General features: G+C 40.6%; 6 protein-coding genes, 1 long non-coding RNA gene, 2 other non-coding genes and 1 pseudogene across 15 annotated transcripts in view; 4 read left to right on the forward strand and 6 right to left on the reverse strand.

Moving 5' to 3' along the window:
* The first annotated feature begins 17,796 nt into the window (after positions 1-17,796).
* On the forward strand, positions 17,797-28,954 carry LOC119262532. Its single transcript, XR_005129729.1, has 2 exons — positions 17,797-17,959; positions 28,579-28,954. It is a non-coding gene; the product is annotated as an uncharacterized LOC119262532 (long non-coding RNA).
* On the reverse strand, positions 21,487-36,218 carry cep63 (centrosomal protein 63). 3 transcript variants are annotated; one of them, XM_017698009.2, is made up of 15 exons: positions 36,200-36,218; positions 34,104-34,201; positions 33,841-34,018; positions 31,899-31,994; positions 31,696-31,818; positions 31,258-31,371; positions 29,261-29,452; positions 28,629-28,774; positions 27,667-27,813; positions 27,449-27,551; positions 27,135-27,332; positions 25,967-26,053; positions 25,515-25,711; positions 23,522-23,810; positions 21,487-23,135 (listed from the first exon to the last, which is right to left on the reverse strand). In XM_017698009.2, the coding sequence occupies exons 2-15, from the start codon at positions 34,142-34,144 to the stop codon at positions 22,956-22,958; spliced, it is 2,091 nt and encodes a 696-aa protein (XP_017553498.2). In that variant the 5' UTR covers positions 34,145-34,201; positions 36,200-36,218; the 3' UTR covers positions 21,487-22,955. The 3 variants fall into 3 exon arrangements, with proteins under 3 accessions (XP_017553498.2, XP_017553499.2, XP_017553497.2); XM_017698010.2 differs by lacking the exon at positions 36,200-36,218 and adding an exon at positions 34,937-35,101 and having other exon boundaries at positions 29,297-29,452; XM_017698008.2 differs by lacking the exon at positions 36,200-36,218 and adding an exon at positions 34,937-35,100.
* A 203-nt stretch (positions 36,219-36,421) lies between these two features.
* Positions 36,422-36,493, forward strand: trnap-cgg. Its single transcript has one exon. It is a non-coding gene; the product is annotated as a tRNA-Pro (tRNA).
* Positions 36,494-36,706: 213 nt separating this feature from the next.
* Positions 36,707-36,778, forward strand: trnap-ugg. The gene has a single exon. It is a non-coding gene; the product is annotated as a tRNA-Pro (tRNA).
* Positions 36,779-38,866: 2,088 nt separating this feature from the next.
* im:7152348 (uncharacterized protein LOC559250 homolog) lies at positions 38,867-43,684 on the forward strand. The gene is made up of 4 exons (XM_017697932.2): positions 38,867-39,090; positions 40,766-41,250; positions 41,873-41,983; positions 43,107-43,684. Exons 2-4 carry the CDS (start codon positions 40,910-40,912, stop codon positions 43,150-43,152), a joined length of 498 nt encoding a protein of 165 aa, XP_017553421.1. The 5' UTR covers positions 38,867-39,090; positions 40,766-40,909; the 3' UTR covers positions 43,153-43,684.
* Positions 43,685-53,944: 10,260 nt separating this feature from the next.
* rab6ba (RAB6B, member RAS oncogene family a) lies at positions 53,945-181,548 on the reverse strand. Its single transcript, XM_017698007.2, has 8 exons — positions 181,303-181,548; positions 125,376-125,434; positions 107,831-107,884; positions 107,325-107,430; positions 105,362-105,473; positions 88,648-88,741; positions 68,358-68,424; positions 53,945-56,533 (listed from the first exon to the last, which is right to left on the reverse strand). Exons 1-8 carry the CDS (start codon positions 181,370-181,372, stop codon positions 56,469-56,471), a joined length of 627 nt encoding a protein of 208 aa, XP_017553496.1. The 5' UTR covers positions 181,373-181,548; the 3' UTR covers positions 53,945-56,468.
* Positions 181,549-182,368: 820 nt separating this feature from the next.
* Positions 182,369-212,777, reverse strand: slco2a1 (solute carrier organic anion transporter family, member 2A1). Of its 2 annotated transcripts, none has more exons than XM_017698006.2 (14): positions 212,603-212,777; positions 204,820-204,957; positions 203,105-203,267; positions 196,068-196,292; positions 195,336-195,434; positions 194,087-194,220; positions 192,664-192,739; positions 191,472-191,636; positions 190,632-190,833; positions 188,012-188,159; positions 186,607-186,776; positions 185,732-185,796; positions 184,256-184,376; positions 182,369-183,374 (listed from the first exon to the last, which is right to left on the reverse strand). In XM_017698006.2, the coding sequence occupies exons 1-14, from the start codon at positions 212,660-212,662 to the stop codon at positions 183,254-183,256; spliced, it is 1,887 nt and encodes a 628-aa protein (XP_017553495.1). In that variant the 5' UTR covers positions 212,663-212,777; the 3' UTR covers positions 182,369-183,253. The 2 variants fall into 2 exon arrangements, with proteins under 2 accessions (XP_017553495.1, XP_017553494.1); XM_017698005.2 differs by having other exon boundaries at positions 194,087-194,223; positions 212,603-212,775.
* Positions 212,778-219,828: 7,051 nt separating this feature from the next.
* Positions 219,829-279,143, reverse strand: ryk (receptor like tyrosine kinase). Of its 3 annotated transcripts, none has more exons than XM_017698002.2 (16): positions 278,520-279,143; positions 255,878-255,999; positions 251,502-251,601; positions 250,583-250,714; positions 249,796-249,855; positions 248,934-249,072; positions 247,139-247,239; positions 243,341-243,424; positions 237,975-238,100; positions 235,013-235,099; positions 233,081-233,150; positions 230,194-230,326; positions 227,846-227,955; positions 225,446-225,605; positions 222,046-222,182; positions 219,829-221,158 (listed from the first exon to the last, which is right to left on the reverse strand). In XM_017698002.2, the coding sequence occupies exons 1-16, from the start codon at positions 278,716-278,718 to the stop codon at positions 221,047-221,049; spliced, it is 1,872 nt and encodes a 623-aa protein (XP_017553491.1). In that variant the 5' UTR covers positions 278,719-279,143; the 3' UTR covers positions 219,829-221,046. The 3 variants fall into 3 exon arrangements, with proteins under 3 accessions (XP_017553491.1, XP_017553490.1, XP_017553492.1); XM_017698001.2 differs by having other exon boundaries at positions 248,934-249,075; XM_017698003.2 differs by lacking the exon at positions 243,341-243,424 and having other exon boundaries at positions 248,934-249,075.
* Positions 279,144-282,530: 3,387 nt separating this feature from the next.
* Positions 282,531-288,358, reverse strand: part of sned1 (sushi, nidogen and EGF-like domains 1) — a 71,320-nt gene continuing 65,492 nt past the window's right edge. For both annotated transcript variants that reach the window (XM_037534938.1, XM_017697999.2), the window contains exons 28-32: positions 287,854-287,970; positions 286,583-286,670; positions 286,307-286,386; positions 283,166-283,193; positions 282,531-283,002 (exon numbers count right to left, since the gene is read on the reverse strand). In XM_037534938.1, coding sequence (XP_037390835.1) covers positions 283,168-283,193; positions 286,307-286,386; positions 286,583-286,670; positions 287,854-287,970 — 311 coding nt within the window. In that variant the 3' untranslated portion in view covers positions 282,531-283,002; positions 283,166-283,167. The remainder of the gene's footprint in view (positions 283,003-283,165; positions 283,194-286,306; positions 286,387-286,582; positions 286,671-287,853; positions 287,971-288,358) is intronic.
* On the reverse strand, positions 285,905-286,080 carry LOC119262536 (annotated as a pseudogene).

Here is a 288,358-nt window from a genome sequence, read left to right on the forward strand (position 1 = left end):
TGAATGTCTTCTGAAGAGTCCTCATGCCTGTATGATGTGCATGCATGCAAAGGTTGCCTTCTAGTGTTTTCTAGCAAGCTAGCCTTATGACATCAGTTTAAAACTAAACAAGCAAAAACTGGCTGATCTGTTACTTTTAGGATAAGTGAACAATTGCGTACATTAGATTTTCAGTTAATTAGTTCCTTTAACTAAACCATTACCTCACTAAGCATAACACACAATCTAGTTTTTACAAAGAATTTGTATCTATATTTCCCATCTCTATGAAACTCTTCCCCGACTTCCCTGGTGTGCGTTTCTTAGTCTGCTTCTGATTGTAAAGACAGGCCTGAGAAACTCACTGAAGTCTGGAAGAGCCACTATGTCTGCTAAGACACTGAGGCGACCAAGTGGCCAAATTTACCACCTCCTGTTAATAAGCCGCTCTCAGACGATGAGGGGAGCTTTCCCCTGACCTATTCCTGCAATATGCTAATTGCGTCTGCATATTTCCTCCACATTCCACCGCTGCGGCGTGCACTCTAAAGGGGGAAGTGAAGGAGACACAGGGATAGCGTGTTTACCGTCCTGCACTGGGCTCTGTTCCAGGGCCTTCCAGTGCGCACTACATTTGTCAGGCAGGAGGCTTTACATGACCAGCATGCCTTTCAAGAGACACACGGGCGCTCGCGGACACACACGCTCGCAGTAAGTAAACAGAACATAAGGGATCAGGACTAATGCAGCTCATTCGAGGAAATAAGCTGAACAAACACTGCTATGAACTTCAAAAGATGCCTTTCTAATAGACACAATGAGCACAGAAGCTTGTGCTGTTGTAAAGAATGCCGAAACTACAAGATATTCAGGACTCAGCTTGCATTCTTAATCCTTATTGCATAAGGCGTTGCTGTGTTGAGCACACATGATGAAACTTGATGTAGTGCAAAAATAACATATTGCCAAACAAAAACATCTTAAATATAGACAATATATCTAATATTTCTCATGATGGGACTGTTGCTAGAATATTCTATGATTATTCAATATATTTCAAGACATTTTATAAACAAAAAAAGGTGGGATAGTATGTGAAATGCTAATAAAAGCAGAAAGCAGTAATTAATAAATTCTGCTACTTGTCATATATCAACCCTTAAAATCCCAGGCTTATCACATTTCAAGGCAAATTGGTTGAGCTATTCTTAGGTTATAGAAGCGTATAATAAAACTGTGGGCCCACTGGAAGGCCCAGGCCATTTAAGGATTTAATTTGGAATCCGCACAAAAACAGACCGTATGACGTCTTATATTACACATTTTGTTGTAAAATACACCAAATTTAATGCCTGCAACATGTTCCAAAACTGGGCCCAGGACCATGTTTACCACTGAGTTATATACCTTTTCTTTTAACAGCATTTAATACTTGTTTTGGGACTGAAGACACCAATGGGTCCAGTACTGAAAGCGGAATTCTTTTTGCCATTTTTCTGTTATACAAGTCTTTAGTTAAAGGACTGTATGATGTCTTTTTGTCAGATTTTACACTTCATAATGTACCACATGTTTTCAGGCAGACCAGTCTAGCACCCGCTCTAACTATGCAGTCATGCTGGAGTAACAATAATCATGGATGTCCCTGAAAAGGACGGCATTTAAAAGGAAGCACATATATCACCCCAAAATGTCATATATATATATATATATATATATATATATATATATATATATATATATATATATATATATATATATTTAGCATTAATGGTGTCTTCACAAATGTGCAAGTTACCCACGTTATTAACATTAATACACCCCTATATCATGACAGACCCCAGCTTGTAAACTTTAAAAACGTACTGGATGGTTCTTTTCTTTTTTGGCCCAGTGAACATTATTTCCTTTATTTCCATAAACAGTCTGAAAGGTTGTCCCGTAAGACCACAACACACGTGTACATAGCACATCAGTCCATTTCAGAGCCCAAAAAAGTAAGAGTTTTTGGATGGTGTTGACACACTGCCGAGTCTTAATTTACATTTGTGAATGCTGCCGCAAACAATGTTAAATGAATATGGCTTTTCAAAGCATGAATGTCGTGATTATATTATGTAGAAGGTGAACTATCTGAAGTATTTGCAACAGATCAAAGTGAATTTACAAATACATGCTGTCTGTTTTTGCCTGCGATGCACACATTGTCCTAACACTTCTGGAAGTAAGGTTTGCACTTATTTCTATGTCACCGTATCAAGTGAATTGACTGCATTAGACAGATGGACTATTATTACTTCTTGAAACAAGCATAAAAATCTGCCCATAATGTGAGATAACTTCACTAATATACCTAGAATTACGTCGAATAGTCTTATAATATTAGTCTTACAACAATCTCATAGATATATTGCCTACATTTAAAATGTCTTCACTTGCCAAGAGACTCCTTTTGCAGTATAAAGTCTAATCCTGTTTAAACAAGTTGAAGATAAAAAAAATAGAACGGTGTCCGGGTGAAAGTAAAAGTTAGAGCACAGCAGTGCCTCAGAAGTCCCACCTCTGTCACACTCTCTCTGTCTCTCTCTGCCACTTCCCCTTGTGAAACGTGTGTGACCCTCACAGCCGCAGCCCCCAGCCTGAGAAAACACTGCAGGCCAACTGAGCAAACATCTTACCGCTGGCCATGGGAATGCTCCTGCTGACCCCACCACAGTCCACTGCCACTGCAGCCAGGGAAAAGAGGGGAGAGAGGGTGAGAGAAAGAAAGAGAGAAGCGAGGCGAGAGGGGGGTCAATGACAGGAATGAGAAAACATACAAACATGCACGTGCATACACACACACACACACACACACACACACACACACACACACACACACACACACACACCGTCTGAGGTACGAGGTCATAAAGGTTCTGCAAGCTCAAATGTCAAAACGGGACTTGCAACATCCTCTTGTGTGCCTTAGTGTTTATGTATCTTTCTGTTTGTTTTCATACATTTTCAGACAGAAACGTCCTGCCTTTGTAGGAAAAAACAGAAAAAAAACAGGTGTCATCTACTGGAGCAACAAAAGTGCTTTAATTAAAGCTCGGTTTCATTTTTTTTTTTTTTTTACACTGAAAGGGCAAAATCTTTTTCTTATTGAGGTTAAAGTCCCCTAATGGTACGCTTAAAAAAAATAAAGGTTCTCCCACTCGATCATGCAGTTTTAGAAAAAAAATTAAATGGTTTAAACTTCACGTTATACGGAGGCTTGTTAGCTTTTTACGGTTTTTAACACACACACCCCAATAATTCACTTATCCTCCTTGGTCACAGGGGGTGCTAGAGCCTATCCCAGCAGTCATTGGGCAGAAGGCAATCTGGACAACTCACCAGTCTATCACGGGGAAATTTAGCATCTCCAATTCACTAGATGGCCCTTCGGCCCGCAGTAAGAAACCCATACGGACTTGGAGAGCCCTTTTTTCTGTGAGGTGAACCACCTTCATTTACAAAAGACTTCTTACAAAATAGTTCCTTAGCTCCTGGTTTTTAGGGAACCAAAAGTAGCTCTTCTATGACAGTGAATGACATCTAAACCAGGGGGCCTCCAGTCAGTCTACATTTTTGCTCTAACCCAGCTTCAAGCCGGTGTTTGGGGTAACTCAGTACAAGTAATGCATTACAGAAAACTATTACTTTTTCCTATAATAAAGTTGCAATCACATTAGTTATGGACAAATCTTTGTACTTGTGTTACTCATATGTCTCTAAGAAAACAACAGTAATTATACATCATGCTTTTAAAACATACATTGACTCTACAGCTTATCCAGCCTGTCTTTGTATGGAATTTGTGCATATGTGGAGCTCGTGACAGCTGACTGCATGAGAGTGAATGTGAGGCAAGAAGCACCATAAACTCAAGTGATCTTTCACAGCATTTAATCACGCTTACAGAAAACTGATTGATAAAGATCCAAATGCTGAAGAAGAGACACCCAACCTCAACTAAACAAGCCACACTCGATTCTCATAAAGAAACATTTCTCTAAGGTTTGCATTTCATGGATAAAAATGTTATTCAGAGGCCTTTTTTTGGACCATTTCTATCAGGTAGTTTCTATGTTTTCAACCAGCAATAGCCATTAATTATTTTATTCACGCATAATTTGATTCCTTTCTAAATATATAACTGAAAAAGGCCAGTGGCTTTTCCACTGTTCCACTGAGTTATTTAGAGAGGAATGAATGAGTTATACGCATAAGTAATCAGTAAATTAGTGCCTTTACAGTTTAATAGAAGTAACTGATCATTTGTGATGGATTACTTTTTTTGAGTAACCACCCCAAAACTGCAGCTGCTCCTAACACATCAGAATTAGTCATTCGGTATTATAGCTTGGTCCAGGGGTGTTGGGAAGAGGAATAAAGCAAAGATTTGTAATGTTTGGGGGATCTGAGGAGTGCTCAGGGGTGGTCTGTTTTATGATATTGCTTCAAAGAAGCATGGTCCCATGTGGCCCCTTCATACTGTATATATATATATGTGTTAAACTCGGCAAATAAATTAAAATGATGCACTAAAATTCACAGACAAATGCCATATTTAAGTTACTTCCCTGTAGAGGATGTGTTAACTTTTCACATTACAAATCAACAAAAACAACAACATTTATTTGACCAGTTTGCACACAGCTGTATGAAACCTGTGGGACATATGTGTAACCTCACATCTTGATAAGCTATAACGTATAGATATAACACAAAAGTGCAATGCGTGGCATGTGTCAGAGGGAGTGTAAAAGTAGCAGGCCGTTGGCACTGTGGGAGCAGGAGAGGAAGGAGAAGGGACTGTGACCCACTGATAGCCCTCATCAGGCAGCCGATGGAGCGGCTGATGTCATGCGCAGGCCTGGAGCTTTCTCAGGCTGTGTATCAGCACGAGACAGATAAGACTGACCCTCAGTACCTCTGCCATCTGTCTATCACATACAGACAGACAGAAACAGAGTAAAAGGACATATCAGGAATGAAAAGGACGTGGGAAAGGGCCTGGGAAAGTTGAAAACGTCTACCAACAACACCAAAAAGTGCGACAAACCAAGCTCAGATATAACCACCACAACTTTAGACATTTTCTTAAACACTCTGAATATGTGGTCACATCACCACTAATACTAAATAGAAAAAGGTTCATCCATGTAAATGTAAATGTCTCCCCATTCAGCCGTTAGAACATTACAAAGATCAAACAGAGTTGAGAGAATAAAAGCTGTCGAATTGGCCATTAACTCAGTAGGAGTTTGCAGCCCTTAGTTTCCTGCATGTGAGCACACCATTACCATTTTCACTGCTATTGTATGCCGTCCTGCTGGGGATGTGAATTCCTGGAATTCCTCTGGCTCTCCCCACAGACTCTCAGAGGCAATGTGCCATGATTTCCTGCTCACAGATGGATGGAACAGGGCTGTGTGTGCTATGTGAGTGCTCATCTCCCCAAGGTCTTTCTCTGCTGTGGTCATGAAGATAGAGCTCTCGAGATGGGATAAAGTTTGCTATGTTAGACCTTGGTAGTACATCTATACTTAACTTTGTTGAAGCACCCTAAAAAATAAAAGATCCAAACGGAGTCAAAATGACGTTCTTTGAAGGATTTTTTGATGCTATAAAAACTCATTTTGTAAATGAGACTGTGATGAACCTTTTTAAATAATGTAAAATGTTCTACACCAATTTAATGTTTTTATTTTTCCAAGACCATATGCATGTAAGAGACTTTATTAAGAGTGTGGTGTCTGTGAATATTTATAATATTGGGCTGCCAGACTCATTACTCTGGCAGTAATCCTCATTTTCATATGATTTATTTTGCTTAGACTTACATACCGCAAAACTAGCATGAGCAGACTTCTTTATAGCAAAGAGCAGCAGTGCAGCTATTACCATTTACATTTGCGCATTTGGCAGACACACTTATCCAGCGACTTGCATGTTACAGAGTGTTGTCGAAGGACTCTTGCTATGGGGTTACTTTACATGACTTTCATGCTGATTTTAGCTCTGTTCTACACATTGATGTTCTACAAATTCTACAGATTGAGCAGTATGTGTGAGACACAGACTCCTTTTTCCTCCTGATCAATGTTAATTGGAGTATATCAAGCATTTCTGACTTTTTGACCTGACTCTGGGTGTAATCTTGTAGTGTATACTGGGCTCAATCTGAACAGATTGCTTCAACATCCAGAGAAAAGTGAGAGCACAAAAAGGCTAAATACAGCAATTAGGTAAAGAAACATGGCAAACAGACATGTAGTGAATCTTTTTAACCCCTTAACATTCCCAGTTTATTACATACTAAGGCTTATTATTCAGTAGCCACAGCTCTTTCTTTGCAAACGAAAGCAGCTTTTCTTGAGTTATAGAAGTGTGTAATAAAACGTTGGGCCTTAGTAAGGGTTAATTAAAGGAGTTTATGACAGGTGCCCCTTTAAGTGTCTGTAGAGTGTAAGATCTAAAACCTGCCACATACTGATGTTTCACTTTCACAACATCTTTTACTACGTCAGCGCAAACGGCCGCAAAAACAGCAGCGCATTTCTGTGTTTATTTTGCTTTCTGTGTCTGGTGTTAATGGAAAGTTTGAGTTTGGATTGGGGGAAGTTTACAAAGCGTAGTCGTGACCCACGTCATTTAGCTAGTGATCCCCAATATTGCTTTCAGTCAGAAAGTGTGAAATACCTACTGTTTTTATAATCTTGTAGGGCTTTAAAAGTCCAAGGCTTTATTGACATAGCATAGTGTGCTCGCTCAAGTGAGGAATCAAACCCCAACCTGCTGTATGGAGGGCAGTAGAATTATCCACTACACTATACCAAACACATCTACTACGATATAATTTTATTTGTATAGGTCTTTTCAATGGACCAAAGACACCTCAGACACAGATCTGAGTCTGGAGATGAGTTTCTAAGATGGAAAGAGTGTGAGGCTGTCTAAGAGAAGGGGAATTCCAGAGTGAAGGTGGTGCCGTAGAAAAAACTTGACGACCAAGGTAACAGAGGTTTGATGGAAAGACAGTCAGTAAACCAGAAAAACAAGATCTTATATTGACAGGAAGAAGTTATAGAGCTTCAGTGGATGCCATTGTCAACAATGTTGACAATCCTCAACAATACAGTAATATTATATTATAGTTATAAGACTCAAATACCTGATGTTCAAAATGCTATAGAAACCTGCTCATCCAACATTTCTTTTGAACTCTGAACTGGGATTAAGATGGATTTCGTCTTCCCAGAGCTGCGATACCAGCCTTTACTTTAGGAAGACTTTAGACTAGATATTGTAACGTTACCGTGAGAGTTTGATTACATTGTCCCACAAGAGCATTAGTGAGGTCAAGTACTGAAAGTGGAAGATTAGTTCTCAATGGCAAACTCCACTCCAACAATGTCCAAAGGTATGAGATGGAGCTCCATCTCTCCACAGAACACAGCTCCACTGTTACACATCCTCATATAGGCTTATGTGTAACTGCTTTATTCTCTTGCCAATGCTTTCCTGTGGTGATTATACAATTATATAAGCTCTTGGAGAATATGTTGGGACATTTACTGTGGTGTAGTGTATACTCTAGGCATTTGCAGTTAGTGACCAAAGATAAACTGACTTACACATTATTTTATTAGAAATGGAAAGGCAGCTAGCAACTCAATGAGTGAGCAGCAGGGTAAGATACCCCAGAGAAGGCTTTAGCTTAACTAGTATCCGGCTGTAAAAGCAAATTAGCTGGCTTACTTTTAAGACAACTTGTACCAACCCACAAAAACAATATCTTAACAAGTAAAATCATGTGAAATGTAGCCTTAATATCTAATGATTCTCATTTTGAGATTGTCATAAGTGTATTAGAAGATCATTTCACTTATTTCTAGATTCTAGATGTTTTTAGGTGTTTTGAAGGTTTTCATTAAATAAAATTCTCTCACTATACTGGCAGATAATTTAGCTTGTTTCTTATTATTATCTGCCAATATTGTGAGATCATTTTAAGTAAAATAAGCCATAATATATAGAATATGTATAGAATATATACAGAAATAAGAAATAAGTTTAATAAGCTTACAACAACCTGAAAATAAGCAATACTAGATAATTTGACTAGATTTCAGAAAATGTCACTTCTTGCTTGGACCCACCGCAAAGGCAAACTCTATCTTTGAGAAGGAGAAGGGCAAGCATGATCAGTAGTATCGAAGGCTTAGTATATGAGAAGAAGCATTTCTTGATGGACAGTTTAAAGAACATGAAGGGATCTGGAGCTGATGTCTACGAGGAGAGAACTGAAATAATCCAGTCGACTAGTTCAGGAGTTCAAGAGACTCTAGTGTCCTACTGCTTTGTTTCTAGATGTGCTTGAAGAACTCAGTGAGGGCAGAAACTCAACTAGGGGTAGGTAATAAAAAACGGTTTCTCAAAGGTTGTTTGGGATGACTAACGGTTTTCCACACAAACAATACCACTGAAGGAACCTTCTGCAATGAAAAATGCTTGGAAGGGCTCCTAAAACATGCTTCACAACCCACCACTCATCAGGCACAACTTATTATCCAAACATAAAAGTTCAGCTCCAGATAGAGGAATTCCACCAGCTGAACTGACTCAATACAAAAGAATGATCCAAACATCACAACATTCTGCTCTTCTCAATGTTCCTATGTTTTGGATTAAGCTGTCTTACTGATGATTGTTTAAGAACATAATCTTTTTTCAGTATGGAGTGAGCAATCTATCGAATTCTCAGACAACAGGAGTCGACAGGCCTGAGAAAGTAAGAGAGCCGGTCTGAGAGAGGGATCAGAGAGGGCATGTTGATTTACGATGGAGTTCCTCTGGGGAGTTTCCCCTGCAGGTAACTACAAGTGTCTCTCTCATCTTCCCCCCTCTCACCACTTTATGATGGACATAATGAATGCTTTACTCAGCTATTAGACCAAAGTGGACACAAGCATAAAACTGCCTGAGAAACACTGGTATGCTTTTATTGCAGTATACTGCTCAAAAGGAATGTAAGGGGAGGGTTTACAGAAGCCTAAACTGAAATATAGCTGATGGCCAACACACCATGAATAAGCAAAGGGATATATTTAGTATGAAATGGGCATAAATGAGACTTGAAGCAATAGTTTGGCAAACAAAAAACAACTTTATACAATTAGCTTAAATGTCATCAATTAGCAGCATTTAATATCAAGCAACTCAATTTATTTATTTACATCTTGTGCAGAAAGGAGAGTCTAAAGCAGATTTGACTACATTCGTTCTTGAAACTGTATGACTTGCCATCCTCTAGGGAAAGCAGGCAAAAGGACATTTCACAGCTAAAAACAGTAGCAGCAGTCATTTTTGATCCTTGAACACTGCCTGTACATGTATCTACTTTCAGTGATAACAGTATATTAGACAGTGTCAGGAACCACATAAACAGACCTATTTGAGGTTACTTCACAGCTTCACACAGTTTGAGGCAAGAGAGAGATGATTGCGAACCACAAGAACAAAGTCAGTGCTCCATTAACTACAGATGCCTCCCTCCCTGCTGAACTGAATAACTATCATGTACGCTTTGAGACCACTTCTCAGTCTCAACGTGCCAACACTGCCCTGCCCCGCTCCACAGAGCAGAGGAGCCCCCACCTGCACCACTCACACTGATTACTGAAGAGATGAGGAGAGCACTGTCACGAGTCTCTACTCGTAAAGCAGCAGGCCCTGATGGCATTCCAGGGCAGGTCCTGAAAGCGTGTGCCAATCAGCTGGCTGCCACCTTGACGGACATTTTCAACATCTCCCTGGCACAGTCTGTTGTTCCTGCCTGCTTCAAAGCCACAACCATCATCCCCATCCCAAAGAAAACCACCATTTCAAGCATGAATGACTACCCCATTGCTCTGACACCCATAGTCATGTAGTGCTTTGAGAGACTGATCCTCACTCATTTAAAGAGGAGTCTTCCTAGCACCCTGGACTCTCGCCAGTTTGCCTAAACTGCTCAAACTGCTTTGGTCAAAACTGCTCAACACATCACCGCAGCTGTCCTCCCACCCATAGAGGACATATATGACAACCGATGTGAGAGGGAAGCCACTAACATATCCTTGGACCCCATACATCCCAGCCATACCTTGTTCCATCCTCTGCCATCCGGAAAGAGGTACGGGAACATCTGAGCCAGAACCACCAGGTTCAAGAACAGTTTCTATCCCCGAGCTGTCAAACTGGTCACACCGGCAGCATCGATCTGAGCTTAACAACAACACTACAGTCTGTTACTGATCAGCCTGATCACCCAGCACACTACACACTGAGCTCCACCAGCTCACTACCGACCACCCAGCACACAAACAACTGAGCTCCACCAGCTCACTACCGACCACCCAGCACACAAACAACTGAGCTCCACCAGCTCACTACCGACCACCCAGCACACAAACAACTGAGCTCCACCAGCTCACTACCGACCACCCAGCACACAAACAACTGAGCTCCACCAGCTCACTACCGACCACCCAGCACACAAACAACTGAGCTCCACCAGCTCACTACCGACCACCCAGCACACAAACAACTGAGCTCCACCAGCTCACTACCGACCACCCAGCACACAAACAACTGAGCTCCACCAGCTCACTACCGACCACCCAGCACACTACACACTGAGCTCCACCAGCTCACTACCGACCACCCAGCACACTACACACTGAGCTCCACCAGCTCACTACCGACCACCCAGCACACAAACAACTGAGCTCCACCAGCTCACTACCGACCACCCAGCACACTACACACTGAGCTCCACCAGCTCACTACCGACCACCCAGCACACTACACACTGAGCTCCACCAGCTCACTACCGACCACCCAGCACACAAACAACTGAGCTCCACCAGCTCACTACCGACCACCCAGCACATTACACACTGAGCTCCACCAGCTCACTACCGACCACCCAGCACACTACACACTGAGCTCCACCAGCTCAGAGGACTGTATGCTGTGCACTTCATCTCTGACTAAGCCTTATTTCTAGTATATTTATACTGTTACTGTTTATTTAAGATGTTACCTGAACATTATGCTGCTACCAGCTCCCTGCACTGTACACTTTATATACAGATCACTGTTTATATCTCTTTTTTTACCAATAGTACTTCTGCATTTGCTGTACTGTACTGCAATTCACCAGCACATTTCTGTCTATATACCTGATACACTTGAATATCTGACCATGCACTAACTGTCTACACATCCAATACACCTATAACACTTGCCTATGCACATCTTGTCTACGTTCGACACCTGTACCTACTGACTCTGCACATTTTGTCTGTCTTTTACTGTCTTTTGTCTTTGCACAGTTTAGCATGCATCTTTTATTACTGCACTGGAAAACTAGTCCGACAGTGTTTCGTTATACTGTACTACCCTGTATTGTATAATGACAAAGTTGAATTGAATTTAGTTAATTGGTGGGGTAGATACTTTGATTGTTTAGCTACATTAACCTCATAGCTTCAAGGCAAAACTGAAGAAGCCAACTTTAGACACTAAACATTTTAGGTGATTGACTGGATAAATGCGTATAAACTAAATTTCTGCCAAGCCATCACTTTAAAACCAAAGTCAAGCAGCCTGAAAATGATCATACTCGGGTTTCTTCATTGAAATGCCTCAAAATAGTGTCAGCTCCCCACCCAAAACCGCCCGTCATTGCTATTGCTTTAAAAAGGATTCAGAAATCAAAATATTATTAGTGTTTGCGTCAATCCACTTAGAGCAAGAATGTAAACAGGTAATCCCTGTGGCCCTGTGTTTGTGTAGAAAGATCAGATGTGTATGTACATATGCGTGAATGTACCCTGCCTGTATTTTACCCCTACAAGCTTGGCACGCCCTCCTCTGCGCTTTTCACATTCCTTCATACAATCAGTCTCCTCCACAGTTCCTCCAGAGAGCAAACAAGCACAAGGTCACAGGCACTTGACCGAGAGGAATGTACACCAGCATTAGCTGAAAAGGCTGGGGCCCTGCGATAAAGATTTGAATAGTCTTCCTCCACTTTGGCCACTGACAGGTGACAATCAGTCTTAAGGTAATTGGTTCACATAATGAATGAAAGTCTTCTAAATACAGCAGGACAACATTCACAAAAACTGAGGAACCGGTATGGCCACAAGGCTGTTAACTATTAAGGAAGAATTTGTGGCGCAAGGATTTAGGAACGACAACAATTTCCCCCTTTCACCTCGGAAAAAAACACACTTCGGTTCACCTCAAACACAGTGAATACAAGTTTTAAGACAAATCATTTGTTCACTGTGAAGAGCTCTCTCTCTCAGAAGAACTCTTTGCTAAACTAAAACAATGGCACAGATTGAGCTGCAGCAATGAGGCATTTACTCGAAGCACAACACCTACAAAAGGCCAAAGACAGCAGTTATCAAACGGCTTGAATATGAATGGCTGTCTTTAGCCTGGACCTGGGGAGCTGGCATTGATTCACAAATGAGCATGTTCCGATCTTCATCTGTCCCTTTAGTCATTCTTTAAAACAATACAGTGTAGGGGTCAACATTCCTTCTATTCATGCTTTCTAATTCACACACACATTCAGCCTTACATTCCTTCACACCTATAATCCTTAAAACTGAACATTCTGTTATTGCTATTCATGCTACAAACAGTGTTGTCACTGTCATATGAACGTGTCTATTTTTAAACCATTTGAAAACAGCAGCTTCCCTTTATGTGTAACAGAATTGCCATTATGACGTGCAAGACCCCGAGCAACTATATGGATAATCGTTCTCCAGTGGCTTGTTTATAATTCCTGTAACGACATCCATTCATTTTTTGCTGGCCATCATCTTTACCTTCATCATCTAATCTTCTTTTCCAATTAATTGGCTCTTCTGATTGAGACCCTTAGTCCCACAATGGGGAAATTTGACCTTCACATTTAACCCATCCGTGCAGTGAAACACCACATGCACACTAGTGAGCACACACACTAGGGAGCACACTTGCCCAGAGCGGTGGGCAGCCCTATCCGCAGCGCCAGTTGGGGGATAGGCGTCTTGCTCAAGGACACCTCAGTCATGTACTGGCGGCCCTCTTGGATCGAACCAGCGACCTTCTGGTCACAGGGCCGGTTCCCTAACCTCCAGCCCACCCCATAATCTATCCCCATAAAATGTCTTTATCAAACTTTTTCCTGTCCAGCTTTCACATCCGTAAAGAACCCCAGGAGAGACCTGAGCAGCCTGAACAATTACGATCTTTGTTTGTGAAGACACATCATTACATTTAAAGATCTTTCCAGGCTCCTTCATCCTTGTTGGGCAAAGCACCAATATGTTTCATATTTCTTGATTGTGGGATTCTTTGTGTTTAATCAATGATCCAAGTAAGCAAAAGTAATCCAGCACTTCTACATTTTCAACATCAGTGGTAAAGTTAACGGTGAGAATCTTTATGCATATTAAGGTGAGGACTCATGTTTTCACTCTATTATTTAACTTTCCTTAAAAGAGTCACTAGAGTTTCTTGATTTTCTACTGTCCAATCCTAAATCACTTGGAATAATGAATATACATTAAACATTAACATACATTAAAGGTTTCTTCTCCTAGAACAGGGGCATCAAACTCAACCACTAAAATGTCTAAACGAAAAAAATTTCTCCAAATCCATGGGCCAGTTTTCATTTCATTTTCACTTACTGTTTTGCCATGACCCTAACGGGCCATATTTAAAATACACCAAAACTGCAACAGCAAAATAGGCACTGAATACTTATAAGAATTCACAATAATTCTAAATAAAAAAAATTGTTTTAGGTTTTTTAACTGCATATTTGCTTAAACTGGGTGATGCATGCTGGGGTGAAACAGGCTAATATGAATAGAAAATTAAAACCATATCGTGGGCCGAATAGGACTGTGAATTGGGACTTGACTTGGACTGTAGGCCTTGTGTTTGACACAGGGGTCCTAGTACAATGTCCTCTTAAGACTGCAATGAAATTAGAACACAGCAAAATGATCTCAGCAAAAGAAAACAACATCTCAAACCTATATATCCAATATTTCTCATTCTGAGATAGTTGGTCAGAATATAATTAAGTTTACCTTATTTTACTTGTTTTAAGTGATTTTATGTAGTGATTTGTCAGTAGAAAAAGACAATGCACCAAGACAAAATGACTTAAAACAACTAACAGTCTTACAAAGTTCCTACAAGAATCTAACAATTACAGATCTATCGACTGAAGATCTGTTTTTACTTATCAAGATTTTTTTTTTTTTTGCAGTACTGGGGTATGTGTTAACCAAACTGCAAACCAAGAGTTAGGGGGTTACAGAGATGACCTAAGGACAGGGCAGTGTATTACAAGTGGTCACAGGGCAAATCAATTTAATTAAGGTCAGTTTCCAAGTGGCTGCCTTCATTAGTGGTCAAGAAGAGAGGGACAATGCACTTTTACATAACAGAGGCTACAGCCAACCGCTGCTGAAGGCTTACAGTCAATTCGGAATAACACAGGATATATCTAAAGAATGACCTGAGGGGAAGAAAACACTCTCTGCGTGAAGTTGGCCGCAGCTGTGGGGAACAGCGTGAGTAAGCCGATCTATGATAATGTTTAGCTTTAAACTGCAGTAGCATCACTACAGTAAACACCGAAATCACAGACAAGCTTCTTAAGATAGTCCATGGCACTTGCTGGGATGGGATTTTTCTCTGGCTGTACAGATATACATCTCTGCATCTTTTTCACATTACTAACAGGCGCCAAAGTAATCTCCTCCTTATTTTGCTCTCTCTCTCATACAAGCACACACCCCACCACCACATGTGCCACGCCATGGCCTGCTTCTACCAAGCCCAGATCAGATAGTACACCAGAATTTCCCAGAACCACTACAATCTTCTCATGTGATTCAGATCAGCATCAACCTCAGACTACATCCAAAAAGAGACCTGCTTTCAATCTAGAACCACACTCTTGGAGACCTAAGCACTGATTTGTTGATTAATTTTTCCCCATTTCAATTCTTTTTAAGCTTATGGTTTTAATTGTAACAATCTGTTTTTGTTCTTCTGTGCTGGATGTTTAATTTGATCTAATAACACACACAGCATTTTATTAGGCTACCCAGTAGGTAGGGCCTCCTCTTGCTTTTAAAACTCAACTGTTTGCAGCACAGATTCCAGAAGGTGTTGGAAACATTTTTTCAGAGGAACCTTGATCATGTGAATGTCCTGTTCTACCACATGCAAAAGATGTTCTATTGGATTCATAACTGGTGACTGGGAAGGTCACCAAAGAACACTGAATTCAGCGTCATGCTCATGAAACCATCGGTATGGGTAAATTGTGGCCATAAAAGGACGCACATGTTCAGCAACAATACTCAAACAGGCTTTGCCATTCAAGTGATGATTGACCAGTGTTAACAGGCCCCAAGCACGCAAAGAAAACATTCCTCGCATTACGCCACATAAGGCAGGTTAGGTCCATGGATACATGCTGTTGGTGCCAAATTTTGAAGTGGAACCCAATGTGCTCTTCTGCTGTTGTAGCCCATGCACCTCAAAGTTGGACATGTTGCGCCATTCTAAAATGCTGTATGGCTCACCACAATTGTAAGGTGGTTATCTAAGTTATTATAGCCTTTCTGTCAGTTCAAACCACTCTAGCCATTCTCTGTTGACCATTGCCGCCAACAAGGCATCTCCATACACAGAACTGCCGCTGTCTGGATGTTTTTTCTTTATTGCACTATTCTGAGTGACCTGTAGTGACTGTTGTGTGTGCAAATCCCAGATGATCAGCATTTATAGAAATACTCAAACCATCCTGTCTGGTACCAACAAACATGGCACAGTCAAAATCAATGAGAACAGATTTTTCTCTGATGATCAACGTGAACATTGCATGAAGGCCCTAGCCTGTATCTGCATGACTTTCCGCATTGCACTGCTGCCTGAACTGGCTCATAAAGGGTTTGATGAATCAGGAGTTTTGGGGTGAAAATAGATACAGGGGTCTGTAACATAGTAGTTGGGTTCATTTGTTATAATGGAGAAAAAGAGGCCCCAAAAATATCAAAAAAGATGGTGAAAATGAATGCCCACCATTGCGTTTTTGCAGCCTAAGTACATATAGCGACCAATTATTTGCTTGGAAATTGCAACATTTGTTCCAAAACATGGAGCAATCGTGTCAGTAAGAGGTACATGTTTGTTCTAAAACACAGAGTGAGGGTATGAGAGACTTGCATGAGACTTGTCAAATTCAAAATATGTTTTTCACCCCAAATTATGCTATGATACAGTTTAGAGCAGGGACGCCCAAACTTTGGGGATGAGGCTCAACATTAGTGGTGAGCATAGAGGCAAAAAAGCACAACAGTATACAAATAAAGAAGGTGGGCAGGTGTCATTCTTTTTTTTAAAAACTAAACTACTTCAGAAATAATATTTAAAAAGGGAAATCAGAATTTAATAAATTTAGACACCCTTACAAATGACACATTATTGGTTTTCTAGGTGAAAATAAGTTAACACACCCTCTTACTGTTTATTTGAATTAGCATATTGGGAAAAAAGAAAACAAGATAAAGCCTGTGAAAAAGTTAAGCACATTTATATTTTGTTGCAATATGTTAAGCTCAGCAATTAAATAGAAATTGTGCACTAAACCTGAGAGAAAACAATATTTAAGTTAGATGTGTTACTTCACTTAGACAAACAACTAAACGTAATTTGACTATAACCGACGTAATTTTGGTGTTATATCTTTTGTATAAACTTGTACAGTACAATAATGTGTTTGCGCTCTCAGTGGGTACGGGGTGTTGGGAGGCTAGGGGTTGAGTTAGAGTTGGCAGGCCAAATCAAACGTCCTTACTGGCCAATTTTGCCACTTTGGGTTACAGCATGAATTGCTGGGAGGCTTAAATAGAGTGCTTTAAACTACATTCTTAGAAGCAATGCCAGAGAATAAACACTTGTTGGTTTCCTAGAGAACCTTTCACTAGATGAAGCCTTTTTTGAAAAGGAGATGAGTGTGAAGAACATTTTTCAAGTTAAAGAACAGCTATATAATGTGAAAGTTCTATATCCATAATCCAGAACCTTTTTCAAAGGCGCGTATTAGTCTGATGTGCTGGAATACGGTGGATATTAAACCAGTGGTCAGTCACTTGCCTAATGTGCCTTTTGTATATAAGCTATGTGCAACACTCAGATAAGAGGTGACCACAAATGGAGCTTGTCTACTGATGCTTGAACAACCTCCCCCTGGACTGAGAGATAAGGGAATGGGGCCATAATGGGGGTCAACAGAAACTAGACAAGGAATGACCATGGCACAGGAGAGTGTGTGTATATGTGATTCTTTAGTTGTGAGAATTGTTGGCGTCTCCCTGCGCGCACGCTCACACACACACACACACACACACACACACACACACACACACACACACACACACACACACACACACACACACACACTCTCTCTGTCTCTTTGAATCATGCCGACAAGAAGTGCACCCCGCCTTCAGTCTCTGGAGCATTTAAAATATCCTGCTCAGGGTGTCTGGAGCAGTCCGGAACAGGGCCAGGCAAGTCAGCTCTACCCCCTCCCACTCGCTCATTCAGCAGGGGCAGGGGTAAACAATGAAGGCACACATGAACACACACAAGGCTAGAAGTGGGGCACGGATGCCCAGCACAAGGCCTGCTGCCCCCCGGAGGCCTGGACAGGCTGCAGAAAGGACAAAGGCCCAAATGCTGTACATGCAGCAGCAACAATCGTGGGAAAGTGCCCATCACTTTCGTCTTATCTGACTGAGGAATCCAAGATATGGCAAATGCATTCTGATGAAAAAATAGGAGTCAAATATTTATGAAGACAAAGGTAAGAAACAGATGTGAAGAAAAGGATCAATCATAGGCAAAATGCTCAAAACTGTTAACTTCTACACAGACAATGAAAAATCACATCACTGTATTCGATCTCTACAAGGTAAGCGAATGGCCTGCTCATACGCACTGCCACACAAACGTTTAGACATGCCCAACACTTGAAGGTTTTCCTTATTTTTTAATAATTTTGATAAGCAAAGACAACAAAATATGAAGGAAAAAATAAGACATTTTACAGAGACCAACACGTTTATTAACGAGGAGCCCCTAAGACAGTTTTCAACTGGACTAAAGAAGATACATATATACTAATGGACATATGAAATGCTTTAAAATGTGATATATTTAACTGTTGAGGTTTCTGTGCGATTTTGCTTACACGTATTGACGATTTTGACTGGAAGTATATTCTTTTGCATTTTGACATCAGCTTTTAAATTTTGAAAAACGCATATTTCAGTTAAGGGTTTTAAAACTTTTGACTGGAGGTGTACATCCTTTGCATTCTAGTAGTGTAAGCATACTTTTTAATGTACTGCTTTAAAAGAGTTTCCTATGGGCAATACTGTGTCTTGAAGCCAGTTTTACAGACTTTTTTAAAACTATTCAAGATTGTCCACTGAAAATCACTCTAGTCAATTAGCCCATGACGTGAAGTCATAAGTCAATGTGCCACTGGCAATCAAAACCAGCTATTACGGTTGTGTAATGTTGATGAAGATACTACTTAGATTTGGACATTTACGCTGCTGTTAGCGACTTGACTGCGCAGGAAAGCCTGGAATGAGGAAAACCTGGGATGAAAAATGACACGGCACGCCACAACCAGCAAAGATGCGGCAAACATCTGCTTTGTGATATGACCCTGTTTGTTTTGGCGGGACTCCTCCAATATCCCACTGAGCCCCTAAGCACTCTTCCCTTCCCATAGTTGCACATTTTTTGGCACTGCTGTGCTCTTTACAGGCCAGCCTTGGACTTCAAACAGGACTTCTCCTACCTCTGCCATTCCATCGTACAGGCATAGCACTTCTCCATCTACCCATGTTTTGTGTAGTAGAACAGTTCCTTAAAGAGCAAGGCTGATTGCGATAGCACTATCTAACTCCTCTGGGAAGGCACATGACTATCAGATCTGAAAGATTAGCAGGATGTTAGCAAACAGCTGGAATGCTCACGGTCTTCCACAGTATATCTGAAGAGAGAGAAAGATTACTATACTGCTTACTATTCTCAAAGGAGCCACGCTGGATCCAGTACTCTAGCCCCTTATCCATGATCAAATCAAGCTTAGATGATCAGCCAAGTATGCAGCCTTTTTGCACAACACAACTAGCTCATTTCACAGCCTTGTATTGTAAACTGCTAGGCAGCTTTCTTTTCATGCTTTTGTTTCTTGTAAGCTGTGCCATTACACAATGTCAAAGCATGTCCAATGTACAAACTATTTCACACAATCAAATCAGTGCTGATGTGGCAATATGTGTTTCATGACCTGCTTGATTTCAACTGCACTTGTTGAATGTGGAGTAATCATGCTTTACCACATGTAAGGGAGTGTGTGTGCGCGCGATTGTATGTACTGAGATTATAGAGGATTGTTGTTTTTGGCAGCTGCCGGAGGGTCAATGTTATCATTCACGTAGTCCAAGGAAGGGAGTGGATGTGTGCTCTGGTTTGTTGGCGCCATGAGCCACAACAATGGGCCCCCTGCACACTGGATCGGGGCATGTGCTCCAAAGAGACACAAATGAACAGTCTTAAACCAGTTGTGCTCAGGCAAAAACGCACAAAAACTATTTTACCAGAGATAAACCCACATATACAGTACTGTGCAAAAGATCGCAGATCCTTCATTTATTTCAATTTCTGTAAAAATTGTCATTCAGTAAAAGTTATGCATTTTTCTGCATCCGAAAATAAAGACGAAAACATATCTGTCACAAAATGACACAGATGCCTCAACAACTAAATACAATTTTGGGGAAGTCGTGGGCTGGAGGTTAGGGAACCAGCCTCGTGACCGGACGGTCGCCGGCTCGATCCCGAGCCGACAGCACATGACTGAGGTGTCCTTGAGCAAGACACCTAACCCCCAACTGCTCCCCGGGCGCTGCGGATTGGGCTGCCCACCACTCCGGGCAAGTGTGCTCACTGCCCCCTAGTGTGTGTGTGCTCATTACTGTGTATGGGGTGTTTCACTTCACGGATGGGTTAAATGTTGAGGTGAAATTTCCCTGTTGTGGGACTAATAAGGGTCACAATCTTAATCTTTCCACCCTTCACTTTTATTAGTTTCCATTTTTTTCAGGAGACTTGCTTTCCGAGAAATTTTTCCACACCTCCAAAATTCCGTCTTAGTAGTTGGCTGCATTTTCTGCTTCTCACAATGCAAATCAACCCCAACATATTTAGTGATGTTGAGGTCTAGACTGGGTGATCAGAAATCATTGCTCTGAGAACAGCCGCAGCTTCTTTGTTTGGTTTCGTCTTGACAGCTACCCATACTTTCAGCCTCCTAGCATAAAGATGTCTTCTCACAATGGAAGGAATATAAATAGGTCACTTATTCTCTTTTTGACTTTTCATGTCCATATGAAAGCATAATATCTAATCTTATCTGAAATGTTCTAATCTGCTGAAAAATGAATAACCTTTATTTAACTTTAACTGGAAAAGGATGTTCTCTGATGTTTGCACCGTACATCTGTAATGTACGTATTGCTCATGACCACTTTTCACTTCCACTGGCACTTCTGACTCTACAAGACAGATCATCATGCACCACTGCATGCCTAAATCATCACATGCCTGCTTCAAACTGTGTCAGGTATACATACAGCATCAGGTAACACATAAAAAGTCTACTGCCCTGAGGCAAGAGCAGGAGTATTTAGGCATAGTCTGTGTGATAACTGGTAACTGGTGGAATATAAGCATCCATTACTTGTTTACTACTATTAGTTTCAATGAAAAACTACACCAAACATGTCTTGGCTGATCGACTCTGTTTGAGATAAAGGGGAATTGTAAATATGTAAATGTTGTTTTCTGCTAAACTATTGTTTGAATTCAACACTAGAACCCTTTGAGCTCAAACTGTTTCCACTAAAACACAGCAGTGTGCATGCCTACCATACTGCGTCACTAAATTCAGAGCTGCAGGACTTAAAGACCATTCAATGAAGTCTTTATGTGTGCCACACAAATTACACCACATTCCAGCGCATCGCATTCCAGAGCGCAGAGTGTTAGTGATTAGTGTTTTAGGCTGAGCTATCAGAACGGTATGGAAGTTCTCAGCTGTAGGCCATGGAAATTACCCTGGCTCCCTCTATTGGCTGTACATGGAAGGACAAAACCATGAAGACCCCATAGGCAACATTAAAATTTCCCCTCTAGAACAGGATAATGGACAATTGCTAGGACCACGAGACCCTAAAGAACATGTAATTTAAACTCAATTTGTGTCTGTAAGACTAGCCTCGAAGATTTCAGTCATAATAAATATGCACGAAATTGAAAACAAATGGTATTTTTTAATAAACATTCCCCCCAAACATTGAAACGAAACAGAAGGTCTAAAGAGTAGCCTGATGGGATCCAATCTTGGCCAGAAAAAAAACTCTGCAAATCAAAAATGTTCCACCTTCTGCTTGCAAGAGAGTAAACGTCCATGCTGCCAAATTCCTCAGCATGCATTGTTTGTTGGGCCTCACGGCTCTGGTAGCCAGGGTTACCAAATACCAATCGCAAAATCACTGGACTCAAGCCTAGCTAAACATACTTCCAGCACTTAGTAATCTGAGTAAAGGAAGAGGGAAGGAAAAAGAATGGGGAGAAAGCACATTCCAGAACAAACTAGATCTGGAATATTCTTTATTCCCCCTGTTGTACCTCATTATGAGTGAAGGAGGGTTTTCTCCCACCCTGCCTCTTCTGTATCACTCTGTTGATAAAATATGACTTTTTCAACGCTGGCCTTTTGGCAAAGTTTCTGAGTGCAGGATCCCACATGGATGACATTAACATACCATAGCTGTACTCATGATGTACAGCGGTGCTGAGGGTAACATGACAGCGCTGACATGGCCTGAACATTCTTGTGGTGAAACTCTTGTAAATATACTTGGTGGACCTGTGGAGGGACATTAAACAGAGATGAAGCTGTGTGCACGTGTTCCGTACTTGACATCAGCCATACACTGCTGTACAACACTTCAAACACTTTGCCCTCTGAGAATAAGCCTAATTTTTCACGTGCAGACAACCTTCACCCCAAAGCACACACTGACGAAGAGAACAAAAAATCCCCATAAACACGTCCCCTCCCATAATCAGGACACCACGGACTATCAAAACCATTTAATTCACCCATCACTGACTCTTCATGTCAGATAACTTAAAAAATTATGCCACACATCAGTTAAATATACATACAGACAAATAAAAACAATGAACAATAAGGAGAGACTGACATTGCCAAAAATTAGTCTTTTGGGAACCAAAACTATTTCTAAAGTGCTCAAGAGAAAGACAAATGAGAATAATCAGGACACAGAAGACCTAGCTATACAACGGCAAACATCAAAGGCCATAATGCAGGTCCAGGCCAGGACATTTGTGTATGAGTGAAGGGTCATCCTGCAATAGTGCAATAATTGCAGAGGTATTCAGCAAGTATGGGACTGTGCTGTATGTACCTGCATGGGGGTTACCAGACGTGCAGCAGTCAAAATCCGGTCCCATCTGCTTTGGCAATAAATATATTTTTGGCAATAAATATAATTACCATCAACTTTGCCACGTAATGCAAAAGAAAATTCTAACACCAAACGTGCTGCAGTCAAAATCCGGTCCCGTCTGCTTTCGCTCACCTTTTTTGGCAATAAATATATTTGCCATTAACTTCACCACATAATGTAAAAGAAAATTTTAGCACCAGTCTTAAAAGGCACCTGGAGTTCCCGCTGCGTGAATATACAGGGTCAATGTGTGTCGTGGGAGCTGCCATCTTTGCCCAGATACTTGCGGACGGTCTTGGCATTGTCCTGCCTCATGCTTTGAATGTGCGCATCCAGCCTCTCCAGCAGTTCCTGTGAGCGTAGTGTCTCCTCCGCCAGAAAACGTGTAGCCACCAACCCAGGTGAAGAACCAGCACAGTGATCCTGCACAAGAGACAGTGAGAGAGAGGAATTAAGGAATCCACCGTTTTGCTTTGTAAACAGCCCTAAACACTTAAGCTAAATATGCCACTTATTCCAATTCATCCACATTTGTTTTACAACACAGTACAGTGCAAGTCTGAAAATGTATCCTTATTATGGAGGAGTCATCTATAAACGTATAGTTATGACAGATGAGTCATTGTGCTAAATAGCCAGTTGCCTCTTAATTTGAATATTTAAATTTATTTGATTCATGCTATTTAAATAGGCAACTGATTTTTTGCTTAAGAATTTAAAATGCCACTTCATCTCTTTAAAGAGCAAATAATATTTATATTGCTAGTGTTACATATGTTTTTTAGACATTTTAGGCTTCTGTGACTGACCAAAGGTAGAGGGTCACCAGAAGAGCCAGAAGCCCCTGCTTTCTCCTCATCAGCTGTTGCGCTGAGCGGGGCTGCTATCCTGCGGGCTTTATTGGCTGAGGAAGATGAGGAAGCAGAGGAGGGGGTGGGGGAAGCGGTTGGTCTGCTCTCCTGTGACTGGCCGTCAGGGTGGTGAGGTGAGGAGGTAGACAGGACCTCCAGCTGTTTAACGAGCATCTGGATCTGGTGCTCATAGCGAGAGGTACTCTCCTGCAAGCAGGCTTCCATGGCCTGCAGGTCTGCCTCACATCTGCAACACAACACAACAGGAGAAAGTGACTTTGCCGCCTCTACTCTGTAGTGCACAGTGAGTAGAGGAGCATAATAAGGCTAATACAGGCATATAAAAATCAGTCTGCAGGTGATGATTAAACTGCAGTCATTGCTTGGCCAACATAAATATTTCTGATTGTGTCTATATTCCACAAACTTGTCCAAATCAGTCCAAAATATAAAATAATGTGCTAAGAAAAATAATCAGCCATTCAAAATTAAGTTTAAAATTTATTTATCAAACAAAAGTTGCTATTAACAAATTCAGAACATTGTCAAAAGTGCTTTTTCATTAAATGCTATGTAAACGTAGAAAGAAGGTACAGAGGACAATTTTATCATGTAACCATGTCATATTTCTTTGATCTAGTGCAAAGACACTGAAAACAGTGAAACAACACTGTGATAAACAGCATAGTCCCATCAACTTTTAGAGGCACTAAAGCTACAGTGAGTGCTTCCTCCCAAAGGTATTTTCAGAAGGAAGTGAAGTTCTTCAGATGGAAGCATGTTGTCCAAGGCACTGCTTTTGCTAGGAGCTAAAAACTGAGCAAATACACTACATGAGTAAAAATGACAGTGCAGCTCTAATTTGTCAGTTTGTTTATTAATGCAAATCTGCAACCTCAGAAAATCAAGCAAGCTTCATTTAAGATAAGATAAGATAAGATAAGATAAGATAAGATAATCCTTTATTAGTCCCACAGCGGGGAAATTCACAATTCACATTTACAGTTTTACACAACGCTGCAGTCTGTCAGTTTCTCTATGACTCAATGTGGAAGACAGCATTAATATGGAGGAGTACATTTTCTAAACCTGACATGCATTTTTTTTCCTTCAGTAAAAATCAAACTCTGTGTTAAACTCCTTAAACTCCTCACACAGTTCTCAGGTGGGAAACAGTAGTCACACATCTCTCATCATACTGCAAACCAGCACAAACACTTCCACCACCTAATTGGGGTCACAACTCATAGTGTAAGAAACACCGGTTTAATTAATCCCTCCTGTCATGAATGGGGATTCAGATTTGTCTCAGTGGCTACGCGGCTGGTGCCCTCGTGTGGTTAAAAAAATTGCCAGAGAAGTGATGCCAACTGGCTCTGATATTGTCTGGGATTTAAGGGGATTTTTATTTATTTATTTTTTTTGCATAACTTCCTAAATTTGCCTTTAAAAGGCACTTGCATATAAAAATAACCATGTTTCATATCAAGAAGCTCTGTTATGTTTGTTGTCACCTTTCAAAACTGCTGCAGCAACTTCAGTGACTGTCAACTCTTTGCATGCCTTTTCACGAATCTCCAAAATTGGCTGAATGAAGAATGAAGTGTTTAATGACATGATGGGTCAGTCCTTAATGATCTCCTGTTCATTGGTCAGTTTTCCACCAAATGTAGATGGACAAAAGCATCCACCACTTACACACAGTGAGAGGCAGATGACGTGCATTTCATACCTTTTTTAGCCTTATAACTCTAGACGTGAGTCACGTACAGTCTATTGATAACATGGAATTGAAAAGGGCACAGTCTACAGATTTGGGAAACATCTAAACCGTATTTCTGCACCGTTTCATCGCCAGAGGGTTAAAGACTGCTACACATTCTTTACAAAAACACTTGTAGGTTAGGCAGCATGCAAGAGATCAGTGTGTCTATTAGTGTTTACTGCATACCTGTCATGTGTTTGGCAGCTCCTGCCCTGGTTCTGCTGCAGGGCTCTCTCATACTTGTCCTGCCAGGTCTGGTTGCTGGCTTCCATGTGGGCACGGAGCTCTGCCAGCTCCTGTCTCAGGTGCTGGTTCTCCTGCTCCAGACTGCTCAGAGATGACACATAGCTGTCCCGTAAACTCGCCAACTCCCCATCAGCTCGCTGAGAGAGAGAGAGAGAGAGAGAGAGAGAGAGAGAGAGAGAGAGAGAGAGAGAGAGAGAGAGAGAGAGAGAGAGAGAGAGAGAGAGAGAGAGAGAGAGAGAGAGAGAGAGAGAGAGAGAGAATGAACTTCTGTGAAATATCAGACAAAGGAGGATAAACTCAAATGTGCTACAAACTCATTTTAAATAACGACAACAGTAATAACAAAGAAGAAATGTAATGAGTAGTAAGATATATGTGATGGCAGTGTGCACCTTTGGGGATCGAGACTCAACCCTCTCCAGGAGATCATTTAGGTGCTGATTCTCAATCTTCAGAGTTTCAAGCTGAACCTGTGTCACCTACAAAAGGCAAGACATTGAACTTGATCTGCTGTTCTGCGTCACAGCCCACAAGAAGTGTCAATAAAAGTGTCAAATGAATCTTCACAAGTGCTCCAGGATCAGAAATTTAATTGCAACTAAGGGACAAATCTCATCCAAAAATATACTGAATTTAAATGAGAATAAAGCCCTATTCAGACTGAATTCGTTTACATGGAGAGGTGGGATAATTTAATTGTGTGGTTCTCCGTCATTTTTACTGACTGCAAGCTCCTGTGTCAGTAAACTTTTACCTTCTGAAAAACAAGCTGTAGAATTAACTTCAGGTTCTCTCGATCCTGTGCAAATCAACATGTAAAAATGTTGATGTTATATTCTGTAGAAAGTTAGGTTCTTAAAAATTCTTGGTTCTTGAAAAGGGCTTACTTGTGTTCTCTGAGGAAACTGAAGTCAGCTTCATATTCGTTAAATTTTTCTGTTCCACCTTAAATGGTGCAGCAGTTACTATTATAACGCCTGAGGCACAACAATGTAACTGATACACCATTTAAGGTAAAACGGAAAAATTCGAACAAGAAGCTGCTTAAGCCTGTGTTGTCTGCGGCATAAATCAGGCTTATATGTAATGCTACTGCCCTACCTCATGTGTACAACTACATGTAAAGTAAAACTACAGAAAAAATAATCTTTGGTTTCATGTGGCGACGCTGACTGTTGTGAATTTCCAAGCTAAAGGCAATGCTAATGACACCCTGCATTCACTTAAGACAATAATTAGTACAATAATTGAGTAAATTAAAATGTCACTTTTCTTTTCCACTCTTTTCCACCCCCATCTCTGTTATTTAGACCGAGATTTCTTATCCCTTGCGAATTGGTCAGAAACATCACAGACATTCTGAAGTAAACTGGCGCTACTCCACCTCCTCATGAAATACCAAGCCTGTCCACATAGGGCTTAAGACTTAGTGAGGCTATTCAAATATATGCACGTCTGAACTTGAGTATCTGTTTTAACAATGTTAGAACTCCTGAAAAAAACTCATAACTGCAACATTGAGACAGGAGGCTAATTAGTTTTTGGAATAGGGAGTTGTACTTTGAGATCTGCTGCCCTGCGTTCAGCCCGCTCCACCTCAGCCCGCAGCTGCCGTTCCATGCCGGAGGCAGAGCCGGTGAGCGTGGCGATGGTGATGTCACGTTGATGTAGCTCATTTGTTAGCTGTGAGACCTCCTTCCTCATCCCCTCTACTTCACCACAACGAGTTTGCTCAGCCCGCTGGAGCTCTTCACGCAGCTACATAGACACACATACATAAAAACAAAACTTCCAAACTTCATTCACCCACTGCAACAAAACATACCATCACTGACTTTAAATATTAGATGTATTTCTGCCATCAGTTCCGTTACCCGTTTGACTTCAGTTACAGAGCGGGCATAATCCTCTTCCAGCTGTCTCCACTCCTGCTCTTTCCTACTTGCTTCTCCTTTCTGTCTTCGCATGCTTTCAAGCCTGACAAAACAAAGTACAAACCACCAACGTGACCTCCAGCCAGTCAACTTTGATTATAATGCTTTTGCTAACATTCAGGGTAACGGTATTTTGCTCATAGTATTCAAATAATTACTTGTCTCGGAGCCGAGTAACTTCCGCTTTCAGGTGTTTCTCGCAGGTTTGAGAACAGTGAAGTTTGGTGGTGACTTTCTCCAGCTCCTGTCTGAGAGAGTTCAGGCCTGGAGATGAGCTCTTCGATGCCAGACACTCCTCCAGTGACCTGTGAATTAGAAATGTAAACGCTATTAATATTATAAGAATGTTAATTAAATAACAGATCCTTTAGGAACAAGTTGGTCTGTCATTCAACAGTTTTTAAACTGCATGCATCAGGGCGCAACAGGCAATTGGTCCTGCTAGACAGGCCTATATATAAATAAATAAATAAATAAATAAATAGTGTTGCTACAGTATTGCTATAGTATTCTAGGCCTCATTTCAAGAGGATGATGGCACAAATACAAAAATGTACCATGTCAAAAAGCAAACATCTCCAAGTGATGAGACTATTTTGCTCATGTTCTCCATGAGACTCCAAGAGTGTGATGCATGGCAGTGTGAATAAATCACAGATAGGTGTGCAAAATTATACAGAAGGATGTGGTGGATGGCTAAAGCTACTGGGTACACTGAGCCAAAGCAAGCCCTGTTCATGGCTCCTTTATATTAAAAATAATACAGTTTACTTCATATGTGCGCTTATGCCTGCCCACAGGTATCAGTACTACATTCCATCAACCATAAAAGAAACAATTAATAGAGAATTCAGCTGACAGGTATGTGTGTACATGAAGTATTTTACAATGACTTTGAAAGTATTTCAGCCATTTAGATTCCAGTACCGTAACTATCCACCTTAAAAGTGGTATTATGATGGATCGCATCCTAGAATGTAAATTTGCCAAAATTTACATTCTCTGAAGAAATACAACAATATATAATAATAAATAAATATGATAATAAATAAATAATCTCTCATCAACAGGGTCAAGCTAGAAGAAAAGTGCTAGACGGCAACATGAAGATACTGGGTACCTGATGACTTGTTCTTTGGCCTGCAGGGCCTGGCTGATGCGTGCAACCTCACTGCGCAGCTGCTGCTGCTGGAACCCTGAGCTCCTCACAAATTGATCTTGAGCATCCAGCGTAGCTCTCAATTCCTCCCTCTCCTCACTCAGAACCTAATCAGAGGCAAACACATGAGATTCGCAGTCTGCAGTAAACTGCTCAGCCAGTTTATCACTAGAAAGCTGATTTAAAAAGCAAGCAAGCTCAATGACAATCTACCATGATACCTGCTGTACTAACATCTACAAACAGGGCACTATGAATATATAATAAATTCTGTATACTAACCAAGATCATACCCATTATCAATACTGAGTCGTTTTTTTTGGTATTTTTTGGGTTCTTTGGTAAGCGACTATTGTTTGGTCTGCATGTGGGCGTTTAAGAATTTGTATCATACTTTTCATTCTAAAATACCATCAAAACAATAGCAAAAACTATACCGTTACCTACAGCACTGTTGGGAAACTTAAGTGCCAGTGTTTGAGATGTTATGGATACTGATATCAGTGAATCTCCACGATTAGTTCTTATGTTATCCATCTCACTCTCTAGCTACCACCCCTGCTTCATCTCTGTTCCTGTCCATCTGGCTCTACCTGTGCAGGAGCGTTAGCTGCGATGCTGCAGCTGACCTGCTGTTCCCTGCGCGAGTCTCCCAGCTCCTCCTGCAGCACTCGCAACCTCTCCAGCTCAAGCTCCTGCGCATGCAGAGAGTCCTGTGCCCGCTCCAACTGTGCACGCAGTCGCTGCACTTCGCCCTGCTCCTGCAGCCGACTTGCACCCTGTGACTGAGAACAGGACATAAAGTTACACCAGAGCTTAATTTACCCCAGAAAGATCTAGGGTTATAACTACACGTTTCAAGACTTATAGGTCAACTAAGGCGACATTGACACCTAAATATTTGAGACTCAAATATTTAAGCTGATGTTTCTGTACCAAAAAAATTAGAGACTTATCGCAACCGCTCCGTGTTTCGAACAAAATGGCCAAACGTGGCTGGAGGAGACCGAGGCTGCAGCGTCAGAGAACAGTTTAAAGAATCCGAGGACATGAACCAGAGAAGTGCCCGACGCGAATAACACGTCCTTTTTATGACAAACTCTAACACATTCTGGGTGATGAGCCCAGCTGTCAACCACTGGAACTTCATAATCGACAGGCATTCGCTGGCAGTCATGATTACCTCTGGATGAGCACGCATGTGGGTCGGTGTAGGAGCTGATCTGTTCAGACTGATGTCGCATACAGATCACATTTATAAGACCATGAGAACAGCCAAACAAAAATAATAATAAAAAAATGGATTTGGTGAGAAAATCTGATTTGGGCCACTTTTACCTGCTGTGTAAACATAGATTTTTTGCTATCTGATCTTCCTGCCTTGATGGTGACCCATATCGGTCATTAATGTACCCAGACTCCCACCCTGAAAGGACCCACATGTGCTCATTTAGACATGCTGCAGACACTGGATGAGGATGCTGGTAAGCACAAGCACAAAACAGACCCATAAATCAGGGTTCCACTGTAAGGTACCAAATATATATCGGTTCTAGAACGCATATGGACATCAGAAAATGAGTCTTAAAAAAGATGATGCTTCGAGGGTTCTTTAGCGAAGAACATGGTTCTATATAGAATAATGAACACTCAAAGAATGTTTTGCATGAAGAAAGTGCTCTTTGCATCACGAAAGGGTTCTTCAAACTTGCAGAGAATGTGCTATAGATGGAACCATATGGAACCTTTTCAAAAATGGTTCTATATAGCATCCGAAAGCTTTCTCCTATTGTTACAGTATCACGCTTGTTACAATTAAAGAACCCTTTACAGAAAAGTTCTACACACAACCATCTACAGCACATTAATGCACATTTTCCATCAATCTAAAGAACCCTTTAATGATGCAAAGGGTTAAGTGCTCATGGTTCAATATCTTTCCTAAAGAACCCTTGAAGAACTGTCCTTTTTCGGAGTGTACAGTCTCCTCTAAAAGTACTGGAACAGCAAGATCAATTATTTTGTTTTTGCTATATACTGAAGACATTCGATCAAAAGAAGAATATGAGACGATACTTACAATTTCAGCTTTTATTTCCTGATATTTACTTCAAGATGTGTTAAAGAACCGAGGACATGCCACAGACAGTAGAATCAGGTACACAATTTTAAGCAAATAACATTTAATACTTGGTTGCATCTCCCTTGCTTGCAATAACTGCAACAAGCCCCAACCACCACGACATTTGACTCTCAATCAAACTCACTTGAAAAATGGGTGGATTCAAATAAATGGTGCCTTGTTTTAAGTTGTTTAACACATCTACACGTAAATATCAGGAAATAAAAGCATTCTGATCTACTGTCTCATATTCACCCTTCAGACTCAGAAGTCTTCAGTCTATTGCTAATAGAAAAGAACTGGCCCTGCTGTTCCAATACTTACCAGAGGATACTGTACAATTAATTTCTCTCCCTCCCCCCCACTTCACAGCTTAGGACATATTGTAAATACAGTTCTATTTGAATGGTATCAAAATCAGAGAAGAGTAACACTGGACTAATGTTTATTACATTAATCTAAGCCCACCTGTATTACAGTGAACTTCTCTGCCAGGCTCTTCCTCTGGGCTTCTAATGAAGCCACCTGTCTCTGATACTGCAATCTCTGCTGTTCCCATTCAGCCGAGCGTTGACGAAACTCCTGCAAAATCAAAGTAGGTATTTAATAAGTTGAAGAAAACAGTAAATTTACATGTGTTATTTTAACCACAATCAGGCTGTTTCAGAAGCATGATGGAACTTTTCAGTTTCCACACATGTGCCAATACAGAAAGACTCTAAGTATGGTAAAGTATGGAAGGCTTTTGGTCCCATGTGTATTATATAAGCTAGAATCCATTTAAGAAGAAGAATAAAAAAAGGAAAAACACACAAACACTCAGACACAACAGTTATTAAAGCATTACAGACTGTTTGGAAGGAGAACTGCTGATTTTGCCTGTTCTGAGGAATATTACTGAAGTACCTCCAGCTTGCTGCTCAGGCGCGAAACTTCATTCTTGTCATCCTCTCGGCTGCGCGCTCCTTCTCGCGCCTCCTTTAGCTGTTTGCGCTGAAGCTTTTCATAGCTGCGCTTCAACTTGGATAACTAGGTGAGGAAATTTGAAGTTTGATGAATCATTATCCAATCGTGTTAAAAGCTAAAGTGCCATCTTTTGAAAGGTTTACCTCATCCTTCACGTGTTGCAACTGGTCTTCATACTTCACGACTAGTTCCTGTTTCCCTGCTTGCAACTCTTCAAGCTGTTTCGCAAGCAATCTGACCTGATCGGTATAGTGGAATAGTATTGTAGAGAAGAAAAGTAAAGCAAGGTTCTTTACGAGTTAGTTCATGAGATAAGTGCAATGGCTCAAACGTAATCTTTTGCCCTTTGGTACCTATACAGTTGTTTCGGGGCCCCTGGTCATATTACATGTTTTGCTGATTTACCAGGTAAAGAAATTAATACATCTATATGTAATAAACTTAAATATGACACATGCTCCTTGTAATATTCACACTGCCTGAAATGGCATTACGAAAGGAAAGCAAAGAAGAACTGCTGAAGACAAGATCTGGAAGACTAACTGCTAACAGACTGGCCGGGTATGCAAAGCAAAACCCCCACATCACTGCCAAGGACCCAGAGGAATATTTGGCTGGCACAGGAACAGTGATGCACTGATTCATTAATCTTAATCTTAACTGTGATTTCACCACAGAAGTCAATGTCTGAAGGATGACACACAAAACTAAAAGTATGAAAAATAAAAAAGGGAGGTTTCAATTAAAAGAACACAGAGTTTGTTGTACATGTGAGATGACTTATGAATATTTTTGAATAAGAAGCTTTTTACAAGGAAACATGGGGAAAAGGTCCTGTATCAAGAAAACCTAGATTGTTAGCTGGCTACAACAAATGTTTGGAGGTGGTGATTTCAGCCAAGTGGGCCTTTTCTCCACCCATTGGTTCATTCAGCAAATTAATAATAATTGTCCAATATAATTCACAGAAATGTGTCATTTAAGTAAAATGCTGTTAATCTTTCTATACATGATTGATAACGTCTGAAGGCAGCAAAACATGCATGAACAGAGATTTCACTCCAATATGTGTGTTTTTAACTGCTGATTAATTATCTTCTATGAAGAGGAATAAGTGAGAAAATACATTAATAAGTAAAACTCAAAAAAAAAAAGCTGTAATGTAAAAATCATTCTCTTTTGGTTATTTTGCATATTAGTTTTAAAACTAACACGTTGCTTGAACAGTTAAAAAAAAAAAAAAACCCACACACTAAAAGTTTAGTATTCCACTCACTCACCAACTCTGATGCTGACAGCTTAAATGTTAGCACTTTTTAGAGTAATTATTACCCGACGTTTCCATCATGCTGCTATCAGGAACACACAGATGGAGTGAGGCATCAGAAAATAAATCTCTCATTGTAGTAGCTGAAAGCTGGCTGGGCATGCTGGTAAGCACTTTGCCTGACAGCCCAGCCATCATGCAGATTCACCTGCAATAATCCCTTCTCCACTAGCAGACTCAACTTTCGGAAGCCAGAGTCGTGGAGCTCCAGGAGGGAGACAACAGCCTCTTTCACCATAAACATCTGCCAAGGGGAAGGCAGAGCATGAAGCCAAAGCGCAGTCTGTCTGATGCCTTGCATTACTGATCCTCCTTAGTTAGTTTTCAAGGTTTGAACATGTTGCAATGTGACTTTTAAAAGCACTGTGATTCACACAGTACTGTTCAACAACAAACACTTATACCTAAAACTTTCTTTAAACACAATGTAAACAAATTTAGAACTATGGAATCTTTGTGTGAGGGCTAACTGGTGCTTTCAACCTCAGTCACGGGGGACGTTTCCAGGGATGCAGCAAGGCGCATCTGGCCCACACAATACGCTCTTTTAAACATATTCGTTATCACATAAATATGAAAGTACTTGCATCATAAGCCAAATCTATAACTCTGTTGCATCTAATTCCTTATTCACAGGTAGTATAATAACAAAAGCAAGTTTTCTGCACATGGATTCCAGAAGTTAGACCTCTACGTAGTTTCATAGATCACCATCAGAAGGTAACCAGCATCCTTTTATATTGGGTTCATTAACTAACCTCACAGTTTCTCTTGTCCAGCAGATCTTTGGCCGACTGGAGCTCTTCCTGGCTGTTTTGCAGGCGCAGCTCCATGGCTCTCACCTCTGCTTCCCACTCACTGCGCTTATGATTCACCATGATATCAATCTGCCTCATTAGCTCCTGGAGTTCAGGCTCACAGGACGTCAGGACAGAGCTGGGGGGAAAAAATCAAATCACAAATATGACTGTCTGTCTACCAGCACAACTTCCTAGTGGTCTTTCATTTCTGTTACACCTACCTCATGTCATGATCCTGAAGAGTTCCCAAAAAAGCATCCATTGTTGTCAGTAATTTACTGATGGCACCTTCATGACCGCAGGATCACGGTAACTTGGCCTACAGACGTAAACCAAGAGTGATGATCAGACCAGGAACATTTAAAAAGCGGTCACTTCATAAACATAGCCCTACACGAAGATCAGAACAGTCAGCACAGCTGGACAGGGAAAGATCCGAATCTAAAATAAGCTGCGACAGCTCACAAGTAAACACTGTAAACTGCCCAGGTGTCCCTCTGTAAACAGACAGTTGATGAACTGTCAAATACGCGAACCTAGTTAAGACGCTCTTTTCCCCCTAAACGGTCATAGTGATTAGTTTTAATAGGGCATGGCCACAAGTACTGACTATATTAAAGGAACGCGTTACTATATTAACCAGGAGCTGTAGTTTCTCATAACCTGCGGAGCAATATATTAATTTGTGCCCCTAGTTTAACCTGGTTATTTAAGCCTAGCTAGTCATTTGTGGGCTCGCCATAATCGCCTCCCTGACCATTTTAACCAACGCTTTAACAAACTACCGAAACCTTTGACCAAAGTTTACCAACAACAGCCACCCGAATGCTGCCAAGTTACTTTTAAGTCATAGAAACTGCAGATGTCTGGTTAATCGGCCATCTAGCGCGAAGTAAATATAAACTTAGTTAGCCAGCTAGGTAACAGCTCCGCTCGGCTAGCTAGGTTAGCCAACAACCAGCGTTAAGCTTAGTTACTTATTTTCGCGATGTGATTTTAAGAGCATTGCGATTCCAAGGTCATAAGAGTTTCTCAACAAAGGAGAAACACTTACGTTTAAATCCATGATTAAATATAATGTAAGCTTTGGTCCTGGTAGTCAACTGCTTTGACTGCGCTTCAAACGCAATGCATCGTGGGCCACGGGGGCTGCGCTCCAATACGCGTGCTTGTGTCCTATGTAGCATACTTAGCAAGTATGGACGCGTAGGATTCTGCCTGTTGCTAACGAGTTCACCAGTGGCACATAAACATGGCCATGGGCTATACTCTCTTGGAGACGTCTCAAACCGATCCCGGTGTATTACGCCAGAAAAATGAGATGTCCTAACATTTTATGCGCTACAGAAATTAAAGTACGTCATTTAGCACATAAAACACTAGCATGTGACATCATCCTGCAGGTGACACGAGTCAGCAAGCGCCTAATTATATGACCCATTCAGACAAACCGATCTAGACACCATATGCAGTTTAGTGGTCGTGGGAAGCCTGAAAAAGCACAAATGACATTGTGATGTTTTTTTTTTCTTTTCATAAAATTGCATTGTGGTGGTGCTGCACTGCCAGCAGTTCACCTTGTGCTCTACACGTACGCGTTCAAGTTCAGTAGTCGGATGTGTTTGAGTTGTGTAGGTGGGCGTATATGGCTTTAAAAACAGGCTGCGCTGTTTTGCTTGTTTATGGCGAGCAGTGCTATCCTCCCTCTGGGAGTCTGAAGGCTGGATGTTATTAATACTACTTTCAAGTGAAAGTGCCGGGGAAGCTTGCTCACCTGGTCTGGTCACGTTAGTGACGACTAAACAAATGGACATGGCCTATTATATGACTGCTTTTAACAAAGTGCGCATCTAAAAAGTAACATCTTGCGGGGTTTCGGCTTAAGTCTGCAGGTCCGCTGTGTTCCGCCCTATAGGAGTGCGCTAACCGTGCTCGGGAAGTGCGCTTTGGCGTAGAGAAAGCAAGTGCGCCAAATGGAACACAGCCATCTTTCCCGTCTTGTTCCGTTAGCCAACCGCCGAAACAGCGTCGGTGTGGCTGAAGTAAATCACGCCTGCTCTGCGGAGGAGAGGATGGAGACAAATGTTTATGAATGCCAGACACAATCTTGACACGTGTTTAAGTGTTTTGCTTGTAAATCAGTGCAGTGGGAGTTTAGAAGCAGTGGCGGGCTAATGCTGCACTGGCTAGTCTCTGCTAATTTAACTTTGTCTGGACGCTTTCAGTCCACGCGTCATGTCTGGAAGTTCAGGTGATGGCGAGAAACAGTTTTGATCGCTGTTATCTCGTACAGAGACGTGCAGATGTTGTTAGTTACCTGCTGTAGCTAGACTGCGCCATTAGCCAGCTAACGTTAGAGGAGGGGTGGTCAAAGCGTGGCCTGCTACTGTGGCCTAGACATGATGGATGAAAAGGGAAAACGTGAAAACGTAACATGACGGAAATGTAATGATCAGTGATGCGAAATGAGCGCCCGGGCAGAGCGACCTGTTAATGCCACGAAGGTCCATATGGACTACAAATTGATTTAACTCCACGTGGCTCGTTGGTCTAGGGGTATGATTCTCGCTTCGGGTGCGAGAGGTCCCGGGTTCAAATCCCGGACGAGCCCAGTGTTTTTGCGGTGACCGACTTAAAATCCGCTGTGAAGTCTGTAATGTACAGGAGGCGACTGAGAGCGCGGTAGAAATGGAGGTAGAAATGGTTGAGTTATTGTGTCGAGGAGGACGTCCTTATCCGCCATAATATGGAAAATTAATATAATAACTCCGGGCGCGGGTTTCAGACGGCTTATAACCGTTATGCCGAAAGTGGTATAGCACATGGCTCGTTGGTCTAGGGGTATGATTCTCGCTTTGGGTGCGAGAGGTCCCGGGTTCAAATCCCGGACGAGCCCAGTGTTTTTATTTTTTTAACGCTGTCTGTTACTGTAATTATAGAGTTTTTCATTGTAATGAACTGGCAGCTCTCGGAGAAGCCGTCTAATCCGCACAGCTGATCCGCACACTTGAGCCTGGTGGTCAGGAGATCTACACCGGGTGATGTATGGCCCAGTGTTTTTAAGAGCTGGATCAGAACAAAAATCCGATGTCCTGAAAAGTCTCCCTTAAATACTGCGGTTGCAGAACGAACAAGCAGCAGGACATGAAAATACCTTGAAAATACGAAGAATCCTTTAAAGCAGAGGTATGAAGTTCAGATCCAGAAAGTAAAAATCCTTCCCAGGATTTTGTTCCAACTGCCTGGTCAGTTCTGCTGGTGGTTTGATCTAACCAGAGAAGCCAGGCTGTTGGAGCAAAATCCTGGGAAGGATTTTTACTTTCTGGATCTGAACTTCACACCTCTGCTTTAAAGCCTGACTAGCTAAAGCTGATTAATTTAGATCACTGTGACTCGCAGTGATTTATAAACCGTTAGTCTTCATTAAATTACAGACGACATTTTTCTTACATTTCCTTTTTGTTTTCACTTCAAGACAAATTCTGTATGTGTGAATTACTCTGCAATAAAGTAACCCAACGTTAGAGGGCAGCACAGCCCAGCCTGGAGATTCTAGTCTGGAAGTGAGATAATGCATCCAGTAGTTTGTTTCTCCACTCTTAAAGTGAACTGAAGGAAAACAGCTTTGGTTCGTAGTTGGTTTGTGAGATGCTGCTTTGAATTAACAGTAGAAAGAAATGATACAGAGCATCATAAAAGAAAGCTGATTTTTAAAAAATCTGAATATTAGGAGCAAAACTGAGTAACTGCTCAACTGGTTGATCTTAAAACACTTTAAATGCCAAAAAAGAGAGAGAGAAAACTGTTTCATGATTTCCTGCACAGCAAACAAACATTTAAGGCATCAAATAAGAATAAAACTGCTGAAACATGAACAAGAATCAAGCAAGTAATTCAGCTAGCTTTCATTTTCTAAACTGATGTGACTAGAAAACTTACTCATTATTACATGACAATCAACTGGAAGGGGCTTCTGACCAGTAATATTGCATATACAGCAATACTACATATAGCAAGTATAATAATATAAATAGTAAGTAAATGTAGTAAATCTAAGTAAAAATCGTTCTAAATGTAAAGCTTAGCATCTGCAGTGCTCTCTCACGTGGCTGTGCAAGTGGCACTTTCTTCGCTATTGGGAAAATCACTGCACTGTTGCACAATTGATAAAAAAAAGTTTATCTTTACACAGAATGATTGATGTGATCCCAAATGTAAAAAGTGAACTGCACTCTAACAGATGTGCGCCATATATTGGGATGATGAAAAATGATGAAAACTTACTTTCCTGATGGTACAGAAAGGTTTAAAAAGGCACCTCATCAGATAGCATGAGCTTTTTCTTGTATACTCAAACTTTTCCATTTGTCATTATCAGATTTTAGATCTGGATCTGTTTTCTTCAACATAATCTTGGCCTCTTGGAGCAAGAATTTCTATAGAAGTGATCTGCAAAGTCCTTTATCTGTTAAGTCATGTGCAATAAACTGCACAACATTCTGCATACCTGAGCAGAGCACTATTAAATACTGCTTTTTATTGTCCTGCGTGCGCATTTCATAAATGCCTGCCAAAGAAAGCAAACACGTGCCAAGTCTACCTGAGAATTTCCAATTCACAGCCACCCACGTCACATACTGCAGAAGTAATCAGAAATGTGCAAGAGTTTAGTACAGAGGCTTAACGGGTTTATAGAGGCAGCACAGTTTCACTCTCTTATTGCAGTGTCTACATTTCAGTAGTGCCTTAAAAAGTGCCTTAAAAAGTTCTGACCTGTGCTATAAAAGCTTTAGATTAAGGCTGTCCCTGTTTTAAAGGGCCCGTTGGCTCAGTAGATGATCCCAACCCCCAACCCCACCACATGCTCTCCCACCTGCTTCTGTCTGAAAAAAATCAACAAAGGAAGTCTGTGGCTTCTGGAGAAAGAGCCCATCCCTTCCACTTTACCCTCCAACCAGACTGTCCCCAGGCCATCTTTCTGTTTGCTATGCCAGTCAGCAGTGGCGGAGCTGTCGCACTGCCCCCGCAACTCGGAGCCTTTAAAACACACAACAGTCAGTCACGCTGACATCAGAGCAGCTTCTCTCTCTCTCTCTCTCTCTCTCTCTCACACACACACACACACTTATACGCACTAATTCTCTCTCGCTTGAGCAAACCGCTGCTGGAACAGCAATCATCTGACAGACAGCTGGTGCTTACTCTGCTGTAAGTAGCCCATTATTTTCCATTTCTTTTTGATTCCTCTTTAACTGGAACATCTTAATAGCTCCTTTATGCTAGAGGTAGAAGTTGTGCATCATTTCAGAGGACACCATAGAAGTGGAAGTGTCTTTGAATTGACTAAAAAGCTAGGAAATAGGAAGTTGTCGCACACTGTGGACATGGCCTAAGCTGTTTGGAGAACAGTGTTAACGGTGTGTCGCCATCAAAAATCCCATTTTGTTTCTTGTTGGGTTTAATCTGGGTCTAGAAACCTGCTCCATTAAGTCTATATTACAATGTATATCTTTATATTTAGAGCAATATAGCTGCTTAAAAGACATTTGAACAACTATGTAAGCATCATGCATTTTTGCATTTTTGTTGATCTGAGTGGGTCAGATGGCTTTTACACTCTGTAACAATTTTATGACGAATGGACCAACAGAAATGCTCCAAATATATCTGGAATAAAACTTTACATTAATTACACTAAACTTTAAGTAGAGGTGAGTGATATGGCAAAAATGTAATAGTGCAAGATAGTGAAAATGTCATTATATTTCCTTTGTCACAGTATCTGTGTTTTCAGACTTCTGGTCATTTAGAACAGAGATAAAGACCCAGCAGTGCTACATTAAAAAAATACTATGCAAAATTGAACACAACAATTGTTCATTCAGTATTTTACATACTCTGTTGCACTAAGTCCAGTTAAACAAACTCAGTTTGCTCTTTTTATAGTAAAAGATGCAGTTGGTCAGTCTTCTACGACTATTGGCAATATCCACTATATGTTCAAAAAAGCATACTGTATTGTTTTATAACATATTTTATCATGATAACAATACATATTGTCATATTGCCCAGCCCTAAAATAAAGTTGTCATTTTCTAGACACTTGTTTTTTTGGACAGCGATTTAAGCAAAAGACTCTGATAAGCCCTGCAGTTTAGATTCACTAGACTTATTCTATTCTTGTCACTAAACAAAATCTACAGGCTTTGTCTTGTAGTAGAGAGCTGGCTTCCTCACACTGTTTATTTGCACGTGAATGGCCAGAACAGGTCAAAGGTTTCCTCTGAGAGGTCAAAATCAAATGAATAATTCTGGACTAACAGGTGGCAGGCATGGGCAAGAAAATAGCATTATAATGGTAAACACTCTGTAGGGGTAGGACAGCCCTGCCATCTGCTCCTGAATTTCAATTATGATTTTACAGACACTCAATACAGAGCAGACAATTGAGCGTATGTGAGGGATGTCAAGCTGAATAAGACAGAAGGCTCAGGTTCTCCTAGAGTGACCATCAGGGAAAGGATCTGGCATTTGACAGTGATAATTACTATATATATATATACCTTCAAACTGCACTGACAGAGAGGAAGACTGAGTCACTCCTAGGCCTGTCACAATTATTACGTAATCACACAATTATTTAAGCTGACTGCAGTTATTCTCCTGTGATTAGCTTTCAATGTTATACATTTACATTGCGACAAACTTAATGTGAGTCAGGTCTCCGTTCACTGGGCTGAGGCACATAGATGTAAAGAAACGACACCAGAAGATGCGTTTAGATTAAAAGTTCTGACCTGTGCTATAAAAGCTTTAGAGCAATAGAGAACCAGACGGTTAAGAAGAAACTATCAATCTGTTGACTGTCTCTGTACTTTTACAGGTTATAGGAAAGGACAAGAAACCTTATCCTATCTCGGCCTTCGTCCGCTCAACAGTCCTCGTCCCTGGACAAGGAACGTCTGCTAAACCCCCTACTTCCATTCCACGTTCTCTCCTTATAAGTCTCCTACTCCCTCTAGCTAACATGGTGCTGTGTGAAGATCTGGAGTGCGGCGTGTGCTGCCAGAGCTACTCTCGAAGCAAGCGAGTTCCCAGAATGCTCTTCTGCAACCACACGTTCTGCACGACCTGCCTGGAGACCATGTCCACGGAGCGCGGCAGTATGCTGAATGTCCGCTGCCCACTGTGCCGCCAGGTGTCTTGTGTGCACCGTGGTCTTGGCCTGCAGAACGCCTTGTGGGTCGACAGTCGCCTGTGGGACTGCATAGCTGAGGCTCCAGAGGAAGAACAGGAGGAGGAAGGCCAGGAAGAAGAGAAGAGAAACAGTACCACAGCACAAGCCGAACCTCCAGCACAAAGTGAATGGTGGGTGTGAGTACTGAACCGATGGGCAGATACACTTGTTGTTGAAAAGTCACATTTAGGTCTACGCAAATTCCTGCTCACCTCAAAAGCAGTCAGTCAGTGAAGACATGCTTGGTGTCTGAAGGTGTCTGCTTTAGGTTTATGCTGGAGATAAAGTACAAGGCTAAAGCAGATTAACAAGTAGTAAAGGATTATACAACTGCAATTAGCATTGCGCAAACTGCATGCCTGAAACTATACTGAGTTGTTCAGTAATCTCAAATAGATTTGCTTATGCAGCTTCTGGCACCATATGACACACTGTTATCTATGAAAATGAACAGTAGAGAAGAACAGTAGTAACAGCCATCTTAAAACCTATATCTTTCATTGATGTCTTGGCTGGCTGACGGCCTTTGCGCTAGAGGGAAAACTGTAAATTAGAATTTTTTGTCAAACTATTCCTTTAATTAAAGTCAGTCAATGTTTCCATCACCCTTAAAATCTCTCTAGATCAACTTAAACAATACAACTACATTGAAAGTCATAGTTGTTCATGTAGCTGAATACAAAGCTTGCATTCTCACCCTCATGTTCTCCTTGCACTCTCTCTCTCTCCCTCTCTCTTTTACGCTGTCTTTAGGTGGAGGCTGAGCTCTACACAAAATCGACCCAAACTACGACTGCTATCCTTCCTGAAGAGACTGAGTAGCCCCAGACAGGCCCAGGAGAGGATTGTTCCTGGATGCAATGTGTGAGTATTCCTCTTAACCCCTTAACTACTTACCTCCTGTCAGATTGCTCCAGCTGATGATACATGTTATGCACACAGCAATCAATGCATTTCAACATCTCAGTCGTGTGCATGTTTATCTCAGGAGCGTCCACAATGTTGCAGTCGTGTCTTGAAGCATGCATTCCTCCTTGTCCAATCAGAGCATTAGAGATTTACAGTGATGCTCTTATGCAAACAGAAGCAAAATCACCTTCTTGTTTACTAGACTACACAGTAAAGCACATACATATTTTTAATAACTTTTCTGTTGCACAACACTGTAACGGCATGTGCTCCTGCGCTGCAGTCAAATTCAAAGCATGAATGGACAGGTGTGAAGGAGAGGGAAGGCTGAGTAACACAAAGCATAAATGCACTGATAAAAGACACTTTAACCAAACATTAGACAAAAATATACACACACACACACACACACACATACACACACACATGTATATACATATAGACAGATATTGTTGTGAGAACAAAATTTTACGAAATTGGTAACTTTACAGGGGAAGGAAAACGTTAGGAAAGAAAATCGTTAGCTGTAACTGTAAGCAAATTTTATTCTAATTATTTATCTTCATAAAGTATTTATAGAATGAAAATGGCTGATTTTTCATTTTTTCAAATGATGTTAAAGACAGTAATGATGCCTATATACAAAATGGACAAAAGAATGGATCAAATTCAGGGTTCAAGGTGGCTGTAACTACTGTTTAGTTATGCAACGTACTTTTGTCCATTTCCAGTAGTGTCATAAACCACGTAAACAAGTCTATTTGAGATTACTTTAGAACGTAATGTGGTGTGTGATGATTTAGGCATGCAGTTTGTACAATGCTAACAGCTAAGCATCCATCACTTATCAGCCCCAGCATAAAATAAAGAAGGAAACTTAGCCCAAAAAATGCCTCCATTGGCCTTACAAGGTATAGAAATTTGTGTAAATTAGATTTGGCCAAACTATCTCTCTCTAACTAACTATATCTCTCTAAGTTTGATGACATGATGAAAGCTTTTACACGAATTTCAAGCTGCCGTTATCACATCTGCTTCTCTTTTTATTAAATGCAAATGATTTTTTTGTCCACTGCAGGCAGATGAAATCCTGGCGAAAGCTTTCGGGTGAAGAAACATTTTAAAAGAGGTCGTGCCAAACCGGCCTTGCCACTCTGCACAATGAACTCTCCCTGTTTGTTTTGCCATTGTCATTTAAAACTGGCCTGCCATGTGCCAATCAAGTCTGGATTAGCAGCAGTGGACGCTGGGCCAGGGGTCTAAAGCAGACAGTGACCATGCAGACATCTTCCTGGCTGTTTTCTTCTCAGGCCGCATTTTCTGCATGAATAGTTACAAGCCGGGGTGCTGCCGTTCTATCTGCAGGGATCTCCTCATTAGCCATTCCACCCATAATCCTTCACAGCTGCTGCGGCGGGATCTGCTTCAGCTGTTCCAACAGAGATGGAGAGAGAAAGAGGGGAAAGAGCACAAGAGCGAGTGTCCCAGATGCAACATGGAGCTGTGTGAACAGATGGCCTCCCGAGAAAGAACACCCTCCGACTCTAATTGCACCCCAGCGTATCCAGAGAAACCCCTTTAACTTATTATCAGCTTTGCTATTTATGTTATTTATAAATGACCTCGGATTAAAGATTCAGTCAGTGAAAGTTGTCATTCTCTTTGTGTCTTTGCTTCTCTGGTGTTCTGTTCAGTCTGATCAGGTGAATGGGGGTGATTAACTTACCATTTGCCCTTACCCTCTCTGTTTTTTGTTGAATTAATGAGATCGCCTTTGAACCGTTTATGCTACGGGTCTCCAGTGAACACCACCATCTGTGCGGCTTCCCTTGAGTGAGCGTCCCGGCCAAGATCAAGGCCCAAACCAGCCAGATAGTTTCACTGAAACTGAAAGTGTGCAGCCAGATTCTCACCCACTGGCACTTTATGCAGTTTAAATGTAATTTATGTGTCTCTCCTCAGCTGGAATGAAACACCCTCATCAGCTCCACACAAAACAGAAAAAAACAAAATAATGGCAAACTTCGGCAGACAGACTTACGCAGAGTTTGGGCACCGTGGTCAAATAACGTTTAGTTGATTTTCTAAAAGAATAGATATAAGAAAAGATAAAACATCCAAAACAAAAAATCCAATTTTTTTCTATTTGAAATTTTTTTTTTCATTGTTTGTATTTTATTTTTTTATCTTTTAGGCAACTTCTAACATTTGTGTGTTTTTTTTTGTTTTACCCGTATTTTTCTCCCCAATTTAATCGTTTCCATTTCCACGCACTAGTTAGACTCCCCCAATCACATGATGTCTTCAGCGTTAGGAGGGTGAAGGCTAGCACAGGCTTCCTCTGTGACCAGCCACCGCTTCTTTTCAAATTGCCGCTCACACAGCGTCACTGGACAGCCGAACGCGCTCGGAGGAAAGCGCCAACTGCCAGATCTCTTACGTCAGCTAACAGACGCCTGCAACAGACTAGCATCGCGTTGAGTGATGGGGGAGAAGGGAGAGCCACCCTACCCACCCAGAGAGAGCAAGGGCAATTGTGCACTCTTGGACTCCCAGCTACGGTTGGCAGTAGCATCACCAGGGATCGAACTTGCAATCTCCTGATGATAGGGCCAATGCTTAGACGGTTGCGCCACTCCAGAGCCCCATTTGTGTGGTTTAAATCATTTTTACATGACCATTCCATCCTTTATTTATCCCTTATTTATTAGGATTAAACAGGATGTTTTATTACACATATAAACACATTGCTGAACGTCAGTGTAAATGGGCACCCATTTAGGCCTGGCCTCTTAGATGGCATTTGCTTTTATTATGAGATGTAGATGGTTCATAGATATACCTATCTATATTATATCAGTCTTTAATTAACATTCATCTAAATATACAACCAAACACTATGTTGAATATAATAAATTTGATTAAAACTAACTCTTAACGTTATCTTATCCTAAAACCTAAACATAGTCATAAACCTAACTTTAACCCTAATGCTTTTGATAGTCTCCTGATGTTTACCAGAGCGTTGGTTAACAATTGAACACTTAAACGACACAATATAAATAGTAAATCAAACTTCTGTGAAATCAAACTTGACTTGACAATCAATTTAACAGCTGTTGTGTAAATGGAACAGACAACAGGTGGAAATTACTGGCAATTAGCAAGACACACTCAGTAAAGGAGTGGTTCTGCAGGTGGGGACCACAGACCACTTCTCAGTACCTTTCTGCTTTCTGGCTGATGTTTTGGTCACTTTTGAATGTTGGTGGTGCTTTCACACTCGTGGTAGCAGGAGACGGACTCTACAACCCACACAAGTGGCTCAGGTAGTGCAGCTCATCCAGGATGGCACATCAATGCGAGCTGTGGCAAGAAGGTTTGCTGTGTCTGTCAGCGTAGTGTTCAGAGCCTGGAGGCGCTACCAGGAGACAGGCCAGTACACCAGGAGACCGTAGGAGGGCAACAACCCAGCAGCAGGACCGCTACCTCCGCCTTTGTGCAAGGAGGAACAGGAGGAGCACTGCCAGAGCCCTGCAAAATGACCTCCAGCAGGCCACAAATGTGCATGTGTCTGCACAAATGGTTAGAAACTGACTCCATGAGGATGGTATGAGGGCCCGACGTCCACAGATGGGGGTTGTGCTCACAGCCCAACACCGTGCAGGATGCTTGGCATTTGCCAGAGAACACCAGGATTGGCAAATTCGCCACTTGCGCCTTGTGCTCTTCACAGATGAAAGCAGGTTCACACTGAGCACATGTGACAGACGTGACAGTCTGGAGACGCTGTGGAGAGCGATCTGCTGCCTGCAACATCCTTCAGCATGACCGGTTTGGCAGTGGGTCAGTAATGGCACAGCCCTCCATGTGCTCGCCAGAGGTAGCCTGACTGCCATTAGGTACCGAGATGAGATCCTCAGACCCCTTGTGAGACCATATGCTGGTGCGGTTGGCCCTGGGTTCCTCCTAATGCAGGACAATACTAGACCTCATGTGGCTGGAGTGTGTCAGCAGTTCCTGCAAGATGAAGGCATTGAAGCTATGGAACATAGAGAACATCTGGGACATCATGTCTCACTCCATCCACCAACGCCATGTTGCACTACAGACTGTCCAGGAGTTGGCGGATGCTTTAGTCCAGGTCTGGGAGTAGATCCCTCAGGAGACCATCCGCCACCTCATCAGGAGCTGCCCAGGTGTTGTAAGGAGGTCATACAGGCACGTGGAGGCCACACACAACACTGAGCCTCATTTTGACTTGTTTTAAGGACATCACATTAAAGTTGGATCAGCCTGTCGTGTGTTTTTCCACTTTCATTTTGTGTGTGACTCCAAATCCAGGCCTCCATTGGTTAATAAATTTGATTTCCATTGATGATTTTTGTGATTTTGTTGTCGGCACATTCCACTTTGTACAGAACAAAGTATTCAATGAGAATATTTCATTCATTCAGATCGATTTGGAAGGTCTGATAAACGAGTGGAAACACTAAATACTGAAACAATTATATATTTAGTTGTTGAGGCTGTGTAATTGACTGTTAAATATGTTTTCTGCTTTTTCCCTGATGCTGAAAAATAGTTTGTACTTAACTAATGCGTGGACTGGAATATAAATAAATGACAGGGTGGTCTCAGGCGTCTGCGCTGTACTGCACATCAGTTCTTGTTCTTCTTGTTACAAATGGATTTACAGCATTTTGGAATGAAACTGTTCACTTATTCCTTGTGATTCCTGTCTCAACAGTAAACCCAGCCATTCCCAAGGTAAAGTATTCAGCTATTATTGCTGATAACTGGTTTTTCTTGACACAGACTTCATCAAAACTAACGTCACCGTTGAGTGGTGAGAGATTCTCAGTGCCAAAATCAACAGTGCTGTCAGAATGTCTGAGCCGACAGGATTTCACAACAGGAAATTAATAGAAATTCCCACAAGGCAGCTCATGTGACAAGCTAAAAATGGTTATGGGTTGGGTTAGATTTAGCTGTCAAAACCTGTAACTTGGCTTCTGTGAAATGCAGCGTAATTGCTCATCCCTTATACAGTCTGTGAAAAAACAAAGGTGCCAGTAAAGAAGAGACCTGTTCTCTCTGAAAAGAGTATAAATGCATGAGTGATCAACTTAGATCTTGGCTGCTCCAGACACGCAAGTTAAAGGTGCAGTAACTGGCCACAGTGCAAGGCATTGCATTTGCCATTAACCAGATTTCTTATTTTGAACGCAAGAACTTAAATCAAATACATATTTGGGGTGAGAACAGCATGGTTTGTGGCTGTGCTGCTTTTTTCAGCAGTTTGTAAATTCATTTGTATGAAATTGTCCTCGTGGTCCTCGTCATAAATATGGATGATTCCACCAAATTGCACCCAAACTGCAGTCCCACAGTACAAAAAGCTATTTAAAAAAGCAATTATGTATTTAGATGCCAGATATTTACAAGGATTGTGTTATCATCTATTTAAACCCAAGGCATTAACTGAGATAGTAACATCATCATTTTTAGGGTTCTTTGCTTTAGGAGGTAGCTGCCCCAAACCTCATCCAATTAAATTTACACTTGAGTTATAAAAAAAAATTGACCCAGTTGGTAGAATGACCAGTACAGGCCCTAGTAATTGTTTACTGCTTGAAATTGAATGATTTCTTGAACTAAAGGGGAATTCATCAGAGTATAAATGTGAAATGGTTCATTAATGACTGAGATTTCTTTACAGTGGTGGGTGAGAGGAACCAGGGGTTGCCATGTCTACAACATACACTATATTACCAAAAGTATTACAAAGTATTCACTCACCCATCTAAATCATTGAATTCAGCTGTTCCAGCCACTTCCATGGCCACAGGTGTATAAAGCCGAGCCCCTAGGCCTGCAGACTGCTTCTACAGACATTAGTGAAAGAATGGGTCGCTCTCAGGAGCTCAGTGAATTCCAGCGTGGTACCGTGATCAGACGCCACCTGTGTAACAAGTCCAGTCGTGAAATTTCCTCACTACTAAATATTCCAGTCAACTGTCCGTGGTATTATAACAAATAGGAAGTGATTGGGAATGAAGTGTAAAACGACATAGCCATGAAAAATGACAGAGTCGGGTCAGCGGATGCTGAGAGGCATAGTGCGCAGAGGTCACCAACTTTCTGCAGAGTCAATCGCTACAGACCTCCAAACTTCATGTGGCCTTCAGATTAGCTCAAGAACAGCGTAGAGAGCTTCATGGAATGGGCTTCCATGGCCGAGCAGCTGCATCCAAGCCTTACATCACCAAGCGCAATGCAAAGCGTCGAATGCAGTGGTGTAAAGCGCCGCCACTGGACTCTAGAGCAGCGGAGACGAGTTCTCTGGAGTGACCAATCACGCTTCTCCATCTGGCAATCTGATGAACGAGTCCGGGTTTGGTGGTTGCCAGGAGACGGTACCTGTCTGACTGCATTGTGCCGAGTGTAAAGTTTGGTGGAGGGGGGATTATGGTGTGGGGTTGTTTTTCAGGAGTTGGGCTCGGCCCCTCAGTTCTAGTGAAAGGAACTTTTAATGCTTCAGCACCAAGAGATTTCGGACAATTTCATGATCCCAACTTTGTGGGAACAGTTTGGGGACGGCCCCTTCCTGTTCCAACATGACTGTGCACCAGTGCACAAAGCAGGTCCATAAAGACATGGATGAGCGAGTTTGGTGTGGAAGAACTTGACAGGCCTGCACAGAGTCCTGACCTCAACCCAACACAACACCTTTGTGATGAATTAGAGCGGAGACTGTGAGCCAGGACTTCTCGTCCAACATCAGTGTCTGACCTAACAAATGCGCTTCTGGAAGAACGGTCAAAAATTCCCACAAACACACTTCTAAACGTTGTGGAACGCCTTCCCAGAAGAGTTGATGCTGTTATAGCTGCAAAGGGTGGGCCGGCATCATATTAAACCCTATGGATTAAGAATGGGATGTCACTCAAATTCATATGCATGTGAAGGCAGACGAGCGAATACTTTTGGCAATATACTGTAACCATTTTATTAAGTATCCAAAAACTACCTGTGTACCTACGCATGAGTTTTTATGCAGATAACAGTAAAATAGTGGTAAATACCGTGAGCGTAGTTACAAAAAAGTCTTCTTTGGGAAACGCTATTAAAAAAGAAGGTTCTCTTCATGGTGCCATGGTTCTTCAGATTGATGGAGAATGTGTTCTATATGGTTCTACATGTAACCTTTATGAAAATGTTTTACCATTGTTACAAGCTTGACATCATAACAGTAGAAGAACCATTTAGGCATGAAATTCTTCTGTATAGAACTCATGGATTACTAAAGAACACTTGAAGAGGTGTTGTTTTTTATCTACTATTTGGCCTTGCATGTACTTACATCCAACATGAATGGATTAAAAAAAAAAAAAAAAGCCCAAAACCTTTTCAATGTCTCAGACATGTCGCAACATATTTGTAACCATTTTGTTTAAGAACTTCCTGTGAGGGAGCTTTCAGAAGCATCAAACTCCTCAGATGTCTGCTTTCTATCACCACCACTGTGAAGACACTGTGAAGTTTGACTCTGTAAGTTTCTCTAGAACGACACTTTTCACTTCAAACCACTCCGAATGACTTTGTTTACAATGAAGCGATTTAATTATGCAGATATTTTGAAAAATTGGTGGAATTATCCTTCAATGCAAGGTATCTTACCTGCTTCCAACCAGAATTGAACAGGTGAATTTTTAATACATAATGGAAGCAGTGTGGTTTGGGCATGCTGGGGGGCTGCTTTGCTTTCTTCATTACCTGGTTGATATTACGAATTCAAAACCTGGCTCTAAAACAAAAGGCCAGATCAATTGAAATGATGGTTTTGAATGGGCTTGAAGAAGCATGTACTCTTTAGGCAAGAAAGCCCTCAAACTTCTTACAGATCCCAAAGCGAAAAGAAAAAAACACAACGGTAGTCATTCAGACTAGCAGTGCACTTACATTTTTGCCCCAGGACATGGCATGTCTGCTGATTTGAGGCTAGTGTTTACCAAATATGCTACAAAAGACAAAAAAAGACAAAACTTTACAAAAGAGAGCAACTTTCTTTCTAACCACGCTGCATGAAAATAATGGCAGGTTTTCATTATTCTTTTGTGCAATAGCAGAACACCAACTATTCATCTGTATAAAAGGATTTTGAGCTTTTTTCATGAAGCATCTGTCATCTATTATGAGAGCTGAATGCGAGCACTAAGCCTTTTTTGGCCTGTTTATACGGTAGCAGATGCACTTGTGCATGTCCATATTCAAGTAAACCACATGACTCTATAAACTTTTTGACACTAATGAGGGAAGACAGAGCTGTGATTCAGATGCATTATTCAGGCTGAGACTGTTGGATGTAAAATGGAAAGTATGAAAGTATTTCCGAAACATTTTACCTTAAAGACGATTGTTGGATTTCTCAGGAACACTTATCAGCCTAAAAACATGATGTCTGACTTCCAGCAAACAAGAACTGAAAACGAAAGTGACAGTGGCAGCACGTCTAGTCAGGATTTCATATTTTTCATTATATTGTATGAATATGATAGGATTATCCAATTTATAGACATTCTTGCACATTGCAGGTCATTTTATCTTGTGAATGTTCTTATTCCAGATATTTTTGGCTGTTTTAAGCATTTTTTCCTTCAAACAAACAAAATGATCTGATAAAAAGGTCTAAAACTAGGCGGAATAATCTTCTGAATATTTTTACAACAATCTCATAATAAGAAATGTAACTTGATTTCAGCTGCCAAGATGTATTTTTCTGCAGGGAAGTTTTTGGGAAGACCAAATGATTAAAACAGCTTTCAGAAGCAGCAACGCTGAGCATCCCAGGATAAACGTCTACCATTCAAGTTTCAGGAAACACAGTCAGGTCATTGTTTGGAAAGACAGTTGCGACAGAGTTTCAGTTATGGCTATGCTGAACCTGCTAGGTCAGTACTGGCTCCCATTTTATCAAGGCAGCAACAAGCTGGAACATGTTCAAAGATTCTGCTTACTCTTCATCCTAAACACCTGACGTAGTTCACTCATTCTGGAGAAGGAAGCAGACGTTGTTGATGTATGTGCTGCTTTCCACAGGCAATGCTGTCTGTAAGCGCAGATCTTGGCTGACTGAAACATCAGCATCTATGAATAATGTTTTATTGGCTTTTGCAGAGTGCAAGCACAAAGATACTATATAAGCAGCTACACAGCACAAAAATCACTGTAAAATTTACAGTTAGTTACCGGCAGCTTAGTTGCTTGCAAAGTACTCTAGATATTCATATACAGACATTTAATACTACGCTAAAAAATGATGTCAGTTCAATAAAAAAAATAAAAATTTCATGTAGTAACAAGTAAATTAACTAGTTTTATTCAACCTAAATAAATAATGAAGTAATTTTTTGAGGGGAAGAAAACTAGTTAAATTGCTTGTTAGTATATGAAGTATTTTTTTAGGTTGAACTGATGAGCCATTTTTCTTTGCAGTGCATCAAGCGAAATACTTTAAATTCACACTTATGGTTTTGGCTTGATATCTCTACAGGATGCAACCAAAGCATACAGAGTCCAGGTGTGTTTGGAATCATTGTTTTCAATACTATAGAATAATTAATCTAGTTGTAAAATTATGCTAATTTCATGCGAACGTTGTATGTGATTCAAATCATACAGTGGAGGAAATAATTATTTGATCCCTCGCTGATTTTGTAAGTTTGCCCACTGACAAAGAAACAAACAGCCTATAACTTTTAATGGTAGGTTTATTTTAACTGTGAGAGATAGAATATTGAAAAGAAAATCCAGGAAATCATATTACACAAAAATATATCAATTGATTTGCATTACATTGAGTGAAATAAGTATTTGACCCCCTACCAACCATTAAGAGTTCTGGCTCCCACAGACCGGTTAGATACTCCTAATTTCAACTCGTCACCCACATTAAAGACACCTGTCTCAACTTGTCACCTGTATAGAAGACACCTGTCCACAGAATCAATCAATCAGACTCCAACCTCTCCACCATGGGCAAGACCAAAGAGCTGTCTAAGGATGTCAGGTACAAGATTGTAGACCTGCACAAGGCTGGAATGGGCTACAAAACCACAAGCAAGAAGCTGGGTGAGAAGGAGACAACTGTTGGTGCAATTGTTCAAAAATGGAAGAAACACAAAATGACCACCAATCGACCTCGGTCTGCGGCTCCACGCAACACCTCGTGTGGTATCAATGATCATGAGAAAGGTGAGAAAACAGCCTGGAACTACACAGGAGGAGCTTGTTAATAATCTCAAGACAGCTGGGACCACAATCACCAAGAAAGCCATTGGTAACACGCTACACTGTAATGGATTAAAACCCTGCAGTGCCCGCAAGGTCCCCCTGCTCAAGAAGGCACATGTGCAGGCCTGTCTGAAGTTCACCAGTAAACACCTGAATGAGTCAGAGACTGCTTAGGAGAGTGTGCTGTGATCAGATGAGACCAAAATCGAGCTCTTTGGCATCAACTCATCTCCTTGTTATGGGTCTTCCAGTATGACAATGACACAACATACAGCCAAGACAACAAAGGAGTGGCTCAAGAAGAAGCACACTAAGGTCATGGAGTGGCCTAGTCAGTCTCTGGACCTTAATCCCATAGAAAACCTGTGGAGGGAGCTGAAGGTTCGAATTGCCAAGCAACAGCCTCGAAACCTTAAGGATTTAGAGATGATCTGCAAAGAGGAGTGGACCAAAATTCCTCCTGATATGTGCGCCAACCTGGAAACATCTGACCTCTTTGCTTGCTAACAAGGGTTTTGCCAGCAAGTACTAAGTCTTGTTTTGCTAGGGGAACAAATACTTATTTCACTCAATGAAATGCAAATCAATTTATATATTTTCTATAATGTGATTTTCTGGATTTTCTTTTCAATATAATACACAAGAAATAAATAAAACAAATAATTATTTCCTCCACTGTATGTAGGAAGCTGCAAATATTAAGAAATGAGCAGGATTAAGAAACTCGGACAAGTTTTTGAACTAGAAATACACAAAACTCTGCAGAGTTGTGAGTCGGTAGGAGCAGGATTAAGAAACAGAGATGAACAATATGGGAAAAATATAATATTGTGATACTATAAGATATTTTCATGATTCAAGATACATTATTTTTATGACATGAATAAACTGGAACAGATAAAAAGATGAGACAAAGTAAGATACAAAAAAAGAACGAATAGTGCCACCTTTAAAAAATATATATAAAAACATGTGAGCATTTCATACATTGCATGACACATGCAGTTGGTCAGAGCTCTTTGAGTAGTGATGTTGTGCAAGATATACTCAGAAACGACTACCGTGACACACTGGAATATCCAGAATGCCTCATATGAGGAAGCAGTGACCAAATCTCGCTGATTAAACATCTAATAATTTTGCTACAAGACATTGCTAAATGAAAAGATTACAGTTTATGATTTAATAACTCTGGCTTTTTTTTTAGAACTTCTTGTTGTGAATAAACCATCAGTTTAGTCTGCATCATTTTAATCTTCACTGTAGGAGTTACTATTGAATAACAATGGGTCAAGTGATCCCAAACTTCTGAATGGGACTGTATATTGGTTGATGTCTTATAAGATCAATTATGACTCCACATGCCTGTTCCCAAGTTTGTAATGTTGTTACCCCAGCACTTTTAAAGGAAGCAGTGGATCATCCAAGATGGGCAAAGTCTACAGATGCATTAATCGGGTTTTTGTGGGGAGAAACATGAGCAAACCGGTCTTTCTTCCTGTCACTAATCCTGAAAATAATGATGATATTATGATGACGAGGAATACCATCATTAAAGTGCAATAACATGGGTTAGTGTTGGTTTGTGAGCTACATTAACAAAGGACAGAGACATTCCCACTAGGTAATAAGACTTTTTTATTGATTTTTATTGATTTGGACAGACATGCTAGATCTCTGTACAATGTGAATGAGAGAGCTAGCCCTGAATCAATCAGACTGGCTCCTCTGAGTCAAAACATTTACACTAAGAATGGCCTTACCCTTTAAAGCAGGACCCAACTTACACACAGACATTTCGCCAAGGATGGTGTGTAGTACTGTGCCAACAGAAGCATGAACAAATCACATATTCACTGCTGTTTTAGTACACACCTCATAAGGGGATAGACTATATACATCCTGTTCATGCCAAATCATAGAGCAGGATCTCTCTACATGGATAGATTTCAACTGATGGTAGAAACAAAAAATAAGGGAAAAGCAGAACAGTATGTAAACAGATTGTAAACAAAATATCAAGGTGCAAAAGCAAAAGGTTAAACAATCAACCAGTAAATACTCTCACATCCCAGCTATACTCTTTAACTATGAGCACACCGCTACACTGTCAGCTTCTATGCCTTTCAACAATATCTGAAGGCACCAGAAATATAACAGGGCAAAACTGAGATGTATTAATAGTAACACAGAACAGACTTTATCTGTGCTCCTCTGTAGGTGGTGCCATCAGCGGATCGGTGTGGATGTGATATTTCACAATTGCCTTTGTGTGAAGAGTGTTTTGCCATTAAGCTTCTTCCGTATCTGCATGTTCAGTACATATTCCCTTCCATTTGGTAGCGGGGGAGTCCTACGAGGCAGCCAGGCAGGTCAGTAAAAGCATTTAGAGATACAGAGCAGAGACAGTCCAGTTCAAAAGCGGTTATCTTGACTAAAAGCGGCTATATTACATAGCAGGGCAGACGTGAGCTGGTCATACAGTGCAGAATGAGCCACTGATAAATTACAGAATGGAAAACCCTATCCCATTTACAGGAAATGCTGCTACAGATTCACAGCGCCATGTTACAAGCTGATCATTTTTAATAGAACTCCCAAATCACAGCAATTTACTTCACAGGTAAGCTGAACACTCAGCCTGTTTCGTTATATGCAGTCAAAGCATTAGCAATGCTCTCAGCTCACACTAGTTTTTGGCTCATTTTGAAAAAAAAAAACAAAAACAAAGGGTTCAAGTGAGTTCTCATTATTTAGTCCTAACTTGTATTCACGCAGCCCTACAGATGGGTCATTTGTATAGACATCATCACAGAGACCACTACAGTACAGGGAGTCGTAGGACTGGATATTAGATTTGACATCAACCTTGAAACATTTACATCTTTCTTTTAAAAAGTGCATTAAAGATTCACAAGAAATAAAAGTAGTGTATGCTACCGCTCAAGTGTCTGACCTTACAGCCAGTGTACTACAGTTTACTGGCCCAAAAAAAGCAGGGGCTGACCACAGTGTGCCCCTGAACAAGGCAAGCCTATGAAACACCTAGATGATGCTAGCTTTCCGTAGTTAACTAATATTGTTTTTTTGTTGTTGCTGTTGTTGTTTTTGGAGAATTACTACATATTCATTGATCTGAGAGCAAATGACAGGCTATATTTACAATGGAACTGGACTACACCATATCATCATGGGAAGGCCTACATGTGCAAACCTGTGTACTTAAGAATAGGAATGTCAGAGTTCAATGATCATCCTATGACAATTTTGAGAAATCAGCTCTTCAGGCCTTTGATAAATTATCACACACTACAACAATTACAGCTCTTACAAATGTGAGAGAAATCACACTTAAAATGTGCCTTCATTGTAACAGCAGTGTTTGGATTCTCATTCCAAATCCCAGATATCAATAACTCGGAAAGATTTCATACAGAGTGTGAAACTCACGAAAGTACTGTACAAACCAGGACAGTCTCTAAAATGACAGGTTTGACCCTAGGGCCTCTACGGTGGATCTAGATCACTCAAGAACACTGAAACACACACAAAACTTAAAAAAGTGAAGTTCTGACACTGTGCATTAAGTCACATGTGTACATAAGCATTTATATGGACATCTTCAAAGTTGTGTACACATTCACCATCTGACAGGATCTAGTGGAATGAAATGATTAAAACAGCAAAATCAAAGTCTTGCATGCATGCTTGCTTTGTCTATTCATCCAGTAAATATTGTTCAGGTTCCCTGTCTGTTACAGTGTTTGTCGTTCTAGAAAACGTTTTTAAACGCCTCGTCTACCTCCTTTTTGACCTTTCCTTGAATATACAAAAATACAAAATGAAAGAAACAAAAGACTACCCTTCAACTTTTTTCAAAAAAAGGATACGTTTGGACTTTGTTGGCTTTGTTGATTTTTTTTGTCTCCTTTCAAATTTTTAAAACCATTTTTTTTGGCAATTTTTTAATAAAGTACACTATTTTACAACTGAAATGGACGTAACACTGTTTCCAACCAGTGACCCGTGGTCAAATGTGAGTGCCGAATACCCAATCTTGAAAACTCAATTGGAAGCTAACCAATAGGAAGCAACACAACAAGCATGTGGTGTAAAATGAAGTTGCCTGGTTGGCTGTGGGCCATTAACAGGAACAGCCCCCTTCAGTGGTGGGGGGCTCCTGCGGTTTGTCCAGCTTGATGTCAATCACTGTGGAATATGTTAAGGAACAAAGAAGTCAACAGTCATTAACTCCCATTGCATACATTGTTTATAATATCACATCAACCACGGCATCAGTCCGTTAAGATAAACAGTTTGAAAAGAACTGCTCTTTTTCTGAGATGGTGATGCTGAATGCTAAATAATAACTGACCAAAAAGATTGTCCAATTCCACTATTTGCAAATAACTCTAAGGAGTCTACTGATCATGTTTTGTGTGTGTTTTTTTTTTTAATAAAAAGAGATTTCTGTTTAATACCATAAAAAAGATAAATAAGCTTAAAAGAATACCTTCTATTAAGTTAGATGGCACATTCTCTGCTGGCCCACTAAGGAATAGCGTCAGACAAATTAGCTGTAATATATGGATCGCTGTTGACCCCTGGAGGCAGAAAGGCTCTGTGCAGACTGACGTACTGCAGTGCCTTCTCTTTAACACAAGAAGGCACTGCAGCCACAAGCTTGGGCTTGAACTACAGCCTGCTGTCGAACAGTAAGACGGCTGTGTGCTGAAACCATTACTGCTTTGTATTAACAAAATATCAGCTTCTTTTCTACAAACATTTAATCTACTAATGAAAAACACCATCAGCACTGCTGCTTTGTATGTGATAGAGGGCTTGTTGTCTTTCTCAGTGGGATGGTAGAAAGTGTGATAGAAAGAAAAAAGAGAAAAGCGAGAGGTAAGGGTGTGGTAGGCTCCTTGAGAATGTAAACTAAGTTCAGTTTAGTCTATAATTTGATGTTTTCCAGTTACAGCAAAGCTTGGAAATATGTGGATTTTTACTCATTCTGATTTATTCATGTGGTTCCACAAGGTATGATCAGATGAGAAAGAAGCACTATAAAAATCTATCCTTCATTATCTCGTTAAGAGCCATTTCCCATTGGAAACTTCCACCTAATTTTCCATCTAAACAAAAGTTAACATCTAAACAAAGTAGCTCAGAGTAGTTTGATGTGAAACGCTTCGTTCTAGAGAAATCGACCAATTCAGAGTCAGGACTGGAACCAGACATCTGAAGCTGTGAATGCCTCTAAAAGCGATACGAAAGTAAGTTATAAATACATAATAAATACAAAATACACTGCCTGATGCCGATGAGACACTGTTTTGCTACAGTTTTGAGAAAAGATTGTGGCCTAAAACATATTTTTAATTGTATTCTAGAGAGGTACATGCAGGTCATCATATGGAAAAATAGTTCCTGAAGAAAATAAATATAAATTATTTTTACATTTATTACTATTTTACCATGATCAACATTACATATATAAACACAGGAGACACAAGTATGTCCACTGGTGGTTTTAGATAGTAAATGAAATGGCTATATTTGTGTTGCAGACATCGCAGCCCCTGGTTCTTATTACCTCCACTGTAAAAAAAATCTGAACTGGCAAGCGTCTCTACAATGAACCATTTCACATCAAACCATCAAACCACTCTGAATGACCTTCTTTACATCTCCATGACTAAATTACGCAGAAATAAGATTGAAATATTTGACAAAAACTGGTAGAATTCCCCTTTAAACAAAGCACTTAATAACAGGTGATTAGTTTGTCTTTTCCAAATTGACTTAGAAAACGTGCAAAGCACAGAAGCTAAACTGACCCAAGACTACTGTAACTGCACCTAAATGAAACAAACCTACACCTTGAAAACAAAGAATACTGTACTAATATACAATTAAATATAAAATTAAATTACTAGAAATAACACTGGCCCTCCTTGAGGAAAGGCTTGGAAATAGTTAAATGAGAACACTGACAGACATAAGCTCTTTAACATTATTATTGGAGTTTTTCTGATCACATAAATGTGCTCTGCCCAGTAAACAGCTTTTTAAATCAGGGATATACAGAGCCCTCCACAAGTAATGGCACCCCTGGTAAACATGCGCAAAACAGGCTGTAAAAAACCATTTATTGCTTATCCTTTCAATCTTCCACTCAAAATATTAACACAGATCTAACCTTTCTTAACCTTTCAATCCAATGATTGAAAAAAAATTTTTATCAGGAAATAAATATTTTTCTCAAATCTAAGTGTGCCACAATTGTTGGCACCTCTTCATTTAATACTTTGTGCAGCCTCCCTTTGTAAAGATAACAGTTCTGTGTCTTCTCCTATAATGCTTAATGAGACTGGAGAACATATGGCAAAGGATCTGAAACCATTCCTCCATACAAAATATCTCCAGATCTTTCAGATCCTGAGAACTCTCCTTTTCAGCTCATCCCACAGGTTTTGGGGTGGCCATGGCAAAACCTTAATTCTGAGGTCAGTGGACCACTTTTTGTGGTGATTATGAGGAATGCTTTGGATCAATGTGCTGCTGGGAAGATCCAAACTATGGTAGGTGCTTTAGTTTGTTCTTCTGGCAACCCCGCATACAAGTTGTAGTTATGTATGTAATCCTTGGAGATTCATTGTCCTTCTTCAAACCATCCTCTTCACTGTCTGTGGGGTCAGCATAGACATACGTCCTCTTTTTAGCAGCTTCTCAACATCTAGAGTTGTTCTAAAATGACATGTTTTCTTGATTTTCTAGGTTAAAATATGTCAACACATCCTCTACAGAGAACACACTTCTGAACCTTTAATACACAATTACTGTTTATTTGCTGAATTTAACACACGGGACAAAATAAAACACAAACTCTGGCGTTAAGTTCAGTAAATAAACAGAAACTGTGCTCACATGTCTGGAAAAATGTCATATTTAAGTGTGTTCTCTGCAGAGCATGTGTTAGCTGACTGCCACTGAGAAAATCAACAAAACATATCGTTTACTCATAGGTGTTCAAACCTTTGCACATGACTAAGGGATGTTTTAAGCAAGCATTAGAATTGTGTCAGGCTGTGGGCTTGTTCTGTCTGTGTGGCTGGACACTCAAGTGAAGACTAGCTGTTTTGCCTTTTAATGTAAAGACATTAATGTAACTGTATTTTTAGTGTCCGTCTGTTTAAGTGTCTCTGAAGTCCAAACCCTGCGGAGGACAGTAATCTGTGGAACTCAGTGAACAGAGATGAAGGTGTAGCAAGGTTACCATCATGCTTTCCTGTATTGGACGTCATGTCCAGCATCAGCTGTAATGGTAAATGCTGCTGTCCTCAGGGGACTTCAGCAGGCGGAGAGAGTTTCAAGGACACAGAATGTTATCAGTCAGAGAGACTGGCAATGATTCACTGCCCTGAATGAAGTGTGATGTGTTTTTATTTGCATTCATGAATAACTGTGTATGTGTGTGTGGGAGGAGGTTAATGTAACCGGTCTACTGGGACTACAGGTGCACCTGCCATGTAGACAAGCTTTTAAAAGAAACACCGTCAGTAAGACACATGACAAACACACAAATGCCACAAAAATGCACAAATTAAAGAAAGAGATCCCTCTGTATTTACCATTTCTGGAAGCTGAACACAGCTGCTCTAACCTTTAGCCAGTTGGTCTCCATGATTCTCTAGACTTGACCCCATCTTGGCCTACTAGGCTAACCTATGGCACATAGTAATGTACATAAAACACTCAACTAACTACACAAATACCTTTAGTTAGGCACATTATGATCATGAAATCATATCTAGTCATATAAAGAACTGAAATTAACAAATGAATTGTCTTTTTGGGTTCACTCTATGCATTGTGTGACTAGACATCTTGCTTTTTAGCTGTTGATACTAGTAGCTCTCAACTGAAGACAGAAACAGCATTTCAAAATCAAACATTACTCACTGCTGCCCTCTTGGGCACTATTAATATATTGACATTTTAACTGCACTCCTAGGAGTAGGTGTAATGCCTATGTGACTTACATTTATTATAAAAGACCTTTAAGCCCGGGATCGGTAATACAGTATCTTATAAATGACATCCATCCATTTTCTAAGCCGCTACTCCCTCAGGGTCACGGGGGGCGAGCTGGAGCCCATCCCAGCAGTCATTGGGCAGAAGGCCAGGACAGGTCGCCAGTCCATCACAGGGTAGACAGACAGACACAGACAGTCACTCACACCCAGGGGCAATTCAGCATGTCCAATTGGACTGACTGTCTTTGGACTGTGGGAGGAAGCCGGAGAACCCGGAGGAAACCCACAGAGACACGGGGAGAACATGCAAACTCCACACAGAGAGGACCCCGGTCACCCGGCTGGGGAATCAAACCCAGGCCCTCCTCGTTGTGAGGTGACAGCGCTACCCACCACGCCTCCGTGCCGCCCTTTAGAAATGACATATAAATGACAGCGCATTTTAAAGAGAGTTTACACAAATGATGAGGATTTATCTGTGTATCATTTAAACTACACGCCTGCTTTACAGTAGCTGACATGCTTAACTGATCTAAGACTCCACAACAAAGGGGAATTACCACACTTCTGAGTGACCACAAATCTTCCTCTCTCTCTGCTCTCTCCTTCCAGCAGTATGCATCTGCAAGTGTTCAGGAAAGTAATTTATTCAGAAAGGACTTCAGACAGGCTTAAGCAGCCTTAAGGGAAGAACATGCCCAGGAGCACTTAAACATACAACCATGTTTGAGGCAATATTCATTATTACTGAGCATAAAAATATATTTCACATACTTTAATCTCAGCTTTTACCATCATAGGCAACAACAAATAATGTCTCGAGCTGGTCAAATCAGCCCACAGTGGAAGTGAAATCACTGTAGCTAGAAGTGTAGATGGTGTGTTCAAAGTACTTGCGTCGCTCCCCAAAAAGGCATTATGCATTGTTTCTGATGGTAATCAGTACTTAAATGTTTTTGCTTCTTCTCTCTCTCTCTCTCTCTCTCTCTCTCTCTCTCTCTCTCTCACACACACACACACAGACACACACATTGGTATTCCTATCTTAGTAGGGTGGTTCCACTTGCAGCTTTAATCGGCCTTGAAATTTTAAACCTTAATACAGCCCACGCCCAACGCAACATATAGCACCAAGTTTTTTGGTAATTTTTCCCCAATTTTCTCACCAAATTCAGTCATGTCCACCCAGTGGTTAGGTCCACTTGAATCATGCAATACTAGCACCTGCTTCCTCCAAGATATGCTTTTGAAACTGCTGCTAACATGGCGTCACTGGACAGCTGAACATGCCTGGAGGAGAATGCTAACTTTCAGTTCTGTTACATCAGAGTTGAGTAAAGAGGCCAAATGTGCTCTCTTGGACTGCCAGCCACGGATGGCTGTAGATCAAACTTGCAACCTCCTAATGCTCCTAATAGATAATTGTAGCATGTAGGAGACCACAGCACTAACCCAGCCCATCACCATCAACCAAAGTGCTAAATAAAACCTGACATTTCTATGATAATGGCAGTTAAACTACCATGTAATGACAATAATAGCTGTCATTTGATCATTTTGGTCTTCATACTGTGCCGTGCTCTATTTCTTTACATAGTAAACATAACACATTGATAATATAGTATAAAATATTTTGGCCAAATTGAAAATGTGTTCTTTTGGCTGCACTTCACGCTATTCTCCTGAATCGATCAGCTGTTCTGTTTCCTGTGCATCCACTTCCCAACTTCAATAATCAAAAGCACATCTTTTATGTTTTCAAAAAGAAGTATTTTGGCAAAGACCAAAAATGCTCAAATAACATTAAAGTGTCATGTCATTTTTATGTCAAACATAAAATGTTTCCATCACCCAGGAGATTTGGTACCTACAAAGAGTTAAACTGCCGCACGGACGCGCCACTGAACAGGAGCCAGGCACTCTAACGCTCTAAGGCTTTGACATGGCACTTTAATCAGACAGGCTAAAAAAAAGATAAACTTCAGAGCAAATGTGAACACACTCATGCACAAGCCACAGCATACAAGATAAAGTGCTGACAGAACTAAAATATAGCATCTCTGTAGTGGAAAGGAGGAAAACTCATTAGCACCATAATCAATATACAGACAGCAGAGATGTGCTAAGCTAACTCTTTGGCTCTGCCAGTGTTTTCTGTTGTGATCCCAGCTCAGCACAAGTGCCTTTTAAATATTCATGTTTGTTTGGCTTCCCCACGGAACATGTTCTTCTTGACACACTGTGTCCGTCTGCGCACGCCGAGTGAGAGTGAAAGGAGGCTTTCGGCAGAGTGGATTTACCTCTCAAGTAAATTAAGCAGGTATCCCACATCTGTACAACACACAGAGAAAAACACTGTGCTTTCTAGGGCAAGTGGATCTGGAAGAGTAATCCTGTTTCTCTCTCTCTCTCTCTCTCTCTCTCTCTCTCTCTCTCTCTCTTCCTCTACTCATCCTCTCTCTCTTCACTCTCTCTCTCTTCCACTTCACTCTCTCTCTCCTCCCTAACTCCATCTGTCTCATTCTCTTTTCCTCTCCTTCTCTCCCTCCCTCCTTTTCTCTCCAGGCTGTTCCAGGCTCTCATCTTTCTATTTTCCTATTCTCTGTCTCACTCTTTCCCTCCACTCTTACTCTCTCCCCTCCCTCTCTGTCACTCTCTTTCTCTTGCCCTCCCTCCCTCTGTTTCTGTCTCCACCTCCTCTGTCTCTTTGTCTCACTTGTTCTTTCTCTCACCCCCATTATCCCTCTCTGTCTCTCCTTCTCTCGCTGCTGCTGTCTCTCCCTCTTTCTCTCTCTTCCCTTTCTCTTTCTCTCCCTTGAATTCTACACCCTCTCCCTTTCTCTCTTCCCCACCCATTCTCTCATTGCCTCACATTGTTTTTCTCTCCCACTATTCCTTTCTCTCTCCCCTTTCTTTTGAGGTCTCACTCTCTCCCTCATTCTGTCTCCTTTTCTCTCCCTTCCCTCTCTCTCTCTCTCTCTCTCTCACTCCTTGCTCACCCCCCTTCTTCTATCTCTCTCAATCGATATTCAGTGGAGTGCAATAACAGCAGGAGGCCTGAGTGCCATTAAGTCTGCACACAGAGCACACACAGACAGTCAGGATGGGGCAAGCTGTCACCCAGACCCCTACATCACCCTGACAGACCCTCATAAAACACACACACATACACACACACACTGAAGCATACCTCAAATATAGACTCTGTTGATGTTCAAGTATCTGTAAGGGTTAATATACTGATGATTGGTTAGCCATTCACATCTCTACTCTGATCCACCTACTCACTTTGATCCATACACCTCCTAAGCTTGCCTCTCAAAGACACCCCCGAGTCTCCCCACTAGCCCCGCTAACATTTGAACTGAAGAATACAGCAAACACACACATACCACACCACAGCTGCAGCATTGGTCAGTGGATGAATCTCATTCTTTCAGCACTGTTCAGGCAGTGCTGGTATGAGAACAGAAGGCTTCGGGCAGCTGCACTAGCTTTTTTGGGGTCAGTGTGAGCTGTATCTGCAGCACAGAAGAAGTTAGGTTCAGAGTTGAGAAAGGAACTGCTAACTATGGCCATTTGATGGGCCTCCCCATCTATTAAGGGCGAAGTGGACAGATTATCAGGAACCAATGCTTAAACTGAAAGACGTGATGCACTACTATTTCTAAATGAGAATACTCCAACATGTACATTACATCCTCCAGTTTATTTACTTTTCACAATAACTGCGTTAATGTAATGTGAAAAAGGCATGCATTTGGATGAATAAATTCAATTAATGACTTTGTCAGTGTGAAATGCTGTGTTGTTAATGACCTTATCATCTAGTAGAAAGTCTAGTATAGTGTTAAATTAAGTATATTAAGTTATATGGCCGCTTCTTTTCAGCCAGTATGCTGGCTGGATAGTATTGAAATACTAAAACTGAGAGATAAATAAAAATGCACTACTCCAGGCTTTTCCTGCGTAGTGCCTTCTGTTCTCCTTTCAGTTGCTTCACTACTTGTCACATGCTTGGGAAAACAGAGCTTTTTAAAACTGTTTTAAATCAGTTTAATCAATCGCACATTTTACTCCCTGGTTATGATGTCAGAAAAAAGCTAAATAATTATTTACACAAAATCTAGTAACTGCACTAAGGAGGACGTGTTCATCAAACATTACTCAAAAAATGCAAAAGAAGGAAACGGGTCCCCAAACCTATGAAGGACAGCATGTGTCTGTAGGTAAATTCGAGGAACTCCACGAAGCATGAGGATCTGCTATATTGGCAAAAAAGTCTGAAGTACTGCTTTTCCAGGCATCAGACAGTGACCTTTCACAGCTGAAAGCTGTCTGAAACTCAGCGGTTCATTTCTCCACTGTGTGAAAGGGTTACACAAATGCCAAGCAGTGATTTCTTAAGGTTACCTTGCCTCTCTGCCAACACAATGACACTATATAAGGGCAAAGGAGCTTGGTGCTATGTATTTCTTTTCAAGATATGTCCATTTGGAGCGCAATGCCTAAGCAGTGGACTGACTGCACAATAATGAGGAAACGGACATTCAAACAACCAGCATGCCAGATTCCCTTTGATCAGATCACAAATCAATTCGATGAGAGAACTTCCAACACTGCAGTAGATCCCTTTACTAATGATTAAGGAACACTGTGAGTTGAGCTTTGGCTTTCTGGCTGGAAAAAAACACTGGGATGCTTATGTTGGATGAAACTTACCCCAAAGAACACTGTAGCGTATAAATTGTGTACAGGACACTAAAAAACATGTTCATTTTTTGTTTACTCAGTTGTCTCTATTAAACTAAGAAAAGTCATTAAATATGAAGCAATAAAAATTATGTCCCTCATTTATTTAAAGACGTTGAACACAGAATCGGGTCAAACGGGCCCCAAAGATAGTGATCTCAGGCTTTTGGACCCCACTGTGTATATACTAAAGTTAAGAACTTTTATTTCCTCCGAGGTTTGTTACATTTGTTTTCTGCTGATATGAACCTCGTATATGTAACATTATTAAATTTTGGAATCACTTATATTAACAATTCTTATTTAATAATTTTTACTACGGAGATTAAAATGTTATAATTTGACATTGGCATGCAGCCAACAGTTTATTCACAATCTAAAGGATTTTGGGACCAATAAAAAAAAGCAATTATTTTTAAATAATGAACTGCAATTACATCTTCATCACAATCGTTTGCCATTAATAGCCATTCAATCAGCATAATCTAGTTACTGTAGCTATTAATGAATCAACAGCGCATCATTACAAAATTGTTAAAATTTACAGCTTCCTGCATATGATAATGTGTGGAATATGAACATCATCCGCGACCCTGACGGAGAAGCGGCTTAGAAAATGGATGGATGGATGGTTGAACATCATATTACAACCATTTTATACACGTATCTGCAACAAAATGGGTTTTACATTATTGAAAAAAGGTGATTCCAAACGTTTGAATGATGTGTAATGTACATGTAAGTACCAATAATTAACAAGACTTTTAAAACAGAGCCCTGCTCTAACATCCCATGTCATGAAGACACTGGAGCACCTTCTTCTACACCTTCTCAGACCCCAGGTTTGACACTCAACAGACCCCCTGCAGTTCGCCTACAGGGAGAAAATGTGAGTGGAGGATGCCACGCTATACCTCCGTCATCGTGCCCACTCTTACCTGGACAAGGGTGGTTGTGCTGTAAGTCATGTTCTTCGATTTTTCCAGTGCCTTTAATACCATTCAGCCCCTCCAACTGAGAGACAAACTGGTTAACATGCAAGTGGATCCACACCTGGTCTCCTGGATTACTGACTACCTCACTGGCAGACCTCAGTATGTCAGTCTGAAGGACTGTACATCAGAGACTGTGGTCAGCAGCACAGGAGCACCACAAGGGACTGTACTTTCCCCCCTTTCTGTTCACACTGTACACCTCAGACTTTCAGTACAACTCTGAGACGTGCCACAGGCAGAAGTTTTCTGATGACACTGCCATCGTGGCTTGTGCAAAGGGAGGGCAGGAGGAGGAGTACAAGACCCTGGTGAAGGACTCTGTGGAGTGGTGCCATGGGAACAACCTGCTTCTAAACACTGCCAAGACCAAGGAGATGGTGGTGGACTTTCGCAGGGTTAGGCCACCCACACAGCCAGTCTCTATTGAGGGGGTTGAAGTGGAGAGGGTAATGACCTACAGGTATCTTAGATACAGGTAACTGGATGATAGGTTGGACTGGTCAGCCAATACAGACATCCTGTACAGGAAGGGTCAAAGCAGGCTCTACTTCCTGAGGAAGCTGAGGTCCTCTAATATCTGTAGGAAGCTCCTGTAGATGTTCTATCAGACCATGGTTGCCAGCTGTCTGTTTTACGCTGTAGTGTGCTGGGGAGGAAGCATAAAAAGAGAGACAAGATGCGACTGGACAAGCTGGTCAGGAGAGCGGGGTCAGTGGGCGGTGTGGAACTGGACTCTGTGGTCAAGGTGGCCGAGAGAAGGACTCTGCATAAACCGCTCTCCATCATGGAGGATGATGGCCACCCACTGCACACCATCAGCATGGACAGGAGGAGCATGTTTAGTGGCAGGTTGCTGTCACAGAGCTGCTCAACCCACAGATCCTTTGCCATCAGGTTCTTCAACTCTTCCCAGGGGGGCCAGCAGAGAAGGGGGGGTTGACTGAATCTGAATCTCATGCTTATCTTGTGTTTCTCTATTCATTTGCATTTCATCTATCTATCTATCTATCTATCTATCTATCTATCTATCTATCTATCTATCTATCTATCTATCTATCTATCTATCTATCTATCTATCTATCTGTTAACCTCAGCAACAAAATAAATATATTGTCCTTCCATTAAAAAAAATTAAACACGTAGCTTTTGTAACTGCCCTGAAAAAGCACAAAAATAAACACACATATGCAGACACACACACCCAAAGCAGTCACCAACAAAAACAGTAAGCAGTAAACAAAAACATATTTCAATAGAGACTCATTCAGTGACTCTAACCTGCTGCAATGACCTGCTTTTACAACGTACGATTCTCTAGCAGTATCTGGATGTATAACCTCTTTGCTGTAGCACATTCATCTACCGCAGCAGTATGTACAAAATGAATCAACACATGCCTGCTGGCCACAGCGAGTATTTCAGTAGCAAGAGAGTTTAAAGGGTAAAGAGAGGAGTAAAGAGAGGAGAAGGAGTAGGAGTGTTCCTGTCTGATATTCCACTGCTGCAGGATCTGATAGCTCAGAGTGGGGGAATAGAAGAACACGAAGAACTTAACAGCACTGAACAGTAGGAGGAACAGCGGGTGGAGAAGATCTGAACTTGCAAAGCTTAATACAAAGAATAATACAATGTCCAGAATCTTAAAGCATAGATACGGTTAATTCTATCTGAAATAACAAGAAACAAATGTTCTTTATGGAGTTTACCATTACCTGGTGATTCAGTGTCATGTTGCCCCACACACTTGTTTTTTTGTTATTTTTGGTAATAAATGAGAAGAAATAATTGGTCTTTTGGTAAATGTGATGGTAGAATCCACTTTTCCAACTAATCTCTGTACAGGCAATGACCCCAGACATTCCTGCTGTGCTTCCCTGTGCTTACCAAAAGAACAGAAAACCTACTGACTTGAAACACACTTCCCTGCTGAAAACACTAAAGCTGGTTAAACTGGTAGACCTGTTTAGCTGGCTGACCAGCATAGGGTACATTTGTGTTTGAGGCTAATGGTTTAGCTAGCTCAACCAAGCTTGTCAACCAACATGACCACAATAACTAAGCTCAGCAGTTTTAATAGAAGCCAACAGGTAGATGCCCATAAAGTTGCGCTGGAACGACTTTCCTTGCTAATCGACTGTAGGCTACAGATTAGGCCGAGGGAGATTAGGATGAAAAACACTACAATATTGATTCTGTGGTGTGGTGTAAAGTGTACTGGTTTGCACATTGCCTTAATTAAAAGGATACTGCCTTCTTTGCTTGTCTCCTGCATGCTCTCCATCCCAGGTAGGGCAGCGGCCACACGTCGAAACAGCTAAGAAAGAGAGAGACAGAGAGAGAGAGAGAGAGAGAGAGAGAGAGAGAGAGAGAGAGAGAGAGAGAGAGAGCGTGCTCTGTTATTAAAGGCTTTAATTTTACATTCATCATCAGCAGAGCTCAATCAGATGACTCAATCAGATGACTCAATCAGATGACTCAGTCATAGCACAGCTTCACACAGACACAGACACACATTCCAGGGACGTGCATTTGAACATACTGTAATATTTGAATACCTGTAGGAGTTTATGGAGCAGATTTACTAAACTCTTGCACCATCACAAACCTTATTTTGATGCTAAATGACTGTTGCAACTTACTAAACAGGCGCACCCGCCCTTTAGCACCTATAATGAGACCAAAGGGGCTGCTCTCTTGAGTTTTTGCCTCTTCGCATACGCAGACATTCATAGGCAAAAGTTTGAACCCCTGGTTAAATTACATATAATTTAATTGATTTTCTGAGTGAAAGTAATGTAACACATCCCCTACAGAGAACAAACTAAAACATACATAAAGAAAAACTGAACTTAAATAAATAAATAAATAAATAAATAAATAAATAAGGGCCATCTTTTGCACAGGTTTGTTCTCAGTAGAGAATGTGTTAATCTTTCTGCTACAAATGAAAGTTGTATGCAGATGTTTAGGGCGCCCTGTCAAAGCACAAAATACTGAGAGCAGTTTATTATAATGAAGCACCTACTCTGATTTGTCCAAGCTGATAGTAAATACTAACGATGCGCTATTTAATGCCTGTTAAAAATCTGTCTTATTTTTGGTGGTTTGTTTAAGCTCAAAGAGAGAAAAGACATTTTCATCACATTTATTTATTTCTCAAGTGAAAAAATACACAAAAAATATGCTCTCCATGTCACAGTATTCCTAATTTGATAAAAGCTTCAGTAAAATGATGATTTAAGCTGCAATTTCCTAAAGCTGATTTTGCACAAATAAAGACTTGACTTTTTTCTCCCCAGATGAATGTCAAAAGCACACACTGAAATTTTTGGCTGTGCAATCCCTACTTTACTGAAGTTTTTACTACCCTGTGCATGTGGTGGCTACTGCTGCAGAAATGTCACAGCCTTTGATGCGCTCCATGTGGTTAAAAGGTCACAATCACTAAGAGTTCAAATTCATACAGTTTCCCAGTGATCAGGATGCGCTCAGTGAAATGAATCAGGGATTTTATAACATCACACAGTTGGCAAGTGCGCTCAGAATGAAGTTCAACGATTTTCCTCATCCCAGAGGAAACAAACATGCAAAAAAAGTAAAATTAAAAAATATTTTTTCTAAAATAATGACAAAAATTTAGTAGAAAATTCACTGATCACCCCTACCTGCACAAAGTGTTAGTAGTGCACAATTAACAATATCTGATCAGCAGTGGTCTTATGGCGGTCTCTTTCTATTTTCTGTTGTTGGGGGGAAGGGGGGGGATAAATTATGCATGGGCTACAATCAGTAACTGTACACTCTCTGTACACAGAAATAATGAACTGCACTGCTGCTTGTACAGCAAAAGAAAGTCAACACATAACCTTGTTGCAGGCTATATTCAGTATATACGTACACAAAAAGGTTGTCGAGCAAATAAGTCTTAAATTATTAAAACATAAAACCACTTAAAGTATTTTTACTAAGCCTGTAGCAAAACTCCAGTAATCCGATCAGAGATCTTTACCAAAGTGTGGTAAAGTTCTTTCTGTAACACTAATCTTTCTATGGAATTTATCTAAAAACATTCCAAATAACTGGAAAGCAGTTCAGTTCTATATGGTTATTCCCTTATGTAAAAGCTATACGTTTATAGGCCTGACTATAGTACTCTTGCTTTTACACAAAGAGGAGGGTATTATGGGTTATGTTATTATTGCTAATATTTCTCAGTAACTTAATCCATCATGTTCTGTGGAAGAGGAGTTCTGTGTTTTTCTTACAGGGATCATATCCTTTATTTTTCTGTTATCTTTTCCTTTGAGGTTTGCTTTTAATATTTGTGAAGTTTTATGTAGCAAAAACTGTAATTAATTTTTACATGACCAATTTTCAAACTCTCTTTCTCCCTTACAAATAAACAGGCTCCTTTAGTCACTGTGCCTACGACTGATATATATGTAAATGCTGTCTGTTCTGATTGGCTGCCCTGTATTGTGCAGGCTGCAACACTCCGTATAACACCAGTGCAAATGGTCAGGGCTAACCTGCTGAAGGCTGAGAAGGACATATTTAAAAGGGTTGCTTTTTGCGACAAAAAAGGTTTTGAAACAGGCTGTTCTGGCTGTGCATAACAGAATAAAATACCAGAAAAAAGTTTTTATGTGACAATGTTAACTGTTAACTCTTTTTTCTAATTCACAAACTAATAATAATGACACTGCTTTAACTTTAGACAGTTAGGCAAATGGTAAGGGTAAATTAATTTACTATTGAAAGTACAATCACAATTATGATTAAAAGTTTGGATATGTTTTCTATTTGTGAGCAGTTGACTATTGCACATAGAACATTTTTGATGTGATAACTACCCAGTAGGCACTCCCATTTCTATAATCAGAGAACTCTTATCCTGTGCGAATCAGTCGTAACAGTACAAACTTCCAGTAGCAAAATGCCTTTAACCCATATTCCCATGTAAAACTAACCCTGTCTAAACAGTAATGTCTGAATTACACCCTTTTCCCTGTATAGCGCTCTATTTTAGGAGAAACACAGCGGAGAATATCGAGTGCACATCTACAATCCCACAGTGCACTGCTCTAATTTGCGTACAATGACGTGTCCTTGCAAACACAAAACATTTATAATGCACTGGGTTATATGTGCTGGGATGTGACTACTGTTGCAAAGTAAAGAGCAAACCCATGTAATGTAAGTGTAGAAAATCGTTTACTTTACCCCTGAGTTCTGTTCCCTCTAACAGCGCTGTATAAAGTGTTCCTGATTTTCTAGGGTAATAAATGAAGCGATTAGGAAACCATTTCAAACACAGCACCACTATTTTTTCCGAATGATCTGTTCACTTCTGCTCTCTATTAAAACCGGTATGTGACCGTCACAAGATTTACAATTGGAAGAGCCAGTTTGGACTAGACTGTATAGACAACCCCATAAAGCCAATATAGTCTGCTCAGAAAAGAGTAAAGAGGAAAATGGTCTGTAAACTTTCCCGCAAGAAGGTTTATGCAATAAAGACTTTCTTCTCCAAAGGACCTCACACAACATCCAATTAACTAACATGGTTCTAAGGCCTAGTTTGTGCATAGTATTACCATCCATCTCAAGGGACCTGATCACAAATGGACAGCAAGACATATAGACATTTACACCCAGCATTTCCTGATGTGTCTCAAAGGAGGAATGCTGCACACGTTTACCACATCACTCTCTCGCTGCGCCTGCTGTCACACAATAATGCACCTTTGTAATTGTAAGGGTTGCTAGATTGCTAATAGGTTGGTAAGGATAATTGTATGGAGTTAAATTTATGCCAGAAGTTTAAAATAAAACAATAAAATCCACAAGAGAAATGCTAAGTATCAACATGTCCAAAATATGTCCCATAAACAAATAATGGAAGTTAAATTAAACTGTTTAAAAAGGTTACGACTCATTTTAACTCATTTGCCAGTCTTTGCTTTTTTTTTTTTAATTTGCTGATTTTGCTGACACTTCTAGATATGCTCTTTCGCTTCTGACTTCTGCACATTTTCACAGGAGACCTAGTCTTAGAAACACACTCAACGCAAGCGAGCAAACACAAATGATAATGTTCAGCCACTGCACTGCAAAGCACAACCCCGCTGTAAAAGCAAGGTGTGTTCCTGCGTTGCTATGGCTGTTGGGCCTGTTATGATCATGAAATCCTTCCTGATGATTACCTGTCATACAAACAATTACAATTAACTATTTAATTGTCTGTTTTTATTCATTTTTATTCAACTGTAAGCTTAAAGTGGCCAGATTAGCTGTTCAGCATCTTTCTTCCTACCTGCTAACACTTAGCAGCAGTTCACACTCTCAACTGAAGACAGAAACAGCTCAAGTTCAAAACAACAAACACTACTCACTGCCGCTTTCTACACTTGTATTAGCACCAGGAAGTTAGACTTTCTTGGTTTCAGAAGATCCATGACATCTCAATAATATTTTTTTCAGTTTTTTCCCTTACATGCATTTGCATTTAATTTACATTCATATGAATATGAAAGTCAAGTTTGGAAAATAAGTGTGGTCACCGTTAACAATAGTCATCAGTCTGCAATCATGTAATAACTGTGACAGGCCTACAGGCTAAAACACTCGGTACTCAAGGGGGGGCGACAGAGGGAAAATCAGAGCAGGATCTACTGTAAACACGTGGATGAAGCCCTATGAACCACTACAGGCTTTTTAGCACATAGAACATAGATGATTGTCAGACAGAGCTTTTAGTTGATGATCATTGTTGTGGGTTTCAAAAGAAAACCAATCCACTTCATTGATTTTTGAGTTTGTAAGTAATCTAAAAGTAAGGAAAGTAATCAGATTACATTACTTTAAAACAGCCAACCTTTAGATTAGGTTAGACTTGCATGTTTTAACAGGTAATCAGTAATCTGTAATGGAACACATTTTAAAGTAACCCTCCCATCTATGAGGCTAGCCAACTCATCTGCCATGACAATGGACCAGGAGAAAGCACACTAGCAGTACCAGACAGCGTGGTCAGGCGTCACTATAGCCCCCTTACTTTAGCATTTAGTATGCAGCTCATGTTTGAGCGGCATTATGAATTGCAGTGGCATATGTTAGAATGCAACAATGCCTAAAACTATGTATTTGTAATTTGAAGCATCTGTGCTCATATACTTGCGTGTAGAAGTATGTTTTTGGCTTTAGACGACAGGATTCACGCGCAGTGTCTACTGGTCAACTGATTTGGAGAGACGGGTTGCCTAACATGTAGACACGCCCACTCCATAAGTCTTGATTCTGTGAGCTGCCCCGAACATACCATTGCCATTAGCAGAGAGGACTGCACATGCATTTCCAATATTATGAGCAATGTTTGTCATATTCCTTGTAAACCCTTAAAATCCTAGGTGTGTTAGATACAAAGGCTTATGATTTAGTAACTACAAGGACTTTAGTGCAAGCTGGCTGAGCTATTCTTAGGTTATAGAAGTGTGTAATAAAACTTTGGCCCCAATGATGGAGGAAATGATGAACACTGGCAAATTGAGTAACAAATTAATATCAAAGAGAAGACTAATGATCATTTTTTAAAAATGTGTTTTGGATGTTTTGATTCATATTGTGCTTGAGGATTCTATTATCATAGTTTAAACTTATGGCACAAAATGAACTCCACAGATGAGGAGATGAAGAAAGAAGATCATGCAAAGCAGCTGCTTTGCTGATGCAGATAATTAGGTGATCTTTCAGTGCTGTCGGGAGTGAACTGGAACGTTACGCAGTCATATGATTACCTCCAAAAGTGGTATGACTGACTGGCTCACAGCATGTCTCCGACAAATCGGAACCAGTTCACCATGGACTTGGGGCTCTACTTCTTCTCTGTAGGGCTGTTTACTTATGATAAGATCCCCCAAGACACAAGCGAATGAGGCCTTCGGTGATTTTAAAAACCTGACATAACTTATATATGCATGTTGTTGTATATGAGTACTACTTTCCTGTTTTGCTGGTTTATTTGTGTTTTTCTGATGAACTCAGCAGTATAAATCAATAAACAAATACAAATGCATCTATAGCATTTTATATCATTATATAGATCTTCTTAGACGGTGCAGTTATCACTGGCAATAAGAAAAGCATGGTGTAATACAATATTAATTATTTCTCACTTGTATTTAATTGAAACAAGCAGACAAATCCAGTCAAAAGAGCAGATTGTATGCTTTCAACCAGCAACATATAAGAAGGAACGGACATTTTCATTATAATTTAAATTTGATATAACATTATCGTTGTGTTTGCAGTTTTCTGAAAGGAAAAAGGTCCTTTACATCTTTCTATATATTTATCAACAATAAAACTGCAACTTGAACCTGTTGATACAGACTGTAAACTACATGTAAATACAACTCACTGTATAACAATGAAATGAATCACTTTACTATCTAATTACATTTAAACAGTACAGCAAAATGATGATAACTCCAGACTTCTAAGCATTAAACAAGACCCTGGCACTGAAAGAAGTTAGAGATGAAAAAAGCTCAGGTTTTCTCTGTAGCACTGATGCAGGTGTGCCCTCTTAACGGTATAAATAGAAACAAATTCCCATGCAGACCATTCCTATCTGATTCTCTTCCAAGCCAGCAATAACCTCCCATGTATCACAAGAGAAACAGACAGCAAAAGGCACTTATAGGAGCTTTTAACTTGTGGCTCTTTGAGATGTGACGAGCAGTGTGAGAGAAAATCTCCTGACAGGACACAGTCCGTGAAACAGTGCTCCTGCACCTGAACCTCCACTAATAGAGCCTCTCCACTCAACCGTCCTGGGAAACTGCAGAAGAATATAGAATAATCAATCTTGCTCTGTCCAAATCCCAGCAAAAAAGGCCAGTTAGTGTATGCATCCACTCCACTCTCCTCATTTCACATCATCAATCACACCGGACTAGGCAGAAGTGCATAGGACAGTAGACCATTAGGCAGAGAGAGGGCAGAAAAAAAGGCTATTTTGTTAGCTACCTCTAGGCGATTGCTTTTGACAGGGAAAGACAAAGAGAACCATAAAGCATGTTTTAATGTGGCTGGAACAAAGGCAACAGAACATGATGCATTCCAATTAGGCAGCACACATGCAAAGTAAAAGGAGTGACTTGAAAATCAATCAGTTTGGTGTTATTGTACATTTCTTTTTCTAAATTCTTTCCTCTCCTTCTCTCAGTGTTAGCATTTAGTTGTGGCAAACCATGACTATTAGAGCTAGGCCTTTGATTTGGGCCATTATTGTCAAAACGAGGATGCTAATTTCCTCTCCTCTAGAACCCTCATAGAGTTCTAGTAGTATGTCTGTGCTAAGCTAAAGGCAATGCAAATATTTGGCTGTTTAAACACAAACATTTGTAGCAAAAGTATTCACATACCTTTAGCAGTTTTCCTGTGACTCTTTCAGTAAAGAACGCTGACATAGATCTGCTGCTGTTTTCCATTTTCTATCACTGGACTAAAACTGGTCAGACTAACACTCACACTCGCAGTCAGTGGTGTATTTACAACATCTAAAACGCCTAGACACGATGTTCTCTCGCAAACTTTGTCCCATCTTTTGGAAATCAAAATGTGACTGGTTGAATCCGCTACGAGTTCCTAATTAAGTTAGTAGCAAAATCTGGTATGTTAGGCCTTCAGCTCAGCTCCTGAAGTTCTAACCAGTGGGAGAGCTAACTTGGCTGTATCCTGACTGGATCATTTTCCTCTAGCCATTTCAAGAACGACACGCTTATATTCACAACCAAAGATGAACAAAAATAGGCATTTAAATCATTATACCCACTATGAAGGCTTACAAGGCCCTGAACGTTCCCTAGTGGTATTTAGTATGACTTATGTTTTGGAGAGGCATCTTCCCAGGTTCGAATGCATACAGTTATAAAAATAAAAAAGCATATTTAAAGGATAGAAAGTTTAAGAGTTTAAGTGCAGGTTTACAATGTATTACAAGGATTTACAAGGGTTGTTCAAAATAATGGTAACACCAAATGAAATACTCAATAAGCCATTCTCTCATTTCTGGTGTCGACACTTCCGGTTTGGGAAGTTTTGTGTAAAATCACTTCTGAGTTTTCATTCATTTCCATCTGATGATGAGCTCAGAAAGAAATGGTTAATCGCAAATAAAAAGGAGCGAGGGGCCGAGAATCAAAATAATTCAAAACAGCACGCATGTGCAGCGCTCAAATTCAACCCATCGGAAACGTACGTTACACCAAAGGGAAAAACATGGGTGAAAAGGGGCCGCAGCACCGTGTCGTTTCAGCTGGAGTGAACAAGCAAGGGAGTCTGTGTATAGCAGACTTGGAGACTCTACTAATGAGGAGGGGGTGGTGCAGCAGGATATATATATATATATATATATATATATATGCATGCAACCAATTATAAGAGGCAGTCATTACTTACATTGTGTGTGAAATGCTGTTATTAAAATATACCCCTAAGATTTCAAAACAACCACTGTAGTCCATCCCCATTTTAATTCCTACAATTTTATTTATTTTCGTTTAGCTTTGTACTACATTTGAGTTCTCATGTTCTCTCCGTGTCTGCGTGGGTTTTTTGTCATGGACCAAAATCATGCCGTGTGTACGAGACCCTCGAGACTGGCAACTGTGACCCAGGTGATAGCAGGTGGTTACTGGAAAGATGTGTGTCTACATGTAATACATACAGTATAAACCTAATAGTGAATTAGCTTATAAAACAGTAAATCTAATTGCATAAATTAAAATGGGTTCGTGAACTGGAATGTTGTTGCAGGATCTCCCTATCTGCAGCATCAGACGCTGAGAAGGATATCATTTAACACAATAATTCATGTTAGACATCATTTATTTACTTCTTATTAAGCCCTGTGTTTGCACTTTGTCCTTGTCTTTGTCCTTGCCCTGCTTGAGTGTATCGGTCTTTGTTGGATGTATTGGTCTGTGTTTGACGTTTACTTTGTTTCTCCGTGTTGTTGGTTTGATTCTGGTATCTGTCATGTCTGTCCACCCTCGACTCGGTGTAGATTATTGGAACCTGGACTGTCTCGACTACGACCCTGGATTTGCCCTCAATAAAAGTCCGCTACCTCGCTCCCCGTTACAACAGTATGTTGGGTTTTAATTATTCCAATATGCTGAACTCTAAATAACTGGAAACTATATTTAAGTTTGCTTACTGTAGAGGATGTGTTTACCTATTCGCTTAGAAAATCAATAAAACGTAATTCAACAAGAAGCATTCCAAATTTTGCATCTGACTGGATATAGCAGATGCATAGCTGATAAAATGGCCAATGAGTTATGAACATTTCGTGTGGTGTTTCTGTTTATTTGTGTGTAAGAATTCAAAATCAGTATCACTCTACAACATGACATGATGACATTGGCTGCCTTCAAGGACTGAGAAAAAGGAGCAAAACAGAACAGTTCAGTGTGTTCATCGTCTTTTCTGTGCTGTCTTCTATGCTGCGGAAACTATAGAAGATACTGAACTAAAAGTAGCACATATAGCACTGAAATATAATCCATTCCACATTCAACAAAAATGAACAGAATTTGATGCATCAGTGCTACGCAGCACATTTAATACAACATTATAAAATCACATTTGTCAAAGAACATATTGCACTGCTCTGCTTGAATCAATATTGTGGCTATCACTTTGCAATTACCTCTGTGCAGTAATCTGTTTAGCTGATTTTTGCTGGTGCTATGGAGCAGAGATAAATAAGTAAATTTCATTATTGATTGTAACCCCATCTTGCTCTTGAAACAGATACCACAGTGTGCACCGACTCAAAACTCAGTAAACGTGTCTCTTGTAGTCCAAAAGCAACTTGTATAGAAAAAAAAAGACTGAACAAAAACTAAATCGGGCTATGCAGAACAGGACAGCATGCAAAGCTAAAGAAAACATCACAGGCTGTGCAATAAAGCTTGCATACATAAGCCTATAATGGCTGCTGTCAATACTACAGAGTAGCTCAGTCAGTAGTGAGCAATAGCAGCAGTGGAGTCAGGCGTGTGTGTGCGTCAGGATCATCACACTGTATGGCTTTATACGTGTGTCCTGGTGCTGAACTAGTGGGAAACAATAAAGCAATAAAGCGCTCTGTGAATGAAATCACTGTGTCTGCCTGAGTGGAACTGAGTCTCAACATCTCTATAAGTCTTATTCTCTATTTTGTAGCATGACGACTAATGTTTGGGTTGGATCTTTAAGTGAAACTGTTTCGTATGTAATTCTGGCAGCCTCTAGTGTTTATAGGCCTTATAAAAAGCCCTAGCTTAAAATGAAATAGATCTATAATAGTTTTCTGTATTAGGTGTAGACAACTCTTTTTTCCTTTAGCTTAGTTTATTTTGACATTTTGGTACATTTTGGTTTCAGTTGTCTTTTATGATGGACCAGAAAATGGAATTCAACACCAGGAAATTTTCAAATATACAGACCCACTAAATATAGATCCAACTTACTGCACAGATCTGATCGGTGAATGGCAGAGGCGGGATGGTTTGTACAGAAGGAGCAACGTGGTTTTCTAGCATCTGATCACAACAGACTTTAATCACACGCTTTTCTTTCTGCAATCTAAGACATTAGTTGGGGGTGGTTTTAGCTTTATTGAAATCTGTCTTGTGCTTCTGAAAATGGAATAATAAAAAAGAGACACTAAAGTACGATGTTTCAACCTGCAGGAGCCGCCCCTGCTGCACATTATTCAAAAGTAAACTAACTAGTTAGGCATTATTTTTATTAGAAATTTTCTACAATGTAAAAGATGTATTGTTCCTACAACATCTTTCAGAAGACCTTATAATCAAATGCGGATCTATTTGGACTTCCTTATAGACCTGACTGTCCTAATAGTATTTAGCGTTGATACAAAAAGGTTTCATAACATTAAAAATAACTATTTAGTTTTAAAAAGAACTACTGACACCAGTGGTTCGAAGTAGGGGGCTGGGATAAAGGGATTAATGCCCTCACATGTAGTGACCGTCTTCTTTTCAACATTGTAATCGTGTTCAATGTTAAATTCCTCCTCTCAGAAAAACAGTAAAGTCGCTCAGCTTGACTTTAGTCTGGAGCACTGAACCGTGTTGCTCCGATTTAAATGTAAAGATGCATGGCTGCGTATCACAGCTATGCCATATATGATGCGTTGCAGAAAAATCGCAGATAAATGACAAGCTTAAGCTAATTTTTTACACTCTTTTACATACACATTTAATTAAAGGAATACAACGTAACTGGTCTGGGGAGGCTTTAAGTGTAGTCAGCCTTTGCATGACTGACACCATTCTTTTACATTTCTACAGAAATATATACAGATTATTCTTTTGACCCATCATGAACCTTAGAGCATTCAGTCATACATGAACTCTCAGTATATCAGTGAACTATAAACAAAGGCCAATCAATACACTTCTTGAAAATGAATGTGTAGAAAATGTATGATGTACTGTCTTCACATGTATAATGTGTTTTAAAGCTAATTTTATCACTGGCGCCTACACATTTGATGACCACATACAAACAACAATACTTGCATCTAGTGAAAGTCAGTTGATTCTCAACAACGTTAGGGTTAGGAATCATAAAAAACTTAGGCTTAGGACCAGAGTGTTAGGTTTAGGTTTTTGGTCAAGGCTAAGGTTAGGGTGAGGGTTAGATCAAGGTTTTGGGTTAGGGAAGATTAAGGTGAAATTTATAGACATTAAGTTGAATGTTAAATGTTGAAGTTAAATGCAAGATATTCATCTATGAAGAATCTACAGTTTATCCAAATAAAAGGTTTTATCAAATTTTTATACTCTATACTTATTTGGTCACACAGTCCTCAAGCTTCTCATTTCTTGAACCTAAATAAACAGAAGGTTTTAAATAATGTGAACATAGCTGCTCTTAAGCTGGAGCTACTCATATCCTTTGCAGTATTAGCTTCTTTTAATTACCTATTATATTTCTTATTTGTCATTAGTTCTCTAATGAGGTTAGACTTGGACACATTTAACATTTTGTTGTTATTTTAATTATGATGTCAAATCAAATCAAGTCACTTTTATTGTCACATCACATTTACACAGGTGGAAAGTGAGAGAAAATCTCAGGTGCGTAGCCCCCTTATAGAATTTAAATACAAAAAATATATAAATATCTAAGAAGAAAAAGATATATATATATATATATATATATATATACAGACTCTGAATATACACAATATACACGAGTATTGCACTATTCCAATGTACAGCAGTACAGTAATAAGTTATGGAATAAAACTATGAAATGTGCTGCTGTTCACATTCCGTATGTGCAGTCAGTCTGAGGCAGATAATAAATGAGATGCAGGTTCACAGGGGATAGGATACTGATCTGAAATCTTCCAGATTATACAGGATGTGGATAGAAGATGTACAAGATATCAACCTATATGTGCAAGTACAGATTTGCTAGATTGAAGGTGCAGAGGATCAGAGTGAGTCTGAGGAGGTGGTGATTGTCCATGGAGATGATGACTCAGAGGTGCAGTGACAGGCCTATATGTGTTTTCATTGACCAGTTTAGCCTGCATTACTGTGACCTAGTTAAACAATGGTTGCCTTATATTTGGCCAGTTCTGCAACCACCAGAGATCTGTCCTATTGTGAGAAGAATCCTGGTAATGGTGCAATGGAGGAAGGCAGTACACAGGGTCATAAGTATTATCCGATGTTATTGGACAACCAATATATTGGCTGATGCATCGTCCAGTTGTTTACAATGTCTAATCTCAAATAGATGTGCTATTGTTGCATATTGTCTCTGACATATCTGAGAACTGTACACTGTAAAAACATAAGTATACAGTATCTCACAAAAGTGAGTGCACCCCTCACATTTCTGCAAATATTTTATTACATCTTTTCATGGGATGATATTATAGAAATGAAACTTGGATATAACTTACAGCAGTCAGTGCACAGCTTGTATAGCAGTATAGATTTACTGTCCTCTGAGAATAACTCAACACACAGCCATTAAAGTCTAAATAGCTGGCAAAACAAGTGATTCCACCTCACGGTGAACATGTCCAAATTGTGCCCGATTGTGTCGTTGTCCCTCCCTGGTGTCATGTGGCTCGTTGGAGTTACAAGGTTCCAGGTGTGAATGGGGAGCAGGGCTGTTAAATTTGGTGTTTTGGGTACAGTTCACTCATACTGGCCACTGGATATTCAACATGGCACCTCATGGCAAAGAACTCTCTGAGGATGTGAGAAATAGATCTGTTGCTCTCCACAAAGAGCCTAGGCTATAAGAAGATTGCTAACACCCTGAAACTGAGCTATAGACCAAGGTCATACAGCGGCTTTCTAGGAGAGGTTACAGTCAGAACAGGCCTAGCCAGGTTCGACAAAAGAAGTTAAATCCACGTGTTCAGCGTCATATCCAGAGGTTAGCTTCAAAAAATAGACGCATGAGTGCTGCCAGCATTGCTCAGAGGTTGAAGAAGAGGGTGGTCAGCCTGTCAGTGCTCAGACCAAAACTCTATCTGCGTGGCCATCGTCCCAGAAAGAAGCCTCTTCTGAAGCTGACGCACAAGAAAGCCCACAAACAGTTTGCTAAAGACCAGCAGTCCAAGAACATGGATTGCTGGAATCATGCCCTGTGGTTTGACAAGACCAAGAAAAACTCGTTTGGCTCAGATGGTGTCCAGCATGTGTGGTGGTGGCCTGGTGAGGAGCACCAAGACAACTGTCTCTTACCTACAGTCACTCATGGTGGTGGTAGCATCATGGTCTAGAGCTGCATGAGTGCTGCCGGCACTGGGGAGCTGCAGTTCATTGAGGGAAACATGAATTCCACCACAATAACGACCCCAAACACACCTCCATGATGACAACTGCCTTGCTGAAGGTAAAGGTGATGGACTGCCCAAGTATGTCTCCAGACCTAAACCCAATTGAGCACCTGTGGGACATCCTCAAGTGGAAGGAGGAGGAGCGCAAGGTGTCTAACATCCAACAGCTCTGTGATGTCATCATGGAGGAGCGGAAGAGGATTTCAGTAGCAACGTATGCAGCTCTGAATTCTATGCCCAAGAGGGTTCAGGCAGCGCTAGATAATACTGACACTTTGAGCACAATTTGTACATGTTCACTGTGAGGTGGACTCAGTTGTGTTGCCAGCTATTTAGACATTAATGGCTGTGTGTTGTTATTTTCAGAGGACAGTAAATCTGCACTGCTATACAAGCTGTACACTGACTACGTTATATCCAACTTTCATTTCTATAGTGCTGGCCCAATAAAATATATGATAAAATATTTGCAGAAATGTGAGGGGTGTACTCACTTTTGTGAGATACTGTGTGTTTACTGACAAACTGTTGTACAATTCAATAGTCAGTGTCTGTTTTTACAAAACAGGTTGAGTGTATGAGAATAAACCATGCACATCCTGTATTTTAACACTGCTGTTGTTAGTTTACAAAAATAGAATATAAACAACAAAAACAAATCAGCACCCCTATTTTACAGATATATGAGTTTATGTTAAAATTTGTTAATGTTATTATTATGGCAAAATACTGTATAGCAGAATAACTAGATATCTGTTGGATTACAATAACAAGCAGCATTTCTAAGAAATTAAATGATAATTTATGACTAGATGTAATTTTTACCATGCTTATGGCGAACGATGATAAATTATTTACTTTTATTAAACGTATTAAATCAGGCTTATAGGGAAGGGAATACTGAGGCAAGTCTGCTACTGCATTTTTCCAAACTAACATATGCCAGATTAACTTGAAAACAACGAGAACTATTTGTTTTTGCTGTACTTAAATGTGCCACAGATGTAAGTAACACACTGGTGTCTACTGACTATTCACATCATCACTCCAAAAGCTGAGAAAAAGTAGAAAGACATTTGACACATTGAAAACTACGAGGAAATAACTGAAGATGTTTAAGAATAGATTATCCTAGAGACTTCATAGATGACAGAACCAATGCAAAGACAGACTCAAAGCATCAACGCTCTGAAAGGAAGTGTCTCACGTAGACGCAGTGAGTGATGCAGCTAAATCTGTGGTTAGCACGCACTCTTCAGCCCACTCAGTACAGAGGAGCCACACTCTCCCTTCACTAGAGTGAGAGAGAGAGAGAGAGAGGAAAAACAACTCTTCTCCGCGTCAGTGCTGCGTCTCTTCCGCCCCTGCGCTTAGTCATCCTGACTCACACTGCTTTGACTACACCTCAGACTACAAAAACCAACCAAAAACGCAGACCGTTCTCTAACATACAGACACTCAACCCTTCCTGCCGAATGAATGGAGATATAACCTGAATCTAAGCCTAAACCTGGTTCTACTTCTAATCCTAATCTTAACAGGAAGGCTATTCAGATTTTCACTGCATTGGTTATTAATAGTTTAAAAATCTGTAGTCTAATCTAGAGAGAACCTCTTAAGTAAGGTACGATCAAAATTTTGCAGTCAAACAAATTCACAACAGCCCACCTTAAAGTCATAGACATTTCCCCCCAGCTGTATATCATGCTGTATTTAAAGGCTGCCGCTGCACCAACTAAACGTGATTCACTGTGCTAGATAGCCAACGGCATCTTACTTTCATTAGGTCGAAAATTAAAACTGATTTAAAATTGAAACATTTAAAATGCAAGTTTGACATGTTAAAGAGCAAATGATGCTGTTTATATCGCAAGTTTGGCTGATAATGCATTCATTTACCCCACACAGGGTGAACCTTGGGTTATAAAAGGCTAATAAAAACAAAACAGATTTGTAGGGATAGTACGGATGATCAGTGCATGGCAAATAAAATAAAAAATATACAGAGCCTTTGGCCTAAGTGGCCATTTGCCTTTTTCAAACCACCAGACCAGCTGAAATTTCACACTTTCACAAATATCTATGATTAATATCAAAACAACTACTTTTCACCCTCTTGCTTGAGAATGAAAGCCTGCTTTAACAAAAATGAAACTGAACGAAATCAAATTTTGTCAGGATTTTTCAACTTTAGTGTTAACACTACCGTTAGTTAATTTGGCAGAAAATGACAACAACTTTCTGAAACTATGATGATTTCTTAGTGGCAGGACACTAACACGATGGCTAGGGTATTAAAATATAGCTTTACAGCCAGTGTCAGTGCTTATACAATAAAAAAGAATCAGACTACAAAATCAAAAAAACAAAAAAACAAAGGGAGTTCAGAGTGGAATGGAAAAATGTACGTGGCTGGAGCAGGATTTTGAGAATCAGTTCACACGCTGTTAAAAAGTTATTCAGTGTTTAACCTAAAAAGTAAGCAACCTGACTGTATTACAGTTTTTGTTTACTGAACTTTTGTGTTTTACGTTCTATTAACTTTTTATTTGTAGTTTAATTAACTCAAAATTTGAAAGAAATCACATCACTAAGTTTTTAAGTAAAAAAATCCAATGTTTTTTTTTTACAGTGTATGATAGGCAGGTACCGCAAATTCATTCTATACTGGAAGTACTTTTCTGGTAGTACAGAAAACAGAATATTCAAAAGTGCAGCTAAAGGTAGGTCACCAGGATCAAATGACAATAATCTTCAATCTGGTTGTCTATACTATGAAAAATGTGGACATGGCAGGCGGGAAGCAACAACTAACAGGCTTTTGGGACTGAAATGTGTGTTAATTGTAAATACAATGTTAATATGGTCGACATGTTTTCATAATCTGGCAACAGGTTCTTAATTTTGGTCATAAGACTCATAGACCTGTTTTTATATGCATCTTTCCCAGCTTTAAGTCACCCACACTTAGCAGAAGAGTACACCTGTTGATCACATGTCAAAGTGGGGACCTTCTGGGCCAAAGTGCTGCTGATATTAGCGCTTACCCTCATCTACTGCACTGCATTCAGTTCATAAGGCCTTGCTAAATAGCTGTTGAGCTGAATCAGGTCTGTTTAATGAGGCAGTGTGCTGAAGTCTTCAGTGTTTTGGCCTGTGAGGACTGGAGCTTGACACGTATAACTTAGATGCTGGCAATATTATAATTATATTGATTCCAGTTATAGTTGAGGCCCAAGTTTTACAACCCTAATTCCAATGAAGTTGGGACGTTGTGTACAACATAAAAACAGAATACGATGATTTGCAAATCCTTTTCAACCTATATTCAGTTGAATACACTACAAAGACAAGATATTTAAATTTCAAACGGATAAACTTTATTGTTTTTTGTAAATATTCACTCATTTTGAATTTGATGCCTGCAGCACGTTCCAAAGAAGTTGGGACAGGGGCGTGTTTACCACTGTGTTACATCACCTTTCCTTTTAACAGCACTCAACAAGCGTTTGGGAACTGAGGACACTAATTGTTGAAGCTTTGTAGGTGGAATTCTTTCCCATTCTTGCTTGATGTACAACTTCAGTTGCTCAACAGTCCGGGGTCTCCGTTGTCGTATTTTGCGCTTCATAATGTGCCACACATTTTCAATGGGAGACAGGTCTGCACTGCAGGCAGGCCAGTCTAGTACCCGCACTCTTTTACTACGAAGCCATGCTGTTGTAACACGTGCAGAATGTGGCTTGGCATCGTCTTTCTGAAATAAGCAGGATGTCCCTGAAAAAGATGCTGCTTGGATGGCAGCAGATGTTGCCATGCATGTGTATGTACCTTGCACAGATGAGAGTTCAAACCCAAGTCTGTGAGCTTAGGAATGAGTTTGGCAGGGATGATTGTGTTGAATGCTGAGCTGTAATCTATGAACAGCATTCGTACATACGTGTTCTTTCTGTCCAGGTGTGTGAAAGCAGTGTGTATTGTTAGTGCAATGGCGTCGTCTCTGGATCTGTTGGAGCTTTATGCAAATTGGTGAGGGTCCATGGTGGCTGGAAGTGTTGAGCAGATGTGAGCTTTGACCAGCTGCTCGAAGCACTTCATAACTGTAGATGTCAGTGCAACAGGGCAGTAGTCATTCAGGCAGGTGACAGACGATTTCTTGGGGTCTGGAACAATTGTGGTTTCCTTAAAGCACTTGGGAATCACGGACAGTCTTAAGGAGAGGTTAAAGACGTCAGTGAAAACCTCAGCCAGCTGGTTGGCACATGCTGTACCCGGCTGTGGATGCCTTCGGGACCGGGGGTCATGTGGGTTAACTGCCCTGAAGGATCTTACCACCTCAGACATGGAATGGCTCCTCATCTACTGGGAGTTTCTCAGCAGGTGAGGTGTTAGTTGCCTCAAAACGAGCATAATGAGCATTGAGTTCATCTGCAAGTGAGGAGGAAGAATCCCTATCACAGATCACACCTACTTTGTAGTCAGTGATGGTGCGCAGGCCACTCCACATATGTCTGAGATCAGAGCCAAGATAGTTAGACTCCACTCTGTCCCTGACAGAGCATTGCTATGGCTATGGCATTGCTGGGGCTCAAACTCACAACCGCCTGTTGGGTAGATGGTTCAGTCCACTGCACCACTCAGGAACACATGAAGCAACTCAGATTTTGTGTCTATAAATATTTAATACACGGGAGAAAATATTTGTTCTTTTGACTTTGAAGCGCGGTATCATTTAATGTGGTGCAGCTGTGTAATAATTCATCCCAACAGGTTGTAAGTTTGAATCCCAGCAATACCACAGCGATCCATTATCTGGAAACCCAAGAGAAGAATATGCCAGATGGGACTGTGTGAAGGAGTGCCAGCTAGTGGGGAAACTGAGTTAAAAAAAAACAAAAAAACATTCAGTTTAGTTTCTCTAACCGAGAGGGAGATCTAGAAACAGTAGCTCGGAGAATTTTTGACTCAACTAAGACCTTTGAGTTGTGTGTCCTCAAGTTGACTCAACTCAAGAAAAGCCATTATTTACTAAATTATTTTAAATTGAACTGACCCCTCATTTTTTACAGTGTGTCTGTCCTCACTGACCTTGGAATCAGTGGCTCTGCATGTAAGTGGTTTAAATCCTATCTGGTGAGGCGGTCTTATCGAGTAACACGGAGCCCAAGTCCATTCCATGCAGGCTCTCCACTGGTGTCCCACAAGGCTCGGTGCTGGATCCTCTTCTCTTTTCACTTTACACTTGTTCTCTTGGTGATGTAATATTCGCTCATGGCTTCTCTGACCACTGCTATACTGATGACAACTAACGCTTTCCTTCCCACCTTCTGATACCCGTTTCCAGTTGCATCTTGGCTTGCCATCTCATTTGAGAACTATTTTATTCTTGTTTTAGTCTTGGTGTGATTCTGGACAACCAGTTCATTCTCAGCTCATATTGCAAACCTGACTCGGTCATGCAGGTTTCTCCTGTACAACATCCAGAGGATTCAAGCCTTTCTCACTCAAGAGGCCACCCCGATGCAAGTTCAGTCTCTTGTCATCTCAAGGCTTGACTACTGCAACTTATTCTTGGCTGGTCTTCTTATGTGGGCCATCAAGTTCTTGCAACTCATCCAGAATGCAGCAGCACAGCTTGTCTTTAATCTTCTTAAGTTCACTCATGTCACTGCTGCGCTCTCCTTACTACTTTCCTGTAGCTGCATGTATCAGATTTAAAACCCTGAGGCTTGTCTACAAAGCCAAAAACAGACCAGCCCCTCCCTTGAACTGTACATTGAGCACTTTGAGCGTTAAGTATAGCTCAGCTCGACCCTCCATCCTTCAAGATGCATGGTCAAGCATGTAGAATTTTCTCTGCCCTGGCAGATGAGCTGGTGTTCTTTTTCATCTGTAATTCACGGAAGTGGTTGCATCAGGCTGTGCAGGGTTTTGGTGGTAAAAACAATCAATCATGAGGAAGGAGAAATGCTGAAGCAACACCTCAAGAGACCCTGAAAGTTACAACTTGTTCACAACTGGGTCTTCCAGCAGGACTATGATCCTAAGCACTTCTGTAAAGTTGTGATGGAACAGCTTTAAAAAAACAAAGTGAAAGTATGAAAGTGGCCATCACAAACCAGAATCTCATAGAAAATCTGTGGACTGAATTGAAATGTGTTTGAACAAGGACGCCCACAAAGCTGACTGGATTACACCCGTTCTTTTAGGAAGATTGGGCAAAACTTACAGAAAAGTGCTGTGATAGGCCTGTGGAGTGCTGCCCCACACATTTGATTTAAGTTAAGAAATTAAAAGGCAATGCCACCAAGTACAAACAAAATGCATGGAAATTTTTGACCCCCTGAACATCTGATACAGTAAACACAACCTGAAATAAATCTCTTAGCTAGTATTTTAAAATGACCCACTATGGAGGGACATACCCTAATTGACAACACAGGAAATGTGTGGTAACATAAAATGTGAAGAATTGTAAAAAATTGAGTTTGAATATCTTTTGCCTAGGTGTATGTAAACTTCAGGCCTCCACTATAAATACACTATAATATTACACCTTAATGTATTCTGGCAGGTGTAAATCTGCTCCAACAAGACAGCAAGACAAAATGGTAACAAATGTACAGTTTATTAAGAGGAACTCACCTGCTTGACGTTGTAGCCGGTTTTGGCGCTTGTCTCAATAAACATCACGCTCAGTTCCTTAGCCCTCTGCTCCCCCTCTTCAATTGTGATCTGCCTGTGAGCGGAAAAACAGACTACTTACTTCATCATGAACACCTCAGACCACAATTCTTTAGTTTGGGAGGATATGATTTTAAATTAATGCTATTATATCTAAGCAGTTGTACTATAATGCGAAGAAGCAGAAGCATTAAAGGTCATATTCTACACTTTATTTGTTGCTTACTTTTTTCCTTGAAATTCACTTACAACATTTGTGTGGTAAAAAGAGTGGGAATTCAGATTTAAATAAGCATTTTCCAACATTAATTTAACTCTTATATTTAAACCAACTGCTCCCTCCACAAAAGAAATAATGTCCCATTCAAAACGCAGGGTGAGATGAAATGTATGACAAAAACTTGCGTGAACACGGTTACAAATGATTAAAACTGTAAAAATAAACTTCCATTTGTTACAGCCAAGAACAGCACAATGTTCAATCTTCCACTTTAGCTAACTTTGCTACACACAGTCTGCAGCAACAACACATGCAACAGTATAAATTCAACATGGATAGGTGGGCTGAATTGCTGCAGGCTGAAAAGCAGTGAAATATGTTCATAACCATTTTTCCATAATATAAAAAGAATCTTTGGCATAAACAGGGTGTAGATCAATAGACATACATGAAAACAAGGAAACAAAGTGTAATGGGACCATTAAAGCATGCATAGACATGAAGTGACATTACAGTCAATCACTGACACCAACATCAGGACAGTAACCAATGATCACAGCTATCCAATGTCATAATAACGAGGGATAATAGAGATGATGGAAACATTCCTCATTCTACAGATGACAGCTCACATGCTGCAGGTGAGGCGTAGCCAGTAAGCAGAGAATCTGAGACAGCCTCATTGCTCACTGTCTGCAGCCTCACTACAGCCAACTGACGGTAATTAACTGATGCTGAAACTGATTAATTGCACAAAGCCTGTCCCATTAATTACAGCACATTTGTATGACACACTTGTGCATTACTCCATGTCTGAGGGTAGAGAGCGTATCTGTGAGGGAGAGAGAGAGAAAGAGAGAGAGGTAGACTATGTGTGTGTGTGTGTGTGTGTGTGTGTGTGTGTGTGTGTGTGTGCGTGTGTGTGTGTGTATGTGTGTGTGTGTGTGGCTGTCTGTCTGCTGGGACAGACGTGACGAAACTAGGCAGTTTCCTTTGTTCTCATCCACACAGGGAAAAACAGAGAGCAGAAACAATTACACAAGTTTACTCAGCTCACACACACACACACACACACACACACACACACACACACACACACACACACACACACACACACACACAGTACCGAGGCCAGACTAAATTTAGCAGTTACGGAAATTTCAGATCACTCTGTATCTTTCTCTCTCTCTTCGTGTTTCCTCTCTCTCTGTGTTCTCTCTCTCTTTCTCTCCTCCTCTCTGTCTCTAACTTACTCTGCTTCTCTCTCTCTCTCTCTCTCTCTCTCTCTCTCAATCTTTCTATGCCTCTCTCTCTCTCTCTCTCTCTCTCTCTATATATATATATATATATATATATATATATATATATATATATATATATATATATATATCTTTCTCTCTGTGTCTCTGTTGTGTGTCTCCATCTGTCTTTCTCTCCATCTCAATCTTTCTCTTCATATATGTCTTTCTCTCTCTCGCTGTTCTCTTTCTCTTGCTCTCTGTTGCTCTCTCTCACTCTCTTTTACCTGAATTTCAATCATTAATCATGTTGAACATTAGGGAATCGGGGAGAGAGGAGAATAAGTTAACATTTCGTTTTTTGAGAAAATCTCCTTGAGCAAGATGAATTGTTTTTTACTACAAGCAACATAAACACTGCTGGCGCAAATGAAAACATAAAGCTTTTCTCCAGCACCTGTTGTTAATTAGCAGTTCAGCCAAAAAAGACGTGAATGCAAATATAAAAGAATTCTCTCCACATGCAAGGTTAAGTGAAACAGACAGAGGTGCTAGATGTGTGCAGATGACATTGCTATGACATACGGAAACGTGGCTGGAAACATGTTTTCTAGTTTTAGTCCACGTTCAGTTGTGCCTCATGCTCCTCTACCCACACCACAAAAGAAATGCTGAATGCACTTTAACCACTACTCAGGGAAGATCATTAATAATAGAGTTTTTGTTGTTGTAAGCAAATGCAAGGGCTAAATGATTAATTGTTTTTATACTGAAATGAGCTGCTGTGTAAATAGTATTGAATATTACAGGCCAGGTACTGACATCACAAAGTGGCCTGCCCACCAACTGTTACATGACTGAAAACATACAAAGTACAGCCAAAACTTGTGTATATGTATTATCTATACAATAATTGTTAAAATTACACAATTAAAACAGTAACATGTGTTGTTATTTATCCAATAGCACTCATGATGTAAAAGTCGTTCACCACCCCCGGGAGATTTAAGCTCTTTCTTTATACCAATTTATGCCACTGCACTTTATTATTTATTATTTATATTTTAACCAGCTAGTTTAAAATGAACTGCAGGGGGACTGCATGCCTCACTTGTCCTAATGTTACTTTGATGTTCACTTACACAGGAACAAAGATTAGTTTTACTTACATACTTAAAAAAGAGGGTTCTTTAGTAAAGAAAATGGTCCTATATAGAACCTTGAACAGACAAGGAACCCTTTGCATAATAAAAGGGTTCTTTGCATTGTGAAAGTGTTCTTGAAACTGATGGAGAACGGTAGACGGCTCTGTATGGAACCTTTTTGAAAAAACTCATTTTTGTATGAGTGTATATATGCGAGCCCACAAGGACAATGAATGAAGTAAATAACATGAGAAGAACTGCATGTAAAAGTCTCAAGCCCCATGAAATAGATGTGATGTTGTTCTTGGCAAAAAAGAACGTTTTAATTGAAATAATGGCATGTAAATTGCTGCTGATACATTGGTGAAAAAAAATCCATTCAGATGCTTTTCCCAAATCGTTGAGGTCTAGTGTAGTTCTGTAGTAAGAACTACAGACAATGTAAATTAACTCATTATCCATAGATTGTGTTGGAAATGTGTAATGAAGGTGTCTTTGTGGTAATGAACACGATGAACAGTGCCTACACTCATTCAGTCAGTGCCATAATCAGTGGAATCTGGTTACGGTTGTCATGCACAGAAATGACTGTAGCACAGAACACTGTCCAGACACTTAAACTCAGTCGTCTGAGTATTTTTCATTAGCAACAGTTTTTTTGTGAGCGAACATAATGTATTTGTATTAAGCACCATGGACATCTGAGCACTTCCATGAGTAACTGCACACTCTTTAATAAGATGGTTCTTTAAGGGTTCTTCAGTAACATGACTGCAAGTTTAAAGGGTTCTTTGCATCATGAAATCAGAATGTGCTGTAGATGGTTCTACCTTTTTGAAAAAGGTTCTATATAAGACCCAAAAGGGTTCATCTATTACGATGTCAAGCTTCTAACAATATGAGCACCCTTTTGGGTGCTATATAGAGCCCTTTTCAAAAAGGTTCTATATTGAAACATCTACAAAAACACACTCCAGTGTAATTTGTGTTCACACACACACAAAAAAACTCTTATCAAATAGTATCACAGGCCAAATCCCCCTCAACAATCTTCTGATACTACTATTACTCAGAGCTGATATTCTACACTTGCAGGGAAATTGGTTCTTGATGTTTTACAGCAGTTAATTCTGCAGTCCAGATATAACCAACTATGCCCCGATGCTGAGTGGCAAGGACGTAACTTTAGAACAAACTTTGTAGAGGTTAAACAGGGCCTTCTGTTTTTGATACTAAACAGCTTCCAGAAATATGAAAAAATAACAATCTAAGCTCACCACAAGAACTCTAGCCTAAATACACAATCGTTTTAATAGCTAGTCTAACAGTGTTCGTTAGACCACCAATTGTCTAAGCCCAATTAATTATGTCTACTGGGTTTGATAAGTCTTACGTACTTATTCCAGTTTTTGGGGGAAAAAAACAGGTGTCTTTTTCACTGTTCTAATTATCACATGTGTTTAGAAGTAATGGAACTCACCTACCATAAGAACGTAAAGTGATTATTTCAACATATATGCAGACCTAACACTGCCCTTGCTCCCTATGATAACATTTCTGAGTCAGGTTTAATACATGGAAATGTATGATCTTGGCTAGTAGTAAGTGGACCACAGGAGCAATGCTAAACATGGGTATGCTGTGTTACTAACTTAGCTAAGTAAAAAGGCAGCTAACCATCAGATGATAATTGCGGTGTCCTGAAAATAAAGCTGAACATCTTGTCACTCTTGTATTTACTCTACGAGTTGAGAAAAGAAACATAGCCGTCCAGAGCAGCTTGATTTAAAGATATCCATCATATAAGGTATAAGCTAAATATTAGTGATATCACAACAACAGATAATGATAATGTAACTTTAACTACTGTCAGCCTCAGATGTTAGCGTGGTATTCTGTACTGTACTGTGGCTACTGCACACCCAACACAATATACCATTTTGCATTAAAAAAAATGTATACAGTAACATATCAAACTTGCTAAACACAGTGAAGGGCATAACATTATGAACAGAAACTCTCTAGCTTAGTTATAATATAATATAATATAATATAATATAATATAATATAATATAATATAATATAATAAAATAAAAATGAAATGGGGATGGGTCATGTAGTCAACATGAGAACCCAGTTAATATGCTCTCTTGTCTTAATGGTTTAACTATATTCTAGCTGCATGTTAGGGGTGGGTAAGATGGACAACTACTGACAATGTGGACAAAAAATGACATTTTAAAAACGTTTTTATAACATCAAACATATTACATTATTATTATTATTATTATTGCACAGAGCTACATTTAATTAAGCAGGGCCAGTTATACTCACTTGGACTACAGGCCAAAGTGATCTCACTTATAAATGTAATTGTTTGATGTCTGGCATGGGATTCACTTTGATGCATTTTCGTTTCAACATGAAAGTCATTCAAATAAAAGTAGCTCAGTAACACACCTCTGCCCTCTCTCCTCGACTGCTAATGACTCCCTCTCTCATTCAGCACCGTTACAAGCTGTTTGTCTTTCGTTCACTAACCCCTAACCCTCTGGGGGAAGCAAAAGGTGACAGCATGAGGCTGAATGCGAACGAGAAGATGAAACTAAAGACATGCCGTCTTTCATTACATTCCAACCCCTGTGGCTTTTAAGAAGCTTGACTTGCGTTCATCTGTTCGTGAGTCTTCAGCGAGTCTTCACTGCTCTGTGTCTCGACTTTCAGGTCTAAGCCCATCTCTCTCTGACGTGAAAGCTTTTGAAATCTCAGGATGGCCATGAGCGAAATGTTTTGGAATTCTGGCCAACAATAAAATGAGAAATAAGACTGGGTGAATGAAGCAAAGCACAGGGGGAGGAAAAAAAACTGCTGATGGTACAAAATGTCCTGCTTAAACCTCCTGTCTGCTCCAGTGAAGAAAAGCGTCCTCATGCCATGTAGCGATCATCAATATTTCATAGCACGCCATCTCAAACTGCAGCTCCGAGAAGCAGCACACGCCATTTTAGGCCACAGGGCGCTCAGGTTCATATTTTCCCTTCCTGACTGTCCGTCTGGCTTTTTTCCGCTATGTGGGCTTTAAAATCATGATCTTCAGTCCCTTTGATTTGTAAGGCAAGGTGATGTCACGGTAATCAGACAGTGTAAAATATCGGGGTTGGATTCTTTAGATGAAGATTTAGTGTTCAGCTTTTGCCGGATATTTCTCTCACTCTCTCTCCTGTTGGCTCGAGGCCCTTAAGAGAAGGTAATCTCAGTTGACATCAAGCAGGGAATCTGGAACAGAACGGCACCATCTGTTCCTGCGAAAGAACTTCCTCCACACAAAAACACTGCAATTACACGGTATATATAACCAATACTTTCACTGAAGACACAAACAACAAAACTAAAAAGAAGTGTTTCGAGAGTTGTATCAGTGTATGGAGAGTTTTCAGTGTTACAATGCACCTCACTTGTTGAGCATGATAATTTGACTGTGATGGGCACGGACAAGATCAGTACCACATCTGAAATATACAGGTGAAAACATTAGACAGGGTGATGAATACTACACTACATTATTTTCCTTGTCTAACTGTTAATCTTCCTTCCAGAACACTGAATGAGGCCATGTGTAAAATATTTACTCATTTATTTGACTTAACATTTAAAGAGGTTTGTATTGGTAAAGAATTTGAAAGAGATGTTAATTAACCTGTAGTTTGAATATTTTTTCTGTGTTCATTCCAAACCACTGGGTGTTCAGTTGATGACAATGGCTTTTCATTTTTTGCCATCATCTGAATCAATGCAAAAATTCTCGTACTGTGTCAAACTCACCAAGAAGCACAAAATGCACTACAGCACAGACAGTTGCTTTAAGACTGCATGAAAAGTGTGGCTCCCTCTAAAATTTCATGTTAATGATGCATCTGTATCACTCATCTCTGATGATGATAATAATAATAATACATTTTATTTAAAGGCATCTTTCAAGAAACCCAAAATCAAAAAATCCAAGTTCATCTTACAATACAAAATGATTAAATAAGACAAAACGTCATGATACTGAAATTCAACATATCTAGCAAATAAAAAGGGTGAAACGTGTACTTTATTTCACTGCTACTGCTTTATGAAGCATACTGGAGCCAAGGCTTAACAATCTGCGTATCTTCTGTTCAATTCGTATGCATTTTGAGCTGTTATTTCCCATTCCCAGTCATATTATCATTAAACATTTTAACGGTCATCTTTAACGATGCATCTTTCCACTATTAGTCTTTTACTACCAGTCATTCAGACCTTCATTTGTGTCGATGAACTGAATTTACATTTTGTACCTTTTTTGATTTATGTGCATGATATTTCCATTATATTATACTGTTTATTGCATTATTTAAATGAATGTTCCACATGAAAAATCTGATTAGAATGAAAATGAAATGGGACTAAAATGAAAAAAAGAAAAGTACTCGATTTTTGATTTTCAATGCAAGTTAATTCAATACATGTTGTTTCCACAGAACATTGTTTTTTGGAGAATGGGGTTTTACAACATCACTTTAGGTCCCACCTGGACTTCACCACACTATCACTGACTCTCAGTGAATTCTTTTTGCATACCAAATATTTCAAAATATTATTATTATTATGATTAGACTGTATGTTTTTTACTAATGCAGTAGCTCAGCATCTGGATGTAAAGATGGGTGGAGCACTCAAAGGGGCAGGATCTTATAACAAACTGCTAATACAGACACAGTAAAGTGCCTGACACTGTCTCAAACTAAAAATAGTCTGCTGTTTAATGCATGCTCGGTGCTGCAGGGGAGTCGTTCCAAGACAAGCATTTGTGCTGCTGGCTAGATTTAAGCCATGGTTATTTTCTGGTCTTTTGCCATCGCCACTTGGAAAATACTGAACTGTAAACAGATTTTTGAGTTCTGTGATTTTCTTTTATTTGCTACATAAACTGTTAACTGCAAAGCATTTGTTAGCTTTTGTGAGGTGTGTAATTTAGCAGCTCTGTCTGCTTGAAGTGGCAGGGAAGACTGTAAATGATGGGTAGGAAACTTTAATCTGCAAAAGAAAAAAAAAGATTAAAAAAAAAGCAACGTTAGATGTGTCCAGAATTGATGAAAAAGGCAGTGGATGATTCCATAATGACCGATAAATCTATAACGTCAAGAATGCACTTAAATAATATGAAATAATAAAGTAATATTCAGTAAGGCTTCAAACGTGATGATCAAATCTTGAGGCAGATAATCTGACACATAATAGACAAGTACACTCAATTGTTTATTTCATTATTTCATATATTCTTGCAATGTTGAGTAAAAAATCTATAATATCTCTTGGAGTCCAGTTTTTGATATTTAAATCTACACTTTATATGTCATTACTAAATGTAAAATAACATTCACCAAACATGAGAAGTGATTTCACACTGTTAAGCAGTAGCTTTTAAGTAGTTTATTTGCTTGCCATTAGATTAACTCCATCTGTGCTTCTCCTTTGTCAGAAAAAATCAGCTGCCACTGTGCTGCACAGGCAGACTTAACTGCTAAAACATCTTACCGTTTTTATGCAGTCTGTGCCACAACAGAAGAAAACATACTCTTGTGCACAAGCCAGGGTAAGCTTGGCATGTAACTCTCCTGCAGTGTGCATATTTAAGCAATGCAGGTCAGTTTGTTCACCGCAGATATATGCAGAAACATGTATCTTCATAAAAACAGAGCTCTCACGTCACATAGCAATAGACTCTGCAGTAAAAGCCCTGACAACTTGCTCACCCCTGTCGAGATACGAGTACCATGGCAACAGTCCGAGCTGAGCTCACCTGTATATTCAGACAGCCAGCTTGCTTAAACTCTGCCTTATCTGTTAACTTCAACAATGAGGCTTATTTAACAGCCTGAGCCAGGCTAAGGTCACAACAGAACACCATTTATTGATCGATCCCTTTCAGGAAAGTGCCGATACCAGCACTTTTTCCCCTGTGCAGAAGATCAATTAGACACTGGGCTGAAAATGGAGAGAATTATAAACAAGAAGAAGAGAGAGAGGGAGGAGAAGAGGAAGTGAATGCAATAATAATAATAATAATAATAATAATAATAATAACAGTACCTTTCATACATGAAATTAAACTCCAAGTGCTTCACAGTAATAAAGCAAGAAATCACAAGCAGAGTAAAATGCCTACTGTAAAATGGGCTCAAATGTTAAAGAAGTGGACAAAGAAATAAAGCAAAGATACAATTACATATTTAATATGAAATGACCCTTTACTGCATGAATTATGAAATACATAAAAATATCTTTATTTAATATAAATTCATACTTTTTTAGCAGTACTTTACTTTTTGTTTCCATGTGACCACAGTGTGCAACAACTCAACTGTCATCGATGACGGCGATGCATAGTGGGAGAAAAATAATGGCCAATTAAGCATAAGTATTTTTATAACATAGATATTTGTAAATTTCTCAAGTGTCCAATAATAACGTGTTTATCTACTATCAGAAGTCCTTGATGCCATATGGGAACACATTGAAGGAAATGGTTAAAGAACTAAATCTAAAAAAAACAATTACAAAATGAAATGTAGTAAAACAATAAATATAAACTAGCCAACTGAGGCCCTGAATAAAAAGAGAGGCCACAAGCTGGTTTTTAAGGGGCAGTCGGGGGCTGGAGGTTAAGGAACTGGCCATGTAACCAGAAGGTTGCTGGTTCGATCCCCAGTGCCAACAGACCATGACTGAGGTGTCATTAAGCAAGACACCTAACCCCCGATTGCTCCTCGGATGCCGTGGATAGGGCTGCCCACCGCTCCAGGCAAGTGTGCTCACTGCCCCCTAGTGTGTGTGTATTCACTAGTGTGTATGTGGTGTGTCACTTCACGGATGGGGTAAATGCAGAGGTGGAATTTCCCCATTTGTGGGATTAAAAAAGTACCACTTAAAAGAAGACACAGTGTTAACGGATGCAGTAAACGGTGCTCTGAAAAGGTGAAGCAATGATTCAAAAGTGTAAATTATTTTTACATGTATACAAAATTAACACTTTTGTCCTTTAGTTTACTTACTTTTGGTTATAGTCCTGCTGGGGTGATATATTTTATTCATGTGGAGTCATAGGATGCATTACTCCTTCCTGTGTGGCAGACACAGTGGAAGTGCATGTGTGTTCCATTAAAAGGCCAGTTAACTGCTAGCAGAACGTGTCAGGTGTGAGTTAGACAGTGAATCACTGAATCGTTCAGGCTAAGGAGGAGTAGGGGGGTGATGATGATTGGTTTAGGCACCCAGGCAGAAAACAAGCAAGCACCTGTCACAAGGGCGAAAAGCAAAAAGTGGCAGACTGACGTTTTACTCCGTTCCGGAGAAGAGGGGGTAACAAATCATTCCTGAAACACACCAGTACCTTATATACACATACATTAATCTACTCCTGCACAAATACACATCCTATACACAACGTCCTAGATTCAATCTTAGGAAACATCAAGGCCTAGACAAATAAGATCTGATGGTGAGCTCTCTCTTCTCTGACCGGCGGGCTCTGTGCTACGCTAGCGGTGCACTAACCAGCTTCATTATCATCCTATTACTCTCTTACAGCATCCACCTACACCTGTCACATTCCATCACAGTTGTCGTGGAAACCAATCCAGTGCTGCATTCATATTCAAGCATACTGATTCCTTAGCTCTGCCTCGCTGTTCCGTTCTGATGAAGCAATTCATTATAACACTCTGATTGGCTAAGCTTAGCGTAAAGCTCACTGTCAGCTATAATGACCTGAAGTTATGCTTATTCATTGCAATTCATGTCAATTTGTCCAAAGTTTTGGCGGTTCAGGCTTGCTTCGCGAAGACATGGCTCTGACTTCATTCCCTACATAACGAAAGCATAATGAAGGCTATGCCATTCACTGAAGTTGGCGGCAGTTTCTCTTATTAATCAAACTGGCTAGACAGCATGCTGGCACACTGTGCTAATGTCGACTTGCTAGTAGCATCTCTCATGCACTGTACTGTCATTATCATTGTCATTGTCATTCACTGATACATTTTTCCAAGATAATAAAGGTCCAAAAGCATCCAGACACCCCCTCTAATTAGTAATTTTAGCTATTTTAGGGATCTCATTGCTGGTACAGACAGTGAACTATGCATTAGTATTGGGGTAAAGTACTACAAAGTAATGAGTCACAGTAATGTGATTACTTTTTCCTGTAACAAAGTAGTGTAATGCATTATAGTTGAAATTCTTCTTATTACATTACAGTTACTGTATTAATAAATTGATAAAGACCCCCAGGGTGAAAAAGAGAGATGCGGCCTCACCTAAACAGACCAAACTCAATCCTCATTCAGAAACAGCTGCATAAGATTTACATTTTATCTATCAAGATTTTATTTCATGCAGCTGTTTTTGAACTGCTTCTACTGACTAGTTTCTAGGTTTTCAAACAGTGTTAGCCATTTATACTTTCTATAAAGTATAACTGGCTGTGTCTTGTTAAAAGGCAGGGATACTGGTGTCTTTTAAATGGTGTTTACTGTAGTCGACTATTTCTTTCAGAAACAATAACTGAAAGGACTGCTGGGTTTTTCCTTGTACAACTGGTACAAACAGCCCTTACACAGTGAAACAGAAGTAATGAGTACTGAGATGTTCTAAGAAATATGAGAAAAGCAAAGTAAAGTCCGTTTGTAGTTTAAGAGAAGTAATTAGTACCTTGTAATGCCTGATATTTTTATGTATTGACCTCAACACTTCTGTGTACATGCAGCCTGTAGAATCTCCAAAGAAAAGCACTGCCAATAGAATGGGATGCTCTGGAGAAGCCACAAAAAAGCCTAAGGTCACCACACTCAATGCTGAGCGTCAGCTAGAGGGGTATACAGCCCCAAAGCATTGCACTGTGGAGTGACAGAGCACCATCCAACACTTTTGGGATGTGAGTTGGAGTGGCGTTTGTGATCCAGAACTAACCGTACACCTTCAGTAGCTGCCCTCACTAATGCTCTTGTGGCTGAATGCAATCAAATCCTCACTGCAATGTTGCAACATCTAGAGCCTTCCCAGAAGAACAGAGGCTATTACTGTAACAAAGCTGGACAAAGTCCCTATTAATACTCTTTATTTCAGGAGAAATGTTGGATGAGCAGGTATCTATAGACATTTGAACATATAGTACACACTGTAGGTTACAATGATTCACAAAATACATAATTCAGTTCAATACGATATGCTGGTGTGCCTAAAATGTGCCTTGTTTTAATATATGAATGTTAATATAAATTAAATTATGTATCATTATTTTTTTAATCTATTTTAATATTTGAAAATATACCTCTGGTTATAATATCACAGAACGCAGTGTGTTGAGAATACCTGACTAAATACTAAATAAATGTAAAACCTCCAAAATAACTGAATTTTCCCGAACACTGACACCATGCAGAAAAACTCTCTGAGCGGAAAAACTGCTGATGCTGTGCTGCTGGTATCATAGCACGGGACAGAGTAGCTTTTTTTAAAGGCTGATGGAATATTAGGAGACAGCTGTGCTCTCATCAGCTGAAACAGACCGCACTGCACAAACAGACTGCAACTGCTGAGATCACTGTGGAGCTCAAAGTCAAAAATCAAGGCTGACCAATCCCATAAGCCAAACTGTCTGCCTTTCCAAATCAAGCAAGACCAAGGACTACTGGGCTGTACAAGAACACTGTGCTACAGCCAGTGCACAGAAAGGAGGAATATAAGAGGAGAGCAGATATTAGCTCTTTCATACCGTCCTCTTCGGGACAGAATAAACTCATTTAACTCACAGCATGGAAATGCTGTCAAAATTGACAGCTGGTAACTGAGCAATCTACTGATTATTTTGATAATTCATCAAGTATTCAGAGTTTTTAAAGCCTAAACAGTAAAAATGAACATATCAATGCTAAAACATACATAAAATATACTGTTTGTCCAAACGTTCCTTCTGAAATCAGGTATTTGTCCTGCTTTGCTGCAGTAACAACCTCCAATTATTCTGTTAAGGCTTTACACTAGATGTTGGAACATTGCTGTGAGAATTTGACTGCTTTCAGTTACAAGAGCATTAGTGAGGTCAGCTACTGATATTAGAAGATTAGCTCTGGTCACAAAAGCAAATCTGACTCATTCCAAACATGTTGGATGGAGCTCCATCACTCCAGAAAACATAGTTCAACTGCTCTACAGCCCAATGCTGGGATTTATAGCCCTTTAGCTGACTAGGCATGGTGATCTTATGCTCATGCGCTGCTGCTCCAGAGCACGACTGTATTGGCTGTGTTTTTCTATGGATATTATACAAGCTGAAAGTGCATGGCTGAACACTACATCAGCAGCGAGTGCACCTTAAAATAACTGAAACCACTAATTAGTAGTGTGTCTGCATAATTTTGGAAGTATAGAGAAGATTAAAAAAGATTTAAAAAGACTTAAAAAAATATAAAAATACTCAAAAATTACACATTAATGGGGCGTCAATAAAAAATGTATTACTCTGCTGAGGCCAGTAAGAGAATAAAAATATGCAGTATTATCATACAAGTTGCCAATTAGTTGCTGTTGCTTCATGGAGAAGATATACTTGATGATTTAAATCAAGTAATCTACATTAGTTGATGGTGACAGCCCTGGCTTCTTCACGTTTCACATTAGCATAGCAGTATTACTCTTATATTGTGTTTACCATCTATTGCTCTACGATGCACGGCTAATTTTCTCGTTCTTTCTTCAATAGCACTTATTTAGATTTGATGTGGTCATGCTCACACTTGATCACTACTGTAAATCTCTTAGGGAAATGTGAGCAGACACAGAGCTGATTCATTTTCCCTTGATCTTTCCTAATTTTTGGAATGCTGGTAATGAATTCAGGCCCATAGCTCATTAAGCAGTGAGTAAGAGAAAGAGCTCAGCGCTCGAGGCATCTGCACATGGTTAATAGTGAGGTACAGATGCTCCAGAGATGTGGGATGTTGATTATAGCTCCCTCAAAACCTAAAAGCCTTTTTACCTCTCTTAGCAAAGCTTTTTAGAGCTTTCCCAGGTCCCTCTATTCACTTCAAACCCCAATATCACTTTGATATTATGATGGCCAGGTTTTAGTAACCTTATCACACCCACAATAAGATCTGTATTAAGCTATCTAAATTCTCCTTGCTTTTCAGTTCCATGTAATATGTAAAGTTCATGTACGATGCCATTCACTGCCCATTGTGTGCAGCATATACACTATTTGAACAAAAGTATGTGGACACCCCTTTTTATTAACTTTGTTCAGGTGTTTCAGCTTCAGCCATTCTACTGCCCATGTTCATCTATAGAGGTTGCTTGGCTATGTGCTTCATATTATACACTTGTTAATAAACAAGTGAAATAAGTTATTAGACGGCGTGTCCACATACTTTTGTCCTCTACAGATTAACACTGGCAGGAGAACGGCAGAGTGGCTTTATATAGGACACGGCTATAGAACGTGCCGTGCTAAATCTGCCCAGTCAACTGTACGTTCTATTATTGTGAAATGGAAGTGGCTAAAAGCAACAACAGCTTAGCAACAGAGCAGCAGACCACACAAACTCACAAAGCATGACTGCCTATCCTCTGCTGCATTACGTATTGTAAAATTTTACACTGCCTCTGCAAAAAACTTTAGTACAAGAACTGTGAACTTCTTGAAACAGTGTTGTTATGGCCAAGCAACTGCACGTGAGTCGCAAGATCACTAAAGCACGCTGCCACTGGACGCTGTAGCAGTAGAAACATGTTTGCTGGGTGAACCAGGCTTCATTATCTTTGATGTCTGAATCTGAGTTTGGTGAAAGCCAGGAGAATGCTACCTACCATAATGCACAGTGCTAACAGTGATGGTTAGACAAGGAGGGATAATGGCCTGGGGCTGTTTTTCAGGGTTTGTGCTAAGCCCCTTACTCTTAATGAAGGGTCATGACAATGCTACAACATACAAAGACATTGTAAGCATTTTAGATTATATGCTTCCAACTTTGTGGCAATAGTTTGGGGAAGGTTCTTTCCTGTTCCAATGTGATTGTGCCCCTTTGCACAAAGCGAAGTCTATAAAGTCATAGTTTTAATGAGGTGTAGAGGAACTCTAGCAGCAGAACCCTGACCTCAACCCCAGTGAACACCTTTAGGATGAACTGGAAGGATGATTGTGAGCCGGGCCTTCTCGTCCAACATCAGTGCCTGACCTCTCAAATGCTCTGCCGACACAACTCCCATAGACACACTGCAAAATCTTGTGGAAACTCTTCCCAGAAGAGTGAAGGCTGCAACAGTCACAAAAAGGGGCACATAATGCCCATGGAACCATACTTCTTCTTCTTCTTTCAGCTGCTCCCTTTAGGGGTCGCCACAGCGGATCATCTGCCTCCATCTTGCCCTATCCACAGCCTCCTCTACTTTCACACCAACCATCTCCATGTCCACCTTCACTACATCTATAAACCTTCTCTGAGGTCTACCTCTTCTTTGAACCATACAGCGTATGTAATATAAGTTGCAAAAAACAGTTTGTTTTGAATATGTTGTTTTTCAGATGTTAAGAAAACCAACGCATTTACATGTATACATACAGCCTATAGCACCTCCATCCATTCACTTCTAAGGTAAAATGAGTGTTGCACCTTGGATTGCTTTTTGAGTGAGGTACAATATGGGGCAGCAAATCAAAAGACAGTTCGTTCACATGTAAGAGTCTTAGGGGCACAGTAACAAACACAGCTTGGTTAATTCTATGGGATAAAGAGAGGTTGGAAAATGGACATGCAAAAATGAACTGTTACTGTTTTTGACACATACTCACACAAACATCATACCTAACCTGAGGGAGAAAATAAAATACAAGAAAAATGAAGGACATGGGCTCTGTAAGCTAAACAGCAAAAGCCAGGCTTCTGATTTAGCCAGAGACAGAAGATCAGTCAGTAAGGCCTGTTATATTAATTTGGTTCAGATTAGGTGTACAGCCTATGTGGATTTTACAAGCTATTCCACTTCAGACACAGCCCTCCAACAAATGTCATGTTAATGTTGCAAATAAACTGACAGGCCCCTTCCCTAGCATTTTTTTTAGATTGATGAAACAAAGTTTATCCAAGAGTTGGCAAACACCCTTAATCTTTATTATTACTGTTGCTTTGCCATACTATTCAATTTCTTTTTTTGCAGGCCCTATAGTGGCCATTCCACTGGTGGAATAGAAAAAGACTTTGATAGTTTTTATTAATAAAATCAAATCAAACATTTTCCACAAGGATACTGTTGGCTCTGTGTGCGAACTTTTGTGACTTGTGTTGAGCGGGCAATGAGAGATAAAATGAGGAGTGAGAACCTCCTGATGTGAAAACAGTTCATTTCTCTGCAAAGACGACTGTGCCCAGATTAAACTGCAAATTAAAAATAGCATTTAAACATAATAAAAGCACTTTTATGTGCATGCTAACTTGCTTGTTTGCTTATGAAGACAAACATATATTTGGCTTCCAGGTTTTGTGAATCACACACATTTGCAACATACAATTTCCATCTCTCCATCTCTCCAACTACACTCCATCAAGGTTACAGAGAAAGAAAATGCAAAGCTCAACTAAGGGACTTCCAAACAGGTGGAAACTGCCTGTTACGGCTATGTGAAAAAGTTCAATATAACTGTGTAACACAAAACATGGCTCTGACAGTTAAAACATGGCTCTGAACAACTGACCAGTAGCACTAGAGAAACACTGCTGTGTAAAAATAAAAGGACAACCTGTTACAAAACGCTACACTGCTAGACACAATAACATCCAGTCCACAAGCTAAGGAGAGATAATGAGAGATATTGTTGCACTACCTCTTCTCCTGCAGAATGGTCTTCTCCTGTGGCTGTGGGTTTTTCTATATCTATGCTGCTCTAGATCCACACACCATGGAGCTGCATCCAAGTCTTCTCTTAATCTGCTCACTGACAGTGAATACCCCAGAAGCCCGCACTGTGTGGAAATGTGGGAGGAACTAACCTCTTATCAGCCAGATCTGTTTTATTGCCCACAAGCATAATGATAACGTCACTCCCTCGCTCTGTTCTGACGTCATCAATCCATTTAGAGGTTTGCTGGAACGAATTGACATCTGAGAAAGAGAGAAAGAGAGAGAGAGAGAGAGGCTCACCAATAAGTGCACAGCTGTTATCTAGAGTATTTACTTTCCATGATTTCTACTTTAAAATAAAAAGATATGAATGACGAGTTCCAGTAACGCTTCTCATGATAGCTGGATGGAGTATGCAGGGTGGCTGAAAATCAAATAAAGTTTATTGGTGGTTAGATGTTCATTAGGTTACCCAAAATTTCATCTCTACTGAAAGAAAAAATTGCAGTGAGAGCAAACATACTATATGAGCTTCTGTCTAACAAACACCAAACAAAAATATTTTAAATAGATATGTCTGATCCATCCATGGTTATTTTGGTACAATTAAGAAATATCTTTAAAAAAACAATGAAAACACAAATCTGACATGAGGAGCTAACTGCACAATAAACAATAAAAAATGCTTTTGCCTGAGAATTTTATTGTGGCCAAAAAACAAGAATAAAAAAATAATATAAATATTGCAATATTCAGTTCAAACATTTCAAAATTGTGCTGTTGAACTGCCACCTTCAGCATTTCCACACCCCTAACTTTAAAGCATTTTTGACGCAGTGAGTGCTGGAGACACATCTGAGTGTAACTCTGTACTATGAGAGATCAAAGACTGGATCTCATCAGAAACAGACATTAATGGCCTTGGTGGTGCCTCAAGGTCAAACTGACGCTATTTGAGGGTGTTTTGCCTATAAAATCACACTTTACTATTCATCTCCGCAAGGCGGCTGTATCAACCATGCAATGTTCAGCTGTGCAGAGAAAACATGGCATGCATGCTCTGGTCTCTGATGGTCATGTTGGGATTTAAAGCTAATAAAGCTGTCATCTTTTTGTTCGGTTAAATAAAAGGAAGAAGCACATTGGGTCTCTGCAGCTGATCTTATCCAGTCATGCAGTTTATGTTATGGGTTTGTTGGGGCACGTGCCAGGCTTATGATCTACCCAGAGACAAGCAGATCACTCAGTTTGGTCTGTTAATTATTTTCATACAAAATAAATCGTAGTGATACTGGGTTTAATTTGTAGTCCTTTATTCATCTACATTGCTTTGCAAGAGTCTTAGGCCACCTCAGAAGACTATGTTTAATGGTTTTCATCTGGGCAGCAAATGCATATTTGCGCGTCTATATAAAATATGAATAAAGATTAATGCATAACATACACTGTGATTTCACCTTTGTCAGTGTGCCTAACCATTTCCAAGCCTTTCCTTGAGGAATCCCAGAATACTGAACAAAACTGTACTTTGAATTTACATGATTCAAAGATGTCAATTGGTTGCACATCACATGTGGGAAATCTAAACATCTGTCTCATGTCACTGATTTTTGGTAACACTTTATTTGGTGTGGTCCTCTGAAGTTGATTAATAAACTCTTAACAGATTATCAGTAACATCAACAAAATATCAGTAAAGTAGCAGAACTGAAGCATCAAAAAATACAGTGAAGTAAATGTCTTGTAGACCTTCTGTTGATACATTACTTATATTTAGTAGATGTTTTGTTAATATGTTACTTCCATTACGCAAAAAATCTAACCTTTGCCAACTTTACCCAAAACCTAACCCTAATCCTGGACCTAATCCTAACCTTAACCTCAACCCAAAACATAATCCTGTCCCTCATATGTTTTTGACATGTTACTGAGGGTCTGTTGAGTGTTTCACTCTGTGTGCTGCTGGGGGTTAAAGGACATCTTTTTTTTTTTTTTAATTTTAATAAAAAATATAAATGGAAAAAAATAAAATGTGTCCTTTTGTATTATCACTTACAAAAACAGGAAAACATGTCAAATGCAGCTGTATATAACTGCATATAAAACACCCACTTGTGATATCATACACCACCACTGCAACAGTGGAGTCGCGTATGTAGCTGGGGATGAGGCTCCTGAAGCGCTCCTGTCCTGCTGTGTCCCACAACTGCAACCGCACCTGCAGTTCACACAGCAGGGAGAAAACACAGTCAGGGATCATTTAGCTTTAAACGCACACACACACACACACACACACACACACACACACACACACTGACTTGTTTTGGTGCTGCCTTTGTTTTTGTATTATACATAAATCTGCCTTTACAAATTCAAGCATTTGCTACTCCATCCAAAATCGTAACATTTTCAATCCCACTGCAGCCCCACAACGACAGAAAGAGCAAACAAACAAAAAAAGAGGTTAATAAATCCCAAACCGTTTGCTTTTTGTCACTTTTTCTTTTTTATGAAATAAACTGAACTGATGACTGAAGAGTGCAGTATTGTAGTGTAGCATTTGATAGACTCTTACAGCACTCCATCATGGGAAAGAGAAGTCTTGACAAGAGCCTTACCGTTCTGTCCTCCAGATACATGGTTTTTGACAGGAAGTCTATTCCAATCGTCGCCTGAAAGGAAGAAGAAAATAACATGCAGTCATAAGGAAGACTGATCATATCACTCGAGCTGGTTAAAGATTATGGGGAGATTTATGAAGCCAAACCCTAAAGTGACCTTTTCTGTGGGTGGTACACGTTAAGTAGTTGTTGATAATGCCATTAGAGTCTGTAAGAGCTGCTAAGAATTGAAAGTGACAGCCACAACGCTCGGCTATAATTCTGATGAGGGGAATTTTCACATTATGTTCCACCCTGAAACCAACCTGCTTTTATGCCACTTTAACAATGATTTGCTGATGCTGAACATGCCTGGACTATTAATACAGCCACATCTAGAGTTAATATCACAATACAAATCCTTTACTTATTGCGTGATAGTTATTTATGCAAGAAAAAATCAAAGAAAAACAACGTATCACTCATAATTATTACAAAAACAGGAATTACGATCCTCTTTCCAACGCAGTGTTTAAACTTTCTGGCTGCTCAAGTATCTGATTGATCTGATTGGCTGACTGCTGCTGATTTATTGGGTTGAAAAAGAACAGAGAAACTGTACTTAAACAAAAGTGCTATGTCAAAATCTTGCACAGATACAATTGCAAATATGGAGCCATAAAATATACTTGAGTAAATGTCAACAAGTACTGCCATTTAAATACACTTAAATATATAAAAAGTGAATGTTTTACAGATACATTAAAGGGTCTATACCACAGAAATACCACCAAATTTCTCCTCTATTCTGTGACATAAGGGAGTTTGAAGTAATATGTAAACAACTGTTAAAGCTTCAAAACATACTAAACACTAGTCAGCCCATATGGTCCATATAATAAAATCAAACTGCAAAACCAGCCCATGGAGTGGACACTGCTGTGTCTGATCCACTTGTACCTGCACAACACACACTAACACACCACCACCACGTCAGTGTTACTGCACTGCTGGGAATGATCCATCACTCAAACAGTACGTGCTCTGTGAGGATCCATGGGGGTCCTGACCACTGAAGAACAGTGTAACAGAGTATCAGAGAAACAGATGGACTACAGTCTGTAACTGTAGAACTACAGAGTGCAGCTATACAGTAAGTGGAGCTGATAAGATGGACAATGAGCGGAGAAACAAGGAGGTGGTCATAATGTTATGCCTGATTGGTGTAAGCAGGCATTATAGTTACATTTCACTTATACTCAAATAGACCGTTTTGAGTCTGCACTTCCGAGTTATTTTCTTTTGTTTCCATCAAAAAACAAAGCATCTGTGCAAGACATATATCTAAGCCCTGACTGCAAATGCTTGCAGCATTAGAGAGCATTACTGTTCTATTTCTTTGCTAAGCGTTTATTTTGTTAATCTGAGTATTACCGGGTTGGCTAGTCACAAGCTAAGCTGAAAGAACACCTAATTCCCTTGATGTGAGTATTTTTGAAAAGGACTTGTGTGTTTATCATCTGTCGGAATGCACATCTAGGTTTCTAAGGAGCTAAACGTTTGGAGGTCTGTGATAGAGCGCTGCCCTGTATGTCTGTGCTGGTGTGGACCAGAGACGGACAGATGGATGGATGGATAGAGGGATGGACAGATGGATGGATGGAGGAGAGCTAATGATCACTACTTCAATCTAAGTGTGTAGGTCTGCCCCACCTGTCTGAGGGTCAAAGCACTGCACTTTTGGGCCTGATGTAGTGGAGCTGTGATAAGATAAATGCTTCTCAGGCACAAAAGAGCTGGTAAAAAGAACAACCTCAGGGCTACAAACTGGGGTGAACTGAATGGCCTTTCACTACCACTGTGGAATCAGATTGTGTACATGTACCTAAGCAATCTACCATATCCAGTAGAGCCATTGTCACCAAGACAGTTCAGTATACTGTATGTACTGTATTGTCAAGTAGGGCTACATGATGGACAAAGCATCATTTTGTCTTGAAGCATAAACAGTGTATTGGCATTCTTCCACCAGGCAGCCTGGCACAGCACAGTACAGTTACAAATCCAAACCCAGAATTATTCACACCCTGGTCGAGTACCCGTGTCCGTTTCCATCAACACCAAAATCGTTAAAGTAGGCGGAGTTGTCTTCAGCTTGAGCGGTCATCTGTGCGGTCATTTTTCATGCGAATATAGCATTATAGCATGCAATAAATAAACATAAACAACAGTAGAAACAATGAAGAAGCTTTAAGATCCTATTTACCTTTTACAGTGTGTGGTTTTATGTGAGAGTCTCCCATAAGAATTCTGGCTAGCTAGTGTTTTTTATACACAGTGGTCATCTGACTCCACTGACACTGTGTGACGGTTCTGTGACCTTTGCGACTGACTAGCTCCACCCAATTCCTGGCTTGGTGAGTTAGTAACCAGCGAGAAGAGTAACTAAATTCAGCATGGGTACTAAGTGATGGAAAACTGGGCAATGTAAATGATGACAGCACGCCTGATCAAGGATTTGTAAATATACCGTACTGCCCAGTGGACAAAATGCTATTAGTAAATTAGAATTCTGTCCTGTCCTCCAGTTTCACGGTTTTTCACTAGTCATTTATTATGTTCTTGGTATTTTCACCACTGAAAGATCAGTATATAGTGTACTATCTAGTACAGCTGCACGATAGGCACAAAATATCCTACTGTATTGATACTGCCACATATTTTGAAATGTGATATGCCTTGCAATGTACAATGTACCAATACATTGGTGGACTTTCAACATTTTTATCAATTACAATTATCAATTATATTTTATATTTGTTGGAACGTGAATGCTTTGAGTCATCCTGACACGAAAAGAATCAGTGAAATGGTCAAGATTCAGTGAAAGGTTAGTGGCTTATTTGCATATTTTGGGCTTCGGCAGTATATGTACTGTGAAGAACGACATCACAATGACAACTGGCAAATTATACATTGTACTGTTGTCTATTAAGAGGGCAGTTGCACTATTTTGAGCTGGTGAAGCCCCACAGAAATGTCTTCATGATTATATCACAAGTCCTTTTTCGTTGACATACTACACCTTTAAAAATAAAGGCTGCTTACAGGGTTGGGTCGGGTATTCAACATTACTATTCATGTTGACGATAAAATATCACTAACAAATCTTTCCATTTTTTACTTTTTTTGTTTACATTTTCAAAGTTATGTCCCACCTAAAGTGAGATAATGACTTATCCTGAAGAGGCAGCAACTCATTCACAGTGTTGTACGTGAGCAGATAGCAAAAGAAAAAGAAGTATATTCTGAAAGAAGTCAAATCTGGGAGACTTTTCTTAAATTGAAGGATAATGTAGTCACATCAAACATATGGAAGCCTGACAACACACTGGTGCTGATTCTACAGCAGCAGAGTCATGTGGAAATGGAAGCCTTTCCTCCATGCCAGTATTCGGACACACCAGACCATTCCCTGAGGACAAGCAGCTCGCGCTTTAAGTTACCCTTTCAAAATCCACTGAAGCCCATTATGATACCTTAATAATGTGAGTCACAGGAATGTTTTAAGCCTATTCGTTTTTTTCAACTGGAAGTACTAAGCAGGCTACTTAAAAAAACTACTAAACATTCAGCAATGCTACATACATTACACTACGTGCATACACTAGATACACTAGAGAGCTAACTCATCCTGTAAACAGAGTTTTCAAAAAGCCATCCACTCATCCTGGAAACCCATTTACACAGCTCAGCTAGTGAACCAGCACAATAAAATCTTAAACCGGTTACTGAAATCTTTACAGCACATAATGGGTCAAAGAATGACTTCAATATATTTTTTGAAAAAATAATAATAGTTCTGTAAAGACAAACATAGTTTTATGTTCCATAATCTTTTCTGTGTCAACACTTCATCCTGTTTGGACTGTCAGGTTTATGAGAAAGTACACCTTATCGTGTCTTGTTTGCAACCCCGATCCGTTATCAGTGCTCGCAGTTGTTTCTCATTTCGTGTCAGAGTATTTCATTCCGTGTGAACTTCTCCGTGTTTTGCCTTTCGTTGTTTGATACTGTCTGTGCTTCAGCTTCTGTAAGTTTCAGCTTCTTGGTCTGTTTTCTAGTTGCGTTCTCCTTTGTTTCTTTTCTCACGGATTCCTCTGCCTTGTTTCAGGCCTGCTCATCGTCTTTGTTTGTCAACCTGGACTAAAAAGCTGACTTGCAAATGCATCCAGTCTTCCACCTGCTCTGCCAGTTTGAAGTGATTCTTTAAAGTGCCATCCACTGAAAGTTTATTTAGGGACGCTAAAGCCATTGTTCTATGGCATCACTCCTAAGAACCCTTTTTGGCACCTTTATTTTTAAGAGCATACCTCCAGACAACTCAAGGACCTGGGTGACCGAAAACCTTCACAGATATATGCAGTGGCTTTTATTTGGCCTGTAAAGAGATTAAGCTTTAAAAATTAAACTAGGCGTATTATTCCGTTCTTAATCTTAAGCCTTATAGCTCGGTAATCACTATGAATTATTCAGTGACTAAGAAGTTATGCGATTTCAGAAAAGCTTCCAGAAACCTGTGTATTTTTACATACACTTCTGTGCACAAGTCAGAGACCACCCTTCGTTTGTGTGATTTCCAGGCACTTAAGGGCAAGTTCTTCAGGAGAGTTCTGAAAAGATTAAACCTAATACTTAAGGTAATCAACTTGCATAAAGAAAGAGTAGTTAAAGGAAAATAAATGAAAAATGAGTGAACAAACCTGGAGTTCATAAAATTACTAAAATATAAACAGAAAACGGGGCTCCTAACGACTTTGAAAGACCTAGTAGACCACCAAAACTGCCACCTTCAGATAAACAGTAACCAAAGCTTTCATCTCTAAAAGAGAGGAGAAAATCAAGCTCCACTCTTACTCCAGATCTGCAAGAATCCAAAAGGTGTTTCTGCCAAAACAGACAAAAAAGAAGAAATGTTGCAAATCCAACAGAGTGTAAGGTGGCGACAGAGTACCAGACACTTGCAGATGTTAAGAGAAGATGGTTTAATGAACAACAACAGGGGCAAAAAGGGGCAAATCACAAACCGCAGTCAAAGCCCAACCTATAATGTCAAAACACAGATCAATCCAAACAGGCAAAGGTACAAAGGGATGAGGCGGAAATGGTAAACAGGAGAAACGAAGCAAAAGGTCAAAATACACGGTAAGTGCACAGAACAGGTAGAAAACGCCCAGCAGTCTCACACCATCTCTCTCTAAACTCCCGGGCTTAAGTTCTCTAAACTGTACTCATAGGTCCAAACACCCACAGGTGCAGATTGTTAGCAGTCTGGTGACTGTGAGCGCTGATAGGAGCGTTTTGAAGTCATGTGGTATTCCACAGACTCCTGGGTATTGGAGTCCTCTCCTAAGATGGAGTCCTAGTGTGGATGTCCTGTCACCTGATCCCCCAGAGCATTCTGGGAAATGAAGTCCATTTCCTTTCCGGATGCAGCTGAATGCGTGACACAGAGAACAGTGGACTGACCCCCCCAGAGTCCAGAGATCAACCTCACTGGTTGTGATTGGGATTACTCGGACTGTAAAAAGTAGAAAATGCAACCAACTTCTGAGACAAAGGAAAAATGGAAAAATGGAAAACAGAAAATGGAAACATGGAAAAATGTTCCAGATTTTTTCGACAAACTGAGAACACGCCTCCTGAAAAGAACGGAAGCTGTAATAGTCAAAGCATGGACACAGTAAATACTGCAAAATGTGAATTTATATTTAGTCACTGAAGCGTCTGGAATTTTCTGTTAAATACGTGTTCTGCTTTTCTGAGTAACTTAAAGGTTGTCTTTGACGACATTATATTCATGAGGAGTGGTCTCTGATTTGGCACTAGGCTTCTCTGTTATGGATTTTGTGTTCAGTTACACAGTCATGGTGCTACAAATGGACATACTGTCCGTGTTCATACAGTGTGTGTGTGTGTGTGTGTGTGTGTGTGTTTGTGTGTGTGTGTGTGTGTGCGCGTGTGCATGCCCAGCAGGGTATCCCTCTCGCCGTTCAGACACAGCTGGTCATCAGCAGCATGAGCACGCATCCGTTTCCTTGGCGATGCCAACCATTGTGCCACACAGACAACAGGAGCAGAAGACTCGTATTTTATTTCCACCTTTATTTGTTTCCCCATCTTATAATTTCTGCTTTCCTACTCATCATGCTACCAGTGTTTCCTGATTTCTTTCTCCCCATGTGCCTCATTTTCATTCCAATAAACAAAAAAGCAGCAAACATGTTCTTTGAAAGTATGTGTTGGTTTTTTTACATGCTAAACTCTCCATCTCTCCATAATATTTTGTGTCAAATGACATTAACGAACATAGCAAAGCAAATATTGTGCTGAAACTGTAGACATTTTAATAAAAGCTGTTTAAATCAAATAATACAGCCCTGCTGTTTTCTCTGTGTTGAATAAATGAAAGTCAAAATGACTGAGAATGACTGAGAAAGAGAGAGAGCGAGAGCAGCAGAGAGACGGTGTTCTACCTCCCTAGCTCCTGTGTTAAATATAGAATCCTGCACAGTGAGAGAGGTGCTTGCATGAACATATCTAGAACAAATTATTTATACACATTTCAATTATTAAGCAGCACATACGGCAGCTCTGAAGCCCACACAGGGCCATTTCCTGCCCTGCTCCTGCACAGCCTCGCAGACTGAGGGAAGAGCTCCTCGGGTAACAGGAGGAAAAGAAAGTTCCTGCTGCAAATAAATGGCCCTATAAATACACATCATTTATGAAAGGCTATCTGGCGACAGCATTTACTGTGACGAGTACAGTGCATCTTATTTCGATTGAACTGAAAGCTAGAACAGCTGTTTGCTTTAATGCATTTGAGTAATCAATGTGTGTATAATCCAGGGGTGTTGGCTGGGCAACACCCCTGGATTAAAAAAAGTTCCTGCTTTGGGTACCCTCTCCAAGATTTTTAAAAATCTTCATCAACAAATGTTATATTCAGCATTGATCATTGATGTGTTGTAAACACAATCATTATGGGTGACACAATCATATGGGTGATATTGTTGACATGCTCAGTACTTAAGGAACACTCAGCAACTGCATGTTTCAACACAAAGAGAGCAACCAGTCCGGTTTAATTGAGGGTTGAATAGAGAACAGAGTTCATAGTTCTTGATAATATTGTTTTTAAATGTGGCACCTCTGGCTCTTTTGTCTCTTCCAACAGATCAAACCTCTGAAAAATAAAACATCATGAGGCATGTCATGATTTGTGAATGTCCTAAAGCACCGTGGTGTTAGATTTTTGCCATAATGCCTATCGCAATTGTATCAAGGGAGAGAGAGAGAGAAAGAGAGAGAGAGAGAGAGAGAGAGAAAACACAGAGAGAGAAGATGAATCAAATGCCACACAGCTAAGCTCCATGAAAAGAGAAATTAGGCACATGAAAAAAAAACGAATCTTTTTCACAAGCCACTACCCCGGGTGGATCTTAACATGTTGGCGGGCAGATAATGTTTATCTGTTTATCTTTCCATTTGCATTTAATTAAATTAGAAAGTTGAAGAGCATAAGCTGCCTCTGGCAGGCAAAGAAATACAAACTTTCCTGCAAGCTCAACTACAATTTTACACTTGAAAACAAATGAAACTCAACAGGACCACCACTACTATTACAGTTCTGAAACATTTTTAACATCATATTAGGGACGGGGGAAGGTGTTTTAAGTTGGGCGTGCTATAATTTTTAGCAGTATATAGAAGATGTCATACTAAATAAAAAGTGACATCATATTAAATACTAAGTGTTTTATTTTTCATTTGAATTGTTTGGACAATTTATGAAAGACACTGTGTGCTAGTGTGACGTGTGCATATGAGCGACAATACATACCCTGCTCGCTATCAATGCCGTCTTTAGTTGGACAAACTTCATGCAAATGAGCTGGGCACTGCCCAATCAGACTGTTAATAAGAGGCGCAGAACCTGCTTGCGTGACGCACATAGACAGCTACTTGTGGGCGATTACTGAAAAAAACTGGATAACTAACTAACTAACTAACTAATTAACTAATTAACTAACTGGGCTGGAATTTTTAAGTTTTTAAAACAATATTAGGCTGCGATGGGACACACATATGGCCTGTAACCCCCGTGTGAGTTTTAGTGACATGCCCTCAAAGCAGCCAGTTGGTAAGGGAAACATTTCACTTTGCTCTAAAATGCAGCATTAACTTAAAACACTACAGATACTGCAGAAAAACATAAACTTACACGCTGCAAACTGTACATGGCTCTTTGTTATGATCAAAATTGCATATGGCTCTGCTCTTTTGTAATTTTTCAGTTAGTTTTTAGCAGCTGCAGTTAAACAATCTTGAAATTTGGGGGTGATGCAGCCCCCGCAGCTACTTTCTGAATCTTATGAATCCACAGTTATACTCACTAGTGACTTGGGCAGGTTGCCAATTTGGCATCCCTAGCTCTGAATGTCTAAGGATAAATGGCAATGCAATAGCAAAAAGCATTTCACTAAGCCCTATTGATTGTAGCAGCTCATTGCAGCACCTACAGCAGGATGACATCATATGGACGGCCAACTTAAAGCACGTACAGCACTTGGGTCGGCGGCAGAGTGAGCGATTGATCGATGTCTCCAAGGCTCTGGCATATTTACACATATTTCACACGTGCTGCTACACACTCTAGCGGGTCAGACACGGGCTAATTCAGGTGCAATCGAAAGGCTCACGTGTGACAGGAAAGGCTTCTTCTTAGGGAAACTGGAGGGGTTATGACAAATCAGATTTACAGAATCATTTCTGATCTTTTTCCTTCCCAAAAAACCACAGCGATCCAATTCAAATCTGATCTGACCTTTTAAGATATCCGCCACAACTTTCACTAGCACTCTATCATTCAGCACTATAATGAGACTGGGCTGTAACAGCTTCAGTTTGTAAGGAAATAACATTTCTAGAATAGAGGTTTTCAAGGCCATAAAACAGAAGCTTAATCTGGACATTAAGCCCACCTAAGCCCACCTAAGCCCTAAGGTACTGCTAGATTTGAGAACCAAACCTGTCATTTCAAAACTATAACATTTGATATGCTAGTCTTTTGAAATTTTTCAACTATTTACTTAGTCTAGGTGGTAGAACTTCCTCTCAATCCTTGCTACACTGGGACAGCATTAGCACGAAGAGAATAAAACCAAGTCTATCAGACAAGCAAGATTTAACAGGCGGATTAAAAGGCAGTTACATGTTCAATGGACATTATACTCACACAAAGCTACACAATACTAAAGTGTCATAGAAAGACTAAAACTCATGCTTCCTACCACAATGTTACTGCTGTCTGGATGGGTGAGTTTCATGGTCTATTGCTCAGAACTATTTAGATCTGTAAGCGCTTAGGACAAATAATGAAACTGTTTAAGAGGAGCAATAAAACATGTCTAATGTATAAAGCATATTTCTGTTCAAGTGTTTACTTGTTCAAAAATATTGCAAACTAAACAAATACTCATACATGTTTTGGTTTGGTTAGATTACACTCTTTACATATCCAATAAGTTCAGCAACCACATTCCAAAATCATTTCAACAAATGAGAAGAGCAGATTAAAAGGCATAAAAGGCATAAATAAAATAGGTGTTTATTGTCCTTACACAGTTAAAATTTCCTAAACTACTAAATTTCATTACAGTCTTTTGACATTTGGGGCACACGCACTCTCAATGAAAAAAGCGCTCAAAACTGACGGTTCTCAATGTTAATATTGTGATTGGGTGTAGTCTTGACTAAATGTCATTCAGTAAATTAAGGTCAGGTCTAGTCAGAGAAGAAAGGCTCTTAACCTTTATTATGACAATGCACTGCATTATAATGAAATTTTACAGTGCTGCTGCCACCATCAGAAGAACTCCAGCATAAAGCACTAGAGTACTGAACCACTGCACACTTATAATTTGGCCCTGAGGCTGGACTTTGGACACCTCTGGTCTTCTAGTTTGTAAGCTTTTCTTTGTGGTGTATTTTGTTGTGTTTTGTACATAAAAGCTGGGAGATCTGTACGATACATAGAGACCTAAAGATTCAGCTGCTCTAAAAGAATCCTGACCCGTCCTTCTGGACATGCAGTGATTTGTCCTACTGTTTCACTGCATCTGCAGCCAGCTATCCTGCAAACAGCCTGACTGCCTCAGATGCACGTTGTTTAGTAGTTGGAATAACATTGTTGGTTTGAAGCTAATGTTTCTCCTGAACTTCTCTCCACTGACCTCCGCAGCCCCCCTACTACTCCTGCTTCTTCACGTCTCTCCTCATCATCAGTGGTCAACCCCCCACATTTCTTCTCCTTGTTTCTAAATAAATAACCCGGTCCAGACATCAGGAGCGCGGGGCTAATTTGATGCGACACTGAATTCTCCAAGCTCTTCAAAAGAAAGTCAGAAAGCAATAAAGCCCAAGTTGATCCTCATATTTTCCAGATGATGCCCAAGTGGAAAAAAGTCAGAGTGCGGTTAATACAGCCGCCTCTGTTCACCACTCATTAATTAACAGCCACATGTCTCTGGAGTGTGGGCAAACTGAGAGCAGCTCAGGAAGAGCCACAAAGAGTGCTACGCCTCAGCAAATACAGCAGCAGGGGAGAGCCACAATAAGACTACACACACACACACGCACAACACACACACCCCTCCTTGCACACATTCACAGAGTAATTGTTCATTTTATTTGGTTGCTTTTTTCCATCATACTCAGACAGCACAGATAACAGGAAGGCAACAATAAAAAGGAAACCATTCATTTGTAATAAGAATAGGTTTTCACTAGGACTACACAATATTTCATTTGATAATGGTCACTTGTTGGCAGTTCACGTTCAAATTTCCAAATTTGAAGTTGGCTTCTTATTCGCCAACTTACTGTTCGAATTCTTCTTTCCACCTTAAAAGAGGCAGAATTTACATTCTGGCACTTGCAGAAGCTTCAGACTATAACTACTGTATCTCTTTAGGCAGCACAGGAAATACATAACTTATGATATCATGGATACCTACATGTCTTTAGTCACAAAGTGAGAGAAATATTTTCTGAAGAAATCACTGTAAAGCTACAATACACAGGAAAAATATCTCACTTGATACAAGTAAAGAAATATATTACTGTTACAAGCTTCCCAGTGTGGAAAAAATGTATACCACCACTAACATAATATAGAAAGTCTAGTGGAAACTGGCAGTAGAGGAAATTAACATGATTCTAATGGTTTCCATATTAACGAATGGCGGGGCAAATACACACACGCACACACACACACACACACACACACACACACACACACACACACTTTCTAAACCGCTTACATTCAGATAAAAGTTTGCTTATTTTTTCATAATAATAATAATAATAATAATAATAATAATAATTTACTATCGTTTAAGGCTTTCTTTGGGTGAATATAGGTAGTCACTTGACTAAACAGCAAACACAAATTTTGGACAAAAGTAATGCAGGTCAGTTATTAACCACCTCCACATCAATATCAATGGTTCTTCAATACAGTTTGCTGTATATTGCAAGTCATATCACAATTATATCACAATATCAACATAACCACAATAAGGAATGGCATCCAAACTGTGCAGTCCTAGTATTCACTACTGCCAGAATCCTATCCTGAGGGCTAGCTGCTGAGGTTAAGTGGAGAAACACGAGAGGCTTTGTTCTAAATGGCCATTTCCCCCTCACTTTTCTCTCAGTCATAAATATGCAGATGTGCTTTCTGTTTTGCATGGCGAAGCAGACTGACAGACAGCTGATGGCAGTCTGGCTGATTTCCTACCCTTCTGGCGCACACCATCAGAAAGGTCCACACCCAGACATCTTTAAGTCCATCTCTGTCCGCTGATCTGAGCTTATTCAAAAATATGGAAATGAAGGGCTGGAGGTGTCCAGTCTGCGGCCCAGCCCCACAAGACAGAGAACAAAGCTCTCTTCACTGCCCTTTGTCTCAGAGTGACAGAGCAAAACACTCTGACAAACTGTAGATTTCAGAAGCACATTTCTGAATTTCTCTACGTCTCACCCACTGGCTTTGTGGGCTTGTCCAGTAACTCTTCCTTTTGTTAAATATGGAAAATAAATCTCACCTCATATCATACATTTTCATAATTCATTTTTATACAACCATTTCTACCCTCTCTTTATCCCTTAAAACAGGATGTTTAAATTACTGCACTTCTAAGATTGATATATGTAAATGTCCTCTGTTATGATTGGCTGCCCTATACTGTGTCTCATTCAAAAGTAGCCTAGGCTGTAATGCTCCTTATACAACAAAACCAACGCATGAGTGAGCCTGAATAAGTGGGTATACAGTTGTACACAAACGTTTGAACGCCCCCAGTCAAATTATGCTTTTGCAGTGGAATTTGCATTTATGAAGATATTATATAGGATTATAAACGGTACATTTTGATACTTTAAGGACATTTGCACACTTCATCAAAGTCTTATATTTCAAAGAGGTGAAGAAAATGTGTTTTTTCTATTATATGGATTTTTATAAATATAATCCATCAGTGTGAATTTTCTATCCGTTTTACTTTTCTGTATATTTACTTTTACATATACATTTATAAGTGATGCATCAGTGATCTTAGGATACATTTATTATTCAGCATGTGGTCACTTACTGGGTCAAACTGAGTTTTGAAAAACGTTTGGATGCAATATCAAGCAAAAATAATGACAAACGTCTGGTCTAAAGGTAGAAGCATAATGGACTCCTGTAGAAGTAAGTAAGTTTAGTTTGTTGTTTTTTATTTATGTATTTTTGCATTGTCTGTGTGTATATTTTGATGTTTGCCACTGTATGGACTGAAGTGGCCAAAAGTGACTCTCCCCAATGGCTCAAAGTCTTCCCAGACTAGCCACTTGAGAGGCACTGCACTGCAGTCATGAAGATGTCTGGGTCAGCCATTAAAGCAATGCAACAAAACAGCTATGAGGCTGCCTGGACCAACTGCTTGAGTGTCAATACACTGCAGCTTTGAGTCTGCCAGAGCCAGCTGCCTGGGCCAGCCAAGGCTACAAGGCTGCCTGGGCTGACTGATTGAGCAATGCTAAACCACAGACATGAGGCTGTCTAGGCAGCAAACTTGAGCAAATCTACAGCACAGCTATGAAGCTGCTTAGGCCAGTTGTTTGAGCGATGGTACACTGCAGCTCTGAGGCTGCCTAGGCTGGCAATTTGAGCTATGATACACTGCAGCTTAGAGACTGAATGTGTCAGCCATCTGAGCGATGGCAAACATTATCCATGAGGCTGCCTGGGCTAATTGCCCGAGTGAAACTACCTCACCGCTATGAGACTGGCAGAGTCGGCCGCTTGAGTGATGCAATATAGTCATTATGAGGCAGCTGAGTGACATTACAATGCAACTACAAAGCTGCCTGGGTCGGTCATGTGGGTGGCTTCAATGCAGCTATGAGTGACACTACACCATAGTTGTGAGACTCCCTTGACCAACCACTTGAGCAATGCTACACCATAGCTATGAGGCTGCCTGGACTGGCCGCCTAAGTGAAACTACACTACGGCTACAATGCTGCCTAGTCCAGCAAGCTGCTTGTGCGACGCTACACCACAGCTACAAAGCTACCTGGACATCAAAACTGTGGGGCTGCCTAGGCTGGCTGATTAAGCAGCAATACATGGCAGCTATAACGCTGTCAGGACCAGCTGTCTGGTTTGACTGTTTGAGCAATGCTAAACTGCAGGTATGATGCTGCCTGAACTGGTTGCGTGTGCAATAATACATCACAGCGACAAGCCTGCCTGAGCCAGCCACTTGAGTGATGCTACACTGCAGCTATGAGGCTATCTGGGCCAGCTGCTTGAGCAATGCTACACCCCTGCTTAGAGACTGAATGTGCCAGCCGCATGTGCGAAAGCAAATAGCAGCTACGAGGCCGTCTGGTCCGACTGTTTTAGTGACACAACACTGCAACTACGATGCTATCTCGACTGGCCACTTGAGTGATGCTACATGATAGCTATGACGCTGCCTGTGCCGGCTGCTTGAGCAAAACTACACTGCAACTATGAGGCTGCCTAGCCTAGGTGCATGTGCCAGCCACTTGAGCCATACAAAACAACTATGGGGGTGCCTAGGCTGGCCACTTGACTACATGAGCAGCACAACACAGCAGCTACAAGGCTGCCTGGGCTAGCTGCTTGAGGGCCACTACATCCCAGCTATGGCACTGCCTGGCTAGCTCTCTGAGTGGGAGAGAAAAAGAAAGGGCTATACAAATTAAACCTTGTTATTGTTGTTGTTATTGTTATTATAGTTTTATTCACTCAAGATATTTACATAATGTATCTTTAATATATTGCAAGACATATCACAATACATAGCAAATACATTACATTAAAGTGCTATAACTGCAACAATAGTATAATATTTTACATATGATGAGGTCATAACCCATATGAGTAAACCAATTAGTAGTAATATATTTTAAAGGGAGCAATTATAAGAGGCTTTTATGCCTGTGGGGCAAATACTCAGTGGGACCAAAGCTCTGTATTTAAGAAATGAAGCACACAGGCACTGTAAGAGCATGTCCCATCAGTCCTCAGACAGCACTACAGCACTGAGCGCCTCACAAAGCACTCATGTAATCTCATTACAGCATGGCACTTTATTACTGCTGCATGTGTCTGACAGGAGCCACTTAGGTCATGGCACACAAGCTCATCCTCTTCCACAGCGCCTGTTACTCACAGCCAACCGCTGCACATGCTGTGGGGGGTGGGGGGGCTGGATTATATGTATGTAATGGGGTGTAATTGTAAGTACTGATAGTGGAAGTGTGGGCTGATGCGATTGAGGTTTAGTTTAGTGTATTGTACACAGCATCTCTCTAACAAAGAGAGCACATGAATAATTTCAAGCCCCTTTTTACAGTAGTTTCCCTTTGAAACAGCTTCCAATCAGCACTTTCCCAAAAGTCCTATTCATGCATTATTCTAGTATGGGAATTGAAATTCAAAGAGCAAGAAAGACAAGAGAACAATGTAGAGCAACAGAGAGCAAGCAAAAGAGGAAAGAAAGAAAAGCAAGTAAGAAAGAACAAGAGAGTGAAAGGAATAAAGGAATGAAGGAAGGACAATAGAAAAGGAAAAGAAAGAAAAAGACAGCAAGGAAGGAATGGAAAAAAGAAAAAGAAATGAAATGATATAAAGAAAACAGAAAGAAAGAAAAAAGAGTGTCAGTTTAAACTGTCATAGGAAAAACAAATCACACACAAATGTGTTGGTTCAAGTTTATACACTTTCATTCTGCTTTATTTCTTTTGGCCTACATACCTTCTAGGCACAGAGAGGTTCCATATGTTACCAATTTGGTAAAGCATCATTAAAAAAGAAGATTGATGACTCAGTGAAACTGTTCAGAGACACATATTTTCACACACACACACACACACACACACACACACACACACACACACACACACACACACACACACACACACACACACACACAAGCAGCACATCTATCTCAAGACAAGATGGCATGCAGTAGCTAATATAAGTTACTTCCTCTTGCCCCTGCAAGTTCCTTTCGTGGATTTAATTAGAAAATATGAACCTCATATAGACTCATATAGCTCTTTCCTCAAGAGATCTGAAACTGCCTCAGCTTCCTTCCTTATGCTGTACAATAAAGGAAACAATGTGCAGAACTGAAGCATAGCTAGAGCTGAAGGCTCTGCAGAACACATGGACATTTATTGACAAAATACTGGATCTAAAACATCCCAGTATTCAATATTCAAATTTTGCTTCTTAAAATACAACTACGGGGCAAAATATGTCCCCAAATTACATTGTATGCAAAAGTTTAAACACTTCTGGTCAGATTACATGTTTTGTTGATGAGTTAACAAAGAACAGACAGCAAACTTAAAAATGGCAAAATGTGTGCACAATCTCTATTTTAATATACTGGAAAAAACAAACCATAAAATATAAATTATACTGGCCATATCTTATGGATTTGTTCCCTAATGTATTAAAACATCTACAAAATATGTAATTTGACTAACCAATCGTTTGCAAGCAATCATACATGTAAAACAATAATGCAAGAAATCAATATGAATAAATGTCAACATTACACTAATAAAACTGCCAATACTTTCACTGTACAGATCACTGATTTGGATCCGACTGCATTAATGTGCATATTTGTGGATAAAATGAACCTGGATTTACAAGAAGCTGCTTCAAACGGCAATATGTCAGATTTGTGTAGAAAATTTCAGATTCTCCGCCTAGTGAGCGCAATTTCCAGTTAAATAGTAACATGTTCAACCCTGCACTGGGTATATTTATACACACAGCTCATCTCATTGCATCAGAATGTAAAACACCACTGCATTTGTGTTTTGTTTTTGCCTCTAGGCCACCTGGAGGCATCTGTAATGGGCACAGCCAGCAACACGCAAAGGATCAACAGTCAATCAGCCTGCCTGGAGTTATGAAGGATGGGAGAGTTGGTTTCAGATTCTGGTTGGAGATTGGAATAGTAGAGGCATGACCAAGGTCAAGCATGTCTATGTCAAATCAACATGACAGGCAAGTCCATACCATTCAGCACTCACATTATAAACACTGCAGCTCATTCATAAAAGCTTTACCAGTTCACAGTTTTGGAGTTTGTAAACACTCACTGTCCACTCTATTAGACACTCCTACCTCACTGGTCCACCTTGTGGATGTAAGGTCAGAGATGATAGTTCACCTGTTGATGCAAAGTTTGTGTTGGTCATCCTCTTGTCCTTCATCAGTGGTCACAGGGCGCTGCCCCCATGGAGCTGTTGGCTTTTTGTCCTACAGTTTGTCCTACAATTCTCAGTCCTGCAGTGACACTGAGGTGTTTAAAAACTCCAGCCGCACTGCTGCGTCTGATCCACTCAGACCAGCGCAACACACACTAACACACCACTATCATGTCACTGTCACTGCAGAATGATTCACCACCCAAATAATACCTGCTCAGTGGTGGTCTTGTGGGGGTCCTGACCATTGACGAACAGTATGAAAAGAATGGACTACAGTCTGTCAGTGCAGAACTATAAAGTGTACCTATAAGGTAAGTGGACGTCATAAAATGGCCAGTGAGTGTAGATACAAGGAGGTGCACTTAATGAAGTGGCCGTTCAGGGTCCACTACCCTTACTAGCAATCTACATTAGCCTCATAGCTCCAGTGGTAAAACCTAAAGCAGTCCTGGCTGATCAACTACATTTGGGGTTATGAAGCAAAGTGTTTACATTTTTAAATTGTTTAAATTTTTCTCCAAACTACTGCTTTAAATCTTCCTGCATGAATGAGTTCTGTGTGCTGCGTACTTAGAGAGTGATAACCCCGTTCATACTATACAGTGGTTTGCACTGAAGGAGTGGAACTGAGGCCTCAGAGAGTGACAGAATGACTGTGATATGAAGTGTGCCGGCAGCTGCCTACCTGATATGTGTTGTCAAAGCTGTCATACATGAACCGCGTGATCAGAGACGTCTTCCCAACTGCAAGAGAACAAAAGAAGAGAGCAGCGTTAAAATAGCAGCCATTCAAAAGCAGAAACAGGCTGAGGCAGCTTGGGATGCCTGCACAGGCCGGCTGGATTCATTTGGTGGCAGCATGGTAAAAACTGCAGTGAATTAGACGACTACCAAGGGACCTAATTAATGAACATGAGGTTGACCCGAGAGCTGTCAGTAACGTCATGGAACACATGGCAATTACAAATTGAAGGCTGGTGCAATCTAGATTTTCGGCAAAAAGTAAAGCACACGTAACAATTTCCACTTGGAAAATAATGCAATAAATACAGCACTGTCAAAAGTCAGAGACAACCCCTCATTCATTGAATAACACGTTTTTCAAGAGATATTTCTGAGGAAATTACATATAAGATAATATACTTGCATAAGGCACAAAGTTTCCAAAACCGTCCAAACAAAAAAAAAACTTTACAGATGCTGAAATTGCACAAGACTTGTAAATGTACATATAAACCTTTAATTTTATCAGGCCTATACGTTAATGAAAAATATATCAATTAGCATATTTATTCACCATATTTTGCACTGTACATGCACAGAATACTGCAAACACATTTAAAATGCAAAAATGAATAAAGTACAGACATTAAAACTCTAAACTCTTGAAGTTTTTAAAACAGCAAAATCGGAATCATCAGAATAAATACACCTAAAATCTGTTTTAAATCTCACATCCCATAATGAGATTCGGTGCATCTGAAATTTAATCCCACATTGTTGGGATTAACATGCTGTGTTATTACAAAAGAATGTTAAGATGAGTTGATTTCACAATAAAATAATAAATACAGTATTTTATTGTGAAAAATCAGGGTTAAATAAATATGGTCAAATCTGGCCAACAATTAACAGCGTAAGAAGCAGAATGTTGTTCTTACACACCCCTGTAAAACACACACACACACACATACACACACACACACACACACAGACAAATAGTATCTGCTCAGCCTCTCAGATGAAGGACTGAGAGAGGGATTTCTCGGGGCTAATAGGACTTCACAGCATGTTAGCAATGCCAGCCGGCTGCAGGTCACAAGTCATTTAAATGCTAATTTGCCCTGAGACACAGATCTGTCTGTATTTTACAGCGAGGAGGGTTGAGATGAATGGGGCTCATAAGGCCTTGTCTAAAGCTTTTGAGTAAATATAAAATTATGATTTTAGCTTTGCTACCCTACTGCTTCAAACAAAGCATGACTATTGATCCTCTGCATGGACACAAGGTGAAGCCAGACGACGATGGGTCTGTCTGTGTTAGCGTGTGTGTGTGTGTGTGTGTGTGTGTTTATGCTCTTTGGGTGTGGCGCTCACAGTGGAGAGATAATGGCTTACCAGAAGCGCAGTCATGCAGAGGATGCTGAGAGAGAGAAGAGGCAGTGGTGGGAGAGGTCTTGTAGACCACACATCAAATACATAAAAAAGGGCTGTCTCCTGTAAATCTGCTGGCTATATTGACTCTTTAGCCCAGTTTGATTTTTCACCCTTGTCTGCTTGCACAAAAAAAAAAAACAAAAGCTTAAATTGAAGGAAGAGAGAGAGAGAATAAGTCGAAGAAGAAGGAGCCGTGGGGCTTTTTACGGCCTACAGTACCTACAATAATTTGGTTTAGCTGAGCGATAAAAGTCAGTTTGGAGTAAAACCTCTCGGATCCTGGCTGGCGAGTCATGCTTCATGAGGATAATGTCCTGACCCCGGCCTTGTCTCTTACGGCTGTCTTCATGGACGCTGGTGGCATAAAGTACTCTTTCTAGCTTCTTGATGGATGGTGGAGCAGTAGGCATCTAATTTTAGTCCTGTTAAATATTTAATATCATGTCATATAGTGGAGCAGGGGGCACATGACATTTTTCAGTTAATCACCTATGCCAGACAGAAGAGGAATGGCTGGATACAGGGCTTAGTGGTTAACATTTCCTCTGATAGATTGCATGTTAGTCTGCCTCTTTTTCAGCTTCCCTCCAAGCGCAGCCATTAGTACAGCAGCATTTGATAATGGCTACACAAGCTAGAGAGACGATGAGAGAAGAGGGAGCTTAAGTGATACTTGGAAAATTAATGGATAAGACAGAAGTAGGGCTGTGATAATCACTCAAAGTTCATTTAAACACAAAAACATATTTTCTCTGTGAATCAGTGCAATGATTAGTTGGCATAATAACACAAACAACAACAACAACAACAATAATAATAATAATAAAAGAGAAACATGTTTTTCCTGAAGGAAACACAGATTGGTTACGCAGCTTAAATGGTTCCCAATTCCTGCTAAGTTGTCACTAAGGCAGCAAAGCTGGTTGCTATGGTGTTTCTAGGCAGTTGCTATGGTGTCCCAGGTGGTTGCTAAGGAGTTGCTAGGTGGTTGCTATGGTATCACGGGTAGTTGCTAGGGTGTTGCTAGGTGGTTGCCATGGTATCCAAGGTGGTTGCTATGGTGTTGCTAGGCAGTTGCTATGGTATCCCAGGTGGTTGGAAAGATGTTGCTAGACAGTTGCTTTGCAATGTGCAACCATAATAATAATAATACATTTTCTTTGTACATAGACCACTCTATCAAAATAATTCCAATTGTGGTACCAGTTTTTTTCTGGCCCCAAAAAAACACTTAAAATATATTAATTAATTTATACTTACAAGGATTATGTTATGATCTATTTAAACCCAAGGCATTAATTAAGACAGTTATAAGCTAAATATATATAAAATCAGCGTGTATAGGGGACTTTCTTTTGAGACATGCCCGGCCCAAACTTTAACCCCTAAATTTCAACTTACTACTTAAAAGTTTTTGTATTCAATATTTTTTTTTTAAACAATCATTTTGATTTCTTTTCAAGTGAAGATGAAAGATGTAGATTTGAGCTTAATTTAAAAAAAATCTACAAATTTACATTAAAAAAAAAAATCCCACATTTTCATGTCACTATCGAAAGATAAAGGCTGCATTCAAAACTGATCTGACCATAATAAACAGTATGTCAGAAACAGTACACCACCATTAGAAGTGTATTCAATAGTACAGTGTGTACATTATGGTTGTAGGTTTGGACTCAGGTAACAGTTTTAATCTATAGTCTTCTTTTAGCTACATCTCTGCATCTGAGAACAGGAAGTGAGACTGCATCCCTGTGCTTCAAAGCCACCTGGTGAGCCACCTGGTGAGTTAACTTTTTTTTTTTTAAATGTGTCCCATGGTCTGAAAATCAGTGCGCAACATTAAGAATTGCCACTACCTAAACACATATGCTGCAATCAAGCAAACGTTTGTGTTTGAATTAAAAATTGTATATGTGGGTACAACGGTTCAAAGATTTTGAGTTATGCTAAAATTGTCACTACTGAAACTTCTGGCAAAGTCTGGGTAGTGTTATGATTATTTTGCTAGTGACCAAATGGAATGTTCAACCATTTGTATTAAAAAATAAACAATATTAAGGAATATAGGGTCACTTAAAGCAAAAGGATTTTAGCCTAAAGCTGTCCTTTTTACAGTGTGGGATGGCAGACCAATAAGGAGAACATTACAGTTATTGAAACACAAAGAAATAAATGCATGTATAAGGCTCTCAGCATCCACTAATGTAAGATATGACCAAATACAGGCATGCATGTACCTCAAAAAAAGACTGCAGACTTAAATGTCTAATTTTGTAAACATCTGAGTCTCCAAAACTCTCCTACTTGCTCTTAACCCCTTAAATGGCCAGGGCCCACCAGCAGGTGCAAAATATAATTACACATTATTCTATAACTATAATAATAAGAATGATAAAAATAGCTCAGCCAGTTTGTATTGAACTCCCTGTAGTTACTGAATAATAAGCCTTAGTATGTAATAAGTCTTTTTAAGATTTTAAGGCATTAAAGAAAGCAATAGAGTCTGATGGACACATACATTTGTCTTTTTTCCCCACAGTATCTTTTTATAAAATTTTCAGTGCATCGTTGGTTAGCTTTTTCCTAGAAAGTTTTGAAATCTTTGAAAGCCTCTGTATGATTTGTATCATTCAATTCAATCAATTTGTATTGATTGAAACTTTACACTTTTCCCAAACTCTGATTACTCAATTACAAGCACATCACTCTACTACAAACCAATGATATTGACTATTGATATTTTGATATTGAGCTCTACAATTAAATCACCTTCAAAAACAAAAAACAAAGATTTTTTTTTCAATTGGAACAACTCATAGTTTGCATTTTCCCCTCTTTTCAGTCAAGACTCATCCGACTTCAGCATACCAAAAGATGTACTGACCAACTTTGAGACATCTAGTAATCTGTAAGGATAAGAGTAAGCACAGTGCACACCAGCGTGCAGCTCCGCGTATGACCACAAGGGGCTCCACAGGCCTCTATAGGTGTCAACTACAGTCCATTATTTCTTGATTTCAGTCTGAGGGAAATGAGTTCATGTTCCAGCTTTCACTCAGACAGTCACAGTGATGTGCAGAGCAGTTCAAATATCTGGTTTGTTAGTGCTTCACTGAGACGGAGATGCTGCTTCTAAGAGCCTCTCTGGGGATTCTCCTGCTGAATCAAACACCTCTCACCATGGGAGCTCTCTTTCTTGTCAAAAATACCTACAGTTAGCTTAAAGCCCCACATAGCTGCATTACCTGCACGATTGAGCTGTTTGATGGTTCTCTCTGAAAGAAAATTTGCTCAGTGAGAGAACCAATTTGAACAATTTGAGTATGACACAGAGGGCAAGGAAAATTTATCAAGCTAACAATGCTAGAGCAGGGAAATAAGTTCACAGTGATGTATTCCAGACGCACCGCAGACTAGGGCTGCCACTATCAATGATATTTATACTCAAGTGATTTACCTATAATTCTGATGAGTAATTTAGTTAAAAAATGACCAAATAATAAAAATAAACTTTGCTGAACGATAATACTCCATGCATTGCTTTTCAAAGATTTCCAAATTCTTTACTCAAAAAACTAGGAATCATTTATAATACATAAAAAAACACTATGTAGCAAAAAATGCATGTAATTGGGAGTGGGCTCTGAGACATCAGTGGGAGAATTCATAATAGGTTTTAATGATCATCATGCAAATGGCCAGTAAACATGGCTGATTCAACAATCATTCAGCATCAAACGTGCTCAAATGTGTTCTCTGTAGAACTTATTTTCACCTAGAAAAATGGAATATGACCAGGGTGCCCAAACTTTTGCATATGACTGTACTATCCAAAGCTATAAAAGCATAAACAAGCAGAAAGGCTGGGCTGAAAGAGCTCCATGCTAAAGCATGCAGACAAAAGCCATCTGTCTGGCCTGACCCACCCTGGCACTGGCTCAGAGCTAATCATGTCCTGGAACAGTAATACACACACACATCATCTTCACATCTCACTGAGCACTATAAAAATAACAGAAATAATGCTGCATGATCCAAATGTTCATTGCATAAGTAGTACAAAAGGATATGATACCATAAAACTTAAGTATGAGAATACCTGCGTATTTTCACTGTATTTATGTGATGTGCAACATGAAAAGTTCTGTCTCAGGCTGTCCTGCGTAAATAAAACTTTGAATATCAAATGAACTTTAGTACTTAAGTGTTCAGGCAGTATGTCAAATACAGCTACTGGCCCAATTCAGTGACTAAAACACATATTTTTTGCTAGTGAGGCACCAAACCAATATACTGGATTTACTGGTACTACTATTGAGCTTAAATTGATCAGATACCAGACAGACGCAACTAAACCACATTCAACACTGTTCCATTGTCATGGCTGTTGAAAGCTTAGAACAGTGCAACTTTACCTCAGAGTGCATAACTTAAAAAATGATGCAATCCTAAAAATAATGTCAGGGTATGACCATTTCCACTACACACAGTAGCCTGTACAGTATATATATGTTTATGTACATTCTACAATCTAATATGGTAATATTATCTTTAATGAAACATACTGAACTGAATAAAAAAAGAATGTAAAAGGATGGATTTTCACTGGTCTCACACTTTTGGACCCCGCTGTATGTTGTGGCCGTACAATGACCTGGGCTTAATCGCCATTTTGGCTGGAAACTTAACAAACAATAGGGTTGTCTCTGCCTTTTGCACAGTACTGATACTAAAGTACGTTAAAAGGCAATGGAATAAGATTGGTATTCTGGTTTAAGATTGGTATGGCTGATACCCCGTGTTCTGATATCGGTATTGGTATAGGGAAGGAATAAGCTGGATCAATATATCCCTAATTCCTGTAAAGTCTCACACTGCAGCATGTGAGTGAACTGCTTTCAGTATGGAAGCCTCTCCACTGTGTACAGTGCCTCAAACGAACCCACAGCAATATTAATTTTGAAAGATTATGCAAAGAGCACTTATCAGGCTGCCTAATTATCATCATTTGGGCCCTCTTTTTGTTCCTGTATCTGCCGGGAAGGATCTCGTTAAGAGTGTTAATTAGTGATTATGCTAATTAGCATGCTCTCATTTATCAATATCTTTGTATGTTTGGAAACACAGGGTCACGCTAAGGCTTCCAGTGATTGAGTGAACGTGCACAGCCGAAGTTTGCACTGGAGATTCGCAGGTAATGAAGACATTCCTTAACTACCTGTGGCAGCTGAATAGAACAGCAGGACAAGGACAAGACGCAGAAAATTCTCTGAAGACAAAACTGAACGCTGAGTAAGTCTTGGAGGTATCCATGGAGACAGCCACACAGCTATCTTCTGCTCATCCCTCACTGTCAATGCTGTTGTCTTTTTTTCCCCTAGCTTAGCTCCAGTGCATTCTGTGGATGATGAATTACATTCTGACTGGAGCGAAGAGACACAAAAAGGCACAAAGCTCAATTAGAGGACCATTAGCCAAAGAGGCTCTCCAGTCAGCAGTTAACGCCATCGAGGCAGATGGGGATTGACATTGGAAAGGATGGAGGAGTGGACATGACTGAGAGTCTTCACCGGCTTCATCTGACACGGCCGTCAGTCTGTCACTGAGCCACCTCAAACCGAGCTCTACAAAGGCCTGCTTACAAGGGGCGGGGCGGGGCAACACAAAACATCACGATGAAAAGCAGGATCATTGCTGAGATGGGGATCACTTGATTCAGCACATTATCTATACAGCACCTTTCATTCGTTAAAGATCCTGCCTGGTATACTTTTCATTACAATAACCCAACATTACATATACAAGTCTAAGGAGAACACAATACAGAAAAAACAGGGATGGGCTAATCTGAAGACTTGGATATACAAATTCATCTTAAGAGTGAGTAGAAGCAGGAAACTTGTAGAAGGCAGTGTGATCAAAAAAATTACATGATATACATAGATATAATTACAATTATATATATATATATATATATATATATATATATATATTATAGTGCATTTACATTCAGTACTTATGCACATAAGCACACTTTGCAATAAAGTGTGGTTTTGCTTGTAAAAATCAACATAAAAAATACCAATAATTATTTAGTTTTTACTTAATTTTTCAAAAATGTTTCGTGAGCTAGTTTTGAAAAACAAACATGTTTTTCATGTCTCCAGTTCGGCCACAGCCATCACACAGATTCATTCAATTCCATCACCAGCACACTTGATTTAACATAATGAAGTATTGATTGCGGCAAACCAGGTATTGGTTCATACAAACAACACTAGGCTGCCATGAAGCGAGGCTTGGAAGTGATTAAACACGACAACACACTGACATGCGTAAAACCACTGCTTTCATTTTATCAACATCATTTGTATTTGTTCTAATAGTATTGTTTTTCTGGACTTAAGGGACAATATGTATATATTTCAAATACAACCATTTTAACCATTACGTAAAGATATTTTTGTTAAACAGCTGTAAACTAAATCAAAAATATTTTATTGTGCAAAACAGTAAAAACAAAACCTGTCAATACTTCCTTCTGACCCGTCACCAGAGGCATATGCGTAAGCGTGCAGCAGCTTCCCTGGATCAGTGAAAAGGTGCTAAAAGGTTGTTTCATTTCCAAATTTCTCAAGTCATTTGTCTCAACATGCGTCCTAGACATGCGTCCTTACATCTACAAGGTGCTGGAGCCTATCACAAAAAATGCAGCTCAGCAGATTGGCTAGCAGGTAACAGGCAATTCATCACATAACACTTACACTTGGAAATAGGGCTGGGTGTTGAAATTCAATGTTTAAGACAGCAACCAAATTACTTCAACACTACAGAGTATCAAAAAATTCTATGATTGAAAAACGAATTGCAATACCTAAGTAGTCAGCATCCAAAAGGCATGCTTGTTCTGAAATCTAGACTGCTACTAACTTCAGAACATCTTGGTTGGTTCTCTGTTACAGTCAATAAAGACATGCTCACTTTCAGTTTTAAACTAAAAAGAAAGTATAAATCAACACCTAGCCCTACTCAGATACTCAAAGTGCTATTCCAATAAGGGACTGGAGGGCAGTGTGAAATTATCTGAAAACCTTTGAGGCCATTTTATGTACTTCTTGGTGTACAGCAAGGGACTGGTGTGGCTGCAGGTTTTCACCCCAAATAAGCCGGAGCTCACCCGATTCGACTTGTTTTATCAGTTGGTTTCAGCCTTCAAACTGCTGATCAGGTGATCTCCTGTTTAGGTGAGATGAAAACCTGCACACCAGCCCTCTGTGGATAAGACTGCACTTCCCTGGTGTACAGCATATCTTACACTGGAACTAATTTCTGCAGGTAATCACAGGTTACTGGATTATGATTTTAAGTAAGAAGTGAAAATACTGTGCTGGCAATGCAGCCGAGTCTGTTTGACAGAAAAAAAGAAACAGAAGAAAGAAACAAAAAACATGAGCACAAGAAAATAACAAATAAATAAGATTTTAAAAATGAAAACAAAATAAATGAAGTATAATAAATGAAATAATACAAATACGTAAGTGAAATGCTTGTAACACCATGTCAAATCAGAAATCGAACAGAAAATCTGCAGAATGTTGTAGGTTAGCAGGTGAGGCAATGACACTGATAAAGCCATCATGATTCTTCAAATTTTGCTGAAAATGACTTAATACTGAATACTGACTTATGATTCCAGTATCAGCAGTCGAAAAGGATTTGTGATCTGAATGCATCGCTACATCCCCACTGCTTATTCTGACTCTCCTCTCTCAAGCTGCTACTGATGCCGAACCGCTGTCACATATTTTTCTGATTGCCCTCTAAGAGGTTCTGGGAGCAGTAGCCTACTTTCCAGCCCCTGCACTCAGACAGGCTCAACTTTGTAGAAGCTTTTACAGGAGAAGTTTAGTGGCAGCAGGCTCTGTTCTGTATTGCTGCAGCAGCGGTGTGAATTGAGGGCTGGTGGGGCTTCGCACAGGCACACACATTAATGCACACATACATCTACCCCATATGTGTATGTCCAATTTGTAGTGTCTCTGAGCTGGATGTCTGAGAGCACTGAATCCAATTAGAGTTTGGGTAAATGACCAGCTCTGTCATTTGTTACCTTAGAAAAATGGAAAGGAAAGTGTGATGGTATCTAGAAGAGTGACCCAGATAGGAGAAAGCAATTTCCCCCGGGAGAAGGGAGCGCAGAAAATCAATGTCTCTGAGCCGGAGACGGATAGCATCCCTTTACTGCCATAGCAACACCTGCACAGGGGTCGGGGGCGTAAAGCAGTCTCTTAGCTAAACTAACAGACATTACATTAAGAGAGCCCACCCATGACATGAATTAAAACCCACACCAGGCATAAAAACATGTCTCTCTCACAGAATCACTCCCATGATCCATTCAACACTGACTTCACACCTGTGTCACACTGACTCTATCCTGCGCCACACTGACTCTAACCTGCGCCACACTGACTCTAACCTGCGCCACACTGACTCTAACCTGCGCCACAGTGAATCTAACCTGCTCCACACTGACTTCAAACCTGCGCCACACTGACTCTATCCTGCGCCACACTGACTCTAACCTGTGCCACAGTGAATCTAACCTGCTCCACACTGACTTCAAACCTGCGCCACACTGACTCTAACCTGCGCCACAGTGAATCTAACCTGCGCCACACTGACTTCAGACCTGCGCCACACTGACTTCAGACCTGCGCCACACTGACTCTAACATGCGCCACACTGACTTCAAACCTGTGCCACACCGACTCTAACCTGCGCCACACTGAATCTAACCTGCGCCACAGTGAATCTAACCTGCGCCACACCGAATCTAACCTGCGCCACACCGACTCTAACCTGCGCCACAGTGAATCTAACCTGCGCCACACTGACTCTAACCTGCGCCACACTGACTGTAACCTGCGCCACAGTGAATCTAACCTGCGCCACACTGAATCTAACCTGCGCCACACTGACTCTAACCTGCGCCACACTGACTCTAACCTGCGCCACAGTGAATCTAACCTGCGCCACAGTGACTCTATCCTGCGCCACAGTGACTCTAACCTACGCCACACTGACTCTATCCTGCGCCACAGTGAATCTAACCTGCTCCACACTGACTCTATCCTGCGCCACAGTGACTCTAACCTACGCCACACTGACTCTATCCTGCGCCACAGTGAATCTAACCTGCTCCACACTGACTCTATCCTGCACCACAGAATCTAACCTGCGCCACACTGACTTTAACCTGCGCCACTCTGACTCTAACCTGCGCCATACTGACTCTAACCTGCGCCACAGTGAATCTAACCTGCTCCACACTGACTTCAATCCTGCGCCACACTGACTCTATCCTGCGCCACAGTGAATCTAACCTGCGCCACACTGACTCTAACCTGCGCCACACTGACTCTAACCTGTGCCACACTGACTCTAACCTGCGCCACAGTGAATCTAACCTGTGCCACACTGAATCTAACCTGCGCCACACCGACTCTAACCTGCACCACACTGACTCTAACCTGCGCCACAGTGACTCGAACCTGCTCCACACTGACTCTATCCTGCGCCACAGTGAATCTAACCTGCTCCACACTGACTCTAACCTGCGCCACACTGACTCTAACCTGCACCATACAGACTCTAACCTGCGCCACAGTGAATCTAACCTGCGCCACACTGAATCTAACCTGCGCCACACTGACTCTAACCTGCGCCACACTGACTGTAACCTGCGCCACAGTGAATCTAACCTGCGCCACACTGAATCTAACCTGCGCCACACTGACTCTAACCTGCGCCACACTGACTCTAACCTGCGCCACAGTGAATCTAACCTGCGCCACACTGACTCTATCCTGCGCCACACTGACTCGAACCTGCGGCACACTGACTCTAACCTGCGCCACAGTGAATCTAACCTGCGCCACAGTGACTCTATCCTGCGCCACAGTGACTCTAACCTACGCCACACTGACTCTATCCTGCGCCACAGTGAATCTAACCTGCTCCACACTGACTCTATCCTGCACCACAGACTCTAACCTGCGCCACACTGACTTTAACCTGCGCCACTCTGTCTCTAACCTGCGCCATACTGACTCTAACCTGCGCCACAGTGAATCTAACCTGCTCCACACTGACTTCAAACCTGCGCCACACTGACTCTATCCTGCGCCACAGTGAATCTAACCTGCGCCACACTGACTCTAACCTGCGCCACACTGACTCTAACCTGTGCCACACTGACTCTAACCTGCGCCACAGTGAATCTAACCTGTGCCACACTGAATCTAACCTGCGCCACACCGACTCTAACCTGCGCCACACTGACTCTAACCTGCACCACACTGACTCTAACCTGCGCCACAGTGACTCGAACCTGCTCCACACTGACTCTATCCTGCGCCACAGTGAATCTAACCTGCTCCACACTGACTCTAACCTGCGCCACACTGACTCTAACCTGCACCATACAGACTCTAACCTGCGCCACACTGAATCTAACCTGCGCCACTCTGACTCTAACCTGTGCCACACTGAATCTAACCTGCATCACAGCGAATCTAACCTTCACCACACTGACTCCAAACCCGCTCCACGATGACTCCAAACCTGCTCCACTGAACCCAAACCTCCTCCACATTGACCCCAAACCTGCTTCACATTGACCCCAAACCTGCTCCACATTGACCCCAAACCTGCTCCATACTGACTCAAAACCTGCTCCACACTGACTTCAAACCTGCTCCACTGAACCTAGCCCTGCTCTATACTGACTGCAAGCCTGTTGCACACTGAATGCAAACCTGCTCCACACTGACTCCAACCCTGCTCCGCACTGACTCCACACTGACTCCAAACCTGCTCCACAATGACTCCAAACCTGCTTCACTGAACCCAAACCTGCTCCACATTGACCCCAAACCTGCTCCGCATTGACCCCAAACCAGATCCACAGTGACTCAAAAACGCTCCACACTGACTGTAACCTGCGCCACAGTGAATCTAACCTGCGCCACACTGAATCTAACCTGCGCCACACTGACTCTAACCTGCGCCACACTGACTGTAACCTGCGCCACAGTGAATCTAACCTGCGCCACACTGAATCTAACCTGCGCCACACTGACTCTAACCTGCGCCACACTGACTCTAACCTGCGCCACAGTGAATCTAACCTGCGCCACACTGACTCTATCCTGCGCCACACTGACTCGAACCTGCGGCACACTGACTCTAACCTGCGCCACAGTGAATCTAACCTGCGCCACAGTGACTCTATCCTGCGCCACAGTGACTCTAACCTACGCCACACTGACTCTATCCTGCGCCACAGTGAATCTAACCTGCTCCACACTGACTCTATCCTGCACCACAGACTCTAACCTGCGCCATACTGACTCTAACCTGCGCCACAGTGAATCTAACCTGCTCCACACTGACTTCAAACCTGAGCCACACTGACTCTATCCTGCGCCACAGTGAATCTAACCTGCGCCACACTGACTTTAACCTGCGCCACACTGACTCTAACCTGTGCCACACTGACTCTAACCTGCGCCACAGTGAATCTAACCTGTGCCACACTGAATCTAACCTGCGCCACACCGACTCTAACCTGCGCCACACTGACTCTAACCTGCACCACACTGACTCTAACCTGCGCCACAGTGACTCGAACCTGCGCCACAGTGAATCTAACCTGCGCCACAGTGACTCTATCCTGCGCCACAGTGAATCTAGCCTGCGCCACACTGACTCTATCCTGCGCCACAGTGAATCTAACCTGCTCCACACTGACTCTATCCTGCGCCACAGTGAATCTAACCTGCTCCACACTGACTCTAACCTGCGCCACACTGACTCTAACCTGCACCATACAGACTCTAACCTGCGCCACACTGAATCTAACCTGCGCCACTCTGACTCTAACCTGTGCCACACTGACTCTAACCTGCATCACAGCTAATCTAACCTTCACCACACTGACTCCAAACCCGCTCCACGCTGACTCCAAACCTGCTCCACTGAACCCAAACCTCCTCCACATTGACCCCAAACCTGCTTCACATTGACCCCAAACCTGCTCCACATTGACCCCAAACCTGCTCCATACTGACTCAAAACCTGCTCCACACTGACTTCAAACCTGCTCCACTGAACCTAGCCCTGCTCTATACTGACTGCAAGCCTGTTGCACACTGAATGCAAACCTGCTCCACACTGACTCCAACCCTGCTCCGCACTGACTCCACACTGACTCCAAACCTGCTCCACAATGACTCCAAACCTGCTTCACTGAACCCAAACCTGCTCCACATTGACCCCAAACCTGCTCCGCATTGACCCCAAACCAGATCCACAGTGACTCAAAAACGCTCCTCACTGACTCCAAACCTGCTCCACTGAACCTAGCCCTGCTCCACACTGACTCCAAACCTGCTCCACTGAACCTAGCCCTGCTCTATAATGACTCCAAACTTGCTCCACACTGACTTCAAACCAGCTCCACACTGACAATAAAATGCTCCACACTGACTCTAACCTGCGCCACAGTGACTCTAACCTGCGCCACAGTGACTGTAACCTGTGCCACAGTGACTTAAACCTACTCCACACTGAACCCAAACACGGTCCACAGTGACTCTAAACCTACTCCACACTGACTTCAAACCCGCTCCAGTTTGAATATATTCCAATTACAAACTTAGACTGAGGGGTTTATATGCCCACTCTACTCAACAATCTGATGGGAAACCTCCATTTACAAGTACACTACAAGTAATCAGATCCAAAATGATGCACATGCGTAGAGTACCATTTAGTGTAAACGTTACTATGACAACAAGCATCATGTGAGGTCCAGCCACAGTGAGATGAGATTTCAGGTGGTGCACTTGTATTTTTAATGGTGAGAGGAAGATGTCACGTTCTGAGACACATAAGCTGGACGTCAGTCCCCTTGCTATCGCTTAAAGTTCAAAGCTTAAAGTTTCCTTTGTCTCCTCTGAAGAACAATTTCTGCTCTTGCCATGTTGAATGCTCTAAACTTTTGCTATGATGCCAAGGCACATGCACAGAACGTACTTGCACGTTCTGATTGGGAATGTAATTGGATACAGACGTTTTCATGGCTATTATTCTTCTATTTAATGGATTATTTACAGGATTTCCCATCTCATTCAATGTCAGTTGTCTGTTCCGACTGAGGTGTATACATGGACGTATTCTACTGCGACTGAGCTATCAGTTGGATTATTAACAGATTATTAGGCTGCATGTAAACATGGTTAGTGACTCAAACCCGATCCACAGTGACTCAAACCTGCGCCATAGTGACTCCAAACCTGCTCCACAGTGAATCAAAACCTGGTCCACAGTGATTCCAAACCTACTCTACTCTGACTCTAATCCTTCTCCACAGTGACTCAAAACCTGTTTCACTGTGAAGATTTTGTAGAATTGAAATCTATGGAAAATTATGAAATGAGAGAGACAGAGAGAGAAGGCAACAGAGACAGAGAGCTTGTAGAGACTGGAAAATGATAAAGTGTGTGTGTGTGTTTATGTGTGTGTGGGGGGGGAGAGAGAGAAAATTATGAAGTAAACAGACACTTGATTAAAGGAATGAGTAAACTCATTTCACAACGTGAGGACGCAATGAGATTTCTAATATTCTCTGGCGCTCAATTACTCCTAAACGTTAATTTAATTGTACTGCTGTGCCTCACTGTTAACATCTCAAGCCAAAAGCCCAAAATCACAATGAAAGCTCCTGGTAACATTCATAAGGCGAGGCACAAACTGAACAAAGCTACAAAAGAGCAGCCAAAAGGCACTGATGAAGATCCTTAAAATGCGCTTAGAAACAAAGCTCTGCACTAGCAAGTGCATTACTAAGCACATTAAGCCTCTGCTAACTGGAAAAACAACAAATACAAAAACCAACACCACGAATAGTGACTGCTAGGCGCAGATCTAGGTCATTAAACATTCATCAGCATCAACTGCTAATCACATTTCGCAAATGTGTAATTGCTGGCAGCTGTCACTTATTAATTGTGCGACGTGTCAGACTTTCAAATGGCTGGAGCTGACTCTCACCTACATTCTGACTGGTCATGTGGCGCAGTGGGATCCTCCGAGCATGTGGAGGATCTGTCAGTGCTACATGTATAATGGTTAGAATGGTGCAGCAGAAAGCCACAGACAATTTATGAGATTCCCTAGACTTGCAGAACTATCATGCAGTAAGTGAGCAAATAAGGCTTCTGCATTAGAAACCGGGAGGCAAATCAATACATTGAAAAAATCATTACAAATTTGTTCTCCAAAGCTTAAGCACCCTGTAAGTGAAAACACTGAAAATACAACATCCTATTAATAATCATTATTATTTTAATAATCAAGGTTTCAATGTACATGACCCCTATTAACATTAATACCTGGCCTCAATAAAAAAGAAAAGAGAATTACCATGAAGCATAATTAAAGTCCATTATTGCTCTGGTAATTCATAACGGAAGTCAGGAAAACTGGGTCTCCTGAATCTGTGTTGTGGACTCCTCTGAGGGGCCCAGGAATGTTATTAAATATGCTCACATGCATATAAATGAAATTCACATACCTTCCACCTTCAAATTTAAGCATCTCACTTCATAGTCACTGAGTCATTTTGAATCCAATCTAGTACAGTACAGAGGCAAAACAGCAAAGGCTCTCTAATTACCGCAGGATTGCACTGTGTGTTAGATAAAGCATTTACTATGAAAATAAGCCGAAGAATGTTACCATACAAGATTAGGAGAGTGCAGGAGAGCCAAGAAAAGGTCTAGAGTTTTTTTCTCTATGAGGAATTTGAGTCTTTCCCATCATCTCCCAATAAAAGCAACAAACCTGTCACATAACCTGACAGACAGTAAAAGATCACAGTCAATGACCAAAGGTTAACCTGTATCACAGTGATGGAATGAGAAACTGCTCAACGGTGCTAAACGGTGTCAGAGTATGAAAGCATAAGAATAATCATGAGGTGAGTAATGAATGAGTGCATCAGCCCTGCCCCCGTGCCCACTGTACTCTGACAGGATGCACCCAGATCCTTAGTCTTTACCATTGACAGTAAAAGAGGTAAATAAGAGGTAATCAAAAGAGAGTGAGGAGCATACTGACAATGCAGTTTTACATTTGAATTCTTGGTACTATATTGTAATTTCTACACCTTCAGACTGCAGTATAGTGTTTATGTTTTGTAGCTGCTGTGCTACATGCAGGTGTGTGTGTTTGTGTTGTAAGTGGTAAATTAAGTCAGTTTGATTACTGTAATCAGAGTGTGGTGAAAACCATTCTCCATTCCCTCCCTGGTAATTCTCCAGTTCCTCCCACACACTCACCAGAACCAGCACAGGACTGTCTGTTTCATCTTGACATTTGGACAGATCAATATCTTTTTCTTCAGAGCCTGGCACCTATCGATCGCCATTAAACTCTAATTAACGTGGAGAGGGGTGCTAGTCTCCCTTAGCCACTGGGAATAAATAAGTCTTTTGAACGGCTCAGACTGGGTAACAGCTCCTACAAGCAGCCTTTTGGAGACCCCGTAGATCTGTGGATAAGACCAGGGAGTATGACAGCGAAAGCTTTTAGCACTAACTGGACCACTCACTACAGGGGCGGTACTACCACATCTTACTTTCTGACATGCTTGTAAAGCATAAAGTAGTACAAGCTAGGAATTCTAAAAAGGTTATTCCACCAACTGATCACAATGTCTACAAAACAAACATAACCATTTTATTTACTATACAAAATAATCTGTGAGCCCAGACATGCTTTATGTATAACGCTGATCATAAGAAAATAGTGGAAAATCAGAAAAAATTCCCTTTGGTCACTATTTTTTATGGAGTCCCGCTGGTGGCATCCTGTATAAATAAGAATATTGCATGGCCACGCCTTATTAACACGTCATAATGAGATCCTAATGCGTGGCCACGACTTAGTAAGGCATGGAAACAAGATGATTAAGTCATGGCCATGAGATTGTGGCTTACTAAGTGGTGGCCATGTATTAGGGTCTCATTGCCATGCTTTACTAAGTCATGGCCATGCATTATTTTTATTTATACAGGATGTCACCAGTGGGTAGGCCTGTCACGATAACAAAATTTTCAGAACGATATATTGTCCCAGAAATTATTGCGATAAACGATAATATTGTCATTTTAAAGTGCCATTATAGAATTTTTTCTTGCTTCTGGGCTCCTCAAAGGAGCTTTAAGACAATGTGCCACAATAATAATATAGTAGCATAATAATACAATTACACCATTTTAACGTGAAATGAACTTTTTTATTATTAAGAACAGACATTTGGCTTCCAATATGAAAATATTTTAATATCCCAAATAAATAAAACAAATAAAATACAACCACACTTGGGCTCTGTGGATTCTGAGAAAATTGCACAAAATATTAAACAGACCTTTATAACAAAATAAACTCTTTAACAAAAAGTGCAAAAGAATGGCATCGCAACATTAAGTAACAACATAAATATTAAAGTAACATTTACATTAATTCAACTTTTTTAAACTCTGAACATAACACAAAGGTACTTGGAGTCTCTCTTATCTGATCATATATGTATATGCTATAAATCACAGTGATACGAATCACAAATTCACATAAAGTTTATAAATGTTTGCTTTTCGACCGGATTTAACGGCAGCATCTCTTTGGCTATATCGCGAGTTACACTATCTGTGAGTGTGCGCCATTTTGCGCTATCGCGTTTGTATTTACACTGCCCAGCAAAGGCATCCGCAATAGCCACCTGACGGGAAGACCCCTCTCCAGCTCGGGAAGACCCCTCTCCAGCTGAAGTTTTTGTTTTCAGCTCGGAAAACTGGGCTGGATGGTTGTGCTTTAAATGTGCCCTCAGGTTAGTTGTATTTCCAGCTTTCGTTGACACCGTTTTGAAACAAAGTCGTCATACCGGCTCGTTCACATTGATGGGTTCTCCACGCTCATTTGGCTTAAAGCCAAAATACTCCCACACCGGAGCTGTGGAATGTGGCTTTGAAACAAAGTCCATCTGGACTGGACGACTCTAAACGTTCTTGCTGGAGCTGTTTAGTTTTAAGAAAGTCCTATTAGCCTCGAATACGTTCGCGAGCTAACACATCTCCACGTGTGTATGTGGAGGCACTGTTATTGACGCATGCGCTCTCCGTGTACTGCACTCATTTCCTAACCGGTACATGTCGCTCTCCAAATTAGTGTTAAGGGAGGGGGAAGGGAGGGGGGGAGAGAGAGAGAGAGAGAGAGAGAGAGAGAGAGAGAGGGGGGACGGGGACGGGGGGGGGGGACGAGAGAGCAGCACCGCGTGACTTTATGAAATCTAACGTGGTTGCGGTTTATTCTCATGTAAACAAATTTGCGCGGAAACCCAATGGCCAGTTATCGACATCGGCAAATATGATCGCGGTTAAAAAAATTATCGTACGATAAGTCGATAATGTAATTATCGCGACAGGCCTACCAGCGGGGCTCCATAATTTTTGCCTTTTACTCCTTACATGTACATCTATGCCACTAATGTATTTACAAAAATTAATTTTAGGCCAAAATTGTACCTCAAAGTGATAAAACATCTCAAGCAACAGGCAGTGTTCATATCTCTATTTTGTGGTTCCATTTCACTTCATACCTTTATGTGATGTTGCTTGTAGAGGAAATAAACTCTTTAGATATCTGTTTCCTATCAACACCACTGTAAACCATTCTGATTGGGTAAGTTTCTCTAGAAAGGCATTTCAGATCAAGCCACTCTGTACAATTACAGCTTAACAGTTCAATTAAGCAGTAGTTTAAAAAAACTGTTGGTCAATCATCTGATATTATTCTGTGAGGGGCTGGGAAATATCACAATATCCATCATTATCGTGATAAATTACATCACAATATGCTTTTTCGAGCTTATAAAGATATTGCCAGTACTTAAAAAACACTTAACCAACTACATGCCTGATTACAAATACAGCATAATTAGACCTGTTTGAATGGGTTTAGTGCAGCTCAGTGTGTGAAATATTGAATAAAAATAGTTTTCATAGCATCTGATAGTATTTTTGAATGTGGCACTACTTCGTCTTCCACTTTCACTGTTTCTGTGATTTGTTGGCACTTGCAATGTGCTTTAACTGTGCTCTGGTAATCCCCTGCAGCACCACTGGGGCCATAAAAACTGGAGAATCGACTGGTGATTTGCTTATGTTACAGGTCAACTTTAGCAACACTTTAGTCTAACCTAAATGCCTTAATCTACAGCCTATGGGGAGTAGCTTATTTTCTTATTGTTGGAATAACTGATAAATGTAAGTAGAGAAATGTGGAACATTATCCAATAACTCTCAATGACAGCAGTCAATTACAGGCCTCGAGGAAAGGCAACAAAATTTCAATGTAAAGGGCAATTTGAGAAGCTAACTGCTTAACATTACTGAAAAAGCCTCAGAGACTTGCAGGCATTCTAGTTGGCCATATGAACCCTTCAGCCCATGGGAGGTCACTGACAAACACTCAATTATGCAGAGATATCACAGACAGCTTAATAAGCAAGAGTGATAGGCTTTGGCTCTGGCAGTCCACCAATTAATAGGATTCTCCTTTAATTAAGGCCGCCCCCTATCTGGCTTTTCAAAGGAACTACAGTGGGAGTTATCATCATGAGGGCCAATTAAAGCAGGAACAGGAACATCTGCTGCCCCTGAAAAGCTGCTCATGTGCACCTTAACCTGCAGAGCTGCTCCGAGCTCCAGCCTGGCAATACCTGATCGAATGTTCCCCCTCCTACTGAGACTCAGGCAAAGGAGAGTGCGAATGCAAAAATGTCATGGCTGCCAGGCATGCAGATCCAGGGACAGAGGGAATATGGCAGGACGCTAATGGTGAAAAAATACATCTTAGTTTGTTATGTTGTTGAGGTGTGAAGCTAAATTGGCTCTAATGATATTCAATTGCACGGCCTGTGTACAAGGACACAGCAATCGCTGACTTGCTCTAATTAAACACTGTTTGTTGAAAAGCGAGGAAAAGGTCATTTGTCTAGGATATTTCCCCCCCCCCGAACTTTCTTCCCAGCGTGGCTGACTACTGAAAACCACCAACCCACACACTTTTTCTGCACAAGATGTTGCTTTGCAGGAAGGAGAAGCAGCGAAGGAGGAAAAAGATGTTTAAATGAAGCCACTATGCTATGAACCACTTCTCTGTGACTATTCCTGAGCCAGTAAAAGGATTATGGAGAAGAATTCACAGAGGAGAATCTTAAGGTGAGAAATGCAGCAGGCCTTACTACGCAAGGTTTCATTTATATGTTTATTTAGAAATAACTGTGCAAACATTCTTCTCCTTCAATCATTTACTCTACCTGGACCTGTTTTTATTAAAACAGTAAGAAGAATTTCCATATACACTGTGATAAAAATATCAAAAAGTAGTCAAACAGCAGGTAGGTGTAGTATATTACTGTGAATGACTGAGAGAAAGCAATACACAGCTTCTTTTCCAAAATATTTTTAGAGATATACAGAAAAATAATGGGGTTCATTACTATAACCTAGCTCATATATCATTGGCCCAATAAAATTGTCAGATATGAATTGTTTCATTTTTCTTCTATATAGTTCAATAGTTGAGAGTAAACCAAGTCATTCAGAGTGGTTTGATGGGAAAAGGTTAACTGAAGAGAAACTTACCAACTTGAATTTCTTTACACGGGTGGTGACAGAAACCAGGGGTTACAATGCTTACATGAAAATATAGCCATACACTGCAGTTTAGTATTCAGAACCACCGGCGAACCAATAAATAACCTTTTAAAATATATAATATTAATAATGCTAAAACAGTTCTTTTTGTGCTATTTTCACACCCTGTATGGACATCTCCACCATGAATGGACCAAAAAACATGTTTTAATCCAAAACTTTCTCATAATTATCCTATAACATGTATCAGGCATTCGCCCGAAGACTGCTGGGATAGGCTCCAGCACCCCCCCGTGACCCTAACGGAGAAGCGGCTTAGAAAATGGATGGATGGATGGATGGATGTATCAGGCACCAGGCAACATGATCTTGTCACCATTCATGTAATACCGTTCTGTTATTGTCTTAACCACCACTGCCAAAACTTCTGACATTATGGGTTTCTCTAGAAAGAGAATTTCAAATTAAACAACTCTGAATGACTTTATATTAACTTGACCATTTAATCCCTTTCAATTGAGAACGCACCAATATGGGAACTGTGGGTCAATACTGATATCCAAAATTTTTCATATCTAACAATGCCAATACTGATGCCAGTGCATAACTGTTTATAAGATATTGAAATTGGGTATACATCTACTTGGATTGGCATTACAGAGAAATATAATGTTCATTTCTGCAGGGCTACAAACGCAGCAAAACGAATACAATTCAGGTATTTCATCACAGTAGCCCAGAGTAACCTAGAAATTCTGCTCTTATCCAGAGCCCAATAAATTAGTCATGAAATACTGGTTTGAAATATCAGCTAAAAGTAAACATCTGTCTGATGCTGGTCATTTTTTTAAAGTTATTTACAGATAGTGAGATGATTCTGGTATAACTGTGCATCCCGGCTACAAATCTTCCCTTAATAAGTCATGTAAGAAACTCTTGTTCAGGAACTCAGTGCTAATATACAGCATCCAAAGTGTTAGGTGTTAACATCAGTCTTGTCTTACCATCATCTGAACATATGGAGGCCACACATTCCATTGTGCTGGACAATATTATTAGCTGTCAGAAATTTCAGGTCTTTGAAATTGGTATGGTTGGCTGTTAAATCAGGCCTACTGATCAGAGATTGTCTATTTTGTGACATGACAAATTCACACGTGCTAAAAGGCAGAAATAATGTTCCACTGAAAAAATAAAGATATCTTATCATTATGTTGCGCCTGAAATGCTTCCTTTACTTAAACCTATGAACTTCCATTGTCCCTGAGTTCTCTCTCTCTCTCTCTCTCTCTCTCTCTCTCTCTCTCTCTCTCTCTCTCTCTCTCTCTCTCTCTCTCTCTCTCTCTCTCTCTCTCTCTCTCTCTCTCTCTCTCTCTCTCTCTCTCTCTCTCTCGTTTCCCCAGTGGAGCTTAGACTCATCCACCCAGCAACCAGTGATTTAGGGCGAAAGATGCTTTTAGTGCAGTAAAGCTGACGTTCAGCGTTTAGGAGCTCTGACAGGCCAACGCAGTGATTCTTGCAGTGATGGACGCTGGATAGAGCTGCCACTTTTTAGCCACTCAACCCAGCAGCAGGCTTTTGCTGTTTCTATAGGCCACTTTTTCACTTTGTGACAACACACCTATTCCTGTTAGGCCATAAAAAGGATTATTTTATTTCTTGACATAATTTGAAAAAGCCAGTCGCCCTTATTGTCATGACATAATTTTGATGGACTACCAGAAAAGATCCTGAATTATCTGGAAAAAAATAATTTCTCCAGTAGTCGTTGAGCATGTTTAACTTGTCCTGTAAAGTTATCGTTTACAACCATATTCATAATACGGTTGTAAGACTGCTGCAAATGATTATTTTAGTTTTCAAGTAATCGGTCAATAATAGTTGCTGTTCAACATGTAATCTAAAAGCTCACGATTTCACTGACTTCATGTTTTATTTTTCTTCGTTTCAGGAAACTGACTGCATTGAGTTTCCAACTTTCAAAAAAGAGATCTATCCACTGCCTCACTGAGCTGTGATTAAGCCCTGTGTGAAGCCTCTCAGAAGTGAAGAAGATTCTCATTACTAAAGCTACTGGTGAGGTTGTGCCACATACGAGAATAAACGAGTGGAAACTTTCTTGTGCGTCTGACATTTCTCCTATCCAGCAAGCCTGAAGGCTGTCAACCTAGCAACATGATTCATGATAAGCACTTCTTCTGATACTTGTTCAAAGCTCATAACTTCAACATCTGGCTACCAAAAACTAAAGAAAACACCCCTTAACTGTGAACTTCTACACAGAGTTCCTCTCTGAGTCAGCATATGATGTCATTTCAGCATGGCTACTCTTCTCTTCTTTCAGATGACACCAGTCAACATGCCCACACAGTAGTTGATGATTTTGAGAAGGTAATTACATCATGAACACGTCTATGCTTTTTTCCTATTTTGGACATGCAGATGTCGAAAGTGAAATTATTCTGAGTTCTGAATCGCATTTCTGAGCCAAACACAGCCGTCGAGCACGTGGTTTGGCTAACAGTGACAGAGAAACAACAGTGATTCTTCCAGTCTTGTCAATGAGCCATTCAGTTACAACAATTATGTAAATGTGTCCTTTCAAAACAGTAATTTGGCTAAAAGGACGTTGTGTCTTTCTTAAGTGAAAGACGCACATCCATAAAAAATTCTCCTCAATAAAATTTCACTTTGAAAATGCTGATAATGTCAAATAATGGTTCCATTAGTCTCTGCCCAGGATCATGTACGCATGAAAAGATCTGTTCTTATCTCTGGCTTTTACAGTTTTAACAGACGCCCGTTTTATTGTTTTGTCTGCACCTCAAACCCGACAAACACCTCTTTCCTCGTCTCCCGTGAGGAACAGAGTGGCTCCTGTTTGCTCCTGTGGGCTTCGTCATCCAGAAGTCCCTTGAGACAACCAGCCAATCACAGCTCTCTGCACCGCTCCCTGGCATCACTTCCCCGCCGCAAAGAGAGGGATAAAAATAAACGTCAGCAGGGCAGGCGTCTTGGCACTGCCTCTTGCGCACGGCATGGGGACACAAGCCCACCACACAGGAAAGAAAGACAGAGCATCAAAAATTTAACAGAGAGAGAGAGAGGCAGACAGAGAAAGAGACAGGGAGAAAAAGAGGTAAAGAGAGACAAAGGGAGAGAAAAACAGAAAGAGAGAGAAGAGAGAAAGAAAAGAGAGAGAAGAGAGATAAAGAGAGATTAAGCTGGAGAAAAGTGAGAAAGGGGCAGAGAGATTAACAGAGATAAAGACAAAAATAAAGAGTAAGAGAGGAAAGAGAAAGAGAGAGACAAAGAGAAAAGAGAGATTTCTAGTGTCATTGATGTGCACGTTTGAAGACAGATCAAAACAGGGAAAAACTAAACAAGAAAGTGAATGAATTACCCTTAAATTCCCTTTAAATTCCAGCACTAAACACAGAAGACCCTGAGAGAGAACCCCACTCACGCCTCTAACAGAATGGCCAATAAATCCTCCAATGCATAACACAACTGTAAAGTATAACAACCAACACTCTGCTCACAGCACATTGAAAAATAATCTTAATACTGCACTACTTAAAATACCAAACACATCCCAAATGGTTTCCCCTGAAACAGAATTTGTGATGCAAGGTCTGGAGACTACCATCATTTCACTTTAATGAGATGACTACAGAAGCTTTATTTGTTCCAAACCATTCAGATTCTGCTCTGCTGTGGAGATGTGCTCATTCACTCTCACCGGCCTGCCAGGGAACACCAGACAATTCAATAGTCCAGTAAAGACAGCACACATTCCACTTACACAGTGGAAGAGGGCTGCACAATATATCCTCTGTTAGGAATTAGCATGATACTGGCCCACTGGTATCACAAAAGGTTCCATTCTGACACATCTAAGATAGTCCAGATGAGCTTTTACCAGAGATCCATCAGTGTGTTTCGAAATATTGCAAAGCACAGCAAAATTGCAACATGTAGCACTGTAATCACACCATCGTATACAATACCACACAGCCCTAGTGATTAGTGACCAGAATACTGATCTGCTTTAATTCCCGCTTTAAATGCCCTCTTTCCATTGCTAGAGTGACAATTACCTCCATTTATGAATAGTTTAAAAGTTTGTTAAAGGAAAAGTTTTCAAAATATTGCTCAGCCCTACTATAGAATAAACAGAAGGAAGAAAATTGCAGTGCGCAACTCTAATAAAGCTGGTAACACTTGTTTAATTCACTCAGGAGATCACAAGAGCCATTCCACTGCAGCCACGCATGCAGAACATGAAGAGAAGCACATGTGTTTAGCAACATCCCTCATGCAGAAGCAGCGTTACTGTGCCTTTCACTGAGCCAAGTAAAATGACTAGTGCGTATTTTGTCATCCTCTTGGGTTGAGGCAAAACCATAAATAAAAGATATTCACGAAAACAGCAAAAGTTCTAACACCTTTAGAGGGCAGCACTGAGTCATGTGTATTCACTTGAGCTCAAGCTGTTTCTGTCTTCAGCCACAGAACTAATCAGGCTATTTGGCCACTTTGGGTTTGTACTTTAATAGTTGCACACAATGAAAAAGACAAGTAAACTGTTCATTGCAATTATTTATACAGCACAAAACTGTCAGCTAAAATTTCATGTTTAAATACTTTCTAAGAGCAAATACCATATGTCTCCTCCAGGAAGAAAATGAAGGAAGGTAAATCATTAGCAGACACAGGGGTAGCAGGTAGGTTTACAGGAAATCAATTAGATCAAATTATGTATGAGAGAGCTTCCTACTTCTACAAGAAACACACAGGGTTTATGTTCAGGGGATTGAACATTAAATACAAGCACTCTAGGTGTTTTTATTTGTGCCCCTGGGGTGCTGCATTAGCTATAGGATGATTAATGATTCACCACACAAAAATAAAAATAACAAATATACCATCTCTTAGGGTGGGCAATATGGCAATATGGCAACATGTTATTGTACTGGGATACTGTTGTCACAGCACCAGCTCTTAATGCCTTGATGATACAGAAGAGACTCAGTGTACTGTACAGTTTAACCCAGACACAAGCGACGCTGAACAAATCATTTTAGGGTCATTTTATTCCAGTAAGACTTCACTGAAGGGCAGCATTCAGAACATTTCCATAAGCATTTCATTAAAACTGAGTTAAACCTACCTAAACTCGGATAATGTCTTAGTCCAGTGTCAGTCGTCATGAACGCTGCTTTTGCTTTGATGTCATTTCACTTCACCAAATGTTTTGACAACTGACACTTGTTGCAAAAAGCCCTCGTAAATGACTACACAAGTTTGTCCTTCATTATTAAAAGGCTCATGTAGGTGTTGAGTAGCCTTATGAACACTGCCTTTCAGTAAAGTGTTACCTTATTTCTTTTAATATTTAATGCCATCATTTCTTCTGTCGCCCTGAAATCCATATTTTGTGAATCATATATTTTATGAGCACCATCAGTGGACATTTCACATGGTATGCATTATGTGTTCTCTCCTAAGGACATAGGCTGTACACCTATAAATAAAAAAACAGCCCTCGACACTACCATCACCTCCTCTAGTGAAGTCTAATGATGCATTTTACCTCCACGCACACAGCAAAAAAGTGGCAGCAGTTTTAAAATATGACTCTGGTGGTGGTACTTATTGCCTTGAAGGTGATGGCAGTGGTATGTGTTTTTTGTGGAGAAGGCTGCGACGAGGCTGGCTCGATGTTTTAATGTTTAAATTAGATTCCCTTCGTACGCGGCCGCCGTCTGACGGCACTTCGGGGATGAAGAAAGCGTCTCCCTCAGAGTGTGTCCAATAAGATCAGATGTGCATGAGTGTTCTTGCTGAGACTGGCGGGCGGCTGATAAAGCACAGTAGCCACACTGAGGTACGACCAAAGGGAGAAAAACAGCAGCCAGTATTGAGGGACATACACCATCTATCGTACATCTTTACATGTGTCAGAACGTTTAACGTTGTGTGGGAATACGAAACTACGCTCAGGGCTGCAGTCAGCATCACTGCAGGTTAGAATTAGAAGTATTTCAGTACAAAAGCAGGATACTGCAGTGAGACTCATCATCAGGCCATGAGAATAGATTAAAAGAACCCAAACTTACACAAATTTCACAATGTAACATCACAAATATGGCTGATCAGCCAAGACATGTTTGGTGTGTGAAGTTTTCACCAGAGCTACAAGGCTAATGCAGCTAATAAGTAGTGGAGGTTTATATCCCTCCAAACTGCAAGCCTAATTTGACACATGCTTGCCTAAATGATGCTGAGTTGTTAAGTAGTCTTACATAGATCTGCTTATGTTTTCTGATACTATAGGACATATTGTTATTTGAGTCAAATACATAAAAAAGGAATAAAAAATTAGCCTCGAAAATAAAAAATAAAAAAAAGAATAGAATGTAAATTTTTGTATCTGGACGAATTTATTCAATGTACTAATCGTACATCGTGTCATAGCTTTTATAATGTTATGAGTTACAAGATGGTCAGTTTTACCACCCATACATTGTCAGGTGGCAGGTTATTTACCACTACTAAAAACATGTTTAAACTAGTATTTGTACTTGGCTACCCATAAATCTTCATCTTTGACCTCAAGGCTATGCTATTCTTTCAAATAAATAAACATTATTGTAATAATAACATATTTTCATGGTTTCTGTGGGGATGTACTGTGAAGGAGCTATAGCACTGTAAAAAAATGATGAAGTGTTTTAACTTTTATAAGTGCAAAATCTAGTTGCCTCAAAAGTTTGAGTTCATTGAACACCAAGTTAACAGAACCACAATCCGTATTTTTTCATCATGTTAACTTATTATTTGATTCAGTGAACTCAAAATTTGAATGGACCCACATTACGTACTTTTAAAAGTTAAAACACTATCATTTTTGCCGTTGCTCACTGCAGGCTTTGTATGATACAAAACCATGTCTTTCTTAAAAGCATGTCAGAATAAAGGTCCTTTGTTGTTGGTTGTGCTGCATGACAGCTGAGGAAATCGAGATTTAGGGAATGAGTTGAATATTTTAAAGCTGCCATATTTGACATCATGTTATGATTTAACACATTTCAAGCATAAAATTATGCAAAACTATTTTATTTATGATTGTAATTTTTGTAAATAGATTAGTGTGCACATGGTTGGATAGTGGTACCATTAGACCATCGGAAAGGCATTAATGAAATGAATTTTATTTTGATGCCCTGAAAATGTAAAGGAGGTATTGTAAAATAATGTGACATGCATTCACAAAGTTATTTCATGGCAAAATAATGAACTTGAACACAACAAATGCATATGTCATGTCACTGACCTTCTATACATTGTGTACATTTGATCCAATCATCGTTATAAACTAAATACTAGTCATTCCCTGTTCAAACAATGAATAAGCAGTTAAATCATGCACTCTCTCTCTCTCTCTCTCCTCTCTCTCTCCTCTCTCTCTCCTCTCTCTCTCTCCTCTCCCTCTCTCTCTCTCTCTCTCCTCTCTCTCTCCTCTCTCTCTCTCCTCTCTCTCTCTCTCTCTCTCTCTCTCTCCTCTCTATGTCTCATTAAACAGACCTGTTCAAATGTTTATTTTCTTTCTGGCTGACTGACCGCGGCAGGAAAGACACATAAGAGGATTCAGCAGAGAGTGACCATTTTAGAAACAGACATAATTATTGATCTGTCCGTCACTGTAAAACTGCCAGTGGAGGTGAACTGCATGGCACATTATTAATTCACACAAACAAATGGTCTCTAAATGGACCATGGCCAAAAATGCAATAACTGCACCGGGTGGCACGCGCGATCGCATGAATAAAGGACACGCTCCAAGGGCAAGACACATCTCGAGAGAGAAAGATGACAGGCTGACCCTTCCCATCTCTCTCTCTTTTTTCATTCCTTCCTCCTAGGGACTCAGATTGCGATGCCTTTGTTCATTCTATTCAAACTGAGGCAACGAAAACGTCTGACAGGGTCCTGACATGAGTCAAATTACAGGACACATTCTGGACAGGGTGGTAATTATACAGAGTGGCTTCTGGAGAGTTCTGCAGAAACTCGCCCACCGTCCCCCATGTCTCTGGAGCAGGCCCTGTCATACGGAGTGACGTCCTTAGTGTTCAGTTTCCCCTGAACACTGGTAGATATTTTAAAATAAATAATTAATAGTATAGAAATATAAAACAAAATAATGATTATTACAAAATAAGTAACAGTTTTAAGTAAATCAGTAGTTACTGTAACGACTTTCATCAGACATGGAGAGGCAAAGTGAGAAGGAGAACTTCAGCAGAACATATTTTGTGCTAGATGGGCCACCTCTCTGTCCAGGGGTGCCCAACTCTAGTGATCTACTGCCCTGCATAGTTTAAGTCCAACACACCTGGCTCCAGTGTTCACACGGCCTTGAAAGCCTTCATAAACTGTTTCAGGTGTGTTAGATTAAGGGTTGGAACTGAATTCCCCAGAGAAGTAAATCACTAGCACCAGACTTGGGCCTCCCTGACATTAGACGGTGGAAAGCAACGAATTTCATTAGCTCTCGTTACAATACGTGAGACCCTTTTTCCAGGAACGGCACTTTTTGGCAGAAAATTAAATCAAGGTACTTTTCCTTGAATTCATCTGCAGTAAGTACTTTTACTTTGCTAATTTAGTTTTTAATAACTGTTACAGAGAGAAGATGAATATGCTTTTCAACTGATAAACCAGAAGAAAGCCTGGATAAGTTTAAAACATTTAGTTCTAAAAGCCAATCGAAACTGAGAAGTTCCCAAGATCACTTCAGCCCTGATGTGTTCAGAGATGTAAAGTTTATTTAAAGCATGTTTTATCCAATCAGACATCTTCATTTGTTTTCAGACTAACTAAAGAAAGCAACATTATTATCAGCTACCAAACATGCCAAACATGAAACCTGTTGAAATCTCCACGTTTCACAACTCAGCCTCCATTCTGAGGAAACACACCAACAGCTACCTGGCTGACTGGCTGCCTAACCCTCGCTTAACTGGAAATGTGTCCTTCTACCTTTTACTATTTTCTTCTTACTTTGTTGTTTAAGAATAACAAGTTTGGCAGCTGTTCATTAAGTAGTTTTTACTGTCAATGCCTACTAGCTAGCTAGCTTAGTTAAGGTAAGCTAACATTCAGGAGCAAACGGGCAGAAGACCTGCCACTAAAAATGATACTATCAATTGAGTAATCTAGTTAAATGCAAAGCTTGTGCCTTACACAGCACACAAGAAGATGTGTAAAAGTGCACTAACAGGGTATAATGTGATCAGTCTCAGGAAAATGTGTTTTTTTCTCATATGTTTATCATGTTGTGCTTGTGCAGACTATTTCCCATGACACAGCAAAGCCAATGCAGAAATATTATGATTTAATGGCACCTATAAAAAAAAGTAATTACTCTAGTAGTTTTTTTTTCATTAAACCACTTATTTATTCTCACTCGAGTCACCATCTATACTAACAGTACTTATACTTAAGTGGGGATTTTCAGTACTCTTTCCACCCCTAGTGGTAGAGTGAATATTACAATAAATTCATACCAAGAATATAAGAATATTTTTGAGGGACAGACCCTGAGAGACCAGTAGTGAAAATTCTTTGGCCCACTATACACTATCTATCTAAAAGTGTGTAGACCCTTGCTCATCTAAAGTTTCTTCTGAAACCAGCAGTATTAAAAGGGGGTTTGCTCCCCCTTTGCTGCAGTAACAGCCTCTACTCTTTCTCAGGTGGCTTTTTTAGATGTTGGAACATTACTGTAAGGATCTGAATGCATTAAACCACAAGAGCATTAGTGAGGTTAGCGACTGATTTTGGATACTTAGTTGTGATACTGGATCACAAACATCACTCATTCCAAGGTTTTAGATGGAGCTCTATCACCTAACACTCCAGAGAACACAGTTCCATTGCTCTACAGCCCAGTGCTGGGGGGCTTTACACCCCTCTAACTGGTGCTTTGTACTGGTCACGGTGACATTAGTCTCATGTACTGACGTTCCAGAGCATCCTATTCTACTGGCAGTGCTTTTCTATGAAGACTACAAAAGCTGTGAGTGTCAGTTATGAGAATACCTTGGGGCATCTGAAGGGGTGTCTGGATACTTTTGGATATTCATGGTATAGATCTAAATTGCCTTCACATTAGAGCTTTTACAAACTGTGAAGCAGCAGCAGTCTTATAAGTTTGTCATGCTGTTCAACATGATGCCGCTAAAATCTTGGCCAAATTCTGTGGCAGACTGTGTGATATCAGTCATGGTCACATGTACTGCATGCCAGATTATACAATAAGGATTTTCTGGCCATGGGCCTACAACATAAGAAATCCAACAGCTCCACCCACTTACAGTTGGCATTAGTGTCACCCCATGCTGTTCGCCTGCTGATGGCTTTTTCAGATGTGCAGTGGTTACATTCCTCGATTTTGGTCCAACATTTTTGATACTGTTAGATTTTTTGTAGTCAACTATATTTCATTATTAAGTCTCTACATGGGTTGTTGGTGACCAATATCACAGTAAGCATTGTACAACCAACTCACTAATTTTAACTAAGGTATAACTGTGGTGAAAACATACAGCATGTAAATTAGGGTTGTCGGTGTCAAAGGCCAAACAATGCACCTAACTTAATGATAACAAACTATAGCCTTTTAAAGTATCTATAATACTTCACTTTAAAAAAAAATAACAAGAAAGAGTAAAAAATGGTAAATTTAAAAAATAAATCAACATATAAGTAACAGAGTTAACATGAGAAGCCTTGTACAGTGTATACCTACCATAAGTCTTCAGTATATCTCTCTCAAGCCTTGTACTTGCACTAATATCTATCCTCCTTTATTGTTCTCTCATCCTTTATTGCCTTCCCCTCTCTGTGCCTGTGTCTAGTTTATGAGGAGAGCTATTACTCTAGAGCTAAGCTCCTTCTGTTAGATTCAGCCCAGGAGCCAAGGCCCAAGAAATCATCTCCTTGTGCAATGGCGGCCTCTTCACCCCCTGGATCATCTGGGCTTGTGTGCCAAACTGGTTCCCATCTGTGGCCCAACTGCTCTCGGTCGGCTCCAGACTGCTGAGCGTCAGCACACAGGTGAAGGGCAGGAATGGGGCCGAACTTAATGGTCTGAGCTTATCATTCTGTCGTCCAGTGCACCAGATGACAGCAGTCAGCCTAATTGTGCCATAAAAAATGACACTAAACTGACATCCAATGTCTATGAAAACACATCTGTGAAAAGTTGTTATGCATTTTAAACTGTATTACATCTGTTTATTAGGAATTCGATGATGGGATGGTTGAAAGTTTCAGTAAAAAAATAACAGTAGTGTGATTGCCAGTGTCTATGTGAATACATCTTAAATATTAGGTCAGTTCATACTTTGCTGTAGATTAGAAAGATAACATTTATATCTCTGCGACAAAAATTTCATGGTGGATTTTAAACAATTTTCAACGCTAGACCCATATGAGCAGATAGAGACGTGCACCAGAATTGCCAAATACTGATTGTGTAAACTAATTATCCAGCTGTAATTGGAGTCAGTGGCCTGTCAATATCAGCAGCTAGCAGGTGTAGGCATGCCACAGCTGGAATAAGTCATTTATATGAGTCTAATGACAGCTGCACATGGCCCTTCCTAACACACCTGCAGTGAACGTTCAGCAGGAGGTAATGAAACCAACACATGCAATATCACTCTCTCATCACAATTTAAGATGGAAAATTTGTCATTTTTAGGTGTTTTGTATGGAGTCTGGAGAGACTGGGTTGTAGACTGACTGGTGTAAATTAAAGCTGGGTTTATGGAAGAAGCTGGCTTGGTGAAAACTGGACAGATCAGTGCTAATCCAGTCTCATCTGTCTATAAGTGTATATACATGTGAAAACAGCATGTGGAATAGTTAATGATGTAATGTAATTAGAAAAAAGCCTTCCTAATATTTCATTTATAAGGCCACAAATCAATCACAGAACATTGAGTCACAAATTCCACTTTGGCTTATTTCTGCTTAGATTTATATCAAGGGCTTAATGATCCCTACATCAGAAAAACTTTGATTTGCGTTATTCATTAGCAGACCATTGCTGATGAGCATACTGTTATGAATCTTAGCCTGCATGATCACTTATAGCAAAATAACAATATTCAAAATGTACTTTTATTCAAATCCTTTAATTAACCATGGATAGTCAACTCCATGCAAATAGCTGGAGAAAAGCTGCACATTTGTAATTAGAGGCGATTAATAATACAATAACTACTGTTACTCTCTTCAGTGAGTATTTGGTGGTTTATTAGATTTTTTTTGTAATGAGTTTATATGACAGCTGGGGTATTCTGTGCAAGCAAAGAAAAACATGAAAGTGTGCTGCATTATACTTTGGGACTCAATTAGCTTGATTTTGGACTAGAGAGAGACTTTAGGGCAGGCTTGCTAAAACGGTGCTAATTACTGATGATCTAAAGACAAGAAGAAGCTCAAATTATGATGTTAGAGAACTATTAAATCTTCCTTCATTAGCAAAGTAAAGCAAATCATGCAAGAAAATAAAAAACATTGTTTTTTGAATCACTTCTATCTCTGTTTCTCAAAAATGTCCTTACAGCTCCTGTCGTTATGCTGTTTGTGATAAACTGCTTACTGTAATTGCCAAAATGAACACTCCACACAATTGGCCTTTTTTAAGATCCATCTGGATCAAACAGCTGAAAGATGGAATTTCATTCTTGTGAGAAAAAATAAAAATAAGAAATCTGCTGCAACCAAAATAGAACAAAACATATCTATTCAATGAGCCAAATTTAGCTTTAAACCAAAGAATACAAATGGAGTCGTGCCTTGGTGGCAAAACAGCAAACACTAATATTACTGCAGAAAGGCATATCAGTGTGTGACTATTTCTTTAGCCCAAAATTTAATATCAACATACAAGGGAGGTCTTAAATAGTGCCTGTGGCTGCACAGCAGAGGATACTGACATTGCACACGATACAGGAATTATAACTGAATTACACCTATAGGTCCTGATGGTGCACAACACCTTAGGAGAAATACATGTTAAACAATGCAATGTGCACCTGGGTCTGAGCACATAAATGAGTCGTAAATGAGGCAGGAGAAAACACAGGTTAGGAGTAAAGAGAGGCCGGCAACGTTCGCATTTATATTCTGTTTCTGACAGAATATACTGACCCCACTTCAAGTCAACTCCCATCTCACTCTTAACACTGCCAGTTGGACTGGGAGTGAGTTAACTGACCACAGAGTGAGTCTTATGCAGTTTAATACACGTGCCAGTCTCACTCTCTCTTACACAGAAACACGCCGTGCTCCCTGTGACTCGCTTGACAGTGATTGTTTTCCTCCCCGCCTCTAACCAAACTAAGAGCATAACTAACTGGGCTGATAACCGGGGGGGGGGGGTCCATAAATTCATCATCTGACCGTGGTCATGGAGGTCAGGGATAGATCTACACACCTGGGAGAATTTAACTGCAGGAGAAAACACTACAAAGCAAGAGTACTTTCAAAACGGGGCTTATATCAACGTACATATTTCTGCTGATTACTATCAAAACAGTAGAAAGAATACTATAAACAGGCCTCTCTAAGGTAATGCAGGTAAAGGTGGCTCCCACATGGTTTACTCATGATTTTGATTAGGACATTGTTGTCGGGTAGTGGACAGTTGTTGAAAAAAAGTACCTAACTTATATTAATGATTCTTCCAAATGAAAATTTGAAATTTAAAACACACCTGACCAAAGACTAAAACCAAAAACAGCACGACAGGTTTTCTGTTGGTTTAATTTATGCTTTCAAGTGAAAGTACTAAAGATAAAAGCCACAACGTAATGAAAAAAAATACACTTTTGCTATTGATAAAATCTACCTAGAAAAAGACAAACGTGACCTGATGTTAATAAAAACAAAAAAACATTTTAATTATAAATCTAAAATTATTACAGTACGCACACAACAGAATGCGCCACTAAATCCAGCATCACAGACAACAGACAATGGTTCGTCATCCAAGGCAATCAGTTCTATTATTTTTTCGCTGTCATTTGCACGTTGGCTGTTGTTTGTGAAGTTCTTCATCATTTCAAAAACTATGAGCGACAGATGGCGTTGGCGTGCTCACAGGAACTTTCCTTCTCTTTCTGCTTTTGTTGTTTTGCTGTATTCTGTCTATCGAGTGGGAGATCACGTTTTAAGCTGTATCAAATCTGTGGTAAAGAAGTTCTTGGATGTTGTACCACTTCTTGATACTCGACATGAACAGTGTTTATAAATCGCTTGTCTAATGTCTCTTCCAGAAATGGAAATAATTCTTTTTGGCCAACTTTTTTTCCTCGCTGATTATTTGCTGCTGTGCAAACTGTATGAATGCATCTGTGCCGACTAGTGGCGGAGAGTGGAGAGGAAAAAAAGTGTTTTTAAATCATTATTTCTTATTTTCATTATCATGTAAATGATTTGTGCTAGATTTTGACACCGCTGTAGTCCTATTTAATTATTTTGCAAATTATTTTTTTATTATTAAAATTTGATTTAGCTTATTTTGCTACATCTCTTGATTGTATATTAATATATTACATACAATATCCCCCACCAATCACATTGCACTGCCATTACAGGCTAAAACAGAGGGCTACTGCAAAATTGAAAGTAGTGTGCACAGTGAGCTGTGCCAAGAAAGTCTCTCTGTTAGTGTGCAGCAGCCCTTATTGAAGCAGGCAGCCTAACAACTAACTTAACTACTTAACACTGCATGGTTAATGTCTATTTACGCTACAGAGCCATCACATGAATTTTGTAATTTTGTGTATGTTGTTCACCTAGACTTTATGTGGTACTAGTATTGTGCATAGACTATCCTTACACTGTTGCCCCCTTTCTCTATTCTTTTTAAAATGTCCTTGAATTAGTCCTAATTTTGAAAAGCTATTTTGAAAAGCTATTTTTCTTATTAGAAAGCTGCGTGTTTATTTGTTTACACTGACAGCACTGGTATTGATTGTCCTCCAAAACAAAAGATGCAAAGCCCATCCATAGAAAAAGGCATTTTGATGTCATTGCTATAAGGAGTCTGCTCCCTTGAAGACGTAGTTGGACTGACCTGGACTGACTGTTCTGACACATCGGCATGAATCGGGTACATTTCAGATTCTGATACCAAATCGGAAATGAATGTGACATTCGGTGTGTTTCTGCCGTTCACAGTGTTATACAAAAACACCTGTTTAAAATATAAAGCTAAACGAACCAGGCTATTAGTTCTGGGTAAGAAAACCTCTTGTCTTCTTCAGATTACTTCGGGTTCTCTTTTTCTCTCTACCATCATTCAAAGCTTGTCTGTGAGATCAGCAATAGAAGCCATGCTGCCTCCTATGCTTTCTGTAGCTTACTGCGATTAGCCTGAATGCCTGAGTTTATCATACGAAGCATTAGTGAGCACTTTTTAGTCAACATGTTGATGGTAAAAATTATATAGTCAATTCACAGTTCATGACATCGACGTTGTTGAGTGACTGCTGCAGCCCAATTGAAAAGAATTCACTGTAGGATCTAAGGCCCAGATGGGCCTCCACTGGCACTAGAGCATGGTTTGAGGCCCAGGCCTCCAAGACTGAGCGTGAGTTCATTATGCTGCACAGACTGCTGTGTGAGAGAGGATGAAGGATGTGAATGGCAGCAGGCAGGCCAGGAGGACTGCAGGCCCTGCTGGCTCCCTGACAGAGCAGCTCATCTGGGGAGGTGAGCAGAGAAAGACACAGTAAATACTTGCAGGCAGTAGAATGCACTGAAGCAGGACGTAATCTCACACCGGGAAAAGACAGTTCCTACTCAGTGGCACAGGACACCACTCAGCTGCCTGAGCAACAAGAACATTCGTTATAATGAGAGTTTTGATTCTAAAAAAATAAGACGGGTTGGCTGGCTCCATTTACGGCCTGAATGCATCGGGCTAACTTGGGTAAGACATAAGAATGAGAATCTATTTTGTGGCCATTGTGTTTGGCCATCAAAGGATTGCTTCCCAGAGATAAATAAAATACACCGGATTATATGAACGTAATGAAATTATAGCCAAATTTGTTTTTATGTGGAATTATTCAGGAAGCTAAAAGGACTTTCATATTTAAATGGCTGAATTCAGAAGCTTACCAGACTTTTAAAAACCACAAGAGCGCCTTTTCAAGAGGGTATTCTCAGGCGCACGTTACATGGGAAAAAAAATGATATCACCATATGTAAAGACATTTTCATGATACACAGTACATATCATAATACTTTGTAAAAATGCAGCGAGGTGAATATTTTGTCTGCCTATGCAGGTGCAGCCTCCAATACTTAAACATTCATAAAATGTAGAAATGGACTAAATCCAGCTGTCTTACCATTACAGAGAAATATAACCTTTATTTCTGTAGGGTCACAATGCAGTAAAATGAATAAATGCACACAACCAATAAATACAATAAATGCATCATCAAATATCAGTTTGAAATATCAGCCAGATCAAAGCATATGTATGATACTCAATTACTGCCAATACCACTATGATTCCATTAGCACTGTGCATCCCTAATATTCTGACCCACAGACAAAATGTACAAGTAATGCCACAATTAAAAACTGCTATCACAGATTGTGTACAAATCACTTTTAATTAGCATTTCAAATTCTGTACTGCACTGAATCATAATTCAATTTCCTTCCAATAGAGAATTCATCCACATATTCATCAAAATATTCAATGGCTAAAGTCAAAGGCGTGACAGTCGCTCATTTCTGGCTCAGTTCTTTCAGAACATTCCTTTTTTCCCTTCATCTTTTTGGGTGGGATTATGGATGGAAAGGCTGGCGAGGCCCTGCTGGATCCCGGGATCAAGGCTCACTGAAGCGTGCAGCATATGTACTGTGCTGAGACCTCACTGCTTGCTATTCAACAGCATGAAGCCAGCTTCCTCCGAAAGGATGGCCAGCCCACCAGCTCTGAGGGGAAAATGCACATAAACTCATTCCTCTAAAAAGGGAGACTAGACGAACTAATATATATGCTGAAGATTTCACAGCTCTGATTATTGAGAGTAAACAAGCACATAGCAGCTCATTTTCATCGCTCAATAAATCCCTTTGCCTCCGCCCGCATCTCGTATATCTGCAAGTGAGTAATGCAGCATGAGATTTATGAGGATCAGTGAAAAACTCTCCACCACAGTTCACACAAAGATTATAATGAAGACTCATCTCTGAGGATCTTAACCCTCAGAACTTTTCACTTTTGTTTCGTCATAATATTTCAATGTAATTAGGTAGAAAATTGCATGATTATTTAGTTCATTACGTAAGGAATTACATTTATGTTTGAGTTGAATCTGGACAATTGAGTTGTTTTTTTGTTCGTATTGATGTCAGCAGTTGGCAAAGATGGCAAAGTTTTTTTCTTCTGACATGCCATTCTGCTCTGAAGCTAATGTGAAATAATACTAGCAACATGAAATGCAATAAGCCCTAATACACTTGAGTCAGAGTGCTATGTGTGTCTCCGCACAGTACCAGTATGAAGGTGGGTGTGAGGGAAGAGATTGGTGGAGACTTTATGGCTTATGATCAATTACCCCCCATTACTGGGCAGCAGAGTGGATGAATAGCAGATCAAAGCAGCCAGGGAGCAGCTCCCATGATCCATCTGAGAGAGCAGGACTCACTGCGGGAAGCAGCCACAAGATGTGGAATGCTAAAAATCCTGAGTCGTCTTTAGGAAAGGCAAAAAAAAGTAAGACTTGGAGATCAATGACTTTTGCTACTGGCATGAAGAAAACATGACATGTACACAAATAGCATTGTTTTTATACAGTGACAGAACATCACACCCACAGTAGAGCCAGCACTGCCGTTTTGGATGAGCATGACAAATTCATGTTGTGTGTTGAACTTTTAATGAAGTGGTAACTTAATAAAAAAGGTTTGGTTACTTTCTCTTTGGTTACCTTTTATGTTTTCTTGAATAAGCCATGTTCATGTTTCCAGCTCATCTACAGGGGTGAAAGATTTTTTTTTCCTGTCATGAGCTTTTGTCCTATTCCAGGGTCAAATGCCTCATATTCAAATGAACTGGTTAAACAGGGACTTTCATTATAAACAATTTGAACAGGGCACATCTGTTGATGGGCAAATGACAAAGGTGGGTGAGTAGTCCATAGGAGGAGCCCTACATTTTAGAGCAGGACGTGAGACTGCATCCATGTCCATTATGGCCTTTAGATTCCATTGTTTTAAAGTAAATGTGTCCCATAGTCAGGAAATCAGTGTGTTTTTGTGTTTTGATGAAAAATATTATTATTTTAAGTGCATATAATTACTCAAACCTGTGTTTCCTAGTCATGTACTTTCTAGCGTTTCTGAGTTTTACTCAAAATGTGCTAAATGTCACCACCAAAAACACACACATACACACAGAACAAACTGCAGGACTCCACATGGACAACATGTCCACAATAGTCATGTTGGATCATATCCTTTTCTTTTTTTCAGCTGCAGCAGATGGGATAGCTCTATTTACTCAGCAGCTCTTTGGCCCACAGATTCCATTTCTGCACGAAAGCAAAATGTCACAGCTCTATTCACCAGAAACCAACCAGACTCCTCATAAAACAGCCAATGCATTTGTACTCATGGAACAAAAGGAGTCCATTCTCTTCTCTCTTATCTTACAAACTGATGGAAAATGGAGCAAGATTTTTTTTGACAGTAGCAAATGGTGAGCCAAAGAGATCACAAATCCATCTGGAAAGAGCACAACTCCACCAGGCTGAATCCTGGGCATGCTCATGTCCGCTGCTTTCCTGCCAACTCATCTCTAAGCCTGTCATATCCTTGCCCTCTTCTTAATTGTGCAGGGCAGGTTCATGAATTATTGCAGGCAGAGACCTCTCTGTCATGGCTGAGGGCCACCAGATCCACACCAATCTGGCACCGCATCAAAGGCAGGATGAACCTAAGCAGTGTCTCCGGAACGTCTGCGAGGATTTATATGTCTATCTTAGTCAGTGATAGTATGTTGGGGAGGGTTGAAGTACAACTCTTCAGTGCCTGTAGTAGATGCATCTGCTATCTAGTCCATTATCACTACTGTCTAATTGTTCAGCGTGAGATACAGGCCTGCTCTGTTGTTAACTGATTTACAGCAGCAGTGTTGTATGATGTATTGAAAGTTCAACACTTTTCCACACCCCACCATTGTAAACATTTAAATCTTTTTCAAATAAGCTGAAATACCATAAGATAGCCATCAGAAGGTACTTCAAGATGTTTTATTCAAAATTTCAAGTTTTTGGGAACACCAAAAGTTCTGAAACAATAAATAATATACTGTACTAATCTATTTATAATGGAGATAACATGTCATGACATTGTGATATTGTGACAAAATAAAACTGAGACAATGTCCATCGTGGTGACAGTTCACTGAATGGATATTTGATTACTTTAGACATCTGCTGCAACTGCATTGCTTGAACACCAGCTTAAGTTTGCAAATAATCAGCACCAAACAGCACCTCCCTTCAGCCATCCTCTTGCCTCCCAGCTCTGGTGTTGTTCATAGGTTGTGCAACAACGTAATTATACGTATCATTTTTCTTCATACAAATTTTGTTCAATATATAGTGAGAATCATCATCACACCCCTAATTAATAGCAATTACCTAAGCCATCTATGTTTATCATTTTTTTAAAGATAGGCGCTTTGAATGTTGACTGCATACGTATTTATAAGTTCATTCTCAAAGTTTTTCAACTTCCTCAGTCATTATGGAATCATCTGCTTCTCTGTCCATCATCTAGACACATTTCTTCATGCTTTTCTTAAAACTGTTGAAACCTGTAATACTGCAGCGTAATGTCATGTTGCTAGAATTATTTTATACTGGTATCTTCAACAAACTGCCTTTATTTATCATAACTGACAACAATGATTTGTTAATAGTGATTCCAGTTTTGAACAGTAATGTATATGATGAGTTAAAATCATCCCTTGAAATTCTGTTTTTTGTGGGCGTAGACCACTTCTGAAATGGACAGGAGCCACTGGCAGACCATTTAACTTAAAAATAAACCAGTCAGTGTGCAGTGTGGTTCATCTAGTAACAAACCTGCCATTTCAAGGTATAATCTGTGTATAGGTAACCGACACCTTGAGGTGTTCAGATGATAAGTGTTTCAATTTTCTGCCACAGTGTGTTTTTTTGTATTGAGCACTGTGTGTATTGAGTCTTGGTAGCAGTGCTGAAGTTCTTTGGGATTTGCACTTGCCATATTCCACCGCACCAGTTCTCTGTGCTCGCAACTGGTGGCCGTTTTGGGTCATTATGAAAATGGCTGGACCATTTTGAACAAACCTGTGGCAGTAAACAATTTCCTATGCCGTTTACTATTACACAGAAAGTTACAATATAGAGATGCTTTTCATACTTGGCTTGCTTAATCTCAAGGCTTGCTACCTTAGCAAGTTTCATAAGACTTAAATTTGGCCTTTTCACTTGAACCATGTAAACTCTACCCAATCAGACATCTTCCCTTCAAATCCTCACTGTCAACAGTTCTGCAAAGCCAGATATTTTCAGTATTATGTAAACCGGTCATGAATTCAAAGAGAACTGCTGTCGCCCTTCTTTCCTCTTAGAGAGAGTTCTGTTACCTGTTCATGACGAACACCAGTCCACCATTGCCTGAGTGGTTAAACGCAATGTGGTGACCGCTTCCATTTGCATGACGCTGAAATCTGCTGAACTTTTCACCATGCAGTGAAGAAGATTTCACCGCACTGCAAATCATCATGCACTGCGCGATGAACAGGACGTGGTGGGACAAGGTAGCAATTGGAAACGAAAAAAACTGTAGGATTCAATCGATCTGCATGCACTCAATTCACCGCATTTCTACACTAGAGCCCATACCACTGAAGAACAGGAAAGAGTTGTGACATTACAGTAATTTCTACACGTTAGTGTTTAAACACTGTTTAAAATCTCACCATGAGCTCATTTTCTCTCTAAACAAACCAGCAGTGCATCACCCTAAGCCAATTACAACCCACAACGATTCCAATCATCATTCACTTTTATTGTCATTGTCTTATTAAGTGCAAACATATAATCAATATTTTAATTGCTGAAGAGCTGTGCTTATTAAAACCCCACTGAGGTTATGTTTGAGCTGCATGGAGGACAAAAGAGCTCAGAGGGGAACTGAAGGAAATAGAACGAAGACAAGAAAGCAACTACTGAAAAAAAAAAAAAAAACATTTATTTGGACGGATTTGAGCACCATTCAAAATCACCACAGCTCCAAATCACCCATACAATGTCTGACTGGTCTCTCAGCCTGAGAAGGGCATTATGGGATCTCTAGGGCCACTGACTTCACCTGTCCTATGGCTATAACATCTACCCCATGATTTACAGCTAACGAAAGACCTTCACAGTTTGGTTATGGTGCTACTGACCTCGACCTCAGAATCAATACTAGGCTTGGCCAGCAAAGGTCAAGTCATTACTACATTAAAGCACTTACATGAACATCACTGTAGAACATGCACTGTGCCTACACTACACACACAGCTCATTACTCACTGATCACGCTGCTGAAATCATACTGAATTGAGCATTTTTGCCATCTGCAGTGTGAATCAGTGCCAGTGCTGTCGTTTTTGGTTTGGATACCAAATAGATTTCTCACTTAATGGATCTCAGACATTCTTCGTCCTCACTACAGGCTTTCAGAGTAGAAGTTATTTTATAACTTCTTTTTATAAGCTAAATTATATCAGAAGCAATACATCTAGAACCCGAAACAGGACAGATTATAGACCGCTTGTATTTTCTCCTTGTATTTACACCCCTGTTACTGTCTTGTAGCTGCTTGTCGTTTTTATTTTATAGGCCCTGTTTTGTGTTTTCCTGTTGAATGTCTTCACTCTCTCCAATCCCTTGCCTCCTTTCAGCTTTTCATCTTACTATCCAGTGTTCTTTGTACCTCATTTACTGCTGTTGTACTTTCCTTGTGTTTTCGTCATGGATTGTAATAAAACCTCAGACTTGCACATGCATCCTGTTTCCTTGTCTTCTTCATATTCCTAACTTATTAAATAGTCATTTTCCTACTTATTAAACCAGATCAACATTACGTTTGAACCGCAGAGGCCAAAAAAGCCGGTGACTGGAGCCAACAGAACAAAGAGGGGAATACAACTATAGATTAGGGGTGTTACAATTATGGCAATCACCTGATGGCAATTATTTGAGCTAATCACAGTTATTTAAGCTGATTACCCTCCACAGTTGTTAGTTTTCAAAACTACATGTTTACGTTGGCACAGAAACTGTGAGCTGGGTGCCACTTCATACATTGGACTGAGGCTAGTGCATGTAAATGAAAGAAAATATATCAATACATCAAAGGAGCCCTGCTGGAGACATCCCATATAAATAATAATAATAATAATGCATGGCCACGCCTTATTAACACATGGGAACAAGATCCTAATGCATCATGCCGTACATGTGGCCATACATTTTTTATTTAGATAGGATGTCACCAGCAGGGCTCCATAGGTTCTAACATATGACTGGTACTGTGTTTGGAGGTCAGTGTTGAGTAAAGTTTGTTTATTTGAACTTGAGTTGTTCCTGATATCACCTGGAAGCTACCAAGTACTGACAGCTAGGAATCAAGCTTTCCAATTTATACATTCACTCATTTGCTTTAAACTCAGAGCCAGTGTAGTACTGCTCCAGTTTAACCCCTTAAAATCCCAGGCTTACTACATACTAAGGCTTATCAGTCAGTAATAAAACAGGCTTCAGTGCAAACAGTCTGAGTTATTCTAAGGGAATCATTGCACATATTTTGTATACCGTGCATAAACGTTGTGTACTGTGAAAAGATGAAGTACTGTGATGTTACATTTTTGCTTACTTCTCAGACTCACCTCCAGCTCTGTAGAGGGTGGGGGGTGTGGGCGGGGTATTCAACCTGCTAAACTCTATTTAATATTGAGTGACTGGTGCATGTAAATAGACTGAGAAGTAATATTGAGACAGCTTCACTAATGGCTTCTGGAACATTTTCTCCTCAGCCTCAACCAATCCTGCACTGAGAAACGGCCCCAGAGGAGTGTGGGTAAGCCCTGAGTGATGTCATTTATCAAGTTCCACTATAAATAAACCTGGCAGTGATAAATGTATGGTACTTATTGCCAAAGTGCATCCGTCAGTCGCTAAAATATGCATTCCTTTGTCAGCATGTCAACCTAAGAGAGCTATACAATGACAAGCTGGAGGTCACTGCACTCTCATTTAAGTTAAAATAATAATAATCAAAAAAAGATGATAAATGATTGGGTGTTTTGCATGTTGCATTTGTTTACTAAGGGCTTCTGAGGGGTGGTGCCTGACTGTAGCTTAGCTGTTTGTCATTTCTAACTACAATTGATTTCAAAGCTTCATTTAAAAATAGCTAATTTTAAATCTTATTAGCTTTTAATGAAAAAAAAATCAGATCAATATTTGTATCAGCTAATGCTCAAGGTTTCAGTATCTGAAAAGAAGAGTGGTACTGCTATCTCTTATACATTCATTCATTATTTCATTTATTCATTCACTGGCTCCAACATGCAAGTCAGTGGAACTTTATAACATATAGAACATTACGAAGTTTTATTTTTAAATTAGAAAAACAGGTCAGTATACAGTATCTGAACACAGAGCATTCCACTAGAACTTAATGGATATGGCATTGATTTCAGAGTAAGCAGAAATAAGGGTTGAGATTTGCTAAAGAACCCTCTTGGAACCCATTTTTGGGGCCCATTACGTTGTAAGTATTTAAAGGAAGAACAATAAGAAAAAAGAGAAAGAGAGAGAGAGAGGGAAAGAGAGAGAGAGAGAGGAACGGAAAGAGAGAGAGAGGAAAAAAGATGAGACAATAAAACTTGCCAGAGCACCTCATTAAAATGCAAGAGGGGAACCACTAAACACTAAAAAGAAAAGTGAGCTCTGTGAGAGTAAAATAGTGTATTTTTGTATGCGCGCACACACACACACACACACACACACACACACACACACACACACACACACACACACACACACACACAGACAGACACACACACAGACACACAGACACACACAGACAGACACACACATACACAGACACACACACACACACACACAGACAGACACACACACACACACACAGACACACAAACACACACAGACAGACACACACATACACAGACAGACACACACACACACACAGACACACACACAGACACACACAGACAGACACACACATACACAGACACACACACACACACACACACAGACAGACACACACACACACACACACACAGACACACAAACACACACAGACAGACACACACATACACAGACAGACACACACACACACACACACAGACACACACACAGACACACAGACACACACAGACACTGATACAGACACAGACACACACGCACACACACATATTGCCACACAAACATGCCATGTTTGATTGAATGTCTGAATGTACTTGCATATCTGCAGAAAGGGCCTGTAATATAAGAAGAAGGAATAATAGGTGCACTGTATCTCAGAGAAAGAGAGAGAGGAAGGTGAAAAAGAGACTATAGGACTGTCTTCACTGTCACTTTCTAAAGCACCTCATAGGTCTGTTATACTCTGTTCATGCTGGAGTTAAGCATGGCACAATCAGGAAATATTTCTGATTATTAACTGCTATAGAAATAATTGCAACTAACAACTTAATTTTCTTCTTTGAGAAACAACTAAACTGTATTATGGTTACAGTCCAAAAGCAGCCAAATGATCTGATTAGCTATCTTGCTTCCTAGTGATCAATACTGAGTAGTTCCTAAATGAAGACAGCCACAGCTCAAGCTCAAATAAGCAACACAAATCAACATTTATGTACAAAAACACCTCTGTTTAGCGTTATCAATAGGCTGCTATGTATAGTTTAGCTATTGGCACACATCGATAATAGCAACTATTTACACTGCAGAAAAAGACTTCCATATTAAAAACTGTTCAAAAATTGGGCTGGAGACATAAAGCTACTTTTGGTCAGGAAGTATATTAAACAGCCCGTCCTCACTATTTTTAATTCACTGTAGAAATTGTTAGTCTACAAACAAGTCAGGTCATCTAAAAATGATTTATTTCAGAAAAGCTGGAGCTGAGGGAATAATGAGGGAAGCCCATTAATGTTGTGTTCAACCTAAACTATACTGCATACGTAACTAAGATGCAGTACTACAATGAAAGTTAGGAGAACTAAGGGTGGGCGATATGTCAAAAACATTATATCATGATACTTCAAGACACAATACAGAATATGTATCACGGTTTTTCATTTTTCTGTGATGTAATGAACTGGCAAAACAGACCAAATAGAACCTGCAGTGCCACATATAAAAAGTGCTATAATAATAATAATAATAATAATAATAATAATAGTACAAAAACAATGAATTAATTTACGGTTTTAAAAACTAGCTCTAAATAACAGTCTAATTATGCCCACTTTGTAATGAAACATGGTCGGTGTTCATTAAGTACTGACACATTATTCTCAAAAAGCAAATTGTGACATAATTTCTGATGATAATTATAAAATATTGTCATATTCACTGTCCCTTAACATTTTTTAACAATGTAGGAAAAGAGAGTTTCAGCGCACTGGGACAATGAGACACTTAAATAAAGGCACATTCCCTGTGCAGTTCACTATCTCCTGAATAAGAGGAGCTCACACTCACAGTCTTGGACTGGGTTTATCTGGAGTTACTTAGTTATCACTTAGTTGGATGAGATGGGTGAGCCAAATCAAGGTGATTGACAGCTATAGGATAATTTAATTGCATTTTTTTGTGACAACCTCCAACTATTTTATACTGCATTGTTGTCCATATCATGCAGCCCTAAAAAGCAACAACACAAATAAAACTGCAGAGCAACTCTTTCAGACCTGTAGGTGAGAGTCCTTGGCTAATACGTTGCACTAGGTACGTTTTTAAAATAACTGGCCAAATTCAGATAATTTGCAGTCATCATGGACTGTAACGGTCAGCTCAGATCAGCGCTTTTGCTTAACGGCTCCTTTGCATCAACTCCTTTCTTTTTTGACTAAGCTAATAAAATAGCCTCCTGTCTTACTTCTGCCTGCCCTCTTTAGTCTTTACTTCAACACTGTTTAATAAATGAAGGCAAGAGAAATAAACAGATACCAATGACCACAAAAAATGATGTCCAAACACAATCCCATTAGACTGCGGTTTAAAATAAAGAAAGAAGCAAATAAGTGTCACAATTACTATAATCGCCTTCACCAAGATCTCAGTTACTGAGGCCGAATGCAATCATTTTCCACAGTTGTTAGCTTTCGCACTCATTTTATGGCATAACAAACAAAATGCGAACTGTGTCGGGTTGAGGTGAATCCTGGACCTCATGAAAACAAAAAAAACTTCTAACTTCTACCTTGGTGTGCTAATATGTTCAGAGGGCAGCACTGAGCAGTGTTTGACATATAGCTTACAGCTAATGTAGCAGGTAGTTTTTACATATGCTAGCAGAACAAGTGATTTTTGCTTATGTTTCCACTCTTGTGCAGAACAAGTAGCTTCGCTTTGCTCTACATATCATTCTGTGTAACAGAAATGTGTGTGAGCTTATTGATTCAACAGTACAACTAGGGTTAGCTGCTAAGTAAACACAGCGAGCAAGCAAGGCGACTAATCAGCCAATTCTGCCACTTTGGCCGAACGTTAGTTACGAACAATGAATAAGAAGAGACAATTACAGGGTTAACTGCAGTTGCTTACAATTAATCGTCAGCTATAATTTTGCACGGTTGACACAGCTGAACAGTGTGGCAGTCAATCACTAGAGTCAGTCGACTCAAAAGGAGTAAATGAGTTAAAAACGTTTCACTTCTGTTCAACCAGGTCTGTGGTTTGTGCCCTCAGAAAAACAGCGGTTTGGTCAAAGAAAGTCTAAGAATGTAATTGAAGGGTTGGTTTAAATAGCCAAGCCATACACACTTGTATGTGCTTATCTAATATCGAATTGGTGGGGCTTTAAGAAATGTAGCTCTTTAGGTCAGGTTGTTAAACGCTAAACCCACAGCACTGAACAGTTTAGCACTTTCCCTGCTCTAAACCTCCTCTTTCAACATCTTTTGTTTCAAAGGCCAGGTGAAGAGTTTTACTCACAGAAGTCTAAAATTATTATTCTGGTTTTGCTATTCATGTGATTTACATTGCATTATTTAAATGCAACTATACAATTATGATTAATCAGACAGTTACATGATGAATTACATACTCAACTGATTTGTCTATGTAGAAAGTTTGCATCTGCAATTTTGACTTTCTGATTGTTTTCATGTCAAAAACGAGGTATAGAACCTACATTTTCCGTGGACTTTCTCTGCTAGTTTTAATGAGCTGTAAGTGAGAAATATCTATCACAAAATTACAATACGCTGTTTCTGATAGTAACTGTGGATTTTAAGAGTTAAACCATTATTGAAGTAACTGTTCAGATCAGAAAAAAAGAGCACAATCCTAATACAGCAGATCAAGAATGTCTTATCTCCTCAGTGTCTGCAGGCTCTTCACAAATCAAACACGGATAACATGAAAAATGAGGGAAGCGATTACCTCCTGGCTATTATCATAAAGACCCAGAGTAAACATTCCAGCGAATCAATGGGCAGAATGATGCTGGGCGAGAGCATGAGTACAACCCAGGCTTCACTCGCTGTTTGATTTCCAGAGCACTGCAGCCTGGAGAGATGCATATTGATATTTTTGCCTTTCCTCACAGGGGCCTGCAAACTGATCGCCGTGGTCAACCAAGTGAATCAGCGAAATTTAGAGGAAAACATACTGTCATCATTCACTCTGCATTATTGCAAAAACTAAGGCAGTGAATTACTGTATCAGTGGTTCAGATTGATGAGACAAAGCAATTAGGTTATGACGCCAAGGGATCACTTTAGGTTGACTTGGTTTTGGAGCGCGGGCCGCCTGCTGGCTGGGCACGTAAGCAAAGTGAGTAATCAGTGTGAACCGCTCGCACAATAGCCTTGTTCATTACTCTGAGCCAGGAAGTTGGCAAGAGGCTGCTTCCTCAACGAGAGTAGGCTTCACAGACTGCTGAACAACAAAAAAAATCCCATCTGACTTGCCGGCCGGCTTTAAAATCCAGGGATTTAGCCAAAGAAGCTAATTCTCTCTACATCCATGCCACAATGTAGAGGACAGCCAAAGAATTAGCTTGAAGAGGACAGAGGTCTAGACTACTGCATTCTGCATCCTTCCTGTCTTAGGGGTACAAGCTCCTCCTTCCCAGTTTACCATTTAGCTCCGGTGCTAAACTGCTTACCACTCTCTCAGCTGCGTCTCATTCCATGTCCTACCACAAATTTTTATCACTCACATTAAATGTTTTATTTTTTCAAGTTACCAACAGGCTTTGCTAGTACTGGGAGATATTGATACAATTCACTATCACAAGATTTTTATGGTACCACATGATATTTCATTTTGCATAAATAAAACGACTGAACACATTATTCCTGATTAGAAGTGCTGTTAAAATAATATCTTACAAATAAGGGATGTTCATGGGTATTCAAGTTCCTTTCATGGTGCCAAAATTTGATGATCAAAATCTGCATGTGGGTTTTTTCTTACGTTTTATCACTAGAAGACTAGAAAATGTGCAAAACCAGCAATTCAAAAAGGTTACACAAGCTTAAGTTTTGAAAATACTGTAAATTGTGTTAAGTTTACTCTTATTTAAATATGTTATAATATAATGCTGTTACTACTACTACTACTACTACTACTAATAATAATAATAATAATAATAATAATAATAATAAAACCTACTCTACTTTGCTATGCCGTAATGTGGGCACATTGTCATGGACACATTGTCATGGACATGACTGAGAAGGACAACCTTCTCAAAACCAAAACCAAAATTTACAACGCACTTGACCAAAAAATTTCATTTTATACATTTTTTTTTTAATTCTTCAAAAGCATGCAGGCTGAAGACCACTTAGTTTATGTGTTTTACTGTTGATCTGCTGCTGCTCAAATGATTTGAACGGCTCTGTGCTGACGAGCACAGGAGAGCAAGAAAAACAAACAGCATATTTATCACTTTTTCTCATTTTCTGCTTTCTGCATATTTTCAGATAAAATTGTTTGGCCTTTTTTCTCTTTCTTTTCTCCTTTCAGCACATGAAGTTTCAGTGCATCCCCACCAGACGTAGTGTAGATACACTTCTCTGACCAACTAACATTTTGGCTCAATGTCCACTGAAGAGAAAATATCACTTAAAAAAAGACAACGAGTCCCCATTAGCATCCAGTGTCATTAGTTCAGTTAGCTCATTAGGCAGCCAACATTACTCACCCAACAAAACGTGCCAATTTCATTTGGATATTCTTTTAAAATAAAACATCTTCAAATTTGTTCCTGCAAAATTTCTGTGCAACACCAGTGCAGTCACATATTGCCCTGTTCTACGCTGTGCCCAGTCTTTTAAATCATGCCAGACAGTATCTGAGTGGTTGACAGAAGTGGCTACCAGGCTGCAGCTGTAGATCTTTGGGAATGTACTGTGTGAGGATGAAGTCTTCCACTGAGATTCCAGAATACACAATCCCAATACAAATATTTCAGATAAACACTCTTCCACTATCCACCGACTGACCCAGACATGTCAGAAGTCCGTGGACTGGAACGTGTTTGTGTGTTTGCTGTGTTTTCCCTGAGCTGCCTCTCTCTGCGCTCCTGCATCTGTCAGCCCCGTCACAGGCAGTAATAAATGAAGGCAGCTGATCATGCGGGATTCACGGCGCGTGGCTAGTTACACCCAACGTGATTCTGATGACCCAAACTCATCAAAACTGAGCCACTCAAAGTTCGTTACCAGCTCTTCTGCTCAGCCCAACCTTGTCTGAAAGCAGATGGGGGAATGGAAAGATCCCCGAGGCGCTGAGGTGTGCCTTAGTGCGATAACGGCTCCCAGTACTGTTATCTCTTCCAGGCTAACTAAGGCCCAGCTCATGGCCTCCTCCTTCTCCTTACCTCTCTGTGGAAAGTCTTAATTCAGATGAGCCTCCTTTTCTCAGAAATGGAGATGCCTGGGGAGGGGTTCAGCACCTTGGACAGCTTCCCCATGCCCAAGCCTCTTCCAATCCCATCCCAATTATAAAGACAGGAATTTTCTTCTCCACCCTCTGGAATCTCTCCATTGCTCTCCATCCCACTGCTTTTTTCATCTTGTTATTCTCCATCTCCTTATCTCTCTTCCTAGAGCTGGGTACATACACTATATGTCCAAAAGTTTGCAGACACCTGCTCATTGTGATTCCTATGAAAACAAAAGTATTAATAGGGAGTCTGCTGCAGTAACATCTACTCTTCTGGGAGGGCTTTGCACTAGATGTTGGAACAACAAAAGCATTAGAGAGGTCAGGTACTGATGTTGGATGACTAGTTCTGGATCACAGACGCCACTCCCACTCATCTCAGAGGTATAGCATGGTGATACGTCACTCCAGAGAACGCAGTTCAACTGCTCCACAGACCAATTCTGGAGGGCCTTAAACCCTAGAGCTGAAGCTTGGGTACTTTTGGACATTCAGTGTCCACGCAGCTGGTTTAGATTAAACAGTTTTATTCTGCGCTGCTTCTCTTGGAATTACACCAAAGATCGAAAAACGTCAAACGTTGACCAGACGGAGAAACATTTCCTGAACTGCCCTTTCAGAGAGAAAAAAAAAAGTTTTTATTACCTATCAATATCCCAAAAACTAAAAAATCAGCACTGCTGTGTGACAACAATATTAGTATACTTGCTCAGTACTATCCTTCCCCTTTCATATTTATGCTATCCTTCTTTTTCTTTCTTCTGTTTTTCCCATAAATATGCCATACACTCTTAACCAGTCGTCCCTGCAGACTGGCCAGTACTGTTAGACTTGCTGATATTTCAGACCTCGACTGCTGCTAATCGTTATGTGTTAGCAATGTGTGGAGTAATTATCAGCACTGCTGACTCTAGCAATCTGGAACATGCCTGTGTCAAAGCACAATGTTTGGAGGAAAATATATATTTGTACACATTCAGCAGACAGATAAAGAGATGCAACATATGCTGTGCCATCCAGGGAGCAAGCTGGCAAGGAGAGCCCCCTGCAAACGTCAGCGAATGCATCAAGGTTGCGTGATGAATTAGTATATAGTATAAGTGTCACCAAACTGAGTGATAGCCTTGAACAAAAAGAATAAAAATATGACAGCCTGGGCGTAGCTCATCTGCTAAGGCGAGGCTTTACACGTACACCACTCCGGTGAACATTATTCAGTTTGTGTTTGTGTACTCTACAGAGGAAATGAGGGCCATTAATGTGTGGATTAATTCTGCATTATTTCATTACCCATTAAAGCGCACTCATGAAGGATTCTCTTATCCTCTTTAAGAGGTGAGCTTCTGTACGGCACAGAGGAAAGTTTCTCTGCTACATGAATCAATAAAATGTCTCAAATTGTGCTCTCCGAATGGTCCCTCAGGAGGCCGAGGAGGAGAACACAGAGCATCATGTGACACTGCTGCTCCCACCGACATTACAAACAGAGCTATTGCAGAGTCTATTGACTAAGCATCAAGCCTAATGGCAGGAAATCATTTGAAGTAACAGGTTGAAACAGGAGGCCGTCCTTTACGGAATCTAAAACAGGTGTGTTTATTGGTGACTGCAACATTCATGTCCTCTACATCAAATCCCGTCCTTTAGTCAAGGAACAGGCATTTCATTATATGTGGATAAACCTCTGAAGTCTGCATGCAACCAGCGTACAAACATCATCTTAGCCAACATGTCTGCTCTAAAGTGAGTATTTTCTTTTCTAGATAAAACTATTATAGCCCCTTCTATGACAGACGGACTTAGTCAGATTTCTGATTAAATTTAATCCACATTTTACCATCTGCAATAAAATAATTGCCAAGATGCATGCCCAAATGCTGTCAGAGAAGCTGGCTTAATTTGGGACATGGAATAAGGACTGGCATCAGACTAAACTGCAGTGTCAGTGGTGAATGACCATTTCATTTTAGTCTGAGATGAGGCTTAATCCATGCCAGTGAAACCGTCCCTGTATGGCCAAAACCTGCTAATCCAACCTTTCTTCTGAAAACAATAAGATAAAATAGGGAGTTTGTCCCTCCTTTACTGCGGTAACAACCTCTAGTCTTCTGCGAAGGCTTTCCGCTGCATGTTGGAACATCTCTGTGAGGATTTGTTTGCATTTGTCCACAAGAGCCTTAGTGAGCTCAGGTACTGATGTTGGAAGAACAGTTCTGACCTTCAGCTAATGTGTGGCTGCTCCAGTGCAGACCATTCTATTGACAATGCATTTCTATGGTTATACAAGACATATGTGCACAAGTGTCAGCAATACGTGCGCCTCAAACCGGAAGGGATGTCTAGATGCAGTATGTCCATCCTGTAACACAACAAACACACACACACACATTTTCTAAGCCGCTTCTCCCTCAGGATCGTGGGGGGGTGCTGGAGCCTATCCCAGCGGTCATCGGGCGGAAGGCAGGATACACCCTGGACAGGTCGCCAGTCCATCGCAGGGCAACACAACAAACATTTAACCCAAGAAGTTTTCATTTTTAAACACTATTCCATGAAAGGAGATTCTTTTGAAAGCCACCGCAAGACCCTTCAACACCCAGCAGTTCAACATAAGCATCAGCAGCAGGAAAAGGGGAGGAATTCTTCACCAGGAGACATTTCAGATGCGCAAGTGTGTCCGAGGGCTTAGGGGACTAAATGACTGGAGCTGATTTATTGGGCAGTACGGATCCTGCCAGGCTTTATAAATCCATGTGACGCACAGGAGAAACCAATGCTGATGTGAGCTTTAACATCACGCCCTGATTGTTCTTCAAATGCTCAAGACAGAGAAGATGAAGTAAGGCAGGGTTCACATTCCCCCCGAGTTGAGCAGCGCGCCCTCATCCAAGGCAAAAATTAGTCCATTGCATGCAAATCCCTGTCTATTGAGGAGAAGCCCTCACTTCAGCTCCACTGATGTGAGCAGAGCTAAGACACTGGAGAGCACATTCATTCAAAGCCCTGGTCTGAATAGCAGAGGAGAAGCAGCCCACTGCGCTAAGGCCAGTCAGAACCGAGCTGTCCCATAAATGCTTAATCATCCACACACATTTTCAAAGTTTTACCGGTCATCCACAATATCTTCACATGGTCCTCGCCACCAACACCATCACATACTGTGGACGCAGCTACACAAGTTCTCCCACCAGCGGTCCTGCTCTGGGTGTGTCAACCTCGCATTTATTTATTTATTTATTTATTTATCTATCTATCTATACATCTATTCTCCACCAAGTGCAGCAGCCACACTGCCTACAGTACCAGACACAAACCACACAATCCAGCACGTCTTCAGAAAGGTTCAAGGATTTATATGAATGGAAGTACTGACTGAGGCACCAACGCCACATCAGCCAGTCGTTCAACATGATGTAACACCGCCGTTCAATAACTCCAAATATATGAACATTAATCTTCGGAAACACAAAAACAAAGACTCTACGCCGCCTCTGGTGCTAAAAACATACACAGGTGCCTCCTCCTCAGTTCACCGCGTAAAAACGGACACAGCGGTTTAAGATTTCTCCTCAGAATGAACGGAGAGGGGAAACTTGGGCGAACGGCAGCTTTTCACAGTGAGGGAATAAAAGACGGGCAGGTCAGTGGCAAGACAGAGTTTTAGGAGGTGCAGTCTAGAGCGAATGGGGGTACATAACAACTTAAACACAGAGAGAGAGAGAGAGAGAGAGAGAGAGAGAGAGAGAGAGAGAGAGAGAGAGAGAGAGAGGGAGAGAGGGAGGGAGGGAGAGAGAGAGGGAGAGAGAGAGGGAGAGAGAGAGAGGGAGAGAGAGAGAGAGAGGGAGAGACGGAGGGAGGGAGAGAGAGAGGGAGAGAGAGAGAGAGAGGGAGAGACGGAGGGAGGGAGAGAGAGAGGGAGAGAGAGAGAGGGAGAGAGAGACGGAGGGAGAGAGAGACAGAGAGAGAGAGAGAGAGAGAGAGAGAGAGAGAGAGAGAGAGAGAGAGAGGGGGGGGGGGGAGAGGGAGGGAGAGGGGGGAGAGAGGGAGGGAGAGAGAGAGAGAGAGAGAGAGAGAGGGAGGGAGAGAGGGAGGGAGAGAGGGAGGGAGAGAGAGAGAGAGAGGGAGAGAGAGGGAGGGAGAGAGAGAGAGAGAGAGAGAGGGAGGGGGGAGAGAGAGAGAGAGAGGGAGGGAGAGAGAGAGAGGGAGGGAGAGAGAGAGAGAGAGAGAGAGAGAGAGAGGGGGGAGAGGGAGGGAGAGAGGGGGGAGGAAGAGAGGGAAGATGGAGAGGGAGGGAGAGAGAGGGAGGGAGAGAGGGGGGAGAGAGAGGGGAGAAGACCCAGTAAATTCACACACTCACCGCTTTGCTCTCCAAGAAAGACGAGCTTGAATTTCCTTAAAGGGTTCCCAAAGTCATTAGCCACGGACATGTTTGGGGCTTGTTTGGTTTCAGGGCTGAGGAATAGCGCGAGTCCCGCGGTTCAGGCTGTCTCAGCGGAGGTGGCTCGGTCGGGTAAACGCAGCTCTCCGCTGTTTCACCGCCGCTACTGCTGCTGCTCTCGCCGCTGCCTGTCAGAGTCAGTAGCTGGTGCGCATGCGCAGTGCGCTGCCTCGCCTCTCCGTCTGTCCGTCTGTCGTTGTTTTCCCACCCGTTTTCGGGTAGACCCCGCCCCCTGGGCTAGGATTGGCTACTAGTTCAGACTCACAACTTTCTTTTTTTCAGACTTTGTTTTGCGCTTCTAATTTCGCCGCTTTTTCGTTTTCTGAAGCTCCTGAGCGGTTTTAGTGCTGAGCGGGTGTAATGTGTGTGCTGGGCGCTGGTTTCCATCGTTTGACTGTGTGACTTGCCTGTGATGCAGGAGCTCGTTTCATTGAAAGAGTCTGTTTAGTTGCACCCACAGCGTGTGTCTTTACACTGGTGGCTGTGTCAGCTGCCCAGTTAGAGAGAGAGAGAGGTGGACATTATGGATGAACAGCGAAAAAGGATAGGCCTTATCAGACTCCGTCCAAGTCTGAACCGTTTCTTTCTCGGCTCTATCGATGTCTGTGGAGCTGACCTGCGGGTTCTGCGGGGGCGAAGGAGTCTAGAAACGCAGACTAACCAATCCCAGCACAGGAGGGCGGGGCTTCAGCGCACTAGAGCGCCAGACTATCCAGTCTTAATGCAGAGGGTGGGCTTGTACGAATATGTGTGGGAAAAAAATAACTCGTCCGAAGCCCCCTGCCTGTACCACATATGACGTCATGCTGAAGGGAGCAGGAGAAACAGTAGGACCCCCCCTCAGGCTTTTCATTTTAATGAAGAAAGTGTGGCAAACTCCATTTATTCTGCACAGAAAGCCAGACTAGGGAGTTGATGTGTGTAATTTCAAGGCTTTAAGGTGTAATACATTTTGACACACTAACAACTGCACAAAAACACCCAGTGACACTATACATCAATTTTATTGTCTTCAAAAATAATTTAGGCGCTAATATATAAACACTATATATTGTATGATACCGCTGTGATGGGCTAAGTGTGGAGTAGTATGGTGCTACCCCCATTAAAAAGAAACGGACATGAAAAAGTGCATAAGGCTCGATTACAACAGTTTGTGTGCAAATTAAGGTTATATTATAAAACATTTTATATTATGTACAAAAATATACATTTACACGTCTGAAGACACTTGTTCTTATAAAATATGTTGACAGTAACACAGTAAAATTTTTATTGCTCTGGCTTTTGCAGGTTATCTTAAATAGTGTAACTGACATATTACACAAACAGGCAACAGATTTAACACATAATTGTGTGTTTTCATTGGACGTCACAACTTACATCAGTTTTTCTTCACATATCCAGCTACTAAAATATCCCTCTAATCAGGAACCCACTAAATGCATCTAGTACAGCTGAATTGAGGTACAGGACACATTTCCTTCTAAATGTTTTGTTTTTTTTTTGATAAATGAGTGGTCACTCAAGGCTTTCCAACCAACCACATAGTACTGACAAATGTATGTCACTGATCTTTTCATAAACCAGTGAATGGGTGAAAACTGGCACTAAGTCCCCAGGTCCAATATGGCTCGCCTTTAGGGAGGGATTGTACAGGCGACGGCTGCTAGTCAGTGCAAAATGGAAGGTAAAAATGACATCCGTCCATCCGTCCATCCAACCATCCAACCATGAGGGCAGGTGCCCTTTCAGCAGGGCCATGAATGGAGATGGTTTCAGATGAGAGGTGTCCAGGGTTCTGGGCTGGCAGTGGGCCCTCAGAGACATGTGTCTCCTGCAGAGTATGTGCTGGTAGGAGACTGAACCATCACATCGGCCCCTCAGGCTTCTTCTCCAGACTGTACTCACGGGTTCTTCCAACTTTCCAGCCTGTCACACCCATCAAGGCAATACCCATTACTTTGAAAGCCACCTGCAGGCCAAAATATCTGCAAACAAAAAGCCATGACCATGGTCATCATCTTCATTATTACCATGATCAACATTAATTATTGTTACAATCACATTATCTTCTCATTTTAAACATCAAATTGTCACCAACGCCACCCCTTGTTTGAGTTTTTTTTTTCTCAAAAGTACAGAAAAAGCCAGATAGCGCAAACACAAGTGATTTAAAGCCATCATGGAAAACTTTTTAATTAAAAGAGCTTGACATCGTATGTAAACACGGTTAAAGTTTCAAAAGGTACCATTTACTCACATAAAGAAATAAAGCTGTAAAGTGGGCCTATTTTAAATGCCAATCTTTAATGTTTTTGTGACGTCACGAGAACCAACACATTACAATACATCTAACTATTCAACCTATAGCAGGTCAGCTTTACCCAGTTACACTGAAGTTATAAGCAGTGTTTCAGCCAGGACTGCATTGTAAACAAGGCACAAAACATGGCAGCCAATCAGAACATGACTCATTTACATACATTAGTTTTAAAAGGCACAGTTAAAGAAATAAAACTGGGATAAAGAGAAGTTGTAACATGGTGATGTGACTTGAATTATGACTTATACCTATTCAAGCAAATTATCCCAGTTAGGTAAATTTATTTATTTATTTATTACTTTTTGTGCTTTTTAAGCCTTTTAACAAGGAAAGAATCCACTTTGTTACCACTTATCATTCTTTATTGTCACCAACACAAGTTTGCTTTTGTGTCAGATGCAGTTGCTAGCTTCCCCAGCTAACTTTGTGTTTACATAAATGTCTACCATCACTTTTGTCTTAGAAGCACAAGGGTGTATCGCTTCAAGATTTTCACCCCTACCAAACCCTCATATGCATTTAGGTCAAGTGAGAAGATTCCCATACCTGTTTCTAAGGAGGTTGTTGTCATAGTAACCGCAGCCCAGCTTCTTTCCACAGGCGCTTCTCCACCAAATGCAAGTGGAGTCAATGGTCACCCCAAACAGGGCTGGGGCAGGCAGCCACGCTGGACACAAAGAAAAGGAAGTATGTTTTATTTGCACTTGAACGGGACCTTAATTCTCATGCTTCTGTTTTTTGAAACACAAGCACTTTTAGCAGCACTGACTTAATACTGGAGTGCATGACTGTTTTAGGGCCTTTTTAGGCCTTTTAGGGCCCCAAATCCACTAGAGGGGCCCCAGGTACACAATTTATAAAGAAAAAAATGTTCAATGTTTTTTATTTGAGAAAAAAAAACAGATGACAAATTCTAGCTAATCTAATCATTTTGGGTTTTTTTTTACTTTCTTAAAAAAAAAACAATATAATTGGGGTGGGTGGGAGTACAGTGATGCTTATGACCCCCAAAAATTCAAAAAGCAACCCCTGCTGGAGCGTGTATGTACTAGCTAGTCAGGTATATGATCCTGAGCCATAAGAACGAAGAATCATCAGTCAGGTGTGAAACTTACAAAAATTTCTTATGTAAGGATATTTATAAATCCATTTAGCTTTATTCAGGTTTTTAAGGGGATTTCCACTCAAAAAGACTGAATTATGTAGAAAGTCATAAAGTTATGAAGTCAGAGTGTTTTTTTTTCTTCTGGGACTTTTTTTTCTTTGGGGACTTCTTTGGGGGCCAAAAACAAAAGTATCATAAAACAAAGTTTCAGACATCAGGCAGCATATCTGCAACCATTTCAGGTAATAACTTTCTGTGAGGTAGCTTCTAGAGATGTTAAACCCGTCGGAGGTCCGGTTCCCGCCACCACCACCGTGAACAGTTCTGACACGGTATGTTCTTCTAGAACAGCGCATCTCACATCAAACCCCTCTGACTGACATTCTTTACATCTTAACAGCTAAAACATGCAGAAGTTCTGAACAACTGATGATCTTTTTTGACATAAATAAACATTACCCAACTTGTCCGAACTTCAGTGTTGCTGACATATGAGATGATTTGCTGAGTAGGCCTGCTTACACATTTACACACTACCCTGTACTTCTCTCTCCCGCCACTAGGGGGAACTACAATACCTGCAGTAAAGTTCTGCTACTTTTTTCTGTTCAAAACTATTTACAGTGTGCATTCAGCAGCGTGAGCTGCACTCTCTCTGTGTAAGTATGATCAATGACCTTGTTTCAGAACTGGGCTTATGAAAGCTGACGCATTAATCTTAATAAGCAACAGCAGCTAAGAGGAGACAGATTCGTCTCCAAAAGTGACTCACACTGCATTCACAGAACGAGGCTAATGCCAGCCCTATTCAGCCCATTCTTACCTTACATAAACGCCTTTGAGGCATTTCATATGTCCTTAAACCTATCAAACGTCTTCAGCTGGAGAGGAACATGTTGGGTGAGGGTTGTACTTACCAAGAACTCTCATGAGCAGGAACTGCACTCCAATAGCAAAAGACTTCTCCTCCTGAGGCACTGTTCTGAATCAAATCAAATACAGATTTTCAATACAAATATGTTTTATGTTAATGATGAAGTTACATTTACAACGGAATATGAAAAAAACACATTAAATATTATTTATTGGCATTCAGGACTGGCTTATAATATTACTGTATTGTATTATTAGTCCTGTAAAAGAGAACAAAATGATTGTGATATTTTACAAAAAATATTTTTTTAATTGAAAAGGCAAAACCATTTCGTTTGCATTACTGAGGTTAAGGACAGAGTTGGATTTAAGCTCACAAATATCATATTGCTTATAGATACTTTGCATTTGTTGAATTTAACATCTTTGAAAAAATAGAACATATATTAAACCATTTTCCATTATCCATAAGCATTGTCCATGCCACATTTAATGTTTATTTTGTTCCCGATATGCTAAATTAATAATATAAATAATGCAATTATCTACATTAAAATATGTAGATTTTTATTTTTTCTTTTTTCTTTTTTTCTTTTCACAAAACAGGTCATTTGAGCAGGGGTAGCCAAACTTTACATATGGGACAGATTATTACATATAGGTACTTGTATTATATATAATACGATACATATGGAATATATATTTATTCCACATGAGTTCTTATGCAACAATATAAATAATACATTTCAATATAAATAATACATATGGGACATATTATTATCACACATACACTCTCAAAAATAAATGATTGATATAAAATAAATATACCTGCACAGAACCTTTATTTCTAGTGAATGCACTTAGAGGAAAGCCAGAGAGAAGGAGCAAGAGAGAGAATGACAGAGTGAGAGTCTCATACCTGAGCACCATCATGTAGATAGGGTTGTGCGTGAGACTGGCTACCAGGGCTGCTACAGAGATGAGGAAGATGACTGGGAGGAGCAGGTGTGGGCAGCTGTTGTCACACGAGCCTGGCCGGGCAGTGTCCACTCCAGCACCCACCTTAACACACCTGCAGTTACTGAAGGTCTGTGTGGACAAACAGAGGGAGCTGTTACAGTCAGCACTGTGCGACAGAGGCTTTACATGTTCAACCAATGGATTACGCACTGTGCAGCAAATCTAAAGGCCATTTTAAACCATTACACTACAGGAGCCTGTATGCATGACCTCACCTCGCTCTGACTCTCAGAACTACATAACATTCAGTAGTTACTTAACAATACACTCTTAGTAAAAAAACAATCTATCTAGAACTGAAAAAGATGTCTTTGAACAAAACTGCAACCTTTTGTGGTGCTATACAGAATCATTTAAAGAACCATATACAACTGGTTTTCTATCATAGGGAAGAAACATTTGGGCATGCAAAGAGCCGGTTATGCATTTAAACTGTTTTTTGAATGTTTGAGGTTTTAGACAGAACCATTGCCTTTACTGCAGAACCCATGGAGAACCATTGGCACATCTGCAGTTTAAGGGGTTAAAGTATGAGACTTCCTTGATGCTTTCCCCTGTTTAATGTAAAATTACAATGAGCAAAATATTCCAGCGGAGGGAAATATCACTGGAAATAAACACTCTTAACAATAACAAGTATGTATTGTGTGAAGCTGGGAAAATGACTTGCTTTTGGACAGTGGCCTGGAACTGAGTAGTCCTTAAATAATAGGATAATATCCTTTAAGTAAAATTGACAGTAACACTCACTAGTAATGGCTCTGAGTCATCAATAGCTGATCATTCTAATTTGCCTGTTTGGACAAACGATAGAAAAGCCAACCTGTCCAGGACTCATTTGTTCTCTCCATTCTTCATTATAGTGGCCTCTGGGTATCAGACAGGCTAAATGAATATGAATTTTATACCAACAGCCTGTCCTGTAGCTCCTCAACTAATTTATTTACAAGATGTAACAATTTAAGCTTTCTTTTTCAGCTCCACTTAAAGTGTTTCCTCCTGTGTACATGGCTAATTAGGGATCAATTGGACTTGGCCATCGATTAGTCAATGGACCGCGCTCCGCCACTTGCTTTCTTCAGTCTTGCTGACCTTTACAAGTTACCACTCAACAACACTGATGAATTAAACGAGCTCCAACAGAATGAAATCTATAGTCGTAACTCGTACCTCAGGGTCCAAGCTTAAAAAGCATTACAGCTTGACTAATGAGCAGCCACAAACAAAACCAAGACTAAGTGTCTTCTAGAGGGTTTCTGACTTAGTAGGTTGTTTTGCAGGCTAAAGAGATTCAGGCCTCCCACCTGGACTCGCAAGCCGCTGGAGTCCAGGGTATAGTTGGTGCAGCCAGCATGGCAGGGTGAAATGTACTCGATGTTGTCAGCTCCACATACTGGGTTAAAGAAACTTATGTGACAGGCGCAGTTGGTGTTGCAAGTCAGTTCTGTAGACCTGTAGGACGTCAGCAGAAGAAAGGCATGGTCACTCTCCAACCACAGTGGACATAGAACTTCATACACAGTTAACAAGAATGAAAGTAATTCAATTCAATTCAATTCAAGTTTATTTATATAGCGCTTTTTACAACAAGGTTGTCACAAAGCAGCTTTACAGAAAAACAGGTCCACGCCTCTTATGAGCATCACCACAGTGAAGCCAATTTTGTGGTGACTACAGTGGTAAGGAAAAACTCCCTTTAAGAGGAAGAAACCTTAGAAGGGACCAAGGCTCAGTCCGAGGAACCCAACCCCCGTGGGTCGACCCGCACAGAAGAAACAGAACAGAAACAAGAACAACAGTACAAAGAGAGTGCAAAAAGATGGCTGGAACGCTGGAACCACGAATGGGGCACCTACAGACAGGCCAACGGTGCATCTCGACACAAAGTAAGGGATGTGTGTGTGTGTGGCTTCCATACATTGTCAGAACAAAACATTTATACTTTATAGGAAAACCTGATTTATTTTTGACTGATGCAGTCAAGCGATACACCGCTGAAGTTAGTTCAGCAGCTCTAGATAAAGCAGCTCTATCTGTGATGATATCATCTGTCCACTAGTCATGATTTCCTCAAGACATGTTCTGCTTGATGTCAATTATCTATGCTACCCAGTTAACTGGAAAAACACAGCATGGAATTTGTTGCTTAATACTAAAACTCCCAACTGAAAACGCTTTCCCATATCTCTGCTCTGAAACTCCCCAGAGCCGAGACACTGCGGATAGCACTACAAGGAGCCTAAAGGAACATCTCATGAAATTGCTGTTTATCAAAAAGAGGAATTCAAATAAATATGGAATAAGAGTAGCCTTTCATTAGCTTTTCATGAGCTTACTTCATCTGAATGTCATAAATCAGTGACTATTTCAGTTAAACGCAGAAAAGCAAAACAAAACACTACAATGGATAAATAAAATAAATAAAAGAAAGCTCTGTTAATTGTCTCTGTAACTGTGTGTTCTGCGGGGCCTGGCTTTTATGTCAGCACTGAGCGCAGTTTTCTGTGTAAACTCCAGTGTTTGTAAATCCTTAGGCCTGTAAATAACATTATCCTCTCCACTCATGAGTCTTATGAGGGAACGTTTGCAGCTGGTTATACAGTCAAAACGCTCTGCAGAATGTTTAGTGGTTTCTCAGTAAACAAGGCCAGTCATTGAAAACCTCTTTGTTCACATGGCATTGGATTAAAGGCAATTTGCAGTTTTACATAAAATGGTTAGTATTGCATTGTCTGCCTTTATAATGTATTTTAGAAACTTAGAGCTTTCTTTCTACCTGAACAGAGCAGCAGCTCTTACAAAGATCCATTCAGAGAAACTGCAGATTGCTCCTTTGTTGAACAACTGATGAAGAATTGTTGGTTTTGTGGAAACCTTTAACAAGTTGTATCAGGAATACATAATATAATCATGGCCAGTGGATCTGATATGCTCAAATCACATACTGCCCAGGCACTTTGATCAGTTATTTAGTGAATCTGATGTTCACACTGGTTGGCAGATGCCACCACTTTAGACCCTATATATATATATATATATATATATATATATATATATATATATATATATAAACCCATTTCTTCCCCAGTCACCACTAGTTAGGTCTCCCCCATCAATCTATCAACGCTATGAAGCTGGGTGTATAATGTGAAATTAAGCATGTGAAACTGCTGCTAACGCAACGTCATTAGACAATTCCGCCAATGTTGGTTGACAGATGCCCACATTAGCATCACAGTAAATGATGGGGTGAGAGGGAGGGCCCTCCTACCCCCTCCCAGACAGAACTAGGACAATTACAGTCTCCTGGACTCCCAGTATCTACCGGATGACTGTGGCATTGTGAGGGATTGAACTAGTGATTTCCTGATGACAGGGAGCTTACATGGCTGCTCAATTTCATTTACAAGATTTCTCACATGTAGCTAATCGAAACAAGCTGCAAGTGATAAAATCAAACTCCCTTTTGAAAAATTCTTTGTGATAAAGATGCTATATGGACTAACAATTTCCCGCAAAAACTGCTGTTGCATAAGTTTTGATTTTTTTTAGTTAAAAATTTAGAAAACTTTATTTTCTTAAGCAATCAAACTTAAAAATATGCTCAAATAAATTAGTGCCAAAAGACTACCTGCATCAGTGACTTTACCAGGATCCCATGTAGACGACTTATGACATATCAATTTTGTAATCCTGTCCTGCATATATAATGTTTTCCCTGTTCTAACATTTCTATTACCTGCTTTCACTCTGAAAGGGCTTCCTAACTCTTTAAACTGCAAGAGTGTATAACATGGGCGTTAGGTGTGTCAGGTGTGTTAGAGCAGGAGAAACACTACAATGTGCAGGATGAAGGTGCTCCAAGCCTGGCCAGGGAATTATTTGGTTAGACAAGGTTTATATTATCAGAAGGCTGCTGCTCACCTGTTACCTTCTTTATTGTGGTAAACACCAGACACAGTTTGGGTGGGACAGCCCATGAAGAAGAGTGGGATACAGAGAAGCACTGAGATAGAGAGGAACACTACGGAGAATCGAGGGATGGCTTTGAGTGACAGGCCTGTACGCTTCATGATCACACCCCCCAGTAACATCCCAAAAGCCGCGGACGGCAGATTCACAGCACCTGCAAGGACAAAATGAACATTCAGCCATGACAATGCAGTCAGATTATAAAGAGCAGAAACTGTGTAACCACACATCCAGAGACATAGCATCCTGACCCACTGACAAAATGTCCTATAACAATAAGAGCGATCAAAATGATCACAGTGCCAACTATCTAGTAACCGTTGCATTGTATAAACACATTGAACATGTTTAGAAAGCATTAATACACATTGGAATTTCCACAGGAAATGACACCAATAAACTCAAATACATTTTAAATAAATTTGATTTCCAGCACTCCTTCCTTTATGGTCCCAATTACGGCTATGCAAATGTGTTGTTCTGACACATGCTTCGCGGAAAGACTGTAGCAGTGGCTTTTTACTCCCAAAGTGACTCATGTAATCGCATCCAGTTTTCAGCATCATTAAAATTTGAAATGTTTTGATTATTATTGAGTTTTACACTACAGTATACCAATTAAAACAGGTAGCTGTCCCATCCCTGATTTAGACCACTTCTCTGGATGCTGGTAATCCTAAAATATTAAGCAGGTTGTTCAATTGCCAGCTCAATTCTGTTTGATAAAACGGAAAGACGTGGCTTAATTAAACAAAGCCGATATGAGTGTCATGCAGTGATGCAGTTACTAACCAATCAGCAGGCTGCTGTATGCGGCAGAGGTGCTATACTGTCGCTCCAGAAACTTGTTGAGGAAAGTGGCAAGTCCAGCCATCACAGAGGAGAAACAGCACTGAGTCAGAACCAGTAGCAAGAAGAGCGGACTCAGCAACAACTGCACAAACAGCCGTGGAAACACTGAGCAGGAAACACACAGACACACAAACAGGAGGTCAATTGAGTGCAAGTAGCTTGTAGCTTGTGTGGAAGTTCTGGAGCAGTCACACATGAGTCTAAGGTCACCCAGTACCAAGCATCAGCAAAAGGGATAAATGGCCTCAACCTTTGGGCTGCGAAGCAGTGGAACTGCGTTCTCTGGAGTGATAGAGGCTCTTACTGCAGCAAAGAGGGGACAAACTCCCTATTAATAAGATTCACTTCAGCAGAAACATTGGATGAGCAGATGTCTAGAAACATTTGGACATAAAATGTACAGTGCTATACAGTAACATCACTGTGTGAAAGTTTTAGGCATCTAAGCAAATGTTTAAACAACTGACCTCAGCAGTGAGTTTACCACAATATACATTAGAATAAAGTCACATTCATAATTCAGATAAACAGAAAAACAATAAAAAGTAACAAGAATTTCTTGGGTTCGTATTTTTCCTTGACACCTTCACAGCCGCCACAGAGACTCGTTAATATCATCAATTACATCATGAGCTCAATTTACTGAAGCGCTGATTGGTCTGATTTACTAGTGTGATTCCATCTCTACATAAAGCTAAATTTCAAAAGCAGGCGATCTGTTCCCAGATGGACTGTGTACGTAAACGCAGGTGTTCCAGTGTAGATACATGCAGGTACAAACACATAAGTACGGCAAAATGTGAGCGCACACAGACTAAGGACAACAGATCGTTCCCTCGGGACTCGTAAACTCATAAAGAGCTCGTCAGATCCTGTTACAGTAATACACTGAACAGGCTGCATGAGTCAAGAGGAAAGAGACAGGCAGGGTGGCTGATACTCTGTAATCAAACTGACTAAATAATGAACACAACACTGCTCACAACCCCAACGCCCGAGTCAAATCACTGAAGTGTGCTGGAAATCATCAGCAGCTTTGTTTGAACTGTCCTTGTCCGCTTGGTTTATGAGAGTGGCCAAGCTCGCTATGGGGCTACAATACAAGCTGCCTGTACAAGAGAAGTGGGCTTACTTTTGAGGAAAGCCAGCATGGAGACATCAGAATTCTTGCGGTTGTCCTTCAAAACTTCATCCTCACTTCCAATCTCCTGCAAAAAGACAAAGTAAGGAAGTGAAACATCCGTGTTTTGAAAGCAGTTTCCAACATTTCCAACTCTAAACACCCAGCATTCCCAGGTGGCTTCAGGCATTTTTCTTTCCAACAATTTTTTTTTAACATGTTGAACAACATTCTGAACGAAATTCATGAAAATGGCAACCTGTCATTCGCAGAAATGACAACAACCAAGGCTTTACACTTCAACTCAGACCATTTTGAGGAAGAAGCAACTACACTCTTAGAAAATAAAGGTTCCTGAAAGGTTCTTGACATATATTCACTTTTATTTCTATGTAACCTTTACATTATGTGGATTCAAAAAGTTCTTTAATCACTAAAAAGGTTCTTCACGTTGCAATTACCAAAATATTGCTTTAAAGAGACCACCACCAAAAGGTTCTTTAGGGAACCAAAAATGTCTGTGTCCACATCTGTGGCACATTTCTCTTCAAGACTGTACCCACAGGTACATTAAACATCAGACTTATTATGCTTAAAATATCCATGTCCTACATTTCTCAAGGTCCATTTTGGACATTTGTGAGAATTTATTGTGGATCGTGCTATATGTAAATGATCTCTGTTCCGATTGGCTGCCCTGCAATTAATCTTGTTTAAAAAGCAGTTCAGGCTAATGTGTTTTTGTGAAGTATAACAGCTGATGTACTGTACAATGAAAAGCACATTTCTTGAAAAGGTAGTACTAATCATAATACAGCATTGATATTTATTGCATGTGTAATGTATACAAATATCGCTGCTGTCGGAAGAAAACCTTGTATCTCCATTTTTGTCATTTTTCAGTTTTTAACATAATTTAGAAATGCCTGTTGGCCTTTACACTGTGTGTAAATTTCATGAAAAACAGACCAAGAGTTTGGAAAAAAGTTTGGTTCCATTGATTTACATTACAAGTAAAGGAGGTTTTTTCCTTCTCCTGGAAAGTTACTGTTCTGGAGATATGAGGTTTTCTTCCGACAACAGCGATATGTAAATATTGATTTCACTAAGTGGACACTTTGAAACTTTAAAAATGTTTACAAAACAGATTAAACTCTTTTACTCTTTTACTTAAAAAATAATAATGTTTGGTTATTAGATGATATGACCTGTCAAACATCTTATTATTCAAGAACTACTATAAAAGATTCTGATACTCCTATGAAACTAATATGCAGGTTATGAGCGTGACGCACTAAAGACATTAAATATTTCACATACTTAGTCGATTGCTGTAGCTGTACGCATCTGAGGAGCAAAACAGACGCTATACCTACAGTAGATAAACTACATCTGGAGCAGATATAGTTATTATGATCATAATAGCAGCACTCACATTCTCAACATGCATGGCTTTTGGGAAGAAGAAGTATGGAAGAGAGGTGAGAGCCAATCCCCCTGCAGAGATCAGCAAACCCATCCACCACGCGCCAACCCAGCGAGGGTCAGTAACGCTCAGCTCTTTGGCTCCTGCTGTGAAAGAAATGGAGAACAGTTGGGGAATTAAGATTAAATCATTTCCAACTCTAAACACCTTCAATTTAGTCAATATATCTAATAATTCTCATTATGAGATGCTCTAGGAATATTATGAGATTATTCAACTTGTTTCTATGCGTTTTTACTTATTTTAAGTATTGTTTCAAGTGAATGTGATTATTTCACTTGTTTCAAGAAATAAGATCAAATTATTTGCAACATAAAAAATGTATAGTAATAATTTTCAATCTTACAAGACTGAACATACAACAAACAAGGATCTCATAATGAGAAATATTAGATACATTGCCTAGATTTAAGATGTTTTCACTTGTTAAGGTATAATTTTTTGCAGTGTGCCTTTTTAAACTGTACACGTTTCATGACAGACCAGACTGTATCCTACATTACTGTATTTTATGTCTTCCCCTAATGTCTATACTTGTATGCATTTATATACCTAAAACATTCATAATTTACTTTTATATGACCATTTTCCAGTCTCTTTTTAGAATTAAACAGCCTGTTATTGTTACTGTGTCTTTAAGACTGATATATGTTAATGACCTCTGTTCTGATTGGCTGCCCTGTATTGCAGCTTATTCCAAAAGCAGTTCAGGCTGAAGCACTCCTTATAATTCAATGTGAAAGGGTGGGGCTAAACAGCCAAAGGCTAAATAGGTAGATATATTGTGAGTAAATGTGTTGGTTTTAGTGACATCACAAATACAAATAATGCCAAACAGCTATTTTTGCTGCTGAGTGTCCATTTATGGACTTCAAGGTTAGACATTGAATGTTATTTAAAGAATAAGGGAGGAAAATTAAACTTTTTTCACTATATGTTTCTTTTTCTATGAAGTTATCTGTTCTTAAATACAAGGTCTTCTCACAATAACACTGATATGGATTTGATCCAGTGATAACCACTCCCAGCCACGGCATATTCTACACTGTTGTGTCTTCTGTACTGTTCTGTCTAGTCTAACTTGCTTCATGTCACCAGATGTGCTACAGCAAGAAAAAAGCAAAAAATGTACAGAAGGGCCAGGGCTCAGAAGATTAAACCAAAAGAATGGAGGATTATTCTACTGAAAACCCTATACCTGTGTCAGCTCTGTCCACGTCCACATAGATGCGCAGAACAACAGAACCCATGAGGTAGCCGAAGGCAGGCCCAAACACAGCAACAGAAAAAAGAATGGCTGGAAGAATAAAACACAGCAGTGTGAGAGACGTAGCACTAACACATGTCAAAAAAAAAAAAAACAACCCAAAAAACCTTATAAAACCAATAGCAAAGTCCCCCCCAGCTGCTAGTTATTAATCTATAGGCCTTTCACAATTATCACATATCAAGTTGTATGAGATGCTTGCAATTATTTGAGATGACTGCAATTATTTAGGAATGCTAGACTTTTCCACACTTATTAGATTTCCATAGCAAGTAGAATGTGTCCATTAGGAGCCCCTAATGGGACTAGGTTAAAAAAATTGCATTCCCCCACACTCGTTTTGCATTTCCTTGCAAATGCAATGAAATTTGCAAGGGAACTGAAAATGCCTGCAAGGGAATGCAAAACCATTGCAAGAGAACATTTCTTTCTGCCATTGGCACTTTAGAATTGGGTGCATAAGGTTGATTAGTATTTGGGTGAGCACACAAAAATGTAGCACATCATTTCAACAGTGTAGCCAGTGTTCACTATTAATCCAACATAGCCAGGAAGCAAGATGGCTAATAAGCCAATCTGGCCACTTTTGCCTTGCACTTTAGGAAAGCTATTCAAGAATAGACAATTGCTAAAATTTCATTCAAAATTTCAAAACAGCCTTACCGATGTACAGAGGGGAGTTTCCAGGCCCAGCAAAGTCGTCCACATATGAGATTCCGAAGGGTTGGATTGGGACGGAACCGATTCCGAACAGCAGCTGGGCGGTGGCCATGAGCACCCACAGCTTAGAGTTATCCACAAGCATGTGACTGTCCTGCTTACCACAACTCCTAGCAGTGGACGCATTCTCAGGCAGGGTGTGATAATTGCACATGTCCTGCCTGCTCGCTGCAGTATAGAAATAGACAAATCAGTCCAGGCACTCTACACCAAATACCTGGTTATTAATATTATATAATATTATGGTTATTAATTAATACCTTTATTTTTAAATGATGTCTGCTCACAATCAACAGCAAGAAGCTCTCAAGCACTTTGAGCCAAATAGGTTTAATAAGGTCTAATACAGTTTGGGCCTTCGAGGCAGAGACGCTGAGAACAAGTCTGAGTTCATCAACAGGCCTTCATTTTTCATGAATTATGAGGAGGGGGCTTTAAATCTAATTTATGTTTATGTTTCAATTTACTGATCTACACAGGTTTGAAGGAGAACATGAGAAATGGTAAACTTTGCAAAGTATTTTGTTTCTCTATGTTAAAGTCTTTGATAATCATGACATGATGAGACCCAGTGCACTCAAAGGGGCCCCTTTTGCAAAAAGGACCTCAGGGAAAGTGGGTCAGAATTGGTCCAAAGGTCTCCACATGTTATGAAATTTGATCAGGGACCTCCAGCAAAGATGTTCACTGAGTTTTATTCAGATTGACCTTTTGACCTTGGTGTAATAAGCTGTAGTCTTTAAGTGATACTTTTTAATCCCACAACCGGGGAAATTCCACCTCCGCATTTAAGCCATCCGTGAAGTGAAACACCACATACACACACTAGTGAATACACACACACTAGGGGGCAGTGACCACACTTGCCCAGAGCGGTGGGCAGCCCTATCCATGGTGCCCAGCGAGCAATTGGGGGTTAGGTGTCTTGCTCAAGGACACCTCAGTCATGGACTGTCGGCGCTCGGGATCGAACCGGCGACCTTCCGGGTACAGGGCCAGTTCCCCAACCTCCAGTCCTATTTAGGCATATTAAGCATTTACAGTGCCCCCTAATTACTTATGCTTATGCTATAATTGTAGGACTAGTTAACAAAAGGAGTTTTTGCATATTATGCAAATTAGCTAAAACAAATTGGGGAGCTTAATGGTCCAAATTATAAAGTTGTTTTGTTGGACCTATAGACTCAGGGAAAAAATGTGTCTTGTCAGTCGAAAATCTGGGGGAGGAGTTAAAGGGCCAAACGCGTTGTGTTGCACAATAGTGGCACCTTTAGGCCGATTGGGCTCATGTCGCGCGGGAGGGACTACTACCTATTGACCAAGTTTCATGTCTGTAGGACTTACGGTTTGGTCTGGGCGGTTCGTTTTACCAGAGAAAAAGAATAAGAATAAGAAAAACTCTAAGAAAAACAATAGGGTCCTACTTGTGTGCTTGGACCCTAATAATAAGAACAAAAAATATATAAAATAATAATATATTTGTGTGTATGTGTATATTAGATATATATGTATATATATATATATATATATATATATACATATATATATATATATATACATATATATATATATATATATATATATATAAAATAAAATACAACTAGTAGGGGAGAATAGTGGAAATGCTACCCTTAAGAGAAGTGTCCATCTACTGTAATGCTAAAGCACATCAGTGCATGAGTTCAGTGTGTACAGGATGATACATAAATCTGTACTTAATTAGGAGAAATAAACTGGAAGAGCAGTCAAATTTGGCTTTATAGCACAAAATAGAAAATCTTGAAAAGCAAGACCCCTCTCTACCTGACGCCACCCCCTGATAAATCTTACATCTGTTTCTCATCAAAGTTTAAAAGAATGTGTAGTTTATTATGCCAATTTTTTTAATTATCAAATTATTACATTACATTACATCAAAATACTACATTTAAAAATTTAATTAGGTTTCTATGAAATTATTTCTATGACAAAACAAAGGTTGTCATAAAATGTCAATTTTGTCTATTAATTAAGTTGTTATTGTGATTGTTAATTATATAATATCATGTGAATTTATTATTACTATTATAACAATTTTAACTAAGCTATGCAGTCATAGCCCAATGTTTGAATACCCCTGGACAAATGACATTTTTTTATTTTCTCTCTTTTTTTAATGTACAGTTACTGTGTAATTGCTGAATTTAAAATACTGGGGAAATACAACACAAAAATGTGGCCTGTGCAAAAGTTATGTTGACCAATACATTAATCTCAGCAAATAAATCAAAGCTCTAATATTTACAGAAAAATGTCATATTAAAGTTTATTCTCTGTAGAAGATGTGTTCGCTTATTTTCACTTACACTACATTGCCAACAGTTTTCACTCACCCATCGAAATGATTGAATTCAGGAGTTCTAATCACTTCCATGGCCACAGGTGTATAAAGCCGAGCCCCTAGGCCTGCAGACTGCTTCTACAGACATTAGTGAAAGAATGGGTCGCTCTCAGGAGTTCAGTGAATTCTAGCATGGTACCGTGATCGGACACCACCTGTACAACAAGTCCAGTCGTGAAATTTCCTCACTACTAAATATTCCACAGTCCACTGTCAGTGGGATTATAACAAAGTGGAAGCGATTGGGAACGACAGCAACTCAGCCACAAAGTGGTCGGCCATGTAAAATGACAGAGTCGGGTCAGCGGATGCTGAGAGGCATAGAGCGCAGAGCTCGCCAACTTTCTGCAGAGTCAATCACTACAGAGCTCGCCAACTTCATGAGGCCTTCAGATCAGCTCAAGAACAGCGTAGAGAGCTTCATGGAATGGGTTTCCATGGCCGAGCAGCTGCATCCAAGCCATACATCACCAAGCGCAATGCAAAGCGTTGAATGCAGTGGTGTAAAGCGCCGCCACTGGACTCTAGAACAGTGGAGACGTGTTCTCTGGAGTGACCAATCACACTTCTCCATCTGGCAATCTGATAGATGAGTCTGGGTTTGGCGGTTGCCAGGAGACGGTACTTGTCTGACTGCATTGTTCCAAGTGTAAAGTTTGGTGGAGGGGGGATTATGGTGTGGTGTTTTTCAGGACTTGGGCTCGGCCCCTCAGTTCCAGTGAAAGGAACTCTTAATGGTTCAGCACCAAGAGATTTTGGACAATTTCATGCTCCCACCCTTGTGGGGACAGTTTGGGGATGGCCTCTTCCTGATCCAACATGACTGCGCACCAGCAAAGCAAAATCCATAAAGACGTGGATGAGCGAGTTTGATGGGGCAGAACTTGACCGGCCTGCACAGAGTCCTGACCTCAACCTGACAGAACACCTTTGGGATGAATTAGAGCGGAGACTGAGAGCCAGGCCTTCTCATCCAACATAAGTGTCTGACCTCATGAATGTGCTTCTGGAAGAACGGTCAAAAATTCCCACAAACACACTCCGACACCTTGTGGAAAGCCTTCTCAGAAGAGATGAAGCTGTTACAGCTGCAAAGGGTGGGCCGACATCAAATTAAACCCTATGTTTAAAGAATGGGATCTCACTGAAGTTCATATGTGTGTTGAAGGCAGACGAGGGAACACTTTTGGCAATATAGTGTACTTTCAAAAAGCATGTCATTTGTTTGCAATTTGCAACTGACAGTGCAAGATTAACAGAATTCTACAAATTCTTTCAGTCTAATCTCTAATCGGCTGCATCTGTAGCATACAGGCCTTTAGTACAGACAATAATTATGAAACATTTCCGTGTAACCTGCTTTTTATAGAAGCCAATATGCAGGTGCTGTAGCAGAGTTATAGTCTGTGGCAGCATACAAAGCAGATGTGGCCAGCATAGATTAGTGTTATCCACACTGGAGTATTCCTTTAACTATAAGACGTATAATAAAAACCAAATAAGCCTTCAAGAGTTAAGATCCTACTCTATTACAGGGGTGCATAACTCCAGTCCTGGAGGGCCCGTGTCTAGCACAGTTAGGATTTTTCCTTACTCAAACAGCCACTAAACCTGGCAATAAACAGATGAATGTAATTAGTTGTGTTTGAGCAGGTAAATCACCAAACTGTGCTGGGCAATGGCCCTCCAGGACCAGACAAACCCTTGCTGTATTATTTAAGGACTGAGTAAGCCAAGGGGGGGTTAATGACTAGTGTAAACACTTTGACGTCTTTTGTGATTTTGATATTCCCCTGCGTAGAGTCAGGTCACAGCATGTGTGGAGAGGGTGGAGGAAGAGGAAGGGTGGGAGAAGATGCTAAATGAAATGCCGGGAAGATAACTCTAATCTACCCTGCTTTGTTCAAGTGTGCAGAGATTAATGTGCTCCAGCTAATGCCGGTTTGTACACAACACCCGCAGGCCATAAGTGTACTGCCTTCAAACCCCCAGCTTTATTGTACAATCTCCTCCTCTCTGCCTCAGTACATGCTTCCTCCTCTCCACAGTTCTCGCCCCGTCTCCCCGTACCCAGACATTGCTCTTCATATTCTTCATATTTCTGTCTGCTTAATTTCCAATCTTATTTGTTCTAAACCCTTCTGAATCTCCTGCTGTCTGCTGAGGTCATTTCTCACGTCTCCAGACTGACACAAAGAGAACAGAGATGAATCTGCAGCGGTGCAGAGGCCCTGAAGCAACTTCCTGTTGCTATTGTACAGTGCAAAGTATAAGGTCGCTGTCCTGTTTACAACGATTATTATCAGCAGTTAATGTTATTAGAAACCCCCACCTTGTTATGCCTAATCTTCTTTAAACAGAAGACATTGAGTCTTTTTACAACAAATTGATGAAATGGGGTTTTTTATGAGTTCAGGGCCCAGGGGTCTGTCTTCTGTACAAAACAATATTAAAAACACGCACAGGGGCAAGTGCGCTGTCATACACAGACAGACTTGCTTTATCATGTTTCAGGATGTGAGGTCGTACATACTTCCCATACGTATTATATAAGCACTTATATGTAATAATCATTTTTATGTATGGATTATATACAAGGGTCTACATGTAATAATAATAATAATAATAATAATAATAATAATAATAATAATATGTTCCATTTGTTATATATATGGACCATTCTAACAAGTTTGTTCAGTTAAAAAAAAACTTCAGAACCTCGAAACTGAAGGATTACAGTATGATCTATTTTTCAATCTCAACACATTTATTCAGATAGTAATAAGCTAAACATATACAAAAGCTTTTATATCGCTGCTGTCGAAAGAAAACCTTGTATCTCCAAAATAGTGACTTTACAGGAGAAGGGAAAAACATACTTCACTTTTAATGCAAGTCAATGGAACCAGAATTTTTCCCATGTCATTTTGGGTCATTTCTTTTAGGCCATTCATCATTAAATTTACAAACAATGTAAAGAGTAATGGATACTTTCAAATTAGGTCAAAAACTGAAAAATGCCAAAAATGGAGATACAAGGTTTTCTTCTGACAGCAACGATAGGGTGGTTTATACTGTGAGGTGGCCAACACAAACACCTAAGGAAGCAACCCACATTTTGAAGAAAATGCGTCCCAAAATGTGTAACAATGAGAACTGTCACACTTGAAAAACAACTAATTCTACAATTAAGGAGACTTAAGCTTCTTTAGAGCTGTAATAAAAATATGATTTCATGCAACTGTTCAAAGCTGTGTTTTCTAGTGTACTGGCAAACGATTTTGAGCTCAAAATGAGCTAAAATGGTCAAAATCAAAACATTTGGTAGGTGTTTAGGTAGTGACAAAATGACAGAATGTTTGATTATTTGTTTAATTTGTTTAATAAAATAAACATGAGTAAGTTATATATGGTCTTTTAAAGCAAAAGAATTTTAGCCTAAACACCAAGTCAGTCTGAAATGTCTTCAGCTCTGACATGGAACCAATTCAGTAGAATGATCCAGAGGTCACCTTATTGTTTATTTAATTTCCAGTCAAAATGGCCATTAAATACAAGTTATACATTTTTCAGGGTCAGAAAAAAATTAAAATATTGTCTCTTTTCAAAATAAAGAAAAAAATGAAAACGTACAGGAGAGGGCAAAAACACATTTGAACTTTTACTGTAACTTTACGTAAAGAGATTTGATTCCAAGTGATTTCACAGCGTTTCTATTGGCCTATTAATCATGAAATTATGTAAAGGGCAGCTGTTGTGCTCAAATAATGCAGGACAAAAAAACCTGAGATACATGGGTTTGATTGGGACAACGAAGACACATTTAACAGAAAATTACACAGAAGCCTAAACAACTAAATAACTGACCATATTTGTCCACCGTTTGCCTTTGGTCTAGCCTTCATGTTATGCAAGACTTCCTTTCAGGTTTTAAAGAGGCGTGCAGGGATATTTTTCAATGCTTCTTGTAATTACCTTTTGTCTTTTGAAGTTGGCTGTATTTGTATTCTTCTTGTGTGCCTATATAATTTTTTTCTCAGTAAGGACTTCTCGACAGCTACACATCTTCTCAGTTCCATAGCATAGAGTTCTGTTCTTGCAGTGCAAAGATGGAACGAAACACCTGTGGATTTTTTTTTCAGATCTGCAGCAAGAATGGGGCTTTATTTTCTCCTCTCTCTCAAAGATGAAAGCTTTAAGTGCTGTTTATCTGATGCTGACAGTTTGGGTGGTCTTACAGGTGCTGCACAGCTGTTAGGAGGCCCATTTCCAGGGGAATATAATGTCGGTGACACTTTTGAGAGCAGCTGGTGTTGGGAGGACACAGCTGTATTTCCCTGGTTTTAAGATTGGATTTGCAGTAGGGTGCACAAAAGACTGTACCGATATCCATAGACTTGAAATTAGACTTTGTGGTGTTTCCTGTTTTTTTCTGACACTAAAAAATGAATAACTCATACATAACGGCTGTTTTGACTGAAAACTAAATAAATAAAAGCGTGGTCTCTGATTTTTGTACACTACTGTACTGATAATATATGTACAATATGTAGAACACATATACTAGACCCTATAGATGTGGGTGCAGAGTGGTCTTTACCTTTCAGGACAGAGTCATAAGTATAGGGCTGGGACAGGAAGTGAGGAAGGGCCAGGATCAGAGAACTGATGGCCATCAGGAGGCCGCCCAATCCGATGACCCGAGGGCGATGGACACGACTTCCCAGGTAACTGACAAACACTATCAGCACTGCATTCCCCACCTACACACAGGACACACACACACACAACACGTATCACTCTGTCTGCTGAAAAGGGACAAGTTACAACAGCACAGATTATATCTGCTATCTTGCTGAATCACTTAACCTCTTAAACTCTGTATGCGAGCTTCAGTTTTTCACTCTCATAATTACATAACACACAGATAAGTTTCATAATAGTAAATGAATAACTTCTAGCAGTTATTGAATAATACGTCTCCAAGATCAAAAACTGCTATTCAGCAAGAAAAATGCAGTTTAGCATGAAAAATCAGGAATGACTGAAGCAACAAGACACAAACCCAAGAGACTTTCAAATAACAATGTCTTCACTACAACATCCAACATGAACATTTTCCAGGCTCTCTGTTATTACAAACTCAGAACTATTCCTTGGGCAGCCGTGCCTCTGTTTCAGCACTTCCTAATTCAGGTATTAAACCCTTTGACTGCAGGCTGATTATTCAACAAACGGGGGGCCACAGGAATAATCTAACATGGGTGATGTAGGACAGTATTTTGACATAGTTACAGGCTCAACTAGAACTAGTGCTTTTGGTTACCTTCTCATTTTCCCATAGCAGCGTCATGTGACGATTATCGGATAGATATTCCTCTTGACTCATGTTTTGAAAGTCACTTTTTTCATCATAAGTGGTGTTTGCGAATTGAGTTGTGTATAAGTTATAGAATTTCCAGACCAGCTTACAGTGAGAGGCTGCCAGGCTAAATTATACATAGTTTTATTTAAATTGTGCTACAACTAAGCCTCTGAAAGTAAACAATGAGTCCACATCCCCCAAACAAATTCACAGGTGTGTGTTTCAAACTTTTTGTTCACACATTCATTAAAAAAACATTTCAGAGATGCTGTAAAAATGATTCACCTCAATAAATACATTTTACATTATTTATCAAAAAACAAAATATGTTAGGCTGTGCTCTGCTTTCCCCATGCAGTGAGGAACTGAGGTGTGGATCCACTTATTAACCCTACTGGTAGCCATCACAGCAAACCAAGAGACTGACCCTTCCATTTCGTTTCATTTTCAGGTGGAAATTTTTTTCGCGGTATATGACTCACTGTTATGACAAAAGTTCCCAGTACTGCCTCTTTAAGTACTGCTTATTATGACATCTCCCTTAGTTCCTCTTACAACCTATATGACGCTGTCAAGCTGCTGTAGGACGTTTCGACATCTGTGGTGTCAGCGCCCGGTAGAATGGACTCTACCGTCATGACCGTCATACTATTGCTCAGAAACCACAAATGTCACTGGAAAAGTGAAACCAAAAACACTTTACTACTTTACCCGGACAGCTGAGAGGAACAGATTTACAGAAACAAACGTTCAGCTTCACTACATCATCAAATTTGGACTGGGAGGAAGTCTAGATCCTCAAGATTTCATTGGTTAATGTCTAAATGCCTCTGCATTCGAGGCACCTTTCTAAAGATCCCCTGAAACAGAACTCAAGCAGGCAAAGGGTTTGAGTTTTAGGGTTTTTGATCCTGTGGTGTTATGTGCTGAGTTGGTGGAGGCTTCTGCACCTCATGGAGGGAGGAGATGGTTCCTGTGGACAGACTGTCAAGGCCATAGCGTCTCTCAATGGTGGTGATGGTGCTCTTAAAGTAAGCGCTGAAGAGCAATTGGGTGAGCTGAAGCAGACCCTGGCAGAGGACAAAAACCTGCAAAAGGAGAGAGCAGGTCAGGAAAACAGCAAAGAACCAATGACAGCAGGGGAATATAAGAGACATGAAGTGCATTGCATCACACAATACAAACCTCATACTGATCAAATGTGTAGTCAAAATAAGAAACAAAGCTTTTACCATGTTTACAACATGCCACATCTATGAATCAGTTACTGTCATTAAGCACAAGTACCTTATTTTTAGGACTAAAAGGTTCAGACTCACTTCTGGCTCAGATTACTCAGTGAGTAGACTTAGTAGGACATATGTTATTGTGCTTGGACCTTTGAAGAGTGTGGAGTGTTATGCAATTTTATCTGAGGGTATGATGTAATGTATAATGTTTAAATGGCTTAAAGGCAAATTCCACTTTTCCACCAAACTTTCAGCTTACATAAATGGTTGAGATGTAAACAAAGTCATTCAGAGTGGTTTGATGTGAAATGCAATCCACTGTCGAAAAAGTTAGAGTCAGAATTGTTCACAGTTGTAGTGATAGGGACTGGAGGTCTAAGGAGAATGCCTCTAAAAGCTTCCTCACATAAGGTTATTACTGAAAATGGACAAGAGTATGCTGCCTGATGTCTGAGATGTTGTTTTACGATACTTTATTCCAGATATGTCAATGATTATTATAAATGCCACTGTAAAGAAATCAGAGTCAGTAGGTTCCTCTACAATGAACAATGAGCTCTGAATGACTTTGTTTTCATTGTAATTAAATTGCGCATACATTTTTAAAAATCAGTGGAACCGGTTTTGCCTTAAGAAGCACAAAAATGTCAGAGAATAAATCATATCATAAATCATAAAACATAATAGCAGGCACATGCAGAGATATACCGCAAAGCAGACTTGAGTCCCTGCCTTTTCAGATTGTATTTTATTACATGAAGGTATAAGTACATTCCTGGTCAGCATGTATAATAAAGTTATTTTATATGGGTTCTGCCATTGTTTAGGATCCTTTTGTGAATGGAGTTTGTGGGATGACCAAGATTTCACAAGCTTCAACGCTCTTGTGACTCCCTGCTGGTGCAGTACCAACTGCCCATGGAGATTTTGCCTCAGTAGCTCCAAACTTCACATTCCATAAAGTAGTTATTTTGAATAACAATGGCAAGGGCACTAATTACTGACTATGATTATCCTTATAGATTATCCCCGCGACTCAGAAAGAGAAGTGGCTTAGATGATGTGTGTGTGTATGTGTATTACTTATGATCATTATTGTTTAAAAAAACAACAACAACAACAACAAAAAAAAAACATGGATTTATGCCAGACTACATGAAGCTCTTAAAGAGCTGCTTAAAGAGAGGAGCTCACATGTAGCTCAGCCAAACAGAGCAAATGTTACAATTCTGACACGTGACTAAACCCTTTCTCCAGATAAAGCACCATAGGCCATATATCTAATATTTCTTTCACTAAATGATACTGAAAGTTATATTCCATCATTGGTATATTGGTTCTTTTCTGCGGCGCCTCCAATGTGTCATAGCCACTTTGTACTATCTGCTGTCCAGCAACAGAAATCCTTGGTGCAGCACAGCACTTCTTGTCTGGTGCACAGTATCCCTTAGCCGGCTGCAGTAGTCTGTCCGTGCCTCCTTTCTTAGGACAAAACAGATGAGACCCTCTGTCCAAAAAGTAAGACATAGACTTTACAGCAGGGATGTCAAACTGGGAAACTTCCAGGCCAATGAGTTGAAGGACCTGGCTTTGTACTTTTCTTCGACCAAGACACAGAGGATGCAACACTGGTCAGTGATTACGTCTTCAATCAGACTCAATGGGCTACTGGAGTAAGACTGTCTGATAACACAGAGGAAACTCCCCGAAGGTGAAGGATGGAAATGTTGAGCAAGTCCTCATGAGAGGACTATGAGAAAGAGCTTCTGCACTGATATCACAGCAAGCTTACGTGCGCATGGTAAGTTAGCAAGATCTGAGAAATACTTGGTAAGTTTGAGCCTACACTTGAAGCAACAACCACAATGAGAGAACAGACAGAGAACAAATGTTGCACAGACTCACTTCCTCCATCTTTTGACAGCATTCAATCTCTCTACTAGACGGAAGCAAGAAGAGCATTCCTAGAATCATCAATACTTATTCACTCCATCAGACATAACACAGAAGGCCAGAAGGCTAGCACAGCAAAATTCATCACTAGAGCTAACGTTCCTAAAATGGAAAGTGTCTCTGCTTTCATTTATCCAGTCAAACTGCTTTATCTTTATTCAGACACTGAAAACACGACTGGCTCCAAGTCTGGAGAACGATTACATCTTTAGGCTTCACAGGCTACTGGAGTAAGACTGTGATAACAGAGGAAACTCTCTGAAGGTGAAGGGTGGAAAAGTCCTCATAAGAGGAGTATGACCAACTGAAAACGCTTCTAAAAGAGTTTCCTAGAAGAGCTGTAGCTGATCCGGCGCACTCAGAGTTAATGTGCGCTGTAAGACCCGCGCTTAGCAGTCAGCAACATTAAACTGTGCAGGCAATGCTCTATGATCGCTTTGTTTGCTTTGAGGGTTACAGACATTTGTTCACTTCTCTGCTTCGCTCTCTGGGGGCCGTACGCCAGAGATGCGGTGCAGATCAAAGCTCATAATTTGGATCAGTTCCCAGAACCCTCAGCGAGGGAGAGAGAGAGAGAGAAAGAGAGAGAGAGAAAGAGAGAGATGCTGCAGCTTCTCTATGAATCTCAGTCATTCCCAAGACACTGCTAGAAGAGCCTGAGAGGTGCTTGTGGAGGAACACAGGAGCATGAGGCAATCTGATGGGACATGTAGAGATTCTGGCTGGCTTTTCTACCCAAACACAAGAAGCAAATCCATGTCTTTCTCTCTGCCGCCAGCTGCCAGCCAAGGCGGGGTGGGCACTGAGCTTTCCATCGGCTCCAGGAACTGCTAAGGAGCCCATTAAAGCTCAGCTTTATGGTTTGTTAGCGCGCACAATGGCCGCTTTTACACAGTTGCTAAAAATGTTGTCCTTGTTTTGCAGCTAGGGGTCTTTATTTGTGGAGCTGCTTTGATAGGCTGGCTGTGCTCGGCCTGCTCCAGCGAATGCTTTTGTTAGCCGCTTGAATGGCAACTCTATTTGATTCGGCTTTCCATTTAAATCGTTATGTACACACAGAGCAGGGGTATGTTCTTTATTTAGGCTGGCTGTGCAAGAGCAAGTCTGTCTCCTTTCAAGTGCAGTTGCCGGGAGAAGCTCAAGCAGAAACAGCTCATGTTTATGAGTCTCCCTGAGGCCTTCTGACAGGCTAACAGCAACACTGCAGGCAGCCCATCTTGTGAGACAGACCATAACTCATCACTGTCTCAAGATCCCAGAAAGAAAGTGCATCTTAAGCAGTCCTCATCACTACTGAAAACTCTATAATGGAAAAGAAGAAGTCGAGAAATAACTCGAAAAGATCTTTCGTATAGCCAGCAGGCTCATCAGCACGTGATCATCTTTCTGGAAGACAGCGGATCCTCACAGCAACGACACCCGGATTTATCGCTCACTGCGTCGTTGATGACAAACTCACAGCTGCCCCGGGTGAACACAAACCACATGGATTATTTTCTATTGTAATGAAGTGATTGTGCAAATGAGTTGCAGATCCTTGGAGGAAAATCAGAACAGTATACTTCCCAACAAGTCATTTTCAGAAATCCATACTTCATCTATCTTCTTTTCAAGCAATCGTGCCCTGGCAGGCCTGCACAGAGCTTACGAGGAAGTCAGAAAAACTAATGACAGTTTTAATCTGGGTTTAATGCTTTTCTTATTTCAAAAAGATGTCTCTGAGTGTGTATGTGTATTCCTTTTTTTTCCCAGAAATTCCAAACTAGATTCCTTCAACAGATGGATGAGTGTTGTAGTATAAGATGAGGACCGTGTTGGAAGTATTACATTCAGAGACACTTGTTTCCCATTAGAAGTTTCTGAAACTCTATGCAAACCAAACTCTATGCAAACTATGCAGTTGCGCCAGCTTAGGGTGCACTGGTTTTGACGACAGCTTGGTCATGCGCAAAGAGCAGCCTACCATTGCGCAAATGTATCACATCTTCTGCACCCTCCTGGCAGCCATTGTGGTGCATCCACAGCCCCACTGAGAAGAAAGAATCAAGGGAAGGGGCCGACCAGAACACTTCCGGAAGCTTCTCTTCAAAGCTTATACGTGCCGGGGAAAGGAAACCTTCAGGCAGGACACCTTTAGGATTTCCAGGAGATGTAAAGGCAATGCTTGAATGTCTAAATAAAGGTCGATTCTTGCTACAATGGGTGTCATTCGCCAATATCTTCCTAAGTTGGTTCTTAAATTTGCTCCTAAGAAAGGTTCTAAGAAAATTCTTACCTAAGAACAAATCTCAAATAAGAAAACACTGGTCAATGTCAGAATATTTGTGAAAACTGTGTAAGTGGATTTTAAGACAAAATTTCTCCTTAAGAACGGTCAATGAATGAGCCCCATGGTTTTACTTGTCATGTTCAGCTTGTTCCCTCACAGGCTGCAGGAGATGTGCTTCCTGGATCAAACATACAGGAGCCACTCCTGTACGCTGTGCTCAGGATGAAAGCAGAGTCAACTGTAGCACAGCATGTTTCTCACAAACCAGCTCTGATGCAAGACAGTTGTGTACACTACTCTGCAGTATTAGGTGACTATTACCAAGCCAAACCTTGACCTAGCACAGTGCCGCTATAGATATTTAGGTTATTCATAACGAAGAACAGCTAGTGACCTCTAAAATGAATGGGCCCTACTTCTAATGCCAGCAATCAAACAAAATTGTACAATTAAGGTTTGCTGGAGCCAGAGGAGACAAAGGTCTGGCTTCACTTCTCTAGCAATGGTCACACTTCCATAGGAAGAAAGACCAGTTTTTTGTTGGTAGGTTCAGCCCAGACCTGACCTATAACCCAAATACGTGGCACACCCATTCTGTACTTCAAGGGTGTCGTTTTACAAACAGAAAATCCAAACAATGCAATGTTGAAATCTCGCTTATCAGCAATTTTTTCACCATATGCACTCAATCATTTCTTTCAGTGAATTTAGCAAGACTTGGATGCGTCACAGTATCCATGCTGTACTCTGAGGAGTGGTCAGAGAACGATTTTCGTCTGCTTGCAAAGTCCAGCTTTAAGCTAGACACTGAGGGATTTTCTTTAGCAGCATCCATCAGGATTGGCACACTGAACAGTGTGTTCTACCTCAGCTCCTGCCACACGTCTCTGCGCTGACTCATCCCCCAGTGAACATGTATACACTAACAACCTGTCACGGCCACACACAACTGCTGACACTGATTTGCTCAAGTGACTCTGGCACAGATTCTAAACACTGTAGTACGCACATTCACAGGAGCACACCTCCTCACTCGTAACCCTTTCTGCAAGCGTTTGAAGTGTACGAGGTGCTGGTGGTGAGGCAGGACAACCTCAGTTAGCACTGACTTGAATCTAAACAGACCCACTGAAGCTCAACAAAGAGCCTGGCAGTGAAAAACAACACTTGAGCTTGAGTGGAGATTTGGATTAAAGGCTGCATCCTGTGTTAGTTTTGGAGAGTAGATGAGACACTTTGTCCAGGTTGTGATCTAATGCAGAGAGCAGAACACCTCACAGCCGAAATGAGGTGGGAAAACAAAGTGACCCTCAGAAAACGTCGTGCTGCTACAGGCAGGTACGACAGCATTAGTGCACTTCCAAATGCAAAGAACATTAGTAGACTTTTTTAGTCCGATGAGCTGCATGTTTTGTCTCTGCACCATGGATTACAGTGACGCAACACTACAGTAGATTCAGTGGAGAAAGCATTATTGTATTAATCATACCGCAAATGCATAACATGCACGATTTACTGCACATTTGCAATAAGCAGGACATCTGTTAGCAAGTTCACCTTTAATTCAACCTGAATTTAAGTGAACCTTCACTCAACGCCAGAAAAATGCTTGGCTGGGGTTCGAAGTTTAGTGGCAATCAATCATTGTAAAAACAGAGAAGTACAAGCGAACCAGCAACACAGATGAAGTCTGTATTGAGAAAGGCACAAACTGTTCACTCCTCAAGGACGGTGAGGAAAGCTTACAGTCTTACAGCAGTGCTACTCAGCAATACAAAGACATACATTAACAGTTAAAACCATCAGACCTGAGAAAAATGAGTCTAACATTTCTAACATTGTACTACACTCATTTAAATGACCAAAAACCCAAGCGTGTGGTCAGATATTGAGCCCACACGCCATTTGTCTCACAAAACATCACGGAATTGTGAAAAAAAACGTGCAGCATAACTGAAACTTTTTATGTCTAAGCAGAACATTCCAGGCATATCTGGTCTGGGGCTAACACGTAGCCCAAAATATGAGACGAGCAAATGAACATTGTGCAATGTCCCCTGAGTTGGGCTTATGCCTGTACCTGCTCCCTGAAGGAACAAAGTGAAATATGGGAGCAGATGCATCATTTAAGGACAACACCTGAAAACCTCTACACTACAAACGTACTCTGCTAATTTTAGACCATTATAGCTCAACCAAGCAGTCAAATCTCATAAATCTGTCAAAGCTTTGGAATACACCTAACCAGGCCTTTAAAATCATGCCTGTTCAATCAACAGACGACTCTGTGTGTTCTGTGTAACGTTCTGCAACTGCCTGTGCAATAAAGACATAGTGACATTATGGATTGGATGCATTAACTGCGGTCAGACGTGGCTTTATGAGACGCTCCTTGACCAGCCGCAGCCACGACTCAGATTACATAAAGGGCTCTGAGCCAGGATCTGATTTATGAGCTCATCACACGCTAATTAAAACGTGATAAGATCTGCTCTTACACTGCTGTACAGGCCCAGGGTTCTAAATGTTCTAAATGCTCCGTCCCGGACTGGAAAAGGGCTTTAATTGTGACAGTTGTTGCATTGATAACAACAATATCAGTAAAACAAATGAAAAAAATGATAGAAAAGTAATTATTGTAAAATAAGCAGCAGAGCATTAAAGCCATCTACATTTATAACAATACTGCTAGTATTAAAATCCTTACTACTTCTGTTACTGGGCTACTATCACTACTAACAACAGCAGCTGATAACAGTAATAAAAATAGAAAACAACTATAGTAGCATTTTTAATCATGATTCTTCTTATCATAGTAAAAATATTATTACTAGCAGTAATAATAATAATAATAATAATAATAATAATAATAATAAATTGAATACTACTACCACCATTATTAAAACAAAAAAAACCTACCTTTACTATTACCTCAGACTACATAACTGCTGATAATAATAATAATAATAATAATAATAATAATAATAATAATAATAAAAAGCAACTAGCGCAGTATTACAGCATTTATTACAGCATTATTAGTAGTAGAAGTCCTAATAGAAGCAGTAATTATTAAATTAACCATGTAACTACTGCCCTAATTACTACTAAAGAAAGCTGATAAAAAATAGATCAGTATCATTACGTAATAACTAATAATATTAATCTTGATAATATTACTAAAATAACAGCTATGATAACGAGTTACTGCCACCACCATCAACCCTCACTGATGCTGCTATCGCGGCTCGTCCAGCCGGTAACGGCGCCGGTCCGCGGTACCTTAATGCTCCTGAAGGCGCACCGTCCGGGCTTGTGGAGCTCGTGAGCGTACATGTCCATGTCGGGCTGGACTCCGCGGCGTGTCCAGGTTCAGAGCGGTGCACTCTCTCTCTCACTCTCTCACTCCTTCTCCTCCTCGGCTCTTTATGGCTCGCGCTGCTGATGACGTAACGCTGCTCTGCCCGCGAGCCGCAGGTTTAAAGCCCGCGCTCAGGGGAAATGACGCGCTTATATTTCCACTCCGTGTAGGAGGACTTCCGCTTCTTCGCCCCGAATATCCCGTCGCTTCCGAGAGCCGCGGTTCCTCTCAACTCTCCGCTCTTTTGCAAGCAGTTTACCTTCAAAACGCGAGCCTTGTGCCATTTATGGGTCCTTCAGCAGCAGCCCAGCCGGGCCGGGAACGGCGGAGATCCCACTCCAACCCAGAACCCGCGTGGAGCTCTGAGCCGTCAGCAGACGCCCGAGGCCGGCCTGGCTGCTCGGACTGCTTGACGCTCTAGAACCTGCAGCCTTTCAGAAGAGCTCGTCATTACCACTGCGCCCCTCACACACCTGACTGTCTCTCATTCACTGAGGCTGCAGACCACCCATGCACTTCGTTCAGAGCTGATCCTGGCCTGGCCCCGGCCCCCTAAACCAGGGGCTTCACATTGAACCCCCACTGGAGCCGCAGGTGTCTCAACAAATCCGTGAGGTCAGCCAGACTGACCACTGTTTATCCAAAAGACACCGAATGGTCACCGGCAACATGTAGGCACTTCTAAGAAGACTGAAACGTCCCCAAGGGGCTAGAGGTCTTTTAAACCTACCTACGCGCTTGAACTCGACGCCTGGCATCTTCTCTTTGCTGCAAGCGCATTAATGCTCGGGCTCAGTTTCCCAGCTGAAGAGCGTCTCTAGTGTTGACCGCGTGGTTTGAGTTGAACAGCAGGTGAAACGCAGGTAGTGTATTGTGTCATGACTGGTGTAGAGCTGAGGGCTAACCACCACCGTGCCTCGTGTTTGACACGAGGGCCCCAAACAGTGAGAACGTAAGGGTCGCAGGGCGTGGGGCCCCTTAAGCTACTTTTACTGTGGCCTCAAGGAGCCACAGTCGTATGATTACACAAGTACTTCAAGTTAATGATCATCACAGCATTAATAATGTCAACATCCACTTTTCATGGGGGGGGGGTGGCGGTAAAAAGCCCACAATGTGGCATGTGGAAGTTTATGGTATATTTACTGTTCTATTTATGTCTCCAATATCTTAAATGCAGCAAATCAGCAGATTCTTTTCAGTGCAAATACGTTTCTCTCTATAGAGGAAAAGAAAAATCAACGGAACTGCAGCCAGGCAGCAAAACATGCAGCATATTATACATTTTACCACACAGTCTCAAACTCCTAGGAACCACCGGTGGTTCCAAAATCATATTCACAACATTCGTAATTCATACGGGTGTCATATGAGGCGGTGTCTGTCTTTTTTCCAGTCAAATAGTTGGGTGATGTCATTTTAAACCCCCAATAGAAAAAGCTGAACTGAATTTTTTTGTCTGCTGAAAGTCGACCCATTTTTCCACAAATCTGGGCTATAAACAGATGGCGTCCCTTCAGTGATTTACTCCGTAAAAAGTGTTTTTTAGAAAATAATACAAAGAGCATCTAAGATTTTTTGCCTTTCAGCAGTAAACTGTCAGCGTTTATATGTGAACGCTTTAATGTTTGGCTGTTCAGACACCACCTAGGATCAAATCTTTGATGTTTTCAGTGCGCTGGCTAGGGGACTCATTCATCCTGTATTTTGAGGTGAAATTTCGGTCATTTTCGGTTAGCGCAGCCCCCTTACACAATATCAGTACACATCACATTGACTAAAGTCACACCTAAGGCTGATTAAAGCTTTCCATGTTGACCTCAGCTGTTAAGTACAGGACATCCTTGCAGTTCCATCATCACAAACACTTGCTCAATAGTTTTATCACACAGGGAGCTTAATTAACCGACACGGTCATACATGATGACATTTTTGTCCAAAGCAGCTCGAATTGACCAAGAGGGTGGACTAAACTACATGAGCAACCTTTCTGTTGCAGCATTACTCAAGGGCAGGAGCTAGCATTGGGCCCATGACTTCCTGAGACACAACCGAGGCCCCTGACCGCTAAGTTACCACCACCCACTTAAACAGGCTGGTTTAAATCCGTCCTCACGAGAAACTTTTGATGAGAGCTGTTGGCCGCAGTTTAGGAGTGGGGTTCTCTAGGCACCTCACGATTCAACTCTTACGATTCAGAGGACTGTGATGTGATTGTAAAACGATTATCGATGCATCTTGATTTTTTTTCCTATACAGGATTTATTTTTGCTCCCTGTGTGAGGACTTGGTACTTTTAAAGTAAAGTATTTGTAATGATCCATGATGAATTTGCGTCCAACATCTTTTATTAATAAATCAATTGGACGTGATGATGAAGACTCATTCACTGCTCTTGTTTGGAGCACGAGAGACACTGGCTGCCACTCATCTGTGAAAAAGTGCCGTTAAGGTGAAATAAGATTCTGAGGCAATGTATTTATATTTCTTCGCTTTTAGAACGTCGGTTTTGGTCTCAACATCAGAGAGAGTGGGGGAATCGATGCGACAGTAAATATCTTCGATAGCTGACGCGGTATCTCGGCTCCAAAGTGCGCAACACTGTCTGAAACCCTGGTTCTCAACGACTGAGAGAGTCATACAGCAGCGCAGTCTCGCCGTGCTAGTATCGAACAAAAAGACAGATTTAAGACAAACATTTGGAGACAAATGAACTTACTCACGTTTATAAGCAGCACAGTTGGTTTCCTGGAATGTTAAATCTGCAATGAAAGACTGTCAAAGACTAAAAAGTTGCCAGGCTGAGCTCAGCTTCTTTCGAATTTTCCCCTTTCACCTTAAATGGTGCTGCATTTACATCCGGCGCCTCAGGCAGAATTTAAGGTGGAACGGGAAAATTCGAACAAGACGCTGGCGAATAAGCTGACTCCAGCCTCGTGAAATAGTGAAACGTTGAGACATTTTACAAGAAACTGATCCACTTTTTCTGGTTTTCTGGTGGAGTTAGGAAGAAAGTGGCTAAAGCTTAAAGCAAAGGAAGACCATACTCTTTGTATTGTGTAGCCTATTCTAGGACATTTGCACACACTGAGACATACTGGACATAGAATGTGGCTCCCAAGGTGGTCTGATTTTTGTTGAAAGGACAAAATGGCTCTTAACATTTGGGTTGTGACTCCTGACCTGGCTTTTAATGCGGAGGGAGCCGGTTGGATTTCTCACTCATCCAGTTGTGTTCTTGTTATGTGCTGCCACAGACCGTCTGGGCGCTGCATTTCCGCACTTCCAAGTTCCGCCTTTTGCATTCCGTCAACGTTATGTTATAAATAAAAATCTATTTTTGACCTTAAATCGATTCAGAATTGTCTACGTCAGCATCGCGATACACCTAAGAACCGACCCCAAACCCCCCCCCCACCAGTCACATTGTTTTTGCTCACTGAGGAAGGCAACACCGAATTGTTTAATCAGATGAATCAAGTTTCAACATGCCAGAGTTATTAAACGATACAAGCACACAAACCATTTAAACGGCAGTGTACATATTGTAATCTTTATGGACCAATAAAAGGCTCCCATGCGGTTTTCCATTTCCATGTATTTTAACGTTACTCTGTCTGCCAATCAGTCTTTTATGGCTTGGCAAGCTCCGAAAGGGAACGGGGATCTGAAGTCTTGCCTAATATGCCAGGCTAAGAGAGCATTCTCCTCAGAGCCCATAGGAACTGATTTGTTCCATGGTGCTGTGTCTTTTGTCTATTGTTGTAGGCAAGCAAAGTACAAATCTGGAATATGAGGCATCTGGCAGAACCGATGTCACTAATCAGTCAATAAATATGACACCACATTTTAAGGCATCTGAAAAAATTTATGGTTCTTATTTTTGCGCATATTTCCTCAGAAATTCTTGCACTGTCATTTGCACAGCTTGCCTCTTAATACAAATTAGGGCAGATACATCTAGATAGAAAATGCAGAGATGCCTTAAGAGAGCAGCAACTCATACACAACACCACGTTCAGCAAGAACACTGAGTGAAGCTGATAACATTACAGGAAACATGCCAAACCAAACAAGATGTTTGCTGAAGTGCTACAAGGCAAGCACTCAAAGTCCAATACGCCGATCACGTAGCAGAAAGTACACACAGAAATCAGTCACCATAAGGAAGAAATCAACAAAAGTGTGAAATGAATAGGTGAGCTTGTACATGCAAAATCCAGGGCAGCCACACAAAAGATACACTAACAGCCTTTCACAAACTCCTTTACTGACATTTCCTTTGCTGTTGGATCTCCGTCCAAATGCGGTTTAAAGTATGGAGCTTCACAGAGCAGGCCAGGAAGATGCTTATGCAGATACACCGGTCTCATATGCAATGGAAGTAAACGCACATTTTCTTAGTTACTTTTTTTTTGCAAAAAATAACAGGTGCACTCAAATATTTGCTCTTTCTGCAGCATCTTACTGAAAATAAACTAGGCGTGTCACTCGCAATGAAGTACACCATTTATACAGCACCGTTTACCCTACAAACCAGGACAGAACGTCCACTGAAGGACACTATAGAAGTGCTGATGTAATGAGTGAGGCTTCTCAGTAGTACAACAATGCAACCGTGTCCCTCAGTGAAAAGATTTAAAGCCTGGCTCTCATGTTACACTGCCAAGCCTTCCAGCAAATTAAAGATTAAATAACTTTCCATTACAACATCGACAAAAAGTGCACATTTTCAGTGATTTCATTCCCTTCTTGGGTGCAACAACAACAATGGATGTTTTTTTTCCTGCATGACACACAAAGACAATGTCTTTTTTTTTGGAGGTGGGGGGGGGGGGGGGGGGGGCAACAGCTATGCAACCACCTTACAAATCTATATAGATATCCTTTTATATTACAAACATCCGCTACATATAAGCAACAGTTAAGTGTGTGAGAGGTCAAGAACTCAAGAATTGGGGGAATGAATGAAAGACTCAGTGAGGAAGAATTCCCAGTGAATCATACGCTTGCTTTGGTACATGCAGTCCTCTTGTTGTCCAACTGCAGCATCTTTCCACATTTCAGAAGATGTAAACTTTAAACACCCATTTGATGTTGCAACCTAGGGATGCCATTTCCACCTAAGGGAAAGCAGAGTTCACAGCTAGGTAAATATCTCGTCAGGCGTGCTGAACAGGCACAGCTTGCATCACTGGTCAAGCACTAACGGTATAAAGGAGGTGACCGAGTACTTACACAACTGGGCAGTGCCCGGGTTTTCCAGAAGAGTCCCAGCACAATACAATCTTAAGACTGCACAGGAATCACGCTTTCAACAAAGCCATTAAGGTCACAATGAACTTAACACTCCGGTGCTTTAGGACAGCACTGTCCTGAATCAAGCACCTGCTTACGTCAACAGCACACTCAGAAGTCGGACATTTACACCGCAGATTCTCAGGCAGTGAATTCAACAGCCACAGGGTCGGTACAAATAGCAGCCATCAAAATATCACAACAATTACAGGATGACTCATAGACGTAGGTCTAGTTAACCACCTATTTGCAAAATACTGTGAATTGGACAGAAGCATTTATTGTTATACTCCCAGCACCATATAAAGGTGAGTCAATATATAAAACTACAGAGGAAACCATCCTCCCAACCACATCTAACAGTACCTGATTTTGTGGGCAGCATCTTCTGTCAGTTAGATCAGGACTGGCATTCATTAAGCAGTAGAGCACTGAACCCTACCAGGTAGCCTATAAAGCTCACTGGAACAACCGGTGGATCCAACATGCACGGTCATATTCTTCATAACCTTCATAGTTCATAAGCTACATTCAAAAGGTGGGTGTCTTCTTTCCAGTCCAATAGATGATGGGTAATGTAATTTTAAACCCTTATAATAGAAGCAGCTGATTTTTTTTTTGTCTACTGAAAGTCGACCCATTTTTCCACAAATCTGGGCTATAAACTATAAACAGATGGCGTCTCTTCAGTGATTTACTCTGTAAAAAAATGTTTATAAAATAATAAAGATAATACTAAATAAAAAATGTAAAAAAAAAAAAAATCATACTTTCAGCAGTAAACTGTAAGCATGTAAGCAATATGTGTATAATCAGAAAACACACTTAAATTTGAGGGGGTTTAAAAAAAAAAATCTGCATTCATTTCATGCAGTTACTGAATAATATGCCTTAATATTTGGTCATGTAAATTCAGATGGACCAACCACACTATACCCTGGAGCATAAGAGATGAACTTCACACCAAGATGCTTTTGGAAAACTGGGCCCTGATCTGCCAGACCGAGGGCAGAACCGGTGGACCAAGTTAGTTTTCTTATGGGATCTCATACAAAAGACGGCCTTCAATGAATTAAAAAAACAAAACAAAAACAAACACTCGATTGATCACTTAGTATTGCAATGTCACAACCAAGTTGGTGCTCTAATGCAGGCTACTGTGCAAAGTGATGTGACCATGAATCATGAGTGTAAAACTGCAGGCAGTGATATAAAAGGGAAGGAACACTTCTACAATAGCAGTTTGATTGCAGGTAGGTCAGCCTGTACTGCCAGAGGTTACACACGGGATAAAAATGACCTCTAGGAGTAAAGTGTTGACCACTGTTAAACCCTCATAAATAGTACTGTGCAAAAGTTAGAGACCACCTCTCAATTGCTTAATTTCCAGTAAAAGACCACATTAGATTGCTCTTGTATATCTTACAGTTTCCGAAAACATGTATTTAACAGAAAATTTCACAGAAACCTCAACAACTAAATATAAAAACGAACCACACATGCCTCTTATACAGCTTCTGTTCTTTTCAGGCTACTTGCTTTCAGTTTCGGTGGTCTACCAACTCTTGTTCTGTCAGACGTCCCTTTTTCTAACACATTTTCAGAATTTGTTTGGGAAACTTCACTTTTCCTTTCTTATACAACTGCATTATCCATCATATCTTTAGACATATCTCCTCAAAGATTTAAACTTATTGGCCGTTTTGACTGGAAATTAAACTACACGTGGTCTCTGACGTTTCACAGTACTAAATATGGCATGCATAATTCAGATTTTAAAATAAAACAACAACAACAACAACAACAACAACAACAACAACAACAACAACAACAACAACAACAACAAACAGCAATTCAACACTGAGGACCCATATTACTTTCGGGTTCTCTTTTAATTGGTACGTTATTAATTCAAGAAACGGTTTACACAATATCTTTTCAAAATCAACATGCAGTGATCATGAGAACACATGGAGAAAAGCCTATAAATGCTAGGAAAAAAAAAAATAACGGCTTAAAAACTGTGTCTACGTAGGCCGTACACTTCAATTATTCACAGTGGCTTGTGTTTCTTGATGCATTTATACAAATATTCTCAAAAATACAAGGATGACTTTGTTCTGACACAGAACAAACATCAAAACATTTAGGAATAAGTAACAACCCTGTAAGGAATTTTTCCTATTACTGGAAATTTTTAATTTATTTGTTTATCACAATTCAAATCCTTGAAGAAAAAAAAAAAAATCATTCCATTGAATAAAATAGATCTTCTTTGCTGTAGATGTACCACAAGCCAGTTTGACACTGGTTAAGAAAGCAGTAGGAGTTCTGCGTATCCACTACCCCGAAGAAAAGTCATTATTTGGTGAAGTAGACTGATGGTCTATGATCACCAAGGACAGAGCTACAATGCAGCCCAGGTTAGCTGACTGGCTAATAGGATTTTGGCAGACGTCTTTTAGGAGTACCAACAGAGGACCGATATGGATGATCAGAGGTTTCACCCAAAATTACTCAAACAGGCTGCTTCATCCAAACTTCATTCAATTCTGTTTCATAATACAGTGGAGATGACTCCTCTCACTGAAGGGTTTAAAATAACATACCAAACCATTTTCTAAGCAAAAAGTGTCTGAAAAAAATCAGACAGAAATCAACTGTAGTGTAAGCTTTAGGAGAATATTCAGCAGTTCAGTCTTCAACTGAAAAACAGTTCACTAAAAAGAGAACAGTAGCTTCCTGTGAAAGTAATTGCCAGCATTCTTCAGAAATGTGTGTGCTGTGGTGAGGACATACGTGATGCTCTTCAACAGTGGGAATGCAAAGATGTCTGCCACTCCATGCAGAGGCGACAGGAGAAAACAGTGACCAAAGCAAGTAACTCTTCCATTCTCCAAATGTCAAAAAGCAGGAAGGTGAGAAGTCTTAAAGTTGCAGTGACAACAGTCCAACAAAATTAATTTCATTTAAAAATCATTTAGTAAGGCACTCTCTCATATTCCCACTTTTAGGGATAGTGCTGATCAGCAATCGCCAGGTCTAGAGTGAAGTCTGAGGCTGGCATTTAAACGTAGGCTCCCAAAGCTGCATGGAACTCTGTGAGACACTGGACAAGTTGCTGGAATTTCGGCCTCTCCTCTGGATCCAAGGCCCAGCAACATGCCATGACAGCAAACCTGAAGACAGAGAAATTGATTAGATTCATTGATTAGTGATAGATCAGTGTAAAAAAAAAAAAAAAAAAAAAATTGTTGCATCTGGTAAAAAGCTTTTCATTCTTGTAGCTCAGCTCACACATTCCCATGTGTATTGACGGATATAACACAAAGTACAGTCATCACCTATTCTTTTGTAAGGGAAAGTGCTAAACAGTGATCCGACACTGATTAGCTTTTCCTGCCCTCTGGTCAGCCGCCTTCCAGAGACCGCACATCACACAATAAATCATGCCACGTTTGGGTCGCTGACAGGGCCAGCAGCATTCTGAGCTTTGTGATTCCTGGCGCTCAGACGGCGTGGCTTCAGTTCCCTGCCAGTTGCAGGATGCCGATAAGAGGCCGTCTGTAACTGCGTTGATAGCGGGTGGTCCTTTGACTCTGGTTCAACGGAAGATTTCTTGTTGGGCAGTTTCTTTATTGGGAAGTGTATTTAGCTGTGGCGTGGTGGGAGGCACTGTACTGTAGTCGATTAGCTTCTCCAAGATATATATCAGAGCTTCTAGTGCTGTGCTGAGCAAACGGCTGCCAGCCCTTCAGTTTTTGCAATTCCTAAACAAACGGTTTTGTTTACTTTCTATTAGGGCCTCGCTGCTGTCGGAACAAAACCTCTCCAAAATGAAAACTTTACAGCAGAAGGAAAATACATACTTCACTTTTAATGGAAACAGATGTATTTCCCCCAAGTAAGTGTCCATTTATCATGAAATTTACACACAATGTAAAGGACAATGTGCATTTTTAATTGTGTCAAAAACTGAAAAGGGACAAAAATGGAGATACAAGGTTTTGTTCTGACAGCAGCGATATGCATACACACACATACTTTATATACTATACACACTTACAGTTCATCCGGGCAGTTGATGGGCTGGGCTATTCTGTAGCCATCCTTCAGATAGGCTGCCATCTCAAAAGGGTCAATATCGACATACGGGGTTTGTCCCAGCGTCATCAGTTCCCAGAGAGTCACCCCAAACGCCCACTGTAAAGACAGGACACATCGAGGTTATGCAGACAGAACTCAAGTGGCTGAGACACAGAGATAGGAACACCCTTTACTCAAGTGACGAGTCTACTGAGTCAGACAGTGATTGACAAACAAACCGTCAGTATTTACAGACTGGTGAAGAAGTGACATTCTTATCAGAAAAACCTTTGACAGATTAAACTTCAAGCTTTCATTTGGAAGTCATCAGATACACAATACAGCTGAGATAAGATGGAATCAAACACCTAAATCTGCACGACTGTATTAAAATTCCACAACAATCACAGACTCATCCGATGAGGATCATGACACTGGCAGACTGTACTTAAAACAAGCAGTGTTTATTTGCAACATTTCCTTTTAAAATAGACATTAAAAAAAAAACAAAAAAAAAAACACACATTCAGTAAAGTAGCCAGATCCTCTCCAGGTCACCGTATGCAATCAACAACAGTTCGCATTCTGAGAACAAAGCATTCTACAGACACAATTCAAGGAAATCTGGATTTATTCAACAAAGCACTGGGACACACAATCAACCAATTTCAGATTCTATTTTAGCCCTTTAGTCCACAGTTCAAAGTGCACATCTACATTCTTCATCCCATAACAGCCACACTAAACCTGCCCGAACAGCAGAAACAAATCGCTGCAAATCAGTGAAAAACAAGGAGTTGGTAAATTATGCAAATTTCTGACATTTGCTCTTGCGCCCAGACAAAATAAAAAGCTGCTTATTATAAACTGTACAGCATCAGTTTTGCGGTGCCACAAGTGTCTGAATCAAAGAGAGGATTTCATTCACTGATCTGACTTTCTCTCCTGATTACAATAACCTGAATATCAGATGAGACCAAGTACCAATCCAAATTTTTCCCTGTAGTTTGAAATCTGTACACCTCATGTTACGTGCTTTGATTTTGTTAATTAAGAATTTTTACAACGAGGCACACTGGACAAGTATGTCATTCAACAACAGCCTTCTAAATTGTTTCATAGCTGCAAAGTCTAAATCACTGTAGACATGTTAACAACCACTTTGTCTCAAATCACAAATATTTTAGTCTACAATAAATTGATCAAAATGCAAGTTTGTAATAATTATTTGCTGAGTAAGCTGGCAGAATTAGAAAAGCACTCCAACACACGGGATTTACTCTGAAATGCTGTGTCATGCTTTGTTACAAAGCGCTTTGTTTTGACACTCAGCAGTATTTTGTAGAAAAACACATGGTGCATATAAAAAAATCCATTGAAACGCTCATTTCATCTCTCAACAAACAGGTTAGCCTATAACGATTCATAATTTATAGCTACATGCAAGGAATTCTGTTCCTTTAATAAAACGCAAAGTGAGAATTTGATGTTTATCACATTTTGGCATAACACTCTTCCATTTTAGAGTAATCTTGACTTAGAAGCAGTATTGATCATCACATCTAATCGATACCAATTCTTTTAAATTAGGTCAGTATCAGTGCCAGTACTGATCCAGTGGATCAGGTAAATATAGCACTACTTCTATATAAATCTCAGCCTGTACAAGGAAGGATGTGGGCAAAGAGGGAGGAGTGACAGGAGTCACTATCCTTATCTGCGAGCAAGCCAATAGACACCGATCCCCCTAGACAATGTGCAAGGTGGGTTGTTTCCTTCATTAACAGGCCTTACAGTAAATCCAGATGTCTAATGATTACCAGAGACTGGGCTTACCCACACATGACTGATTCCTATTGTATAACAGCAGACTAAAGCCTTCCTTACAGGCCGCTGGCTCTGTCACCAGTCTCTATTGTATCCTAATGAGCGGAGACTCTCCTGGCCAACGCCAGTCGCTATTGTTCTCTCACACCTCTGAGGCTGGAAAGGTCAGCTGGACGACAGCTTCTGGCCATGTGCGTGTGGTTGACCAGAGAGGCAGGCGGTAACTGCTGCTTCCTGACTGTCTAGGGTCCTCTTCCTTTGGCATGGCACGCACGTGTGTTACAGCCATAAAGCACATAATTCCAGCTTCCACAACTGCAGTTCAAACATTTTTTTAAACGTTCCATTGAAAACAGAACTCCTAATAACCATAAAAGTGCTGAAAACTGTAGCCATCAGACGAACAGTACTTAAAACTTTCCTTTTCAAGAGATGATCCTTTGAGAAGAAAATCAAACAACCTGCTGTTTTACACTGCAGCGTTACTCAATCTAAGGTAATGTTAAATAATATAACAGCAGATTTAAATGCCCTTCATTTAAAATCAACAAGATTTTAATCATTTCACCTCATATACGGTAACAACTGCTTAATTTTAGGGCTACCCAGTATGCTAATCGACTGCTTCTGCAAGTGCTGAAAAGCATGTACTCGTACTGGATCTGGAAAAAATGTAGAAGCAGTGTCTGTGCAGTACGTCTGTGCAGCCGGGCCACGTCTCAACCTGTCCAGGAGCTTTTGTCTCCTGATTACGTTTGCTCATAGTGGGCCTCTCTGGTACTGCGCAAGAGAACAGCTACCATGACGTTAACACTGCCATTGTGTAAATCTAGATCTGTGTAAACAGGGATGATCCACATTTCTTGAAGCTACATCAAGACAGAACATTTCTCCTTAGTGAGAGAAGTTCAGCACAGCTCCTGAAATACCGACACAAATAAGGAAAGGTCTATCACAGCCTCTCACAGGGCTGTGCAACTTATTCTTTCCTGTAATGCTGATATTGCAAAGAGCTGCTAAATGCAAATAAGGCTTTTAACCAATCACACTTGTTTATTATGCACTACTGAGAAGTAACACTGCATTATGAGACTGATATTGTAGTGAAAAACTGTGACAATGTACATCATTTATTCATTAATTATGCCATTTAAATGCAACTACATGGTTTGAACACCAACAGCTCACTCCAGCACTCCTCCTGTTTGCCAGCTCTAGTGCCTTTAATAAGCTGAATGATTATAATCATAATTCTGCTTTCTGTTGAACTTTGTTCACAATATCATGAGAAACCCAAATCATGAAGATCTCTATAGCGCCAGACCATTTTGGTAGGCATTCAATGAATCAAGGCATGCGATCTTGAATCTTGATCTTGAAATTGTGTCTTGAATCTTTTTTGTAAACCTCAAAAATCATCTTTAATACATGGCAATCAGTTAATCTTTTCTATTTAGCTAACAGAACAGTACATGAGATTCATATGGTGCAGTCCTGGTGGAAAAAGGCAACAGGAGTCAACCAATAGACACAGAGAGGATTTATGCTCTCACCACATCACTGGCACTGGAGAAGTCATTGTTGAGCAGGCTCTCCAGGGCCATCCAGCGCACTGGCCTGTTCTCATTATCCCCCAGGCAGTGATAGTCCATGGGGAAAAGATCTCGAGCCAGTGCGTTATCTGTGATCTTCACCTGCATGCTGTCATCGATGCTACAGAGAACACAAAAAGTCAGAAATCTTTAGTACAGAGGAGGTTCAAACAGACTCCGGACTGGTAATGGCTGATGATAAATGATGCCTATGGTTCTGCAGATGTGCATGATTATGAATGATGGTGCTGTACAGGTCAGATGAAAAATAAGATGAGCTGTAAACAGGGCTCATACACCTTTTCCAAGGCCAAATTCAAGCACTTTCAATGTCTCTTTTCAAGCTTTTCCAGCACCTTACAGCTGTCGTAAGATAACATTTTTACACAAACACACTCAAAATAATTCATTCACTTTATCACATGAAGAGATGGTATTATGCCATAAACAAACTGTGTTTGGTAACAGCAACAGGATAAAAAAATTAAAGGAGCACACACACATTTTATGTTTCAAAATGTGTCACCTGTTTGTAAGTAGTTTCCTTGCTATCTAACCTTACTGAGTCAGGATAAAACAATTACCCCAAAAAAAAAAAAAAAAAAAAAAAAAAAAAAAATCAAAATCGACAAATAAATTCACTTCCAATAAATTCTTTACTGAAAATAACATTCAGCTTTGAGGTAGGCAGTCAATCAGCTCTATACGTGGCTAGTTACAAGTTGAAAACAGAGATCGCAGTCATGCACTAGCTAGGAGTGTATGGGTCGTGAACAGGCTCATTGAGGCAGGTCTTTTAGCCAAGTTAGAGGTCGACAACCCAAATATATAGCTAGAAGAGCCATTCTGTCCTTTCAACAAAAAACCAAACCACATACTTTAACATACTGGCAATAAATATGACTCAGTATGCACTAATGTAGTAGTATAAGCTAAAACATCATGCAAAATGTAGACTTACTTTGCTTTAAGCTTTAGCTCAGCTATAGCTGCGCTGCAAGTTCAGCAGGAAACTTTCAAAAAAAAAAAAAAAGTTGAACAGTTTCTTGTAAAATGTCTCGTTTGACTTTTAACGAGGCTGAATGCAGATTCTCATTCGCTAGATCATTGTTTGAATTTTCCCGTTGCACCTTCAACCTGAAGCACCAGACTGCAACTGCTGGAATGAAACCGCAGGAAATCTGAACGAGAAGCTGACTTCAGCAGATTAAACATATCAGGAAACCAACTGGAGTGATTATAAATGCAAATAAATCTATTTATCTCCAAATCATCGATGTGTGTCTTAAATCAGTCTCTGCCTTTTCTTTAGCTACTAGCTAAGCGAGACTTGTCTACGTTGCTGTGGTGACCAGCAGTCTGTGCTGATCTTCAGGATTAAATGTTAGATTAGCAGTTATACATTAACTCCAGCATTTAAGACCATTTATTGATTAAACTGTGTTAGAACTGCAAAGGAGGATTATTTTATTACCTAAAAATCTAATTCTGCTGTGGAGCTGCAACAGGACAATAAAAGAGCTGCATGTTGCCGACCCCTGTTTTAAATGAGCGACGGCAGACAGCTCCCTTCAAAGAGCAGTTTCTTTCTTTCTTTCTTTCTTTCTTTCTTTCTCTTTCTTTCTTTCTTTAACTTAATACAAGGCAGAATGTTACGTGGCTTCGTGGTGGTATAATGAAGAGCCGTTTGGGAGCCAAAAGAGTCTGCACTTCTGGTTGAGCCAGGTCAAATGATCTTGGTTCACCAAAAACAGTTAAAATTCCCATCACTATCACACAAGCACATGCGCAAGTGAGGCCAGGTGGAGCAGGTTTCATTTTAGGCTGCGACTTATTTATTTCTCCATTTATTAACCAAACTATTCATTCAGATAGTCAATTGTTATGAAACAAATACAGGTTCAATTTGAAGCATTTTCAAGCACTTTATCCCAAATTCCAGCACCAGCTTTCCAACATTAAAAAACATTAAAATTCAAACATTTTCAAGGATTTCAAACACCTGTGTGGACCCTGTGTAAAGGGTACTGCACGTCAAACATGATGCGAATAACATGAAAACGTGACAAAGCTATGCACACTGGACAAGATCAGATTTTTGCAACACTAATTCTTTTACTATTTGTTAAAAGTTCTAGTTGCTAGTTGAGGATCAGTCATGTTAATTATCGACATACCAACACCACAGACAGTAAGTTCATTAAAAATCAAACAAATCAAAATCAATTTAATTTACGCACATCCAAATCATGAATAAACTGAACACTGCATGTTAAGACCTCAACAGTGTGTGTGTGTGTGTGTGTGTGTGTGTGTGTGAGAGAGAGAGAGAGATGGGGTTTCAGGTTATGTCCCACTTACACACAGTTCCTGGCAGCCAGGTCTTTGTGGATGACCTCTCTCCGGGCCAGGTAGCTCATTCCACATGCAATCTGGATAGCCATGTGAACTAGATCCTGCTGTGAGATAGCCTGCAGTGGGAAAGAGATGAGCCAGGAGAGGAAGAGAAAAAGTGTAAAAAGAAGCTGCACTGATGGGTGCTGTAACAAGGCCGAGGACCACCAAGCCTTTATTGCACCTTTGTTTGTCAAAAGTTCGGGGGTACACTTTTCAAACTGTTTTTAATAGAAACGAGCATGTTTTCATTATCAGTTTGCAGTAACTTCACATCATGTTTACATCACGTGTAAATATTTGTGACAGTGGTACTTTGGGAATGATTCCAGAGCCCACACATTTATCCCCTAGTGATGTCAGCACTCATCAGCACTGAAACCGTTCAACTGTTTAAATCACTTTTGTGCCAAAAGAGCTTCAATATGTGCTTTTAACAATAGTAAAAAGCACAGAAAGCAAGGGACAATATAACACTGTCAAATATTTATTTAGGCGACATCTATTCATCATACCAAAAAAGACAGTCTGATGAACTCTAAGTGAGTAGGATGTACATTCAGCCTAATTTTGATATCCATGTATCTGTAGGAGTTCATGAACGGATATCTGAGCCAGAAAATAAAGGAAACTAGTAGGTTATTGGATGAGTAACATAACTGAGACGGCCTCAGATGAGCTAATAAGCTAAAACTACAGCTAACTGGTAACACTGGACGCTAATGGAAACCCGCTGTCTTGTACAGGTGTTGCTTCCTCTTTGGGGAATGATGTTTGGGAATTTGGGAAATTAATTTGGACCTTATATCAGTCGTGCCTCTGTACATCATGCTACCTCTTCCTCGTCACATCCTTAGCCTGTTCTGGGCAACATGCTCACCTTCAGATATTCATGTCTCAGAGTAAGAAAGTCAGTCACACGTACTCTCAAATATGAACGTTTTACAACTGTTAAAATGATAAAATCAGTGTTTCACTGAATTGCTGGTCTATATATTTTCTCAATCATGTTTGCAAACAGCTGATGAATGTCAAGTATTTTTCTTACGAACATGAAAAGCTGCAAAATTGTTCAAGGTGTTCCTTTTGATGGCCAGTGCATCACGAGAGTTTGCTGTCTGAGAAGGAGCAGACTTACAACTCTTGTCATCTCAGTATTAGCCACGCAGCCTTGCATCTCGACTGAAAACGCACAACTGATGTACAGAGGGACAACCCACATAACTTACACCACCCTTTTAAGGTACCCAGAGTGACTGAGAAAGACAAGTGTGCGCACAAACATGTAGCATCTTGACGCAGGACTATTTTAAAGTCTACTTTGAGGGGATGGGGGCACGAAAAGGGTTCAATTGTGCACTATGATGGCCTTATCAGTCACAAGCTACCTAATCAGCAGCACACAGGCTTGGGCTGTTTATATCCAGCAAATATGAGGGCGTAACGGTGCAGATGGCACTGTAATACAGAGAGTGCCAAATAGCATTTACTAAAGTTATGAAAACTAATAAATTCTACTTCGAGTGCGGGTGGAGATGCATTCCAAACCAGATGTTCAAGCTGTCAAGAAGTTGAGAAATAAAACATCTGCTCCTATTACATTCAATGTTTTTAAAACCTGATGCTTCACTACTGATTTAGGACTCTTCAGGATTTACATTTTAGACCTGCTCAGACAAATTCCTACACAGGAACCAGAGAGAAGGGACAACAGTAACTTGCATAAAAGTCTTCTTTTCTTTTTTTCTTTAAACTGCTAGCAAGCACAGGCTTGCAGTGTAAAAACTGTTAGCTTGAAGTAACACATGTACACTTGCTCATAGCGAGCTGGCTGACTGAATCAACAGCATCCTGTTCCTGCAAAGGGGCTTGATGCCAACTAGATCAGAGAACCCCTGGGGTTAACCAGCACAAAAGACTGATTGTGCACTCCCCACTTCAGTAAAGCACCTCTTCCTTTTATCCTAAGCGTTCTGCTACTTGACATCAATCACGGCTCTACACAGTCAATTCATTGTTCTAAAGAAGGCAATTAAAGAGAATTTGAAATCTAGGTGTTATGTTGGAGAGTTTAACGCTGTCGGCAGGCTTTCAAGGTAACAGAACACCACTTTCAAGAAGTCCATGGTTATTTTCAAACCAAAACATGTTCATGTTCCTATAAAACTATTAAATAGCTGTTTATGTGCATGGAAGTGGTCAATGGTGTTGTGTTTCCATTAGACAGTTCTCACCAGACTATATAGAACTACAGGGCCCATAACAGAGGGTGTACAATGCTTGAAGAAGTTCACAGATTATGTTTATGTGCTCACCTGAGGGTTGTTGGCCTCAGCCAGCTTGCACTGCCGTAGGAAGAGTTTGAGATTGCCCCAGTTCATGTATGGCAGAAGGACCATGGGCTTCTCCCCATCCTCTGTGCAAACATGACATATTGGCAACAGGTTCCTGAAAGAGGTGAGGTAAAGCACATTTACCAAATGCAAATAAAAATAGAAAATTACATACATACACACACACACACACACACACACACACACACACACACACACACACATATATATATATATATATATATATATATATTTGTTTTTTTTTTTTTACAGAGAGAGGGAGAGAAAGCACTAATCATCAACCAGCATCAACATTCACCAGCTGCAAAAACAAACCAGCATCAATGGTTGCACAACTTGCTCTCTTTTTCATAGTTAGTTATAAACATTGGCACAACTTTTTTTAAATAGTACAGGAGAACAGAATGTGGACCAGGGGGCAGAACAAGACCTAACTAGGCTACACATTTAATTATTGGTCCAGAACTGGAATAACAGATACTATTTAGAGTTTTCACTGTACTCTAATTTTCAATGTACTACATTCATTCAAACAAAGCAGGAACACACATGAACAATATGTTTAAACACTAAGGCAAACTGATTAAACAAGCAGAATCAGGTGTGCTGAGAAAATACAGTTTAGTGAAAAAGTCAGAAGACTATTTCTCATCTGCTTAATTTCCTATAAAACCAAAAGGTCAAGGTTATTGATGTTCAGGACATATTTTGAGGAGAGTAAAAATAACAACTGACATTGATAAGAGCATAAAATCAAAAGCAGAGTTTCCAAAGTGGAATGTCAAACTGAAGAGTTTCAAAACTGGAGCTCAAAAAATTATTAGAAGATATAGCAAAAATGCGGCTCCTAACCACTGTGCAACCACAAACCTTTACCATCAGATAAACTTTACTGAAATCATTCATTTTTAAGAGAGAGGAGAAATATCTAGCTCCACTCTCGCCTCAGATCTGAAGAATTACACAGCCAAAGCACAAACAGGTCAAATCTTTAAAAGTTATAATGACAGAGCTAAACCTCAAGCCTAATTAAGGAGACGGGAAGGAGAACTAAAGAATGACCAACTGGAGACAGTAAGGGTCGCTATCAATATGTTCCAGTGGAATGATCTTACTTCCTGTAACTGCTGGCCGTGAAGAAATACGTTTCCCTAAGAACACTCTGTCTTCCAAACATGAGTCCATCCTGTATGTTTGTCACAGTGTGATATTTACGGGGGCCTAAAGGTGCAGGGCAGGGTCTAATGTTTGATTGCAGACCTGCAAAGTCTGACCTGACAGTGTTCCTGCCAGCAGATGGGACAGGAAGCAGACCTGTGCCCATCTCCGCATCAACCAAAGAGGCAGAGCAAACGAACACTGCCAAGAAATAGCAGAATGCCTAACAGTCTATTCCGTGGGACACCCACTTACCTCATAAACACTGCTCCTAAGTACTTTGTGCTAACCTGAGGGAAACACTGATAAAAGCAGGGCTGTTTATTAAAATGTTTATCATTTCTTTTCATTTTGCTAAATAACATGCTGGACAATTCTAACTTTAGCTTCTGCTGAAGGACTTCCTAATGTCACAACAGTTCATAGACAAAGAGCTCTCCACACTTCTAGGAAACACACTCTGCGTCAAATGGGAAATTGAGAAACTGCTTCTAAGAGGGGAAAAAAGAGAGAGAAAAAAAAAAAGATAAACTGAAGCTGTGGGAGTATGAAGAGATCATTAATCTTTCTTCAGGGGAAATGTAAAAGTCAGCAGTGACAACACGGATACTACTGTAGGCGAGTGGTCCTGCTGTCACGATATTTTGTCATTAGACAACCAAGCCAGAAAAAAAATTCCATAATGCACATGGAATATGCAGCTATCAGCATTTGACAGGACACAGAGTCGACATTGAGGACAGTTTGAATTTCGAGTTGAAAAGGTCACCTGGACAGAGTGACTGTGGATTCAGAGCTTTTTCTCTGCCTATTTTCATTACATTTACATTAACGGCATTTGGCTGACGCTCTTATCCAGAGCAACTTGGATGATTTGATCATTTATACACAGGTAGGCGAAGGTAGTGTTAGGAGTCTTGCCCAAGGACTCTTATTGGTATAGTGTAGGGTGTTTGCCCAGGCAGGGATTGAACCCTTTCAGCGTGGAAGGCAGAGACGCTACCCACTATGCTATACCAACCACATTATTTCATTGAACAACTTTTAATCACACGTTGGGAGTAATTCATGCTGTTGGCAATGAGGCTCTCCTTGAAGAATACACTTACATTCATATTTAAACTCTGCTGTGGGTTAGATCAGGTCAGACTTGAGGACAATGCAAAACCCTGGTTGGGACCTAAATTTTAGACCTGATTAAAACTCTAAAGTCTGCACAACTTCATGGTACTTGGCTGAGTTAACTGGTTGTACTTGTGAGAAGGAAAAAGAGAAATATTGCTGAGAAGCACTGTGCGATCACTAACTGTGGGTGTCCCTGAGGGCTTCCGAAGGCATGGAGGAAATGAAAGAATGAAATGCTGAACGAATGCAACTCACCTCTCGACATGGCCTGGCAGCTTATGAACAAATTAACATACATGAATGGACAGATGACTACAAATCTCAAATGGGGTACAGTGGTCTAAACTATCATTTAGTATGGCAGGCAGCATTTTATAGAACAGCACCATCTCCATGGAGTGAACCCATACAATATAGAGGCAATAATGGTAGAAGAGTGGAGACTGCGTTAGGGATTTGGTGGGATGGCCAGATGAGGATGAAGAATGACACTACTGTGATTAAGACCTCATGATTCAAACTAAAAAACAAATTAATGAACGAAAGGACAATTAGGATGATTCACCTGTGATGAAGGCCTCGCAGCTTACAGCTCTCCGTCAGCATCATCGTCACCTGCACCTCGGAGGCATGATCTGCCAAAGCAAATACAAGAACCAACACGGGGACGAGAGACCTGGTTATCAAAATCGTTAGTCATAATAAAAGGTGTTTTGAAAAGACATGTTGCTGTGATCATTTCTGTGAATGCATTAACTCAACTGCCCTTTGGGTGAGTTTTCAAGGCAACAGCAAAAAAGTCATTCTACAGGCAAAACTGACGCATGACGATAGCGATTCATGAGCTTTCATTCAGAGACATCACAGAAACACAGAAGTTGGTGTAAACAGAAAATATCACAGAAATATTTTTTTTGTCCACACTGTAACTGCCCTCCTGGTCTCTCAGCCTCCTTCAACCCATTTTGTCCATACTCACAGTGCTGGCTGGGAGAATGTGCTACAGTCAAGTTCACAGAGGCCTGAGTTTATCTCAAAATGCAGCTTTTGGCGGCTGGTTGGTGCTTATGGGTAATGCGCATTGTTTCCTGCCCCATGGGTATGACTGGGGGGGAAGTTGAAGGGCTTGGCGCAGTTGAGAATGGCATGGGCACATTGTTCAGCAGCTGGCACCAGACCCGAACAGGGTAAAACAGGGCAGGAGGGCAACAACATCATGCAAGTGCATGGCAGATTCCTTTGCCAGGCAACCAGTGAGAAAATATGAAGCAGAAAAGAGAAAGGGGAAAAATCCTGCAATTCCTATTGAAATCCCAGATTCCAACTGAAATCTGTTTTTAGTCTGCATTACTTATCTGTTCTGTTAAAGTTTGCTATTACTGGAAGCAAGAGCATCCCAACCCCACATTTATTTATGAGCAGAGTGTTATTCTTGAAGATCAATACTGTTCTTTCATCACTGTAGCCCTGAGTTAAAATCAGGGTTAAAATCACTCGCTCGCTCTCGCTCACTCGCTGAAGAGTTCATTCCAAACCCTGATGATAAAGTATTTAAGGATTATTTTTAAACGAGAACAACTTGACAAGTATTTCATATTCAATAACATATGTATACCATACTCTTCTAATTTATTTTAGAGCTATGAAGACTAACTGATCACTGTAGACATCTTAATTACTACCTTATCTCTGAACCACTCAAAATTCGGCAATTTTAATGGTTTGGCCTACATTAATAGCTTACATACACTGTTAATGTGGAAATTTGAAATAGTTATTTGCTAGTGAGGCAGGTATGAAGCACAGAGTTAGAAAAGCAGAGGGCTTTTATTGTGACATGCTGCTTCAGTTTTGTAAGGAGGGGCTTTTATTGCGACGCACCGTCTCGCTATGTAGAGAAACGTAGAATATTTCACATTTGCAAAGAAACACTCATTTCATCTTCTTAGATTAGCACAATCCAACACAATCTTCATTACAACTTTCCACGCCCAGAAACACATACCTTACTGCAGCTTAACGGAAACAGCCGTTACTGTGGCTATACGTCACGTCTTTCTTTTTAGAGGATAAATGTGGGCAGTCTAGCAAGAGAAATCATCACTGCCCACACTGAGTCTCTGATGAAAATAATCAAAAGGAAGTCTTAATCCTCAGGAGAGGTAAAGACAGCTGTGTTTGTTGGATAAGCCGAATGGGTGAGTGTTCTTTTGCACATGTGGGTGATGTCAGATATACATCACATTAAAAAAAGATAATGTAAATGTCCAAACAACAAAACTGGATTTGAGCACTGAGCTGGACTGGAAAGACTTTTGCTCTCAGGTTGAACAAAGTCTAAGAAACACTACTGATAGTAGATGGGTCACATCAGCTGATGCCTGATCTGTTTGTGGTGGTCAGTATCGGTGCTAGTACCAACGTAGCCCATCAGATCAGTGCATCACTAGATAAAAGGGGCAGCACTAGTAATGGGGAATGTAAACAGCAACTGTACCTTTGACAGTTTTCACAAACACTTGTTTCTCTTTACTTGGGTCCTTCTCGTCAAGCAGGACACCATGGAATATGCGTCCAAAGGTTCCTGCAAATACAAACAAGTCACTAAGTTTAGAGACAGGGAGTTTGTAGAGCCAAGCAGAAGGAAACAGACAGGAATGCCACTACACAGAATCACATGTGAACCTCAAAGACATGCTCCAGTGCTCGGTCGTAATACACACACGCCTATTATAAAGGCCAATTTATCTTGCGCTGGGTGAGAAACCAACTGACAGCAGGTCCAAACAGAGGCATTCGGGCTGACCTCAATGCTCTAAATGAAGCAGATCACTGTTGCCAGACAGATTTAACACCGCTGTAAAAGTAATCTGCCTCCATTCTTGCCCTGTTCTTTTTCCTGCTCCTGTTCTAGCCCCTCTTTCCCTGAGCTAAGAAGACAGAGGTGTAATGTGTTGGTATAAAAAACAAAAACAAAGCAGTCTGCCCTTGGTTCCTCTGAAGGATGATGAGGTTTATGGCTGTCACTATTGATTCAATTAGTACTTGAGTAATTAACTATTATGTTGGCGATTAATCACATAATTAGTTTTTCAACCTTTTAAACTCCATGGAGCCACCAGCAGTTCCAGACTTGAACTCCTCATTCTTAACAATAACTCAACCAGTTTGCATTGTTTTCCATGTAATTCTGAATAATAAAAAATAAAAATAAAAAAATAAAAAAAGTCTCAGATTATGGAGATTCAAAGGGCAACAAAAATGGACTTAACAATAACAAACTCTTTCAACACCCTTACTGGAAAAAATAAACTGGGAAGCCCTAAAAAGTGAATCTACAATGAGCGAATCAGACTTTCTTACTGTACAATAAACTAAAATTATGCAATATGTTCATGCAAATTGGCAAACATTCACTGCAGCTTCACCGAGGTTAATGCCTACATGACTATGGTCAACTTCTCTTTCTATGAATCTTTTTGTCTCAAACTGTTGGTCCTTTCACTCACCAGCAGGCTTGTTCGCACATGGTGGATATTTTACATCAGAATGTTGATGTACAAACCTACATCAGCCCCTATATCACCACATAATATTACTCTGTATTTACATTTACGGCATTTGGCTGACGCTCTTAACCAGAGCGACTTACAATTTGATCATTTTCCCATAGGTAGGCCAAGGCGGTGTTGGGAGTCTTGCCCAAGGACTCTTATTGGTATAGTGTAGTGTGCTTACCCAGGTGGGGATTGAACCCCAGTCTACAGCGTAGAAGGCAGAGGTGTTAACCACTACACTACACCAACCACTCTGCTCTAATGGTCTCTTGTGCTTTCTGGTTACAAACATCTTTATAAATAAATGACGCATTTTATTTTATTTATTTTATTTTATACGCAATTTATTTAGTGCATAAAAAAACTTGGCAAAAATGGGCTTCTTCCACAAGATATGATATGATAAGAGAGAGGGGGAACATGGATATATGAGCTAGTGTACTGGAGCAGAACTAGTAGGGAGAAGTGCAAACAGTCACCAGTCTGTGAAACAGCATTGGCAAAACACCAATATAAATGAGCTATGTAATTTGCGCCTGGGGCTTAATATTAAAAAGGTTGCTCTCCATCTGGAGTTATCATAGAGTATAAATAATCCTGCACAATAATGAACCATCACAAAAATATCTGATTACCAAGTGCTCACCAAGGAGGCCCTTGCAATCTCCCCAAACATCCGATGAAATGTTTTTTTTCAGAGTTTGATTACATTTTGTAAGCAAAAGCAGAAGCAGGTATTTGTGTTTGCTTGTGTTTGTTTGTTTTTAAAGAAAAGAAACAAACAAAGAAACAATTAAAAACCTTTATGAGAGCCTGGACTGCACCACTGGAGACACATTATTTAAACAAGCCTATAGAAAAAAGAAATAAAACAAGCCTGAGCTTTAAGGGCTCGCCAAAATTTGCTATAAAGACACTGACGCAAATGCATGACTTATGCTTTTCAAGTTGAGACTGTAGGAGGCTGGACAGACTGCTGAAAAACATTGTGCAAGCATACAGGTTTTTATGGCTGGTATGACTGATGGAAACTGCGTAAACTGAACTACAGTTGTGCTCAGTGAATGCCCAACAGTGTGGTTTCAAACTGAACCTCATCTACGTGCTGAAATAGGGATTCCTCCTGCAGCGCAGTTCAAACACGATAAACACTGAGCTTAAGACAAACCTTTTCCCTTATCCTCAGATATATGTTGGCTCAGTCGTCTATTGACGTACAAGAATGGTGTGATGCAATTCTGTCAGGACTGAATGTGCCAAGACATTTCTGCAAAAACTTATGATAAAAGGAAGGAACAATTTCTTGCTTTTAGGGACTAATGGCAATTCTAAGAAAAGAAAAGAAAAAAAAAAGGAAATTTACATGTTTGACGATATGTACACAAATGTCATAACTTAACAGGGAATACCAGGAATTATCTACTTGATCAAGAGTGCTTATTTTATTTAATCTTTTTCAAATTTTGGAGTACTTTTATCCATCAGTTCATCATGAAATTTAGAGATAATGTAAAGGCTGACTAGGATTTAAAAAAAACCCCAAAACAAAACAAAAAAAAAAAACCAAAAACCCGCACACACACATATTTAATTATATATATTTAATTATATAAAATTAAAACAGTACTAAAGCTGAATTGCTGATAGTACTAAACATATTCAAAAGGTTATTTTGTCTGCTCATAATATAGAAAAATTATTATTTTTTTAAACACTAAAAAATCTTCCTTAGGGTTAAAATTGAGCAAATAAATGTGACTGTCAAACAATTAAAGCAATTAAATCACATTGTTCATGTAGTTAATTATGATTAATTGCTTTAATTGACAATATCTATATGGGACAAGTTACATATATGCATTATGTGAGCATGTGCAGCATAGCCCGTCGAACAAACCTCACCTTCATGCAAAACGTCTCTGAGCGTGACTCTTTCCCTAGAGATGGCGATGTCTTTAACCTTTGCCTTAGCCTCTAGCAGGGTTACACTTCTTAAGTCATTCTTCTCTATCCGCAGCGAGGGGTAGCCTAGAGCACACAAAAGACAAAAACATTATCAAACAGAGCCAGCTTTACATCCAAGTAATCATAATTAAGGAAGAAGTGAATGCCAAGCAAACAGCAAAACTTCAACAAGTGAAAATGCGCTCTTACGCGCACCAACTGCCTGAAACACTGGCTTTGCCAAAACCAAGCGTTAAACTATGGCTCTTGCACAATGTGTTTTTAAGCATAACTGATTTTATCGCTCAGTTCATTTAGAGCTAATTGTATTAAGTGTTTAGAGAGGACTCAAGTGCACATTGTGTTTTGCTGCAATGTAATGTCACGTGCTTGAGACCCTACCAAAGACAATAGGGAAACATGAAGTGAACAAAAGTTAGAGCATGCATGGTTGTGTAATGTTTGTGCGAGCTGGCGCGTTCATGTCTCCTCATGTTTTAGTAAATCGTTTATTCTTTCTCTTATCTTATTCTTATGTATATCTTTTCGTTATGACAAACATATAAAAAGGAGAAAGCAATTATTTTCACTTCTTATTGTTAACAGTGTCGCAGTTCACAGAAGACTATTCAAAGCCACTCATGCAGGAATCCAATCAGCACAAAGCTTTCGCTCTGTACTGCACTTGTGCGGTTGCTACAGGATGTTAGCACAACGCAAAGATCAGTGTTATGCCAAATGCTAAGCTTTTTAGCAATGCTTGTTAGCGCCATACTGCACTAAAGAGGACAGGGTGCAGAGCAGTCATGGAACCCCCAATTTATATGAGAACCACTACAGGCAATTGGTGAGTGAGAAGGAGATCCTGGATGGGTAAATTCAACAAAACAAACAAACAAACAAACCCTGACTATTACAGAGCTTCACCCATATGAAATTCATAAATGAAACCTGAATTTTCCAACCATCATCCTTAACGTTGCCGCAGTAGCTCAGATCATTACAATGGCATTTCTATCAGTCTGAAGGAAGCCAGTTTTGCATGTACACAACTCATTGAGCAGTTAACAGCATGGGTGGGAGCAACACCTCCATGCAAACATTATATGTTGGTACTAATACACAAAACGCAGTGTGTGGTACTGCAGGACAGCAGGTGGAAGCATTGTAACTGCTGACATAAGCATTAGTAACATTTGAAGTTGTTAGTCGACATGAGAGATTGGTGAGTGTTCTGGCAGCACATAAGGAAAATGTCAGGGATACGATGGTGATAAAGCACTCCAAAAAAAAAAAGAATAAGGCAGTGAGCAATTTAACAGATGGAACAGTAATCACACCCTTTCATGATTAACAAATTACAGATGTCAAAATTGTGACAGTGAAATACGTTTCACTGAGCAGGCCTGCATTAACAACAAATGTCTACACACTGTCAGTTAAACAGCACCACAGAAAAGTGTTGATGCTTTATGCTTCTCAACAGGGGTCGAGCACCTCAGAGCTTGTGGTCTGAGTAGGCATTTGCGATTTTTTCCCTTCCTTTAAATAAACCAACAGGCCAGGTTACATTTTCACACATCCACAAATATCCACCATTTATTCCAAGACAACTACATTTCACCCTCCTATGCAAGATCCAGCGCTTGTTTGGCAGACTTACTGCAACAAAGGCATCTGTTAGTATCTGTCAGCAAGGTCACCAGTGTATTATAGTACATCACTGCTAATGTAATGACGAGTGACAATTTCCCTCTAGAACATGACTTCATAGCCTGCCACGATGACTTGGTTGCTAAGATATAGCTTTACTGTCGTTGGCAGCGCTGATGATAAAAAAGAAAGCAAAGTAAAGATCAGAGCGGAGTGGAAGACTGGAAAATGTTCTACTGAATATGTGGTCAGTTTCCATGACAGACAGAGGCAACAAGTTAATTCCTTCCTGAGCTCATTTAGAAAACACAATCTTCAAAAGTACAGCCAAGCGCTGTTAATGATCTTCAGCGATCCCAATGCCAAGCCAACAGGGGCCACTGATCAAAAAACGATGAAGATGAAGGTGGGTCTTCAGTTTGGCCAGTTATACAATAAAAAAGGAGGATCTCTTCACATCAGTGGTTTGACTGTATAATGAAGAACGTAGTGGATGTGGCGGACCCAAGACAAAAAGCAACGCCTGACAGTTTTGATACTGTAACATGCTTCAGTACAATCTAAATATTTCTGTAATTGTAAATTCTGGCCCCAAGATTAATCAGCTTGGCGGCCTAAATGGTCAGTGCAAATTTTTACATCTGTCCAGCCCTGCTTCTCAAGACTTGCAGCTCTACTGCACACACTGCTTCCTCCTCACTATTAAGCCTCTGTTCAAACTCTGAAGCCTGAGGGCTCCTCCAAGTGGTGAAACTCAAAACATGCTTAATAACTTGCTACGGTTAAATTCTGATTTATACATACGTGCATTCAACCCTGCAGCATTTATGCAAACAAAAACGGCAGTATAATCTGTAGCACCAGTGTAGTACACAAACAAATGTTCGTTACATTCATAAAGAGTGTGTAAGAGACATGGAGTAATGTTCATGACTAGAGGTTTAGTCTGGCTCTGTTTAAAACTCATTTTCTATCATCATATAAAAGTCAATTACATTTCCAACATTAAAAGTCAACCAGATATCAACATTTTATTCGCCAGTATCTTGTTGATATTCTCCCATTCCACTTTAAATGATGCAGTAGTTACAATCTCTCGTTCCTCAGGTTCTACAGCAACAACAACCGGTACACCATTTAAGGTAGAACAATAAAATTCAAACAAGGAGCTGGCAAACAGAAAAACAACTTCAGCCCCGTATTAAGACTACAGGTATGGTAGTTTGACAGTCTAAATGTCTTTATCAGAAAACAGGAAAAAAGACGAAAGACTGAAACGTTTAACAAGGTGACTCATCAAATTATCCTCCTGATAAATGTTTATCCTATTCTTGAGCCAAGAGCCATAAGGGCTAAAAACAGCTAAGCTAACTTCAAGTTATCTTAAAGCATCCAATTATGGCCTCAGCATTTATATGTGTTGACAGCTGAATGATCCTGGTGTTCGTTAAAAATAAAGAATTTGATTATTAACACAAAAGCTGTATATCTGTTTGTCTCTCATTTGCACTGCGATTTAAACAAAGATCCTCAATTTTCTGCCTTTGGTACCAGAAATTGTACTGAGCATCAATAAGCACTACATTGCCAAAGGTATTCACTCACCCATCCAAATCATTGAATTCAGCTGTTCCAAACACTTCCATGGCCACATGTGTATGAAAAGCACCTAGGCATGCAGACTGCCTCTACAGTCATCAGTGAAAATGTTGTGAAAGAATGGGTCGCTCTCAGGAACTCCAGCGTGAATTCCGGTGGTGGTACAGTGATAGGATGTCACCTGTGCAACAAGTCCACTCATGAAATTTCCTTGCTGCTAAATATTCCACAGTCAACCGTCAGTGGTATTATAACAAAGCGAAACCGACTGGGAACGACAGTAACTCGGCCACGATGTGGTAGGTCACATAAAATGAGAAGCTTAGGTGCAGAGGTCGCCAACTTTCTGAAGAGCCAATTGCTCCAAACTTCATGTGGCCTTCAGATCAGCTCAAGAACAGCATAGAGAGCTTCATGGAATGGGTTTCCATGGACAAGCAGCTCCATCCAAGGCTTACATCACTAATTGCATTGCAAAGCGTCAAATACAGTGGTGTAAAGCACCATCACTGGACTCGAGAGCAGTGGAGACGTGTAGACTCTGGAGTGACTAATCACGCTTCTTTGTTTGGCAATTGGATGGATGAGTCTGGGTTTGACAGTTGCAAGGAGAACGGTACTTGTCTGACTGCATTGTGCCAAGTGTAAAGTTTGGTGGAGGGGGGATTATGGTGTAGGGTTGTTTTTCAGGAGTTGGGCTCGGCCCCTTAGTTCCAGTAAAAGGAACTCAATGCTTCAGCACCAAGAGATTTTGAACAAATTCATGCTCCTTTATGGGAACAGTTTGGGGACGGCCCCTTCCTGTTCCAACATGACTGCACACCAGTGCACAAAGCAGGTCCATAAAGACATGGATGAGCGAGTTTGGTGTGGAAGAACTTGACTGGCCTGCACAGAGTCCTGACCTCAACCCGACACAACACCTTCGGGATGAATCATAGCAAAGACTGTGAGCCAGGCCTTCTCATCCAACATCAGTGTCTGACCTCAAATGCGTTTCTGGAAGTATTTTCAAAAATTCCCATAAACACAGTCCTAAACCTTGTGGAAAACCTTCCCAGAAGAGCTGTTATAGCTGCAAAGGGTGGGCCGACATCATATTAAACCTTATGGATTAAGAATGAGATGTCACCCAAGTTCATATGCGTGTGAAGGCAGACAAGCGAATATGTTTGGCAGTATAGTTCATTTTCAAAGCATCATATCGATATTGAAATTTTCAGAATTGTGATAATACTAACTGAAACATTTTTGAAATTGGTATCTATTCATTTAATGACTGGACAGATCTTTTCAGATCATTCAATATACAGCTTTATAAGCCTATATCGTCAATCAGGTCAGGATATAAGAAGACATAAGAGAAATTCTGAACTCTTGTACCTGTATATGCTGTGGATCTGTAATTCCCTCATACTCAATCTTCAGTTTTTCCAACTGAAGATTGAATATGAGGGAAGTACAGATCCACAAGATATACAGGATTGAGTTTAATTAGACACTGTTCCTTTCTGGCTAGTCTTCTTTTACTTATGAACGATAGGCTAGTTACACCCACAGAGCTGCTTTTCAACCATTTAAACTTCAAGCATTTGTATACGTTTCTGCGTTTAACTTCCTCATTCATATTCCTCATAACTACATCATGCATATGTTGTACAGTAGTTAGTGAATAATAAGTCTTAATATTAATAATCAATACTAAGCTTGTAGTTTATAGGGTAAAGCCCTTAAACTATTATGCACTAATAATGGTTTAGTACTAATACAACTGACTACGCTAAACATACTGAAAGGAGGTACTTAAGGATTCTTAATATTATGGATCTGGGCAAACCCATTTAAACTGCAGGTCTCAGACTTAACAGTTTAGTAAAATCATTAAAAACAGTAATAAGTTGTAACATACTTTTGCAAGCATGATTAGCATGTACTGTATGCAGGTGTGTGTGTGTGTGTGGACAACTAGGTTAGAACAACAGGAACAAGAGTGTTAGTATGAGGTGTGTCAGAGACTGATTGTGCGATCATCTTTGCTCTCTCATTCCTTACAGGAGCAGAGCAGGACTTACTTTTGCTTTCTTGGGAGGGGACGCCAGGGTGGGGGAAGGAGGCGGCTGAGAGCGGCAGCATGGGAGCAGAGCCAGCATGAACGTCTGATGGAGGGATGGAGGGAGGGAAGAAGGGAACAGGGAAGGAAAGGGACAGAGGAACAGAGGGAGAGAGAGGTAGATAAAGGATGGGTAATTATGGCAGGTGGATGGAGTCTATACTAACAACACATAAGAGCAAAAGCCGCTGGGAGGGGGAAAAAGGGACAGGGAGGAGAAACAGACAAATGCAACTCAATGAGGTGGTCCTGCACTAAACACCTAAGGCCACTAGGTGGCATCAATTTGATAAAAATGCAAACATTGAGATTAGAAAAGGCTAATACTGCAGTGAGCACTGCTCATGACTCATCTAAAACATCAGTCTCCATCGATGTACATGCGTTCCTGCAAAAAGAGGGCTAAAAAAGTAACAAAATTCCCATCACAAGTGGACAGTAGTTTCTTGTATGTTGTATCTTCTCTAAAATGAACCTTCGACATTCAAAGTGATCCTTCAAAGACTCCACGCTGAAGAAATCAGTAAGCATATCAACTGCTTTTTCACTTTGCCACTTACAAATATAAACTCTAATTTTAGCCCAATCAGGCCAATTTTGCGCCCCACAGAGCTAAAATGACACTTCCTGTTGGTTCTGTCCATTTTCGGTAACTTCTAAGCAGGTAAAGAGGGTTTAGTTAAATGAAGCTTTCTTGCCTCTCTTCTTTTTACAAATAACAGGAAGTGTTATTTCTCTGTCACTAAAAATATGCAACATTCTTTGTTAAAATTAAATAAATAAATAAATAAATAAAAATCATGAAAAAATTAGACATGTTAAATGAGACAAGCATCCAAAAAAAGTTACACGATGCTTTTGAAGTTTTAGACCGCGAAGCCTCTGGGGAGGAGGCGGGGGCGGGCACAGCGTGCTCCTTTTCACTCGTGCATGGTACTACTCACAGCTAGAGAGGCCATGATACCACATTTTCTTTTAAGATACTGATAGTCACTGAAGCTCTGGCCAATTTCTTCAGAAAAACATTAAACTTAACATCAGACTTTTTAATTCAAGCACATCACTTTGGATGAGCATTGGTGAGGAGGCCATTATGCTCCAACTACTCAACGCTCTACTGCTCCAAATGCACGGTGAACATCAGAACCACACAATGTGACAGACTAGATCTTGAGATTTGTTACAGAATTGGATTAGGCCTGGGTGATATGTAAAAACAATTAGCACGATATTTTCTAATATGAGCTTTGTGACCTGCTTCTGGTGCAGATTCCCGGTGACTTGTGTGCCAACGGCTTCAGACCGAAAGTGATTTTCAAAGCCAGGCCCACATCCTTTACATAATGACAAAAAAAGGTTTTCCGTCGTTATAGCAGAGTAACTCTAGAGTTCATAGATGCCTTTGGAAAAAGATGCATTTTAACCACTGGGACCCCTCAGCTGTACAGAAAAAAAAAAAACTATATTTCTTTGCTAACCTACTGTAGCCTAATGACTTCTGAAGGCCCATAATAACCCAATGTTTTAGTAGTAAAAGTGAACGATCACAGCTCTCCTCATAACACTAAAGAATTAAAACAAACTAGTACTTCTCAGAAAATAAATACACAACTGAAACTATTAATGTGCGTTTAAAACAAAACGAAACTGCTAAAATCAAAAGCTCAAATGCAAAACTAAATAAAAATAAAAACTAATGAAAATTTCACAACAATAAAAACTCTGATCGCCATTTATTTCCAGTTCCATGCACTCAAGCTAAACTTAACATAACGTAAACAAGTGGAAAAGCCGGCCACCTCTCTACTATTTGGGCACAATCTTAAAAGAACAAAAACACCAATTTAGCATTTTTAATGGTAAATTAGTCCCCTATAGTTCTCTCACCGATGTCCCCTATAGTTCTCTCACCGATGTCCCCTATAGTGCTCTCACCGACGTCCCCTATAGTTCTCTCACCGACGTCCCCTATAGTTCTCTCACCGACGTCCCCTATAGTTCTCTCACCGACGTCCCCTATAGTGCTCTCACCGATGTCCCCTATAGTGCTCTCACCGATGTCCCCTATAGTTCTCTCGCCGACGTCCCCTATAGTTCTCTCACCGACGTCCCCTATAGTTCTCTCGCCGACGTCCCCTTATAGTTCTCTCACCGACGTCCCCTTATAGTTCTCTCACCGACGTCCCCTTATAGTTCTCTCACCGACGTCCCCTATAGTTCTCTCACCGACGTCCCCTATAGTTCTCTCACCGACGTCCCCTATAGTTCTCTCACCGACGTCCCCTATAGTGCTCTCACCGACGTCCCCTATAGTGCTCTCACCGACGTCCCCTATAGTGCTCTCACCGACGTCCCCTATAGTGCTCTCACCGACGTCCCCTATAGTTCTCTCACCGACGTCCCCTATAGTGCTCTCACCGATGTCCCCTATAGTTCTCTCAACGATGTCCCCTATAGTTCTCTCACCGACGTCCCCTATAGTGCTCTCACCGACGTCCCCTATAGTGCTCTCACCGACGTCCCCTATAGTTCTCTCACTGATGTCCCCTATAGTTCTCTCACTGATGTCCCCTATAGTTCTCTCACCGATGTCCCCTATAGTTCTCTCACCGACATTCCCTATAGTTCTCTCACTGATGTCCCCTATAGTTCTCTCACTGATGTCCCCTATAGTTCTCTCACCGATGTCCCCTATAATTCTCTCACCGATGTCTCTCTCAACATTGTGATCATTACCTTTTATGCAACACTTTTTCAATCACTAACGAGATCATCACAAAGGCCTAGACTGGAAGCAATCCATCCCTTTTTACCCTCAGAAAGCCCGATATCCACATGTGGGTTGCATATCTCTGCCCGCAGCCTTGCTTTAAAACGCACAAACATGCACGCGCAGCAAGGGAGACATGATGCCCCAAGGACGCTGGTGTGGAAGAGGCCACCAGGCATGTTTTTTTATTGCAACCTTCTGATTCCAGTTTAGCTCATTTGATCATTCGCTACCAATTATATTGTTAGGTGGAGGAATGCGAGGCGCAGGCAGGGTGGCAAAACTAGCAGACAGACGTGTGACTCTGTCCCATTAAAAATACCGCACAGCCTGAGGGGAAGAGACAAGGTCAGGGCAAGGAACTGCTGAGAAGCCAGTCGCACACTACTGCACTCAGTCTATACCAGGAGTAATTCTTGGAACAATTCTAATAACACTGTCTCCCTTAGAGACTTAAATCATTGGAAACACTGTCAATACTTTTGTTTTGTTATACTATTAAAATGTAATATATACATAGTGAGGCATAGAGAGTTACATTCAATCAATTTATACTCTTAATTTGCATGTTTGACTTTGCTGTATGTTTTGATCTCAAGAAACAACAAAAAATTCCTGGGTAAAACAAAAGTGTGGATAAAGTGTAAAGGATTGTTTTTCTTTCCACCAAACAAGTAGAGACAATAACTTCTTTACCAAACACAAAAAGTATCATTTGCAAGTTCACAGCCTGCACTTTCAACAGAATTTCTCCACTTGTTTCAATGAGTTACGAGAAATAATTCACATAGAATTACAACAGGCTCTGTTACCCCTGGCATTAACTGCAACTTCTAAAGGTTAATAAGAGACTAAAGCAGGTGAAAGAGGACTGTATGAATCATTGCTTGCTGATGGTGGGAAAGGTATTATTATGGTCCTGTGATGTTGATGGGATGAATGCATCTTGAATAGCATGTGTGAATTGCAGAGTGCATGCATTGATCTTACTAGTGACGGGTGTGGCGTTGTTGGGGGTATCCGCCCTCAGGTACTGTGTGGTCTGGGTGGAGGGCTGGGACAGACCCTGAGAGCTCCCACTGTCACTCAAACTGAAAAAGAGGAAAGGGATATGAGTGTAGCTGCATAAAAGTCTGGGGACAGCTTGTTAGAATGTCTGGCACTGGATTGAGGGAAAATCAAAACAAGCTCAACAGCCAAACTATTGTATGATAATGGACGGGTCTGTAGCAGGGAGGTAATGTTCATTTTTGCATGTAATATGTGGCACACATTCATGCTTAATGTGTTTTTGGGGGACTTCTGAGCCATGCTAACTTGCCCACATCCAATGAAAGGCTTGTTTGTCTGACAATGCTGATGAGTGCACATAGCTCCCTATCTTTAAGCTCCTATTTCACAAATCATTGGATTGGTTTAGAAACTTCACGCTCGGTTTGTTTTGCGCCTTAATAATAGTTTCCCAAAATGTATCATGTTTTTCCCCCAGACACTGTCATGAGATCATGATGGGACCTGCGAGAAAAGAAATTTTAAAGCTATAAAAGTTTCCATAATTTTCCTTCATTGCATTTTTCTGCAGTCCTCAGATCCTGAGTAGCTACTTTATCCAGCTGTGACCCCCAGCCCTTCAGAAAACTAAAGTGGTGTATAATTGTCCTAATTAAAGCCGTTAGCCTTGCGCTCCAGAGGTTAAATATGGAGGCCCCTAAGGAATGAGAAAAGACTGTCAGCGGAGTCTCAACCTGCTTTCCGAAAGCCACTGAATCCAATCTTGCACTAATGTCATTTACTCAATATCAGAGACACCAAAGTGCTTCATTCTCCTTTTTTCCTACATCCTTGTTGGTTGGAGCCAACAATACTGCCATTAAGAGTGAAGTGCAAATGTGTCCTGGTTCTAAGAATGATTGTGAAAGCAGTGGGGGACTCAAAAGCTGCTCTGTCCTGGGGCTTATGGATGAGAACCAAGCAGAGCGATAAGATGAGCCTAATCTAATCAATTCAATTCCATGACACTGAACAACTCAATTGTACTCCAGTATTGCATTAGACAATGTTCTGCAGAATAAAACTTATTTGGGTCATGAACAAAGGAGGAAAACAAAATCATTTGTTGACTCAAATCAACAAACCTGAGCTATGCAAATCCAGCGTGTACTAAACTCATTAATGCTGTGCAAAAGCCCCGCAACAGCCTCGCTCCTTCTGAACCTTGGCACGCCAATCTGAACAGGTTGGCATGCAGTCAACAACATTAAAACACAGGGCTGAGCGATATCAAAAAAATAAAACCATGATACCTCAAGAAATTCTCAAGATACGATATTTTTTTGACAACTGATAGGTTGGAATGGACAAAGAAAATAAGTGATGCCACATTTTTTAAAAAAATTCTACAAGAACTTTATAATTTTATTCATTGTTCAACATACTGCAATGTACTAAACACAGTTAAACCAGTCAAATTATGCTCTCTTTTCTAATTAAAACTGAAATTGGTCAGTATTCTTTAAGTATGGATGATATCCATGATATGCTCAGAAAAGCATACTGTGACAATTTAGCACAATAATCAGAAATATGTGACGGTCATCATATTGCTTAGCCTTTGACTACCATGTGCCTATACTGCCCTTTTAGCAAACCAAACAGACACACAAAGAGAATGGACTTCCTTCTTCCTTCATATTCAATGTTTAACCAATAGGAAAGATGTTCCTCAGTCCTTCAGCCAAACTCTACAACTCTGTGCCAAAAGGCTAGTCCAAAAACCAAAACACACCTGTCATCCACCTCCACTCTCTTCATGCTGTGCAGGTGCAACACAGCGAGGATGATGGCCACAAGGAAGATGACGGCACAACACACCCCTACGCTGATGTAGAACACTCTGGTTGATGTTGTAGGGGCGTTCACACTGTCTACTGAGAGCAAAACAAAGCACAGGGGACAAAGAGACAGAGAGAGAAAGACACGTTAAGAAAATCCATGTCTACTGAAGATGGTAAGGTATGTATGTGACAAATGTATGTTGTAGTATGTGTTGTTACATTTCATTGGATGTTTTGCTCAAACAAGGCTGGATACTGAAATTCAATGCCTTCAATAACAAATGACTTCATATCAAATGAATATCATATTTCAATACTTAAGCAGTCAGGCTTAACACCCATAAGCCAATAGGTATGCTTACTCCAAAATCTAGACTGACGACTGGTTGTCTACATTACATGTTGTTAAAATGGGCAGTTCTTCATTAGTTATAGTTGGTAAAATCACCCATTTCCAGCACTTCATGCTCATTTTTAGATTAAGCCACACACACTTGTTGTTTAAATATAAGGTATTAGAGAAAGCATCATTCAGGTACTGGCATCAGTATTGGGAGCTCAACTTTTTTCTTGCTGTTTTGCAGCCCTGCACTCCTTGTGACAATTTCATACATTTGTGCAAGCATTTTGAGTTACCTGTTTAGATATTTATCTGGACTATGACCATCTGCAGTCTGATGAAGGTTTGGAAATGGCAAAACAGCCCCCACCTCTCCCCAATTAAATCATTTTTTTCCCCCAAAAAAAAGTCACTCGCTCCTTACACAAAATACATGCTCGGCTTTGTAAACTCAGAAAATGGACAACACTCACAATCTGGCCTGGTCCTGTTGGGGAACGGAGGGATTTTGGGAGGGTCTGGCTGCTCAATTCCTGGTTAAAAATAAAGCATTAAAAGGCAAATTCAGGCAAAAGTGGTAAGTTTCTCTGAGCAGTAGTCAAAGATTAAGAGATAGGACACAACAACAATGCAGACAAGCAAGAACATGAACCTTGCCGAACAGCAAGGCTTAGAAAAGAAAAACGAAACTAAGCAACAGAACCAAGCTGTGAGCACCAACTACAATTTTGCTGAGGAGAAATACAGCTGTTTAACTGGGACAAGAGTCTTTCCAGCAAAAAAGACACTATCAGGGTGGGGGGATGAAATATAAATAATAATAAATAAATAAATAAATAAATAAATTAATTAAAAAAAAACACCCACAAGCCCTATTTTACCACGAGGGAAAGGAAGTAAGGAAATGTACAAACACCTTTTCTTCCCAAGCAGCCAATTTAGCTCATGTGCTTTAAATAAGCCAAGCATAAATTTATTGGGCATTTCCTCTAGGGAAGCATATGACAGGGAGACTGTGTAATTATCTTCAGTGTGTCAGTTTCAGACTGCCTCAGGGAGCAAGCTGTGCCAACTGCACAATACTCACAGCTCTCATTACAGAGGGAGAGGGAAAGCGTGGAGATGGGTTTGGATAATGGAGATAATAAAGAACATATCGGGGGAGTGTGCATGCACGAGCACACACACATACACACACAAAGAATCTGTATGACAGAAAACACAAGCTGTTACAATGATCACAAACTGAAGTAGTCTTACTTCTATAGCACATTTTCCTGCGTTTGAAGTTGAGCACTGTGAAGTTGTTGGCATGGATAGTCAGATTCAGCTGCACTGTCAGAATGGCCTCTCCATCCACTTTCCCAGAGCAGATGAGATTCACACTGAAAACTGGGTATGCAAAACAGGTACAGTGGTGTTGGAGCAGTGAATGTTACTGTACAAAGAGATACGAATACTCTCTCAAATATCGGAGACAAATATGCAAAAAAGGATGCATCAATCCAACCTTTTCTCTCCCACCACAGATTTCAATACAAACACACAAATACACGTGGACCACACCCTATAAAATCACGAATGGCATTAATATCACCGTAATGACCACAGCTCTGCAGAGATCGGTGTGTTTCATCTATAAACTGTCAAATTTGGAGTGTTAAAGGGGAATTCCACCAAATACTTTACATTTCTGCATAATTAAATCATGTAGATGTAAACAAAGTCATTCAGAGTGTTCTGGTGTAAAATTCTCAGAATTGTTCACAGCGGTGGCAATAAGAACCAGAAGTCCAAAGCAATGTCATGTTTCTAAGAGCTGCATCACAGCACAGTTTCAAATGTCACCTGATACATAGATATAAAGACCTTTGTGGCCAGAGGTCTCAAAAGATCAGTCCCTGGCGACCCCCGGTTTCCACCATCACCACTGTAAAGAAAGAGTTGCTAAGTTTCTCTATGAAGCACAATTTCACATCAAAACACTTGGAATGATCCCTTCACACCTCCGCAATTTAACCAAGCTAAATGGTCCCCTTTAAATGACAGAACGTTAATCTCTGCAGTGCTCTTGCCCTCTGGAACCGGAGATAGACCTACTCCAGAAATATTAAGAAAAGGCTTCTGCAGTGACTGCAACACGAGAGCAGGTGTGTATGTATTTTTGCGTCTGTCTCACCTGAGCGGATGCGAGGGACCTCTCCCTGGGCTGAGATGTTGCTCTGTGGATAGTCCATGACTGCAGGGTTCTCCACCTGGAAGCCCAACCTGTACTCCACCTGCATATGAAATTGAGAGTGAGGAAGGGAAACAGGATCAGGTTGAGAGGATACACAAACAGTCATTATAAAAATACATGAGTGCAAGTCTAGAATTTGCTTAACCCTTTAGAATGAACATCTAGATTGTGGATTTTTAAGACGAGGCTTCATGTTAAGGGTGAGTGTCACCTATTCAATATGAAAACCAAGGGGCAAAAATGAACACAGAGCTGTCAGGCCAGGTGCTGAAGAAAAAACAGGTATTGTAATAGAATCGTACTGGTAATGAACTGCTGAAAACACAATTATAATTCCTAGAAATGAAGAACAGGGACAGTGAACAAAGTGACAACAACTAACAGACAACTAAATAACAACGTGTAAAACAAAGTAGTAAACGATAGTTAATGATAATCAGTGCCTACACACACACACAAAAAAATAGCCAAATGCATGTTAACTGGCTTGGCTCTGGTTGTGACTGGGGTTGAAAGACTGAAAACACCGTCAATAATACTGTCTTAACAACTTTTAAGATGTCTTCCAAGAGATTTATGAACCTGGAGAGTTCAAATACAACACATCTGTCTTTAACAGTCAGTCCCCCCCTAAAGGCCTTCATTACCTGGATCAACTGTGTTAGATTAAGCATGGAGCTAGACTCTGCAGGGTGGTAGATTATCAGGACCAGGATTGGGCAGCACTACGCATGACCACAACCTGGCAGGCTGGCATACTGCTTTCAATGTTTCAGAAACAAATCACTTAGATTTTCTTGGGCAAAATAACGTCCTTAATTTTTAGAAAATAATGGTTTAAATCAGTTACAATTTTGCTCAGAAAAAAATAATCACGATTACATATTTGGCTGTTCAGCCCGTGTTTTGACTGCTGAGTGACAGCCAACTTGAGAAAAATGAAGGAATCCTTTGTAACAGAGATATCAGAGTAGCTAACTGGTTCAACCAATCTGTACAGGTTATGAAGCCACTGATCCCAAATGGGATTTATGCTAGCCCACATGACTAGAACTTGAACTCTGACTACATTTGGTGACGGATCATGAACTTGCAGAAATCAATGTATCCAGGAAACAAACCAAGTATTCCATGAATAAACAGCTAAAAAGAGGTTTACATCTTGAACTTCCTGCATCGCTACTGCTGTCTAGGTAAGCAAAGATCTCTGGACTTCTGTCTCTGTATCTGACAAACAGCAAATGAAACTGGTCTGCAGCGGAGACGAAGTTTACACTCTGAGCTTTAAACGATGGCGGTGGGACGGGCTTCCAGCTTATGCGTCTCAGAACACGACGTCTTCCTCTCGGCCTTCTTTAATAAGGACATGCGAGGTACATTTTTCTGAGTCTGACATCATTTTAAAGTGATTAAAAACGTAAGTGCGCCAACTGAAAACTCGGACTGAACTACACGCATGTGCATCATTTTGCATCAGATTACTTGTAGTGCGCATGTAAACGCAGATTTTCCATCAGATTGTTGAATAGAGTGAGCATATAAACAGTTCAGTCTGGGGGGCGCTAGTGAGCTGGTAAGTAGGTTGTGTTTGGCGTGCTCTGCTAAAAATTCAATGAGATATATATTTATATATATATATAAAATGTATTCATATTCAGCACCTTTGACTCAGCAAACCGTGTAAGATATATTGCTAATTTTTCATTCGTCTCTTTTGATACTGACACGTACGTGGCCAAGAATTCGCGTTAATACACCTACACGGGGAAGAGCACTGCTAACAGGCCGAGCGACTTGCCGCCGTCAGCTGAGCAATCCGACACGGCGGACATGAAGCCGAGATTCTTTCCACACTTCTCAGGTCAGAGCTCCTCTTTTGCGGCCGAATTTGATGGTGTGAAGGCCGAACTGCAAGCAGTAAAGACCGAAGGTTTTAACAACACTGCGCTACTTCGCTCTGACTTGTCAGCTGTAAACAGAATCAGCCACTCTCTCTCTGTCCAACATTAATTATATTCTGGCAGTCAATATTGGCGTTTCTCTCAAGTGTCTTTAAGAGATCACTGATGCCATCTCCCATTTCGGCAATATTCGGAGTGACTTTACAGGAGTCTCACAGACAACTCTGCCAAAAGAGTGATTGCTTTGTCACTCTTAGCCAGGCGGCTTATTCTACTCAAATGGACGGATGAGGTCCCACCCACCTTTAAATACTGGATTGGGGATTTAATGCATTACGTGAGTTTAAAAAAAAAAAAAAAAAAACTGTTACCCTGTGACTGGTTGTGATCATAAGCTCTATAAGACCTGGCAACCTGTCTAGGTTCATATGTAGAAAACATGGACTCGATAGATTTCACATTTTTGAAATTTCCTTTTGAAAAAAAAATGTATTTATTTCCTTTTTAATCAGTGTCACGTGTTTTCCACTGTATTATAAAATTCCTTGTTTTTGTGTGTGTGTGTGTGTGTGTGTGTGTGCATGTATGTTTATGTGTGTATATGTGAATGTATACTGGTTGAATGACCCTTTATGGTGCAGCTCAGTCTGAATCTGTAATAAGAATGTATTCAATCAGACTGGCAAAAATCTTGGCATGTAAACACAGCCACTAATGTTAGTCACATCTTGGTCTCACTGAGAAATGTTGCTGTTCCCTTCAATTCTACTCCCATTACTTGCGAGACTCCTTTAATTCGTACCTTTCAAATGCATGAATATAAAGGAAAAAGTGGGCATAAACCATATCAGCTCTTCAGGCTGTCAGGCATACTTCCACAACTTACTGCCCATCAAATGTCATTATCTCTGCACTGTGGAAGGTCACACAGCTCAGGGATATAGTACATGCATACCATCAAGTCCCTATGGAATTTCTTACCTTCTTAACCAGTTCAGTTTGTTTTCCATGTGTATTTACACTGTTAAATAGCTTCCCAAAAATACTAGAGCTTTAAAGTGTAGTGTAAAATTAGTTCATTTCAATTTTAGTTTCATTATAGTAAAAATCATTTGGAGATATATTGTATATTTATTTAAATGCATGTATATATTTATGTTATCCATTTAAACTCAAGGCATTAACCGAGACAGTAATATGTTAAATACATTCAAAATCCTCTATTATAGGGTCATCTCTATCCAATATTGTTTTTAAAAAGATTTCTTCTCAAATGTCTGTTAAAATTAAGTTTAAAAAGATTCACATTTGTGAGTTCACTTTAAAAACAAAATGCTGTCCCGTGTTTTTATTCAACTATAAAAAAAAAGTTTTAATCCAGAGGCCGAGCCCCTACATTTTAGATCAGGAAGTAAGACTGCATCCCTGTCCCTCGTAGCCACATGGTGAGCAGTTAGATCCCATGGTTTTGAAATAACTGCATCCCAAAGTCTGAAAATCAGTGGGTCACCTTAAATGCCTCTATCAAAAGCACATATTTTCTGCCATAAACATTTCTGTGTTTGAACGAAAATAGTGATTTAAATGTGTAAGATTGTCCAAAACTGTTTACTAGTCAAGTACTGGCACTTGAGCGATGCTCAAAATGAGTTGAAACGGTCAGCACCAAAAATACCAAATGTGTGGTCTGTGGTAGTGATGGAATGGAATGTGCAAGGTCTCAATAAATAAGCCTAATTGACGTATAAGAGAGCTCAAGACAGTTAAAAATCTGAAGTGTTTTCAGCTCCGACTCTGAACCAGTTTAGTAGAATGTCTTATAAAAACACCATCATCTCTACTACGACCAGGGTTATTATAGTTTTGACATGTTCATTACTTTTTAATTTCAGTTTAGTTTCATGAGTTTTAGAAGGCGTTAGCAGTTTTCACTTCACAGCTTTTATTCTCTGGAGAAGAAAAAAAGTTAGTTGTCTACTTTTTAATTACTTTAAATTGCAAAGCAGTTAGTTTCGTTCGTACGCCATGCAGGGAGCACATCACAGCGCTGTACTCTTATAACTATGGTGTGGTCATTTCATTTTAGAATAGCTTCATTCCTTTTTACAATCGCTGGCAGCAGGTACACATCTGCTTTAGTTAGGAAACAATAATCCCAAACTGGACCGTAGGTTCGTTCAAATGAGGTCTGCTGTTTTAGCTAAAATAGAGTCACAGTTGAAGGCGCTTGGCAAGGCTGCTCGCTCTCCCTTAAAGAAAAAGTAGCCAAACAGCTGAAGAGATAAAAGTTAATATCCTGCACTGTAAATACAATTACAAACTTTCTTTAAAGTAATATTCCATTTCAGTTCATGTTGTAAAGGACAGTTTTGGTTTAGTTTTTAAAAACTCTCTTTTTTTATTTTAATTACCCACCTTGCCTTTGGAGTGCCAGGTGAAGTTCAGTCGGTCAGTCTCGCTGGGTACTGGCAGAATGAAAGAGAGCGCGTAATTGTTCACCACATCATCCCTCACATAGTACAGCTCAGCATCCAAACCTACAGAAACACACAAGAGAGCTCATCAGTACTGACCAAAAGTGGGAGTGAGGAGAAAATATGAAAAGCGAAACGAGCACACGAAGCTCTTCCTCCTCCATATCCATAAAATACGGCTTCTGGCAGCTCTGTGCCCAAGTGAACTGCATTTTACCACAAAAACATCCTATGCACTCATTTACAGGCTAATGGATTCTGCAGAGCACAGGAGTACATTTGGGGCCACGGCAACACATTATGGCCACACAAACCCATTCTCTCACAGCCGTATCCCATCCCGTCTTACAATGTTCAGATACTCTACACAAAAGAACTCTCCCCAATAAATACCAGAAAAAATAAACCTCAGAAGTGACCAGATCATAATGACGGCTGCCAAAGTGTGAGCACCATTTCCAACAAGGAGAATATTTGAGGTATGGGATGAGGAAGGCAGTGGAATGAATTCCATTAGTCTATAATACCTTGAAATGGCCAAGACCTACATCCAATCAATGAACAGAGACCACTTCTCTCTCTCCTCTGTGGTGGCTTTCAGACTCGAGAGTGATGGCTCACACTTTAAAAGTGTTCAGCTCTATACATTATCTCAGTTATCACGCCTATGGAGCATGAAGAGAAATCCCAGCTATAATATGTTTATGTTTAAGGTCATCACCCTTCACTATCACCAAACCACAACAGCCCTTCTCTCTGCTAGACTGGCCTCCATTTTCAAATAACTCACACTAAGGACACTGTAATCTAAACAGGGTCTCAGCCAGGCAAATTCCTCAGGCAGATTCAACCCAAAAAGCCTCTCACCCAGCCTGCAACACACACCTGTGCACTACAGAGGGGCTACATTTATCCCCATTAGCAGCCAGAAAGGTAGTGCTGATGGACGTATGGCTGAGGTTTCAAGGACCAGGCAATTTCCCACACAACTGAGGCACCGGAACATGCAAAGTTGATTGAAGGCTGAAATCTCCAGCCATGCCCTGGGGCAGCCCTATCAAGGCTGGGTGTCTCAGGCTCAGCCGAGTGGAGCCAGCCTATCAGCCTGCTAGGAGTCTGCTTTAAAGGAGGGGGAAAGAGTGAATGAATTGCTCTTAAGATAACAAACAGATCAAAGAAATCGTTTTTAGCATTGTCTTGTGTTCTTGTCACTCTTATTAAAATGCTGCCTATGTAGAAAAGTACATGAAAAAGAAAAGGAAACCATGACTACCAGGAAATTACACCAATTTTCCAAAATGTATGCATGACCTAATCGACAACATGTAAACAAAGCCACTCGGGGTGACGGGATATGAAATGCTGTATTGTAGAGAAACTTTTTTGCAAGAATTTTTTGCAGCAGTGATCACAGGAACAGGCCATCTGAAGGATTTAATGTCTGGAAGATACCTCACACAAAGTTCTAACGCAAATACATTACCACATATTATCCTGCATGTAAAAACTCAGAAGACACGCATGTTCACTGGTTGTGTTAAGTAGCAAATAAAACAGCTATATTTGCGTTGTGATGCCTGATTTGTATAGTAAGAGATCATGGTAAGAAATCAGAGTTGGAGGTTTCTCTTCAATAAACCATTTAGCACATCTAACCACTCTGTCCAACGGTTCACATCTCAACAACTCAACAACACATTTGTGAAACTCTTCTGAAATTCTTCTTTCAGAAGAGTGCTGAACATCTTTATTTCAAGGGAATCAAACAAAGGGCTACCCCTCCTTGCTCATTCTGCCCCTGTTAATCCTCCCCTTTCCACAGGAGCATACAAACTTGGCTTAATTAAAATTCTGTAAATTAAAACTTATGACAGCTTTAATTCTGCATCCCACAATGTAATTTAATTCCTGCTCATTTCAGGAGCTTTTTGGCTTCAATTACTGTCCAGAGAGACACTGTCTACGAGTGCGCAGCGCAGTGTGTGGATTCAATCTACACTTATTGTTCAGTTATAAGGCTTTGCATCAATTATTCCATTTCTACTATTAAAGTAATATGTAGTTTACATGGTTAAGAGAAAAACCAAAGAACTGTATTTTGTACGAAGCAATAGATCCTTAGAGTTAAGATCTTAAATTCAAGTTTAAAGCTTTTCCATAAAAGCTGCCACATTATTTCCGTATACACAAGGGCACCGAGAGCTCTCAGAGTTGTCCCTATCGCTCTCCCTTTAACTGCGTGAGCTCTTCTGCCCAATTAGAACTTTTCATAGTAAGCAGGCTGAAGCACAGAGGTAACCTGCTGGGTGGAAAGACCACAGGCTAGACCGGGCTGACGAGACTTTGCTTGATATAAAGGGACGTTCGGCAACTCCAAACCTAATCAGCTGTGTGAACGCTGTGGGACAGACCTTGCCACAACACGGGAGCCCTCGACATCGACACTGTAGATGAGTCCAGACAGCGGACCTGGCCAGCTTCAGTCTAACTATAAACACAGCGGAAAGAAAAAAATTGCTCAGCTGAAGGAAAGCACTGAGGCATGAGGAATACCAGGCACACAGCCGCAGATTTGAGCCTGGTGTAATTACCTTCCTCCGGCTCTGATCCGTGTGACTTCTCTGGCCTTGCTTTTGTCCACCCTGCCTTGGTACCACTTAAAACCAGACCGATGGGAAAAGTGAGAGGAAGGAAAAGAGAGGGAAGGATTGGGTGGGCGGGCGGGCGGGTGGTTGTAGGGCGTATACTCTAGATTAATCACTCCTTTCTCACTCTGAATCTCTTGGCTTTGCACACTTTCAAAAGCTTCATACCAAAACAAGATTTTGTGGGAACTACAAGTTGATACCAGGCCTTGCTCCACTGTGGTGGACTGGGGAGGGAGTGTGAACGGAGGGGTCAAAGGGGCATGACCCAATATGTTTATGGATCACTGAAACCTACTGATCAAACCAAATAACAGAATATATGAAAACGTAGAGGCTAAAGAAAGGCTGAGAAATTAAAGGCTGGCAAGACGAGTCACAGCGAGCAGAAAAACAAACTCGCGAGTAACGGCTTAGTAAGAGTTTATTATAACACCTCTACAGCCTCGTTTTACTCCACTATGTTTGTCTGCGGTAAGCATTTCTGTTTTTTATGCAACGAGTAACAACAAGTCGCTTTCAAAGAAGTTGTGGTCAACCGCATAAGCTTTAAAAAAAAAGAAAGAAAGAAGAAAATGCCCTCACTCGTGGTTTCCGCTTGCTACAACACCAGCCCTTAACTACTGCCATGAGGGGGGTGCCATGTCTTTTTATATGGCTTCAAAACCCCTTTCATGCTTGAATCACTTCCACTGTTCTGAAAAAGCAGGCAGGCCAAAAGAGAAAACAAACCGGGCCAGAGAGAAAATTCCACAAGGCCATATCTCGTGGCTCTCGCTCAGAAAATGCACCACAGTTGCCTCAGTGGTGCATCTTTCTATCTTGTCTTCAGACGGACCGCCTCAACCCTCGCCCGAGTGGCTTAATGAAAGGCATGGCAGAGTAAGGTAGGAGTGAGGCTTGGCCCAGATTTGAGCTCAGGAAGTAAGCAAGAAAAGTATGAGTACAGAAACGCAGAATGGGCAACATTCTCCTTGAGTTGAGGCATTACCTCACTGCTGACCTGGGTACCGCTGAGATTTATGCAGGTCAGTGCACGTCTCCTAACATTAAAAGCACAAGGGAGTGCAGAAATAGCTGAATGGAATGCAAATAGGTGAACACACAACTTCACAATGTGTGATCTCACTGCATGCCTATAAATAGAGACATTACATTACATTAAAGCTTACAGATGAACCGAAGCACAGAAAAGTTTTTAATTACCAAAAGTGAAGACGAATTATATTTATACACTGCTCAGCACACACTTTGTTAGAAAGAGTCTCTGAATGGTTTAAAAATAATTTATTAATTGTATTAAAGTTGTATATTGGCTCAAACACCTTAAAGCATGAATAAACTGTTAGAACACATTAATAAAACGTTACGTCATATTTGATGAACGTGAATATGAAATAGAGCTGAGGAGATTCGATGCTGACTGGTGAAAAGGACAAAGTAAGATCAGTAACCAACATCTGAGCGTTCACAGCACAGATGAATGCATGTTTACCGTTACTGGTGCCGTTTCCCTTTTTATTTATGCGTTGTTGCTGCTTATTAAAGGGTAGTCTTATTCTAAAGTGGTACCCATTTATGTAACTCAACAGTAGTTGGCACACATATGCACATATTTTGGGTGCGTCCTATCGTAAAATGTCTTTCGGTCCTATGATTAAAATACTGTCTCTAATGGGTGAAAAAAAAAAACCTGTACACAAGATCCCTAGACTTTCCTTTTATTTTATGAGTCCACAGAATTGCTACTCATCAAAAACTCCTTTTTTTTTTGCCGGCCGAACAGCAGCCAAAAAAAAAAAAAAAAAAAAAACCTGTTCCTGCACATCTTGTTTGGCTTATTTTTAGGACATTACTCTTCTGGACTGTATAACAGCCAGGATGATTAAGGCCAATATTAAAATAATAGTGTCCTGGTCAAATACTGAGAGGTTAGTAACTGACACGAGGGTAGAAACTCTTCCTTTATTTATTCGTTTGTTTATTTATTTATGTTTGTCTTCTCTTATATGATTGTGCCACTAACCATCACTAGTGTCATTAATGTTACTATTACTGGTATCTAGTAGTAGCCATTCATTTTATACCATGTCTATTGTAAAACTCTGGGCATGTGTGGGGCTTTGTGAACATAGTTCTTGTGGTCCATAAGAAAAGGAGCATCACAGCCAGGAAATCCCCCAGAAAAGTTAGCTTACAACCAGGCCTCACTGGCCTGCTAACTAAGCTCTCTCCCAAACACCACAGAACAGAACCGATTTCAGCTTACTGTCGCTCTGCTTTTGCTCTCTCAAGCTGTTTTTTCCATCTAAATGTGTGTCAACAAAGCGCTAGAATAAAGAATAAATCCAAATAAAACCTGTACTGTGATGAGTGCCACTGACAGCTGGCTAGGCCATCGTTAAGGAAAGCATAAGTCATTTTTTCAGCTGAATAAACACCATCTTTTACTTTTTACCTCACCTCCAAACTCTGTAATTCTACTTCTGACTTTCTACTACTTTCCGCTAAAAGTACTTTCTATTGCTTATCTAAACAAACATAACACTTAGAAGCCACATTAAGAACAGAGAATTTAACGGCAGAGATAAACCATCTTTGGCTTTTAGTGGTTTATAGTGAAAAGAAGGGGAAAAAAAGTCACGCAAGTTTTTTTTTTTTGTAATTTTTAGACACACACAGAAGTGCACAAGTTGAAATAAGTGCACAAGTGACAAACTGCAGATCACATAGCTGTCTTTGGAAAGCCAGAACAAAAAGTAGGGGCCAGGTGGAGGAGTCTGCACAGGTAATACAAAGGCTTTCCTGTACTCAGAGCCTGGTTCATCCTCCACGCCCGAGTGCACGGTGCACAAACAACAGCCACACTCATGGGAGATGTCCCAGACACTAAGCCAGGGAAAGAGAGGGCTCCCATACAAGCTTAGCCACCAGACATTCATAACAAAAACCCAGGTAGCAGAGTCAGGGCCAACAAACCTCAGATGAATGCACTTTATGCCTGTTCAAAGTCACATTTATCTGTCTGACTGAGAGATTAGGTGGATGTTTATGTTTGAGTGTGCATGAACATGATGAGATTCTTACATTCCACCCCCAAATGTATTCTCCTCTTTCAAGTGCTCTCAGGGTGTACTGCTATCAGGCTGGGGTGGGCTACAGGATTTATTTGCCTGATACTCCAGGGAAAAGGAAATGAGTGGGTTTGCTACCTTCAGACGACCAGCCCACCCAAATACCAATGACTAACACGCTGTCTGCTTTTCATTAGAAAACAAAAAGACTGGCCATTGGATAGAGACCAATGGAACAATGTCATCAGCTAAATAAACATGTTTATATGTAGAAATGCACAAGATCAATAAAAGGTAAAAAGCAAGGCTGGCTGGTATAAAAGAACACTTAATGTGTATGAACCAAATTCCCCAAGACTGGCCGGCCACATTACATGCCATAAGCAAGTTATTAACAGCAGCATGTCTTAATTTCCGAACATTGCTTCTCTGATTGCCCCACAATTCGCTGCAATGAGTGAACATATTCCCACACCTCCTACCCCACTTTCGCTCTGTATAAATACACAAATTATGTTGTCTGTTGAACAGTAAAATTGGAGCACGCAGAAGAACCTTTATCAGTTGTGCTTCAGACCCTACGAGAGGATCAATCTGATGTTTGTGAGCATGTTTAAGATTCAAAGAGGAATCGGGCAAAACTTGGTGAATGTGTCTTCGGAGGATGAAAGTAAATGATCTGCCACTCTCATACATTCATCAGTATAATGTTTACAGTACTGTGCAGTGTCTCTGAACGCATCTACTACTGTTTTCAAAGGACTTCTAGGTAAGATTGAAGTTTTTGGAAGACTAACACCTTCATAAGTAAAAAGAATAAGAATATAAATAAATCAAAATGAAGAATTATATAAAAAGTGTAGTGTGTTCATTTTTTTAAGGTAAAACAAGACTTTTTTTACTTTAGAGATACGTTTATACTATAAACATAATATCTGGCGGACACACAATGTCTCAATGCCTATATTTCTTTGATAAGTTAGAACAGACAAAGTAGTGCCACCTTTAAATATACTATAAAATATAAATCAATATACTAGGAATCTAATGATGTCCCACACTGTACTAAACTAAATCCAGTTAAACAGGAGTAATTCTGCTCTCTGATATTTGTTGGGAAGTGTTTATGTACTGACGATACCGATACTATGCTGAGATGAGCATATTGTGGCGGAATCTTTCCATAGTAACAATAAATATGATCATGTTATCAAGCCAGATCCTAAAAACTGATTTTTTACCACTTAAAAAGTTGTGCTTTTTTATAGCTATGACTGTATAGGCATCAAGTTATCCCAGCCCTAGGAACAACAAAAGCCACCTACTTCAGTAACACAGTAATGCACTGTTGCTCATGGTGACAGTTGCACATAGGAAATAAAAAACTATATGCTATACATTTACATATAAATGTGTAATATAATTAATGGGAACTGGATTTCTACAGGGCATCATCATTCCCCTAATCAGTTTATGATGGCTGTAAATTTTTTGGTGGGTCAAGTGTGCAGAAGTAAGAACTGTTCCCAACTCAAGGTCTAAGGAAAGCCAAACTCACACTTGGCTGGTGAAGCACAAAGAGGGGGGTAGTGTCAAATTAAATCAGCTTTCTGGAGAAAGGCTAGAAGGACAGACCCCACCCTTGTTTCACTGTGGGGTTTAGGCCTCATTATCATAGAAAACAGTAGAGTTGCTGCTGGTGGAGAATTCCTCACTGCTAGAGTTGTCCTATCAGCACAGATGGTCAGGAGGGCAATCAGTGTAATACCAAACAGGTGTGGGCTAAAAGTAACCTAGAAGCCAGCAGGCAGACTAGCTAAGGCCTGAGCTCTGTAAAGGACCGAAAAGCACTTTCAGATGTGACTGTACCACTTCCAGGTTACACCATCATGGAGCAGACATGAAAAGGCATACACACTGGTCTGGCTGGCAGAGTAATAGGGGGTTAGTTGAAACGGCAGTGGTGTCACTCGCACGGCTGGAGAAAGTAACCCTCACCACAGTGAGACGTGGGCTGAGACCCTTTCACAGTGAAGGCTTGACCTCTGGAGGCTTAGAGTTCAGCAGGGGCCACAGTTAAAGCACAGACTTTCTCTCCCTGTTATACTCTGGGGGGGGTTGTTATTAGTAGTGTGGCGCCAGGCCAGAGTGGACAGTCACCTAGAATGAAAGTAATTTAGAGCTTGGTAAAAGGAGAGGTATATTCTGAATTCAAAATAGTCATTTTCTTCTTTCTTGAGTCACACAACCAGAACAATATATAAAAGCAGAATCCTCTACTCGTTTATCCACGGAGCACACAATCAGACCGGTTAGCCTCATTTGAAAACGTGACTAGCCTGTACGCTGTTGAGGAACCACTGGTGGACCCTTACTGAAACTAATGACTATCAGCTAGCAACTACAAATATCTTCACTGGTTTCATGTTTGTCACCATCACTAAGTGTCTAGTGGATAAAGTGGAAGAAAAGCACTGGGAAGAGATTAAAGGAACATAATAAGAGGTAAAGCTTTGCACAAAATTGATTTAAGTCTTAAAACAGAAACGAGGAACTTCTGTGATGCCAATTACAAAGAGTTAAGTGGGTTTTCTCTTGAGGAGCATGCAGGCTTATTTCAACACAGTGGCCCTTCTCCTCCTCTCAGCTGCACGGTTTTCACACTGACTGCTCTATGAATGGCACTGGGGCAAAACCCGGGAATGATGAGGGTCAACAACTTTGTATCTAAACACTCCTCACGTTATATTGGTACACAAATCATTTCCTGGGCTTACTATAAGATGCTTGAACAAGGAAGGATAACGTGCCTTTCACTTGATGAATACTACACTTAGTAAAGAGGAGGAGGACGGAAAGAACATAATGTTTGCTAAAACATGGCAGCAGTTTCCTCAGGCTTGCCGAATTCTTACACAGTTCAAGGCAAGAAGGGAAGTGGAACAGACTGCTGGCAGAACCGAAACTGCTGCTGCTTTATGACAGACTAAGCAGGCAAAGAGCAAGGCATCTCAACGAGTACTGCAGAATCCAAAAGAAGGGGAAGCAGCGTGGAGAAAAGCAGGTGCTGAAGACGCATTCTTGGTAGCTAGAGTAGTGTGCTGTGTACAAATGACCTGAGAGAAGGAAAAGAGGAGGCCCTCCTCCTTTCACTGTGGCAGTCCTAAAAGGGACAGGCATAGAAACGTGAATAGTACTGACAATCATTCCTCTCCTATTCACGGGCTCGCTTTGTAAGAGCTCCCTACTCATCTTTCAGCTCACTCCTCCTGAAAGCCCCCATCCCCCCCACCCCTTTGCTTTTTTCTGGCTCTGGGCACATGTTCAAGTCGAGCTGACTATATGGTCACTGCAGAGGCATTTGTCAATAGAGCCAAGCGCTGGCTTGTTATTCAAGAAGCAGCTTTAAAGAGTCTTTAATGGCAAGATGATTTTACTGGATACTGAGTGTTTGGCAGTTATAGGCTAGGTGACATTCCAGTGGACCAGTATCAGGTCTTCCATCATGAGCGAGATATTTGATATGTTATTATAGGCAACAAACAGGGCAGGGGAGGGGAAAAAAATCTTTTACAGAGCCCCTTGCGCTCAGCAGGTACTGATGGATCTTCCATGAAACAGCAAACTAAACAGTCCAGTTATTTACAGTATGTGCAGAAGAACATACACACCATTGATGATTCATGTGAAAGGAAGAATCTGGAAAGAATATCCTTGGCCGAAGGGCTTTGGGATAGAAAGCTGAGGCAGGAACTTCCCCCAAAGGACTTTGCATGCCTGTTTCAAATGCTACACAAACGGTCGTACCTTGACCCTGATCTAACCAACAGGCCACAGAAATGTAAATGTATCTTTCGGAGATTTCGTGTAAATTCTCTGGCTGGACATCAGTCGTTGATGTGGGCCCACCTGACTAAGGGCAGAAAGCAGGGGAAACCCCAGAAGCCTTTACAGGGAGCAAGACGATGTGATGAGTTCAAGCATGCATGTTTTTGGGGGTTACAGTGAAGGATTTACAGGCTTTGTTGCAGTAAAACATAATGACACAGACAGAAACCGAAGGGCAGAAAGTACAACATCTCCAAAGACATGTCTTTTTTCTGGCCTCCTACAGCCATTAGAGGAATTCTTACAAGATGCCGTTGGTAAAACTACTAAAAACCCCCAGAGACCAGCAAAGCCACTCTGCTTCACTGCTTTACTCATCAGCCAATGTGCTGGAAGCCAACACAACAAAGACGCAACAGCCAATTTAAAGCACTACTGAGTCACTCTTACACTCACAGGACAAAAACACCTGTGATCATTTCTATGGCCACAGGATTGAGGAGGCACAATACTGTAGTAATGCAGGTCTCTGCCACGTGGGCCAAACAGGTGTTGTACAGGTTCCTAGTTTAAGGTAAATGTTTGGAGAGATTCTGGGAACATCCTGGGAACAGCCTTAGTATAACACCTCTCTAACACACGGTTTAAACACAGTCAGATTTGCTTCAGAGGGCGGTAACAGGTAATGATGCAGAAAGTATTTGCCTGGAAATTTTTCCCCTTAACTGATGTTTTAAAGATTCCTACACTTTCACAGTACAGTCAACTTCCCAAGCACAGTGTTCGCAGACCACACAGTCACAATGCAACACTGTTATGAAACTGGTTATGAGGTCAAGCGGACCACCTTTTAAATGATTAAATACTCAGGGAGAAGATAACATTAAGTACCCTAAAGCTGTAGTTAAGACCATATTAATAATCTATGTTGGATAAAAAAAAACATTAAATATTTTATCTATTATTGCTACGTCTAAGAAACTACTAAAGTGGCAGGAGCATCCCTTAACCTATACACGTATGAAGACTGCAAAGACCTGTGAACATGCCGCATTACACGAACTGTAAAGGCCTTACTGCCTCTTGGCTTCCAAATCCCCACCTCCACACTGTGTCTTCACCTTTGGCAAACGGAGAATTCAGCCCTCTAACGACCAGACAATTAAGAAGCAAGACCAAACTAGCAGAATTCACAACCCAATAAATATTAAACCATAAACTAAACCGAGTACGGTGGAGGTGGTTCAGTTAGCAGGCTAATAATCTCGCTAGACAGTGATGCTAAGGAAAGTACAGTGAAGCAAGAGTTAACCATTAAAAAAAAAAAACGTTTTTGAGCACATGGCACTCAAAAGCACTGTTCATTCAATCGTGGATTTGTGGGCAATTTTTCAAGTACACTGAATTCCACATGCTTGCAAAAGCAATGAACAAAGAACACTACAACAGAAAGCCTTTGGAGAACAGGAACGAAAGGGGGAAAACAAACAAGACATCCTATGGCTATCTTTCAACCTTAAGACAACCTCTCTTCAAAGTAATGGAACACACAAGACAAGCACGGGGCTCAGGCTTTTAAATCCATCTATAGCAGCCAGATTACCTGGGGGGGCTGAGAGTGCTTTCCAAACTAAGAGCGTCAACAGTAATTGAATGGGGGACAGCCACAACACCTGCCTGCCTTTCACGAGCCATGAAACCACATCTAAGTGGGCTGACTGAGATCTTAATGTGGTCTACACAAGCAGCTCCATGGTGACCATTACGCCATCAAATGAACTCACATTTTTAACTGAAGTTTTAGAACTACAACTGCAGGCCACCACGTTATGGAGCTACAGGCTGTGGGTTAGGTGCTTTCAGAATGCAGACCCTGCCACTACAAACATCCCTCAGAAGTTAACCATCTGAACGTGTGAAGCAAAGGGACACGGAGAATTTGCATTTCTTTAGAACACTTTCAATGGGTCTATCACGCATTCCAAATTTCCATCTCAAGTCTGTTCACGTCTTCTCCTGGCCAGAGTCCAGCACCGGGGTTTTGATCAACCTATGAGTAGCAGCAGGCTGTTTTTTCAGCACACTATGGGCTTGGTTCTCAGCTCATTAATGAACATTAGTTTCCTGTAGACCTGCCTTGCCTTTCTGGGGCAAGTGTCTGAAGGATCCTTTGGCCTACGAGGTCTGGCTTAGTCTCTACGGAAAGTTCACTGTTTTGAGGAAGAAAGCTCCAGATTATCCTGGCCGAGTTGTGGCAGCTTGGTAATGAATGCAGTGTGGTCTACGCTAAAACTAAGCCCCTTTTATTAATTACAGCCACAGGAGCTATGCCTATAGCTGCCACTGCGTATGTGAAAGCACAAGATGAACCCATCAATATAGTCTGACAGTAAATATATACATACTCCCGTTAAACTACTAAAACGGGCTGTTCATGATCAGTGCTGAATATTTCAATTGAGATTATTGCAGTTTTATTTTCATTTGTTTTATTTATTTGATTTTGAAGCAAGGCTTGTGCGGAAAGAAGCTGACATCAGGTTTTCCCTTGTAGCCCATCAGAATTAGGGTAGGCTTCTCACTGCTGCAGCACTGCACCACACAAACAAGAGCCTCTTTACTTTAGTTCTGCCTGACAAAATACTACCATGCAACCTAGTTAGCATTTTGAGTGCCCTGCCTGAAAACACCCCTTAATCATTGTCAAAAGAACTGTAACATGGCCTAAAGAGGAGGGGGGCCAAATTTCACATGAGCAAAACTGGAGTTTGTCGAGTGTTCTTAAAGAAGAAACAGGAGAATGGCCTTACACAAAGCTTCATAAACTTTTACTTACTGTCACTGGGGCAGTACCTCTCTCATCACTGGGCTGGTACCCTCAAAGGTACATCTCAGTACCTTTAGTCAGGGAACATAACTGTTCCATAATCCATTGAAATGATATCTTCTAAGTTGACTCCACACACCCCGTCTCATCTCCAGGCTTTTCTGTTTGTTCCGTTTTAAAACACTAGGTTCTGAAAAAGGTACAAATATGTACTTTTCGCCTGGGAAAAACTTATTTAAGGTTTGAGGGAACCTTTGAGGGAACATTTACATTGTTTGTAGCTTGTTGAATGTAGGATGTACATCTACTGTCCCTCTATTTCTAACAGGGTACTGAAAAGCAATTCAGCCTACGCTCACCAACAAGGGTGGTCAAAATTCACCGTACTGCTAAAGTAATTCTGTGTACAAGATGGGGGCATCAAGTAAATGAGCATCCTAAAAAAGATCCCACAAAAGGTACATTGTTAAGATGTGCAACTCTGAAGAACATCCACATAACGTAAAAAGGCTCGACACCAATTTTTCCCTAGGAACACATGTCCAAGTTACTTATTATGCTAAACATAGCCTAAACTTGATATGCATTAAACCTCTGACCCTCAAAAGACTTCTGACATGTTTTTAATGTGGCGCTCAGGCACATGATGCGCTTAGGGAAACATTTAAATTATCGCTCAACATATAACCACATAGACAGCGACTGGTTTTTATCTTTACTCTCCCACCTCCTGTTAGAAGGATCAGGATCAGCCTTATAAACAGGACTAACCAGACACAAAGTAATTTATATAAGCAACTAGTCCATCTTTTTCTTTTGGTGTCACGTTCTGCCGATAAGAACTTGGCTTGATTCATACTTCACCTCCCTTAAACTGTCACTTTTAACAAGGCGCTTAAGAGAGAACGGCTAGTGAAGACATGAAAGATTGAGGCCAAGAGCCAAGGTCAACCCAGAGATGGAACAGAGGGTGCAGGGATGAGACGGTGTGGAGGTATGTCAACCATCTGGAGGCAAATAAGTGTCATGCTATAGCAATGTGAATTTCTCTCTAACTAAACAATGACAGGGATTCCCCAACGCGGCTCAAGACATTCTGCTACAATGAAAAGAAACGGGACAGAACAAGAAATAAGCCAACCAGTCCATTTATGGATTGACCTAGATCTGATTAAATGAAATACTGAAGTATCTTTTTCAGCTTGTTTATGAATCTAAAACTAAGACCATAAAGTAACAGAAGGGGGTCTTCACCTAGTCATGGCAGCAAACACATCCAGTACTCCTCAGTGCCACCCTTCAATAGCCTTCTGAGGCTTTACACCAGTTTTGGGGAAATCAAGGGAGGGGGAGCCAACAGAGCCTGAAGGGTACACAGGAAATCCCCACAAGATTCCAGACCAAACCAAAGGCAAGAGACAACCAATCACTAAAAAGAATACACACGAGGAACAGACCTAAAGCATGGTCAGATGCCCAGCTCCATGCAAAATGACACTTCAGAGAGGTAGTGCACAAAACACACACGCTGGACAGATCAGCCACAGCAGAGCACAGCGCAGCGAGACTGGACACGGGAAGACTCAGTGTTTGATGTACCTTGATGGTGTACAAGTGCTCTGAAACAAGCGCAGAGTTCAAGTCCAAATTTACTCTAATAGAAAAAAGGGCAAGCGTATAAACTGCTTTGCACTGTAACCCCCGTAATAACCCCAACGTAATACATCATGCCTTAATCACAATCCTCATTCTTTTGCCCAATAAGAAACGTTTGCCTTTCATGAAAAACTTCAATGCTGCTTTTAACTAATAGTAACTAGTAAACACAGCCTAAAGCATCAAGATGTCTGTAGTCATTCCTGTTGACAGACGTTCACGTAGCATCATCCACTGAGCATATCCAACACTCCCCAGAATAACACACACACTGGAGGGCAGAGTACGTCTGCAGCCAGAGGAGGCCTGCATAGTTCACATTTTACTCTCATGTCATTTAAAGTTTTGGACTGAGTACAAGAATAAACTAAGAGAGGAGTCAAAGCCAGGTCTGTGCTCTCCCCCTGAGCTCTACAGTCGTCAGAATGAACAAAGCAGAAAAAACACTGAGGTCACAGAGGAAGCAAAGGGACCTTACATGGGAAAAATATGCTCTAATCTGCAACCAACAAAACGTCACGTTTAGGTAAGCGTACAGACGCAGAGACGTCCGCCTCCAACCTTGGAAGTCATAAGACATTTATTCTGGCTAATTTCACACGCATGAACGCTCATCAGCGTATAATAAACCTATCATTAGTACGAATTAAAAATCATTTTAAAAAGCAGTAAATCAGGATTGTTGATCAGTAAATTTAGATTCTCAAATGTTCTACATCATCACGTTTACCACCGTTTACCACTCTACACTAAAGCTGAAGGCGAGATGGAGCTTGCATCGAATGCTTTGGTCAGGGGTTCGAATCAGTTTAGTCCAATGAAGTAAACAAAGATTTCTACAGCCGTCTAACACGCCACACAGCGCATGAGAAGCGCAAACAACGCGTGGAAGAAAACGTCAAACTTCAGCTCGTTTTACACTCTACTCTTAAAGATTCACTCGTAAAGGGACACAGCTAGTAACATTAGCTGAGGTCAAGACCTCAGACTGACTGCCTGTCCCCGAGTAAAGTCATTGGCTTTTTGTGGTGTGGTCCTGGCTTTATTTTTAAGTCGACCAAGAAAACAAACCAGCAATTTCCTTGACAGTTCACGTGCGATAACTGTCGCCATAAATTAAATTTGAGAATTTGTGAAACTTTAAGTCTCTGCCATTTGTGTTTTTTTCCCCTCTCAATAAAAGGCATGAGTAACATGATGTGCCCTCCAGACAAATGTCTGCATCCCTTTTACAACTGAAGACATCAGTTCTTGGCTAAGCTCCTGAAAAATAAAGAATTTTCTAGGTTACATGGGTAACGTTTCAAGGCTGAGCACCAAGTTGTCTGACTTTTAGCAGATTATACGTCTCTGATGGGTCTGTATCAGACGGTTAAAGCTAAAATACTGTAAATTTGCTCAACCAGCAAAACAGCATCGTCAATAAAGCACTAAACACTCAGTGTAACAAAGCTGTGAATATAAATCCTTACCTCACCTCCTGCTGCATGCAGTGGTTGACCTGCCACAGCAGACTCTTTCCATTCTCTTTCTCTGGCTCAAATGTGTAAGTATAGCATACAGCAAGTCACCACATCCAAAAATGTGTGCACTGGCACTGACACTCTGCGTTGATGCGTGATGGCAATCTGAAACTGACTTTGAGCTCTGCTCAGTTTCCCAGTGCCCCACACAGCATTTTTGCCATTACAGCATTAATTTAACGGCATATCAAGACCACAGAAAGACACAGTGGCCTGAAATTTACACAAAGATCTTACATAAACAGTCAGACGATACCCGTCTGTTACCTCTGCTGACATTACTAGCCTAGTCTTTTCTCGACTTGCCTCTTTCAGCGTGAAAACAGCGCACGTGTGGGAATAGTAAACTGCTCCTAGGTAAAATAAATAAGGTTGATTTTATTTCATTCAAATTAAACAAGTATGGTTTTAAAAACAAACTGGAACTTGTTTACATGCATTGCACAGCACTGCTGATACACGACGCTGCACACGCTCCACGGCAGCCATTTCTGAGCTCATGCAACGAAGACCCTGACGCCGTCCCTGCACGTGTTCTGCCCAGTCACACAAGCCCCCACCCCGACCGTGTAGTCAGCCAATCAAAGTCGTCACCTGAACACAGAATCGACGCCCAAAAAAATCAACACTTTCTTCACAGGTGACTCCAGGTTAAAACACTATAGCTGCAATAAAGTGTTTTTACCCCCGACTGATTACAGACTGCAAAGAGCACGAGTAAGTTCACTAAACTGAAAAAAGAAAAAGAAAAACTGGGACTACTGATGCAGTAAAAGAAATACTGTGAGCAGTTTAGCAGCACTGGAAGTCAGTGACTGGCAACATGCATTTACAGTGTTGTGGTATGTGTACTACTATTAAAAACAAAGGTTTCGATGTTCTGAGTTGTCCATCTGATGGAAAATGTGCCCTGTGCTGCTCAGTGATGGGAGCCAATACCAAAAAAAGTGGACATTTGTCTTAAATAGTCTTTTCAAACAGAATAAGTTCATATCTCTGACTGACAGCATTCGCTTGGACAGCTAGGCCAACTCTTGAACAGCTAATGTGACACTGGTATTAAGAGAAAGCATTTTCACATTTTCACCATAATCACCAAGTCTTTAAAGAAGTAAGCAGTAACTATGACAAAACTTTAGAAGAAAACATGAGCAACAAACTCCATGCCTACCACCAAAGTCGTCTGCATGAAAATCCCATTTTCAATATGTTTACTTTGTGTCGGACTGGGTTGAGCTCCACAGAGGGCTCATTGCAATGCAAACGTAAATAAAAAGTAAATACAAGCGTCAAACTCCAGCGTTCATCACTAGCAGTCACTCTCTGTTTACAAGACAAATCAGCAATCAGGGTTCCCTTTACATACATCAGATCCATCCTCAAAGGAAAGCCCTCCTGATGTATGTAAAAGGGATGAAGTTGTTTGCTCTGCAGCAGATGATAGAGGCTGAAAAAAACTGGCAGAAGATTAAGATCTGTGAAAGGAATTACAGAACTCCAGAGACCCTGAAGAGGGACAGAAAGGAAATAACAGGGAGTGATGAGAGAGCGAGAGAGCGAGCGAGAGAGCGAGCAAGAGAGCGAGAGAGAGCGCGAGAGAGAGCGCGAGAGAGAGCGCGAGAGAGAGCGCGAGAGAGAGCGCGAGAGAGAGCGCGAGAGAGAGAGAGCGAGCGAAAGTGTGTGTGCAAGAGAGCACGTGAGAAAGTGTGTGCGTGAGACAGAGTGCGAGAGAACGTGTGTTTGTGCGAGAGCGAGAGAAAGTGTGTGCGCGAGCGTGTCTGTGTGTGAGAGAGCGAGAGAAAGTGTGTGTTTGTGCGAGAGCGAGAGAAAGTGTGTGCGCGCAAGAGTGTGTGTGAGAGACAGAGAGCGAGAGAAAGTGTGTGTTTGTGCGAGAGCGAGAGAAAGTGTGTGCGCGCAAGAGTGTGTGTGTGTGAGAGAGACAGAGAGCGAGAGAAAGTGTGCGTTTGTGGGAGAGCGAGAGAAAGTGTGTGCGCGCAAGAGTGTGTGTGTGTGTGTGTGTGTGTGTGTGAGACAGAGAGAGAGAGAGAGCAAGAGTGCACGAGATAAAGAGAAATTTCAAGTTTATCCTTTTTGGCAGCCTGCACTGAAATAGCTTTGGCAAAATGAGATTCCAGCTCAGAGATCTACACAATCACAAACACTGTCTGAACATCTGAGGTCAGATCAACTTCACAAGTATCAGAGAACTTAATCAAACCAATAATCAGAACTCAGACAGACAGCAGCTGCATGAAACAAAATGCATGGCCTTTTAACCAGAACCCAAAAAGCTTTAGCAGGCAGAACATGATCCTCGTGAGTCAGACTACAAGCTCCTTAAACCACATCAGTGGCAATCAAGACTCCTGCACTCCACAGAAGCAGACACCTGATTCTCTCAGGCTACAAGCGTCCACAACAGGAGGCCGCTGATCTCCAAAGATAAGTACCTACACAAAGAGTCGAGCTAAGAGTCTGTTCCCTCAAAGAATGGCCCCAAATTCACTTCAGGCAGAACGACACTGTGTGGTTGATCTGTGACCGACAGCGGCTGTAATGGGGTCTTCAGGCAAGATGATGAGAAATTATTTTACTGAAAAATATCCAAGGAAAACATTTTGACACACTTGAGTAACAAAGGCTGCCTTAAATGAGCCAATGCTGACCGTAGCACTAACGGGTGATGACCAGTCATCTACTTAATAAAGCTTTGTGTCTCTTCATTGGACAATGTGCCAACACAGTAGTTGACTGAGGTCACACCGAGAAGGGAAAATATTTCGCTGTTTATGGTTCTAGTTAACGCCAGCTAGAATAGTTAGCCTAGTTACAACTGCACCAGTGATGTCTTTACCAACACATCTCTGGCAATCCACTCACAGTGAAGCACTGGACTTCCTTTGTAATTAAGTAATATATTTACTTATAAATATATAAAAATAAAACAAAAAATAAACAAAACTGTCACACTGCACAGGCTTCTTCGAACTTAGCAGAAGAACAGCTGACCACATGCTTGAGGACTCGTGCACATCACCAATGCTTAACTATAAGTCTAGTGTTATTAGGATATAATGCATGTATTGTACACACACACACACACACACACACACACACACTTTAAAACTACATTAATACATACATTTTGTGAAAGAGCAAAACAATCAAAACACAATTTTAATACCAAATATGTTAGCAATAGATTTGGATGGTAATATTACTTTTATACATTATTTTAAGTTAATCCACACCAATTCATTTTCATTGTAACATCATAAATCATTTTGTACTTCAGGGCAGAAGCTGTTAAACATTAAATAGCATTAAATAGAGTTGAAAAACATTAAAAATAGACCCAACACTCAGAGACCAATGCTGTCCTTTATAATAGGAACTCAGTGGGACAGTGCACTACTGAAAGCAGCTGAAGAATCCACTACATGCTTAATGTAACCAGTGTGGACCAACCAAGCATCGCTGGACAAAGGCTCAAGTTCAGAGGCGCATCACTCACTGAGCAAGCTGTTTGCCCACCGATTTCAATCTGGATCACAGCCATCATGCCCACAACATCCCTCATCCTCAATCACACCACAAACCAACCTAAAGAAATCAAAACACAAGTCATCACATTTTGCCAGAAACTGTCAGCGTATTTTCTGACGCAAAATCTCCTGGCAGAGCCAACCCATGTTGGCAAGACACACAAGGACGTGGGTTGAAATTACCAACAGAGAGAAAAGAGGGGAAAATGGCCGGGAGACCAGAGAGAGAGACAGAGCAGAGGTCTGAACGCAGTAACGCAGAGTGTTATGGGGGGCAGTCACCCCACTTACTTTTATTTTTTATTTACAAAAAGCAGCATTTCGAGATGTTTTTTCACAAGACAGATTCCAGAAATAGAGACACGCTGATATTCACAATCTGATTATGACTGTCAACGAGTGTAAACAGCCCACCACAGCATTCCTCAATCAACACTGATCAGATACAGAAATGCCACGTTCAGAGACAAAGACAGACACAGCCAGCTACTCACACACTTACAAACGAGTAACGACAGCCACAAATACTCGAGTAAAAACCGCATTAGTAGGCAAAGTGGATTACGACAACACATTTTACTCAATATTACTCAACTATGAACATAACTGACACTGAGAGCCAGAGATGAGGACTTGAGTCAGCGACTCTAACTTGGGTCTTGGTCCAGCTGGATGCCGAGCGACTCCTGACTCAAACAGGACTCACCCCGAACTGACCAGGAATCGAGACTTGACAGTGAAATTGCAGCATGAGAAACACAAAACAGACAGAACTAATTATACTGGCAGCACCAGCCTTAATGCAGTAAACAAAACCTTTCATTTCCAGTATTTTGTGTGACTGTCAGTTTTGCTGCGGTCATGCAGAGGCATCACTGCAGTGCTGTTTTCCCCCAACCCGCAACTTCAGCAAGTTCGATACAGCTTCAAATAACAAGCCTTCCTTTACAGAAGTGGTGCTGAACCGAAGGAAGACGACAACTTAAAATTATAGGTCAACGTGTCATTTGGACAGTAAGTATTCTAGCTAGCGCACTAAATAACGTGGCTGAATTGCGAACATCTCTGGTAACAGCCGAAGATTTCTCTCTCGCTTGTTCGGCTGGCCATCGTGAATTATCGACGGCGGCAGAATTTATCGCTGATACACTAAAAATATACGGAACATCTGATTCGCCGTTGTCTACAGCCATAACGAAAAAGCAGAAACACCATCATGCAGTTTGAATCTGTGCTTCTGTATTAGTCATACTATGGTTTGTAAGTGCCATCAAGTCGTTTCCGATTGCTGGCAACCATTTGGATACTGTTCCTCCAGAACGTCCTGCTGTGTTCGTCATCGTTACGATAAGTTCTTGTTCTCAGTGGGTCTTTATCAGCGTGGGAACAACACAACTCAACCCTCAAATTCACTCCTGGATTTTCTTATTTCTACTTTAAATATAAACACATTTAGGCTCAGGCCACTTCAGGGACTTGCTTTGTACGCAAGCCCACAGAGAAACTCTGGAACTATTTCAGACTAGATTGCTCCAGCGTGCCCTGCTTACTGTTTCCTTTTTCCTGGAGGAAGCTGATACTGCAGCTCTACAAGCCTTTCATTAACCCGCATACTGCGACACTTCTGACAGTAATGACCGGTTACAGAACCGCCAACATCCAGCACTAAACAATCATTAAACAATTCACACCAGGTCAACTGGAAGAGGGTTTTCTAAAGGCTGAACTCCGGCATCCTCTGAACATCAGCAGGTCGTGCAAGCCCTTTATCTTTCACAGACACACGGTGGCCTGTGAGACACAGAAGACTCAGGATGGGCTCAGTTGTCCAAAACAATATTTTACAGTTATACTTTGAGTAACTGAGTTATGGCATGGACCACATGAGAGCTGTTAAAAGCTCATTCCTCCCTTGCCAACACAATGTAGTAGCTGTCCCTTTTTCATATGCTTCCCATTAGGGTTAGAAAAAAATCGAAGTAATAGAAAATGACCCCATACTAGACATCCTTCAACCCCATCGAACATCAAACATCAGAGTCATTTGCAAAGCAAATTGAATTTCCAAAAGCGTTTAAAACATATAGCTAAAAAGAAGAGCTTTAGAGCTCACTTACAGTTTACACTTTGATTACCAATCTGATTTCTTCCACTGGGGTCACAGGTGGTTCAATTCAAGTTTTCCGAGAGCATGACCATCACACTAAAACACCGCCCTCAATAAATGTCTCCTAGCTCTAATTACAAGCAGCCTCAACTTTCTAGATCATTGCACTGCTTCGTCACAGGCGATGAAAAGGAGTTTCAGACTACCTAGTGCATCTCAGAAATAACACACCTCAAACATGAAAAAACGGTGTCTGATGCGTCTGATTTCCAGATGAAGGTCCCATGGAGGTGGGAAAGCTCAAATAACAGAGCCGATCAGAATCTACTCAGCACTAAAAGCGTCCACTGCAGCGGGCTTTGGGTGGACATTATTAAATGGTATTTTTCAAACCTCAGCATAAATCTCTCCATTATCCCAGCTTCCAATCAGACATCATCATGAGGTGCATTCAGCGGTAATCTGAACGGCCTAATCAATACCATAAGCAATCGCTTAGAACCCCATACAGGACACAAGTCCAGTCCAGACAACGCACCAAACCAAAGCCAGTAATTTAAGTAACTTATTGAACGAGACACAAAACTACAGTGTTTGGCTTCCTTAGTGCAGTGGTTCTCCATTCAACACAGAGCCCCCATGCCACCGCACGCGCTGCGTGAGCCACCAACAAAAACACGTTTAACCCTCATGAAGGACTTCATGGAGTCTAGAGTTGATGAGCCGAGTCAGGTGAGAGCAGCAAAAACAAACTGTTAGCAACTCGTTCCAGTTTCTCTGAAACCTCTACACACAAGACAGCTTTCCTCTTCCTCCCACTGAAGGATTCCTGTAAGAGAGGGAATCTACTCCTTCCTCGTTTAAGTCTTTCATTCACATTTTGTTGACGGTCTCTTTCACCTTCTACGCTGATGGACTCACTGGAAGGGTCACTGCTGTCCTACCGGTGACTCCGGACTCGACGGTTTCACTGTATTAACTCGCGCTTGGGGCGTTTCACCATTTCCCCAAATTACCGCTCTACTTCTACTCTAGTGTGTTGAGTTCCGCTCCTTCCTCCTGGAAGCGGGACCTCAGGAGCGGCGCTGTTAACGCCGCGTTAGCCTTTAGCTCGGTTAGCCAGCAGCCGCTGGCCGCTCGGAGCCGAGCGGGGAGAGTCGGGTTAGGGTCGTTATCTATCTGTAAACTCCACACCGCGCTGTTTTACACTTTTCAGCGGCCTGAATCCTGAATCACAGGCGTGTTTCTGAAGACACGAAACGAGCACCTTCGGCTTCACGCCACTTCTGCTCCTGCTGCTAACGGCGCTACCCTCCGCCAGCCCCGCAGACTCGCCTTCAGTTCTAACAGCAACACTCCGTAAAGCGGAGATACATACCGAGCAGCTTCTTCACCTCCTCCTCGCTCATGTAAATGTTCACGCTCGGGCGGTTGCTGCCGTTGAAGGCCGGCGCTCCGCCGGGCTTGGCGAGGCACAGGGCCCCTTCGAGGAGGAGCAGAAGGAGAAAGCAGCCCGCGGGTCTCCAGAGCGCCGAGCGCGGCCAAGCGAGGGACAAAACCGGGCGACTCGGCGGCATCGCACTTCACTCTCCCCTCGTTTGGTCTCCGGTTCAGCCTCGCAGCTTAACTCCAACCTCATCCGAAGCTTGAGTTGCCTCCTGAGGGCAACATAGTAATAGTGCCTGCCGGGTAGACGAAGGATCCACAGTCCAGCCGCCCCCCAAACACCTCCACCACCACCACCCCGAGTCCCGGCTGTTCCTCGCCGAGCTAAGTGGCTAGCTCTTCAGCTAACTTTGTTCAAGCCTCGCTCGGTACGGGCGGCATGTGGACGGAGAAAGTTTCTATTTCAACTCTGCTTAAAGTTTTATTTCTTCTCCTCTGCCCATAAAATAAGCCCTAAATAAGAAAGAACTTGATTACAGCGAAAAAACAGCCCTAAAACTGTCCGAATCCAGGTCTTTCCTTTCATGGTCCTTCCTCCCCCTCCGCTACAATCTCGGTTTTCACTGAAGAAAGGGGGCGGGGCCACCCAGCACGACTGCGCACACTCACTCACTCACACTCATACACACTCACTCACACATACACTCACACACACATACACACTCACTCACACTCAGTCACTCACACATAGACACACTCATACACACTCACTCACACATACACTCACACACACACTCTCACACACACATACACACTCACTCACACATACACTCACACACACACTCTCACACACACTCATACACACACACTCACACATAGACACACTCACTCACATACACACTCACTCACTCACACACACTCTCACACACACATACACACTCACTCACACTCACTCACATACACACTCACTCACACATAGACACACTCATACACACTCACTCACACATACACTCACACACACACTCTCACACACACATACACACTCACTCACACATACACTCACACACACACTCTCACGCACACACACTCACACACACTCATACACACACACTCACACATAGACACACTCACTCACATACACACTCACTCACTCACACATACTCACACTCACACATAGACACACTCACTCACTCACACACACACTCACACATAGACTCACTCACACACACACTCTCATACACACACACTCACTCACATAAATACACACTCACACACACACACTCACTCACACATACACTCACACGCACACTCACTCACTCACGCGCACACTCACACACACACTCACTCACGCACAGACTCACACACACACTCACACGCGCGTTCTTAGACCCACCACATCATCGGGACACAAGTCCCAAACCTATCTTCTGCGTTCCTGAGCTCCCACAGGCGTGAAACAACATGACGCGTGCACAGTTGAACCGCAGACACAAACCTGGGATTTAACTTCAAGTTCTCCAAACTCCTTTCATGCTTATGAGAGTGGCTGAGCTCCATAGTGAGGACATTACGAGGCATCTCATTCACATGCGCGTAGATCTAGAATCTCATTTACATGCACATAGTTTCTTGACAAAGTATTAATCAAAGTAATTGCTTAACCTTCACCCCTATGAGCTGTTGTTTTTTTGAAATGTACATTTGTTGTAACCTTATTACAGATTATTAGATGTATAAATGACATTTGTCCAAGTCCACCGAATGAATAATATATATATGTATAAATATATATGAAGCACAGATATTAAATTTTTCCTGTATTAGCAATATAGAAATTAGCAACACAGAGGAAAAGGAGAAACAAATCTTTTTTTTTTTTTTAATTACAACATTTGCCCACAGGTCTAAATTAAATAAATTAATAGACCAATGTAATTCTTTTAACACTGAATTGCTTCAATCAAATCAACCAAATAACATTGTATTTATGATGCTACTGAAAGGTTTTATTGACCCTAGCCATAAATGAGCAGCATTTCAGAGTGTTTAGCTTGACAGGTTACAGAAGATGCATGCTAAGCACTAAAAACCGTACAATTTACGTAAACTTTAAAAAATGAACTTTCCAGTAATCATTTTGGCAACGTTTAATTTTACCCATGCAGCCAGATCAGTTTTATTGTGTGTACATTGAGACAATGAGAATGAAAATACTTACTTGTCTGATGGCAAATTTGACAGCTAAACAAGTTGATTTTAGACATGATCGTTTAAATGGGAAAAACGTGGCCTCCTCAGATACTTGAAGACAGGAAGTCATGACCACAGCTACAGAGGAGCCTCCATGTGGCAGAATCCTGAAGAGACCATGTGTACATACACTCATCTCTCCGCTACTAAGTTGTCTCACAATCCTATGTGCCGCCTTCATTGCACTGAAACACTGGACGGGCACAATATTGAAATCTTTACTATTTTTTAAATGAAATGATATTTGAATTAGAAATTTCTGTCGTCGGCTATTTTTAGATCACTTGACAGACGGCAGCTCTCCCTCTTTGTATTATGGTATACGGTTTAGTGTATAGTGTATAGATTGTTTTAAAAAATTGAGGTCAAATTCATTTTTGTTAATTAATTTATAGTTTCACTCATCATCTACAGAGAACACACTTCTTTACATTTAATGCATGGTTACTGTTTATTTGCTGAATTGAACATCTTGGTGGAAAGAAAATAACATGAAACATAAAATGTGTCGTATACAAAGGTTATTTTTTCCAATACGTCAAATTCAGCACATATAAATAAAAATTGGAGTCCAAACAAGTAGTTTGACCAGGGGTCTCCAAACTTTTGCAAATGACTGTTTTAACTGTTCCCTACAATTTGCTGTGCATTCTGGGACTTTTGACAATGCATGTTTATTGTCATTGGACAAATACTGCACGAGTACAGTATAAACAGTATTGTAGAGAAGCAAGTTTACGACTGAGAATTCGACCATCACCAGAAAAAGGGAGCAGTTGGGGGTTAGGTGCCTTGCTCAGGGGCACTTTGGTCAAGGACTGTCAGTCGAGGGGATCGAACCAACAACCTTCCAGTCACAGGGCTGGTTCCCTAACCTCCAGCCCACGACTGCCCCATATATTCTATTATGTCAGCTATATTTAATTTAGCATAAACTCCTTTTATTTTTATATATATATATATATATATATACACACACACACACACACATATATATATATATATATATATATATATATATATATATATATATATATATATATATAAACATCATCAGATTTTTGATCGTATCACTGTGCACCAAGGAAAAATAACATCAATCAATAATTGCATGTTTCAGTCCTGAACACTATAAAATGGCTACGGTACATGTTCTCTCTTTGATATGATCTACAGAAATGTGCTGTTTGCTGTTTGGGACACACTGACAGTAGGACCCTATTCCTCAGGACAGCATTCACAGTGAGCAGCTCCAGTGTGTCCCACTTGAAGTCTGTCAGCCACACAATTAGAACAGTTACTGCAAGAAACCTCAGCAGTCAAGCTGTTCAGCACTGATGCAGCAGAGACCTCTGGTGGCAACATTATGCATTGAATATAGTTTTTAGCTCATTGTGAAATATTTGAAAGCTGCTGTTTGGTCCATACATCACCTGTGGCTGCTTAAACAAATGCAGTATAATTGAGCGCATTTAATCACAATATCAGCTTTAAAACATAATTGACGAATTGGCAAATTTGTCATTGTAATATGAGCCCACAGAGCATGGCAAGCTGTGTATATAACGTCTACTTATGATTTACAAGATTCTTGCCACCGCGACTTCCTAAGTGCATTGACAGTAGTTCACAGTCCTTGTTTGTTACAGTGAAACACCTACTGACAAACTCCGCTGGTATCTAGGAGAGTGTGTTTTATTTCAATAACTGTCTTAAGACGAGACAAAAGCTGAAGGCAGAAAACCCACAAAAAGCAAATTTAAATTTTTTTATTATTAAAATATCCACCTAAAAAAAACCTATAAACACTATTTACAGGATAGCTAGCAGAGAAGTCTGTTTTATACAAGTCCAAAAACGGTTGTGACAGTTTTCCAGTATCTGTTGGTGCACTTGTTTACCCAGGCTTACCAGTTCTAAGGTTGAATGAGATGGAGTTGTTGAACAGAGATGCAACAAGCAACCATTTAAAAAAATTCCCTGAGGGACTACACAGCCACTTAATGTCAATATCATAAAACATTTCCATTTGAGGTATGCTATTTGATGCAGGGTAACTGCTAGAATGTATGGTACAGAAAGAACTACTGAATGAGAGATGACAAAAACTGTCCATAAAACTGTTTGGTCGGCAAGCTAGTCAGCATGTAATGGTTCCATGTTCTGTGACTGAGTCTTGTAGGAGAGAGTCCTGTGATTCACTGAGTTTCTGCATATCCAGCCTCCTGAAATGAAAACAGAAAGAATATAGTGATTGAATAAACATCGATCAATAACTTAATTAGTGAATTCAGTGATAAATGAACTCATTTGTGCTTATTAAAATGTAAAAAAAAAAGAGTTAAGGTAACTTGTATAATTCCGAAATGAATCAAGGGGAATACTTACCTTTATTGTTGTCTTTGAGTTCTTCGGCCTATAAAAGAATATACAGTATATTATTGTTTTAAACTTACAGTGAGTATCTTTCTGGTCCTAAAATTAATATACACAACTCAGCATTTATTTACTATACAAAACCAGGCAGGTGGTTAATTAAATATATAATTGTCAATTATGCAGAACAGAACTAGCCACTTTGGTGCCAAGGCTCATATCTGATGATCAGAGCTCTCATAACAGCTGGCCTACGTTTGGTTTCACACCACAAACAAAGCATATATCCTTAACAACCTTAAAAATATGATAAAATCTTTTTTTAGGGGTATGTAGAGTGTACCAATCGACTTTAAATCAAACCACATAGCTCGGAAATCTGCCAAGCTGCATGAATTTGAAAGAAAGATTCTACAGTGGGAAAAATGAGCCAGTTAGTTGTAGTTAGAGTCAGGGGCTTTAATGTGATGTTCTGAAACAGACACTACCAGCTTGCATGGTTTGTTTTTTTCATAATTGTATTTTGTTCTTCAGGCTTAAGCTTAAATGCTTGAATTTGTTTGTCTGTATGCATATGTGTATGTATGTACGTATGTATGTATGTACATGCCAGTGGCGGCTCAAAGTGCTTTAAAAACAGGTGATAAAGTTAAAGAGTAATAAAAAGAAATTATAAGTATTCATTTAGAATCATATAAGAAAATGATATAGATCAAATTAAAAGATAAATACCTGAAGACGTAGAGTTTAAATAAAATCCTAGGTCATTTAGAGCCTTAAAACCTAGTAGCAGAACTTTAAAATTGATCCTGAATGATACAGGCAGCCAGTGAAGATCTTTAAAAACAGGAGTGATATGATCTGTTTTATTTTGGCAGGATGCTCTGTATTTTGTATGAGTTGTAAGAGATGTTTGTTTTTAGGAAGTCCAGCATGAAGACCATTACAGTGATCAACTCTGCTTGTAAGAAATGCATGAACAAGTTTCAGTACATAGCTCTGAGACGAAGGCTGAACTAGAAATATTTCTCAAATTACAAAAACAACTTTAGTGACTGTGGGATAAAAAAGAGCTCAGAGTCTAAGATTAGGTTTCGTACTTCAGGTTACAAGAAGCTAAAGAGACGAGTTTCTTATAAAGCAGCTTTTTCTGAGATTTTGTACCAGTGAAATACAACCCCAATTCCAGTGAAGTTGGGATGTAAAACATAAATAAAAACAGAATACGATGATTTGCAAATCCTTTTCAACCTAAATTCGATTGAATACACCACAAAGACAAGATATTTAATGTTCAAACGGATAAACTTTATTGTTTTTTGTAAATATTCACTCATTTTGAATTTGATGCCTGCAACACGTTCCAAAGAAGTTGGGACAGGGTGTGTTTACCACTGTGTTACATCACCTTTCCTTTTAACACTCAGTAAGCGTTTGGGAACTGAGGACACTAATTGTTGAAGCTTTGTAGGTGGAATTCTTTCCCATGATGTACAACTTCAGTTGCTCAACAGTCCGGGGTCTCCGTTGTCGTATTTTGCGCTTCATAATGTGCCACACATTTTCAATGGGAAGGTCAATGCAATGCAGGCAGGTCAGTCTAGTACCTGCACTCTTTTACTACGAAGCCACGCTGTTGTAACACGTACAGAATGAGGCTTGGCGTTGTCTTGCTGAAATAAGCAGGACGTCCCTGAAAAAGACTCTGCTTGGATGGCAGCAGATGTTGCTCCAAAACCTGGATGTACCTTTCAGCATTAATGGTGCCTTCACAGATGTGCAGGTTACCCCTGCCAAGGGCACTAACACACCCCATGCCATCAGAGATGTGTTCCTGAGCCAATGTGGTGATATCTGTTACAGAATGATCCATCCATCCATCCATCCATTTTCTAAGCCGCTTCTCCGTCAGGGTCTTGGGGTTACAGAATGATGTGTGTTTTTAATGCAGCGCCGCCTGAGGGATCGAAGGTCACAGGCATTCAATGTTGGTTTTCTGCCTTGCTGCTTACTTGCAGAGATTTCTCCAGATTCTCAGAATCTTTTGATGATATGAAATCCCTAAAGAAACGTTGTTCTTAAACTGTTGGACTATTTGCTCACGCAGTTGCTCACAAGTGGTGAACCTCGCCCCATCCTTGCTTGTGAACGACTGAGCCTTTCAGGGATGCTGCCTTTATACCCAATCATGACAGTCACCTGTTTCCAATGAACCTGTTCACCTGTGGAATGTTCCAAACAGGTGCTTTTTGAGCATTCCTCAACTTTCCCAGTCTTTTGTTGCCCCTGTCCCAACTTCTTTGGAACGTGCTGCAGGCATCAAATTCAAAATGAGTGACTATTTGCAAAAAACAATAAAGTTTATCCATTTGAACATTGAATATCTTGTCTTTGTAGTGTATTCAATTCAATATAGGTTGAAAAGGATTTGCAAATCATCGTATTCAACTTCATTGGAATTGGGGTTGTATAATAGACAACCCCAAAACCTTGTTAAGATTAACCTACATGTGCAGTGAAACACCACATACACACTAGCGAAGACATGCACTAGGTGGCATTGAGCACGCTTGCCCAGAGCAGGTGGGCAGCTCCCGAGGAACTGTTGGGGGTTAGGTGCCTTGCGCAAAGGCACTTCAGTCACGTACTGCCCACCAAACGGCTCGAACCGCCAACCTTCTAGTTACAAGGCTGGTTCCCTAACCTCCAGCTCATGGCTGCCCCCAGAAGAAAAAAAAATCATTAGCCAGCTGTGTTTGCACAGCTGCAATGCCAGGTCGATGCGTGGAGCGGACGGAGCAAGTCCCTCTTCCATCTCCCTGTTCTAAAAATCAAATGAATATGTCGTCCTCATATAGAGGACGTATCAGATATTAAACTGATAACAGATACTACACTTGATCTTAGCTAAAAGGCTGAGAACTTACAAAATATCTCATATAAATCTCATATTTAGAAAATGGTAACTCTACAGGAGAAGGAGAAGACATTTTTAGCTTTAGTTCATGGACATTGTCTTTGTATGGTATCAACTGAAATAGCACATTTTCATCTGTTTGCGAAAGTGTTAAGGGAGGGAATAATAGTTTGCCATGGGTATCTAATTGGCAGGTGTCAGCCCTGTGTATGGTGGTCCTTAAGTGTTTGACTTACTGGGAGTTTTCTTTGGGAGCAGAGGCTCACAGATCTCTCTAAAACAAACATCTTGCTGTACTTTATATGTTCTTTTGTACCTGTGAATCAAAATAGAGAAATTCATCATAGAGTGGCTCAAATGAAGAACAGAATAATAGAGCAAAATTGTATATTAGAATAGAATTTTCCGTTTGTGTCTTGTGAACCACAGAATTCGTTACTTAACATAAAGTAGCTAAACAGCATTAATGCAAAGAGCACTGCACTTTTCTCTGCCAGAAGAAAGGTACTCACAGATAATGGCAGACTCCATCCTCCCAAACGGGCACACTCTTCGTTTCAGAGTAGAGGCGAGTGCATGGGTGCGGTATTCGCTGACAATCTAGAAAGAGATAGAGAGAAAGATTAATCAATTAACATATAAAACACGCAGCAGAAACAGAAGAAAGACTGGCAGATAGTTGCAAGATTTTTGGAAAACATATCCTCACACTACACTGAAGCCTTGACTGAAGAATGTGATATAAACTAGATAACTGAGCTGAGTAGAATGGCGAGGAGTAAGAGTTAGTCAACCCCAATTTAGAAGTCTGGCTCAGGCTGAGTGTCTCATGAGTGTCTTATGACTAAGAGACAGAGGGTGGGCATATCTTTTATAACAAAACTGGAGCTATTCTTAGACAAAGTAAGAACATAAAGCTTTTGGTTGCTGAGGTAAAGGTTCGGGTTTGATCAGGTGGTGTACTGCAGCACTGGCATTCAAACTGAAGCACAGTTTATTTCCAAAATAGTAACTTTCCAAGGGAAGGCAAAGACGTTCTTAATGTCCCAAGAAAGAACAGAGTGTGAATAATTAAAACAGTTGTATGGTGCTAAAATTTCTGGCAAACACGTGGGACTGTTAGTCCACCGTTGGGCCTATCTAGCATTTTTAGTTGACTAAAAATATTTGGCAGTCCAACACAATCTGTCTCAACTCTATGACCACTATTTTGCTTTTCAATTCAAATTGGCTCATAGAGCAAGCAAATAAATGAATGGATATTCCTGACAGCTCAGTTATGCTTTTGTTCGTCATTAGCTTTCTCATGGAAAGTTTCTTCAACTTGAGCAGAGAGATGGAGGCTACTGGGGTCACAGTTTACAAGATGTGTAGGTGGGAAGACCCAAATCAGCATTGTGCCTGGTAAGGACCCTGCTTACATAAACTCAATCCCAGTTAGCACCTCCCATTTTACATTGACAGAGGTGAATGCAGTCAAAATACATTGACCATTTATTGGGCATTGAAAAGTTTTTCACATGTACATGAATATTGTGTGTTCCCAAAAACATAACTGATTAACTGTAAAGGGATTCTGGAGCATTTCTATGGGTTCATTTGTCATGAAATATTCTCATGATTTAAGGGACCACTGCTGTGTTCAAACAACGTAGAAAGAAAAGTGAAAAAAGAAAGACTTTTTTTGTTTTTGGATAATGGCAATTGGGAAATACCCCCTAAGAACAGAAATGCATACTTTACTTATATGTTATGATATATGGTGCTAGCTGGTTGTACTCACACAGCTCACACTGTCTACCCTTGAAGCCAGTGGGGCAGTCACAGCTATGTGAGTCGCCGCTCTGTACGCAGGTTCCTCCATTCTGACACTGCTGAGTCCTGCAGTCTCGCGGAGATTCTAAAACACATAAGCGGTCATCAGCATTGCTAATATACCGCATTAATGGAGAAAAACACGCTGAAGGAAAGGTAATACAATTGAATTCCACTGCATAGAAACGCACACAAATTTACCAAAGGCAGGTGATAATGTCTATTTTATTCAAACATTGGTTGCAAGTCAAACGTGGATAAACGCTTGGAAATGTATGCATAACACACACTGTAGTCAACAGCCCTCTTCTCTCGCTCCGCTAACTGCTTTCTTTTATTTATACAGTCTTTACAGGGTGTTTGTCTATCATTTCTGTCATCGTCTAACCCTTCACCTGTGGTCAATTCATTTATTTATTTTTTCAATATTCAAAATTTTAGAATGTATAGAATCAATATAAAAACATAAATGC

Source organism: Pygocentrus nattereri, chromosome 26 (genome assembly GCF_015220715.1).
Source record: "Pygocentrus nattereri isolate fPygNat1 chromosome 26, fPygNat1.pri, whole genome shotgun sequence".
In the NCBI taxonomy this organism is placed as follows: domain Eukaryota; kingdom Metazoa; phylum Chordata; class Actinopteri; order Characiformes; family Serrasalmidae; genus Pygocentrus; species Pygocentrus nattereri.

Bases quoted from the DNA above. Each gene is read 5' to 3' on its own strand.
- slco2a1 (XM_017698005.2), bottom strand. From the start codon at position 212,662: ATGGACATGTACGCTCACGAGCTCCACAAGCCCGGACGGTGCGCCTTC. The intron at 196,293-203,104 runs GTAAAGACCACT...TCTATACTGCAG, and splicing joins TTATGACTCTGTCCTGAAAG to CGAGCAGGCAGGACATGTGC. The intron at 191,637-192,663 runs GTAAGCCCACTT...TTTCCTGCTCAG, and splicing joins CATGCTGGCTTTCCTCAAAA to TGTTTCCACGGCTGTTTGTG.
- rab6ba (XM_017698007.2), bottom strand. From the start codon at position 181,372: ATGTCCGTGGCTAATGACTTTGGGAACCCTTTAAGGAAATTCAAGCTC. The intron at 88,742-105,361 runs GTTAGTTCCTCC...TTCCGCTCACAG, and splicing joins ACAGATCTGGCTGATAAGAG to GCAGATCACAATTGAAGAGG. The intron at 56,534-68,357 runs GTATCCTTTTAA...CATATTCCACAG, and splicing joins GGAGACAAGCAAAGAAGGCA to TGATTGACATCAAGCTGGAC.
- ryk (XM_017698001.2), bottom strand. From the start codon at position 278,718: ATGCCGCCGAGTCGCCCGGTTTTGTCCCTCGCTTGGCCGCGCTCGGCG. The intron at 227,956-230,193 runs GTGAGCACATAA...TTCCCACTGCAG, and splicing joins CTGAGGCCAACAACCCTCAG to GCTATCTCACAGCAGGATCT. The intron at 225,606-227,845 runs GTAAGTGGGACA...TGTTCTCTGTAG, and splicing joins CTGGCTGCCAGGAACTGTGT to CATCGATGACAGCATGCAGG.
- cep63 (XM_017698009.2), bottom strand. From the start codon at position 34,144: ATGGATGCTTTTTTGGGAACTCTTCAGGATCATGACATGAG. The intron at 27,333-27,448 runs GTAACGGAACTG...GTGTCTATGTAG, and splicing joins CTGTAACTGAAGTCAAACGG to CTGCGTGAAGAGCTCCAGCG. The intron at 25,712-25,966 runs GTGCACACTGCC...TCTCTCTCTCAG, and splicing joins TTGAGTCTCGATCCCCAAAG to CGAGCTGATGGGGAGTTGGC.
- im:7152348 (XM_017697932.2), top strand. From the start codon at position 40,910: ATGGTGCTGTGTGAAGATCTGGAGTGCGGCGTGTGCTGCCAGAGCTAC. The intron at 41,251-41,872 runs GTGGGTGTGAGT...CGCTGTCTTTAG, and splicing joins CCTCCAGCACAAAGTGAATG to GTGGAGGCTGAGCTCTACAC. The intron at 41,984-43,106 runs GTGAGTATTCCT...TGTCCACTGCAG, and splicing joins ATTGTTCCTGGATGCAATGT to GCAGATGAAATCCTGGCGAA.